The 243,793-nt window shown below is 36.5% G+C and overlaps 2 protein-coding genes across 2 annotated transcripts; one reads left to right on the forward strand and one right to left on the reverse strand.

Annotated features, from left to right (window-relative positions):
• The first annotated feature begins 13,179 nt into the window (after positions 1–13,179).
• Positions 13,180–203,404, forward strand: LOC138702780 (short transient receptor potential channel 5-like). Its single transcript, XM_069830080.1, has 14 exons — positions 13,180–13,323; positions 20,724–20,870; positions 29,592–29,938; positions 34,041–34,267; positions 37,658–37,738; positions 41,534–41,679; positions 46,560–46,869; positions 68,359–68,464; positions 88,386–88,608; positions 116,447–116,525; positions 139,223–139,474; positions 171,794–171,909; positions 195,687–195,845; positions 202,017–203,404. The coding sequence occupies exons 1-14, from the start codon at positions 13,180–13,182 to the stop codon at positions 202,104–202,106; spliced, it is 2,427 nt and encodes an 808-aa protein (XP_069686181.1). The 3' UTR covers positions 202,107–203,404.
• A 156-nt stretch (positions 203,405–203,560) lies between these two features.
• Positions 203,561–239,740, reverse strand: RpS18 (ribosomal protein S18). The gene is made up of 5 exons (XM_069831138.1): positions 239,580–239,740; positions 236,292–236,477; positions 210,887–210,988; positions 210,157–210,248; positions 203,561–203,707 (listed from the first exon to the last, which is right to left on the reverse strand). The coding sequence occupies exons 1-5, from the start codon at positions 239,580–239,582 to the stop codon at positions 203,632–203,634; spliced, it is 459 nt and encodes a 152-aa protein (XP_069687239.1). The 5' UTR covers positions 239,583–239,740; the 3' UTR covers positions 203,561–203,631.
• Positions 239,741–243,793: the final 4,053 nt, after the last annotated feature.

The raw sequence follows: 243,793 nt of genomic DNA on the forward strand, positions 1-243,793 counted from the left end.
AAACAGGAGTTCAAATCTCGGCTGTATGTCTGTATATCCGTCAGGATCGGTCTTAGCCATTTCAGTGTTCTGAATTAAATTTTTTATTGGCATTCTTGTGATTAATGTGACAATTTTAAGCGTTGTTGACCATGTATCTTACGGCAGCAAATCTGTGGTTTGCTACTAAATTATCATTTGTGAAAGTCCTACGACATTAACAATAGTTTCTGTTTGTTTAGTCAATTGTGGCGGTTAGAAGCAAAGGGGTGTAAGTGGCAATTATAAAAAATGATTCAAGTGCATCCAGGGTAAAACAAAGCATTTAAAATTTCAGTGGTAAAAGGATATATATTTTAACCACATCGCACGGAAAATAAGTGCACTTATACACTTTTGCTTCTGACAGCATCAATTGTCCGAAGGAAGACAGGTCTGAACCTCACAAATGATAACAACAAGGCACCACTTATGAGGAAACTAGGCCAGGAGATACTAGGCTGGGTTGGCTGGGTTCCCCCAATGTGCATAATTTCGTAGCCAGGAACCTGTGTAATTTTGTTATATTTCCTTACGTAAATTGAACACAATAATTATATTGTTGAAAAATGTTTTTATCAGACAGGATACTTTTGTAAGTACAGTGTGCACTTGATAAATAAAACAACAGATTATATTAAAAAACTATATATTACCAAGTGAATCTTCTCCTTGAGCAGATAAAGCTGTTAGTTGTATATCGCTTCATTAAAAAAATCATTATCCATGGCTTTTAAGAATTTGGTGTAGGAAAGTCATATCTGAAGCCAGTCGTTAAATCATGCAGGTGCTCAGTAATGTTCAGAAATGTCTCTAGTGTTGGGATATTAAGCTATTATCCTTAACTCTGATTATCAGAGGAGAAAAATTCGCTCCAGCTCCGGGGATCGAACTCGGGTCCTAGGTTCTACGTAGCAAGCGCTCTAACTACTAAGCTCCACCGAAGTTCAAGCCACTGCACCGCATCCAATCCTTTTCCTCTAGTGTTTTTTCTTCTGCGGCCGGTGCTGTGGATCGAACTTCGGCGTAGCTCAGTGGTTAGAGCGCTTTGTACGTAAAACCAAGACCTGGGTTCGATCCTCGGCGCCGGAGCAAATTTTTCTCCTCTAATAGCCATTGTTATAGTAACAGATAAATTCTGTGGACCAAAATTTAATCTTTACGTAGATCCTTAACTCTACTTGGCCATAGCCATGATAATCACAATCTCAATCTTATCTTCAACGTAAAAAATATTCACATCATTGTTTTCAAAGCTAGTACTGAGAATGTCCAGGTAGCCAAAATATATTTTATTATACAAAATGTGTTCAACTGACCACACCAACATTTTGTATTTCTATGAACCCTGCTACGTGGGTTAACTTACGTGCACCTCGGGAATTCATATACCATCAATTAGAAACCACTGTTTCTTTCCGCGCGCGCGCGCGTGTGTGTGTGTGTGTGTGTGTGCATGCGTTTTTTTTTTTGTAAATTTTTTTCTATAAACGACGCTCGCAACTGCTGCGATTATATTAGCGTCGCCTGTGTGCCGGAATTTTGTCCCGTAGAGTTCCTTTACATGCTAGTAAATCTACTCACAAAAACCTGTCGCATTTAAGTACACTTAAATGCCATCGATCTGGGGTGGGATCGAACCTGTTACCTCGGGCACAGAAGGCCAGTACTCTATCGACTTCGCTACCCAGGCCGAATGTATGTATTTTTTATTTTATTGAGTTGTTTTACGACGCTATATCAATATCTAGGTTATTTAGCGTCTGAATGAAATGAAGGTGATAATACCGGTGAAATGAGTCCGGGGTCCAGCACCGAAAGTTACCCAGCATTTGCTCGTATTGGGTTTTGGGGTAAAAATCCCGGAAAAACCTCAACCAGGTAACTTGCCCCGACCGGGATTCGAACCCACTTGGTTTCGCGACCAGACGCACTGACCGTTACTCCACAGGTGTGGACGTATGTATGTAAGTATGTTTGCCTATCTTTCTCAAAAGTACAACGTCCCTCTTAAACAGTGGTCTGTCATTGGTTTTCTGTTTGGCAGTAGAGGTTCTATTACAAAATTCACATGGAATTATCTTAAGGAACTTCACATTCCTTTTGATTATGTAATGTCTCTTCTTATAAATATTATCAAGGGTTCTCTTCAAATATTACATCATCATCTCTATTTCAATTTATCCACTTATATATTTGCCTTCAACAATGAACTTTCTTTTTTCTTTAATGTTTCAAATCACATATTTTACATGTTTATTGTATTCAGGATCCTTGTGGTCACTCAAATTCTTTGAGCTGATGTCTTTAATGAATAAATAAAAAAAACACATGATATGAATATATTACAATTGTGAGTTTTTTAAACAATTAGTTAAGGCGAGGTATAACATATTTACATTTTATAATAAGTTGAATGATAAATATATGTAACCTAACAATAAATGCATTCCTACAATTATTCAAAATCTACTGAATTGATGAAAGTGATGAATGGTTGAAGATGTAATTTTGTAAGCTGATATTTGGTACGTGGCAATTTGCTGTCTTCGAAATGCTGTTTCTTAGAATTTCCCTTTGTTTTCTTAATATTGTGCAATCATATAGCAAGTGATCTGTAGTCTGACTTCCACTATTACACGGACAAGTTGCACTCACCAGTAACTTGAATCGATGGAGATAGTCTCTATTCATCCCGTGTCCTGTCACCATTGACGTGAAGATGGCAGTAATATTTAATTCCATCTTAAGCCTCTCTTTTACATCAGGGAAGTAGGATTTTGTTATCGCTGTCTTTGTGGTGTCGTCCCATTATTTTTGCCATTTTAGTTTTCCTTCTTTTTCTATTTCAGTTTGAACTATACTTCTTGGAATTTTGTAAAAGCATACTGCTGCATCCTTGTTTTGTGCCACTGCCTTCGCTAGTCGATCCGCAAGTTCATTGCTGTATGTTCCGACGTGGGCCTTGATCTAGAAGAATTCTATCGTCCAGTTTACCTTTTCCAAAATTAAAACTTTCTTCCTGATTTCTTCTATAAGATATTTTTGTGGTTGTGATTGTTCTTTAAGGAGTCTATTGTTATTCTGCTGTCTATGAGAATTGCTGCTGTGCGTGGTCTGTTGTCCGTGATTTCAATTGTCCCTATTGCTTCCAGTGCTTTAATGATTGCTACCTGCTCGGCTTGATTGTTGGAACATCTGTAATGTAGCTTGAATTTCAATTGGCTGGTGAGTTCATTTCCAACGAAAATGACGATACCTGCTCCAACTCCATACTCACTCTTACTCCCATCTGTGAATATTTGAAGTGTGTAATTCTTATCTTCTGATCCCTCGTTGATCTTGACAGCGTCTGCTGGGTGAGGCCAGTTTCTGATTTCCACTTCTCGGTCTATGGTATAAGTTTGGTTTTCTCTTCCTTTCATTATGTTGTATAATTTAAGTGACTCCTCAATTTTTATGGTAATGGGAGTTATTCCTGACAGCATACTCAGTGCTTCGGTAGATGTTGTGCGAAAGGCTTTTCATATCCTTATCTTGATGAGTCTTTGGATTCTAATATATATCGCTTTATTAGAATCATACTTCATCGCTTCAGCCCATACTGGTGCTCCGTATAGCAAGAGAGGTAGTATGGCTCCCTTATATATCGTCTTCAGACTTTATGTTGCAGTCCCCAAGTTATTTTGGCCGATCTGGATAAAGTATGGATTAATTTAGCACATCTTCCAACTGGTAGTTTACATGTTCACTGAATTTAAACTTGTTATCGTGGATTATTCCTAAATACTTCATCTTAGTGATTTGTTCCAGCTGTTTGTTGTTTAGGTAGATGTTGATTTTTTTTCTTTTCGTTTCCTTCTCGATATTAACATTACCTTGGATTCCTCTTCATTGAAGATTATCTTTGTTCTTTCAGCCCATATAGCTATTTTTTTTATTTCTATGTATGTATGTATGTATGTATGTATGTATGTATGTATGTATGTATGTGTATGCGTGTGTGTATATATATATATGTATGTTCGTATGTATGTATGTGTATGCGTGTGTATATATGTATGTATGTATGTATGTATGTATGTATGTATGTGGGTTGCCAGATACAGGCTACGGTTTTAGCTGACTTGTTCCGAATAGGGTGCGAGTCTTCAATAGTGCTACGCTAAATGTTACGTTTTCCATTTTCAAAAATATTTTAATTGTAATCACATTTTTGCTAAGCATTTTCACAGAGAGTATATTTTCAGTAAAGAAGGGATGAAAGGAAGAGAAGTGCCGTGTTGAAAATCATAAAAAAAAAGAACTATGTGTATACTTTAACAACTGAAGACCTCCCGGAAAAAGGATGTACCATCAAATTAATGAAATATGTGACTTCGGTGGAGAAAGTAATTTTAAAGCATTAATTTATAATTTTATTATAACAATAATTTACTGCATCCACCAACTGAATAAATAAACTTGTATGCTTGATTAGTCATATGGTTCCGCTAGTGAATATGATTCAATGACTATGTTACAAACTCTTAGGGATTATAGAGGAGACAATTATTAACTACTTTCATATAAGAACCTATGTCCGGAAACGTTCTGTTTGGTAGTTACAAACTTATATGTGTTAGTCAGTGTAACCAGCTAGAATCGAACTCAAGGCCATTTTTTTTTTTTTTTTAGTTTTGTTGCAGACGACCGTTCCTGCTGACGTTGGTGATTTCTCATAATCAGCTAGATGGTATCGTAAATTATATTTTTATTGATTAAATTTTGCAACTTTTCTCGTAACTTGCTGATATGCATTTTCTTTATGGAAGAGCGAAAGGCAATGGAAGGAAAGATGCAAGGTTTAATCAGTCAAAATATAATTTACGATGCCAACTAGCTTATACCATGTTTATGAGAACTCACCAACGTTTTCAGGAACAGGACGTCTGCAATCAACCTTCAAAAGGATGGCCTTGAGTTCGATTGTAGCTGGTTGCACTGACTAACATATCTAGGCTTGTAACTACCAAATGGTATGTTTCAGGACATAGGTTTCTATATGAAAGTTGTTCATAATTATGCAAATCTTGTTTTTCAGGTAAAGCTCCCTGTAAAGGAGATTTGAATTGTTGTTCATATTGTTTCCTCTATCATCCCTAAGAGTTTGTAACACAGTCACTGAATCACCCTGTACAGACTTAACGAAATATGCTCCTGAAGTTATTTTATTTTCTTCTGAAACGTGTATAATAGATTTGTTACACCCTTATTCCGGGTAGGTCTTCAATTATGAAAAATATACCTAAGTTACTGAATTTGACAAGAATAGAATGGAATGGAATTTATGGGAGAGGGCACTATGGCCAGCACTGCGAACTGTTACGATCTATTGCGCTAAACCTCAAGCTAGGTGCATTCCCAAACCCACACCGGCTGACTACACTAAGGTTCGCTGCGTACCGAGGAGGTTTCGAGCAGCAACCCCCTCGTCCCTAGGCCAGCCCACTGCGTGCGTCGCCAGCCGGCAATCGGGGAATACTATGGGATGATGACGAAATGAAGAAATGGTGACGGAATGATGTAGATGCCTAATATGGGGAAACGAGAGAACCCCAGACGACCGAGACTCGAACCCGAGTCGCCTGCATGATAAGTTGGAGGTCTGACCACTCAGCCACCGCAGGATATGAATTTTTCAAGATAATTTTGTTAGACAAAAAGTTGTTAAATACGGCATCTTCAAGTGAGAAATATAAGGTGAGACAGAAATATCGCCCCATTTTCAACTGCACATAAATTGGAAAATATTAAAATCAAATATCAAACAGTGATATAAATTTATTCCGTATGGTATGCCATTTTATCCTTCAGTTCAGTTCCGCACACACTTTCAGATTCCACGTCAAGGACGTGTTCGTAGCCGCAAGACCATAAAATTGTAGATTGCGTCATTTCGGAATACTGCTTCAGCACTAAACAGAAATCACTAGGGCGACCAAGATCAGTGCGATCTCCACAGAAGATAGCAAGTATGCGTCAAGCATTCATAAGGAGCCCACAACGTTCGGCGACAAAAACATGCAGCAGCTTTGCAATTAAGTAATCGCAGCCTTAGGAGAATTTTGCAACTTTCATCCATACAAAATGGCAATGGTCCACGAACTTAAAGATTGTGATATAGGGTCTGAGATTTGCTGAACAGTTTCTTGAAATCCTGTCCAACAACATTGTTCTGTTAATGTCAGACAAGTACATTTTCATTTGTCCTGAAGTGCAGTGGCGTAGCGTGAAATTTTGAGCAGGGGAAGCTAACTCAAATTGTCTTTCATATATGTTGCGAAAATGTAGTCTTAAAATAAATAGTAGTCAATGTCAAGTCAGCAGTCTGAAGATTCGTTGGAACCTCATAAGTAACGCCAGTAAGGCATCACCTCAAATGATACATAGTAAAATATGATTTCATGATTTACACATATCTCTAACAAATAGACACGTACAGTATGTAAAATTTAACATCAGCTCACTCCCTGTCATATTTAGAGAAATCACAATATTAACCGTCAATAGATACAGTATTAGTATAATTACGTCAATCAGCGTTAAAATCTTTATCAGAAGATTATTTTTGACTACATGATTTTACAAAATCAGATGCCCTTACCTTAAAACTTTCTGTAGATGAGCTCCATTCTCCGCTCTTTCTTCTCTGCGAAGACGTCAATAACGTACTCCAGAAATGAGGATTCTGAAGAGAGTTCACTAAGTAGTTTTTTTTCAATGGCTAGTGCACTCATACACGACAGTCGATTATTGGACATGGAGTTTCTTAGACATGTTTTGATCCTTTTGAGTGTGCTCATACTCTGTTCGCTGCTTGCTGTCGTGGCAGGGAAAGTTAGAATTAGTCTTAATAACTTAGTCGTTTCTTGATATATGGAATCCAGTCCAGTAGTCACAAAGTATTTTAGGAGTTCCTGAGGAGGTAACTGTTTCTTCTCATCTGCATAAATGTTGTGTAGTTCATTTTCAAGTTTTTCCGAATCAAAGAATGGATACTGTTTCAACAAGTCAGCCACTTGACTAGAGGGAAATTTTGTTCTGTAGTCCATGAATTTTTTTCCTGAACTAATTCTACAAACTCAAGATGGGTAAAGTCTTCAAATCTCAATTTCATTTGAACTATTTGAGAATCTAATATTTCATAAGTTACAGCTCTCAAAGATATTTGGTGTTTTTCATTATATGACAAATTGTTGTTTAGCTTTTTACTTTTCTCGACGCAGTTTTCAGTGAAGATATCTTCTCTTTGATTTACTAAGTTGCGAATAGCAAGATGTATTTCAGCATGACACACTGTGATACTAGCAGAGGTAGATTGCAAAAGTCTGAAGAGTGGCTCAATGTATACGAAGCAAGCTTCAAATACACACAACAAGTACACAAACATTGGATCATCCATATGTCTCTTCAGTCCAACAGCACAATTCCGGGAATCACCATCCCACAGACAATCATCATCGATTATTGCAGTGAAGACACTGTACAAGTCATTGAAATGTTTTAGAATTGTTGAAACTGCTCTAGAATGGAAGTTCCATCGAGTTGTACATGCTTGTGACAATTTGAACCCCTTTTCATTTAACAAAACCGTTCGCTTGGAAGACTTACTGAAAAAGCTGTGAAATGCAGTTAGAGCAGATATAAATAAACGAACTTGTTTCACAGTTTTGCAACCATGCAAAAGCACTAAATTTAATTGGTGCGCATAACAGTGAATAAAAATAGCGTATGGACAGAATTGTCTCACCAGTTTCTGCATTCCTCCTTCCCTACCAGACATCACCGTTGCGCCATCATATGTCTGACTTACAACTTTATTCCCTGCAATCTGCCACTCTGATAAAACCTTGCGCAAAACTTCGGACAATCCCAAAGCCGTCTTGTCTCCGGATACGTCATAAAAGCCAACGAATCGCTCTTCTATGCGGTCTTCAATACAATAGCGAAATATGATGCTCATTTGGCTTTTACACGATACATCTAAGGTTTCATCTGCTTGAACAGAAACGAAAGAACTTCCTTCAATTTCATTTTTAATTTTCTCATTTAATACAGACGTTATCACTTCAATCAAATCATTCTGTATATCTGGAGATGTTCCTTTAAAAAGAGAATTTGATTGCAGATGGTCTCGAATTAATTACTCATTTTGAGCAAGTAGGTCCAATAATTCCAAATAATTCCCTCTGTTGCCACTACTTTCATTTTCTCTATGACCCCGGAATGCAAGTTCTTGTTTTGACAGAAATATTGTTGCCTGAATAAGACGTGCTAAAATACGTCTATTGGACGAAACTTCTTCGTTGTGTTTCATTGTTTGAAGGCGGGCAGATTCTGAAAGAGCATGCTCTATGCGAATTGATCCTAGGAGATGAAACGACTCACTGTGTAGTAAATGTTGTTTCGATGATTGATGTTTCTCGGCTTTCTTTATGAAATTGTTCAAATCAGAAACCCCCTCAGTACACCATTCAGAATTATGTTTCCCCATCATAATACAAACATAACAATACATTTTGTTCTTCACCACACACCCTGTAAGCCACTTGTATCTCGTGTACCATGATGGTTGAAAAGTACTGTACAGGACTGGTAACTGTGTCCGCGGTCTTGTTGGTGAGGAAAAGGTTTTCTGTGGGAAGCGAAGAGGGAGGGGGCGTTGAGCTTATTGGTAAACGTACTATTATACGTGCAAGAAACATTTCCTCTTACCTTGTCTTCTCCTAGGCTTGCAGTGTGTTGCAGACGGAGTCGCGTTTCACTCGGATTCTTCAGAAGATGAACTGCCATTTTCACTATCGCTGCCCCCGGCTTCACTATCACTATCAGTGTTCAAGTTGATTGATATTTGGTCAATTACATCTGGAACTACTCCGTCCTTTTCCCAGTATTCTGCTTCTAAATTGGCGACGTAGTGGCAGAAACCTGCCCAATCTTGTCGTGTTACCTCCTGTATTGCGTTCTTCGTAGTTTCGCGCAGCTTTGTTAAAGACAAATCTCCTGTAACATTCGTGTCCCTTACAATTCTCTTGATTTTCGACCATGCGAGTTCGATGGCATTTAGATCACACATATATGGAGGAAGACGTATCACAACATGTCCACTACCTGACAACATGTTATCTATTCTATACGTCTTCTCCTTTGGTTTCAGTGGAAGAATCAGTTTATAAAGGTCGTTCTTACGCATTGTCTCATTGCACTCGACTCCTTTCTTTCTCAGCCACTCTATCATGTCCCCTTTGAGGGCATAGGGTGATGGCGCTTTATCAACCTGAATACAATGGTATGGTGCATTGTCTAAAACGACAACAGAATTTGGCTGAAGATTTGGCATAAGTTGATTAACTACCCACTTTTGAAAATTGCCGCTATTCATTTGCCCATGGTAGTCTCCTGTTGTAGATCCAGCTTTGTATATTAGTTCTGCACCGGCAAGAAAACCACTTGCGCCCCCGGCATGTAGTATTATCAGTCTGTTCCCCGAATTCATATTGTCCTGAACTCCCATTACGTCATCACTTTGCCAACATCTTCGGTGAGTTAGATTGCTGTCGACCCACGTCTCGTCTACGTACACAATTTCACGTCCTTCTTCTCGATACTTCTTCATTTTACGCAGATAGTTTGCCCTCCAATCTATAATATCCGGTCTTTCTACCAAGATTTTTCGTTTTGACTGGCATTTCCTCCATCTAAACCCCATGCTTTTCACGACTCTGTTTAGTGATTTTCTGCCCCAAGGAAAATTGATTTTTTCTTTAATTACCGTCAAAAGTTTAGGTATTGTCGGCACTCTCTTTTCTTGAATATAAAAGTCTTGTATTGTATTTCTTATAACACACTTGTCGAAGTCGTCTACATGCAGTATATTACGAGATATTATTCGTCTCTTCTTTCCTGGCGATTTCAGAAGTCTATCCGGACTGTTTTCTTTTCTTATCTTATGTTCCTTCCTAATCTTCTTTATTGTACTATACCCTACTCCAGTGTATTCGGCCGCTCTTTCAGTTGATTTATTTAAGGGAATCCTCAAATGTTTTTGCACTCTTTCCTCATCGCACTTCTCTATGATGTTAGCTATTATTTCTCTTGCTTCACTATGAATAGTTGTGTTTGCCTTTCTATTAGCCATACTAAACGAAAGTGTTTAAGACTATCGTTCTTGCTAATATCACTGCTCTATAATCTCGCACTATTATTCCTATACTATAGCTATATACATCCTATACTATTTTATCATACACTACACTATACTAATCCTATACTAGATATACGCACTACACTGAATTACACAGATTTACTGTAATTACTGTATAAGGAAGTTCTGAATTGAACAATGTAAAGAATACTGTAAACTCAAGTTGACTGCACTCTCGCAATATATATTCAGAACTGGTAGTTGTCTGTCAATGTCATAGAAAGGCCACCCCCATCCCGAACCTTTAGTACCTACCCTCTTCCCCGCGGTTGCGGCAGACCCCTTTCACACGGACACAGTTACTAGTCCTCCACAGTACGCGTCTGTCTTTTGGTTTTGTCCTTTATTGACAGCAAAGGAGTCGGTCGTTTGTTTTTTAAATCACACTTTTGTTCGTAGGTCAGTCTTGATAATGGAATTGTCCTCAAAAATTCAAGTACATTAGTGTTAGGAACTGTTATTTCACTCATTATTTATTATATCAGCCACAATGCACACTAACACTTCAACTGAACACAACTCACGAAAGGGATAACTCGGAAACTAAACTGTTTTCAATGTGAAAGCTAGCTTCTTGTTAGTCTTGCGACCAGGTAGTTTAGTTACAAAGGAATGGCAAATCTGCGGGGTGGGTTACACAGAAGAATGCGTGAAAGAAAACAGTTTGCTTAGAGAACAGTGGAGGGTGTTGGAAGCTGGTGTGTGCAGGCTTCATGTTTACTGCTGCATCACAAATCATCCTAAGCTGCCGCTTCACAATATTTGAGCAAATATGAATTGTATTAAAATTAATACATAATTTTGTTCATAAACTGCAGGTTTATTATGAAGTTATTAACTGGGGAAGCTGAGCTTTTTAGCTTACATTGACGCTACGCCACTGCTGAAGTGTAAATAAACAGAACTTCTGGTACTGGGCAGAGGAAAATCCGAAAGAGATTAACATGCGACCTCTTCATAACGAACGTGTCACTGTCTGGTGTGGTGTCGCACAGTTCGGAATTACTGTCCCATACCTTCTTGAAAGTGAAAATGGTGGTTTCTGTTTTAGTGCTGAAGCCGTATTCTGAAATGACGTAATCCACAATTTTATGGTCTTGCGATTAGGAACACGTCCTTGACGTGGAATCTGAAAGTGTGTGTGGAATTAAACTGAAGGATTAAATGGCACACCATAAGGAATAAATGTATACCTATTACTGTTTGATATTTTACTTCAATATTTTCCATTTTATGTGCAGTTGAAAATGGGGAGATATTTCTGCCTCACCTTGTATAGCCTTTATGAAATCTAGAAATATATACAAAGAAAGACTCTCGCGTGATAGCCACTGACTTACGTCTAGTATTCGGCTTTCTGCTTCAAAATTTTCTATGTTTTTCATATGTTGTTGTTGTTTAATGCCTGGCATCTGCCAATGAAGCCATTACGCTCTTGCTCTCTAGTACTTTTGAATTAGATCTTTCTCTCCAGACAGTGTGCTGCGGTTTTCAGATGTTCTTCGTTCATATAACTTTGAGTGTTGCATTGAGTGCAGGATGGTGTGAAGTCAGAATTCCTATTTTGTAGAGGTGACACGCCAAACAATCATGGCCTGTAAGGAATCTAAAAGCTACTAGTGCTGTTTTTCTTGATCCTTGAGGAACTGCGTCTTGGTGGAGAGAAGGGTTCCATTTCTCTTCTGCAGCATGTTTTTGCAATTCTTGCGAGTATTGTTGCGAGAGTTTTGATTGTATTACCCGTTTTATTGATGAAAATAGAAAATTGACTTTTTTTTGTTTGTAATATTGTTGTTCCTTTCCTTGCAAGCATGTCGGCCAGTTCATTCCCTGCAATTCCACAATATGCTGGAATCCATTGAAAGTACAATGTTTTGTGAAATTTTTGAAGTTGAGCTATCATCTTACATGCTTCTTTTATTTGTGATTATTTCTTGAGTTATTTGAACATATTGCTTGTATTGCTGTTTTGGAATTAGAGGAAATTACTACTTTCATGAATTTGTTCGGTGGGAGTCTTAAAAGTTCTTGAAGGGGTACAGATATTGCAGTTGTCTCTCCTTCATAGTTAGTGATATCGGGACCTCCAGAGCGATATAAGGAGAAGAGAGAGCATGTTACTCCAGCTCCTGTCAGATAGTATTTAGATGATCCCTCTGTGTAAATGTGTAACCATTTTTCAGGGAGGTATTTGGTGTTCTTTCATATGGAACGGCGAAAATCGAAATAAGAGACACTTCTTCTCAGCCTCAATTTCCCTTGCAAGGACGAGCTTTCAAGTATATTTTAAATGTTTATACTTTCATTCGTTTGTTCGTTCATTCATTGATTCATTCACAGTATAATTACATTTATAGTTATGCTGTAATAAATAATAATTAGTTAATACGCAATACATTCTCTTCTTAAAAACTCAATAAAATGTTTTAGATCTGAAAAATATAATTTTGATTAAAGGTGCTCCTTATTTTCCATCTCCAAAGCTGACAACTCTAGTAGGCCTATACTTCGGCCCATAATGTCTTGACAGGTGAATTAAATATTGCCGACAGTGGAGGAGAGATGTATATTTGGTATTCAACCAATGGCAGAGGTCTCATTCCACGCTTGACTTGAAGTTGGGCAGTCTGAAGCATTCTACCCCCTTCCTATTTCAAAACAAACGTGGAATGATACCTCTGTCATTGGTTGAATAGCAATTATGCTTTTTTCCTCCTCTGCCGACAATGTTTACTTCTTCTGTCAGACAATAAGGAACGAAGTATAGGTATGTATGTCGAGAGTCTTTCGTATTTCAACCAGTTTTCCTAAGGCATTCTTTTTCATAATGAAATTAGGTATAAGACGTGATATCAGTATGATGCCTGTCGTCTCTTACAGTGATTTAAGCTTTTTTGTGCTGTTGCAGCGACATTATGAAACAGGCAAGAAGACGCTTAAGTCCAGAATCTGCTCAGTACGTTCCCTTGCGGAACGAGCCAGATGAGACGCAGCGTGGCGCACAGCTCCACACGCTGCAGGTTCCGGACAATGAACGGAAGGGAGAAAAATCCGATACGGTACGGTAATCAAATACTGATAGTGATAACTAAGTCGTATAAAAGTACTGTATGTGTAATGTTAAATAAGTAGCTACTTATAATTAATTTAAAAACTGAATGGTAACATGTCCAGAAATTATGCACAAATTATCGGGAAGAAATTTTCAAATATTCATCTGTATAATAAAGTAATAGTACAGTATGTGAATAATATGAATCTGTCTGTGAAATACTAATTAAAATTATTTCACCCCAATCTAATGCAGGGCTGGGCATGAGAGCGGCTCCATTTAGTCTGCCAGAGCTGCTCTCGCTCCTCAAGGCACTTCAATTCCAAGCCAGAGCAGAACGCTCACTCAGTGGCGGACTCGCATTACAGCTACCTTCCCTGCATTAATATAACAAGAGTCACGGTTGTTCTAGTCATTCAGTCTGTCAGTACATAATAGTTTATAAGGATATTACATCAATCCATTGTACATTACAGAATTTATAACACTCTTATTAATTTAATGAAATAAACTTCGCTCTATGCACACACACAAATCATTAGGCTTATTTACATAACCCATACGCACATACTGCAATCTCCTCACCACGGTTCTACGAGACAGGCGTAAGGCTTCCATTTCCCCTACTTGCTGTGGACAGAGTTCATCTACCAATATAATTAAACATCGCTTGAAGTTACCTTCGTTGAATGTTTTCAATTCCTTTGCAATTTCGTGGCAAATTTTGTAGCTAATTTTCATTGCCGATTCACTAAGTGCATTATTGTCATTCTGTTAACATATAATATATGATATGATATATGATATGATATGATATGATATGATATGATATGATATGATATGATATGATATGATATGATATGATATGATATGATATGATATGATATGATATGATATGATATGATATGATATGATATGATATGATATGATATGATATGATATGATATGATATGATATGATATGATATGATATGATATGATATGATATGATATGACCATAAATTAATAGAACTTAAAGAAAATGTTTCTCAGGCACATTATATTAGAGTATTTATTCGATATTTATATTGCATTATGAATTATTATAGTCCATTTAGTAATATATAATTTTAAATTATACAAATATTATGATATATCATAGTATAGTATATATCATAATACTTGTATAATTTAAAATGATATATTACTAAATGTATAATAACCTATAATGCAATATAAATATCAAATAGATACTCTAATATAATGTACCTAAGAAACATTTTCTTTAAGTTGTATTAATTTATGGCGTTCATTACCAACATATTTGTCATACTCAGTAGCATGTTGTAAAGAATAATGTCGTTGGATATTTAACCTCTTAATCTGTTGGAGTGTTTTATGCCAAATTAAACACTTTGCTAATCCACTGCTCTCTACCAAAAAAACTCCTCCTCCCATGATACATTAAAAGCATTGGGAGTAGCGGGCCGCTTTATTGTATGAGCGGAAGCTCCGTCTTCAAAATACGTCATCGTACTGCAGAGTCACCACTACACCGACACTGAATGACGTACAGTATGCATACGTCAGAGCGCTCGCGAGACCCGATCTTTAAAGCACACAACGCTCATTTCTCAGAATCACGTAATGTGCCCAGCCCTGATCTAATGTATTTGGCTGTGCCTCAAATAGTATGGTTTCCAATTACAAGTCGAGCGGGTGTGGATTTGCTTTTCAGAAGGAAATTTGACTTTCATTTGTCTTTCACTAGGGCTTGGAGTTCATTTCATCATGTTTTGTGTTAAAGTAGCGATCTTCCGCCACTAACTTACTGAGTAACCAAAAATTTTCTCTAAGGGTGAATGTCCAGTGCTGGTTAAGATTTGTATAAGCATGTTCACTAATTAAAAAGTCTCAGGGCTAAATAATAATAATAATAATAATAATAATAATAATAATAATAATAATAATAATAATAATAAGGATAATAATAATGATGATGAAATAATAATAATAATAATAATAATAATAATAATAATAATAATAATAATAATAATAATAATATCGCAATTGATCGATTGCTTATTCTGGAACATTTCTAAACGTAGTATGTCCAGACGAATATAAGATCCTCCTTTAGATATTGTCCAATTACGTAGGCCTACATATTTTAAACTGGAAAGACCATACTGTAGAATTCGACAATATTTACCACTACTAGGAGAAAATAGAAAGACTGAAATTAAGCAAGAACTGAAATACGATAATGTGTTTCTGTTTTGCGATAAAACCATAGAGAAAAACGGAAACTGTACGTTTAACGTATTGCTCAGGCAATCAGTACCATCGACAATAGTTAAAAGGGACTTCCATATACTATACTGCGTCGAATAATGTCTGACAGGAGAAGTAAACATTGCCGGCAGAGAAAGAAAGAAAGATAATTACTATTCAAGCAATGGCAGAGGTCATACACTGAAGTCTGACGGTCTGAAGCGTTGTACCTCCGCCCAACTTCAAGGTAAGCCTGGAATGTGACCTCTGCCACTGGCTGATTAGAAATCATATTTCTCCCTTCCTCTGCCGGCAATGTTTACATCGCGTGTCAGACTTTATGGAACGCAGTATAATCAGTAAAACTGTGCAAATGCCATTCTGGACACAATTATGACTTTCGACATTGATCAAGAAAAGATTGTTGATATAGTTCTGATTCAGCATGTTACATGAACAAATGTGTAACAACATTGAAAGATCTGATGGAAAAGCTTCCACATCTGCTCACAAATTGAACAACGTAGAAAGCATTTTTGAAGATGAACTGAGAGAGTTAAATATTACTGTGGTAGAGAAAAAAAAAGCATTTTTAAATAGCAGACAACGCAAAACATTTACAATGCATACAATTTACCTTCACTCATTCGCATGTGTGGGGTGCGCGGTAGCGTCGCGGTTAAGGTGTAACGCTGCAAGCTGGAATTTTGTAGACTCGAATCCCGATGGAGTCATGGATTTTTCCATTGTTCTAATCCTTCCGGCCGCACTATGGCTGGCTCTACCCAGCCTCTAACAGAAGTGAGTATCAGGGGCATTTCCTTGAGGATAAAAGCGGCGGGCACGTAGGACTGACATCTCTACTAGTGTCGTGCACTACAGGCGCTATGTTCGGTTCAAGTTTGTCGAGTATGGCGAAGTTCGATATTCGCCGATGTTCGCTCTGCAGATGACAGCCTATATTATTTGTTCGACCTTGTTATGAAAATATTCGCTGTCCTCCACTCTCACCCCTTTATGTTTTAACCGCTTCCCAAAGTATTGCTATTAGTGTTTCATATGAAATAAGATGGATTTTCTAATATCTTGGTTGCCTCCATCATGTTCGAACATTGAAGGACACTAATCCCTACAGTCATTATATCCCGATTGTTTGTAACCTCTCGCCCCTCTCTGGATCGATTTGGTTTATCATGTGGTTGACTTTATCTTTACCACTTCCATGTGTACAGCTGTTCTGTGCACTGCCGCGTTCACTGTAGACCTACGTACAGTTCCCCAAAAAAGGAATGAGACGATGGAATATTCGAAGTCTCAGATGTAAGACACTGCGCATGATCGGACACCAGAGCACTCATACACAAAATAACAACTATTTGAGTTACTTAAATTCAGGCTATTTGGTTTGTTGCTAGCATCGTTCCGAAATTAATTTCAAAAACTGCAAAAATATGGTAATATGACGTAAATAATATATATATATATATATATATATATATATAAATCGTGTAGTTAAAGCGATATTTGAACCTTCATTATTAGATCGACACTCCGCCCAGAAATGGAAGCTTTCGTGTGGTCTTCTCAATAGCTCAGACGCTACCTTTCAGACTTATGACTAGGGAGGTCCACAATGTGTGCCTGTTCAGTATTGGTCAAAAAATATAGTTCCTTTTACACAGCAGTGAATTTTAAGTCGGTATGAAAGGAGATAAAACACGACGAAAAATAAATAAATATCTCTCAGGTCATGAATTGACATATTTCCGTGCATTAATACAAGTATTCAATTCACTGTATAAACTTGCCTTGGTTTGCTTTTCAAGGGCTGGACCCGGAACGGGTCCGTTGTACTTAAGCTTTCTTTGGTTTAATGTACGCTCTATGCGATGATTGTCAGAGTCGGATAGATGGAATGGGTGACATTCGTGAATCCGATGCTGATAGATGGGCCATCTTGCTCAACCCTGCCAGAACCAAATCCAATATTCAAACGAATAACCTGATGAGTCCCAGGGCTCGGAGCCCAAGTTCTTTATATTAGCATCGGAAACCCGTACTATCCCTAAAGGCGGCTTTACACTGAAGCAACTATAGGCAATCACGCAGCATGCGACATGATCGCATGCTGCAAGTTGCTCACTTTGAGTACGGCTTGCGGCGCTAATCCTCCGGCACGATCGCATGCTGCAGGTTGCTCACTTTGTCTAGGCGGCAGCACAGTCGCATACGGCTTGCGGCGCCAATCCGCCGGTTGCTTCAGTTCGCAAGCTTATCCACAGCTGTTGGGTTCAGTAGTCCAGTCGTATGCGGCACGATAAGTTGGGGTACAATTTTTTTTTCGTTTCTCTTCTTTCTGTTTTTCTGTTATTCCGCTTTTCTTAAACTAGTACATACACAACACCCATTCCCGAGGCGGGACTCGAACCCACAATCTTTCGGACCAAGCGATAGAGAAAAATAAAAACAAGACTTCTAATTGTAGAATACCATGAAAATCACATTTTGTGGGACTTGCGAGATCCCAATTACAAAGATAATAGAAAGAAGTTGAAGTTATGGGGAAAAAAAAGCTTTAAAGTTCGATTGTGGCAGGAAAGGAAGACAAAGACAAAGTAAAAAACTTGAGAACAACATTCCACAGCTACAGGAAGAAAAAAAGCTGGTCAGCTCAGGGTGATCAGTGGGTGCATTTCGCTTCACTGTGTTTTCTTCTTGATATTGACGCGCCAAGAAAGTGACTTTAAACTGATGAGATATTGATTCCGAGGCAAGTGTTTGTATTTAGTGTACATAAAATAATTATATCAGTGATCAAATGCATTTTTACGTAAAATTAAAATAATAGGATACCTGTTATGAAATAAATGCATTGTCAGGAAAATAATAAAGAGCCGATTTAATTATTTAAATGTCTTTATTGTACACAATAATAGCAATGAACATTTTCCATAAATACTTTCACTTTTAGCACAAATCTTCAGTTTTATACCAAATTTTAACAGGGTAAACACGTCTAAATATAAGTGCCTTGCTATGAGACACTTCCTTCACTCGACACGAAGTAGGCTTTAAACTCATCCCTGATAGCCTTTGCTGCTTCTTTCGGTCTTCTAGGAAGTCTCTGAAGGTCTAAAATGCCAGTGTTTCCTCGAGTTATATTTCGCCACGCCCCGGGATAATTGTTTCATCCTATCTTTCACATTCAAAACTTCCTGACCCGTTTTGTGTTCTCTACATTCAAAAGTAATGTTTTCGGAATACACAAAATACCGAACACATTAAAAATGTGCAATGTAGTTTTTTTCAGCTGGTATAGACCTACTACCTCGATAAATAATTTGTATTGGATTTTGAAATGAGAAGGTAATTGAAGTCCTCTTTACTAATTCAGGTAAAATTTCTGAACAGGTAAGCGTCATCAGCAAGCAGATTATTTCAAAAGTCATTGCGATTTATATCACTATTTATGAAGATCTGCCTGCACCACATCTTTCTCTGAACAAGTTTCCTCCTCCTGTTCAAAAGTAGGTAGGCAACAGCAGCAGCAACTGTCTGCACCGACATCTCTGCATAAACTCGCTCAAAAATTAAAGCAACCAATCGCAATGGGCGTAAATGAGTCGGTAGCATGCTGCAATGATTGCTGCCGACAGCATGCTGCGTGGCAACACGAGTGGCAACCAACACTCGCATGCTGTAGGCAACTAGTTGCCTCGGTGTAAAGGCCCCTTTAGACTTCACCCAGATATTTTTCACTCTTCATGTCGATGGCGTTGAACAGCAACCTCGCATGTTAAAAAAATGAACGAAATGAGATTTCACTTTATCTCTATAAAAAAGTCTTTCCGAATTTTCTGTAAACACATCTTATGTCCAGGCACGGAATACAAACTTTACAAGAAGATATTTAAATACTCTCTTGTGTCAGATATTTGTTCGTTATCAAGACATTAAAATGTTTTTTTGCTCTCCTGTAAAATTGAATATTTTGACACAGTCTACGAAGATGCTATTCAACACCATCAATATGTTAGATGAAATGAGAGGAAGGTGGAGAGTATTGGTGGAATGATAGAGAGAAACGAGAGTATCCCGAGAGAACTTTGCAACGTCTGTTTGGTCCATCACAAATTCCATCACGACATGGCCGGGGATCGGACCCGGGCGCCTTGATGGACCACCAGCGCAATAGCGCATCCACAAAGTTCAGACCCTTCAATAAGTACAGAGTCAGAACTGACCTATATTACCAAAAACTAGTGAGGATCTTACATTTTTATTTAGAATAAATAGGGGCTTTATACACGCAAAGACTTATCAGAGATTTATCTGTACGGACTTATCTGAGAGGTATGTTTAGATTGGATGATCGTCCATACTTACCTTCTAAACTATAGTTCACATAGAAGTTGTTTGATGTCGTTGAAATCAATAATTCCCCGTAGAAAAATGTGATGAGTCGAGAAATACTATGCCTTCGTGGTTCTACGTTCATGGAAATACGTGAGAATAGTTTCTCAAATCTGTACTTCCATAGCTTTCCGCCATTTTGCTCAGAGATCTGCTTAGAACCAAGAGGAGTATACTACTCCTCTTGCTTAGAACGAAATAATGACAAAATCTCGACCACATGTTCGCAATATCGTTTCTTTCTATGTTTACCTCTTCTCTCGCTTAATTAGGATAGCGCTACAGTCGGAAAAATTAAAGCAGCCGTTGAAATCTGGAAACTTACCTCAGAAGGTTGTAATACTTTTCGTCCATAAGTGAGGGAATTTGCCTGTGATTTAGGTTTCAATAGACTTACTTCTAGGTAAGTATCTGTGTGTATGGAATCCTTGAGGGAACTTGAAGAACAAAACCACATGAATCAGACACAAACATATTTGCAGAAAACTTTAAATAAGTTCAAGGGGCATCAACGCATTAAATTCGTTGTAATTTGATACAAGATTTGTATGCCACTGATTTTCATGTATTGTACGATATCATAGAAAGTACCGGTATAGGCCTATACTTTCCTTAAGATGAATAGCAAAAAATACATCAATTGTTTAATTTAATGGTTCTGAAACTGAGACTTTTTGGACATAGTTGAGTATTTGAGTATCTTTTACAGTAATTTTATAAATTACGTTCTTTTCCCTTTCAGCTTATACGACTATCCAGCTTACAACTGCCGAGCCTGAAGGACATAGAAAAGAAGTTCTTTGGTCTCGTAGACACGGGTGACGTGGACGCCGTCAGGGAGTTCCTGCGAAATAACCCTGACACTGATCTGAACTCCACTGACTTCAAGGTATGCACTTATTGGCTGATGCCAGACTGCGGTCAAACAAAGAAAGAATACAGATCACACATATTAAATATACACTTATATAATACTTCTGCGGTAGTTGCGCAGTCTAGATCATCAGTCTGTTATCAAACTGTACAGGTTCGACTCCCGGCTAGGCCTGGGATTTTTCATAGTCACGCTTGCAGCGACTCTGGAGTTTTTCTCGGGGTTCTCCTGTTTCCTCAATAAAGGCATCAACATCACTTCATCAACTTCTCTCCATTTCAAAATCATAAATGAATGTAAATAACAAAGATTGTAAGTGCACACAAAATTTTACAGGGGAGACATTTTCCTCCATCCAAATCATACAGACGCCTACTACTGGTGACAACAGTGATTGCATGCATTAACTAGGGCCTACTTCCAATTCGAATTTCAACATATGACTTTTGTAGGTTATGGCATGGGGCTTCACATACAGCATCTGTTTTGACAACCATTTGAAAAGAACAAAAATAGCTCCTATAACCTTTGTTGCTTACATTCTTCAATTCTTAAGCATTTCTTCGATCACCGGTCGGAGACATGAGGAAGAGATAAGTCTAAGGGCATGTGTAATCGTCTGCATACATTCTAGATACGTAGCGAGCCTTAGCACAATCGATCGGTGGAATAAACAGTAATTGAGAGGTAATTTCTTAGTGAATAAATGTCTGCATGAATCAATCAATGTGCGATGAGTCACTGTGTATGGAGCAGTGATTAAGAATGAATGGGTTTGAAAAAAAAAATAATGTGGTAATGATTGAGTACATGAATGACTGTGTGTGTCGATGAGTGAATGAGTAAAGCAATGGTTGAGAAAATTAATTTTAGAATAAGTGACTGCGAGTGAGTGTGCAAATGAATGAGTCATTGAATATGTGTCTGTGAGAGAAGCAGTAATAATTGTAACAGTGGGTTTCTGAGTACGAGTTGAACACATTAATATACTCGTATGTTAGTGAAGTGAGGCTAACAAGTGCAAAACTCGCCTTATCCGAAATTTAAAAAAAAATGAGTTACATATGGCATATGTTGTACTTCTTGCAGCTCTCTATCTACTGATATAGTCGGTTTTTTGCAAATCTTGTCTAATTCCTCTTCTATAGAGCTCAGAAAACTGCTATCAAATGCAAAAATGTCCATATCCATAACGGTTTTTCCTGTTTTCTGACAAATCACTTTCCCAGGATAAGGCGAGTTTCGCATTTGATAGCCTCAATTAACAATACACGAGTACGAATGAATGTATGTACGAGTGAATGATTGAGTGAAACATTAATTAAAATAGTGGATTTCACCTGACATAATTATGAACATTAAATCCAGACTTTTAAGATGGGCAGGAAATTGAGCACGTATGGGCGAAACCAGACATGCATATAGAGTGTTAGTTGGGAGGCCGGAGTGAAAAAACCTTTGGGGAGGCCGAGAGGTAGATGGGAGGATAATATTAAAATAGATTTGAGAGAGGTGGAATATGATGGTAGATACTGGATTAATCTTGCTCAGGATAGGGACTGATCGCGGGCTTATGTGAGGGCGACAATGAAGCTCTGGGGTTCTTAAAAGTCATTGTAATAATAATAATTACTTACAAATACCCTGTAATGTAAAAGTAAAAATAATAATAATACTTCTTCTTATAGATTTTAAGGAACCTGGAGGATCATTGCCGCCATTACATAAGCCCGCCATCGGTCCCCATCCCTAGCAAGATGAATCCAGTTCTCTCCCATCATATCCCACCTCCCTCAAATCCATTTTAATATTATCTTCCCATCTACGTCTCGTCCTCTCCAAAGATCTTTTTCCCTCCGGCTTCTCAACTAACACGCTATATGCATTTCTGGATTCGCCCATACGTGTTACATGCCCTGCCCATCTTAAAGGTCTAGATTTAATGTTTATGATTATGTCAGGTGAAGAGTACAATGCGTGCAGTTCTGCGTAATGTAACTTTCTCCATTCTCCTGTAATTTCATCCCTCTTAGCTGTAAATATTTTCCAAAGCACCTTATTCTCAAACACCCTTAACCTCTGTTCCTCTCTCAAGGTGAGAGTCCAAGTTTCACAATCATACAGAACAACCACTAATATAACTGTTTTATAAATCCTAACTTTCAGATTTTTTGACAGCACACTGGATGACAAAAGCTTCTCAACCGAATAATAACACGCATTTTCCACGTTTATTTTGCATTTAATTTCCTCTCGAGTATCATTTATATTTGTTACTGTTGCTCCAAGATAATTGAATTTTTCCACCTCTTCGAAGGATTAATTTCGAATTTTTATATTTCCATTTCGTACAATATTCTGTCCACGAGACATAATCGTATACGTTGTCTTTCTGGGATTTACTTGCAAACATATCTCTTTATTTTGCTTTCAGTAAAATTACCGTGTTTTCCCTAATACTTTATGGATTTTCTCCTAACAATTTCACATCATCCGCATAAACAAGTAGCTGATGTAACCGGTTTAATTCCAAACTCTCTCTGGCAATTCTAGAGCATAGTTAAAAAGTAAAGGTGTTATTGCGTCTACTTGTTTTAGTCTGCAGTGAATTGGAAAAGCATCAGACAGAAACTGTCCTATACGGACTCTGCTGTACGTTTCACTGAGACACATTTTAATTAATCGAACTTGTTTCCTGGGAATACCAAATTCAATAAGAATATTATATAAAACTTCTCTCTTAACCGAGTCATATGTCTTTTGAAATCCATGAAGAAAAACTGTACCCTTATACCAGGGTTGAAACTAGAAAATAATAAATTGTCGCAAAAATGCACAAATGGAAAATTATATTTCTGCAAATTGCGAAATGCTTGTGCAATATTATAAATAATTGTAATATTGCAGAAAGATAAAATTAATAAAGTATTCAGAAACAAAAAGTTACAGTATGTAATTTGTTTCTTGAAGTTTTATTACTTTCAATCCATCTTATCACACTCTATATTAGCCTACTTATGTAAGTAAATTATTAGACGTAGGTATGTTTAGAATCAATTCAAATTAAAATACCTTATTTTATGTGCACTTTAAACATTGATATTCTTTACTAGTAGGCCCTTCAAGATTTATTGTTTGCAAAGTACTAATTCGTTTTATTGAAAGGCTGTTTTTAATGCCAGTTTTAACTAGATTCATGCAACTAAATTCTCGCTCACAATTTACAGTATGCGATGGAATTATATAAATCAATTAGAATTGTTCACTTAACTTAGACCAATATGAATTGCACCAAGTCTTTGAAATCAATTCCTGAACATCTATTGCTCAATACCTTCTTGAACATTGACCATGTCATTAGCATTTCATTTAAATTCAGATTAGTTCAAACATATCTCTGATTTAATTTTCTCCATTACCATCTTCGTTTCTGAAGTACAATGTGGTTGTATTTCTGAACATTTACATTCAAAGAATGTTGCATTTTTAGAAGCCGAGTAGCAAAATGCGACAAATGCGACTGTGGCTTAAACCCTGCCTTATACTCACATTGTTTCTGCAATAGGCTATCTGTCGAATACACAAAATCTGATCAACAGTCGAATGTTAAATGTTATGTTTTATTTAACGACGCTCGCAACTGCAGAGGTTATATTAGCGTCGCCGGATGTGCCGGAATTTTGTCCCGCAGTTCTTTTACATGCCAGTAAATCTACTGACATGAGTCTGTCACATTTAAGCACCCTTATATGCCATCGACCTGGCCCAGGATCGAACCTGCAACCTTGGGCATAGAAGGCCAACGCTATACCAACTCGCCAACCAGGTCGACTCAACAGTCGATCTGTTACGCCTAAAACCACACTGATGATCCTCAGTAATTTCAACTAGGCCTACCTGTGGAGTTAATTTTCTCGAAAGAAAATTGTTCAAAATTTTATACGACGTCAACACAAGTGATATTCCTCGAAAGTTACTACATTTAACCTTATCTCCCTTCTTAAAGATAGGTACGATTATGGACTCCTTCCATTGTTCTGGTACAATTTCCTTTTCCCAAATAGCAAGTACGAGTACAAGCTTATATATTTCGCTAGATAATGCCCTTCCATTCTCTTGTATTAATTCTGCTGGAGTAATTGATCGATACCTGGAGACCTGTACTTTTTCAGCTTTTCTATCGCAAATTCGACTTCAGAAAGTGTAGGTAATAATAATAATAATAATAATAATAATAACAATAAGTACGAATTGATGAGCAGTTGAGTATATTAGTGAAGTAATAGTTAAAAGAGCAGTTTATGAGTGAATGGGTCAATGAGCTGTTGAGTGTCAATGAATGCGGATAAAGCGGTAGTTTAAAGAGAAGGCTTATGGGTGAATGAATATGTTGGAATAGATATGTGAGGGAGGAAGTGAATAAGTGAGCGTGATTTAATGAATAAGTGAATAAATAAGAGACGGGATGAATGTGGTAGCGTGACTAATATTCCAACATTGGAGATATTTCTGGAATCCCCTGACGAAGGAGTGCTACCAAAAGCACATCACTGAGCACCTGGATGAGCTAGCGACTAGCATAAGAGATAACGCCCCTGCAGCAAACCCCGAGAAGTATGGATAATTTTTTTTAATCTACCTCCCTATCCACCACTCACCTATCTGCCTGTCTATCCGTCCGTCCGTGTACCCTTTTCTTTTATTCATTCATGTGCTTGTTTATTTAATTATGAATTTTTTCTGGCAGACTGGCATAGTTAAGGCCATGAAGCCAGCGCATACGGAATTATAAGTATGGACACTTTGCGTCGGTACTTTTGATGTAGCAGAGGCTGATTTCAATGACCTTCAAACAAGTATGAGAGTGAGATTCTGCTTTTTCACTAGAGTTGGCGCTGACATCACACCAGCTAGCAGTCGACACAGCGAAAATATGAGACTTACAAATAATAGGCTTACATCTAGGTACATTATGTACTCAAAATAAATTGGACCGATAAAATAATAAATCCGGTATTATCTGTAATGTCTAGACTCTAGAGTTCCTTTACAATGAGAATTGAGACGTTGACCCCCATCAACAATTAAAATATGTAATGATTTGATAAGACTGAAAATAGAAAACAAAACTCCAATGAGAAGTAAAACCGTACGCCTATATATTATATACAAATATTAAACGAATTTTATACATAATTTTATAACGTAGACTATTATATAAAACATAAAAAAATATTATTACAGCTAGTTTATCACTGAGAAATTAGGAAAAGCTGTTAACTTGAATTTATTGGAAGCAGAGTCGTTACTGGATTATGCGACGAGGTTGGCCTCAACTCACTCATTCATTCATAGTGTTCTGCCAAAGGGCAGGTCTTTCACTGCAAACTGCAAACCTAGCATTCTCCAGTCTTTCCTATTTTCTGTCTTCCTCTTTGTCTCCTTATATGATCCATATATCTTAATGTCGCCTATCATATGATATCTCCTTTTGTCCCGAGCTCTTCTCCCTTTCATCATTCCTTCCTCTCAACTCATATTCAATTACTATCGAGAAACTCTAGCGTGTGCTCGATTATACTAACCTCTAGCGCTTGAAAATGGAATTAAACGCCGAGAAGCACATGCGCACAGAAAAACAGAACTGAAAAATTCGCTCAGTGTTCATTCTTTTAATTCCTATTCGCTGATGAGTCCTTCTCTTCCAGACTACCAGAAGTGAAAATATGGCGATGTAAAAACTAACAGCTCTATGTTCAGAAGAACAAGATGCACACGTTAATGCAAATACATCTTGATTACACAACTTTTAATATTATAACACTTCGGAATATAAAGTATATATATATAAAACACTTGCTACCAAGCTGACAGTATCTAACATATGTTTCATTATGTTCTTTCATTAATAACTAAAAGACTAAGGATTTTCGGACGTATGTTTATATGAACTTGTTTCTTGTTTTGGTGTGAGAAACATGCCCCCAAGGTTTGTGAAAGTATTTCTGAAACACTCTATATATATATATATATATATATATATATATATATATATGCTTTCACGTGTTAATTAACTAGGTTACCTTGTTGACTAGTTTCAGCCTGTGGGCTATCTTCAGAACTGGTTTTCGCGCCTACTGATTGCAATTCCTATGTGGGTGTGTTTGTGTATGTAATGTGGAATCAAAAAGCGTGTGTGTTCTCAAATTGAGTTGCGTGCTGAGGATTTGATGCGGGTGTGTTTTTGTGTGTCTATATATTTCGTATTGTTCCAGTGTGTTTAGTTTCTGGTTTTTCGGTCGGTAGAATTTCCATGTCTGTGTTTATGTTGTTGTAGTTGTGGTTGGCATTTGTGACTGTTCTGCGTATGTGGAGCTGTTTTGTGATTTGGTTATAACTGTAATGTATTCTTTGTAACTGGTTTGAAATGATCTGCCTGTCTGTTCTATGTAGAAGTTGTTGCAGTTATTGCATTTGAGTTTGTATATACACCTGTATGGTTTTATTTGTTTCTTTGTGTGTTGAGATGCTTTTGTAGAGTGTTTTGTGTTCTGTATGCGATGTTGTACAATAATTTAATTTCTTGAATGAGGTTCCAATCTTGTGTGTGTTTTTGTTTTCGTATGTTAGTGTGATATATTTTTTGTGTTCTTGTGTTTGTATTGTATTTCTATGTTTCCTGTAATTCTGTTTTGTCTCTCTTACTATGTTGTCTATTATGTTGGGATTGTATCGGTTTTCTTGTGCTATATATTTGATTGTGTTTAGCTCTTCTTTGTAGTCTTGTTGGTTCATTGGTATGTTGAGTAGTCTGTGTATCATTGTTCGGAATGCAGCTTGTTTGTGTTGTGTTGGATGGTTGGATGTGTTGTGTATGTATGTTGTTACTGACAACAAATATTACACTCAAACCGATGGCTTACCCATGGGATCACCCATTTCCAGCATACTAGCAGAAATATTCTTACACAACATAGAACAGACATATATGCTAAACAAAGACAACAACAAATATGCAGACAACATCATATATTGTCACAGATACGTAGACGACATACTAATACTATACAAAGAAAACAAAAGACAGATTCAAAATCTACATTAACACATAAACAAAACATACTCAAAACTACACTACACTGAAAGCAACAAATCCATCATTTTCCTAGATATCACAATAACAAATGTTGACAACAACCATACATTCAAAATCTACAGAAAACCCACAACAACAACACACGTACACAATACATCCAATCACATAACACAACATAAACAAGCTGCATTCCGAGCAATGGTACACAGACTACTCAACATATTAATGAGCCAACAAGACTACAAAGAAGAGCTAAACACAATAAAATACATAGCACAAGAAAACGGATACATCCCCAACATAATCAGAAAGACAAAACAGAATTACAAAAAGCATAGGAACATAACACAAACACAGAAACACAAAAAATACATCACACTAACATACTAAAACAAAACACACACAAGATTGTAACCTCATTCAAGAAATTAAATTACAATATCGCATACAGAACACAAAACACTCTACAAAAGCATCTCAACACACAAATAACACAAACAAACAAATACAACAACACAGGTGTATACAAACTCAAATGCAATAACTGCAACAACTTCTACATAAAACAGACAGGCAAATCATTTCAAACAAGTTACAAAGAACACATCACAAAAACACACCCGCATCAAATCCCGAGCGCACAACTCAATTTCAGAACACACACACTTTTTGACTCCACCTACTTAATTAACACATGAAATCATATATATATTTTTTTTTTTCTGAAGTTAATGTAAAGTTTTTTTGTACATAATTTATTGCTTTATTTATTAAGCGCATACGCTATATTTTATTTACAATCTCTTGTCTGATAAACTATAGCATATACCAATATTAATTGTCTTAGGTCTTACCTTCCCAGCTGTAAGTAACTGAATCAATCAAATATATTATGAGGGAATGTCTCACGTCAGTGAAAACGAGTTTGAATCATAGAATGAGTGATACACCGATCAAAATACCCCTCATTTCTCGTGAAAAACAACTGAATAGACTACAGTGGACTATACTGGACTTTATGTTGTCAGCAATCAGCTGGATACATTAAGAAGATTGATTGACTGATTGATTGGTTGATTAATTGATTAATTGATTGATTGATTGATTGATTGATTGATGTTAAGGAGTGAGTGAAGAGTGAGTGGCGAAATTCATGGAATAAATTAATGACCATAGAAAAGTGACTGAGGTCACCGGCGTAGGTTAGTCGGCTAAGGCGCTTGCCTCCCGATCTGAGTTGCGCTCGGGCGCGGGTTTGATCCCCGCTTGGCCTAATTACCTGGTTGGGTTTTTGCCGAGGTTCTTCCCAACCGTAAGGCGAATCTATGTCCAATCCTCGGCCTCGTCTCGCCAAATACCATCTCACTTTCACTAATCTCATCAACGCTAAATAACCTAGTGGTTGATACAACGTCTTTAATAACCATGAAAAAAAGTGATTGAGTAATTGATGGAAAACATGACTGAATGAATGAGAGAGGATTGCATAAGTGAAAAGAATTTGAGCAAGAGGGCTCTCTTACATGTAGTGAGCTTGTGCGCTAGGGTGAATTTCAGGAAGTGGAAAGAAAATTCTTTAGATTTAGAAGTAACAATATGCTGTATTAGGTGTAATGAAAGAGAAAATGTTTATGCTACAGGGTGTCTCAGCCCTACACATTGCGATCAAGAATCATGATGCGAAGATGGTGGAGTTCTTACTGGAAACGCCGAACATCCTGATTGGAGACTGCGTGCTTTGTGCGGTCGAGGAGAACCAGATCAGCATACTGAGCATGATCTTAGATAAGTTGGCAGCCACCGATCCCAAACTGGAATTTATGGGCTGCACAGACAGCGTTTGTTTTATGATGGGCACCACGCCGCTGATCCTCGCCGCAAAGAGCGGACATTATGAGATGATCGGCATGCTACTGGAACGCGGGCACACCATTGAAAAACCGCACCACCCACAGTGCTCCTGCACAGACTGCAAGTGCGTGCACGGGTACTGCGATAACATGCATTGCTCCTCTGTTCAATCTTGAATAATGGGTGTTATAGTTTCGAATGGAAAAATGATTTGGGGGTGAAGGGGTGGAGAACGAAAATAATTAAAATCACTCAAGAACTTGCATATAAAGCAAACTGGAAAGAAATAAATTAAATAAGAACAAAATTCATGCCCAGTCCCATGAACTACTGATCATATGTTCTGACTACAGTTCATAAGGTCCTGGGATCAATTCCCGGTTAGAACACAGGAATTTTTCCTTAAAGGGGAATGCTCCTGTGTTCGTCCATGGTCTGTAAATTAGGTTAGGCTTAGGTTTAAGACCTCTCCTGGCACTTCATAATCATCCTATCATAATATCATCGGGACAGTGTGACTCCGCCTTCCAGGCGCCCCAACCTCAGAAGTGGGTTAAAAATAAGACATTGCTAGGAGAGACCAGAAATGTCAAATGACAACGTGGTGGCATTGGAGGGGAAAAAAAAACAAAACAAAATCATGCACTAAACGAAAAAAAGTAAAATAGAAAAAAATATTTATTTATTTATTTATTTAACTGTTTACCTATTTATCTGTTTATCTATTCATTCATTCATTCATTCATTCATTCATTCATTCATTCATTCATTCATTCATTCATTCATTCATTCATTCATTCATTCACTCATTCATTAATTTATTTATCTTGTCTGAACATGGCAGATTTGATGCATTCCAGTTCAAATCCGTCATTCCCATATCGAATATAAATATAAGATATAGTTTCACAAGTACTACTAGCCTATGAACTAGTACTCTTTAATTTAACAACTCTGCTAATAACAGTTTAGTACTATTTAAAATGCATATTTACTATACTGTACTACACAACACAACACGAATGCAGTAATAATAATAATAATAATGATAATAATAATAATAATAATAATAATAATAATAATAATAATAATAATAATAACAAACTCACTTTACCATTTCTTAATGTTTTACTATTATTATTCTAATTCATCGTTTCACTTGTTTACTCAACTATTTAACAAATTAGTAATTTGGTTACTCCTTAACTAATAGCTTTTGTAGAGTGAAGGATTCTTTCACATTATAATCTGTCTTCACATAGTTCCTTTATCTTCTTTTCCTATCTAATTTTAACTCTGAACAGAAATCTACCTAAATTATTAAGCTTGTTAATGTTTAACGGCCCACATAGTTTTATGAAATCTATCTTCTCGTTTACCTTCAAAAATTTATTTTCTATTCCACTGCACATTTTAAGAGTAAATGAATTGTGTCTTTCCAAACACTCACATAGGGACCAAATATCCTTACCCACATTACCTCTTCTATTTTTGAGTCTCCAAATACCTAATCTCCACCAGGCTAATCCTACTCTCACTTCTCTTGTGTTTAATCTGACATACTCTTCCTGTACCCAGAAAGTTTTCATTTCTCTATAATACTTGTCGTCATAAACTGTAGGAATCCTTCTCTCTGTATTTCCCTCTGCCCTTCACTGCACACGAAAAGGCTCCAAAGCTAACACATAGACTGTAAATTTATTGACATGAAATATATTGCATCTAACTTTAACTGAATATGCAATTTCGAAAAGGGCACATGTCGAATTTTTTGGCATATCGGTTTTTTTCACTGATATGTAGGCCTACTCTAATTATGTCTACACATAGTTTTGTGCGAAAAGGGCGCCCAACTTGCATCAGTATACGCTGCTGTCAGAAATGCTGTCCAATAATAATTGCGAAAAAGGCACACCTCTATGTCATCAACAATATATAAATCTCATTAAAAAGCTCAAGTGCCACGAGTAAATTTGACATAACACGGAAAACACAGAAGACATAATCGACTAAAAAAATGGTCTCACTTGAACTTCAAAGTAAAACCGCTTTCTTTGAGAAACTATGCAAAACAAATACCAAAGGACCAAAAAGTAGCATTTCAGTTATCCTCGTTTTATGAATTTGTATTTACCCCTAGAAAACCAGGTGAACTGATCGCAAAATATGACATAGATAATAATATTTTTTACAGAAATGCTCAGACTTTCAAAAGTAAAAGGTTGTTGAGCTTCACTCCACTACCTAACAATTTACAATGGCGAAGTTCCGACCAACCAACTAAACATAACAGATATTATAAAAGTGGAAAGGTACATATCTTCAGAATTCAAAGAGTTTTACCAGGAAATATTGCAGTGGCCATCTACAGCTGTCGATGACATGTCAGAATAGGACTTCTGATTGATTGTAGTACATTATTTTTCTTTAAATACTCATAGTGATCTAATATTTGTCAATGAATACTTTTTTTTTGTATACGCGCATTTAACTTGTATTACTGTTCTTAAATTATTGTTTATTTATAAAAACATTGTCCATGTATTTCGAAAAGGCTACATCTCCAAAATAAAAAATTAACAAATAAATCATATGATAATATCTTAAATACATTTTTTTCTTTCATATAAATTTTTCTGGTCTGGGTACAACGGTTTAAAATGAAATCAGTTTCTTTTTTAATTTCTGAACATTTTTACTTTTCAGAGATATGTCCTTTTCTAAATTACACATTCAATTGTAGTTGCATATCTGCAATTCATTTTAGTAATTTTTTCTTATATTACCATATATATTGTGTATGTAGCTCTTTCAAATAGACGTTCATCCGCAGCGAGGCTCAAAGCATCCTGTTTGCCGGCAGAGTCGTATTTATTTTATGGCTCCTTAAGTCAAGCGCTTAGATTGCTCATGTAAATTACAAAAACAATCTACTTTTTTCATGCCGTTGTATATCTTACATCTTTTAAGATAATTTGCATTAGCACACATTAGTTCTTCTGAAATTGCTGCTATTTCCCGTCTTATATTGTTTTTCAGTTCTTCCAACGTATGCAGGTTATTGCGATCACTTTATTTTTTTAAGTTCTCCCCCCCCCCCAAAATGAAATCGCATATAGTATTACAAGAATATCCACTGTAAGATCTAGAAATTAATATCTAATAAGAAATAGCCACGTACAACTTTATTTGTTCAGGAATTGCAGCCACGTGATGATGTGGGTAAATTTCACCAATTGGGTGCTTGATAATGTTAATAATGGATCTGTTCGTTCACTTTTAATTTTTTTCAGGAATGAAGCTTGGTTTTATTTACATGGTCATGTAGCGATACATAACAGATACTGGAGTGCAGAAAAACTCGATCTTGTACACGAAATGGCTTTGCATGACCGAAAAATTGGTGTATGGTGCGCAATGAATGCTTACAGGATTGTAGGGCCTAGAAGAATTACCTGACATTGAATGCACATAAGCTGCAGCGCATACAGCTGATCTCTCGTTTGCATTAATTACGGAAATTGTTGAAGATAGGTCATCAATCAGGGAATATGGCAAGGGTGACCCAAGTCTTCACCATATGTGATGACTATTTAATGAGAGAACTTTGAAAATGAAGGAATTAAAGCGTATCGGAATAACCCGCATATGTTGGAAGAAATGAAAAAAATATATAAGAAAGGAAATTGCAGCAATTTGAGAAGAAGAATTAATACGTGTTAATGAAAATTTTCTTAAAAGATATGAGAGAAGCGTGGCGGCACAAGGACATCATTTCCAACATCCTATATGACAAAGATAGCCAATTATTGTAATTGTAATTTCATAAGCAATCCAAGGCCTTGATTTAAGGGGCTATGATTTCCGACTCTGCCGGCAAACAGCGTGCTTCCATCCGCCACGCGCGGCCGCACACTCACGGATAAACGTCTATTTGAAGGCTCTGTATACTATAACTCTATAATCTCTATCATTCATAGATGATGATATGAATGAGAAGAGTTCGACCGGCATCTGGATCGTGTCCCAGCATAGCTCAGTTGGAAAGAGTGCGCAGAGTTGAGAGGTCCCGGATTCGATTCTCGGTGCCGGAACGAATTTTTCTTAATTTAATATATATATATCTACAGTATGGCTACTTATAATCACTATATATATATATATATATATATATATATATGAATATACATGTATATCTATCACTCATAGGTTTAAGTAATATCGATTCACTTGTTCAGGGAGAAGACGATTCTTCTTAAAGGTGAGAGGACGGCAAAACAGCTACTGAATGTGTACCAAGCTCTCATCAATCCGGCCTATATATGTCAGTCGTCAGTGGATCCAATTCTCTCGGCCTTCGTACTGAACAATGAACTAAAGGCGTGCGCAGCCAAGGACCACGTGTTCCGGGAGATGTACCTAGAACTCGCCAGAAAAGCCCGCACCTTCGCAGTCGAACTTATAGGTGAGATATTTTGCACAAAAGTTTAAAAAAAATGTATACAATTTTGTATGGACAATCTTAATTTTGTAACAGTTTTTTTAACGATGACTCGCAATGAGTTTTATAAACAGAGAGCCAGAATAAACGCAATGGTTTCTAAAGTTATTCTAAAGCAAGCAGTGTCAGAGTTGTAAGCTCCAAAACCGGTTCTGGAGCTAGAGAGGGCAAGTCGGAGCGTGAACTTGCTTATGCCTGTGGAAACACCGGAGCACGCAACGAGTAATAGTGGAGCTCTCCGCTCCGTTTAGTATCTGTCTGACATCGCTAAACTATACCATCAGCGTAGCTCAGATAGCAGGCGCGTTCCCCACTGATCCGGATGAGCTGTGCTCGAACGTGGGTTCGATTCCCGCTTCGACTGATTACCTGATACGATTTTTCCGAGGTTTTCCTCAAATTTTAATAAGGATGTAGAGCCTTAGGTAATTTCGTAGCAAATTCTCGACCTCATTTCGCTATCACCGATTCAACCGACACTAACTCACATAGTAATTAAGCAGCGTCCTTAAATAATCAAGTAAAAAAGAAAAAAAACACAAAAATTTACTTCTCATCCCATTTTAAGTAAGTACAAAATTTCGTACCACCATGGCCCAGATTCCAAATAGTCATGTAGTTATTTTTCGTGTTGGGAAACAGGATATAAGATTTGGTTACCGAAGGAAAAATGCATGTCTTATTATCACTATAACTGCATAATACTAACAAAAATCCGTATATACTCTTACTACATATCAAGCACTTCCACAATCTTAAACAACTGCCAATATACTAATACAATTACTTGAACTCGTGAATGAAAGTTGTCCTCTACAATCATCTTGCATCCATCTGAGATTAGGTCTCCTTCTTGCTTCACCTGAGTATCTATATTATGTCTTTTTAGGTAGGTAATTGGTTTTCTGGCATACGTTCCATATGTCCCAGCCATCGTAAATTGATTTATCTAGCTACACTAATGTTTGTGGAAGAATACATGTAACTGAAATGAAATTGACACCACAGATTAGGTACATGACAATACACAAATTATTAGAATTACAGAACTGTACCTGATCTGTGACTGTGAGATTTTAGTATGTGGTGAAGCCTCCACGTGCTGCAATCAGAGCCTCTAAGCGTCGTAGCATAGAATCAAAGCGTGCCTGGATATTTCCTGGGGAATCTCCCTCCACGCATTTAGTATGCGAGTCCGCAAAGCATCAAGAATGAGTGCTGGAGGACCATGACGAACAAGTTGCCGACCACCCATATCCCAGACATGTCTGGCGAACGTGCAGGCCAAGGAAGCAGTGATACCCGTCGTTCTTCGAACAAGGCTTGCACAATCATCGCCACATGTGGCCGGGCATTGTCCTCCTGAACTATGGCATGCGGAGTTGCCTGAAGGAGGGATAGTACCTCGGGCTTTAAAACCTCCCTAATGTAATGGTTGCTGTTCAGATTGCCCTGAATACGTAGGAGGCGAGATCGCATACTGTATCCAATGGCGCCCTAAACCATCACATTAGGCGTTTGTCCACTATGCCGCTCAACAATGCAGGCTCTCAGATTACGTCCACCACGGTAGCGTTTAACATGTATGCGACCATCATTGTAGGACAAGTTGAAGCAGGACTCATCCGAAAATACTACATTTTACATTTCACCACTCAGCATGCCATTAACGACGTTCACGTGCCCATTGCAGTCTGAGGCGTTGGTGGTTTCTGGACAATGGAAGCCGACATAACGGCATGCGAGCCACTAGTCCAGCCCTCAAAAGACTGCGACGAACCGTTGACGCAGACAGGTCCACACCCATTGCAGTACTCCAACGTCGATTCAACATTATGGATGAAGCTGTACGGTCCGTCACGGCCATGCGGACAAGATGGCGGTCATCCCGTATTATGGTCACATTACGTGGTCCTCCAGTACCCGCTCGTCTCTGCGTACGACCCTCTTCTATCCACTGGTTCCATACACGCATCACTGTCGTAGCAGCATGCCCTGTACGAACCGAAATGTCTCGGTATGACAAACCTGCTTCCCAATCATTCTGCCCCATTCGAACTCACTCACGTGCTGATATTGCGCCCTCCACGCCGACGAGGCATAATACCTGTAACTAGCTTTCACGTTTCCACTTCGTTTGGAAACTCTGCACTGACTGAGCAAGGTATAATACTGACCTTGCTGGTGACACAAGAGCCGTCACTGTTGGGTATATGTTTACGCCATCTCTCTGCAAAAGTGTTGTACGACTCCACACTGCTTGCATCGTGCATTAGCATGTTCATTACGGATTATCCAGTAATCAGTCCTGTCGAAACGAATATTATCATGAATTTGAAGTGATGAACGAGGAGAATTTCTAGGTTTCCCGTACTGGACTAGGAGTTGCGGATTGCATTGCTGTTGGAAAGTTAGTAGTGATGTCCCAAGGTGCGATAAAGCCTCCACGCATTTAGACCCCATGCAAACAGGGTCCACCACCATTTCTGTAGATTGCTACATATTGATCATTGGAATGCACATCACCCATATATCTATTATACAATGCAACTGAATGTTATTGGCTTATTTGAATCGTCCTCTTTGTCTTGGAACTCCAACGTTTACCTTTTCAAATCGAAGTCGTTTTAGCAACATTGCTGGCGACTGTAACTACACTACTGTCATTCCATCGCACTAAAATTACATCATCTGCAACAACAGTCTCCACAGTTCCTCTCTCTTTCTTTGGAATTTTTAATTTATTTGTAGGAGGAGCCTAATTCACCCTATTGCGAATTGTTCCTGTTGCTCCAATGCCCTCAGCAGCTAGGTCATGCATAAGATCAATGGACGTGAAATAGTTATCAAAAAATACATGACTGCCCTTTTGGATATGTCTTCTTTAGAAGTCCAAAAACAACATCAAACCCCTGTCCTTTCCCTGAAGTTCGTAGGTTCGTACTATTGTCACAATATGGCTCTGCATGCAATACAAAGAGACCAGAGCTTGAAACCAAAACATATTGGTTTCGCTCAAATGAACTGTTTGGGACAATTGTTTCATCTATATTCAGGTGTTCTGAACTGTCACAGACTTTGAACGACTTATTTAGTATATCGAAAATTGGTCCAACTTAGCGATCATTAGAAACTGTCATTTCAGCAAAATGCAGTCATCTCATATCGTCAAAAGTATTCCAACGCATTGAATCAGAAATCAAAATGCTGTGTAAATCTGGTAATGTACTCCAATAAAGTCGCTTGTGTGGAAGTTTATTATAGCCAGAAATCAAAAGAATGCCAAGAAAAACTAATATATTATCTTTTGTTGTAGAGTCAGTAGAATGAATAGATACATTTTTCTGAATGCAGTAGATCCTACTTTGGTCCAAGATCAAGTCTATGAGCTCGGCGGTGGCGGTAGTAGTGGTAGTGGTGGTGGTGGTGGTGGTGGTATGGCGGCGGTGCATTACTTTCGTTATTAGAATCAGAATCAAATAATCGGGCGCCACTTTGCAGCATACGCCAAGGTAAATGACAGATTCCTCATCTGCTTCGGCCTCAGGTTGCTCCCGTGGAGGAAGAATGGCAACATTCAGTCGTCTGCAATTCTCATTACCTCGTATTTGCATCATATCACATATTTCATTGACAGTGTACAGCCGTGAACTGCAAAAATATTCAAACTCAGTATAGGTATAATATAAATGACTAAGTTATATCCCAGTGGTAGGAAAACCTACCATCAAAGTTTAGGCTACAATAAAGTACGTTATAATTTATGAAATGATGTCAGTCACAATCCACAGTTAATTCCCGATTTACCACGAAAATCGTCTGTAGCTGCATTTAGATTGGCAACAGGCCATGATTGTTTGGCCAAACACCTGCATAGAATTGGAATATATCAGTCCCCTAACTGCCCATTGTGCAACTCAAACCAAGAAATGGATTCGAAACACCTCAAAATCTGTGCTTGAGTGGCTGGCCATGATAATATCTTTGAAAAATATTGGAAATATTGTCAAACGCCTGGCATTAGAAAACAACAACAAATTATTCAGGTAGTATGGTTTATTGACTATGTATTTTCATAATAAGGTGGCATTTATTACTTTAAAAATGTGTACTACTTACACACTTTCTCCCTCGTTGCAAGCCATCTTTTGAAGGGAAATTGAATCATGACTTCGAACCAATGTACTGATGCAGTCAATTAACTAATCTTGTTAAAATTAGAAAATACCATGCGGAGTATATCTTAAGGTACGATCACATGTCGCTACTTTTGCAGCGCTGCAGTACAAAAAACTGCGCAACTCTTGTACTGCGACGTGTGAACAACGGTGAAACCCGAAAATAGCGGCTGCCGAACCTGCTGCCCGCTACTTTTCCATGCTGCGCGCAACTTAAAAGTAGCGACGTGTGAACAGGGTTCTCAGGGTTGCAGCCGCAGCATTTTTGATGTCGGTTTTGTTGACACTTTTGCTGCGGTTGCAACCAGTGTTACCACCCAAATGTGCCAATGATACTTTTATTGCTTGGATATATTTTAATGTTAAATGTGATGAAAATAAATTATTTGTAACAGTTATTAAATACACAACACAGTCTGAGCATAATTGGTGGCGATATAATTAATTTTTTTAATTTTCCGTAGCGTAGTTCCAAACAGGAGGGTTGCCAACATTGATTACGTGAATATACTGTTGGTTATCATTTAAGTATATAGGCGTTTTTAAAAGCTTTATAGTAAAAATAATGTCAATTTCTGAATACTAGATACGACAGAAAAGCAAATAATAGATCAGGAAGCTTTCGCAAGAGTTTCTTAATAATGCGAACATAACCACAAAATGTATATTGAGAAGTCAATACGGAGATGGAAACCTGCAGCATGACTGAGGCTGCAAAAGTAGCGCCTTGCGTGTGAACAGACTCGCAACCTCCAGTTGCAACTTTTGCAGCACTCGGGTTGCGCAGCACGAAAAGTAGCGTGCAGCGCGCTACTTTTGGCTTACGTGTGAACACGATACGCAACTTTTGCAGCTGCAGTATAAAAGTAGCGACGTGTGACCGTACCTTTAGAATCCATTGTTGCAGTATTCATAACAAAATAATTTATTTATACATTGTTAAAAATTTAAAACTTGATTGGTAGGAAAACCTGCCATGGGCATTAATGGGTTAAAGCTAATGCCAATTATATTCATTATCTTTATGTTTCACAATGTTTTGGGTTGAAAAATGCTACTTTTATCTTCCTTTTTCCTCCAAATTTCAGAGTTTAGTGCATATTTTAATTAATTTGCATATATTTTCCATATTTAATATAAAAAACAATCCATATTATATTAAGCTTAACAATAAAATAAAATTCCATTAACTCTTAAAAATACATCTCAACAATAGAGTTTTAAACATTTTCAGTAATTTCTTTAAAATCGGAGTTATCTGAAAATTAACAGTTCTCTCAACAATGGGAAAGCAAGTTAAGAAACTGTATTATTTTAATTTTGAAGTCTGTAACAGAAAACAGATGTACAGCTCAGTGTTGCCAATCGTACGATCTGGATCGTACAAATCTATCATGTACGATCCTACGATCCAACCCGCGGATAGTACGCAAAATGTACGATCCCGTCGACAAAGAAGGTAAAACATGTAAAAAAGAGAGAATTTTAAACATTTATTACAAATTTTATATATTTATGCAGTATTAAGAGTATATTTCACTTATAATTACACTTAAAGTAGTTTCTTCAAGTAGCAAGTAGGTTTGGAAGTAAATCCCGAAAAGACAACGTATATGATTATGTCTCGTGACCAGAATATTATACGAAATGGAACTATAAAAATTGGAGACTTATCCTTCGAAGAGGTGGAAAAATTCAAATATCTTGGAGCGACAGTAACAAATATAAATGACACTCGGGAAGAAATTAAGCGCAGAGTAGATATGGGAAATGCCTATTATTATTCGGTTGAGAAGCTTTTGTCATCTAGTCTGCTGTCAAAAAGTCTGAAAGATAGGATTTATAAAACAAATATACTACCGGTTGTTCTGTATGGTTGTGAAACTTGGACTCTCACTTTGAGAGAGGAACAGAGATTGAGGATATTTGAGAATAAGGTTCTTAGGAAAATATTTGGGGCTAAAAGGGATGAAGTTACAGGAGAATACAGAAAGTTACACAACGCAGAACTGCACGCATTGTATTCTTCACCTGATATAATTAGGAACATTAAATCCATACGTTTGAGATGGGCAGGGCATGTAGCACGTATGGGCGAATCCAGATATGCATATAGAGTGTTAGTTGGGAGGCCGGAGGGAAAAAGACCTTTGGGGAGGCAGAGAAGTAGATGGAAAGATAATATTAAAATGGATTTGAGGAAGGTGGGATATGATGGTAGAGACTGGATTAATCTTGATCAGGATGGGGATCAATGGCGGGCTTATGTGAGAGCGGCAATGAACCTCTGGGTTCCTTAAAAGCAAGTAAGTAAAGACGCTGAATTTATGTTTTAGATGCGTGTCTTTCACTTTCTCTTTTAAGGTTCTTCAAATTGTTTCACGCAAATTCTTGTAATGTAATTTTTAAAGAATATCCTAACCACAGTTAGCGGTAATAGCGTTTTAAAAATTATTAAAATACTGTAGGTACATCATACTTGTTTTTGTTAAACATAGACTACGCATTTGATATGTTACAATTTTTAGAACAATATTAAAATTGAGTCCTAGTTTTATTTTCTGATAATTTTAAGCTGTATTTTTTCATTTGTAAATAATTTAACGAATGAAGGAGCTACTTTGTGTAAAAGTGGTTTCGAAAAAAGGACTAATGACAATTTTAAGTTATCCTAGCTATAGTACTCCCTATTATCTTCTCAGAAGATACTTAATTAGACTTACATAATGCAATTCTTAAGATGATTCCAGTAATCTCAATTCGTTATAACTGAACTTTGACAACCAAGCACTAGTAACTCTGTGTATAGCGTATAAATTTAAAAATGGCAATCTAAACGTTGTCTAGCTTTATTTTTCTACCTCTGAGCTAACATTAGATCCATTCTCCTCTCCAATAGGTATAACTCGAAGTCTAACAAGTGACCAAAATATTTGGAGCCCACCTGTAGTTATTCGAACAGACTCGAAATCCTTTGCAAGGACGCTATATTGAGCATATGTTTTAAGATTTTGTTCCTCCCAACTTCCTCTCTTCTCATTGCCATTCACAGATTGCTGCAACAGTCGTCAAGAAATGGAGTGCATCTTGAAATTGAAGGCAGGGTGTGACTACGCAGGCCAGGTCAGACTACCCCGCCTAATGCTGGCTATGGATTACAGTCAAAAGGAATTCGTAGCTCATTGCAACACACAAGAAGTAAGTAGGTACCTATGAAGCCTTGGTTTTTCTGAACCGACGCATGCGACGTGCAAGGACCGCCTCGCACAAATCCGGACTACACAAGAGATAGTGAGTGGTTTCTATAGCTTGGACGTGCGCAGACCTCGCATCTCGCAGCTATAGAAACCACTCACTATCTCTCGTGTTGTCCGGATTTGGGCGAGGTGGGCCTCGCATCTCGCATGCATCGGTTCAGAAAAACCAAGGCTTTAGGAGGCACTAAAACCATAACGTTCACGCGTTTACAAGATACCTGTGATTCACCAGAAACAAAATTAGTCTACCTCTTAACAGCACTGAAGCGTATATCAGGTAACTGCTAAATAAAAATATATTTAATAACTATCTTTTCGAGATACCTGTAGACAAAGTACCAGTTTATATCTTTGTCGTTGGTTTAGATAGCCATAGCGAATTCATTATATTGAGATCTCAAAAGTTATTCCCATACTAAAATGTATAGATACACAAAACATGTATTAGACATTAAATTTTTATGACTGCGTCATAATGTTCAATTTCTGTAACCAGAATTTTTTTTCTCCAATGGTGCGTACTTAACTGTGTCGTGCACTCAAGCGTCCCCGATCTAGCAGTGATGCGCCGAAGCATTTTATGCATAATGATGAATGGACAAATGGTGGAATATCGGCAGGGAAATGGGAATACTCCGCGAAAACATACCACCAACCACTGTCTTTGTTCACCATAAATTCCTCTTGGACCTACTATTAGGATTCAAACCCGAGTTAAAAGCGTGAAAAGCCCATGACCCGGGTTCGAATATTAAATTAATGTCCTGCATAGTGCAACAGAAATACATAATAAGGTCCGTTAATTATCATATAAAGAGAAAGGCCTGAAGAATAGAATAATGTATGTAGACTTCTTGACGTCAGTATTCTCTTCCTGAAAAGAGCTACTTAGAGAACTAACCGGAAGTTTGGCTACAACTTCAATTAATAAGGTTACCAGATGTTCCCATTTCCCGGGGACAGTCCCCGAACCCATAATTTTGTCTCCGGTTTTTAATGAACTTCCCAAACCGTCTCTGTTTCAAAAGCGATTTTAGTTTTAAATTAGGAAATGGAAATGAAATTGTCTGTAGCTGCAGTAGATAGGTAGACAGCCGTTGGTAGCTATTGCACACTCTAAACAAGACCAGTTTTGTATGGTGTAGTCTTTGTGTATGTAGTGTGATGTGTTGCAATTGATATGTTATTGAAAGAATGTTTTTAAAGCTATAACTAAAACTAAAACTATATCACATTCAACACATTGCGCGAAACTTCCCTCACCATTATAAACGATGGAAGAACTTATGTTACCCAACAAAAATATATAAAAGTGCTGTGATTACTAATAGTGGTCGCTTGAAATTATCTTGTCCCAGACAAGAATGACATGGCAATACAAGAAGGTTAGTGTAATGTGTAGCTAATCGGCGATGTACTGTATGCAATGGAGGCGGAAAGGAACTGGCCACCCTATGCCATTATCTTCTGGTCTAGTTGCCTCATAAGTGATGTCTTCTTAGTATCACTTGCGAGGTTCAGACCTGTCTTCGGACAGTTGACAAAACAACAACAACCAAACCATAGTTAATGTCGGTATTAGTGTTGTGCATTTCAAGCGCTATGTTCGGTTCAAGTTCGTCGAGCGTGACAAGAACCGAAGTCTGCTTTGAAGCATCAGATCTATCCAGCTCGCTCGAATCTGCCCCTTCAAGCTCGCTGGTCTCTCCAAGCCTCCCCCCTCCCATCCCAACATGCTTTTAGCTGCGTAAGGATTTTAGAACAAATCTTGTGGAGTTTATAAAGATGTAAGGACAGGTAATTTTTAGTACAAAATTATCATTAAACATCGACAGAAATATCCTTACATACAGGTAAATCGCATTTTGTTTTAAGAATATATGATAGTTTTTGATATACCAATTACCTACAGAAGGTAGCTATAATTATTCTTGACATAATATTCAAATAAATCACAGTTGCTCGGTAACAATAGACAGGCTATACGGCTATACGGATGATTTAAGTTTTAAGACATGAATACTTAATATAAAACTTCCGAATGTGAAACCCTCTGATGTTTGTACAGGGACCAAATGCCTGTGAAAAGTGAACGTTTTACTGCAAACCCAATCTATCTTCCAAACTCTGGATTACATAACAATTTGTCTGATGTGAAACTTATTGAATAATTGCACATTTAGTAGTCTAGCAAAAAAAATAATAATTACTCCAGAATGGGTTGACTTAGATCAATGAATTTTGGAATGGAGTTAGATTATCTCCAGTCATTCTTTTACATCTCAATAATCTGCGATTTCACGTCCATAGGCCTACCTCACTGAATTTTGACTTATTTTCATTTCTTCAAGAAAGAAGTCCAACCTTTCCACACTTGCAGCATACTCCATAGCTGATTACTAAAAATGGAGGGAATAAGCTGATTCTTCAATATTACCAACTCCCAATGTTGTGATGTAAATGGCTGTGGCAGATCCGGGTCCATGTACAGCGAGAACTTTAGAAAATGGAAATTTTTCCTAAAGGTAAAACAAAACAATCTTGAATACAATGCCAGCACGAACTGTCACAAATTTTTTCAAACAAAAAGCAATGATTGCACAAGAAGTCTTTCGGATATATCTAACTTTGTCTCAAAATTCACGGATCTAAATCAATCTATTCTGGAGTAATTAATTTCTTTCCTACAAAATATGTAATTTTCCAGTATGTTTCATAACAGATAAATTGTTATACAGGGACATCATTTTATTTGTACTAACATTTTTAATATTAACCTGGCTATGCCTTTAGAGAACCGGAAACAGTTTGCTATCCCCTTCCACGACTGTAGTTCGATGATACTGGCGTAAAACACAAACAAATCACTTTACTAGATATACAGGAGAAGAAAAGTAGTTCATCCATTTACGTAAACTAGGAAATTTCGCGATTTTGAGTTTGATAATTTTCATTAGGTTTTTGTTTAATCAATATACAGTACTGTGTTAACAATAAGTGTTTTTACTCGCGAACTGAGTTATCCATGCGAACGTATTCATTATGCAGTGTATATTATACTGCCTACAGCGCATTAGCGTACAAAATAGAGAAAGAAGTTAAATTGAAAAGTAATCATAATATGAATATTTAAACACATTTTTGAAAATGGCGGCCGTTCATTTCGATACAGGCTTCAGTTCGTTTGTCCATATTATCGCACTATAGACTATTGCATCTAATTCCAATTGCCAGTTTCGTCCTTCGTACTAGTAACTCATGTTGAAATAATTCTGTACCTACTCTATAAAAGAGTACCTTACGTACTGTAAATTCAATCTTCACTTCTGCCCGATCCGAAAAGATAAAATTACTCAGACATGCTATCTACTGTCCGTCCAAGTGGTTATGCCGCAGGATCGTAGAAAGGCGGAAATCATGTGACAGTTAATTACTTAATGGGGCCCTTTTATTTAAGTTATTTTAAACAGTTTTATAATATTATGTAAACGTCCAATTCCTAACAGAAATTAATGTTTTCAGAAAAGAGCTAAGACAGCCCAGCTTTAACAGAGGGGCGAGCAGAAGCAAGTGGGGGGAATCGGGATGCGACGTAGGCAAACGGACAGTACCTGTGCGAAAATATGATTCAATACTGAAAGCTTTTTCGTCACTGTAAAACGCGAACATATTTCTGGAACGTACTATACTCACTAACTCAGTGCTGTTTACTATATGCGGCCTTGATTCTGTGTGGAGGACAATTGGAACTTCATTAGTAGAAGGGGTGGGAGAGTGAAGTACATTCAAAAACTCAGGTACAATAAAAATTGAAGTAAAAATAAAATGATGTCCCTGTATAATTCACAGTTTGGAAGATAGAGAGATTGGGTTTGCAATAAAAATTTCACTTTTCACAGGCATTTGGTCCCTGTATAAACATCAAGAGGTTTCACGTATGTATAAGAACAAGAGTGAAACATCGCTTATGGAGGGGTGTCCTTAAACTTTTGGTAAGAGCTATACAATTGCATGGCTTTAGAAAGGGCAGTGTATTTATTACTTTATAACTCCTATAAGTTTTACTAGGCCGTAACTGGCACTGGATCAAAGGCAGCTGCGTTATTCGCTTCATAATACAGCCACTTACTTATCTGAATGCTAGTATCTCTATTGAGAACGCAAATGTCTCTGGAGGGCAATGTTTTTTAAGACTACAGATGTTTTTCATAAACAAAATTTATGCTACTGAGCACAGAAATTCAATGTTGGTTGATTTGCAATGGCTCACATTTGGGGATTTCTAAACTATTTTGTGCTTTGTCTTCCAATATGTTGTCCACTTAAATTTTTTGGTAGCTGAAGTTTATATTTTTTATGTTTCATGTTCTTTTGTAAGTATGGTGCAGCTCAGCAGGTGATCCCGGTCCATTTTTGTGTCTTATGGTGTACAGAAAATGCATTCTTCTGTTTCTAAGATTTTTATTTTGGACAGATGAACGACTAGGTGATCGTGATTCTAGTTTACTATAAAGATACAACAGTTCCTTTCCATGGTTTTGTACAGTTTACCATGTTCATTCGATATCTGCTAATTTTTTTCGTGTGATTCTTAAGTATCTCTGTTTCTGCTCTTGTTTTGAGTATTCTTTGGAGTGTATGATAACTAAGTATTTGCTTTTCTTTTTGGAGTTTTGTTTTTTTTCTTTTTTCAATGCATCTACAGTGCAATTTCCTAGTAAGCCAACATGTGAGGGAAGCTACAATGTTTCGGAGCCAAATTGCTGACAAACGTTGCAGATGAAATATAATAGTCGAAAACTTGTGAATCACACTTTCAAGATCAAGTATGCTGACAGGTGTGTGGGCGTGAATGTGCAGGTTCTGAACGAAGTCTGGGCCGGAAACTGGAACGAGTGGCGTGGGCGATCCGAGATTCTCAAGTTGCTCGTCATCCTGCCGCGCATTGTGATGCTACCCTACGTAGCGTTAATGTGCGTGTTTGCGCCCAAGAGTAACGCAGTGGCATTCCATAGCCTTCCTCTCAACAAAATGATAAACACCGTGGCCTCGTACCTCATCTTTCTCACCTTGGTGTTCATCGTGTCCAACCAGGACAAGAAACATCAGAAGCGAGGGCCGCCCAATTCAGGTTATATGCTTGTTTGTTCACACAATACTAAATTTAGTTAATAGATTTAATGAAACATGTTCTGTGAATAATGTGATGGGAATTATTTATAGCAATAGATGAGTAACACTTCCAGCACCTACTGTGTGGAGGGTGAGTACCAAACGCTAGTAATATAATATAGTACATGTTTTAATTCAGCGAAGCACCGTGAGTTACGGATGCAAACAGCAGCGGTAGCAAGGGATCTGCCGTTAGTCATCTGACAGAAACACTAGGAATGTTCGCTGGCACACACTATATTACGATAGTGTTGATTTCATCGTATTTTCTTTGGAGAAGGATAAAAGAGCATAGGATTGATTGGGACACCCAATAAAATACAGGATTAGTGACGGAGTCATAATTTATTAATCTAATGGGAGTTCTCGGCCAAGCAGAATCTCATACACATAGCCCATTCGCAATAGCCACTGCAGCAACAGCAAGCCGTGCATTGGGAGAGGGCATACTAGAAGGGCTACTAAATTACAACATAGATCTTATGCGTATACTATACATAAATATTATCTTTTCTATCTTTTTTCATTGTAAAATTGATATTAGACTAGACTCTGTGGCACTGGTGGCCAACTCGCGCTCTTTGTGCAAGAGTAATCTTCGCTGCACACGAGCAGTATACGAAAGCAGACAGTCGCAAATGCTTGCAATACCAACGTTGCTCTTCTTTGCTCGTGAGTGCAACTGAATGTACAGTGCTTCGTAAGAGCAGCTGAGTTGGTTACTGCTTTGTGGCATGATGAAGAGACGACTTGAGCGAGTCTACGTGCTTATTAATGCGTCAAGGGGTTGCAAAATATAACTGAATGTTGATGTCACTAAACATAATTAAGATGGAATCGAATTTTTGCAAGACACTATAGATAACCCACCTTCATTGGGCTCCAATCCAATTAAATTGTTTTGAGAATATACTACTACTGTTTAAAAAATATAATATAAAAAATCAGTATCAATTAGCGTAAAATGTTCTCTTTATACATCACTTAGACGCTATAAAAATAAACAAATTAAAGTTAGAATTTAAAGACTATCTGAAAAATTTAAACATAGACATTGACGATTTATGAAATGCAATAAGATAAGAAAACCTCTGGAGTATTGGTAAAATAAGTGTGAACTCAACATAATAATGATCAATAATTGAATATGCAATTTCGAAAAGTAGATACACATCTCTCAAAAGTAAAAATGTTCAGGTTTAAAAAAAACTCATTTTATTTTAAACCGCTGTACCCAGATTAACAAAACTTTCAGTTAGCATTTTGGAGTCAAAGCACAATATAATAAGAACGAAAAAAACATATTTAAGATATTATCATATGTTTTTTTTATTTCTTTGTTTTGGAGATTTGCCCTTTTCGAAATGCATTTAAAATGCTTTTATAAATAAACAAGAATTAAAAAAAATGATAAAACTAATAACACACAGCTGGCCACCCTACCCCTTATCTCCTGGCCTAGTTGCCTCATAAGTGCTGCTTTCTTGGTATCACTTGAGAGGTTCAGACCTGTCTTTGGATAGTTGACTGAACAGCAACAAGGTATAATATACTGTGACAGCTGCAACGGGGTTTGAACACGCGTCCGACAGGGCGCACGGCAGACGAAACGCTGGTACGGGGAGCATCTGCATGCTGAAGGGCAGAGGGGGTTTATTACGTCAACGCGACGAGGGGTGGGTGCGCGCTCAACTGCTGCGTGCGGAGTGAAGGGGGGACGGACCCTCCCGACTCTTCCAGAAGTCCGTCGAAGTGGAGATATCCAGATAATTCGAGAGAGCTATCTCTGCACACCCGTAGAAATTTCTCGCAACTATGATTTTGCTATAAAAGAAGAAACGCGAGCGAACTTGAGCAGTTTTCAGTTTATTCAGCCATTCAGTGAGTAAGCCAGAGCAAGCAAGCCAGTCTTATGTACCGGAGTTCGACTCGAGTGTGCGTCCGCAATTGTGTCAGCATCCGAAGGCCTGAGTTCGAGTGCAGTGGACCGCAGTTGGAGGGACCTGAGTTCGAGTGCAGTGGACCGCAGTTGGAGGGACCTGAGTTCGAGTACAGTGGACTGTCTCTGAAGGTCTGTGGTTCGAGATACTGTGAACTCTAGTGACTGAGCTAGAAGAACTGTGAACTGAGAACTGACAGTTCTGATTTTTAAATAGTGCTTTGTAAATATTAGTTAAGATTAACAGTTCATTGTTGTTCGTAATAGTCCAAGTAAATTGTCATTGTCGTTTGTGGAGTGCAATAACGAACGCTGTGTTGCTGTGCGGAGAGCAAATCCCATTGTTGCCGAGAGCGTTTAATGTGAATTGTAGAAAGGAATTATTATTGTTGAGTCGAAATAAATTTACAATACAAAAAAAATATATATGTATTCATTGACAAAATATGTTAGATGACAATGAGTATTTCAAGAAAAATAATATACAAAAATCAAATCAGAAGTCCTCTTGTGGCAGTCTTCGGCCGCCGTAGATGGCCATTGAAATAATTTTTGGCAAAAACTCTTTGAATTCTGCAATGTCTGCTATTTTTAGTCGGTTGATTGGTATTTTGCCATTGTATCATGGATAGTCTATATTTTTAGGTAGTGGAGCGCAACAACTTTTTTTTTAAAGGCAACATTTCTGCAGTAATATCATTATGTCATATTTTGCGATCACTTCACCTTGTTTTTCAGGGTCGTAAATACAAATTCACAGAACGAGGATAACTGAAATGTTACTTTCTGGTCTTCCGGTTTTTGTTATCCTTAGATTCTCACAGAAAACTGTTTTAAATTAAAGATGAGATGAGACCATTTTTAAGTCGATTATGTCTTCTGCATTTACCTGTGTTATATCAAATTTACTCGTGGCACTTGAGCTTTTAATGAGATTGATATATTGGTGATGACTAAACAGTCTGTCTTCCCGTTTTATCTTCCTCTTTACAATAACAAAATTCCGATCACATTCATTGTAGGAATGTCCGTGCTGATGGAAAAAGATATGTATCTTCATATTTCACTGTGATGACAAAGATAGTAACTGTGTCATTTCTGTTCTGCTCGGGACAACTATCACAGAAAAGATGCGACTCTGTTATAGATTCAGGAAAGCAACTGTCACATAACTGTTAAAAAATGATGCCACTTCGTTAGGGCCTTTCATAACGAATGAAAAGTTCCTCTGTTTGTCTTCATATTGTGAATACAAAATTCATATATCCAGAGCTGGCTATAGTAGAATATTTCCTGGATAAAAAACACTGGCAGAGGTAGGTTCTGTATGTAATCAAACGACAAACCCATAACAGCTTCATTGTTAGTACATTTCTCAGCAAATTCTTGTACGAGGCGCATCCGGAAAGCAAGTTTCCCGATTTTTTCCCTTGAAAGTAAACGTAATTAGCCGTGTCAATTGCGCATGCGTAACAGATCTATGACGTATGAATCATATGCCAACCGGACAGGACCCGCCTGGTGCCAGTAGCGTGACAGCAGTGGTCCGAAATGGAAGCTCTCATTCCTTCTCCCGCCGCCTGCGAGATTCGGACGGTGATAAAATTCTTTAATGCACAAAGTATTGCGCCAATTGAAATTCGTCGGCAGTTCTCTCTCTCTCCCCCCCCCCCCCTCTCTCTCTCTCTCTCTCTCTCTCTCTCTCTCTCTCTCTCTCAAGAAATTCCTGTCGTCCGGTGAGCTTTTTTGGCAACGATGAAGAGCTGAAGACGTCTGTCACACGCTGGTTCCATTCACAGGCGGCAGAGTTCTACGACAGGGGATACAAAAGTTGATCCCACGATACGACAAGTGTCTCAATTCTGATGGTGGCTATGTTGAAAAATACCTAAAACATTGCTGTACCTGTTGCCAATAAATGTTTTCCTGAAAGTGTGTGTTCTTTTTTAAAAAAAAATAGGAAAACTTACTTTCTGGATGCGCCTCGTACTTTATTTTTTATAAAATTTGGAAGCTCGGCGTTTGTGGACCAATAATTCGGAAATAGGAACTCTCTTCGCTGGATCTCTTAACTTTAATCCCTTTAATTTTTAATCCCTCACATATAGAACATGTGTTTCTGTAGTCTGCCAAATTATATTTCAAAATATGTGTTGAAGTACTTTTTAAAATAATGGTAATTTATAATACTGCCTTCCATTTCAGGATGTTTCATGAGAAACATTCCATGTAACATCTTAGTATTTAACGAAGATGATAAACACTGCTTTGTGACATCATTAGAATAATTAATTTCTTTCTTTAGAACAGAGACAATGAAGTTAAGTATTTTAAGGCAAAATTCGCCAGGAATTACATTGCTTTGCGAACCAGAAGATTTGGCTCTTTGATCTTCACTTCCACTTCCATTTCAAGTTCGAAAAGGGTACATGACATAGAGATGTGCCTTTTTCGCAGTTATTATTGGACAGCATTTGTGACAGCGGGATATACTGATGCAAGTTGGGCGCCCTTTTCGCACAAAACGATGAGTAGACATAATTAGAGTAGGCCTACATATCAGTGAAAAAACCGATATGCCAAAAAATTTGACATATGCCCTTTCCGAAATTGCATATTCAATTATAGTCTTTATTAAACACGAGTGTGTGCAACTTTCAGCCATTTTTTATTTGCCCTGAAGACTTGGCACGGGACCTCGCCGAGTGAGGATTATTATGGAGTACTGGTGGAATGATTATGATAATGGTGAAAGGAAACTGTAGAACCCTGAAAAAAAATCATCACGCCTGCTTTGTCCATCACAAAGAAAGAAGTTATATGGTGTCAGGTCAGGTGACCTGGAAGGCCAAGGGCGATATGCCAGATCAGTGGCGGTAGCACGTCAAAATCTAATGATGTGGTAGATGGTCAATTCGGAAACTTCTACGAAATCTTTGTTATCATTGTTATTGACTTCGTTTTCGCAAGCTCCAGAATACAAAACGGTTTATGTTGTGGAGTTACCATTTTCAACAATGTCTACCATGAGAACAGAAATAATACGTTTTCGGAAACTTAGAACTTGAAACTTTGGAAATTTGACTACGAAATGACAAGTGCCGTGTTAATTTCTCATTAATACTTAATAATAACCATATGAAAGTTTTATCATTTTAAAACACGGTGTACAATTCAGTTCTTTTATTTCAAGATTATTTCCGTAACCCAATTAGATCGCTCTTGGTTTTCCGTTTCAAAGTTGAGAAGGAAAGGGAATCGCGCTTAGTTTAGGCTAGATAATCGAGGTTCTTCATAATGACACTGCGGAAATGAACTGTTCGTGAAAGTGGACTTAATTTTGTTCTTGATATCAGTGTCGCATGACTTTAAATATGAAATCAAACTAACTATTACATAGTGTTCAGAAAGTCACGTAACCCTATGGGAGAACTATTTATTTCACAATAAGCAGTGGAACTGGCCGCCCTTCTGTACTTTCCACAAGTTGATATGGTTAATCAGGCTCTTGAACATCCTTTTCAATGTCTGCATTGGAATTGCATCTTTTGTTTAAATCCGGAGGTCGCGCTGGTCACAATCCCCATGAGATCAGTCGGCCTGGAAAACACTCTTCCAAGTAAGCCATAGCACTTCTGGCCGCATGAGCTGTGCCATTGTCCTGTTGAAACCACGTGAATTGATTCTGCTCTGCCGATTATGTATTGTAACATCATAATGTGCCGGTCAATGTTCACTGCGTATTCCAATTCTTTCATAGAAGTAAATTTATAAGTTACATAGGTACCGGTACCCTATTATACGCTTGAAGACGCTGTGTTGTTCTTTTTTAAATGATCGAGTCACAGAATGTAGGTACATTTTGATCAGTTTTTATTTACAAGTCTTCGGGTTAGAACCAAATTCGCCATAGGCATAGCGTACTTGCTATGCGAAGGTCTTCCTGCCAACGACATATCTTCAACTTTTTTAAATACAGGATCTTACTAACTTCAAAATCATGGTCATAAAGTCTTACTGAATGCTTCAGAACTATGCTGTGAACTGAAGCTGATTATGTCAATCCAGCCTTTTAAAATTTCTAGACTATCAGATCATGTAGAAGTGTGTACAGTCCAAGCATCCAATTAATACCCAAAAGGAAGGCTATGTTGGATATATCTTTTTTGCATGCATCAATACTTGTAATGTCAAACGTTGTTGTCACATTTTCGTTGCAAAGATTATTCCTCGTTGCAATATTATTTATATACCAACATCAATACATTGCTTTATACCACCACCATCCACAGTGATTCAATTTTAAGCTATAACATTATTTTTCATTAAAATTTAAATTAATATGAAAACGTCAATTACAATTTATAACACATCATTCGTAGACATTTCTTCAAAAGAAAGCGCCCTCTTTGACACTGCCTGAAAATTTTTAATTGGATTATTTTACGACGTTTTATCAACGGCTATGGTTATCTAGCATTTGAGTGAGATGAAGGTGATGTCAGCGAAATGAGTCCAGGGTCCAGTGCCGAAAGTTACCTAGCATTTGCTCTTAATGGATTGAGGAAAAACCCGGAAAAAACCTCAACCGCATAACTTATTCTAACCACGATTTGAACCCGGGCCAGTTCGTTTCACTATCAGGAATGCTAACCGTTACTCCACAGCGGTGGACGCCTGGGTATTAAATTAACGCTCGCACTATAGTAAAAGTTAAAGATGCTGCGTCTGGAAAAAGCGTCCACAGAAAGTTCTCAAAAGGACAACAAATTTGGTGTTTTCTCTTTTAATTTTGGCCTCAGTGAACAGGACAACTTCTTCGGTCAACTAATAAAGGAAAATAAAAAAGTCGACATTATGCACAAAAGACATTAAGGGAATGAACAAGTGAAATATTCAAATTATGCATTTGTGATGCTAATGGACTGAAATTTTTACCACAGAGTGCTGATATGTATTTAAAACATCCCTATAAATTTCATCAATGTATCTTAATTAGTTTTGAAGAAATTAATTATTTACCAATTAATACTAATTAATATTTAAAAAATGCTGCATGATGAACGCTTAACATTATGAATTTAAAAAAAATATAGAACAGTTCCTCTAACAATAATAAAACATCTATCACATGATTTTTAGTTAGCACTTCTTAGTTACTGAGAAAAAAATTCAAAACTGGGTGAGTGCCAATTTAAAGAAAAAAATGAATTTCATGCATCTTAATCAATTTATATCTTGGCAAATAATAAATATTTTAAAAATCCATATGACAGTCTTTTTCCTTTAGGTAATGTGGGCTTGTGGTAAAAATTTCATCACTATTGGTTAAGAAATGCATCATATGGAGCAATTTGAACATGTTAAAATGTAATAAAATTTAAAAGGGAGAAAATCAAGTTTTAAAGTACAACACTATGTTTGAGTACTTACACATTATGGAAATTGCTTAAAACCCTCCTGCCTGATATGTTGACCCCTCCTGCTGCTTTTTCCTACTTTCAGTGACACTTTTTGACAAACGTAGCTTCTTCCTGCTTGTTTTGAAGTTCTCACTGGTTGAAGTAGCAGCTTGCTGCAGTCGACGCTTGTCTCTCCTATTGCCAATTTTGTATGCTGCAGGAGATAATTTCACTGTTGACACTAAATCTCTCATGGAAATGTTTGCTGTACAACCCATGTTAAATTCAGTCACAGCAGAAGTAACAGCCACTTCAAGTTTTTTTTTTTTTATACAAAAATTTCTTTTGGGCACTTCCGCCATATCACACTATGAACACTTTCATTCACATTTTGAGTTTTTCCTGCAGTGCACTTGCTAAGAAGTTCATCACTAGCTAGTCTACAGTACACTGGCATGATTTTAGCCACAACATCAGGTCGCAACACTGTCTTCATGGTTTTCAAGTCATGCTTCGGAACAGCTTCTTGCTTCGCAATGGCCCGGTTGAAGAAGCACCATGACTTTTCACCACTAGGACATCTTGAATGCAGGGGCTTGTCATCCGTGGACATTGCATGGTCAAGTGTTGCATAGATGGCTTTCTTCATCTTGTTTACATCGGGGATATTATCAATAATGGCCTTTCTGTAGTAATTTTGCAGTCGAGGTATCATTTCTGCAGTCAGACTTCCCTTTTTTTTGCCTCCGATTGAGGAATCTGTCCCTCTCCATTCCCTAACAATATTCTGTAGACCTTTATCTACTCTCTTAGCAACGTGGTTCACACATTCTTCTTTTCTAATGTCAATGCCTTCACCATAAACTTGAAGCTGCTGAAGGTGATGGTGTGTTTTTGCATCCCCGTCAGACAATAAGGTTGTGTACCTCATATTACACAACCTAATGGACCGGGTCCAGAGAATTTCTGCAGCTTTCATCTCCATGGCATTTGAAGATCCATCAAAATTTTTCTCACAAACACCAGCATCTTTGTGACTTTGATACCACTGTCTATATTCGTCACTTGCAACATCCATTCTTTTTTCTGTCTTTTCACAAGTACTGCAATATTTTGACATTATTTCAAAATCTAACACTAGCCCTGTTAAAATATCTATGACTAAACCTAAACCATACTTTGATGTATGTCCACGCTTCATCCATGTGCCATCGTATGACACACCAATATTTATAACATCACTATCACTAATAGAACTGTCCACTTCCATGTGAGCTCGTCTAACTGCAGAGTGAGCATTTCTCAACACATGTTGTCTAACAAGTTTGTTTTCTTCCGTCAGTTTTATCAGGTGAGAGTTGAAGGATGGTGAGCTCAAACCTGCCATACCCATAGCCATACAATGTTGTTCCATAGCAGAGTGTCCTTTTCCCATGGTAACAAAGGCGTTGACCATTCTCCTATTTACATCGAAGGGAGGTCGAGTTGACTCAGTGTTACCTACCTTAGGGCTTGTATACATTTCATTCAACACTGTGTTGCAATTATAACACTTCACTATCACTTTAAATGCAAAGCCTGATGGTTCAGTAAGCTCAGCTTTTGCACTATCCATTCCACATTCACCACATTTTACTCCTTTATACAGTTCACTCCACAAACTTACATGCACTAATGTGTAGTCTTCACTACACTGGGGGGCACTTATATTTGAATTCTCCTGCAAGTTACCATATTTTATCAACTTTATCTCACTAGCACTTTGTTTATTATTTGTTTCTTTTGACACTTGATCTTCATTATCACCAACTAGGCCTAACACATTTTCTTGTTGCACACATTCCACAATAGTTTTGGCATTCTTCCACCTTATATTTGCTAAATTTTTAGCCCTATTAGCATATTTTGATCGTTTCTTGCCCTTATTATGAATGTCACTTAGTCTATTCATGTTTAGAAAACTAAAACTATGCCTAAAATGCTAAATGTTGAGTTATACACGTGGTCTTGAATGTTATTGTGACGATTCCTAACCTAATGCACTTATACTAACTTATTCACACTAATATATACAACTAATTGAATACAAAATTAGTGTAAAACTTTAATAACATCCTAAATAACACGAAATCAGCAAAACAAGTATGAATATTCACGTACAAACGCACAAACTCCAGAAGAAACGGTCCACAAACAATATTTTGCCGTTCAGTTTCAAAACGAAGTATTTGCAGGGCTGACAGGCAAGCTGATAGTATATTCAGGAGTGACAACAAACTTAATTTCACTAGATACACACCAGAAAAAAAAACTAGCCCGCTTTATTCAAATTACAAAGCTCAACATAAACTTTAGAGCTGACAGCTCGTTTAAAGGGCAACGAAGCACGTGCAAGCAGACATTTAAACGTCATGTGACACGGTTTAAAGGGCTCCCAAATAAAAAATGAGGCCATATTATGAAAGTAGAAGGTTTAAATAAAATTATGAACATAAAAACAAAAATTTGTATTTTTTTCCATTTTTCCACATTTTTCACTTGTTCGTTCCCTTAACCCATTACCATAATGATATAAGGAGTTCGGCAAAAATTATGAAGACAATGGATGTCAGTCGGAACCATGGAAAACACAATAGCAAAATGCACATGATAAGAACCGCCGGCAACCTTTGATGACTATACTAAAAGCCAGGTTATGAACCGACGAAACAGGAAGTAGTTGGATGGGCGAGAGGAAAGTGCGGGTTAGAGGGGTAGCCTGTGCAGTAATGACACGTTGAGTGTGGCGGATGGAGGGGAGAACGAGAACGGAGCTTTTCATTGGACCTCGCGTGAAAATGTCGTCTGCTAACGAAAATCTGGCAACGGAATCACGGAGACAGTGTAGCCAGTTCATTTGCAGTAGCACGTGCATTACGAGTCGCATTTCGTACCAGCGTCATTAGCTCGTGCTTTCTTAAAAACAGTAATTTTAATTACTAATATTGTGGATAGTGTTATCGAGAACTATATACAGTAGTTTTTTTAAACATATCGGTGACAAACACTGAACACGCTTTGAATCTCGCCCCACTATGTGGCAACAGAGCTCAGAAAGAGACCAACAGAACGTTGCTTCCGGTTTAGTCGGTTCATAACCTGGCTTTTAGTATAATAAACTCTGGGATATGTATCGGCGTGGCGAATAGCTAAGCAACACGTGGAAACACTGTGTGGCGTCGGCATATCGTTTCAAAGGACAGAAGAAATGAAGATTTAATATGAAGAGCTCGAATGAATCACCGCAAGTAATGCATGTTGGTAGTCTCGAAAATCGAGTAACAAAATAATACTTTATTTAATATATTACAGCACGCTTTTACGTTTATGACATAAATTACGCAGTTTACAAGTACCGTAGAAGAGGGTAAAGTCGATCGAAATTTTGCAATTTTTTTATGATATTGAGGTTATGCAATGGAGCGAAGTTCCTCAGAAAAGAGCATTTTGTTGTCATATCCTTGACTTATGAAGGAACGTTACAAGAAGTGAATTACAATCTATCAAAGTCTGATTTTTTTTATTTGACTTGTGATTGAAGTTACCTGCTAAAGAGGATAAAGTCGAGCACCATTGAATTTTTAGTTTAAGATCGATTTTAAAATATTGCAGAGTAAAGTCGATCACTGTTTATGTTTTTAAAAAACAAATTAAGTGTATTACATATATTTTATTTGTTATAAGGGTTGTAGAAAACATTATTAATCTACAATATATGCCTATAGGATTATATAGTGTATCTTTTGTTACTGTGATAATACAATTCGATACAATTAGGTCTATAGGTCTCCACTGTACAAACGTGACTATGATTGCGAACTTATAAAACATAAAAACACATTTTAATACTTCACATAGCAACAAACAAAGATTTAAGAATTCAAAATTTATATTGAAATACCACACTTCAATTATAATCTAAAGTGCTATTCAACATTGCTTAGGTTTATGTCAGATGTTAATTGAAATCTTCCCTTACTCATGTCACTTTAGAAACTACGTTGTTTCCATCGTCAGGTACAGAGGGGTATACAAAATACGTTCCTTTGGCAGTGCTTCTCTTACGCAAGAAATTCACTATCCTCTTCCTCTTTCCCCACTATCCCACCAATATACGCTATACAATGACACTTTTCTGTTTATAAGTGTTAGTTGGAGGTATTTCGGTGAATAATTTATTCTTCCTGCTGGTCCTATCTGCTTCTAGTAGGTCGATGGCATGATCGACTTAACCATACAAAGGTACAAGTTTTCTTAAAATAATAAGTTTCAGTATACTAATATTTAGGAACTGCAAAACTATTATTTCAGGATACAATCTCAACGAAAAGTACTTACGTATACTTCCTGTCTCCTTTCATTGCTGATGATAATTTAGAGTTTGTAAGACTTTGTTTTCGTTTAAGAGAAAAAGTTGAGAATAACAATTTTTACTTCAACGGTAATTACACTGTGTTCCCATTGTTGGCATGCGCAGGCTTTTTGTTGTCCCTCTCGCTTACATTTGCAATGTCAGGCAATGAAGTCAGCATAACAAAATTTTAACATGTAACTGAGAGAATATATAATTTTCAATAAAAACCGCAAATGATCGATTATACACCCACTGATTGACTTTACTCACTTCTGCGGTACTTTACGCGTTGTGTACAGATTAATTTTTACGTGTAACTTCCCAGCCCTGCTCACAGTATGCAACTCGCGCATCGATCAAGTTTTCTTCTGTTAACACCTTAGGGCAACTGCTTGTGTAGTTGCATGAGGGTTTACTGAAACTTTTCCATACTTTTCTGCGAAGACCTCCTCAGCAGATGTACTGAATGACAACGAATATACGCTAATGGAACGTCAGCTCAATGGTTACTCATACTCAATGTTCTTTACCATCTGGATAAAAAGAGAATAATTACATGCGTTTCCTCAATAGGGTTGCGAAATTATTTTAACATTCTGTAGAAGCTGTTCAATCCAGGAATTCTAACCGATAATTAATGGATGCTGCATAATTTATTAAAGAACTATACTGTAATTGTAACTATTTAAATATAAGCCAGTTATATATGCATTTGTATATTAATTATCAAACACTTACGTAAAGTTCATTAGTATTAATGCAAACATTTTTATTTCGTTTTAAAGGTTATTACATGTATACAGAGTGGAAGTGAAATAACCTTGCAGATTGAAAGGGACGATAGGATACACTTAAATGAATAGAAAACCTACATTACGTTTTGTGATTAAATGCATTGTTAATTAGAAAATTTAGTTTGAAGTTTCAGCAGTCCGGCAACATTGCCGCTAACACACTCTATTCGTGACACAGATGTAAGAGGTCAACGAACTCTGTGTGTCTCGCTAGGTGAGCTGTTCTTTGGCACGACGTTTCCACTCGCGCTTATCGTGAAGTGGCTTGAAATTAGAGGTAATTTTAATTAAATTAATAGGAAAACTGTCCACGATATTGAAATACGCCAGAGGGATAAATGAATCGATAATTTTAGAAACAACGTAACTCCACAAACATAAATTTTTCACAAATGAGAAAAAACTAATTTATGAAAATATGCAGATAGCTACTTCAGTGGAATTTTTGCACATTTAAAGGAACTGTTGAACAGATTATATAAATAATATATAATAATATAAATATGTTAAATAATTATTTAACATATAATGCAAATACAAAATATAATATATAGTGTATTAAATTTAAGTCCAAAAGTTCAGGAGTTACGTTGTTTCTAAACTTAACACAAAATATCAGACAAAATGTTTATCTTATATTGTAGTTTCATTAAATTCCAGATTATAAATAATAAATAAATCAAAGAACTGTTACAAATCAAACTTTTGTACGTTCTAACTGTCAATTACTAAACAAAATTATTTGAGATTATTGCATATTTGACATGAATGTTTTCATTTTTTACATAGAAACAAATTTGTGCATGAAAATTAATTCAGTACAGTTTAGGTTTATATTAGCGTTCAATGCAAAAAAAAAAACACATTACTTTCATGAATTATTTTCCAAAATATTAGTACAAAATGATTTCTGCTCTGCAGGAATATATGCAAGATTTTCTTAAGATCACTCACTTTAGCATCACTTAGTTTCAGTTCATCCCTGTAAGCCCTAGTTTGTGACAAAGTTACATTCCGTTTACCAGTGCCTCGAAAAATGAATGTATGCTCAAAAATGGTCTCAATAAACGGTGCTGTTGTTACAATTCCAGAGAACTCTTTTGTGTCTTAAAATAAGTAATTATTTGAAACGAAGTATGCTTGTCTCTTGAAAGTTGTTCAGTTTCTGAACTATCTTCTTATAAAGATGAGGACACCAATCTTTGAAGTTCATTATAAGGTCAGTGTCCACCATAGTAACAGAGAACTTTCAGGAGGAACTTGATTTTACTATTATTTCACAAATTCCCTTTGGGAGATAAATCCTGTCATGTTTTGCCATAAACCTTTTCACCACTCCGAAATACCGGTCATTGAGTAGAAAAGAATGTTCTCATAGTGGAAAGAAATGCTTGATCACATTGAAACTTTCTGTTTCTGTCAGTGTCATTAAGAATCGAATTACAGTATGGTTCCTATTCTAACCTCTGCAACTATCTGAAAATGAATGCAGTTCTCTGACATCTTTGGACAACACACTGTCTAGGTAATGTAAGAGGAAAGACACGACTTCATTTGAGCCCTTGCCTCCTTTAGTTTCATCATAAATGTAAAAATGAAGTAAAAGTGCTGCCACTATTAACAGTAGAAACAACAGAACTACAACAACTGCCGTTGTTTCTAAACTTACCACGATCTTTCACTGGCAGTATATGCAAGATAATAGCCGAACGCTGAGTTCTTTCTACACAGAACTCTGTAACTATGTCCAATGAATGCATTAAAACAGAAAACTAATTTTGTGAAAAAAGTGGAGTTACGTTGTTTCTAAAATTACAGATTGAAATTATTCTTTACTAGAGTTCCTATTAATATGGACAAAATTCACGATCCTATTCGCAATATTTACCGAATAAGAGGTTGTTAAACATTTGGGAAAAAAACATTTTTTCCAGAAAAAAACTATGACCTTTCACGAATGGGATATTATAGCTTTTTGTTACAAACAACATGAGTAATTCGCCCTGAAAATCTGCAAGACTATTTTACTTCTATCCTGTATATATACAAGGTGGAAGGGAACCTATTACCACATTCTAGTATACATATAGTCACGAAGCTTGAGGTGATTTTTTGCATTTCTCGCGATACAATGTTCCAAGCGGTTAGAAACTGAGAGTACTAAGAACAATAGACTGCGCAATAGTAGCGATCCTAGTGGCTAGCAACTAAAGTTCAACTGTCATTGTATGCATATTCCCTACGTATTGAGCTTCGTGACTGTATGGAATAGACTGTGCTATTACATTAATTCACAGAGGTGATAGATAAAGTCAATGGGAAAAAGTTTATCAAATAAGATTTTTGATACGTCCAATAATTTTGAGAGTAAGAAATGTAACGTGTTGCAACGCCGTATCATTCCTTGAGACGTTTTTGTTCACATCCTTCTCTCGTAAGTCCTGCGGAGTGGATGATTACTCACTCGCGCTGAGGAGCAATGACCTCAAGGAGCGTTACAGCGTTGCAACGCGATACATTTCGTACTGTCAAAACTATTGGACGTATCAAAATACTTATTTGACAAAACTTGTTCGCATTGATTTCTTCTATTACTTCTGTGAATTAATATAATAGGTTCCCTTCCACCCTGTATATAGGCCTACGCATAGTACATACGTACGTACGTACATACATACATACATATATGCACACATGCATGCATACATACATACATACATGCATACATACATACATACAGTTAGCGGTGTTTAAAAAGGGCGCGTCTGCTACTATGGCTATTTGCACCCTTATCTAAAATCTTTTACTAAACATAAACACAATACAATAACCAGAATGCTTAAAAGAACTAAAAAGCGTTGTCACGGTTAAAACGAGGCAAACAAATGCAGTTTCAACAAGGTGAAGGATAAAAACCATAAAAGTGAGAAGTTCTCAGACCCTAAGTAGTATTTAAAAAGAAACAACAAAACAATAAAACAAATGCCACCAGAGATAAATTATCTGGCGCATTTATAAAATGTCCGGATGTATAACGTCCGGATGTCAAATTTGTTAAAATCGTATACTAAAAAATGCAACCTCCGGATGTAAAGAGTCCGGAGGATAGGTAAACCGGGTCATTAAAAAACTATATCACCTTGTCAAGTCCTGTATTCGATAAAAATCTCAGAACTGCACTTGTACAATTAAAATCATTTCCAAGAGCGCCACGTAGAGTCGGCCGAATTCCATACTGCCGACGGACACGGTCGTATTTTCTACACTGTAATAAAAAATGTTCCACGGTCAGTGGAACATGGCATAAATCGCACTCCGGCTGGGGCTCGCCACGTAGGAGATGGCCTTGCGTCAAATGACAGTGGCCTATCTTCAACCCGGTGAGTAAAACTTCTTCGTGTCGTGACGCTTTTGTGGACGAATCCCAAACGCGAACAGTATTCTTTATTCTTCGTAATTTATTTCCCTCTTGTGCAGATCATTTGGCTTCCCATTGCCACCATAACGTATGCCTCAAATAATTTTTAATATCTTGCCACCTCTCACACCAGTACACCTCAGACCCATTTATAGCACCGTCCCTTGCTGCAGCATCCGCTGTCTCGTTTCCAGGAATGCCAAAATGACCCGGAGTCCGCACTACTCCAGTCTCATAATCAAAGGTTAGGAGAGTGTGGAAAAGTTCATGGGTTCTCAAAACAAGCGGATCATCAGGATTCAGACGCTGCAGGGACTCAATGGCGCTTAGAAAGTCGGAGCAGATAAGGAATCTGCCCCGGGGTTGCCTAATTAGAAACAATAAAACTCTATAAAAAGCATATAATTCTGCGGTAAAAACACTGGTGTACTGGCTCGATTTATATTTAAATATCTGTCCATTCGCAATAAAGAAACAACCAACACAATCATTTACTCGAGATCCGTCAGTAAAAACTAATGAGTAATTTGGATACTGTGATAAAAGTTCACTAAAACTAAGTCTGTAGACAAAAGCTAGTGTAAAATTTTTAAAACATCGGCTCAGACTTACGTCAAACATGGGACGTCGCATAGTCCACGATGGAGTGGTGGTGTACTCCAGTGTGCGAACTGTGAGCTCGCACAGCAGTTCTCGAAACCGCACACCTGCTGGACGAAGTCTCCGTGGTTTTTCACTGAATCGGCCATAAAGAGACAGATGGTAAAAGGAGTAAGAATTGTGCTCGGGCTGTGAGCGAAGTTTAACAGCATACGAGCACAATAAGACATTACGTCGCCGATACAGTAATGTTTCCCCGCTTCGCAATACAGGCTCTCTATCCGACTCGTTCGGAAGGTCCCTGTAGCGAGTCGTAGCCCATGATGATGAATAGTGTCTAAAAGACGTCACTTGGATTTACTTGGTGAGCCATAGATAAAACAGCCATATTCTAGCTTTGACCGGATAAGAGCACGATAAAGACGTAAAAGCACTATGCGGTCTGCACCCCAGCGAACTCCTGACAAAAGGCATAAAATATTTAACGATTTTTCGCAACGCCTTCTCAGATCACGTATATGCGCCTCCCATGTTAATTTATAATCAAAGATAAGGCCCAAAAATCTCGCAGTGCCTGTATATTGCAATTCCACTCCATTAAGACGCAGTTCAGGATGTAGATGCAATCCACGATAGTTATAGAAGTGGACACACTGCGTTTTTAGAGTGGAGAATTTAAAGCCATTGCGAACAGCCCATTCTGATATTACGTTGATGACCAGTTGTAATTGTCGACCGATGGATGGAAGGTATCGGGAGCTGTAATATAAACTGAAGTCATCAACGTACAACAGAGAAGATACTCGGTCACCCACACAGTTGGCAATTCCATTGATCGCAATGCAGAAAAGAAGGACGCTTAATACAGACCCCTGCGGAACGCCGTTTTCTTGGAGATGTTCGGTAGAAAGTGTGGTGCCTACTCGAACTCGGAAATACCGCTCTGCCATGAACTTCGCAATAAACGTTGGTAGACAACCACGAAACCCCAATCATACAGAGTTCGCAGAATGCCGTACAGCCATGTGGTATTGTAAGCCTTTTCTAGATCAAATAAGACCGCCACAAGATGTTCCTTCTTGAGGAAGGCATCTCTAATGGCGGTCTCCAGCCGAACAAGATGGTCTGCGGCGGATCTGTGCTTACGAAAACCACATTGGATATTAGATAATCGGTTTTCCGATTCGAGTAGGCGTTTACTTATCATCTTTTCCATAACCTTGCATACGCAGCTGGTGAGACATATTGGCCTATAACTGCCAGGTAGAGAAGGATTCTTTCCTGGTTTCAGGACTGGGATTACAATGGCGGAACGCCAAGCAGAGGAAAATACATCCTCAGTCCAGATCCTGTTGTAAATTGAGAGAAGAAAGGATATTCCAACTAGTGGAAGATGGCGAAGCATGCGGTTATGGATGTTATCAGAGCCAGGGGAGGTGTCAGGGGATGTGTCTAGTGCCGCCTCCACCTCCTCGGATGTGAACGGTGTATTGTAGTTTTCAGTGTTAAAAGATATAAAGTTCAGTGTTCGTTTTTCCGCAGTATCCTTGATTTTTAGAAATTCGGGTCATAATTGTTTGAGCTGCTTATCTGTGAAAATGATCTAGCGAATATTTCAGCAATTTCTGTGGGACTAGTGGTCGTTCCTCCATTGTTCAGAAGACCCGGAATTACAGAACTACGTTTCCCCATTATTCGACAGACTTTGTCCCATACTGTGTTAGCTGGGACGTTGTTTTTCAATGAATTGACGTAGTTTGTCCAGGACGTCTTCTTAGCATCGCACACGGTGCGACGAGCTTTGGCTCGAAGACGTTTAAACTGGACAAAATTTTCTTGGGTCGGATGGCGCTCAAATTGGCGTAAAGGACGTTTGCGGTCACTGATAGCATCTCTGCAGGCGTCCGTCCACCAGGGGACAGAGAAGCGCTTTGGCCTGCAGGACGACCGGGGGATAGACAATTCCGCTGACTTTATAACGACATTTGAGAAATAATCTACTACGGAGTCCGCACTTTCATCTCCGGTATCGTCGAATGATATGAACTCCGAAAATCCGACCCAGTCCGCCTTTTTAATAACCCAGTTTTGAGAGCGAGATTCCGCAGGACGTAAAGCGGACATACGCATTCGAATGGGGTAGTAGTCACTACCATGGAGGTCGGGAATCACAGACCATTCGAAATGCGTGAACAAAACTGGGCTACAAATGGAGATATCTATCATAGAGAATGTACGGTAAGCCAAGGATAGATGAGTTGCTTCCCCTGAATTCAGGGTAATCAGACTGAAACGGGTACATTCCTCTGCTATTTTATTTCCTCTGTCATCATCAGAATTGGAGTCCCAAGAATGGTGCGATGCATTGAAATCTCCCACTAACAGATATGGAGCAGTTACCTGAATCAGAATATCTTCAATTTCATTTACTGTGAAAGCTGTATGAAGGGGTATATACATACAAATTATAGAAAACTGAATGTTGTGTAATGTCATTGTGGCAGCTATGCATTGATGTACCGTGGTAATATTGATGACGGAGGAAAAGACACTTTGGCGGAGAAGGAGAGCACAACCTCCGTTGGCACGAATACCGGCAAGATGATCGTACCGGTGGACATAGTACCCTGAGATATTCAGGGAGTTTTCAGGTTGGAGGTGTGTCTCCTGAAGACATAAAATAGCAGGATTCTCTTGATAGATTAATTGCTGTAGTTCTGCGTATCGACTGCGTACACCGTTCACGTTCCATTGTATAATATCAATCATCACGAGGAGCTAAATCACGGTGGTGGCTTTACAGGTGATTTTCTCTTCTGTTCTCTCCTATGACTCTGTCCCTTCGACTGCGACAGCTTAGATTTTGACGGCGGCGAAATACTTGTAGTACGTCGCGCTCCTGATCGTGACCTTGATCGGGTACGGGCTCGAGAACGAGGTCACGATTTCTCTTCCGTACCAGGAGTGCGACGTCGTGATATTCTCTCATGCCCAGAACTTGTCTGTGACGTCTGAGCAACCGTCTTTTCGGTACATAGGGCCTGATATCAAGGCCACAGCTGTCGTCTAAGTCGTCAGTCTGGGTACCGGCGTCCACATACGTCTGGCTTGCGGTCTCTGCTCGCTTCCCAGATATACACTCAAGAGGTGGCGTTTGAGTTGACGCATCGGTATCCACCGTTCGTCGTAAGACCACCAGTCACTGTTCCTTTTTTAGGTTCTTCCATTCTCTTTTTTTTTTTTTTGGAGGGAGCACGAAGAGGCCATTTTGAAACTACGGAACCGTCGGCGTCGGGGGGGGGCATTTAGAAAAAGACACCTAAAATGTCTTCTCGTTCTGTGCCGGCCATGGGGACCCCCCACAGCCGATCCCAGCAACCCACTTCACGCAAGTTACCCTTCAAACTGGACATTACACACCTAACGACAAGTCCTACACCAGAGGCGTGTTGCAGCTTTATGCCCCTACCACGGGAATAACCGCCCGTGGCTCCCCACTCTACACTGAACACAACCGCCAGACTACTCGGCTAACTCCGACCCACCTCCCAAAGCCGGAGCAATCCGAGATCGCACGCAGCTTCAGAGGACTTGTGGCTGATTACACTCCGACACCCATACGTCAGCGATAACACGTCGGAGCGATATATCCGCTCCGGCGAGCAGAGTCGGTCACCGGGACATTTAAATCGCCCCGGGCTCGCATTGGGACTCTACGTGAGTGTACATGACTACTGGACCGGGCTCCGCACCTAGACTTGCATATAGGGGCAGTATGAAGGGTCCACTATTGCTTCGTTGCTGGGCGCCCTGTCGGGCCACACAAGTCGGAAGTCGCGCTCGAAACCGTGGGACAGGACTACGGAGATAGGAAAGATCCCCGCTGGTGAGGCGGGAGTTATAAACCTAAGAAACTTAACCTAATAACAGATATAAGTACTAGAAGGGGAAGAAGAATGAAGCCTTATCAGGCATTCTTAACAAATCCCGTCATGGTAACGCACGTGGCAAAAACTAACAGCGGGGATGGAGAGGTGAAAATGGCTGTGATGGTGTGGTGGGCATTCCGCATGCGATGGTGGCCGGCGAGGAGAAATAGAGCGATGAAAAAGACGAGAGAATGAAAAGGACTGGGTGGTGATAAGGCGATTAATGTTCGAAAAGAAAAGCACGAGAGCCACCATTGCATCCCCCGGTCACCAACTTGGCGGAACTCACCTCGACCGGTACATACATACATACATACATACATACATACATACATACATACATACATACATACATACATACATACATACATACATACATGCATACATTACATACAGTATTCTTTGTTCTTTTCCACTAAGAGTTAATTTACATATGTGATTCACAGCCTCTTTGCAAGAATTAATTATTATCATAATCATTCCACAATACTCTATAAATTAAAATTAAATATCTAGCAACCCTGATTAAGAGTCCAAGATTTAGAGTGTCTGTGTAAAGCTGAATCCAGAATGTTGCCACCATTTTATTTATAAAAAAATTATTTCTATGGTAAATACTGCTTAACGAATGGAATAGGTGTATTTTCTTATGGTAAAGACAAAATGTTTTAAAGATTAAAGACAATTTAACTAACGGGGTAGATGTTTGAAGTAGGTGACAAATTTCACTGCAAAGATAAAAACTACTGGTCCCTAGTCTATTGCTTTCAATGACAATTTTAGTCAAAATTTGTAAATGATAATTAAAATAGTGTCGCCATTATGGAAACATACATTATTATTTATAATTATTTCACAGTTCTTTATATTGCTTATTTCTTAGTCATAATTCAGACTGTACGACCATTACGGAAATACAGATTATTAGTTTTAATTACTTCACAGTTCTTTACATTGTTAATTTCTCTGTTAGGAGTGGAACCTGCAGTTATAGTATACGTTGCTGCTTACATATGGAGTTCCACAAAATTATGTTTGAAAGAAGGACCTCGGAGATTCTTCAGTGTTCTAGCGAACTGGTAAGAAAATGAATGAAAAATATCCTCTCAAATTCGAAAATTAAACATGAAATTTCACATTCTGGCAATTGAATTTACTTAAGAATTTGCCATATCAATTATGTGAAATTGTTTCATTTAATTCTTTTTTAATTTCAGCTAATAGTTAATCATAAATTTAATTTCAACACCATTTTTTTTCGAACCACAAACTCGTATTCAAGCACAGTTACTCAAGATATTATTGAGCACATTAATGATTTGATTTGTTATGTATAACAAGTTCTATTCAAAGTGGGGTTTTTAAACATAATATTTTTCAATGTAGTGGTTCACAAACAGTGCGAATCTGCGAGCAGAGGCGTAATTTCTGGTAAATATTCTTAACACGCGTTCGTTTCGTTTGTAACATCAGAAAATTCGATCATGTAACACCGTCACTAGAATTGTTGTCTTGGAGTCCACTTAAAGAAAGAAGACTCTTCAACTCTCTCTTATTACTATTTAAAATCATCCACACCTCCACATCCTCTTACCTAGCATCTCGTTTTGTTTACCTTTCACTACCTCGAACCCGGAACACGTACCTTCTCTCTATTCGTCTGCACAGAACATCCTTCTACTCATTACCGTTCAGCATATCTATTCCACGCCTTTGGAACTCTCTCCCTGACCATGTCAGAGACTGTCGGACAATATCAAAATTCAAATTTAAATTAAAAAATCACATTCTAGTTCACGGAATTTCTTTTTGAACACCTATCAGATTACGCAACTTCGGCTTAACCCATGACATAAGTAAATATTGTAACTATGCTGTTGTAAAATTGACAATTAATATGTAATGTATTTATTATTATTATTATTATTATTATTATTATTATTATTATTATTATTATTATTATCAGTTATCAGTTATCACTATCATCATTGCTATCTCTGTTTTTCTTTCTTTTTTTTTCTTGTATTAGCTCGATGAGAACTCTATAATGTTCTTTTGACCCTGTTGACCCTATATAGGGCTTTAATTCAATTTGTATTATTTTCACCAGCGTCTGTATTTTTTTTTTTGTATTTATATGTGTTATCTGGTGGAATGGAAGAGAAGGCCTTATGGCCTTAATCCTGTCAGATTATATATATATATATATATATATATATATATATATACACACATACATACATACATACACAGGGTGTTTCAAAAATACGAGGCATCATTTCAGGTATGTATTTCCCACATGTAGACAATCAAAATAGTTCATTACAACATGTGTCAGGAAATTTTTTATTTCCGAGTTATGGCCTTCACAACATTGAAATTTACCGGAACGTTTTTTTTTTCCGCAGGTCGTTGCCGTCAAAGGAGACATTAAGAGGACACTCTGATAGTTCATTCCGAGGCGAAGGTTACATTCAGTGTTGTGTAGGCGTTAGAGTGTGCGACATGTATTCAAATCAAGAGCTGGCAGAGATACACTTCATGTACGGTAAGGCGGACGGCAATGCTGCGCTGGCTCGTCGTTTGTACCCACAGCGACAATGTCCAGATCGGAAGACATTTGTACGTCTCCATTACCGTCTGTGCGAGTATGGAAAATTTAACTCTCCTGGTGTGGGAAGGGGATAACCAAGGTCTACAACTCCAAAAGTACAGGAAGAGATTCTGGAGGCTGTGAACATGACTCCTTCTATCAGCACACGAAGGGTAGCGTTGCAAGTCAATGTTCCTCATACGACTGTCTGGAGACTGTTGAAAGAGTATCAATTGTATCCTTATCATTTGCAACGTGTACAGGCCCTGTCACCAGCAGATTACCCTGCACGAGTTAGGTTCTGTCAGTGATTCTTGCAGCAGTGTAGTGTAAATCCGAACTTTCCTGCCTTAGTATTATTTACAGCTGAAGCACAGTTCACACGAGATGGCATAACAAATTTCCACAATCAGCATGTATGGGCGTATGAAAACCCACATGCAACTGTTCCATCTCATCACCAGGTGCGGTTCTCCCTCAACATGTAGGCCGGTATCATTGGTGATCGATTAGTTGGATCCTATATACTTGTAAACAGACTTACGGGGCAGGCGTACACAAACTTCCTGGAAAACACCATACCTCATGTTTTAGAAGACACGCCACTGATCAATCGGCAACACATTCACTTCTTGCATGATGGCGCTCCTGCGCACTTCAGTCGTACGGCTCGCCGGTACTTGGATCGAAGGTTTCCTGATCGATGGATAGGTAGAGGTGGCCCAATTGCTTGGCCTCCACGCTCACCTGATCTGACCCTCTCGATTTCTACTTGTGGGGCCATTTAAAATCATTGGTTTATTCGTCTCCGGTGCCTGATTTGGAATCCCTTCGGAATCGAATTGTGGCATGTTCTGAGGACATACGCAATACTGCTGGAGTTTGGGATCGTGTTCGCAGGTCAATGAGACATCGATGTGAGGTCTGTATTCAAGCAGGAGGTGGACATTTTGAACATCTTCTGTAATGACAACGACTTGCGGAAAGAAAAACGTTCCGGTGAATTTCAATGTTGTAAAGGCCATAACTCGGAAATGAAGCATTTCCGGACACATGTTGTAATGAACTATTTTGATTGTCTGCATGTGGGAAATACATACCTGAAATGATGCCCCGTATTTTTTAAACACCCTGTATATATATATATAAGTTTTCAGCATTAGTTCATGGTGACCAAGACAGGCGACTCAATGCTATACTAAAGGTGAAATAAGTTCTCATATATATATATATATATAAGTTTTCAGCATTAGTTCATGGTGACCAAGACAGGCGACTCAATGCTATACTAAAGGTGAAATAAGTTCTCATAACAACACAGAAACAAAGCCATAACACATTTTGTTAAATTGTTCTTCTAATGTTCTGATTCCTTCATTTATGTTCCTTGCGAGTCTGCCTCGACTTATTTATTCTCTAGTTCGCTTTCCACATGGTAAATCTTAAAAGGAAAGAGAGATCGGTGTGACGTCACTAATCACGTGACAGAGGAGCCATCCTATAAAACGAGGTGTCAGAACAGAGAAGTGCACTGGTAGCTACATAAAACATGGGGGCATGAGATAGTTTCTTTGCCTGCCATTATAAATTCACTTCAATTAAAGACCCCAATTTAAAAGAGAGAGAGAGAAGCTAGTTGCTTCCACTGTCTGTAAGCGCTCACATCTCCTTCCCGATGTTAGCCTCTGCTCCTAACTTCTCACCCTTGTAACAGTCCCGACTTCATTTCCCCCATATTCACCCCGACTTGCTCGACCCTAGTCCTGCCTTCGAATCCCTCTGATGTCGAAAAGTCGCTAGCCAGGCTAGTTGATCCCCGCTCCTGGTGTCGAAAAGTCGAGAAGCTAGGCTCGTTCTGATCCCTCGACACTTAGGGAGCTTGTTCTCTCTGTCGAAAAGTCGCTAAGCAGCTTAGTTGATCCCACGATTGAGAGAAGTAACCTCGAACCCAGTTCAATCTCTCTCTTGTTTTCCTCCCCCCCCCCCCGAGTACCCTCCGGGCAAACCTAACTGCCCTACTCAGGCATTCCCGTTACTCCTGTCTCCCTTACACACAAATTCTACCTCATCGTAACTCTTCACGCATCGGTATCTCAAGATGAGTTTCTAAATTATCTATTTGTATCACGACTCTTCCGTTTCCTCTATCCAGAACTATAGTTCGACAACTTCAAGTGAAACCCCGTAAAACACGCCAACTTCTGGAATCTCTCTCTTTCTTTCTTCTCTCTCCCTCGCTCCTCGTCATTCAGTCACCAATCACCACGTAAATATCTGAGAGGGTGTGTGTGGGCATCGCGACCAATAGAAGAACCACTCTCCAGTATTACCACAATAACGGATTCTTCATTTTTGCCTCGACTGTCGGCTAGGAAGGTTCAATTATGCTAGCATTTTAGGCAACTAGTCAACCTTTTAATGCTTTTATTGGCAGGTTTGACAAACTGTGAGTGGACCTGCAAGTATAATAGCACAGTGCTCTCTCCCTTCCCCCCGTGCTTTCTCATTTGCCCCTCCCCAAGACAGCCAGTGCTCACGTAGTAAATCGGTCAAGGTTTCAGTTCGATTTGTCTATTTATAAAGAGACACATTTAATACTTTTCTTGATATTTTTCAGTAAACGAACATTGTTAAAACGGTCTCCCTCTTCTCTATTATAACATCGATACATCATTCCCCTTTAAGCTTCGGCCCATCCTGTCCCGTCACTCTCGTTTCTCCTCTCTCCACCTCGACGACACGTCAGAGAGGGATGTCAACGGAGACCGGCGCACGACACTAGCATAAAATAAAAAACGATGGCGTGGAACATTTGAGTGGATGATGGTTGTGTGATTCCAAATAATCGTATATCACCGCTTGATGAGAATCATTTTAACATAATCATAGGCCTACTTGAACGTTCAACGAAAATCGTAACCACCTAACCATTGCAACAAAATAAAAGCAACATCCGCTGCTCATGCCACTATATACGAGTAATAAGTGGCATACGGTGCGTTGAGACTACGTTCAGCTATTCCCTCCGTAACGCACTGCTACCTTGTAAGGGCGTCAAGGACGATGCAAGATTTATAATGGAGGGTTTCCTATATTGTACCATTTTTCAGCAAATTCATTTTTGAGATGAAGTTAGTAGTCCCGGATTCAGTCTGGCTGCAGTTAAACAACATTTGATATCTTTGCTCTTAAAACAATCAGCTAACAGCCATATTATTATACTGTAATGTGCTAAAAAAAAACTTAATTTTGTAAAGCTCTGTCACTGGTACAATATAGGCAACCAGTTTCCTAATTTGTACCACCGGGTTCCTAATTTGTCTTTACTTAAGTAAGGATTTTCTATGCACAGTTGCAGGATAATGCATTAATATGATGAAAACTGATTTATATTATCACTGTTCACCAATCACTATTCTGTTTTAGATACCTACATACAAGCATAAAAATAATTGTAAAATATTATCAGTTGGAACACGAAAATGCATGGAAATTATTTTTAATGTTAGAAAATGTAACACATTAATGAAGTTGAATCAGTTATTTTCATTTACTTTCACTTAGGCCTATTCACAAGACATGGAACACGAATAACAAATGTAATAGTATTTCTCGTTATATCAGCACAAGAATCATGAACCCAGGAGCTGCAATTTGTGCACTGTGTCATGTTTTCTATTTTGCAAGTTTCACACAAGGAACAGAACCCATCACTGTCTTTTTTTTCCGAAATTTACACTTGTATCGACCTCAGCTGATTGTGACTGGCGTCCTGCATCTGCAGATTTCTTCATTTTCTTGGATTTGCTTGTCTTCGATGTTGAGGGCTCCGATGAAAATAGTGGCTGTTTGCATTTCGGTGTCATGTTTAATTTTTAGCTGCAAGTTCATTTTTGTAAGTCGAGGAAGTCAATTCAACTGCTTGTTGAGAATTTTTTGAGGTTTTCTTAGCAGTAATGGGAGAAATTTTTTGGGCTGTGATGAATGGAGAAACCTGATTAATTGGAGGGGATGAATTAGGTTCATTTAGTAAGGTGGGTACAGGACTGGCATCAGAGGAGACGACTGAAGAATTATCATTCAGTAGCATAGCATGAGCAAATTCATGATCAGAAAAAATGTAACGATTCACAGGCCAAATTCCAGAAGCTTTGAAACTTTTTTCAGCATTTGCAACTGTGCAAGCGCGCCCATGAACTTCATTCAACAATTCACAAATTCGATATTGTGATACAGCAGACCTAACATTAGATTGTAATCAAGTTTCAATAGCAGCATCAAAATAAGTTTTCAAAGGCGAGAAGAATCCAATATCTAACGGTTGGGGTCTATGCGTGGTATGAGCCGGAAGTGTGAGTAAATGTTCCCTACAAATATCAATAACCTCCAAGTTCTTCGAGTGTGATGCATGTCCATCTAATAATGAAGAATTCTCCTTTCTTGTGAAGCACCTACTTGGGCAATAAAATTCCTCAGATATTTTGAGAACAAGTCTGCGTTAATATAACCACTTTCCGAAACTTCAACAATGCTGCCGAGCGGAGCTCTGACTTTGAGGGCGTCATTCATTCTCATTCTTTTAAAAATAATCAATCATTGGCGGTATGTAATGCCCTGCCGCATTCACACAGCAGACCAATGTTGTGGTCACTCCTCTTTCCGCACTTTTTAAGCCACAATCTGTTTTTTACCTTTATGTCCAACAATTTTCTTCATGCCTTTTTGTACTATCGTGAAGCCCGACTCGTCCATCTTGTAGATTCTTGTCCCCTCTATTTGGTTGTCATCTACAATTCTTTCGTATAAATCGAAAAATTTGAATACATTTTCCTTACAGAAGCCTTTTGCTCGAGCTAGTGATGTAGCTTCCGGTTGTCGTGTAGATAATTTTGTGTGACGTTTCATGAAGCTATAAAACCATTTTTCCCTGCCATTTTACTGATCATATTGAAGTTATGATTCAACTGGTTCTTCTCAGCGAAATCAAACGCAAGACGCCTAACATCATTGATGGTTAGGCCAAGGAACATTTCTTCTAACTGCAATAAATAGTTTTCCAAATCATTTTCCATGTCTTTTGTAAAAACTAGACCTCTGCCCACCACTTTCACATTCTCGTTTGCATAAATATTTTTTGAAAGGAGGTATCGCTTTAATGTTGGTTTTTGTACCTCATACAGTCTATAGCAGTTGTTAAGTCCGCAATCTCCATTTCTAAAAACTGCCATAGCTTTCTGTAAGTCTTCTTTTCAGCCATCTATAATAATAAATTAAATAAATACATCAGCGACCAATTCCTATATTGGGGAAAATTTCAGTATACGGATTCCTCACGGACAATTATATCTTAAAATACCAAGGCCCAATTGTATAAAACTCCCTGACTAAAGATCAACTTTGATCGAAGATCGAAAAGTGAACCGAGTTCAGACACTTCTTCTATTGTATAAAACTTTTCTGCGATCAAATTACCTTGGTTCAAATGCAACCTAAGTTCACGTGAAAAGGATTTGGCAACATCGCATAAACAGGTGAAATACGTGATGCGCGGACCATGTTGTACAGGTTCGTTCAGTGTTGCCAATCTGGCGACTTTAACTCTTTTTCAACAATAATTTCTTTTAACTTTTATATTGCTTAAATAGGGATTTTGTGACCTTTTTAGCACTCCATAGTGACAAAATTTAATCTTTCTTTGTTGATAATGAGAAATCTAGCGACTTTACAACTACTTTTTGGCGACTTTCCGTACACTCTGTTGGAGACACTGGTTTTTTGTGCAATGTAAATAATGGCAGACAGTAAGAAGAAGGTTGACTGTTCTCCGAGCTGTTATCATGTTATGGTGATTGATACTGCTAAACATAATAAAGCTTTATAAAACGACAATTTTCCTTTAGTAATACAGTTAATTGAAAATTTATGAATGTACCTATCATATCCATTAATAATTAATGGTTGTTATAAACATAATATAATTATAGGTTATGTTGTTTGATACTGCTGAACACGATAGAGCCTTATAAAATATAAGATTGTTTGTTTATTAAGGCAAGAAATTGAAAGAAATATATATAAATGTACCTATCATATCTATTAATATTAATAATAATGGATATTTTATTTACACAATCTGTCACTCGTATATTTCAAACAGAAAAGAAATAACTGAATTTGGATCATCTAACTTGATCGGAGAAATTTCTTCAGTAAAAGTTGACTTTAGTTTGAGACAAATTAATCTCAGATTAGACTTTATACAACACAAAATTCCAAGTTCAGGTGAAACAAGGATCAATTTAACCTCTGATCTAAGATTAAATGGTTTATACAATCGGATCTAAAAAGAGCAGATTTGTCTGCGTTTGTCGAATGCACATTATCATGCTTACGAAAAGGCACTGTTCAGTACCAATAATTTACTTTGTGTGCACAAGGTTGGAATTTTGAAGTAAAAGGGAAAGGAAGGAATCTGTGTTCTGAAATTTATCCCTATATTGTACTGGTACGAGGTAGGCAACATATTGGTGGTACAACATAGGCAACTACATCATTTTCCATATAACCAAATCTTTCACATCATCTAGCGTAAACTGTATAGTGACTGACTGACTAAGCTAATAAATAATAAAACAATGAAGTAGCGGAAAACAGTGGTAACTTATTGAGAGAATTTTAAAGGCATTGGGTCAAGTGAAGATTCAAAAACAAATCAAAATCAATAAACAAAAGAAAAAATAAAATTTTAATGCAAAGGTAAATTAAACACAACAAGTCCACTTTTACATTTATTGACCTTCTACTGCACAGTTATTGACCACACACTTATTAGTGATTGACCGTCTACTGCATGGTCATTGACCACACACTTATTAGTGATTGAACAACACATTTTCACAGTTTTCACTTTTTTCTTGTCTGTTTCGTTTCTCTTGTTTTGATCTTTCTCATTAAGAACTCTTCGCCACCGGCGTAGCTGTCGGCCAAGGCGTTTGCCTGCCGATCCGGAGTTTCCTTCGGGCGCGGGTTCAATTTCCGTTTGGGGTGATTACCTGGTTGGATTTTTTCCGAGGTTTTACCCAACCGTAAGGCAAATGTCAGGTAATCTATGACGAATCCTCGGCCTCATCTCGCCAAATGTCAAATCGAACACCTACGAAACATGACAACTTAATATTTGCTTCAATATATATATATATATATATTGATGAAATTAAATAACCCATGTGTAATTTTTTCGGACTGACACAATTATTTAGTCATTTATTAAATGTTACTTTTTCCGTAAATTAGGATGCAACGTATTATGAAAATGGTTATACTGAAGATTCTCTTAAATCGTAGAAATTTCGTATTTATATAATTTTAAAGTGCAATAATTGCAGTATTATATACTAATTTTTAGTGTTCAATCAAAATATAAAATGGGCCTCTTTTAGGGGGTTATATTTTTTAAATACGTTTTCATATATCAGGGACTTACTTCTAAAAAGGGGAAAAAATATCATTATATTCTTTGAAATATTTTACGTAGAACTGCGTTGGTTTTAGAACGCTATTCGAATAAGAAGTCGCTGTGCAAATAATTTACTGATGGTGTGTTCGGGTCGGAAGGCTCGGATTGAGTGAGACCGCGCGCCGGAGCATGCAGCTGCGATAGCCGCAGCAAGAGAGAGCAATACATTATCAGTGGTGCGGTGTTACTTTGTGTAAATAAACAGATAACCTCTAGTTCTAAAAACACGTAATGTCCCTTCAACACTTAGCAGTTTCCCTTTAATTTATCTAACAATAATTCCTAAGTCTTTCGAAGTAGGTATCGTGTTGTGTTGTGTTGTGTTGTGTTGTGTTGTGTTGTGTTGTGCTGTGTTGTGTGCATGTCAAATCAAACACCTGTATACGAAACGTGATCATTTAGTATTTGCTTAAATCTTCTAAAATATGTTCTGCAGATGAAAATAAGAGGTCTGTAAATTTTTCTGTGATCATACTTTAATATTTTACTATTTATACTCTTTTAATTATATGACAAATACATGCACGACGCAGTATGAAAATGCTCATTGTTAAGATTCTATGCATCATAGACGTTGAGTGTTGGTGCCATCTGAAATGGGAAGAAATGAACTATTATATTAATTTTTTTAAGTATAAGTTGAAATACAAATGGGGTTGTATTAGAGGGTCACTTTTTAAACATAACTTAATATTTTTTTATAATAACAGCTTACTTTAAAAACGCAAAAAATATACATACAATCTATTATATTTTACATAGAACTACGTTGGTTTCAGATTGATTTCGAGTAAGAAATAACTTTAAAAATATTTTTTTGAAAATATGTTCGCGGTGCGCCAGTGGTGCTACGCATACTGTATCGAGTGACAAGAATCTGACCTTGGACCTTGGTAAGGCGAGCATGTTGAAGGGATGTGAAAGAGTATTAATAGCCTGCAAGGCGCCCTCCAGCAACCCCAACAGTTTCTGTATCAACAAACGATTCAATTGAGACTCTATAAGATCAGAATTGTGTTGTGTTGCTGCAATCATGAGTGGCGTCGTAAAACGAAGTTACAGTTACTGTTTTCCGCTCAAACTGTCTAATCACAGAAAAAGAAATGAAATATTAAGGCGTGTGATCTCTGCAATGCTTGTGAAACTGAAAATGCAAGACGTAAACTTGTCCTCTGATCTGAAAGTGTGTAAAAGTTGCAGTGTTAAAATTTCAAAACTTCCTAAGGAACAAAGTGTAAGTGAATTGTGTGCGCCTGGTACTAGTGATGTGAACGTGGTAATAGAAAGTGTGAAGAGTGATACCTCTATCTCATCTTCTGGTAGTTCAGTCAGTATCATAGACGTAGACGTAGAGAAACTAAATGAGAGCTTAGTGACGATTGGAGAATCGCCAATAAAGAAGAAAAAATTATCTAAAAAAAATATCCAAAACACAAAATGCAGAAAGTTACAGATACACTTAAACATAAAATATTTCATATCACAGAAGACTCAACTTTAGCTGAAAATTCAAATAATTCCGATATAATACAGAAACCGATAGACTCCTTCCATGAAACAGACGATAGAAATCTCAAAATACAAATATTTTACGAAAACAATATTTAAATACAGTACTGTGTTATGTAAATTACGTCAAAGAGTGATATTCTGACCGTGGAACAGTGTAAAGTGGTCACACGACTCTCACCCGGAGCTGCATCGGCACATCATCTTGTAACAGTACTTATGCAGGCCGCAAACTCAAGACGCGCAGCTTGGTGAGCCATTTAATTATTCAACAGCTCGGAGTAGCGTTCTGATTTTTTAAGGGCGGTTAAAATAATTTCAAGGTATTTAAGGATTTTTTTCTGTAATTTTAAAGTAAGTCTCTGACATTAAAACATAATTTTATACATTTAAATGTTTTTTAAAACAAAGTTAACAAACTTGTATTTCTATATTATTATGCGAAGAATAAAGTGTGTACTGTGACCTTCAAATTGAGACAAAGAGCAAATCTCTGTGATGATTATTAGTGGAGATAATCACGTTTAACAATAATGATGCTCGAACTATTTCAGAATCTTTGATAACACATATTTACTACAATAATCGATATAGACAACAATAATAAAACACGTATTTACTTTTTCAATCCATAGAATGTATAAAATTTGTTTTATCTAAATCAGAGACATGAAAGTCAATTCGAGGCTAAATTTTGCGATTTGACGTGGAATGACTCATCGCGATCATCAATCGCATCGACGCTAAATAACCTCGTAGTTGATACAGTGTCGTTAAATAACCAATTTAAAAAAATTAAAAAAAAAACTCTTCTCCCTGCCTTTTCTTTCATCTCTTATTCGCTTCCTTTCTTCTCTTGCCTCTTCTTCCATTTTTCTCTTTTGTGCCTTATCAGAAGCAAGTGTGTGTCATTTCTCTGATGTTATTACAAAAGGCTTCACCCAGCACTGTACGAGGACGAAAGGACACTTTTTCTTCAACGGGATATTTGTTTCTGGACGCTAAGGTTGCTTTTAGAACACCAAACTATTTGGCAGATTCATTTAAACCAATTCCACTGCGGACAGGTTCTATAGCGTTTCGTAAAGCTTCCTCTGTATAATGCACTTTACCTGGCTTAGGCATTATAGCCTAATATAGTATCAGTCCTGTAAAAATCCCTATCATTTAACCGATAACATATATAGAATTGGAGCAAATTGGTCGTTATTCCAACAAATAATTTATAAACGACCAATCACTGTAGTTTGTGGACATTCACTTTATAGTGATTGGCCACTGGGCATTTTTATGCCATATAAAAACTTTTACAAAATAATATTCTGTGGACGGAAACCCTATACCTTTTCTCACACTATGAGTGTAAAAACGAGCACCAGAATTTATTTATTATTTGCTGAATAAATAAATTATTGTGTGCATTATTCTTAGCATTTACTCTAGTTACACTTGTTTACGTTCAGTTGCATTTCCAATCGATTTCAGCCCTCTCAGACAACAGACACTAACTCAGTGGGATGAACAGCGACAACTAACCACAAATAAGGGTTATTACTAGAGGCATATCCAGCAAAAAGTGAAATCACGATCGTGGTTTATTCACAATATAATTGAAAAAGGAAGCGGTCAATCGCCGTATACTGGTCAATAACTACCTAGTTTACCCTATACAAACATGCGAAAAACACTAAAATCGATAAAATATATAGCTATACCTATAACATTACCTTTTAACCATAAAATCCTTATGAAAATTGCAAAAATATTACTTCGATGGGTACAGTTTTCTATGGATTCTTCTTTTTACTCCAGCGCAGTTGTAAACGTGCCGATTTTTTCTCCTACCATGCTCAACTAAAAAGCAGTAACTAAAAATGACACCAGAGAAGAAGTAGCGGTAATAGTTTCCTGCAAATTGCTAGTGGTACAATAGAAACGGTACAATATAGGAAACTCTCCCAAGTACCGTAACACCTGATTTAGAAGAACGTACCCCTAATCGATCCTTTTTTACTTGCAACATTGATAAGAACATTATACTGTGAATTTTAACGGAACACTCAAATGTTTGCTAGAAGTTCTTCTTAAACCCCTGACCTCACTCAATTAGATTTTTACTTATGAGGGCAACGCATTGCGCATGTGCAGTAAACAAGAGCGCCTAAATGCATTCTGCTTGTGGATAGTCTTGCGAAGCTTGTTGCCTACATAGATGAGGGCTCCTACCAATACTCGGCCCATTTAATTTTTTAATTCTGTATCTGTACCTATCATTAGGAAAGTTCAAGATAACAGAGAGAGTTTGGAATTGAACGGGTTTCATCAGCTGCTTGTCTATGCGGATGACGTGAATATGTTAGGAGAAAATCCACAAACGATTAGGGAAAATATTGGAATTTTACTTGAAGCAAGTAAAGAGATAGGTTTGGAAGTAAATCCCGAAAAGACAAAATATATGATTATGTCTCGTGACCAGAATATTGTACGAAATGGAAATATAAAAATTTGAAATTTATCCTTTGAAGAGGTGGAAAAATTCAAATACATGGGAGCAACAGTAACAAATATAAATGATACTCGAGAGGAAATTAAACACAGAATAAATATGGGAAATGCCTGTTATTATTCGGTTGAGAAGCTTTTATCATCCAGTCTGCTCTCAAAAAAGCTGAAAATTAGAATTTATAAAGCATTTCTATTATCGGTTTTTTTTTTGTGGTTGTGAAACTTGGACTCTCACTTTGAGAGAGGAACATAGGTTAAGGGTATTTGAGAATAAGGTGCTTAGGAAAATATTTGGGGCTAAGAGGGATGAAGTTACAGGAGAATGGAGAAAGTTACACAACACAGAACTGCACGCATTGTATTCTTCACCTGACATAATTAGGAACATTAAATCCAGACGTTTGAGATGGGCAGGGCATGTAGCACGTATGGGCGAATCCAGAAATGCATACAGATTGTTAGTTAGGAGGCGGGAGGGAAAAAGACCTTTGGGGAGGCCGAGACGTAGATGGGAAGATAATATTAAAATGGATTTGAGGGAGGTGGGATATGATGGTAGAGACTAGATTAATCTTGCTCAGGATAGGGACCGATGGCAGGCTTATGTGAGGGCGGCAATGAACCTCCGGGTTCCTTAAAAGCCAGTAAGTAAGTAAGTATCTGTACCTATGGAATGATGATTAATGTAATTTTCCGCAGGGAAATATTTACTCTACAGAATTGATGATTTTTTATGACGATCAGAATGTATCTCCCGTCAGATCCTTATCGCTGAGCGGAGCTATGCATCCTACGAATACAGGCAGCGCACGCACTTTTTAAAACATGTCTTTACAATTCAGTTTCCGCAGTTCTTCTATCTTCAAATTACGCACACACTGAGAAAAATAAATGGGGAATAAATTGATCATTTATTATTTTTTTTTAATTCTCGCGAACATGTTAAACAATCAATTTTAAAAACGTGTTAGTGTTGTATTTACAATAAATTATTCCCAAAAAACGATATTAGTGATGTGAAATAAAACTACAATTCTTAAACTTTCAATTGAGCCTAAGATGAGCTCTGTATAACACGCAGAACCAAAGTTATAAGCGTTTATGTCTGTCAATGCGCGACCATTTTTAATTTTTTTCATTTTGATTTAGCCTATATTGAAAAGAAATTTTTGGATGAAATAAAAATATACGGAGTTTCTTTTCTAAACCCCTAAACACACATAACATTTTCGAACTCTTTCGAAACATTGAAGTCACAAGCCTGTTCGAATTGACGCGGAATGTCTCATATATGTGATCAGGGATACTAGTCAACAGATAATTTATTAAGTATTCAGTTTACTTCATTGTACTCGTGATGCAGGGGTTGAATTACTGGACCGAAGTGAACGCTGTATCTGTTCATGAAAAAGTCAACAGTATCATTCCGTTTCGTGATAAAGTAAAATACAATTTGCTGCATGCCGTTTAATACAGTGAGGGAATAATGGTATTTCTCCGGAAAAGTTGCACCAAAAAAAGGCACAATTCTCTATTGCTTCACTGGCTTCTGTGAGATGTATATAGTGGTAAAAACCTGTTTTTAGTTTGCAGTCACACATACTTTCAGGATAAAAATCATTTGATACTTTGTGTATTCTAATGTGATGTTGTATACCCCACTTACAAATATAAATGTGATACTTGTGTATTCTAATGCACTGTTCTAGCTCCCCACTTGTTACAAATCGTTATTTTAAGTCCAAAACCTCGTAACTCGCTCAGATGTCGATTTCCACTTTTTGCGCGCTTTTTAAGTATATTCACAGAGAGAGAAGTTAAGTGGTTTCGTAATAGCCCAATATTAGCGCTAGTATTCTAAATTAAGCTTCACTGCTTTGTCAGTGGATGGATCTGTGGATATACCTTCAAATACGCTCAAAAAGTGAAAATCGACATCCGAGCTAGTTACGATGTTTTGGAATTAAGATAACGAAATAAACACTCGATTGGTCCAAGATGCAATACTATCGAAACTGGTCATTTCCCTAGTAATTCATCCTGGATCTCTCGCATGTTATGTTGATAATTTTGTCAAATATTTTATATAATTGGAGCCATGAAAGAAACTCCATTGCTTCTTATACTATAACCCACATAGTCATAGTTACTGAAGGCTGCGAGAAAAAAAAAACTGAAAACGTATAGTTCGCATTACACATTTCTCGCCACAGCGTGTGGAAAATGCTCTCTCGCCTCGCTCGCGCATTTCTCGGCGAACGTTTCACATTACACATCTCTCACCGGCCTAAGCTTGGCGAGGACAAACATCTGCCCAGGAACAGCGCTCAACGTGAACAGAAACTCGTAGAAAATCTAGAAATACGCGCATACGCACTAGACCGATGATAAAATTTTCGAACAGGTAATGTCTATGTGCACTCATATTTGTATTAGGCCGGTTACACACTATACCGAGAGATGTGTAATGTGAAATGTGTGCCGAGAAATACGCGAGCGAGGCGAGACAGCATTGACACACACAGCGCCCAGAAATGTGTAATCGAACCAAAGAGTACAGAATAGAAAATAGTTGCCAGTGTCGCGCGGTAACCGTCTTAATTTAACCTATCATTGTACTTTCATGGTATAGTTTTGTTATTGTGTTTTGAGTAATATTTTGATGAATTTAAATATGTCGATCCGGTGTGCTGTAGGCTATGGCAGAGGAAATAAGGAGTCCAAGAACTTACATGGAATAACCTATCATAGGTATGTATGAGAGACTAATGACATTATATACGTAAATATCCGGAGTTGTTGTCGTCTGTAGTTTATTGATATTTAAATTTAACTTGTGTTACAGCTTTCCAAAGGATCCTGAGGTTAAAGCTGTTCGGACACCTCGTGTTGTCGTTGCAGCATAATTTGTTCCCAGTCACTACAGGGAGGAGGATATGGATCGCACGACCTTATCATTTATTTGTGTATCAGAAATGGGGCTGTGCTGTATATATTTGCACCTTGAAGAACCAAAGGTTAGTTAGATGAGCATTACACTGACAACTATAATATTGGTATATCTATTCGCTATTGTGTATAAAGTAGGGTCGTTATGTTATATGAATTATTATTTTCAGGAAAGAAGAAGCGTAAGACGGAAGTTTTCTGAAATCTTTCTCTCCCTCTCTCTACTGTGACAGTTGTAGACGAAGTTGGGACCTCCATTATATCATTGGAAGCTGATACCGGTACTGAAAATGAAATTCGGGTTCTGTCGAAGAAGAATAAGGAAGCTAAGAAAAGAATAGTTTTGTGTACAAAAAGAGAATAAGACATTGCAACAGTATAAATGGCGAGTGGTGAAATTAGTGGCTGATTTGAAAGATGTGTTGGAAACTGTGAAACAGAAAATCTTGTTTGAATAGGCTACGAGTTTTGTGATATGTCACGTTCCATTTCAAAGACTTTCGTATCACTTCTCAAGAGACATATAAAAGATGAATGGTAAGAAGCAAAAGAAACAGTGTGATGGAAACGTACCGATAAAAATTAATTTTCTTTTCCCTAACACATATAACTTTGTTAACGAATTTGATACAGCTCTTCCTAATCCTCGGACTCTATACAAATGTTACAGTATCGTAAATGCAGTTCATTGTACTGAGATATTCATATTCTCATCATAATATAAATAAAATGTTAATATACAAATAATTGTGTTTTTTCTATGTTTATTATGTTGTAGCCTATAGTTTCAACCTTATACATCATCCAATTTCTTAATAAAAATATATCAGTGGATTAAACCAAGAATTTAATAATACTAAAAAGGTAAATAGTTTACATAATTTCGTGGTACAAACATGAATTAATGAAATATAACTTTTGTTTATTTTCTTTGAGAAGTTAAATTTTGATTGTTACTCCATTACCATGAAAAGAAAAAGATTTATATTGCATAAAACTGCTATAAGTGTATTTGAAAGACTGATGCGAAAATGGCTCTGGAACTATGCGTTTTCAATTTTTTTTTCAAGACCTTCAGTAACATGATAATGTGGTTATAATATAGGAGGTGATGGAGCTTCTTTCATGGCACCTAATAAAATTATTAACATAAGACGCAATAGTTCCAGCACGAATTACCAGGGAAATAATCAGTTTTCATAGTATTGCATCTTGGAACTAACGAGTGTTATATTTGTAACAAGTGAAGGGAGGGCTACAACAATGAAATAAATACAGAAGAATCAAATTTGTACAATTTTAACAAGTGTGGGCTAGAACATCGTATTAGAATACACAAGTATCAAAAGAATTTTATCATGAAAGTTCAGTATTTGTGGCTGCAAACTAAAACCATGTTATTAGAATACACAAGTATCAGAAGATTTTTATATTGAAAGTACAGTATTTGTGGCTGCAAACCAAAACAATGCTTTACCACATTACACAACTCGCAGAAGCCAGTGAAACGAAAGAAAATTGTGCCTTCTTTGTTGCAATTCTTCTGGAGAAATACCATTATTCCCTCACTACGAGTATATTAAACGGCATGCAGGAAATTGTATTTCACTTTATCGCGAAACGAAATGATACTGTTCACTTTTTCATGAACAGGAACAGCATTCTCTTCAGTCCAATAATGCAATCCCTGCAACATGAGTACAATGAAGAAAACTGAATTCTTAATAAATTATCGTGTTCACTAGCAAGTAATACATACAGTAATATCTAATATAAAATCATATCTTTTCATTGTTAAGTATTATGTGATAATAAAGTCATAATCTTATGTTGATTGGCATTGCAAATCAGAAACCTAACCTAATTAATGTCTGATTAAATCGGTTGATATCTGCTTCCAGATTTCTTCTTTTATTTGAAGACCTCCCCAGAATAAGAACATAACCAACAAAAGTGTAAATTCATGTTTCAGTAGAAAGGAAAATTATTTCAGAAGCATATTTCATTAGTGCTATATTTAGTATCACAATCATTTCACAAAACAGGGATAAAAGTTTGTTCAGCCATTGAGTTCAATTTATTGTTATAAATAAATGCTTTAAAATTTCGTTTCCTACCGACATAATATATTTTAATAATTTGATGTTACATTCTTTTACCTGGGAGGTCTTCAATTTAGTATTATTATAGTTATCGTCTCGTGTGTCATACTTATTTGTATGACACCAAAAAATTTCAATGGCCGATCTGACATATTAGAACAATTTTGCTGTTTTCTGAATTTAAAACAGCTGAAAAATGTTTTCCCGATGTCTGTGTGTAATCGTAATCGTTGACAGAGGTCGAATGTGTCTTGAAAAATTCGCTGGGCTAGCGATCAGACCGAGAAATGTGTTTACCCCGCGCGAGGTGAGCGAGAAACTCGTTGTAGTGTGTGACGTTCCATTTAAAACAATGCTTTCAATTTCACGCATTTCTCGGCGCACATTTCACATTACACATCTCTCGGTATAGTGTGTATAGGTACTCTGCCAAATCCTATAGTAACAACTTAATGTCTAATGTGTCAAGTTTGGACAAAGTCAAGATAAAATATTAGGTTGATGCATAAGTTCGTAGCATTTCTTTTTCTCGTGTTGGTACTCCGGTTACTATGGGTTTATTTATCAATTGCCATTTTTTATTTGAAGTTCAATTGTTGTGCTTGAGTTTACATATTGAAGTTTTCACTTTTACAGATAGTGAGTGGAGCCGTAGATGCTAGAAAATGGAGTGTCAAGTGGAGAAAGTGGAACATTTCTGACATATTCTTCTTTTTGAGTTCAATAGAGGGAAGAAAGTAGTCAGAAACATTTGCGCCGTGTATGGGGACAACGTTATCGGTGAGAGCACGGCAAGAAAATGGTTTTCTAGTTTTAAGGAGGGTCGTTTTGACATTAGTGACACTCCACGTTCAGGAAGATCTTCGAGGTTGATGAAGACCGTATAAAAACACATTAACCCATAATGATCCACATCAGTGTGCCCGAGAACTGGCAAATGTGATGAACTGTGACCATTCCACCATCATGCGACATTTTCATTCAATGGGCAAGGTTAAAAAATCATGTGTATGGGTACCGCATGTTCTAAGCCAAAACCACAAAAATCAGGAGGTGGTCATATGTGCATCTTTGCTTGCTCGTCATAGACTGGCTCGTGAACAACGTCGAACATTCCTATCCAATATCGTTACTGGTGACGAGAAATGGTGTCTTTATGATAACATAGGGAAAAGAAAGGAATGGTTGAGCCCGAACAAAAAAGCAACTCTCCGTACAAAGGCCAGTGCGCATTCACAAAAGATAATGTTATGCATCTGGTGGAACTCCGAGGGTGTGCTGTACTACGAATAGCTTTCCCGAGGTGTAACCATCACTGCCGACATTTATTGCCACCAACTGAGACGTCTTGCACACAATCCAAGAAAAATAACCAACAAGACTGCGTGAAATGATGCTACTCCACGATAACGACCATCCACACTCTCCTAACCTGACTATTCAGGGTTGCGTTGGGAAGTCATTCCGCACGCACATGATCTTGCGCTCTTAGATTTTCACCTTTTCCGCTCTCTATCGAACAACCTTCAAGGAACTTCCTTTCCGGATGAAAATGCGCTCCAAACTTGGCTTGACGACTTCTTTAACTCATAACCAAGCGATTTATATAGGCGTGGAATCGAAAAACTGCTCCGGCGTTGGCAGATTGTTGTAAATAGTGAAGGAGAATATATTGTTGATGATTAATTTCTCTCTTTTATGTATCTGATGTGTTTAATAAACTTATTAAAAAACGCTACGAATTCATGCATCAACCCTATACTGAGACTAATAATCTAATGAATGTAAGCGATATATGACAACATAAACGAACAATTCCATTACAGGTACGATGTTCTTATGGAAATCCTCTTCGCAAGCGCCATATTTTATTGGTTATGTGCCTACTTAGACGTACAAAGAAATGGAGGCGCGGATGTGGAACGCAAATATTGGGATTCACTGGACTACACATTAGTAGCTGAAGGACTCTTTGCTGTGGCAACAATTTTCGCGTTCGGACGCATCATGCTACTGTTGCAACTCAATGCATTTCTAGGCCCTATACAGGTATGTCGATTTATATATTTACACAACTGAAGAATGTAATTTGTGCAATAACTTCGGTTACTGTGATTCTATACCACCAAAGTGGCGCCATCACTTTTGGAGTTCTATCGTATTAGGTGGATATTGATGTTAAGAAGTGGTACTTCTTGATAAATGTGTATCTTCTCAACGAAACTGCGTTGCTCTGGCCATTAGACACCGTCTAAGCCCGTAAGTCATACATGGCTGGACCCGTAACGGTTTTTTTCAAATTCATCAACTTTTGGATACAGTATCGAAATCATGTGATCTCCTACTGTTCCTAATTATTTACTTTGTGCTGAGAGGTATTTCGTGTATGGCGCTGCACTCTCGTCATAACCAGGATGAGCAGCGTGAAAACAAATTTGACAGATAACTATGAGAAGAGGAACGAAGGTGTACGATGTCTTTTAATACTGAGGGTTATAAGTTCCTAGTTTTGATATATAGACCCTACACATTTCGGTGGGATTGTGCCTGCTTATAAAATGTTTCAGCGAATCTTCTAATGATAACTGGGATACTTTCCACTTTTAGATCTTTATGTATCTGTTCGTTTCTTGTGTACCACCCGCTGTTATGACTTACATGCAACACTTTATTTTGTACTACTTGAATGGGATTTAACGTTGTCTTAGGTCAGCGAAGGGCGTTTGAGTGCATTTGCCCTCCGTGCGCACGGGGAATTCCAAGTGCGTGCACTGCAGCGCGCTGTAGTGTGCCAGTCAGCCAGTTATAGGATGGCTGCCATGAGTGATGTTAAGCGGCACTCGACGTCGCAGTTTAATACTGAGTGCGAAAGTGATTATTTGTGTTTGGAAGTACTGTAGAAAACGGAGCACAGTGTTTAGTTTGTGGAAAAGTGATTACAACTGTCAAAAAAAATGCCATTTAGAATGTAGTGTGTCACCGTCCCGATCGCGATCAGGATCTAAATCCTGTTTTCAGAACTAGATAATCGCGCTGAGGCACGGCCCAGTGGACGAAAGTAACATTTTAGTAATCTTTGATTTCGAATCACCTTGATTTATATTATTTAGGAAGTCGTGATAGCTTCTGCTGTGGAATTTTGTTACCTCTTCCATTGTATTATATTAAATAGAAACGAAAATGAATGGCTAGAAAATGAATTTGACTACTATTAGACGTAGTGGAGGAATTTAATGCAGATGTGAGAAAAGTACAAAGAAATATATTAACAAATGACAGACGAATTATTCATATTTCATATATAGAGAGAGCAATAGAAAGCTGCTGAAAGATGTTTCATTTCAATAATTATGGATTACAAACTGGAACTGGTTTCTTTTTCAGATTTTCAATTTCAGTCTCCATTACGACGCTATCGTTGAGGTTAGGGTCGATTTTAGAAATATGTTTTATTACAAAATAATATATATTTTTGGCATAATATAAATTTTATAGGTTATAAAATCTCTTTCCAAAATAATATAAATAGTACTAATGATATAAACTGTATCAGATTCCCATATCAAGCTGCAAGAAAAAACAAAAAAAGGAAAAAAACAAGGAACAAACATCAAACGAAAGTATGAACTTTACGTATGTACAGCTGTCAAAAAAAAAAAGTGGTCGCACTCGTGAACAGCGAATATTTTCAAAGTCCACTTCGGGTCGCGGCGATGTTACACGATGCATGTGCTTGTACAAGCAGTTCCGGAACTATGAAAGTGTTCCATATCTGCGCCTCGTAGACCAGCGGTAGAGTGCTTGTTTAATGATTCAAAGGTTGTGGGTTCGCGCCTGCTTCAAGTTTTCATTTTATTTTTTAATCGTTCTTTAGCGATGTAAATGATATTCAAATTATCATTTATATCCAGTTATCGTTCTTGATGGATATCACGTTATTTATATTTTGTTATCGTTCTTTAGAGATATGAATAAAATTCAAGTCATCATTTGTATTCTGTTATCGTTTTATAACGATATGAATAATAATTATTACTATTGTAGCTACAGTATCTCCAATGGGGGTTAGCCCTATTTTACATATGTATGTTAGGGCTATAGTTTTATACACAAAAAACATAAGCATAAAGAGAAATGGAAAAGAAAATTAAATTAGCTTACGCGATGTAAACAAAACATAAAAAAATCCGTAAATTAGGCATTGCGATTGCAAAACAAATATCAGTTATCAATTTGAAACATACAAAAACATTAACAACACACATACGTAACACTTCTATATCATAAATATGCAGCTTTCCGTACCATACATCATAAATTAATACACAATAGTCACACAAACACAATCAAACTATAATTACGACATTGCGACGACATCAAGCATCCCATAACTGACTCACATACATAACAAATCAAGCATCCGTTGCAACACATACACTTCAACATAGTAACCACACTTTTAAAAGTTACAAATTTGGCTCCAAGAAGAATAAATAGGACACTGTTACTAATTACTATTCTTCTACAATTTCTTAAATACATCTGTAATAAATCTGTGAAATTCCGATATGAATAATATTCAAGTTTTTTATATTGTTATCGTTCTTTAGCGATATAAATAATATTCAAATTGTCATTTATATTGTTTTCCTTCATTAGCATTATAAAATAATATTCAAGTTATTTATATTGTTATTGTTCTTTCGCAATATAAATAATCTGTATTTTATGTAAGTAATTATTATAACACAAATAAACATCTTTCTTTGTAAAATAGGTTATTTTATTTAGATAATTAAATACGTATTATATAATATCTTATATTAATTAAACAAACCGATATTTATCATTTATATTGTGTTATCGTTCTTTAGTGATACTGTATAAATAATATTCAAGTTATTTATATTGTAATCGTTCTTTAGCGATATAAATAACATAAATTTAATATTAGGTTTGGAAAAATCCAGTTGCATAATACTGCTATTAGTTTTTTCTTTTTGTACTATTACATTATACTATCTTGAACCACAATAAAATGAAAAGGAGTAACGAGGAATTGAACCTGAGACGTTGACATCTAAATTCCGGCGTTCGTCCGCTGAGCTACGAGGGCAAAAGTGTGGAAACATTTTCGGAAAAATTGGCCCAATCACACTCCAAGATTTTCTGATGATTCGTAGAAGCTAGTCCAGGATGCGGGGGGCAAAGGCTAATTGAGATTTCCCGATCTCTGATAGGGTCAAACATCCTGACTTGCCGTGACTTTCGGTGAAGTCCGGAGGGCCCAATTAGTCAAATTCACTCTCCTCATCTCAACGCTTGGGCCCCCTGGAATTTAATAAGATGCGAAAGAGATAGTGGTGTGCGGAAAGCAAAGGGATGTTACCGCATTTAGGCCTATCCTTCCCAAGAAAAACTGCAAACATGAACAAAGGAAGCTTTTAATAGAAGAAGAAGGATCTTCTGCGGACCTCTGGAAAACGAACTAAGGAAGAGACTAGTGAAGTGCTTTGTGTGGAGTGTGGCATTGTATGGGGAAGGAACATGGACATTACGACGAAATGAAGAGAAACGAATTGAAGCATTTGAAATGTGGATGTGGAGAAGAACGGTGCGTGTGAAGTGGACAGATAGAATAAGAAATAAAATTGTGTTTGAAAAAGTGAGTGAAGAAAGAATGATGCTGAAACTGATTAGAAAGATAAAAAGTAATTGGTTGGGTCTCTGGTTGAAAAGAATAATAGACGACATTAGGATATGTGGATCATATGCGGAGACTAAGAGGAAGGCAGAAAATAGGAAAGATTGGAGATTGCTGGGTTTGCAATGAAAGACCTGCCCATGGACAGAACACTTATGTATGTATGTTCAGATTGCCTGGAATATCGTGTCTAAGAACAGTCGCTATTTGCAAAGACTAGTCAATTCCATGCCCACTCGACTGCAAGATGATCGAGATAAGAGGAAGATAGACTAAATATTGAATTGTGGCTTTTTGTTTTGTTTTTTGAACGCTTAATTGTTTGAATGTTTTAAGGCCGACGCCAGTAAATTTGTTTTGTTTATGCCACGAAAGATATTTTTATTGAGAATAAAATCTTTTTTCTTTCCATTTGCAGCCACAATATCATAATGATAAAGTCATGGCATAATATATTAATGAACCTGATGTTAATTACTAAAATAATCGTAAAAGAGAAAGGAGCCATTATGTATAGTTTGTCTCTCTCAAAAACAGAACAAAAAAGAACATAAAAAGCACGTGGTTGTAGTCGAACGCAGGACTTCATGAATAAGAGGCCTGAACGCTACCATTATGCTATCGATAACACACAGAATACTTAAATTATAACTGTAGATATCAGGCAACGTGGTCCAACAACATGTAACATCGCCTGTCTCCGAATTGTAGCGAAGATACCCGAAGGGAACTTTCTTTCAGGAGAGCGGCCACTTTTTCTTTTGACAGCTGTACATAGAGAAAATTGTTCCCTCTATGGCAATCCAGCTGTTGACCAGACGGGACACAAGCGTGACCTAGTGTGTCAACACATTTTCTGTAATCGCGATCGGAGCTAATCGCGATTAGCAACTGTAGTCTGTCACTAGTAGGCCTACTCGTATTACGCTCTTTTCAGCTAAGCGATTTTCACCTACACCAGCTGACAGTACTAAGTTTTGTGTGTGCCCAGGTTTCACGCAGGGAATTATACATATCCCTAGGCCAGCTCCTTACGCATTTCGCCAACTGGTGATCAGAGAAATGCTATGATATTAATGTTTCTTAATGAATAATCCCAGATTTTGCCTAGACTCCTAACCAGATCACATGCATGATACCCTGGTCGTAGTGACCAAGGTCCGTCGATAAGTCATGTCTTCGCACGGTGCCATCACAGTCTACTATAAACAGTCACGAAGCTTGGGGTGATTTTTTGCAAATCTTGCGATAGTTGTTAGCCGCTTGGAGCGCTGTGAGTACTAGGAACAATAGACTGTGATCTAATCGTAAGCAACGGATCTAATACAGGCCGTAAGACAGACTCGCTTAACCCGATCACGAAGGGCGGCGTTTCAACCATATAAATTAGTTGTAATGCGTAAACAGTAACATATGTTTCTCTAAAATGTAGTGTAATTCCATTAATAAAATTTAAAACAATGATTATAAGACACTTCAGACATAATTTACTTGCGAGTTAAGATGTAATATTATTTATGGTGTGAAAATTACGTTGTTCGTATGTGTAATAGCTGCCTTTATTTCGATTAAATATTGCGAAATTCTTGTACATTCATTAATGCACGATTCAATAATTTTCAATTGCACCGCACGGATATTTAGATATGTTGAAATTATAGGTTATGTTTACTGTACCAGTTGACCCTTTCTGTCTAAATTTAGTGATTTCCAATGCCTTGCCATTCATATGAAAATTATAGGTTATGTTTAATATATTTAACTTATATTCCTAAATATATTATATTCCTAAATTCGCAATCATACATTATAATTAAGCATAATGTCATGTATGATACCCTGGACATTCAATTCGTCTGTATTTTAATACTAAAATTGAGTACTGAATTATTGTATTTATCTACTACTTAAGAGATGAAGTAACACAATTGTACGTACACTAATTTCATAGGAGTGGTATGGTAAATGTTTTGTCTAAAATTAAGGAAGGTAGATGTGCTAAATTGAAATCACAATATAAACTCTTTTTTATTAAACCTCAAAATAGCTTCCATTCTAAACTTGAAATGTTAACGCGAACAGATTATGTTAACATGTAAAATTCTCTTCACATTAAAATAACACAGTTTTGTAATTATTTCTGCAACATATTATGCAACAAGAAGTAAACAGAACTTACAACACATTACACTAAATAAAGCTTAGCAATGATAAGCAATAAAGTTATAATATTTCACTGAGCTCCATACACTGAAATAGAAAACCCGAACAAACATTACGGCCTGGTCTAGATCGAAAAAGCATTGACTGTGCCGTATTTCGCATTTTTGTGAAAAGTTCGTTATCGCTTGTAATAACTGTAAATGGCTAAAATACAATAATTTGAATAATAATATGGGACAAGGAGACGTTTGTAGTACTATAAATTGTAAGAAAAATAGGTTAGAGTTATCCTTCCGAAAGATCCAGGAAGGTGAGTTTATAGAATATAATATATATTTTATGAAAATAATATATAAACCTTATGTATTTCATATTTCAATAGTGGAAGGAAGGTGTTAATTTTTTTCAAAAGAACACGATATCGAAAGTACAATACATTTTATGGTCTGCTAGGGAAAGATCTGTGATGAGGCGATAGTAGCGATCCTGGTGGTGAGCAACTATTAGAGATGGGTAAAAAATAACACAACAGTTATTTTGGAACTGTTCCGGTCTCGGAACTGTTGCAAAAATGAACAGTAGGTCGGAACCTCCTGTTCCGAAATAACAGTGTTCCGACTCCGAGCTGCGCACTTGCCCAGCTGTTGCGGGCTTGCAGTACCGCGTTGCTATGTTCCCACTCCCTCGGAACTGTTGCAAAAATGAACAGTAGGTCGGAACCTCCTGTTCCGAAATAACAGTGTTCCGACTCCGAGCTGCTCACTTGCCCAGCTGTTGCGGGCTCGCAGTACCGCGTTGCACAAGGTATGTTCCGACTCCGAGATAACAGTCGGAACGTCGGAGCGTCGGAGCGTCGGAGCTTGTTCCGATGAACCAACGACAGCTGCAGTTACACTGTTCTCGTTGTTCTTTATGTTGTACTTGGAAAAGTTGGATCAAGTTGGTACTTGAAACTCTCACGTGGTTGGAGGGGGGCGCATGGAAATTGAAATCCTTGCGGTGGCGCGAACTTTAATATCAACATTTGTAAGAATGGCCAATCATCTGTAATGTTATAGTAAGTATTTAATAATCTGTAATATTCATTCCCGCTTTATGGTTTATTTCACCATTAGTTGACTAATTCTGTTTTATAAACATTCTACAAAGTCATAAAGTACGCATACTATTATTAATTCATTGATCAGCTGATTCTATACAAAGGTTAAAGTCGTAAATGGTAATGAGTGGTTTAGTTACAATGTCTGTATGTCGTTTGTTGAGGTTAAGTCTGACAAGCACAAGTTTTTGTGCTATCTTCTCTGTTATCAAAGAACGACAAAAATGTTGTAGCATTATTTGTTGGAAACTGCCCATATAAGTGCTGATTTGGAGAGGAGGTTTAATGCGAAGTTTAAATTACACTTTGGTAAAGATGCGATTCCAACATTTTACTAACCCACTGCGGGGTTTCCAGGTTTCATTATTGCCAATATATATCTTTTTTATTTATGAAATTGTAATATTTATTATTATTATTATTATTATTATTATTATTGTTATTGTTATTATAACTGTGCATTAAGAAAAGTAAAAATAAAAATTAATGATTTTTTTTATTATTATGTAATAGAACAGAAATTACATACCATATGTTTTAAATGTTATGTTATTTTTTTTTTAGTTGGCTACCATGTCTTTATAACTTTATGTACGAAAACAAAGTGTTGTATTCTGTCCTTGTAGTCAACAGCTGTGTAATTACTAACATTAAGCTTTTGAGTTCTGTCCGCATGCACAGCAATTTTCCAAAATCGATTCGAATGTGCATTGCAGTGCCATCTATAGGTAAGAATGTGTACTATGTCATGCCTCTGAGTGCTCCAGTGTGAGCTGCATGGTGAAGAGGGAGGGTACTGTACCGTTCGTTTGAACGACTCAACGACTCCGACTCATCACCACTGGTGACTGTTATTTCGGAACTGTTATTTGGAACATAGTATTTTTTCGGAACCGGAACCGTCGGAACTGTTCCGGGAAAAGAACAACTTCGCCCATCACTAGCAACTATCTATGGATGCATATTTCAACTGTTTACGTTTGCATATTTAGTCTGTATTAAGCTTCGTGACTGTATATACTAGACTGTGGTGCCAAATTTGCGCCAACTCTTAGATTATTTACATTGCGCTATGGTTGGGTTATGGAAGGAATTTGTGTTTAAATTTATGTATATCATAAAATAAGTTTCCAAAATGTCTGGATGTACAGATCCAAATGGAGTTTGGATTAAGTTGAATATAGTTTCGACACAAACATAAAAATAGGAATAAAGGAGGCCAAAAGGGCAAGATTAAATTATATATATATATATATATATATATATATATATATATATATATATATATATACACACACACACACACCTTGTGGTTGTGATTAACTTCAGTAATTGATTGAGTTGTTTTAAAGATATTAATAGCATTGGTTAGAAATGTTATTAAGTAATATAAAGCAAATTAGATTATTTAAATTAATAGAATTCATTTAATCCAAAGAATATACTAGCTGCTGAGTTATTAGGTTTTCAGAAAACTTACGAAAGCTAACTTCAAAATACAGTAATACGAACAATACCTTTTAATCAAGATACAGGCGTATGACTATTCACAAATAAAGTAACGATACAAGCATAAAACTATATTTTAAAACAAATATTTGAAATAAGACAAAAATATTTCGTGCCTTTTGCTCTTAAAGTACCTAATATACGCTTTCCGGTAAATTAAGTACAGAAATAGATTTACCCTGGACCGAAGAAAGGAGTGCTTTCCCGTGTAGTGCAATATAAATGGTGGTACCACTGGGTTACGTGATCATTTCGTGCGTAAATGTCACAGAAAGTCTTTGGTTGGGTGTATAAGAGACGAAGATATTTGGATAGATTTAGAGTGGTATGCTAAAATTGTGAGGTTATTTTTAATGACTTTAGTACGTTCCTTCTCCGTCGAAGATTCATCATATTTTCAATTACAATCTATTAATATTATTCTGGATATGTTTGAAATATTTATTGAATCTCCTGTTCATTTTAAATGGTGTATTTTTTGAAGTAGAAGAGATTGGTACATTGAGGCACCTGCCTCTACCCGAAATTTGCCTACGTAACTGGGTCAAACCGAGGAAAACCCAGGCAGGTTGGCCGGCCCGGAATTTAAACACGGGACTTTCTGAATAAGAGTCTCAAGGTAGGCCTACACTAGAGACTGAGCTATCTCATTGGGTCACGGATTTTATAAGGTCAACTTGTTTCTTTTTTTCATATTATAGTGCTTTAGTTTGTAAAACAAGTAGGCCTATATGTTGTTAGCTTCTCCGAGTTTGGATATTAAAATGATCCTCTTATTTTTTACTTAGTTATTTAACGACGCTGTATCATCTACAAGGTTATTTAGTGTTGATGAGATCGGTGATAGCGAGATAAGGCCGAGGATTCGCCATAGATTATCTGATATTTGCCTTATGGTTCGGGAAAACCTCGGAAAAAACCCAACCAGGTAACCAGCACAAGAGGAAATCGAACCCGCACCCGAGCGCAACTTCGGATCGGTAGGCAAACGCCTTAGCTGACTGAGTTACGCCGGTGGCTGTCCTTTTATTAGCTTCGTGTTTAAATGACCATTTTTGACATTTTTATGTTAATTGTCTGTCTACTCTAAGTTAAAAAGAACCTACACCTTTGAGCTGTAATAGTAACATTATATGACACATAACATTTGAAATACCCCACGCCAAATTAGTACATTACGCAACGAGCCTATAATGATAGTAATTAAGAAGCGAGTATGGATGTTTATGAAACGAGCGCAAGCGAGTTTCATAATTTTCATACGAGCTTCTTAATTACCATTATAGGCGAGTTTCATACGACTTTTTATGCTCGACCATATTTCTAACTTGAAATTATTCAGATGTATACATTTTATTTGTACCTGACAAGATCGGAAGTGACCTTGTTCTAGGTCGTGAATTGTGAGATGTGCGCAGACGCGAAAGTATTGATTTTTTCCGAGGAACAATAATGTCATTGACCTTGATGTAATCCCGTTAAACTTGATATAACCTTGATTATTGAATTCGACATTGAAAAACTAGATGACAAATTGAATTTATTTGAATATTATTTACAATTAACGCTAATTATTATAGTAACAGAACATAACCTTCTGCGACAGTATTGGATTTCCAGCCTCCGTGACTTTTCGCTAATTCTCTTTCCATTGCATATCCGAGAATAATCGATACTTGCGGTTTTATAACGGTACAAAGCTGACTTGTCATTGGCTGAACACCTGTACTTTAATGAGTAGGTGTACTTTAATGACATGCATTAAAGGACTGCTACCAGGTGTATAATTACTACATTTCGGCATGGTCGAGCATAAACGCTTTTATACATTTCATATATATATATATATATATATATATATATATATATATATATATCACTTTATACAGGCATTTATTTAATAACAAAACATAAACTTTCGGAGAACGTTCTGCTTGACAACAGCAATCGATGGCGAAAAGATGGCGGATAATGCTTATACATTAGTGGAATGGGATGAGAGGACCTAACTAACAGCTGTTCGACAGCGACATCTAGAGACCTTGGTAGGGACTACATTCATACACACAGACATACACACACACATTCAACAAAACTGATACTTAATTTTTGGAAACACTCCGTATTAATTAACATATCAGTGTGCGTGCGCGCGGGCGCCCCGGTATGCATGTGCGGTAATGGTCGAGTGAGCATACGTTCTTTGATAAATCCCCACACAAAGAATTCACACTTTGTGCAAAGTCCTTGTCATGCAGGTAATGAAGAACTTGTAGGTAGTAAGACTTCTTCAGCATGAAAAACAACACCTATGCACCGTCGAACGCGAAATGTCCAATTTCCTAACAAACGCCACAATGATTTTGGTCCACGTTGAATGGACAACCTGATAGCTTCTATGGTGTCCTTGTACAAGCTCTGTTCCGACTGTTCCAGTATGATTAAAGAACGAAAAACCTTTTTGCATTTTAAAAGTCTTCATGAGGCGTTTAATTGTTGATAAGGGAAAAGTTACAATGGAATTTTTTCCTGTAATAGTTGTTGATATTCATAATAATTGTTATCAATGTATTTTCAACATCTTTCCTTTCCTTTCCTTTCCTTTCCTTTCCTTTCCTTTCCTTTCCTTTCCTTTCCTTTCCTTTCCTTTCCTTTCCCTTCTTTTCCATTCCCCTTTCCTTTTCTTTCCTTTCATTCCACTTTACTTTCTCTTTCCCCTTCCCTTTCTTTTTTATTTCCTTTCCTCTCCCCTTTCCTTTCCTTTCTTCTTCCCTTTCCTTTCCTCTCCCCTTACCTTTCTTGTTCCATTTCTCTTCCTTTTCCTTTTCCCTTCCCTTCCCGTTATTTCCCTTCCCGTTCCTTCCCTTTCCCTCCTCCCTTCTCCTTTCCTCTCCTTTTTTTTTTAACCAGTCACAAGTTAAGAAATGTTACTATATTTTGTTGAGTCAGATACACTTTGCAGGAAAATGAAATGTATAATATTTATCTTATTATTTTATGAAATTGTACAGTACAATAAATGGTAAAACTATGATCCTTTAATCAAGAATTCCTGCCGTATTTTATCAGATTATATAGATTTTTTGAAGTGACTAAATATCCAACAAACTTAGATTTCAAACTAATAGTGTTTAGTATAGACTGGCTTCCCTGAATGCAAATCACTCTACAATACGAACATACAGGCAGGCTTTCTAGGGTCCCGCCTGGACTGAGCTTATAAAACCCGGGTTGAATGGGCCAGTCCTAAATTTTAACCTGCTCTGCAGCTGCGCCGGAACCCAAGCCTGTTGGCAGGCAGTTACGGGAGTGAGTATTGTCTGCTTTGCCGGTGTCTGATGGGGGTTTACCTGTAGAGCGCAGAAAGGATGGCCCGCCTGTCAGTCAGTATCGAATTCATTAATGCCACCCGGGTCATCCGTCAGACTTAGACAACCACCGCATACAGAGCATACAATAAGCCTAAATGGCCTAAGTGCATCAGTCAGTCAATCTTCGTATTGTACAGTACTCTTCGCATAAGAGAATTCGTAGTTACTTCCACTAGTTTTCTCTCGGACAACATGCGTTATGGAAAAACGTCTTTGGATGACACTCCACTCTAGCACTCGTACACATAAAATAATAGATTTTCAAAATAGAATATTTTATGTTATCCCCCTTTTTTTTTTAGTCTGATATGGTTTTATTTTCAAATTTAAAGTTCAATTTACGACATTCAAACTAAGAATTATTGTCTCTTCTACCAACAGCCTACATTAACTTTCTCTATTTCAAAACTCCACCATCTTCAATTAGTTTTCGAATAAAGTTCTTAATATTTTGTATTGTAAGTACACTCGTTTTGCGTAACTTCACATCCTTTCCTATGGGCGATTTATTACTAAAGCTCGGAACTTGGGGACTTGTGTGTCATGTGCGTGAGTAAGGTAACAGGTGCAACGAACACAAAGCTCGTGCTGCAAGTGCTCAGGTACAGTCGTGTGTACTAAGAAAGTGGTCACATCAAATGACAAGAAGACGGAAGAGGAAACCCTTTCATGTCGAAGCCAATGTCGTTCAGAGAATTACAGGTAAACGGTCTGTTTTGACGGATTTGAATGGGTATTGTAGAAGTTCGAAAATACAGTCAATTTTCTAAATTTTAAGTAGGCCTAAAGAATTTCGTGGAGGAATTCGAAGGAGATACATTACTTTCTTCGAATCGAGAGTTTATATTTTGTAAATTGTGCTACACACAAACTAGAGGCTGGAAACTGTGAAAGACATTGCAGTCCCTTAAATCGGTGGAAAATATGTCCACAGCCATGAATCAAGTCGTAGAGGAACCTGCCCTAGTAGCGACACACAAATTGAAAACTATTTTCGAGAAAAATTTACGATATACTTATCTTTCTCAGATACGAGATCTGCTAGCAACTGCTGGATATCTAACAGAAAACAGTGACAGTGAAAACATTCAGTATATTAAGTTTTCTGCCGTCACTTCAGTGGAAATAAGTTTTTCTCGTTTCAAATCATGTTTAACTAACAGACGAAGAAGTTAGGCCTATGGGTTCGAAAGTGGAAATAAGTTTTTCTCGTTTCAAATCATGTTTAACTATCAGACGAAATAATGGGTTCGAAAATGTTCGAATGTACGCAGCCATACACTAAAATAAAATGTACAGAGCAGAACAGTAAATTTTATATATCTATATATATAATTTGAACTGGTAATGGAAATTACGGGAAAACGGCTGAACGGATTTTAATGAGTGACCCCTCATTTTCATGCCTGGCATCCAAAGTTTTTCGGAAAAGTAGTAGTTTTCAGTGAAATGTCAATTTTCCTAATAATTTTCCTATTTTCCAAAATTCATCTGTTGTCAGTTTTGAGAACTAATTTTATCGAATCACGGCCGACTTGATTGAATTTCAGAACAAAACACACACTACAACAAACAATAGACTATTACACGAAGGCCATGACCTGCAGGATTGCCGACATATTTAGAGCACAATTCAATTTGTTATTAAAAACTGATCCTGCAGGGTATAATTTTCTGAGTACAGCTGTGTATTGGATATTCAAAACTACGAAACTTGAGGTGGTTTGATGACATTATTACCATTAGAAATTAAATATTATTATAGTTAATATCATGATACATCTATTTTTCATTAATTGTACATAATATTGATGCTCTATTGATGGCATGAAAGTGAAACGTTTTGTGGTTATGTAAGTAAATGTAGAGAATATCTTAATTTAGATCTTCATTTCTATAATTTACCGAGTGGCTGCTATATATAACTACAAAACTTAAGTAAGATAATAATATTGTTATTAAAAATCAAATATTTTTATACTTATTAACCCAGTGGGTTTGGGTCTTTTTCATATACTTAATGGCGGTGTAGTGTAGATATTGATATGTGTCATTGTCTTCAGTATTGGCTCGAGAGAGCGCAGAAATTACAGTTCCTAAGGAAAGATAAAAAGGTATTACTTACTGATAAAATAAGAGGCCTAGAAAATTTTGTAGTCTCCAGATCATTTCAGCAAGATCATTTAGTAGGATAAAATGATTTTACGCTCTACATTTCAAGTTCTACATGCAGCAGCTATACGAAAATGCTGTTGTTCGAAAGCTTAGCAAACCTGACATTTTTTTAACTTTTGCCTACAATCCACAATGACCTGAAATAGCTACTGCTATCGTTCTGACATTGATACTTGCGTTTTCGCGTTGAAACTCAAAAACTGAAGTTGGATAGGTTCAAGAAAAAGTAGTTAGCCTAAAAAAATCCATTCAGAGGGAGTATGTTTCATTATTATGGAAGCAAATAACTATCAAAAAGACAAGTATTCTTCATTGAAAATAAATCTGAAAAATTTTTATTTGAACGTCTAATGAACTTAGTTTGCAGCAGTATTTGCTGCACAAGCCACTAGTTTATTTTTATTTTCATTATGCATATGCTATAAAATTACGTGTTTCAACCTACCGCAATACTATCAATGTGTTGTTCCAGTCAGAAACCACTTTTATAGCAAACCTGACAATACCTCTGTACTGGAAGCGGGAGTTTGTTGACATTGAAGCCCGGACGCTTAGCCGCGTGTAAAGACACAAGTCCCCAAGTTCCGAGCTTTGTTTATTACAATTATCATACTTAGTCGACGTCCTCTCAGAAGAGCGTTGTAGCCGACACTTCACTATTGTTATCGGTATCCATAGCCGAAAGAAGTTAAACATTGTCACTAACGTACTGAATTTAAATGAAACGGTAGCAGGGATCTTCTCCCAAATATGAAAAATTGACAACACAGCATTTGGGGGGGGAGGTCTCTGGCGGTATCTTTGTTCATGATTTCACCAATTGTGGGAGCGTGTCACTCAGATTTATGACTTCCTGAACCCAACCCTCCCGAAAAGGTTCTTTACTTCTGGAACCAAGAATACCTTATTCTCTCCCACATCCTTCTTCAACACACTGGCGAAGAATTTAAATGTTCTCAATTTGTCTCGAATACACAATTGCTTTTAAATGTCAACTTAATAAAAATCTAATGAAATGAGGTCCAGGGAACGAACAGGCCAGGGTATTGGTTCCCCACGACCTATCCATTTATTAAGGAATCGCTACTAAGAATCATTCTAGCACCAACAGAAGAATGAAGCGATGCCATGTCATGCATGAAATAATCTACATAGTAAATTTAAATTAAATGTAGTGGAACTTATTCCAGCAAATCATTTAAATCTTCCGTTAAAATTCACTGTATGATATTCCTGTAAATGTTACAGGTAACAAAGGATCGATTAAGGGTTCGTTGCTCTAAATCAGATGTTGCGGTGCTTATTGGTCTTTCGCAATCTGAAACTCTTTTTTCAAAAGAGCCTTTTTCTACAAGACATTCATGTATAATCTGGAAGGTCTTCTTCTTGGATAAACGTCCGTTAGGAAAATGTTCACATAAACATTCGTTTTAATGATTAATTGTTCCACAACGGTTGTAAGACTAAGACGTTAATAATTATTGAACTAAGTTAAAGAGTGGATATACGTGAAAGGTAGGGTTGCCAATCCTTCCGTATTTCCCGGGATCTCCCGTATTTGTCCCTAATTTTCAACAGTCTCCCGGCTCCCGCATTTTCCTTCTCTTCGAGTATTTTTCTCCCTTATTTTTGCAATTTAAAAATAATTATTCTAAACATTTGATTTTGCTGTGAATGATGATTGTTTATATGATGAATTTTGTTGTTCAAGAGATGCATTGAAATGTGTCATCATATGATGAAAGATGAGTGGAACGGAGAAAAATTCTCTCCGGCACCGGGATTTGAACCCGGGTTTTCAGCTTTACTGCTGATGCTCTTTGTAGCATTTCTTAAATGCTACAAAGATTCGTAACCTTCTGAGGAACAGAGAATTTGATATGTGGTGTCGTCTACAGAAAGGGAAAGGCGTAGCTTTATTTAAACAATATCCTAGTGCCAACAAATGGATTTGTAAACACGAAGGACTCTCCAACAGCGAATAGCGCGATGGCATTAAAATGGATGGAAATGTTGCTGCAGTACGTGCTGTGCCGGGAAGATCTCAGGACAACAGTTGTAGGCATTGCCACAACGAGGTTGAAACTCTTGCACACGTCCTGAGATCCTATCTGCACGGCGAAGGTCTGCGAAACGCTAGACACCACCGAGTACGATCAGTTATAGCCACTGTCCTTAAAGATGCCGATTACAACACCTTTAAAAAGTACAGGGTCTCTCCGTCACTGGCAGTACACGGCGCATAGATATAATAGCTTTCAAGGAATCTACAAGATCTGGATTCATAATTGATCCCACTGTGCGTTTCGAAACGAATGAGGAACAGCCAGCTGAAGTGGATAAGGAAAAAAAGAATATCTACAATCCTACCATTCCATATTACCTCCAAAAGAACCAGCTAGAAGAGCTTGAAGTAATCGGACTTCTGGTTGGAGCAAGAGGTACCGCTACTCTCTTCATGAAAGATGTGTTTAAGAGGCTTGGAATACCTATATATATATTATTCCGATTGTAACTTCAGCTGCATTGAAAGGATCAATTGCTCTCCTGAAGCATCACCTATATTCGAAATGAAACCAAGTTCATTAGCATTCTTTACTTTTTTGTAACACTTGCCTCTCTAAAACTAAGTATATTTCCACCAATCACAAAATGTATTTGCAGCTATGTACTTGTAAGAGTTTCATTGTCAAAACAAAATTAATGGTTCACTGAACTTGTAAACATTTATATGGTTAAGTACTCTTTGTCCCTTGTGGCAGCTCACGAATAGTGAGAAGATTTCTAAATTTCAAATTTCTAAGCCACACCAGATTCCCATCCCGTTGTCGGATCGAATCCTCTCAGTTTAAGTTCCACCTCTTGGGTTCCCTCTAGTGGCCTACCCTCATGCACTGCGTCATAGATGTATGACAGTGGGACCATGTCCACACACATGTGCAGAGATGCACTCGTTGATCCGACGGAATAAGCGCCGTCTTAAATCACTGACAGTCTTACTAATAAACCGTGTATAGTTTTTATACTAGACTTACGCGAGTTGAGACAGAAAACTTTACTAATAAACCATGCAGAAGCGATGGACGTATAAACAGCCTGTAACTATACAATGGGAATTGCTTTGCACGAAACCCCTTGTTTAAGCGTTGTATATAGAGAAAAAATGGCCGCCCCTCTAACAGCTGTTCGTATCGACCAGGGGGGTTTAACCTCAAATGATAGATGTTGGATGCTCATAGATGTTCCATAGTTTGCCGCATGTGGTCAGGACAGCGCTGGCTGTATTTCGATCACAGAGTTTGTAAAATTAGCAGTACAAAACTCTTTGGTTTCGAAAGTTCTTTGGTTATAAGTTTTGCCAATATGACAGTTTTAAACAGATATTATTAATATCCATTATTTACAGAATGTGTCAGTTTTATAATATTCGGATTATTATTACTATTACTATATAGCTAATTTGCATTTTCATTCGAGGACAAAGTAGCCATATTAGTGTACTGTGTATGACCTATTAACCTCATTTGTTCAGTTGATCAATTGTTGGATGTTGGCATTCCTATTCTGTTTAAATCTTGTATAAATTATGGAATGGACGAACATGGCTGCTTAAGGAAGAAATTTGGACAGATCGAGTTAATTGAGAAGTTACTGGTGCTTTCCTGCAACAAGAAATAATTCGCAACGTTAAAGGTAAGAAAGAAATATGTTTGAGATTACATCTACACGGTTCAACTTTTCTTTCAACTTCACACATTCAAGCAATGCCTGCAAGATTGGTATTTAATAATAACGGAAGTGCACACAATGTGCAGGATAATATATTATTTTAGCTTTCGCTGCTGCAGAACTTGGTCAGTGAAACTATAATCGGTTTTTACATTCCATCACATGGTATTTTGGTATTTTAATATTAATATGGCGTACCTTGTAGATAGAAAATCTTAATGTACCTTAATTCAACATGCGCTTTAAACTTGATTCTTTCAATATTCTTCCCAGACTGCGTGCGTACGAGCATGAAAAACTGAACCATGTAGATGCAGCTTAACTGCACCGTCATGTTTTCTAATTTAAACTGAATTCTTCCATCATATCTTAAACGTTTATTAAACTGAGAATTGTAATTGTTTTCAGGATAAACTTCAGAACGCGATTACCTCCCTTCTACCACTACCACATGATGAACTGACTTCTGTGTTGAATTACAACAGTGTATTAGGCCTAACTGCAATTACGCCAAGAGCTTTAAAGGTAAGCTAACAGAGTTAATATACACTTTGGGTATGAACGAACATCTTATTTTTGTATATAGCTAAGTTAAGTTGGTCAGACATCTTAAAATTCGTGGGACAGAATCTGATATGACTAAATATGTTGTTCCCGGTGTAATTCTTTACAGTTGCGTTACCAAAGGATGGCGGGGTACCTTAGCTTGGCAACGCAATAGTAAAGAAGTGTTGTTCCCGAAAAGATATATTTTAGAAATTTGACTTTACAGTTAACAGTAATACCTTTACTGGAATAATTTTGATAAAATAAAAAGAGTTAAATTGCCGGAGATATTTATTATTTTTATAGACTCGTGGATAGAATTCTTCCAGGAATATTTCACAAACGTTGATTATACTGCAATCCTTCAATTGTTCTATGAAATGTAGTGTTATTAATGCATTATATGATATTAGGCTACTGCTGGTTTGTTTCAGTTAATAGAAAGACAAATGGCGGAGTTTTACACTGTGAATGTGCTGCAGTGTACTGTCAGAAATCGGATAGTAATGAGAAGACCTGGTTATTCCTGTTTCCTGCGCCAAGTAATGCAGCACAGCTTAAAAGATAAGCAATGGCATTGGCATAAGCTCAATGCAAAGATATCCTTATATATCATCAGTAAATAGTCAGGGTTGGTAAACTGTAGTGATTTTTAAATTTAAGTGAGAATTATTTGTCAAATTCATATTTGTTTATCAAAATGAGTTTTTGCCTTCTTTTGTAATTCATTTAAACTTAATTTGTGCATTAGTTCCTACATAATTGTGTATTTTGTTAATGTGTTATTTTAAGTAATTAACAACATTGCTTCAAAAATAATTTACTATGTTTACACATAGGCCTCATTATTAATACATGAAGAGTTACAGCACTAATAACCTGCACTTAATGATAATAATAATTAGCTTAGATTTAGGCAAGATATTATGCTCAGTTTGTTATTCATGAGAAAAGAATTCAACTATTTAGGGAGATTAATATTTACAAATAAATTTATCAGAAGAGCTTAGCATTGTGTGTTTTCAGAATAAATACGTAGTCCATTTGGCATTGTGCAACTTTTACTTTGAATATTGTTATGAGTTACAACTATTCATTTCAATCCTCAGCATCATACTGTGCTTTAATTAGGTGGTGATTCCGAAAGTAGGCTCTACTTGACTACCTGTACCATGTGTTCTGTTGCTCCTTAATTAGGAGTTGGGAAAAGACATATGAGAAGCAAACTTTCAAAACCTGTCCATTTCTTCAGAAAATGCTAGAATTATATGTCTGTAATAAACAAAGATTTTTCTGTGGTGAAATTTTATATAAATTCATAGGAAGAAAAATATATTTCACCATAGAAAATATTTTGTTCATTGCAGAGATGCAAGTTTGCTACTCATATATATTGCTAATAGTTTTAAGAAGCAGCAGAACAGTAATATGTAAAAACGTTTATATATATTTTTTTTCAGGAAGTTAATTTCTCATCTTAATCATGTTAGGTGCATATAATTTTAATCTGTGATTTAAGTAGTAACAATTATTTGATGTAAATAAAATGAAAATTATTTTATTTACATCATGATTAAATCATTAATTTAAATTAATACCAACCCTGGTTTGTGTATATTTTTTTAAGATAATAATAGAATTTTGATTGTAACAGGTACCACATGTGGGCAGCTGTGGCAAAAAATCCTCATCCTTACAGAAGGGCCTATATATGTGCAAGCCATTTTCGCAGTAATCAGTATAACGGTGACTTCAGATATAACTTACTAAGAGGGGCCATTCCATCAAGGGATGCTTGGTATCCCACTCAAGAACTACGACCCACTTCATCACCAGCCTATTTACATTAACCTTTTTCACCACCTAACATAATTGCTTCATTCATTGCACTTCACTGTGGCATCAATTTGAACCTGTATTCTCTTTCATTGAGTGATTCATTCATTGTCTTTATCTTTTAACAAAATTGTGTTTAATTTTGTTAACAAGTGTATGGTAATGGACTTCATTCATTATTATTATTATTATTATTATTATTATTATTATTATTATTATTATTAATAATAAAGGTAAAAGGTAAAGGTATCCCCGTAACATGCCAAGAAGGCATTTGGGGGGCATGGAGGTAGAGCCCCATGCTTTCCATGACCTCGGTACTAGAATGAATTATTATTATTATTATTATTATTATTATTATTATTATTATTATTATTATTATTATTATTATCATCATTGTTATCTCATTTCGTTTAATGTGTTGATTTCTTCAGTTAATTGAAGGAAAATAAGGGGAATTCATTCATTCATCTGAAAAAAAAGTAGAGTACTTGACTTCTACATTACGAGCAATATAATTTTTGTAATATATAGGGCAATGATAAATCTAACGATCTTTAAGACCCTAAGTTAACATTACATAGTAATATAAATACAAATAATAATTACTAGTACAATGAGCATTTCAGTTGTGTCATCTATAGGGCATAGGAGGGAGTCCAGTGGCAGCGATACGAATCTGCAGCTTCTGCAACTGGTGAGATTTGGGTGCATTATTTAGAATTTTTAGAGAGTAAATATGTTGTTGTTTTCTAATGTCAGGTGTTTGACAATAAAGTCATTTGACCTCTTGCACTCCAATATTTTTCAAAGATATTATCATGACCAGAGTAAATATGTTGATGTTTTCTAATGCCAGGCAATTGACAATAAAGTCATTTGACCTCTTGCACTCCAGTATTTTTTCAAAATTATTGTCATGGTCAGCCACTGAAGCACAGATTTTGAGGTGTTCCGAATCCATTTCTTGGTTTGAGTAGCACAATGGACAGTTAGGAGACTGATATATTCCAATTCTATGCAGCAAAATAGTCCCCCAATCGGGTTTCTGGGCGGGACTACTTTAATGGTACAGAAGCAACTAAATTTTTTATAATGGAATGCTTGTATAACATCAGCTAAGAAGAGAGTAAATATGGTACAATATTTTGTCTCTTCTCACTTTATAGATCTCTTGGATATGGAACAACAAGTTTTGACGGAGAAATCATTGTAATAAGTGAAAGTCTCAGGAATCTTCTATGCCACATCAATAAATTTAGGAATGCAGTTATATTGTCAGACTCCAAAGCAGCTATTCTATCAATCGTCTCTAAACACACACCTTCATCTCAAACAGCAGAAATAACTAAAATGCTCTCTCAATTAATATCACTCAATAAAAGAATTGTATTCCATTGGATACCATCCCATTGTGGAATCCTGGGAAACGAGAATGCGGATGCCTTAGCAAAGAAGGGCAGCACTGCTACTTACAGACCTGTTACTAAATCTACGTTATTACTCTGTGAAAAGATTTATTAAATCTACATACTTAGACTTCAACAAACAAAATTTGATAACACAAATCTCAAGGGAAAAAATGGAACTCTCTGCATCATAATCCACAGTTAATTCCCAATTTACCACGAAAATCGTCTGTAGCTGCATTTAGATTGGCAACAGGCCATGACTGTCTGGCCAAACAAACACCTGCATAGAATTGGAATATATCAGTCCCCTAACTACCCACTGTGCAACTCAAACCAAGAAATGGATTCGGAACACCTCAAAATCTGTGCTTCAGTGGCTGGCCATGATAATATCTTCGAAAAATATTGGAGTGCAAGAGGTCAAATGACTTTGTCAAACCCCTGGCATTAGAATACAACAACAACATATTTTGAGCAATGGGGCCACAACCAAATCAAACACTCAGTATCAAAGCTCAAAATTAGGAAATGTTGCGAAGTATAGACTTATCTCTAATAAATTGTATTGCACTTTTTCTAAAATGTTCAGTGTTTTGAATCAACTATACATCAGAGAATGAAAAATAATTTTTTTACTTGTATTTCTTAATGGTGTTTTTATTAAAAGTCTAAGTTACTTTTATGTCTGTTGTAGACAAATAGTTTTCTTTGTATTCTTTACCAATGGTGATTATTGATTACTTAGATTTTTAATATCCATATATTAAACTAATGGCAGTTACTTTTAAAAATAGATGTTCAGCTCTGACGGTGTAAAACAAATAAAGTGGTGTTTTATAAATGTTTATGAACGTGCGTTGTACTATGTCACAGCAAAACATCTTATGACTATTTTCAAGCTAATGTTTGACATAAAAAATTAAGAGTGAATTATAATTATATAACTGACCAATAATAACTTCGAAGTCAATATTCCAAAGTCAATCTTTTTGTTTTCATCTTCCAATACATGATACATAACATTATTTAAAAATAGTGCTTAAGGTGTTTTGGAGAGAAGTATCCTATCCTATTCGCATCCTGTATCTCAATTACATATTTGATCTAGAAGATGCAAAAACTTTTATTAGTCAAATTTGATAAATTAATTTAATAAAAGGGTTAAATGACTGTGTTAAAAGAGGTAGTGTGTTAATGGTTTTCAGTTTCATGTTCAACCATTATATTTATATTCACATGTTAAAACAAAAATGTGATATAAATATTGTGGTTAAACATGTTATTTAAATTGATAAACCATTACACACTCCTTTGGCGATATGAAAAATACCAGTATGTGTTGGTATAATAGGTATCTGCAGTACCGATCGTGCTCTAATGTTGGCATAACGGATACCTGTAATACCGATCGGGCCGTGTAACAAGGGATGTAGTTCCGCATTCTGCCGCTATGTGTAACGAGATGTAGTTCCGATGTTTTGCCGCTAAGTGTCTCGACGTCGCGTCAATAGCGTGTCGAAGGTAATGAATTGAGTTGGGGGTCTTTCTATTTATTTGTCTATGGTATCGACTGTCATTTTATGATGATGGTTGCCTAGTAACCAAAGAAGAACAAACCAAAGAGCACAGAATAATTAGAATAATATTGCTGTAGCTCTTTGCTCTTTGACCAAAATATAGTACGGTAATCGATTAGAGCCAGTTGTACTATCGATACTTAACACGCCACACTAGAGCGCTCTACCGGATGCAATAAGGAACCTCAGATATTCTATTATCTTTCGTAACGAAGTTATGACGAAATTATGACGTAGCTGTGTAACAGTTGTACTGTTATACACGACATATGTAGTGATTATTAGTAAGGAATTTACACACGACGTATAAACGAGCTACTCATTGTATAAGTATAAGACAGTTAAACGTCTGTATATAGAGTTTTTATTAGTAAGACTGTAAGTGATTATTCGCATATCATATATTATTATGATGTACCGAAGTACATATGGTATTTCCGTGGAGATATTCTGCGGCATCATACGATGAAAGATGAGTGGAACGGAGAAAAATTCTCTCCGGCACACAGTGGTCTAGAATGCAAATTTAGCGGGACATATTAATAACTTTTCAGCTACCTAACAGATTTTTATGAAATTTTACACAGTAGTTACAGGTAGCATATATGTTTTGTATGCAAGCTCTCGTTACATTGGTATGAGGGGAACTACCCCTTATAGGGGGGCGCATTTAGACAAAATTAGAAACTTTTCACCTATCTGACAGATTTTATGAAATTTTACAAAGCAGTTACAAGTAGCATATATGTTTTGTATACAAGCTCTGATTACGTTCGTATAAGGGGAACTACCCCTTATAGGGGGCGTAATTAGACAAAATCAGTAACTTTTCTCCTATTTAACAGATTTTTACGAAATTTTACACAGCAGTCACAGGTAGCATATATGTTTTGCATACAAGCTCTCGTTACGTTGGTATAAGGGGAACCACCCCTTATAGTGGGGGCGCAATTAGACAAAATTAGTAACTTTTCTCCTATTTAACAGATTTTTATGAAATTTTACAAAGCAGTTACAAATAGCATAAATGTTTTGTATACAAGCTCTGATTACGTTCGTATAAGGGGAACTACCCCTTATAGGGGGCGCATTTAGACAAAATTAGTAACTTTTCTCCTATTTAACAGATTTTTATGAAATTTTACACAGCAGTTACAGATAGCATGTATGTTTTGTATACAAGCTCTCGTTACGTTGGTATAAGGGGAACTACCCCTTATAGGGGGGCGCAATTAAACAAAATTAGTAACTTTTCTCCTATTTGATAGATTTGTATGAAATTTTACAAAACAGTTACAAGGAACATATATGTTTTGTATACAAGCTCTGATTACGTTGGTATAAGGAGAACTACCCCTTTTAGGGGGCACAATTAGACAAAATTGGTAACTTTTCTCCTATTTAACAGATTTTTATTAAATTTTACAAAGTAGTTACAGGTAGCATGTATGTTTTGTATACAAGCTCTCGTTACGTTGGTGTAAGTGGAACTACCCCTTATAGGAGGTGCGCAATTAAACAAAATTAGTAACTTTTCTCATATTTGATAGATTTGTATGAAATTTTACAAAACAGTTACAAGGAACATATATGTTTTGTATACAAGCTCTGATTACGTTGGTATAAGGAGAACTACCCCTTTTAGGGGGCACAATTAGACAAAATTAGTAACTTTTCTCCTATTTAACAGATTTTTATGAAATTTTATACAGTAGTTACACTTAGTACATTTGTTTTGTGTACAGACTCTGTTTACGTTGGTATGAGCAGAAGTGCCCCTTACAGGGGGATGAATTTAGACAAAATCTTATGGGGGGGAAATGTAACATTTTAAGTATTATTCCACCTTTTGGACACTCGGGAAGCTTATTTTTGTACATAATTAACAAGCTGTCATCTTGAATTCCCTGAATTATACTGCGGAAGCAGATTCTGTTCACAGATATTGAAATAACTGCAACCGAGAAAAATTTCACTACTGCACCTCGAAAGAAAAGTGCTCATAAATTATTACTTCCGCAAATCTGCGCACCTTAAGACTAGATTTAAAATAGAGGTAAATAGTGGAAGAAGTGAAAAAAAATCATTTTTGGACGAACCAAAGGGGTTGTTTTTTCTCTGCCTTAGCAAAGTCTGCACTCAATGGTTATATTTATATTTTGTCCCGTGTCCATTCATGCTAATTTTACATACTATAATAACATTAAATGTAACAAAAACAAACAGTGTTACATACCTAAAGACATGATGGTACCAAATATGAATTTAATCGACCACTTACAACACAGTTACAGCACAAGGAAAACGGCAGACTCGCGGCGCTTGCTGAGTAAGAATGCTGGGTGGCGAAATGTGGCATGTTACCGGCTTCTTATCTCGCTATGCAGCCACCTCCGCTGATTAAGATTATCAATTCAGTGTTACTCAGTTATATAGGAAAAATAATTTAAGGGTTTAATTTCATTTTTCTACATGTCATTTTTCTGCATTTGTCCTCCTAAATACGGATTTTAGACCACTGTGCGGCACCGAGATTTGAACCCGGGTTTTCAGCTCTACTTGCTGATGCTCTATCCGGGTGAATCTCTGCAATACCCATTACTGGTCTCCGGTTAATCCACACTGGCTACGTGAAGTGGATTACCAGCACGTGTGGAGCCTCAATACATAGTGTGGCCTCCTCGGATACCGAGTCATAGGACCATACTTTTTTTGAGGAGAACATGAATGGTAGAACGCAAACTTCCTCCGAAACATCATGCACTAGTTCCTTCATGATGTTCCCCTTGTGATTCGGTTAATGATGTGACTTTAGCAGGACGGTTGTATGGCTCACTTTTCACGTAGGGCTCGACGAGTTATTAACCAGTTATTTCCTCTACGGTGGATTGGACGAGGACCAATAGCTTGGCCAACCCGATCTTCTGACTTCGCTCCAAATGACTTCTTCTTGTGGGAGAGAATTAAAGACATGTTCTATCAGGTGCGTCCAACAACTAGTGAAGACATTAAACAAAGAATTAGAGAAGCCTATGGGTCTCTCAGCTGTGATGAAGTGCAATCACGGATGTTAAGAGGTGATCAGAACATTGTTTAGCACAGGGTGTGCGGCGGTCGTCGGTCGTCGTCGTTGTTGCCCACGACGCCTTTCCTTGCCCTCGGCTGCCAGTCCCTTTGTGTATGGAGAGTAGCTCAAGGAGGCACGTTGATGTCAATAATTAAAGATGTACACTAATTAATTTGGGCGCCAGCCTCCTCGAGATTACTCTGGTAGAGTATGAGGTCCCAAGTCAGCTGCAAACGATTGGGACATGGGGTTTGGGAGACGTGCTCGTTGATTGAAATGATGTAAGCGCACACAGAAGTTGTTGGTAAGAAATCTCTATGATAACGTTTATTACTATGAAGTGTTGGTTTTGGATTAGCAGAAATGCGTGTCCAAGTGTATAATATACTGCTCTCATTTCCTACAAGTTGGTAGACTAATTTCTGGGTTCACGTAATTATATGTTTTGTACTATAAAACACCGGTAATATAACGGAGAGTTGATAACGTGATGACAATTTATTCCTAAAGTAATAATAATGACGAGAAAAGAATTCAGACTTATAAGGATGATATAACACACGACTTCTTCATATACCCACTAAAAAAAATTCTAAGTCCGTAAATTGTTATCCTTCCGAGTTAGGTTCGCCGAGAATATGTGGAGTGCGTCCTCACCGCAAGCGTTCTATATGCCCTCTGTCTATCTGCCAAATCTATCCTCTACTTGCAACCACCAAATATCCAATTTCGCCCTTCTATCTATAAATCACGTGTCTCTATTACGAATCCTGATTGGCCATGATTACTCTTACGTCACTTAAGACGCGCTCTTCAAAAATTGCTCGTTAACTAGATCCTCCCCTACTTCCGGTGTTTTCTGACAACCCTCTGACATATACCAGACCGTCTCTTTTCGAACCTGGCTTGGCGTCATCTTGCTGACCACCCGCAGGCAAAGTCCACACATTCCCTCATCGGTCAACTCCACACCTGGACACATGTTTCCTGTCCGCGTAGCGTGGCTTCGGCCTTTCTGCCCAGCTGTTACTTCCGTCTCACATTCTGGAACTTTCTTACACGCCCCACACTTACTATCCATATAAGAATATTAACAAGAAATACTAATCTGATGAAAACCTCCTTATCCTATACGAGGAACCGTCTCAGGTGACGTACATTTTGAACACTTACTATGAAGAGTGTACGTACATAAACAACATACAGTATTCTCAGAAGATACAATTTTGTTGCTTTGTGAGTAAACAATGAAAGTTAGAAAAAAAGTTTCAGTAAAAAGTTGTTTCTTTTTAAAAGTAATTTCCAATGGTACCTTCAATGACCCATGTTGTTATTTGAAATTTCGAAGTTGACCACAGGTACCCCTACTTCCGATTTGTTACGGGAAATGATACTACCACCAATCGATTCTTTACGTAGGTTTTGGTGATCAAAATTTTTTTTTATGAATAACCAGTATCATATACTTTTGAGAAAAAAGGCTGATACGGTGGTCTGAAACACCTGGTATAAGAATAATTATGAAGACCGTTTGTCACGAGATACTGAATTAGCATAAGAACACCAATGAAATACGAAAACCCAATGGAATTTTCAATTTCGTCTGAAGATAGTACGGACCAATTAGGTTTTATCGTTTTATCTTTACAACTGTTGATGATGTCTAACATACATACAGCAACTACTTGATATTTTTCAGGTGGCACTTGGAAAAATGGGAAAGGACATTGCTAAGTTCTTCGTCATGATTGGAATAATAATCTTAGCTTTCAATGCTGGTAAGTACGAAAGTTTATATTGTAATAAATTAATTCAAATACGGAACCAACAGAGGTGGACTGAGACACTTGTTCTGAAAAAAGTTTAACTTTATAGCTTCAATACATCTTTTTAAAACGGACATGTATGTGTGTATTTTGAGTGTGTGTGGAGAGCAGGAAGGGTTGCTGAGATCCCTTTGAACTCATCTTGACCAAACATGATACACAATTATGTACTCATTGAAGTGTAAATTCTATAGCTCTATATTGTGTAAATTTTGAAGAAGTGACAGTAGTAGTAGTAGTAGTAGTAGTAGTAGTAGTAGTAGTAGTAGTAGTAGTAGTAGTAGTAGTAGTAGCAGTAGCAGTAGTATCTATTGCCCTGACACTTGGAAGTTCTCCATTCGCCTTCTAGCTTCCTAGTATAATTTAGAGTTCGAATCTAATTTAGATTTCGAATACTCGAATATCTTTGGTGTCGAAGACAACAAGAGTTGGTCAAGAGAGATCAAACAGAAAAGATTGAAATAGAGAAATCTGATATAAGTGGAAGTAATATCAGATTTAGCTCGGGTCCTTGTGGTCGTCAACCCACAAACTTTCAAATGTAAGCCCCTGAGTACAAGTAGGGCTATTAATTTTTTCAGATCCCATAAAATGGAAGTTACAGAATGTTAGTTGTACGTAATATTACACAAGTGGAACATGTCTCAACATAGACAAACGACTATCCCAACAGTATGGGGTAACCCATGGTGAGCATGAACATCCTCTCAGTCGTTATGGCTGGCTCAAGAAACCGGATTACGCTACTTAATGTAGCTTCCCAAATTCCTCACGATGCTCTGTGGATACCGGTCTCACTTTGGCCGAAATGTACATGCTAATCGCTTTTATACAGCAGTGAATACGAATACAGAGATCTACAATACATAGGAAGATGAGCAACGATCTTTAGACCTATCTTTAATTTTACAGCTTAACATAGAAATGATCAGAATATTAAAATTATTTCGGCGAAATATGCCAGACAGGCATGTTATCCACGAAACTCATAGCACCACCCTCCTACTAAAGAATGTCGTGATAGCTTCCACCTGACTTGAAGGGCCAATAATTTGTTAAAGTTTTTTAATTTTTTATTTATCACTCTCTCTTATATTCTAACACTCATATCAATCTGCATGATACAAGGAAACCGAAGCTCAGATGTGTTCAATAGTTAATGAAGCAAAGACCCCAAGAGATAACAGTGAAGTATCGAACTGTCCGACGTACCTTGGCCGTTACATACCGGGATACAAGTTTCCGGACTGCCCTGAATGTAGGCAACACACAAGATATGGGAAACGGAGTAGTTATCTAGAACCAAGGAAGCTCCTGGAATCCATACTAGTTGTATCACTTGAAAGGTAGAGAAGAAGACTAACCATAAGGGCTATTCCATCTCAAATCGACCGAAATATAGAGAAAATTGACCTTGCAATTTTTAAATACAATGAAACTTTTTCTGTCCGTTGACAACTGTGATACAATGCTTTGTGCAAAGTTTGAGGCATCAGAACTTCATAGTGTTTAAATTAAAAATGTTTAAATTTATCGTATTTTCATAAAATTAGCAAATTTAAACTGTTGTGGCTCCGAAACCCTTTCACCCAATGATCAAAATCATGGTTTATTTTGATGCTGAGAACTTAAAATTTATATTGACATGTAAACAGTTTTTCTTACTTTTTATGGAAAGTGAGAAATTTAGATTTTTCTTCATTAAACGCCTTTGCCCACGAAACAATATTTTTAAAATATATGGTTAGATTCCGCATCGAAAGTACAAATAAACACATATTTTTTACTGGTGCACCGTAGATAAGAAAGTATTGAAAGTACTAAAGAAAATAAAATAGTACGCGCGTGAACTAACCAGCAGACCGTGAGGCGTCAGCTAGACTAGGCAAGCAAGGCCAGAAGACATAAACACGTGATGTTTCGTCTGGTAGCGCATAGCTGGACTAGCTTATCACAAGTTTTCATAAAGACAGGAGTAAAATGACGCCCAATGCTTGCTTATCTTCATCTCTCGGCCAGTTCGTGCGGTACTGCGCCGTTCAAGTCTAGGCGTGTGAATATAATTTATTTTTATTTATTTATTATACTCCAATTTTACAAAGAACCCTATTTTACCTGAGATAGGTATGTTAGGGTTATAAATACATAATAGTAGGCTAATAATAATAATAATAATAATAATAATAATAATATGATATAGGTTAATGAAGTCTCCTATTGAATTAGTCTTACGTGTCAATTATGAAATTAATACAATTTAACAAATCTATATACTGTATTCAGCAAATCTGTACAAAGTTTTTTACGTTATACACATGAATGAATGAAATGGAATGAGTTGAAATTAAATCCTAAAATACAATCTTATATTTCTATTAATAAGTTTCATTAAATGTATGCTATATTGTAACCTAAGCAAATATCTAATCCTAGTATTCACTAGAATGTAGTTTAAATTTCTGTGGGTTGAAATCTCTGAAGACGTTACACAGTTTTCCGTTAAACATTGTTGTCACAAGAAATTTTTAAATTATATACATCACAAACACAAGAACACAAAAATACATCACACTAACATACGGGGAGAAAAAAAAAAAAAAAAAAAAAAACGCACATAATTACTACCTACATTCAAGAAATTAAATTACAACATCCCATACAGAACAAATAACACTCTACAAAAGCATCTCAATACACAAACAACACAAACAAACAAATACAACCACACAGGCGTATACAAACTCAACTGTAACACCTGCAACAACTTCTACATTGGACAAACAGGCAAATCGTTTCAAACAGGTTACAAAGAACACATCACAGCCATAACAAAATTACAAAACACCTCCACATATGCAGAACTCATACCAAATGCTAATCACACCCACAGAGACATCACCATAGACATGGAAATATTACACATCCAAACAAAAACGCCAGAACTAACACAGTAGAACAATATGAAATATACACACAAAAAACACATCCCAACGAAATTCTCAACACACAACTCAACTTCAAAACACATACACTCTTTGACTCTACACTATACCACAGGAACACACCCTCACAGGAAACAAAACAAGTGGCGAAAAAAAAATAAAATAAAAATTTAAAAAAAATAATTCAGTGATATATACAAATTTTATCATGTGTTCAGATTACAACTTTTGTGAACATAATTTACATATCTCATAAAATCTTGATAACAGCATTTATTTCGGAACACTTGTATTGGTGGGGAGTACTTGGTGTCGCACCTGTCTAATCGACAAACTAGTTCAAGACGTTGGAGTTCAAATTTGTGACACTCAAATAACAAATGTTGGACTGTTTGCAGGGAGTCATCACATGCACAAACATTTCCACCTTCTGTTTCTATCTTGAATCTTTCGAAATAGCTACCAAACTTGCCATGTCCAGATAAGAACTGAGTAAGAACAAAGTTTGGTTGCATTAATTTAGAATTTAGTCTATCGTATATGGTAGGGAAGTATAATTCCCTAGTTAAGGCTCCCTTTGTGCTGCGAACCCAGTAATCATTCTATTGATTAATTACACGTTCTTTTAAACGCTTCTTCACATAAGACATAGGGCATTTTGTGTACATATATTCCAGATCCGAAGCGGCAGCCTGTTTCGCCAACACATCAGCACGCTCGTTTCCAGTTGTTCCAGCATGTCCACGAACCCAACTTACACAGACATGCGTTGTATTTCTGATGTTATTTCTTATTTCAATTGCGAGGGGATCCAATATATATTTATTGTCTACTGCATGGATTGCTGCCTGAGAGTCACTGTAGATGCGAGCACTATGATCATGTTCTGCGCACCATTTCACCGCTTCCTTGATAGCGTAGAGTTCCGCTTGAAAAACTGTGTTGGTGGGAGATAGTCGGATGAGTTTTGTATGGACTTCTATGCCCTCACAATAGATGACAAATGCACAGCCAACGCATTCGTTAATTCTTGACCCATTTGTGTAAATTTCATATGTATGGATATCGCTACAGTTGTGAGATTGATAGCAGTCGTGCTGTATAATTTATTTAATACCCTCGAAACTTATTGCCGAGCCACTAAGCAAACAATGCCGAATCCCTCTTAATAATGCAAGGTTTTTTCTCAATATTTTTTACATTTTTACAAATGGGAAAAAAGCCTAAAAGTAAGTAAAATCAGATTATCTGTCTCTCTTTACATATTAAAAATAAGGATTACTTCTTAACATAATCTACCAAATGTCAGCTTCAAAATGAGCTCCCGTTCAATGTTCTGCAGTAAACGGTTCCAGAGTTCTGAGCGCTGAAAGAGGCTTGTTTTTATAAAATACGCTAAATTTGTCGCTCAATAATACGAAAACCGTTTGACTTTCGATAGTATATATTTGAAAATGCACTCTCCTCAGCACCTTGTATAAACAGGGAAAAAATTAGAGTATTAAAAAAATGCGAGGTTTTTTACTGATCGATTTCATATGGAATAGCCCATAAGTAGTATATGAAGAAATTCCAAGATAAATCGCAATAGCTCCTTCACATGTTTGCACAAAATCACGTGTACAAGCTCACTTATTAAAGAAAATCTGACGCTGTTCGACAGATGACTCAACAGGCATGGTAGAAAATAATAAATATGAAGTCCAGTTCGAAAATATATCGATTGCACCTTGTATATATCGTCGGTTTACAAGCAAAATACATTAATCTAGTTGATTAAATATATTGTTTATTTTTTTTGTAAATATTTGTATTCTCACATATTTTATCTAGATTTTAACTCAACTCATTATTCTTATTTTATTGTTTTATCTATTTTATTTAGCCATAAATTGATGGTTGATGTACATGTATTGACAAATCTGAAGTTAAAATATTGCCTATTCATAAAGTTTTATCTGATGATGTCGCTGGGCGACGAAAAGTTCATAAAAACATTAAATGTAATATAAAGGAATAAATCATTAAATATTATACGATAAGTCATTGACTGATAAATAAAGAATATATTTATTCAACTAGATCTCTTTAAGACTTATCTGAAAAAAAAACTCCCAAAATGAATTGCAAAAAAAAAAAATGCATCTGAGAAAAAAGCGTATATGATATACATAATGTGTTGATAAACTTAGAATGGGAAAATGAAATGCAGTTAAAGAGAAACAACTTACTAAAAATAATATTACACTGCTCAAAAAAGTCTAAGGAACAAGTACATTATTTGCTTCAGTTTATTTTTCATAGCAGTTAAATGGGTATTACCTTATCTAAGAAATAAATTACCTTGACTAACAAACAAAGCAAGTAAATTTAAACTATTATTTTTATTTTTTATGTTGAAAACTAAACAATAACTGAAATGCTGCATATTGAGTAAAATGTTAGAAAAATTTTGACTGGAAAAAATTCAATAATTCCATACAGATTGAAATTAATCCAGTTATTAGTAACGAGTATGACCTCTAAGTATATTTGACACTGCTTGGCATCGCGTCGCCATGCTTGAAATCAGATGTTCAATGTCTTCTTGCGGAAGATATCCCAAGCCTGAATTAGAGCAGTCTGGAAGTCTCCAACGTTCTCTGTATTTTCCATACGTGGTGTTACAGCCCTATGAAGTTGATCCTATACATATTCTATGGGCTTAAAATCCCGGGACTGACCAGATCAAGGCAGTACAGAAATCTCTTCTTGCTGAAACCATTCACAAACCGCTCGAGCAGTATGAGCGCGGGCATTGTCATGCTTAAGAATGAAACTTTCTCCTAAGACATTAGCAAGTGGTCTCACAATATTGCAAAACAGAATTTAAGTACACATTATGATTCATTGTCCCTTCCAGGAAAACGAGCCGTGTTTCTTCTATCATTACTCCTGCCCACACCATGACCACTAGAACCTCCGTAACTATGGACTTCCTGAACATGACGAAGTCTTTCTGCTAATCCAGGTTGATCCCAAACCCTGATACGCCTTCCACTGGGGTGAAATCAGAATCTAGACTCATCAGAAAGCATAACATGAGTCCAGTGGTGTAGCCAGACTAATTATTTTGAGTGTGCCAGATATGCAGGGTTTAGAAAGTACCTGATCCATCTCCTGACAATGCCGCTGCCGTCATCTCTCTTGAAACTCATTCTCGGAAGTCTTATTTAATAACATGCAAAATTATGATAAACAATCATGCAAGACATACCTATACAAACGCTTCATAAAGTGAACTGGAGCTGTCGAGATTTCCTAGCAACGAATCTGTCGATCGCTGATGATGGGTCCTTCAACAAATCCCAACTTTTTTCCCTCTCAATGGACAGAATTGCTAGATTACAAAACCTTGTGCTTGACATGATTGTCGAATTTTTCTTCGTTTCAGAGCTTTGAAAAGTTTTATATCATTGCCGTAATGAAGGACGAACATTAATTAATATCCATTTTTGGAGACTGAGGTGCTTCCGATAATGAATTTGCAAGAGCAAGAATATCTAAACATACCAAATAAAATAAGGTGTCAAATTTTTGTAGCTAATGTAACAATTCAGCTTCCTTCTTTTTATCGCTGCCAGATAATTTTTTAGGCCTAATCCAACACAGTTAAATTGGCTCTTGAAGAAATGAACGAATTTTTTACTTCTTACCTTAATGCTATCGACTGTAACTATTGCTCTGCATCCATGGTTTAGTTTTAATGTCGAGTATTTTCCATAAAAAAAGCAAAAATTCGCATATTTTTTGGATGGGCCTGGGCCCGCCTGGTCCACCCGCTGGCTACGCCACTGACATGAGTTCATTCTTCATAACCCCAATTGACATGTTTTTCTGCCCATGTTAGACTCGCTGCCCGATTATTTCCCCGAAAGGATGGTAATCTGAGAGAGCATCGAGAGAAGGGTGATGTTCCATGAAGTCGGTTTCTTATAGTCTGGTCACAACAACTCCATGAGTGTACTGGAGGACAGTTACAACTTGCCAGCCAAGGCAGTAATAGTCCGCTACGCTTATTGTGCAGAGCCAGAAATCGATTCTGCCGTGCTGTTGTTTTCCTTCCTCGGCCTTGTTGACGTGCCTTAACCTCACCTGCGACTTGATAACGTAGCCACAATCGGTTAATAACATTCCGTGATGTGTTCAAAACTCTAGCAACACGAGCCTGGCTTTGACTACCTTTTCCCATTCCAACAACTCTGAGCATTTCAGAAGTTGTGAAATGACGACGTTCCATGATTAAATAAAATGACTTCGTATGATTCCAGCAAGAAAACAAGAAGATATCTTTACAATGTTGCATTTAAGAACCAAGCATAAAGACCTTAAACAGTATAATATCTATAAAAAATCTATAAAATAAACGAGTAATTATTGTTCAAAACGTTGTCATGGCAACGCTAAGGAGTAGTACGTATTTTACTGATGTCATAATAATAAATGTAGCATAAAAACTATACTAATAATAAATCTGTAGCCGAAATTTTTCAGGTAATTTTCGATTTTCCAAAATAATTGGTCCTAACATATATAATTAATCACCCTGAAACCGAAAATCGCTTTTTTGAAATTTTTGTTTGTATGTCTGTCTGTCTGTATGTTTGTTACCTTTTTACGCGATAATGGCTGAACGGATTTCGATGAAAATTGGAATATAAATTAAGTTCGTTGTAACTTAGATTTTAGGCTATATGGCATTCAAAATACATTATTTAAACGGGGGGTTATAAGGGGGCCTGAATTAAATAAATCGAAATATCTAGCTTATTATTGATTTTTGTGAAAAATGTTACATACCGGTAACAAAAGTTTCTTTAAAAATAATTTCCGATAAGTTTTATTCTTTGAAAAAGTTTGATAGGACTGATATTTAATGAGATAAATGAGTTTTAAAATTAAAATAACTGCCATCTAAGGCCGTGTAATGACAAATGACTTCGTCTATAAGGGGCCTTGGACAGCAACAATCGAAAGCTATGAAAGATAGCCTACAGAGAATGTTTCTGTATTTGTATGAAGTAATATCGGAAGCTAAATTAACCGATTTGTATAATTAATTATTAATTCACCATTGGAAAGTGTAGTTTCTCTAGATGGACATAATGCTATAATGTTATTACAGTAACTTCTGAGTGAATCGAGGACAGGTAAGATTAAAATAGCTTCTTATGCACAGAAAACTTGATAGGCTATTCTGTACATTCGTTTCCTGTATTTCCTAAAATAATTTTTATGACCAAATGAGTGGTCTCTGGATCAAAATGATCGCATTTTAATTATGCAAATACAATTTAAATTAAGTGACATAATAAACGAATGTTCCCTGGATCAAATGTCCTATTTTAATTATGTAATTGCTTTATATTTATTTCTAACGGGTGCAGCGGAGCGCTAGTACACAATAAATGTGGTACACGTTCTAATTGTAGCCTACCTTAGACTTTTTTGAGCAGTATATTTCGAGAATTCACTTTGGTTACAAGTAAAACGTCTTTTTCTCATAAGTAATATTTTTTACTTAATGTGTTTTGCTTGTAAACCGACGATATACGGGGTGATTCAGACCACCTCTAACAGTCATTTATTTCGGAAACTAGTGTACTAAAATTTTCTAGACAAAAATATTTATAACTAAAGCACATGTGAACTTTCACTTCAGCTTGATCTCATCAATCAGCCCTAACATAAAGTAGGGGCAGTGGGGTATTACTTTAAAATTTCAAATGGGAGTCGTGTTCAAATAGCGTACCATTCGATAGAGCTCCTCAAAACAAACAACTTTCGTAGGAAACGTTTTTATTAATTCCTAATCTTTCAAGGAGAAAACGTACGAAAAGACAATGCTATTAATATCGAGAAATGTTACAAATGGGTCACAAATTTGAAATCTCTTCAATACTGTTCTCACGGCTATGTACACTACAGTGCGGTCCAAATCTCCTGACGTTTAGGGCGTGTTTACTTGCACGGCAATAGCCAGTAGCAACAGCGCTGCGTTGCCGCATACGGATATTCCTTGACGCCGATTGTATAAATAATACGTACGCTCGGACAAGTTCTTCGTGATAGGATGTCTACATGTGATTAGGTTGAATGACATTTTTCCGAATATATAGGAAGACCATGGCCTGATAGCCTTAACTATACCAGAATAAATAAATAAATAAATAAATAAATAAATAATAAGAATCTAATTTCTACGCAAAATAGTTCGCATTTTATGTCTTAGTCGCGTCCATCTGATTCATGGTTTTTATGGTCTTCCAGAGTGATGTTTACATAGCTGCGTGCCGATAAGAAAATATTTCGACTATTAACTGTAAACAATATCCATTCAAGGAAAAATTGAATTCAAACCTGCTTTACAGGGAGCTACTACCTGAAAGCCAGATTTGTATAATACATTCGTTATTGGAGGTACGTTAACAGAAAGCCACAATTTAAGTCACACAAGTATTTTTGTGCACTCATAGTTGAGTTCTGGCGTCTTGTCAGCTCATTTGAGTCGTGTGGATACAAAGGAAAAATTGTGACAGTGTCGTGTATAGTTCCTGGGATAGCTCAGTCGGAAGAGCGTTCGCGTACTAAACGAAGGGTCCCGGGATCGATACCCGGCTCCGGAACAATTTTTCCTTGAAATTATTCAAACCTGCTTTACAGGGAGCTACTACCTGAAAGCCAGATTTGTATAGTATTCATTCAGCTACATAAACATCAGATAAAAAATAATTATGAAGCGAGAGCCGAAAATGCCAGCTCGATTTCTGTTTGCATTGTGTGTAGGAATTCGACGTACTTTGTGTCTGTCAGTGAAATCAATAATTCGTTTGCAATAAATATTTTCTGTGTGTTCTTATTAGTTTGTTACTTTATTTGTTCATTAGTAGTATGAAATGCAATATACCATTCAGCAAGGTCAGTACTAGTAAAGTAATAGATCCAGTGGATATAGTAGCAAAGTTCGGAAAATTATATTTAATGACAACAATTTCTTCAGAAAATATTCGTCCGAAGAAAGCCTTGAAAATCTTTACTTTTCTAAGTGTCAAGAACTGCCGAGACGTGTTCAATAAATGTATCAACTGCATCATGTGTATGCAAAGAAGTGCAAAAAAAACGGAAACAAAGATTGCTAAGAAAGTGTTCGTCTCGCTTAGAAAACATATCAATATACCTAAAAGAGAGACGAATTTAAATTACTTCGAAAAACACCATTGGCTTTTCCTATGGAATTGCGAACATCAATTTTAAGGTACGACTTCTTAATACATTATTTATTATTGTATGAATATATTATTCATTGCTGTATTGCATACATCTGATTGAGGTTCTGGCTGAAATTATCAGGCAGTACATGTCACTTGAACGATGTGTGTTAGAGGACGAACAATTTTTTGTATGCATCTAAAGTCTGATTAGTGGAATATGTAGTTAATCGGCGATGTATGCATTGGAGGGGGAAAGGAACTGGCCACCCTACCCCATTATCTCCTGGCCTAATTGCCTCATGAGTGATGCCTTATTCGTGTTACTTAAGAGGTTCAAACCTGTCTACGGACAGTTGACGAAACAACAACTGTATTGCACTGTTTTGTTATTGAGAACGGATACTGTTTTCAACACTGGACGCATATCCTTCCCACCAGACGAGTTCGATGAAGTACGTATTACCCACTCTGTAGGTTTGACAACGTCACGCTTACACGTTATTGGCTCTCGCGAAACGTTAGGAGATTTGGATTCCACTTCTACATGGTGCCTCGCCACAATAAATATTAACGTACAGAATCTCAACGAAGATGATTGGGGTTCTATCCCGGGCATATTCTCTGATATTCTAGTGAACAAAGTGCATATGGGGAGCATTTCCCCTGCCATCTCATTTCGCCGTTGTTTAAATAGCAGTGTCATATTTTTTTACTAATATTTGTACTTGAAAGCGGACATCATTTCCTTAGTATGGGATTGCAAGTAATAAGTTTGTAATTATTAGAGCCCAGAAATTCATGCCCTAAAAACTACTAAATATGTAACGTATGCAAATATGCCCTTAGAAAGTTGGAAATATGGCAATAAATATGCACTAATAAGTTTCTTTAATTACTGCTTATTTACAATCTGTTCTTTTAAGAACATTCAGTAAATGTGATGAAACGTAAGTCGCATGAATCTAGGAGTTAAAACATATCTTCTACTATTGGAAGCGAAATATTAAGTCTAAGATACGGTAACGATGAAGTCAATGTGTTGAGTTGCTGTTATCCAGTAAGTTGATACCTAAAGGGTTTTGATGATTGCTGAGCCGCTGTTGATAACGTTTAGTAGGTATAAGAGGAGATTTCTTCTTTGATATTGGGAATTTGTAAGTCTCGAGGTAATGAAAAGTTAGATACAAACATTAGTGCGTTGGCTATACTGCGAATGGATTTTGATTCAAATCTTCTAAGAATATCAATATTGGAGTTGCTGGAAGAACCCAACAACTGTATTCCATGCGTCCAGATTGGTCTGATAACTGACTTATATACTAGGATTTTATTTTCCAGAGAGTGGAGAGTGCTTGTTTAACAGATAATTAAGTCGCAGTAATTTGAGCTTGGCTTCCTTTCCTTTAGTTATAATATGTTGTTTCCAGGTCAGATGTTCATCTAAGTGTATTCCTAGGTATTTGCACTAATAAGTTAAGAAAAATTATGTTTCCTCTAACATTACGAATGCTAATAACTAATAAGTATCAACTTACATTATTCCTTGAGGTTGAAGCAGAGGTGGTTCCACTGTCTAAAATCAGCAAAGAGTTCCAGTTAATGACAAATGCATGGTTAAGGTTTTCAATTGAGTAACTGCGATTGTTGTCTCTCAAGATGCTTTCATATCGTGAAAACGTCTTTCCATGACATGAGGGTTTTCAGGCATATTTAAATGATGTTAACTGTTCCGCAGACAGAGATAAATCTTATGGTGCGTTGTAAGATTTGCCTTCAAAAATGTCTCGAATATCGCACAACTCTTGATATCAAGGTTTTTTTTAAACAATGTTAGTCACGCTTTCCTTTACTTTTTGTCCTATATTGCCAGGAACAGAAATAAGATTTTTTCTTAAAAAGTCGCTAGTGACACATCTAAGGGTGTGCCAACAGTTTCCTGTAATGTGATCTCTTCTAGTAAACCGGAAAAATTAGCAGATATCAATAAAAAATACTCTTCCAATTCATTGTTTGCCAGTATTTTTGAACTGTCTCAATAGACGCAGCATTACTCGAGACCAATACATTAACCATCTCTTTAACTGTTTGTACTGTAGTCTACATGCTGAGCATGTGTTGATAAACAAATAGTGTATGAAATAGGGTCTCATGATGCCGTAACGACGAAAATGTTCATCCTCTACAATTCCATAATTATTTTAAATGTTTGACTAAACTTATAATCGAGTTTTATGTAACATAAGTTATAGACTGAAAAATTCATTAATAATTTTTTTATATATAAGGCCTCATCAAGCCACATTCCCCATAAGGTTCATACTGGTGCATGTCGAAGTGGAATATTAAGTGCTATTGATCTAAATAACTGAACTCTTCGATGGGAATTTAACAAATATTTTTCTTTATGGAAACATGCAAGTTAGAGAGAGATCTACCACGTGATGTTTGAATGTTCGTAATTCATCACGGTGATTCACACATTCTATTGCTGTTGATCTAAATAACTGAACTCTTCCATGGGCATTTAACAAACATTTTCTTTATGGAGGCATGCAAGTCAGAGACCTACCACGTGATCTATGAATGTTTGTAGTTCATCACGGTGGTTCACATACTATCTCCTACGCACCTCCCTACTTTTTGCGTTCATGAGGGAATATAATTCCAAATCTTATGAATATGCCGTATGTATTGAAGATTGAAAATATTATGCATTTATAAAAATGACGAAAATATGCACTTACGTGCAACATAAAACCATGCTTAATAAATTCAAATCGATCATTCGTACACATACAATGTGTAAGCATTCAATTATACCCTCCCAAGAAAACGTATACAAATGCATGAACTTCCGGGCTTCAGTAATTGTTGTAACTTCATGAATATATTTAATTGGTTATTTAAGGATGCTATATCAACTGCACGGTTATCTAGCCTCAATGGGATTTGGAATAGTGAGATAATATTTGGCGAGATGAGTTCGAGAATTTTCCTTGGAATTATCCAATATTCGCCTTAAGCCTTGGTTTTAACAACCACGCAATTACGCCTGCGTGAGCGTGATGCGGCATGCGAAAGTCAAATTTGTGTTTATTTAGGAGGCTGGATTTTAATAACCACGCGCGTGACTATTGCGCAGTGACTGCAGAAGATTTACTGCGTAGGCTAATGCGGCAGAGGGATCCAGACTTTGACTTCGGCGTGACAGGCAGTAGTATGTTATGCACTGTGGTATAATGATTAGGGGTCAGAATTTAATTGTGCACTATAAAGTAGTATTCCTACTTCGTATATACAGGGTGTATCAAAAATACGTGTACAAACTTCAGGCATGGGTTCCTTACACCAAAAGAAGGAAAAAAGTTCATATGAACATATGTCCCATAATCCTTTGTTTCCCCGTTAGGAACTGTTCAACACATTGGTACACTCATAATATGCCAACACACAAAACTCATAACCAATGCTCGAAATGTCCTCCTCTTGCTTCTAGACATGCATACACTCGTCGAATCATGGACTGTCGCACCCTTTCAAATACTCCGGGATGATGTTGAATGGTTTCGCAGGCTTCCGTGACACGTCGATGAAGAGTTTCTTGATCCGGGATGTCTGCTCCATAAACCAATTGTTTAAGGTGCCCCCAAAGATAAAAATCCAAAGGATTGAGGTCGGGAGAACGTGCTGGCCATTGAACTGGTCCTCCTCTGCCTATCCATCTGTCATGGTAGACACCAGTCAGTGTATCTCGAACAAGGCGACTAAAATGTGCTGGAGCCCCATCATGCATGAACCACATGTTTTGTCTTATGTTCAGAGGCACATCTTCGTACAGTAATTCTGGAAGAGTGTTTTGGATAAAGTCCCTGTAGATAGCACCTGTAAGACGTGCTGGTAGAACGTATGGACCTACCAGACAGTCACCTACAATTCCAGCCCACACATTAATCCTAAATTGTTGCTGATGTCTAGCCTGAAAAACAGCACGAGGATTACGATCTGCCCATACGTGTTCATTGTGGAAATTGGTAATTCCATCTCTCCCAAACGTTGCCTCGTCTGTAAACAAAACTGATGAGACAAACAATGGATTGGCTATTTGTGCTAGAAACCATCGGCAAAAGTTCTCCCGTGGTGGATAATCGGCAGGCGAAAGGCCCTGCACACGTTGCATATGATACGGATACAAGAGCTGCTCGTGAAGTACCCTCCATGCTGTACTGTGTGATGTACCAGTTGCCACAGCCAATTGTCTTGTACTGATACCTGGATCGTCTTCGGCACAGTGTAAAATGTCTTCTTCGAGGTTCGGTGTACGAACAACTCTTGATCTTCCTCGATCACCAGTCTGTGGTGCAACGGTTCCTGTCTCAGCAACGCGACGATACACAGCAACAAAGGTTTGATGATTCGGTTGTCTTCGGTCTGGAAACGCCATCTGATACAGCCGTACAGCCTCGCGTCCATTACCATTCGCGCGACCATAGATAAAAATGATGTCAGCCTGCTCACGAAATGAATATCGTCTTGCCATGGTTGAACGAAACACGTTAACTCACTCCACGTTCACAATTGCAACGTTGAAGACAGACTAATGACAAATGACACATGTAAACAAGTCTCCATGGCAACACTTCGCCATCTGCAGTCCATTTCTGATACAACGAGTCACAGCCTTCTATGAATGAGTGCATAAAGAAATGAAGTTTTGAGGTTGGACCTCGAAGGCCGTTGAACGCAAACTTTTAGTAATAAATGAATAACGGGAAAACAAAGGATTATGGGACATATGTTCATATGAACTTTTTTCCTTCTTTTGGTGTAAGGAACCCATGCCTGAAGTTTGTACACGTATTTTTGATACACCCTGTATTTAATCTAGCCCCCATACATGCCTGATATGATGAAATGATGTCAACTATATTGAGTAGGCGTAGTGTATATTATAGTTGAGAACGTGTGGTTTATAACTTTACGAAGTTTAAATCCTCCATCTTTTATCTTTATTTAATAATACCTAAACGAGGCAAGTACAGGTAGTCCCCTACTGAACCGCGCGTCGAGCACATTCAAGTTACCGTTACGGAGGTTGTCAAGAGACACTGCGATTAAATTTATTAAATGTTTCTGTGATTGGACATAATATGCATTGCTTCCCAAAAACAGCTAAGTATCCAGAAATATCTGATATCAGACGCGCAAGGAGGCCTGATAATATATGCGAACTAGCAATACTACTTTATAGTGCATATACTTCCAATCAGTGGCGGCTCGTGGGTATTGAATTCAGGGGGGCTGCATTTAAAAATAAACCATGCAAATTATCTTATTTAAAGATTAGTTCCATGCGCCTTGTCTTGTAGGTTGCGGACTTTTGAATCATCATCTTATTAAAATCCGATATGTCGTTTAACATAGTCTTTACAATGGAAAACATAGCTAATGCAGTCAGTCTCTCTTCTCTCATCGTATTTCTAAGATAGGATTTCACTCTTTTCAAACACTAAAAGCAACGTTCTGGTTCGGAAGTTGTCATTGGTATGGTGATAGCTATGCGTAGTAGTTCCACAGCTTCTGAAAATGAGGCCTGCAAGTTCTCAGATAGAAGAAACTGCAAGAGCTTGACTGCGTCACTGATATTTCTGAATTCTTGTCTCTGATACAACACAGTGAGTTACGTTTTTAGTTTGTCTTTATCGAACATTAAAAAAAGCTTCACACATACATTTAGGTCATTTTCAGGAAATGAGCTTTTGTAGCATTCAAATTTTTCTTGACACAGAAGAGAAGATAATATCAGATGATCTATGAATTGGAATCGGGTGTTAGTTTATGTGATAATGAAGTCACACACTTCCTTAGTTGCTGCAACCCTTGTCTGAATACCTTCGACCTTACGACGCTTTTTAGAGTTTTCATTTTCATAGATCTCGCTGCTCAACTGTTCACTGTTCCGTATTGTCTGTATGGCATTAACAAAGCTTGATATGCAGAGTCGACCTCGGTAGCATAGTCGTTGTGGGTTCGATCCCGGCCCAGGTCGATGGCATTTAAGTGTGTTTAAATGAGAAAGGCTCATGTCAGTAGATTTACTGCCATTTCAAAGAATCCTGCGAGACAAGATTCCGGGACACCGGCGACGCTGATATAACCCCTGCAGTTGCGAGTGTCGTTAAATAAACCACAATTTAATTTTTTTATATGCAGATTTGGACCTTAGAAATATCTAACTGGCGATGTTGCAGTTGGTTGTATAATATATCTACATGATACATCAATAAATGAAAAAAAATCTGAGCCAGAAATTGAATTCAGGATCTTCAAGAGCACGCACCAGGGCGCTTGCCTCATTTATTGTGATGTTGTTAGATGTTTCGGATTCCATTATGGTTTGAAAACATTATAGCAATGGCTCCTTGTTCTCATGAACAACATTTACTGTTCTTATTTTAAAACTCCATCTTGTTGCCCCAGCTGATGGAATTGTCTTTAAAACACATTAATCTAATACAGACTAAGTGGAGATCAAGAGAAGAAAGCAGGGATACTGGATAAATCAGCAAAAAATATGCCAGTCTTTCTATTTTGTTTAGCGGCTCTTTCCGTTATGAGATTCAACTGATTGGCACTTAATTTCACATTTCTCCTGAACTGTTAAGGTACTGAACTGAATAGGCTGTAAATATTGTACAGAATTAAACATTGTTACACTTCTTATACTCACAACATTAAAGAAAATGTATTTAAAACTACGCGCTACTGACAAGTTGCTGCAAATTTTGCAGCGCCTGGTGACTGTGGATTCACGACGAGACGATAAAAGTCACCCTCGGCTCTCTTTTTGCGCATGCGCCATCGGTGTAGTATTTCCGTTTCCGGTGTGATGCTGGGCCTCGTTGTAAGCATAAAAATTGTTTTATTCACCGCATTCTAGATTCACCTTCGTCACGATCATATATTATTTACATTTCGGTGATACAAGTTACGTAATTATAATAATAGTGCATTGATAGATTTCACAATTATTACTCCAGCTCCTGTTATCCAAGTCAAACCTTATTTTCGTATAATTGTATTCCAGAATATTTCCTCGTAAGTCTTGATAGGCTATATGTATTAAGAGTTAATTTCTGGTGGTAGTATTGATATTAAACTTGGCTAACACAATATTCCATCTACAACTTCAGAGGAGCGGCAAGAACTAGCGCTGAGGTAGTTCTGGATATTTCAATTGTAAACCAACTTACGAATCTCGTGATATGCAAATAAATATCACCAAACGTAGGTGCCAACTTCAGAGGGGCTGCAAGACACTTTGTGTCCAAATTTATAAAACCAGGGGCATCACATCCAGTAAAATTAAGAGTGATCTCAACCTTGTTAACAATTCGAAGAGATATTCCTATGTAAATAAAGCGGCGAAACTAGCGCTGAAGTAGTTCTGGTGATTTCGGAAGTGAAAATTGTTGAATTTATAAGGGTTTCTTTTTATGTAGATACAGTTGATCGTATATGCATCATAGACAAATATATGCATGGCGTAACAAAACCCTAAACTAACCAAATCTAACCTGTCACAGATTCGTATATGCAACATGTATATAAGCGGGGAATTACTTCAGCACTAGTTTAGACAAAAATTGAATTAATTTGTTTGAAATATGAAGTAGGTTATAGGCCAAAGATTATTATTTGAACTCTATAGAGAGTAGTGGTTTGGTTCGACTGGAACATCTCGGAAAAAAGAAGATATATATATATATATATATATATATATATATATATATATATATATATATATATTTATTTATTTATTTATTTATTATTACTGGTATAGACCTATATTCATTATTATTTATTATTCCACAGTTGAGTAACAAAATGGACAAGGAACCAACCAAAAGAACAAATCGGGACACCCTTAGAACAATAGCATTTTAAATATCATGGTAAATTAGGAAACATACCACTAACTTTATGAGTTCCTGTAGGCCCTAAATGTTTTTATCCATCTAAATCACTGATAGAGGAGGTCAGCTGTCGAACATGTTAGTAAAGCAATTCACAATGCCGCTATCTTTCCTGAATTTGAGATCGGTGAATCTTCACACACGCAACAGAGTGACTCCACTTCTCTATCCATGATCCACATTTTTGTAGTTCAGTTCAAATCTATGAACTATTGGGATCGAACAGTAATGGTCCTAAGTCTTACCAAGCGGAAATAACACAGAGCTAACAGTTAATTAACAGTGTATGGTAATTATGTAGTAATAATCGGCCAGGCCTCCATATTCCCGCAATAGAGGTCCAGGGCACCTTCGTTATCATATGTATTTTCTTTTATTAAATTTCGTTTGTATATGATTAACTTGTCATCCAGTATCCACTTTACACCCTGGATCTCTGTTGTAGTAAGATGATGGCCTGGCCGATATGACCTGTCGATGGTTTGTTTCTACACAATTATTAAAATATATGTGTATACTTGGTAATGTATCTATCCTGGATCTCTATTACGGGAAGATGGCCTGGCTGATGATTACTACTTAATTACCCAAAATTTAAAACTAACCATTATCAACACTCGTTTTTAGGTTGATTTTTTTTTTTTGTTATGATCGTCGTCGTAGGTGTGTGCTCGTTAATTGATTAGCAACGGCTATGTAACTACTGATAATGGATAAATGCTTAATAAAGAAAATTGTCCCCACTGAAAGTGCAGTGAACGGGAATACAATGATAAATTGGGTTATATTAATGACAGTGAAATTAATGGCTCATCGTCGGGTGGCGATCAAAACCTTGTAATTCCAAAACTGACAATTTTACAAGAGAAAGATATAATATTACTGATACGATATCATGTTCACGTGCTCTATTTTATGTACATGTCTTAAATGTCTGTTTAAATTCGACTGTTTACTAAATATGGTACTGCAATGTTTGCATACCACAGGCATTATTACAGAAGTTTGAAAACTAATCCATCAATCTCGAATGAAAGTAAAAGAAATCCAGTTCACAATTACTGCGGTAAATAAAACATTTTTATGCTTACAACGGGGCTCAGCGTCACACCGGAAGCGGAATTTCTTCACCAATAGCGCATGCGCAATAAAGGGAGCCGAGGGTGACTTTTATCGTCTCGTGGATTCACGGCCAGGGGCAGCAAGGGGAGGGGTAAAACTAACGCGCAAAGCATCCGAGAAGAGACTGGCAGCTTCAAGGGAGGAAGTGGCTTCACCCATAGTCCTTGTCTCTGGCTTCGCTCTGGCAGCACCAGAGGAGGAAGTGACTTCACTAACGATTGCGTGCATGTCAATGAGAGCGAGATTTTAAAAAATTCGAGCCGCTAATTAGAGACTATATAATAAATGTATTTCACAACATAAAATGAGACAAGAGTCACAAATGTCTGGGGGTGCTGCAGCTCCGCAGCCCCTCTTCGAAAGCCGCCCCTGCTGCCAACCCTCTAGTAATGATACATCCATACCCTTAAAACAGGTTGGAGTTTTTGTACAGTATTATTCTTATACTGTACGCCTACAGTATTCGTCGTTGTATCATGACTCATGAGTTCCAAAGAGAAATTATAGCTTGTGTGCGTAGTTTTCCTGTTATTTATGATGTTAGCAAGAATTCGTACAGGACAGGATTGTCAGGGAAAATGCCTGGAAATGTATTCTACTTATATGATCATATATCATATGTATCATATTTGCAGCACCCTCAGTCTAACAATAAGCCAGTAATCTTAAATCATTATCATCCTCCTTTCCAAGCAACCACAACTGGATCCATGACGTACGAATTCCATGATACTTCTAGCGAGATGCACACAATGACTGCCTCTTAAATACCATGAGAGTGCGCGCCACGCACACGTCAATCTTTTGTTTCACATTGTGCCGCACCACACTCACTCAGGCATCATTGTGTGGTTGCTAAAAACCAAAGCTTTAAAGTTGGGGAAAATCTAGGGGAAAACTAACCAAGTGTTCAGTTCATAGACCTAAAGATTTTAGTCCACACCTGAGTGCAGCCATGGAACACAAGTTCAACTTGCTACCCGTGAGCTTACAGATGGCTCTTGACAAAGGAATAGCTGTTTGTTAAAAGGGCCGAAGTCCAGAAAGACAAATTTTACAGGAGAAACAAAAAATTATTTCCTGCTGAATCATTTAAGTTTATTAATTTTCTGAATCATTCAGATTAAGAAGTTATACTTAACTCACATGCGTGAGAAGCGTATTTGGAAATTAAATCAATTATGTCCTTACTAGGGGCACTTAAATTAGCTGGACATATGCCCTTTTAACAAATAATATATTTTAACAGAGATTTTTTTGTTTAAATATAATAAAAATTAGTTTTGTATGAAAAATAAGATTTACTGCTCAATCTGCTCATAAAATATTTAATATTATCCTCAATGTATGATTTTACTTTCTTTGCGTCATTAAGCTTTTGCTTTCTAAGTCAAAGTTTTTCTTCTGGATATGCAATAATACTAGACAGTTCAATAATTATGACGCAAAACAAATATTGTGAATGGTAAACCCAGTGATGAATGTTAAGGCAATAACAACTTCTGGATGCTCCTTGTCATAAATAAAGTGGTACAAATTACCGATAGCAAAGGAACACCTTCTTACGGCGCTCGGAATTACCTTTCTCCACAGATTTTTCTTATAATATTTCTGTCAGACTTTAAAATTATAAATTTCGACGAGTTTGTTGCACTTCCACAATGGCAAATTTGAGCGAAGAATTGCTAAAAATAATGATTTAAATCAATTACCATATGCTGTAAATTCGATCCTGCTTTTGTAGAGCTCGTTTAATAATTTGTCACAAGGCTCAAACTGTGGCCTCTGATAGATTTTGCATCAGACATGAATAGTTAGTTCTGCAGCTGCTGCTCTTTTGGAAGCATAATTTATATGTGTAGATACCTGGATTTGCAAGCTCCTTGCATTTTTATATTAGTATTAACTACAGTGTCTACTTCACTATTATAATTCATTGTAATGAAATATTAAACATAATAGCATGTACAGATGCCTCAAACTAGGAAGCTGCCTGGATAGGGGAAGTAGTAGAGCTAACGGAGGGGACCTACCTAGGCTCCGATACCCAGGTATAGTCATATTATCTGAAAAGTTGACCTCTTGACAATGTATTCAAGATGTACCCTCCCTATGCAGCCTTCTCAACTGTTATTAGAACTGAGCTGTACCGTTCTAGTCCACAGTGCACAGCAGTAGGCGGGCAGTGGTAGGGGAGAAGTGCTCTATGCGCCTGCGCGAACGAGACAGCTTGCTAGTTTGAGGCATCTGTATCCTATACATCTTATAAAGCTATGTGTTGACTGAAACATATGCACTGCAACAATGACCACAAGTCTTATTATTAGCTTTAACTGAAATAACTTAATTGATGGAGTTTAGCCAACATTTTCCAAGTGCATAATGTTGTTTGTTAAAAGGGCACGTCCTACACTTCTGCCCTTTTAACAAAAATCGCGATATTGAATGCCGTCTAGTTGCCCTTACGGTGGACATTTGTCGGTTCTTCTAACATAAATCAATGTCTCTATGTTCAAAGAACATTATAAGCTAAGAAAGTGATTTTCGGAAGAAAAAAATGTAACTTTAGCCCTTTTAACAAATAGCTATTAAGAGATTTGTCCATTATGATATAGTAGAAAATAATTATAACATTAAATAATCAAGTCCTTCACTGTAATTTATGACTCATTTGTTGAGATTATGAAATATTACATTTCAAACTAAGATTTGACACACTATTAAATACAGAATCTCTTTTGCAATTTATTCACTATAAACGTTACATACTTGTCCAAACTCATGCTGAAGAATATTTTGTGAAATGAATATCTGCTGGAGAATGTTTTGTGCCAAAAGTCCATTATGTCCATTCCAAGGGCAATGCTAACAGGGAATATTTACTGGGGTAGTTAATTCTCTCTCTCTCTCTCACTCTCTCCTTCCCGTTCCGTACGTTTCTCTCCCTTCGTCCTTCCCACCCTTCCTCGCTATCTCTCTCTGTCTCTGCCTGTCTGTCTGTCCCTCTCTTCCTTTTCTCTCTCCCTCTCTGTCGCTCTCTCTCTCTCTCTCTCCGTCGCTCTCTTCCTCTCCACAATACAAAATATTGCAAATTCAGCTAAAATTTGTTTCAGAATACTTCCAACTCAGTTTACTCATATTTATGACTATTGTATGTATTGATTTAATTCACAGTTTTTCTTAGCAATTCACAGATTCTTTTAATGCCGTGTATATTTTAATTGGTTAATATATACTCAGAATTTCAACTTCCACTTTTTTATTTTTAGTTTCATGTCTGGGAAATAGGCATATGAAATATTAAAAATGCTTGCAATCACTATATCGGTATGCTTGTGCATTTGCCACTTTTGTTTTCATAGGGCTTTGCAGGTTCCTCCAATATTATGATGGCATGATTCAGGAAAACAAAGCCATGGGATCGAAGGTGCAACAGGTCAGCTCTTTCGTTAATGTTCGCATGACATTGAAGACTCTCTTCTGGGGTATGTTTGGAATGAGCCCACTAGAGTCTGCAGACGTCGTCATTGAGGACCTTGTTGATAAAGATAATGGTACGACTTTCACAAACAGCCACGACTTCACACAGGCAGTGGGACACATCTGTTTTGCAGGTGAGTCGAACGTAATAGAGTATGGGAAATGCTTACTGTCCAGTGCAGATAAGTTTGTCGTTTTTAACCACCTTTTCGTCCAACTTTAAGAAGAATGTAACTTTAACATCTTTCACTAAAACAAATGAAAGGAAAGGAAAATAAAGCAAGCTAAAATATTATAAACTGCTTGGTACACACAGAATAAAACTATAAATCTAACTCGGTGAACCCCTTCAATAATAACAGACTGCCAACAGGTTTGTAATAAACCTTGTGTACGATAATCGCAACAATGAAAATAGAGGTATGGATAAAGTTGCCATATGTCCTGAAAAAGCGGGATTTTCCTTAATTTTAGTGCATGGAGAAGTGTCTAACCCGATTTTCAATAAATCGGCAAAGTCCTGAATTTTAAGATTGATTTTAAAATTTCACTGTAGGGTCTTCAGGAAGCGTGCACGAAGAAATTTATTTCTTTTCCTCTGTTGAAGCATAGTTACAAAGTTGATGACTCAGTAGCATTGAATCCATCACTGTGTTTAATAAAGTTTGTGAAAGAAAAACTAAATGAATCTGACTCTGACAATAATTTAATGAAAGAACTAGCTAGTGATAAATGGGTGGAATTTTTCAGTTCTTGTAAAAATAGTGAGCAATATTCAGAATTACTAAATATTCCCCAGTTCTATTTCATGAATGCACAGATGACAGGAATAGGCTAAAAATTGAATCCATTAGAGCAATTCTAATGGTTCATTAAAGACATGTCATGCCTCCAATTTCATGGTTATCTGATATAAAACAATTTCATCTTCAGAAAAATATGACTGGTTTAAGATTAAGTATGAAGTAACAAACTGAATCATAAAGTCTATTGTATAATTGTGTGGTATTAATATGTTATTTGTTGTTCTGTGTATTTTTATGGCCATACTAAAAAATAAGTCTTAATTACAATATGTTGTGTTGGACGGTTGGACACAATCTGAAACAGGCCTTGGGAACGAGTGCACGAGCCTCACTCAGGCTTGTCATCCGTCGATCCACAAGCCTTTGGTGTCCGAGCATTTATACCGACATTTCATGGGAAGGTTCGAGCCACCCGGAATCACCTCGCGCAATAACGAATCTTTACATTCTCACCGCGAGATATGACAAACTTCAGACCAGGCTCGCCAAGTCACGCGCCTTGGGAACATGGCTTTCAGGATACATCAGTAGCGGCTCGCCGTAAAAAAAAAAAATAGGTGAAGTGCTGTTCACATACACAACTCCATGAACAAATTTACGAATATATGAGTAGGCCTATTATTCGTAAACTACGTACAATTTTACTAATTCTAGGACACATGCAAACAGGAAAATTAATTCATTTTAGGACTCATCCAATTTCTTACATACCAAGTCAATCCTCCTCTCTTTTAGTGATGTAGCATTCCGAATGAAATTTGCAATATTTTCAAACAGAAAAGCATCTTTCATCGGAAGAATTTGTTAAAGTTACTTTATACAACTTCTCTATTTTCTTAGCACTTTTTAAAAACAAAGAACAAATAGAACTGTAGATCGTCCAGAATTTAAAACATATTTTTATCCTCATATTTAAGTCTACAAAATGACATTTCTAATAAATTATAAACCGTGTTATTTTTTGGACATATATCTCGCACACATTTATCAACATTTTCAATGCACTTGTACCTAAGTATTTGTATAATAGCACTATAATGATTATACATAATATAATATACACTATGATGTAGGATTAGTACACTATATATACTTATCACTAGTAGGACTATATTCTGAATGCAGTAAATAAGAAGTTAATGTATATGTACACTCTATTAAACATGTGTACATTTACGCGCGCGTTAAACTTTCAAATACAAGAGCTGAAACAAACCTGGCAAGGCCATGAGCTCATGAGAAGAAATAATACATGCCACGAAAAAACAACTTTACCTTTGCGAATGTATGTGGGATGTCTTCCTGATAAAATAACATACAGCCAGTTAATTTACCGCTGCAGGGGTGGCTGCTTGGACACAAAGAATGAGGATACTTTTCTCGAGTCAGATCAGAGGTGGCGCTACATAAGGCAAAATAGGCCCGAGCCCCTACCACGGCGTAGCGGAGAAGTGAGAAATATGTTCCCAAATTGAAGCAGCAGAAAGCCGCCATTTGTTAGGTAGAAAACGCGCAGGATTTCGAAACCACTATTTGAATACGTGTTGTATTGCGTATCCGAAAGCTAAATGTTTTTATTTAAAGGAACAATACTTCCTTTGCGATACCTTTAATACCGTGTCTCTACTGTCAGCAGAGTTGCTAGGTTTTCTGCGAGGGAAGTCGGGATATCAGAAGCTAACCTAAGACATTAGACTTATAAAAAAAATTAGCCTATCACAAGATTTATAGCAGTTTTCTGCACAGTGTTCACGTGCTTTTTAATGTAATAGGTCTATTCGCCTCCGTGAGAAACACTAAAATACGAAGGACACACAATACAGTGAACACTACAATCATTTTTTCTTTTACTAACCGCGAATAGCCTATGTTTTAACAATTTGCTAATAAATTAATTTTGGAACCGGTACTGCAACAATTTCACTATCTGACGATAAATCCATGTTTAAACATAGTTCACTAAATTATAAAACGCAGCAATTGTATATCTCTGTTATTAGTGTAAAGTACGATATCAAAACGCTGTCTTTCTTGCCAGTCACGCACTTGAAATACACAATGTTTACTAATTGCGAGAACAGCGACTAGGGACCGGAATGGAATAATCAACAATATGGTAGAACTAGAAGAAGTATTATTTTGCGAAGTTTAGTTGCCTTACGGCAATCACCTGGGCTACCTCATAGACTGACTAAATATCCGCAGGTTATCTCTGTGTTTACAATGTTACCATATCGGATAATAGGAAATACAGACTAATTTGTTTAAATATGTTCAAGGCTAATATCTGTAAAATCGGAATTTTTGTCAATCCCGACTCCCTTTAATCGGGACTCAACCAGGAAATTGAGAGAATCCCGCCTAAATTGGGATACCCGACAACCCTGGCTGCCAGGCATAGGTACTGTGTTCAGACTTGCATCATTTTCATAGGAACTCTGAATGTGAACATTCATAACCACGGTTAATAAAAGAATTAATATGTAAACTTTTTAATTCAATCTGTAGGTTAAATTGCTGTATGAAGTCAAAAAAGTAGTAGCAGCAGTAGCAGGAATAGTAGTAGTAATAATAATAGCAGTAGCAGCAGCAATAGCATAAGAAAATATTTCGTTAATCCGTAACTAAGACAGGAATTACTTTCAATCAGTTTATATATATATATATATATATATATATATATATATATATTTATTTATTTATAATTTATGCAGTTTCTATATGTTTAAGTTCGGTGAATAATTTTATTATTCATGTATGCACTGAAACAACAGCTGTTTGAAGAAAATAATGATATAGAGTGAGTGAAGGACAATAACAGTGTATAATAACGTAGTTTGAAAGGTAAATACTATCTTCGAAATGAGTTGAACATACTGAATGATTCAATGTAGGATAAAAATTCTCTCTGCGGATTGCACCTATCCGCTTTCGGTTAAGGGAATCTTTACTCAGAGGAAACTTGAAGCATAAAGAGTCACATGGCAAGTACAATAGTTAGTCTTCTGTAACATAATATGGAGAAAAAATCGTCGTAGAAATTAAGGATTAACTAACCAGTGAAATATAACGTTCCTTCCTTCTTTATCGTTACATCCGTGTGCATTGCTGCAATAAAAAGCAGCACACGAAAGAATCATACCAAACAAATGGCCGCTCGTCGACTGTTCTATTTGGGAACATAACACTAGCGCCAGTGAGCGGTCTAGCGGTTATATAGTAAGTCTATGAATAGGCCTAGGCCTAGGCCTATACTCGTAGTAGACTCTAGGGCCTCGTGCCTGAAAAGGCCGCGCGACTACGAGTATTTAAAATTTGATTTTTCATTCAAGTACTTATGTTTCCGTTTATTTACGTGTTATTTCTTTTTCCGTTTCCACATTCTTATTTATTTTAATCCTTAATGGAATATAAGAAATAATATTTGATACCAGAGTAGTCTAGCTTTCAAAGTACAGTCAACAGTGCATCGTCCACACCTGTGGAGTAACGGTCAGCGCATCTGGCCGCGAAACCAGGTGGCCCGGGTTCGATTCCCCGGTCAGGGCAAGTTATCTGGTTGAGGTTTTTTCCAGAGTTTTCCCTCAACCCAAGATGAGCAAATGCTGGGTAACTTTCGGTGCTGGACCCCGGACTCATTTCACCTTCATCTCATTCAGACGCTAAATAACCTAAGCTGTTGATAAAGCGTCGTAAAATAACCTACTAAAATAAAAATAAAAAAACAGTGCATCCATCCATTCATTCATTCCTTTCTTCTCACTTGATAGGCTTTCTTGGAACCAGCGTTGTCAACCCTACATATAAAATAGGCATATTTTTATTATTTCACCCACGGCCTACTTGATGAAAGGCCACCACACTGAATGTGACAACGCCGCTACAATGCATTTGTGGGGGCCGACATCTGTCACGTTATAGTCTGCTTGAATGTAAAATGTTTCTAAATTCTACCATGAAATAAAAGTAGATTCTCAAAGTTTGTTGGATACATATTCATGAAACATTAACCATGTTGTATCAATGAGCAAATTAAAGACGATTCCAGCAGATAGCCTACTTAATATCTCACAATTCAGGAAATAATTAAGTTTTTTATGCCATATAAGCACGATAATATTACGCTCCATTATTATTATCCAAAATAATTTAGTTGTGAACTTTACAAACAACAACAATAATAATAATAATAATAATAATAATAATAATAATAATAATAATAATAATAATAATAATACATACATACATACTTACTGGCTTTTAAGGAACCCGTAGGTTCATTGCCGCCCTCACATAAGCCCACCATTGGTCCCTATCCTGAGCAAGATTAATCCAGTCTCTACCATCATATCCTACCTAATAATAATAATAATAATAATAATAATAATAATAATAATAATAATAATAATAATAATAATAATAATAATAATACAAAATTGAGGTAACACAAGTCATTTTATTGTCTAAACCCTCTCGGGGCAGGCCTGCAGACTGAACTTGAAAACATCATATTAATTTATTTTTAAAAAAAGCATTATCCGTAATTCTTACATTTTTATTCAATAGGGTGCGGACACTCATTCAATCCTGAACAGATGGAAAAACTATTTTGGGCAACTACTAAATATTATATAGGCCAAATAGAAATTATTAGAACGAAATTCAAATACAATCTGCTGAGCCATTTATACCCGAACCCACACTTTCTGAAGTCCAAATTGCGATAGAAAATCTGAAAAAGTACAAGTCTTCGGGTACCTATGGATCAAATTGCAGCAGAATTAATAGAAGAGGTTGGAAGTGCATTATCTAGTGAGATTTATATTTGCTATCTGGGAAAAAGAAATTGTACCAGAACAATGGAAAGAGCCCATAATTGTGCCTATCTTTAAACAAGGGGAAAAATCTAACTGCAGTAACTTTCGAGGAATAGATATCACTTTTGTTGACGTCATACATTTTGTCCAATATTCTTTTGACAAGATTAACTCCTTATGTAGATAAAATTATTGAAGATCATCAGTACGGTTTTAGGCGCAATAGGTCGACTATTGATCAGATTTTTTGAATTCGACAGATATTGGAGAAAAAATGGTAGTATAAGGGTAGAGTACATCAGTTATTCATAGATTCCACAAATACGTATGACTCGGTTAAGAGAGAAGTTTCATATAATATTCTTATTAAATTTGGTAGGCCTATTTCCAAGAAACTAGTTCGATTAATTAAAATGTGTCTCAGTGAAACGTACAGCAGAGTCCTTATAGGCCAGTTTCTGTCGGATGCTTTTCCAATTCACTGCGGGCTAAAGCAAGGCGTGTAGTATCACCTTTACTTTTTAACTTTGCTCTAAAACAGCGGTGACAAAAACTCGAAGTGCAGTGATTACATGCGACAGACAGCCTATGAAGGAGATGGAGGAAAAGTACTTGGCATGAAAACTACAACAGTGGTGGTTCCTGTACTAACATCTTGATCAATCCCGCGGATAAAAATCTCAAGTTTTGCTGTATCAGTACTGTCACTGCTGTCATCAAGAGCCGGTGAATAATATACGATTACTTCTTTTTTTAACCTTCCTCTTGAATATAATCAGGAACTTTCTAAATTCTTCTCTCGATACTTGGTCGAGAAATTCGTAGTTTTTCAAAATTAAAATTTCTTATGGACAATTATTTAAGCTATTTTAATCATTATCTTTTGAGAAATTCTGTTCTATTAAAAATCTTTAGAGCACGAGATATTTCAAACCCCATTAGGTAGCCGACTTCCTTAATTTATTTATCATATCTTTACTTTCTGACTATGATTTAAGACATCTCAGTTCCCGGAGTTTAACAGTCATTGGCACATAATATTGAATCAGTTTTTCTACAATATTATTATTAAATGAATGACTAATAAAATAGTTACCCTCATCTAAAGATTACGAAGATTAAAATTGAGATAAAACCTAATAATTTTATCCATCTAGGGAGAAGATCTAAAAATATCAATATTCATGCACGTACAGAAGAATTATAGAAACACATACTTTGTGGTCAGTAATAATAATGATAATAATGATAATAATAATAATAATAATAATAATAATAATAATAATAATAATAGTAATAATAATAATAAGTAGGCTAATAATAATAAGTAAGCTAATAATAATAATAATAATAATACATTATTCAGCGTGGCAATTAATGTTTCTATATACTCCTAAATGAACCGGTGAGCAAAGTAAACATATTACATTTTGATCGACAGAACAACAAAAAAGTTCTCATTCTTTACGAAGCCACCTCTTACTGCTTGTAGGGGCAGAGTTTGTAGAGCATATGATACCGCCACTGCTTGCCTTCAGTATGTGAATGAAACACACAGCAATGTATAGGAAACTACTTGTATCCGTTTGAATGTCTGTGATTACACGATCTAATCACGACACCCGCTTTGGTCACCGCTGCTCTAAAATATGCCGTTAGGAAAGTCCAGGATAACAGAGAGGGTTTATAATTGAACGGTTTACATCAACTGCTTGCCTATGCGGATGACGTGAATATATTAGGAGAAAATTCATAAACTATTAGAGAAAACGCGGAAATTTTACTTAAAGCAAGTAAAACGATAGGTTTGGGAGTAAATCCCGAAAAGACAAAGTATATTATTATGTCTCGTGACCAGAACAAAGAACGAAATGGAAATACAAAAATTGGAGATTTATTCTTTGAAAAGATGGAAAAGTTCAAATATCTTGGAGCAACAGTAACAGATATAAATGAGAGAAAATTAAACGTAGAATAAATATGGAAAATGCCTGTTATTATTCTGTTGCGAAGCTTTTGTCATTCAGTCTGCTCTCATAAAATCTGAAAGTTAGAATTTATAAAACAGTTATATTACCGGTTGTTCTATATGGTTGTGAAACTTGGACTCTCACTTTGAGGAACAGAGGCTAAGAGTGTTTGAGAATAAGGTGCTTAGGAAATTATTTGGAGCTAAGAGGGAAAAGACCTTTGGGGAGCCGAGACGTAGATGGGAGGATAATATAAAAATGGATTTGAGGAAGGTAGGATATGATGATAGAGACTGGATTAATCTTGCTCAGGATAAGGACCGATGGCGGGCTTATGAGAGTGCGGCAATGAACCTCCGGGTTCCTTAAAAGCCATTTGTAAGTAAGAAATTAAGGGTTCTGTATTATATCATGGATTCTACACAATGTTTCTAATTTTCTCTTCTTGCCAGAGCTGGTAATACTTGCAAGATCATTTTAAATTTTACAGTAATTGTTAAAATAAATAGTATGTTACGATAGACACAATTTGTTTACAAATATCGAACACTGGTTTGCCACAAGGACAAACATAAGAAACGAATATAGGCCTATTAAGATTGTTGCCCTATGTGATCCTTTTTCCACCAATTTTGTTAGCAGTAATTTTTGACTGCCGCAAAAAAGATACAATTTCTACATTTCTGCATTGTGTGTTTTAAAATTTAAAAACATGAGTTCACTGTTAATATTAACTAGCTAACTTTTTCTATACAAGGCCCAACAATGCTTCCTTACTTTATCCTACGTATTTAAAAATCTGTCTTCACTGATTCTTCAATCATTCACCTACAATGAGACGACGATGTGATAATTATCATCATCATATCCCTCACGTATTAGACCCTACAGGATCTGTTACGGTCTCTTGCCAGCGCTTTCGTGGTCTTCCCAATTTCCTCCTTCCTCTTGGTACATAAGTAAGAATCTGTTTAGGCCATCTAGTGCGATCCATCCTTTCGACATGTTTTTTCCACTGAAGTCGATATTGTTGAACAAAATTAACTATAGGATCCATTTTGAGTTCCTGCAATATGTCCACATTTTTACGGTGTTCCAGCAAAGAGCATCCCGCTGTTCGTCTCATGAACCTCATTTCCGCTGTCGTCAGCCTTTGCTCATCAGCTTTTCTGATTGTCCATGCCTCGCTACCGTAAGTGAGGACCGGTCGAGCTAGTGTTTTATATACCTTTAGCCTTGAATGTTTCTGAACATGGGAGGATTTGAAGACGGCATTAATGACGCCAGTGATTTTTATAAATTTAGATATTTTGTTTGACATATCTTCATCAGTGATGTAAGAGAGGTTATAACCTAAATAGTTAAATGAGTTAACACGTTCAATTAAAGTATTATTTATCATGATCTTACTTGGAATTGGGTTCTCTCCCGAAAATGCCATGACTTTTGTTTTCTCTTTTGAGATTTCCATATTGAAATCAGAGGCGATTATTTGCAAATTATAAATGGCTCTTTGTAAAGCATCCTCTGTTTTAGCGATAATAACCTGATCGTCGGCAAACATTAGTGTATCGAGAACTGTGTTTCGATTAATTTGAATTCCAGCATGATGACTTTGCCTCCAAATGTATAAAATATGGTTCATATATATAATAAACAACAGAGGGGAAAGACCGCACCCTTGTCTAACACCTTGGTTGATGGAAGTCCAGCTAGTAGTTCCGCGTTCAGTTCTTATGGCAATTTCATTTTGTTGATATAAATTATAAATGGAGAGAATGATTTGGTTTGGCACATTATCATAGCGTAAAATCTCTAAAAGTTTATTTCTATCAACTCTATCAAAAGCTTTTATGAAATCAATAAAAGCTAAGTGGGTTGGAATATTAAATTCTCTGTGCTTTTCAATTAAAATCTTCATGGTGAAATAGCTGTCACAACATGATCTTCCTTTTCGGAATCCATTCTGTTCTTCAGTGATTTTGTCTTCGTAAAGATGTGATAGTTTATTTTTGATTATGGCTGTATAGATCTTATATCCCTGTAATTTTCACATAGTTTTTTGTTTCCTTTCTTATAAATGGGTACTACAATGGCTTTTTGCCAACTTTCTGGGGGGTTTAATCCTGCCCATATATTGTTTAAGAAATATAAAAATCGATAGGTAAATTCTTCTCCAGCGTATTTAAAAAGCTCGAAATTTAAATTATCTTCGCCTGGGGCTTTCCCGTTTTTTAAACGTTTATATACTTCAATGAGTTCATCATAAGTAATAATATCTGTTGTGTTGTTGTTGGAATTCTTTAATGTAAGAGAGATGTTTTTGTGAAACCATATATTTTTAAAGTAAGCAAGTAGAGATGTGATGCAAGTAGATGTGATAATTATGACAATGTTAATAATAATAATATAATAATAATAATAATAATAATAATAATAATAATAATACGACAAATTACACTGGCCAACAATGAAAATGTTTCGGGCTCAAAAATAGCTAATTCTTATGTATTTCCACCTGCTGAATTAAAAAATCACCATAAAAATGACAGATTAGCTCTTGACTTGAAGATAAAGTGACATTTCAGTTTTTAGAGTCAACATTTTCAGTTTGGGGGAAATTAGGGGGAAATTTTGTTTTGCGAGTTGGCACACCTGTCAATAACAAAACACAAATGTTCTTCAGCTGTTTGTAAGTTACAAACATAGATATTGTTGCTGTGACTGTGAATTTCATATTGTTTCTGCTGTAATTAATGCAGAATTTCTGGTTTGGAAGTGTTTTTAAAGTGTAAAATTTGTAAAAATGAAGACAGTGTGGAACAAGAAGAAGAACCCAATAAGCCTTCCACATCCCATGACCCTGATTTTGAGGAAAAAAGATGATAAACCGCACAGACTGAGTCAAGCGGAATTGAGTGATCTCATTAGAGACCTTGACCTGTCAAAGGAGAAGGCAGAAATTCTAGGGTCTAGACTACAGCAATGGAATCTTCTCGAACGTGATGTCAGGGTCTCATAGTACAGACAACGTCACAGGGATCTGCTTCCCTTTTTTCTTTTTTTTTTTTTTTTAAGAAAAACAATCTTATTTGCTGCGACATTAATGGCTTGATGAAATGTTTGAATTTGAACCATGATCCAACTGAATGGAGGCTATTCATAGACTCCTCCAAGCTTAGTTTGAAAGCTGTATTACTTCACAATGGCAACAGTCTTCCTTCTATTCCTGTTGGTCATGGAGTTCACATGAAGGAGACTTATGCAAATATGACAGCCCTCTTCGACTCAATCAAATATCATGAACGCAAGTGGAAAATCTGTGGTGATCTAAAAGTCATTGCTGTACTCTTAGGAATGCAACTGGGGTACACAAATTATTGCTGCTTTTTATGTATATGGGACATCAGGGATAGGAAATCACATTATATTCAAACAGACTGGCCTGCAAGAAATCATAACCCTAGCGAGAAAAATATTGTTGCCGAGCCTCTAGTAGACCCAAAAGATGTTCTTCTTCCACCCCTGCATATTAAGTTGGGTTTGATAAAAAAAAATTGTCACAGGTATGAACCAAGAAGGACAGGACTTTAAGTGCGTAAGAGAGAAATTTCCGAAATTAAGTGGTACCAAAGTTAAGGAAGGTATTTTTGTCGGGCCACAAATTCGAGAACTTGTAAAGGGTCCTGCATTTGACCAAGTTTTGGACGGGAAAGGAAAGGAAGTTTGGGAAGCCTTCAAGGGAGTTATTCATGGATTTTTAGGCAACAAAAGAGATGATAACTACACTCAGTTGGTAACAGTGCTCCTGCAAAAATACCATCAACTCGGATGCAACATGTCCCTTAAAATCAATTTTCTCCACTCCCACCTAGACTTTTTCCCTCCTAGTTGTGGAGTTTTCAGTGATGAACACGGAGGAAGGTTCCATCACGATATTTCTGTTATGGAACAAAGATATCAGGGCCGTTGGAATGAAACAATGCTTGCGTATTACTGCTGGTCTTTGAGTAGGGATGGTCCGGAACTCACTTACAAGAGGAAAGCAAAAAGACGACGATCTCATGAAGCCACACATGATCGATTCTCTTCAGACCCAACCATCTGCCAGGTATTCTTCCATAAATTTAGAACTCATAGAATGTAACTACCATTAAAAAAAATTTAAATGCACTTTCAATGTTGTTGGCATATGTAATTAAAATGTATCGTTTTCTCTTAATCCGTTAAACTGAAATACTTCCACCTATTGTGTATCACAGAAACTAGAGCTAAGAAAAATTGTTTATCGTCATATTCGTTTTTCTCAACCCAAAATTAGTAAGAATTGACTCATGAAGTGCATGAAACTTTTTTTTTTTTTTTTTTGCCCAGTGTTATTGGGTGGGCTCGGGCCCCACGGGCCCATATAAGTTGGCGTCACTGAATTCCAGGTAGTGTCAAAGGAGGCGCTTTCTTTTGAAGTGAAAAGAGTTTGTTTATTGATTAAACCTTCTCAGATGCTGCTCCAATCACAAGGAGCAGTAACTTAACGTAATGTCTGCCAATGATGCGTTACCAATTACTGTAATTGATATTCTCATATCTACTCTACGTGGAATAAAAACCAATGTTGTCATATCTGGAGTTGATGGCGACAAAAAAGGTTAGTAATTTAAGTTTCAGTTTTAATTAAAAGTAATCTCATAGTTTAAAATTTATTCATTGTGAATGGTGGTGGTGGAAATCAATGTAGTCTATTGATGTTGGAATAACAATACCGAAAATTGTAACAAGGAATAATCTTTGCAACAAAAATGTGACAACACCACTTGACATTACAAGTATTGATGAGTGTAAAAGAGATAGGCCTATATCCAACACAAAATCTTCCGCCTGGGTATTATTTGGACACTCGAACTATACGAAGTGACAGACATTAAAAGACATCGTAATTAAATTGTTGTTGTATTTGTTGTTGTTGTTGTCCGTCAACTGTCCGAAAACAGGTTTGAGCCTCATAAGTGATACCGATAAGGTATCACTCATAAGGCAACTGAACCAAAAGATAATGGGATGTGACCAATTTCTTTGGAAATGTAAAGCTTTTGGAATAGGCTTAGTGACTCAACAGACTTTAAACAAAATTATGCAATTTGTAACAGTACGAAAATTTTAATAAATGAAAAATAATTGATGATACACGAAAATTACATCAATCATCGATCGTAGTGATCACTGTTATTACTCTCTATTGTCATTGCAAGTTATCTTGAACCTTACATCCCCTAAGTCTGTCTTTGGTACTGCTCGGTACGGCGTGTACTTATCAACGTAACGACACGGCAAGGATGTCCCTCCCTCGGGTGACGTGACTCTTTTCAAAAAACGTTGGTTCTTTTACCTTACGGCTCTCAACTGTATAAGAACTTGGTTCAATACAGACATCATCTTCTCTCGATACTCCGGTTTTGAGAGGAGAACATAGTTTCGTAGCAAGCTTTAATTAACCTGTAATGAGTAAGTATTTAAATATAATCGTGTGTACACTCCTCTCTCATCCGGGCTGGGGACCGGCAATGGAGGAGTTACTACAGCTACTTCTATACATTATATAGGCCTGCATGACTTACACCTTCAGCTAATATGTACATATTCTTATAACAATATTTTACAGGCTTATTATTTGAATTTACATTAATTTACAATTATACACAATCCATATCCCTATCATTGCTGCCATCATCTCTTGTTCCAAAATTAATTATTTCGCCAATGGCATCATCCATTCGGAATTATCTTCTTAATCGTAGGTACTACTTTCTGAACACGATAGAATTCTTCGATTGTATCCCGAATAACATGTTGATCGAAGTCGTCCATTTCAACTTTACACAAGTCTAATTCTGGAATGAAATAATATGTTTAGTAGAACTATAAGAAAATAATAACTTGCAACAGTAATTCATTATGTCGCTCTCAATACACACACTATTGTACATAAATATTATAGCAATAATTTCTAAACATTACATACCTATTCTTTCCCGGAGTACCGGTAGTGTGAGGTTCATTCGGTTGTAATTCTTATTATTTTTAATTCTGTTCACGGAACTAATACTTTTGCCAGAGTATTTAACCGCTCTCTCATATCCTTAGCAAGAGGTTCCAGCAACTATTTGTTTAATTTTTCCTCCTCGCAACGCTTAATTTTATTATATTTGCGATAATTTCTCTTTCTCGGCTATGGATAACAGCGTTACTTTTTCTCCGCGGTGGTGTGATTTCACCATAATTACTGCCCTGTGGTTGCTGCTCCATGGCAACACTACTGGTACGCTGTGAAGGAAATAGTACTATGTTTCTTGACAAGAGATTATGCTGCGGAGCATACGCAAACAACTCAGTTGGCTCCACCCGCGTTACGCGCTTCCTTCCCTCTGCCCCTCTGTCCCCGCTCAGAGAGTTCAAGATAACTTGCAATAACAGTACTTTGCATCATTCCCGATGTAGCTTTTTATGTCAATTTCCATGAAAATTCGTAAAATGTTCAGTTGCCTTCATTCTAATATTTTTAGAAAGCAGTTCTTCAGAATGTCCTTTAATATAAATTACTGTAACTTAATATTCTTAACCTAACATTCACCTAAATGTAAGCATATTATTATTATTAATACCGGTCAACTACAAGCATTGGAATTTATTATTTAGAAATGCTACATTGAAACAATTGATCTTAAAAAATAAACCTTAAAAATGTACTACCTACGCATCTAGGAGTTCTTCCGGTGAAGTAGTTCCAATGATTTCGGAAGTAAAAGTCGTTGAATTTTTTGTAGAGATGTAGTTCATCATTTTTTACTTGGTTATTTAACGACGTTGTATCAACTACTAGGTTATTTAGCGTCGATGGCATTGGTGATAGCGAGATAGTATTTGGCGAGATGAGGCCGAGGATTCGCCATAGATTACCCGATATTCGCCTTAGAGTTGGAGAAAACCTCGGAAAAAACCCAAGCGGGAATCGCACTCACGACCGAGCGCAAATCCGGATCGGCAGGCAAGTGCCTTAGCCGACTGAGCTACGCCAATGGCTCAGTTGATCGTATATGCAAGCCATAATAAAAATCTAAATTAACCAACCTTAACCTGTCACATTCGTATATGAAGGGGTACAAGCGAAGTACATATGAAGGGAACTATCTCAGCGCTAGTTTAGCCTATTTTTTTTTTCACCCTCATCTCGTCAAATACCATCTTGCAATCGTCAGGATTGTATTTAACATTATTACCACTCCTGACCAAAATTTCTTCTGCCCCCAACATAAATACCCATCTACGAAAATTTAATCGCAGTGAAGACAGAGAAATGAATAATCAACATGCAAATGAAAGTAGTAAAGAAGAGGAAATGAGAGGTAGGTTATATTAGCAAATGAAATTAAATAAGTTTGACTTTTAATGTTAACAATGACATACAAGTAGTGTATTACAGTACCTCCAGCAATAACCATCCTGCCTTTTGCTACACCTGAAATCTTCCAAATTTTGTTTCACATCTTGACTTTTGCAATAATACCACGTTGATTCGTTTATTGACCAGAACAGTGGATCATCTCTAGTTAAGGAGCTTGCTGGAAAAAGAGCTCGGTTCACTTGTTCCGCTTTTCTACAAATTATTTAAAACGATTCTACACTGTGTGGAGCATGCTTCACTAAAATTTTGTTAACATAGCTATAAAACTGAGGAAGTTGTAGGGATTTTTGTAACACCATGTTGGCTAAGCTGATATGATATAAACACTGATTACATCATTCCTGTCCTCACTGACTGTTAGAACAGAATGAAATGTGTTAGTAGATCCATTTACAAAATTTAAAGTAAGCAATCATCTACAATCAAGTCGTCTGCGGTGCTCGTCGCGCAGGTATCCAGGTTCGAGTTCTAGTCAGGCCTGGGATTTTTAATTGAAAAATCCATAGTGACACTTGTGGTTGACAAGATCGTAGTTGGAGTCTTCTCGGGGGTTCTCCCGTTTCCCCATATTAGGCAAGTACATCATTTCGTCAATATTTCTCCGTTCCGTCATCATTCCATAACATTCCCCGAACATTAGCTGGCGACGCACGGAGGGACTGGCCCAGGGACGACGGAGTTGCCTGCTTGAAACCTGGGTACGCAACTAACATTAGTGCAGTCGGCCGGTGTGGGTTTGGGAATGCGCCTAGCTTGAGGGTCAGCGCAATAGATCGTAACAAGTCGCAGTGCCCCCTCCCGAAAATTCCGTTCCATTCCCTCTACAATCAAACTTCAGAATTAATTCAATGAAATGGAATAATAAAACAGTGGGGAAGCTCATTTCAGAAAAGTTTGAGAAGAAACCTAAGACAAAAGGAGCCAGTTTTTCTATTCGGAAATATTGCAAGAGGTTCAATACACATACTTGGGAGTCTTCTGGCAGCAGAAACTTACAATAGAGTAGGCCTATAGGCATTTGTGCCTTTTTCTTTCCTGATCAAGGGGATGAAATTTCCTAAGAACTTAGCTGATGGATTGCCATTGGTCCCAAAAACAAAAAAGAAACCCGCGAAACTGAAGGACATAAGGTCATTATATGAATTCTTGTCAAGTGAAAAAAATACAGTCGTTTTAGCTGTAGCTTCATGAAGAAGAATCTTCAGATGGTGTTTGTGACATTTCTGATAATGAACATATCTTTGATGAGCCTGAAGACACAGGTCAATGCACAGTGGTACCGACCACCTCAAAACCCAGCCAAAAATATTTAAAGCTAACTTGGCATGCACTGTTTACATTTCTTATACTACATTGACTTAAATAAGTCACAAAAAACAAAAAGACTTTATGATATTACCCATTAGACCATTGTTTCTCAACCAGTAGTTCGCGACCCTCCTTTTAAAATTAAGTTTTCATTACATATAGACAGCATTTAATTTAAAACTATGAATATTGACTTTTTCATTTTAAAATATTACATCAAGCTCACATTCTACCTACACAAGGAATTAGGACGGAGTGATCTATTAAAATCTATCCGTTTTTCAACTGCTTCTTTATTATGATTTCCTCTGACTTGCCATTGTTTAACTTACAGCCTCTAAGATATGCGAAGCAAACATTTAAAAAACGAATCCAAGCATGCAATGTCGAAAGACCAAATCAAAATGTTGATGTATCTATAGATTTCATAGCCAAAGCCTCCAGATGGTTAATAATTTTCGGGTTAGCACCAAAACCGTAACAGTTCTGTGAAGAAGTTTAGGTCATAGCGTTGCACACTTTGCCATCTACCATATTTAAGATTAATTGTTGAATCACTTGTGCCTGCTTTTCCTTGCTGTTACATGAAGTTTTTCTCAGATCTTTTATTTGTGTACCCATATTGGAAGCTTCTTCTTTAACAAAGTCTTTTGTTTCTTTTAAATTGAAATTTTATTGGTCGACAAAATAGAATAGAAGAAGGTTTAGAATTCTGCTACAACACTACTTTCTTCAGATTTTTCATCAATAAAGTAAAGCTAATATTGGTTCCAAGGACGTAAACAATATATCTCAGTCTGAAAAATACTCTCGTTCTGCTCTTTGTTTATATTGTGACTGTCCGCTGATTCCATCGAATCCCCATTTAGACAATAGTATTAAAATTGTAGGTGTTTTTCATTTCATCTGTCATGGATGATACTGGTTCTTCTACTTGCATCAATCCCACTGTTGTATAATCTACTAAATCTTGAAGTTTAACTTCTGCACCATTTTGTGATACATCATTTTCCGGATAGAATCTTTTTTAGCAGTTAAAATGTTTTGATATGATAGGTAGATGTCGACATTTGATGGGTAGATGTCGGCATTAAGCTGTTTTGCTTCGTGTCTATGTAAAAGCTAAAAATGTTTGGCATCACTAGATTCTAGAAAGAGAGCTAAAGCGTTGTCATCGATATATCTGTCAAAGAAATTGGTGCTAGTTGATGCTGATGTGCAGGCTTTTCGAATTTTTTATGGTCTTCTTGGTCTCCCCCGCCCCTCAGCTAGCGATTGTGATAGTGCCGAATCAATGTTCCCACTTTCCCTGTAAGCTTATTACATTTCCGCTGCGAAAGTTAATGATTTCACAAGTTCGTAACTTCTTAGAGTTTCTCCTTTCCTTCGTTTTGTCCTCACACTATTTTCTTCAAAATCCGTGTCTGGTCTCCCCTTCTTTGAAACTGAAGGAAATTTGACATCAATGTCAGAAATTTTTTCACTTCTAAGCCAAATTTGGTATCTTGAAGAAATCTATCTCCTTTTCTACCAGCTCTGTCTTATTGTCGAAACAACTCGCTAGAAAATCGGGAAACAGTTCGTTTTAATATTTTCGATTGTTCTTCAGAGCTTTCTATTCCCGCTTCTGCTATTATATGATACAATAAAATGTCTATTGTTCCTTTCTGGTAGCGGATTTTTGTTGCAATATCGCATATAATGTTTCTCTTCTCCATCTAAATGCCATCTTGCACCTTATCATGAAACAAAGAAATCCTAAATAAGATAGCTTTTTAAAGAATACAATACTAATTTGTAGTGATATTTCATAACTGTAGATTGAATTAATAATCATTATTTATAATATAAAATCACAGTTTGATTTTTCATTTAGTATAAACTTGTAATTGTAATTATCATATTATCAGTATTTTTACGTTCTAACATATTATTCCCTCAGTAGCAAGCATTTCTTGGTATATTATCAAAAGGCGCAAGAAGGCGCAATTTTTTTTTCTTTTAGAATCTAAAAACAGAAATGTCAGACAATATCTTACAACATAAATCAGAATCGGGGAGCTTCGGGAAACTTTTGTAAGTCTGCGTGAACATTTTTTCAATTAACGGCAGAACATATTTACTACGATAGTAACTACTTTAAAATGTAACGACTAATGATATGATATGATTAAAACATCACTGTGTGAGAATAATATAGACATAAACAAAGTCAGAAAATACATTACTCGCCATATAACAAAAGATTAAGTTGCCAGAAACGTGTCTTGAAACACGCGTCAGAAATAAGCTTAGCGGCAAGGGACCAAGCACACAAACTCTCACTTTCAGCTCTCACCACTAACTGAGGCAGTGTTGTCAGATCTTTAAAAAATATTTCCGGAGGTTGTAATGAAAAAAATCCGGAGATTTGTCCACAATTTCCGGAGGCACTTTCGAAAATCACATAAAATGTTATTATAACCTTCTATTACAATACATGAACCTGTAATAAAAAGATTTCTACTTTAATTTTTTAATCACCAATTTGATTAGTAGTTACCACCTTCTTCTCCTCATAGATGTTTCTCCAGACCAGATATGTTCATTTTTACGTGTTACATGTTTTATATTTAGGGAAATATTAATAGTCAAGTTATAAAATATTAACAAAACTTTAACTATTTAATGTTCATCTATCAGTTTTATTGTATGCCAGAGATTGGTTTTTCAAAAAAAGTAAATAATTTCCTACATTAAGAAATCCGGATATTACAACATTATTTCCTGTTTTTCCGGGAAGTTAAAAAATTCCGAAGATCTCCGGAAATTTCCGGAGACCTGGCAACACTGAACTGAGGAGGGTGGAAGTGCAGTCATCGTCTGCAGTTTTATGACCCACAGACATAATAAAATAATGATAGATGGAGTACATCCTGTTATTCGTATTTTGAAAAATCGATTTTTGGCCAGGTTTTGAGGTGATCGGTACCAATGTGCAATGATTCGAAAATAATGGACATTAATTTAATTTCTCTTAAAGAAAATGATTCTTAAAATCATTAGAATGAAAAAAATATATATGTTCTTCTCATTTTTGAAATACATATATCATTTGTAATAAACACATATAGTTCTCATTTCTCATCAATAAATGAATTGATGGAAAAACGACTTAAGCTGTATCTCTAAAATGTCTTTATTGTGACAATATCTTAATTTCTTATAGAAATTTAAATGTTAAACTATAATTGACGAATATCAAGTATTTTTAAAAATTTCTACATTCACAACTTACAAAACAAAAAATGTATCTCCATTTTTGATCAGTTATTGTCTCAAAACAAATTTTTTAACTGAGGTCGTTTTTCCAGCAAGCTCTTCAATTTTACTTCATTTCCACGGCCACTGCTGTCATTACTTTCATTATGTCGACACTGATCGATATAATGCTATTAATTTTTCATTTTCACTATTGTAATTGGTTGTAACAAGTATCACACAACCATCCATAAACCACAGAGCAAAATCCGGAGTCATCTACGTCAGATTAAAGACAGTCAGGGCCTTAGGACACCAAGGATTTACAAGATTCCATGTGAGTGCGGCGAAGTAGGCTATACATAGGGCAGACTGGCCGCACAATAGAAGACAGAATCAAAGAACATAAGAGGAACCTGAGGCTCTATTACCCGGAAAAATCTGCAGTGGCGCAACACAGCATAAAAAAGGATCATAAAATACTATTTGACCACACCAAGGTCATCAACAAATCAAGCCACTACTGGGAACGTACCATCAAGGAGGCCATAGAGATTAAGCTGGAGAAAAACAACTTTAACAGGGACGGTGGACTGCAGCTCAGTTAGGCATGGACACCGGCCTTGGACCAACTTAGGACCTCTTACAATCAAGGTCATGAAGATCACGGACCGAGGACGGCAACCGATTCCAACCGGCGGAACAGGGCTCACCGCCCGCCAAACTTCACACAGGAATCCCGGGAGGGGCGGAGCTTACGAGGAATGACAATTCCCGGCCCCGGATTGGCCGATCCGCCAACCAATCCCGTTTCACCTGAGACAGCCTAACATCTATATTACCTTTCGACTTTCTGTTCGGACATCACTTCCCTGAAGATGGCTGCAGAGATAGCAGTCGAAAGCTTGGAGCATTCCAAAATCTTAACTCGGCTGATATCCCGCGAAAACATATTAGCGAACCAACGCCGAGAAAGCCTCAAATCATACAAACACTGAAAATGTATTGTATCGGTTTCTGAAAGAATGCTCCCTGCTTCATTTTTAACAACTTGAAAGAAATAAATCATATCACACAAAGCTGAAGATATACTCACATTGGTTCCTGAAAGAATACTACCTGTTTCATGTTCAGTAATTTGGAAAAAATGTTATATTTTAGGTGTCATATTACCTAAGCGCTTTCTTTTCCTTTTCTAATTCAAGTTCCGTTTTCCATATTCACTCCCACTTAATCTTTTCATATCCTAATTTAATAATTAATAAATTAAGATTGGTATAATCTAGCAACCACAGATGCCCACCTCTACGCACATCTTAACTTGTGTATATATTTATACTACCTACTTAATTTCTACTGCCAAGATTAATCATAATACAATTATTCTTATATATGTCACCTGAATTAAATGTTGGAAACTATTGGTAGTTCAGAGAGTTAATTACCAATAGAATGGTTTTCAAATTACTGTAAATAATACATCAACAATGGAAGAAAAATATATATTTAACATAACTATAAAAATACATAAATTTAAAGTCGAATTATTACTTTCTTCTAACCAAGCAGACTCTAAATTTCGGACATTTAATCAATTAAGTTGCTAATGTTAACATACAGCAGGTGTTATTTTGCTTTGAAAGAACATGAGTTGTCATGGTAACAATTAAGAGACATATGTGCGACAATAGTCTTAACAGGTATATTAGCCTATATCAGACAACAGTAGCCCACTTTCTGTTACGCATTAGTTCATTAATTACCTATAATATTGTTTGGATATATACAAATTCATGTAAAACGCTTATGTCGTGTGCGCCAACATATTAAATTTCACAATTTTCCACAGTTCGAGTATGGTAAAAAATTCTAGTCCCAAAATTTTGTCATCCTTGGTCATGGCATATGTTGAACCATGTGTAAATACGGCCGTGGCTATCGCCAATCCCATCGACATTAAATAACCTAGTAGTTAATGCATTGTTAAATAAATGACTAAAAACCAATGATGACTTTTTTCATGAAAAATTAATGTATGACACTTTCAGGTAACTTCGGTTGAAAGTGTTGAGTTTACATATCATTCGCCTTACAGCTGGGGAAAACTTCGGTAAAAACCAAACTAGGTAAATCAGCCCAAGTGGGAATTGAATCCATGCCCGAGCAAAGTCCCAGATTAGCAACTACTGATGTTTAGTGGCTACCATAACATGGTGCTATCTTTGCAGGTTCAAAATCAGCCACTGTGGTGGATATTTAAGGGTGTTACAATCCTTAGTATGACTTCGTTCAGAAGGGAAGTATAGATGTGAAGCTTAGGTTGCCAACCCTTCCGTATTTCCCGGGATCTCCCATATATTTTCCTCTAATTTTTAACATCAAACAAGAACATCAAGTCATATCCATTTGTCCACTCATAGAATTACCACAAGTCTTAAAAGTATTTTACATAGAGGCATAAACATGTATAATAAAATTCCAAGCTCCATAATAAGTAGTAAACAAAATAAATTTAAAAGTATAGTCAACAGGTTGCTGCTGCATCATATGCCATATACTGTAGAAGAATTTATGTCTTTAGACCTTGCATGAAAATATTAATATGTAATTGTGAAGGCATATAGGTGGTTATTGCTATTAAAAACATCTCGCTCAGTTGGTAGAGCAGCTGGCTACGGACTGGAAGGTCCGGGGTTCGATCCCAGATGGTGACAGGATTTTTTCTCGTTGCCAAACTTTCAGAACGGCCCCAAGGTTCACTCAGCCTCCTATAAAATTGAGTACCGGGTCTTTCCCGGGGGTAAAAGGCGGTCAGAGCGTGGTGCCGATCACACCACCTCATTCTAGTGCCGAGGTCATGGAAAGCATGGGGCTCTACCTCCATGCCCCCCAAGTGCCTTCATGGCATGTTACGGGGATACCTTTACCTTTTTTTTACCTTTACCTATTATTATTATTATTATTATTATTATTATTATTATTATTATTATTATTATTATTAAATCCAGATGTTTGAGATGGGCAGGGCATGTAAAACGTACGAGCGAATCCAGAAATGCATATAGAGTGTTAATTGGGAGACTGGAGCAAAAAAGACTTTTGGGGAGGCCGAGACGTAGATGGGAGAATAATATTAAAATGGATTTGAGGGAGGTGGTATATGATGATAGAGACTGGATTAATCTTGCACAGGATAGAGACCGATGGCGAGCTTATGTGAGGGTGGCAATGAACCTGCAGGTTCCTTAAAAGCCATTTTAAGTAAATATTATTATTATTATTATTATTATTATTATTATTATTATTATTATTATTATTATTATTATTATTATTTTATACTATTTTAGTTGCAATTCTTCTTAAATCGTGTCAGCAGATGTCCTGCAATAACAATGTTACAAATTCATAAATATGCCTATAGTATAATCAGAAACTAGATTAAAATCTATAAATAAGATTGACGAAGGCATGATTTGTACAAATCTTTATGGCGAATAAATTATTATTACCGGTACTCCCGTATTATTCTTCTCTTCGAGCATTTTTCTCCTTCATTTTTGCATAATGTAAAAATTTTTAATTTGGGAGAAAAAACACAAAGAAGTCTGTGATTTAAGAGCGCGAAATTATCTATTAGAAATCACATATTTGAAAGTACATTTATGCAAATAAATCATTACTTCCGTATGTTAAATTTAATTAATAATGAAATGCTGACTTTTGTTAATAATTATAATGCATAGAAACCGTAATACGATGATTATTTCGTGCTTCATTAGGCCTATAATTATTACAAAAAAAGGTTGAGAGTTCGTGTGTCACGCTCAAATAGACATTTGTGTATATTTCATCAAAACTATTTCATTTTTTAATGTTTCATAAATTTAATGTAAAAGTGAGACACATCGCATAACAATCAACTTCTTATATAGACAACCTTTTGATTTATGTACAAATTCTACAAGAAAAACACGTGACACACGTAGGCCTAACACAATGGCTGTGACACACGAACAAAAGTGTTATGTTCGTGTGTCACTAAAGTTTATCCTCAAATACGGTTGCAATTTTAGTTGTTATTGGAAGTCTTTACGCCTAAACATAATTAGTAGTGGGATTTCAAATACTTATTGTTGATTTAAATAATTGTGTATGTGCACAAGCACCTGCGCGTTTTTTTTTTTTTCAATGTACATATACTGTAGGTTAAACACTCTTGAAAATATGTGTTCCATAATCGTTGTAAGGAGGAAAGGAACTGGCCTCGCTACCCCATTATCTCCTGGCCTAGTTGTCTCATAAGTTGTGCCTTCTTGATATCACTTGTGAGGTTCTCACCTGTCTTAGGACAGTTGACTAAACAACAACAATTGTTTTAAAAATATAGTGTGTAGGCCTAAAATTCGCTTAAAACATTTAATTTATGCCTGAAGTTCGTATAAAATATTTATTTATTTTTTAATTCCTTGAATTAAAAACTTACAAAAATTAGTTATGTTAATTTATTTCATATAAAAAACAAGCTTATGCAGTACATTTTTATGGTAAGTAGGTACCCACCACACTAGGCCTATGTATAAATAAATTGGTATAATTATTTGCATATTAGGTAAATGATACTAAATTTCTGACATCAATTTAAAATCGTTTTATTTAATAACATTAATTAACTTACCCTAGGTATCATTTATAAATTCTAAAAAATAGGCCTTTTTTAATCTATATTAGTTGTTCCATTGATATCATAAATATTTATACACTAGCCGTACCTGTGCGCTCCGCTGCACCTTTAGAAATAAATATAAAGTAATTACATAATTAAAATAGGACATTTGATCCAGGGAACATTCATATTTGATAGAAGGATAAACCGTTTAATATGTTACTTCTTAATTTAAATTGCATCCAAATAAATAAAATGCCATCATTTTGGTCCAGAGACACTCATTTGGTGCAAAGACAATTCCTTTAACCTATTTCTTAATTTTTATTACATGCAACCATAGTTTAATGAAGACTGACATCATTTAGATTTAATGCGTATATTTTATTTTACTTGTTATAGGTTTCCATTGAATTATGGTAATAACTTAATTTTAACCCTTGTTTTCTACGTATTCAGTAAATGGCGCTTGGCCCACTATGGTTGTGAACCCTTCAAATAACTTAAATTATATTATATTATATCATATCAGAAGTTACTGTAATAACATTATAGCATTATGTCCATCTAGAGAAACTACACTTTCCAATGGTGAAATAATAATTAATTATACAAATCGGTTAATTTTGCTTCCGATATTACTTCATACAAATACAGAAACATTCTCTGTAGGCTATCTTTCATAGCTTTCGATTGTTGCTGTCCAAGGCCCCTTATAGACGAAGTCATTTGTTTTCTAATTCATTACACGGCCTTAGATGGCAGTTATTTTAATTTTAAAACTCATTTATCTCATTAAATATCAGTCCTATCAAAATTTTTCAAGGAATAAAACTTATCGCAAATTATTTTTAAAGAAACTTTTGTCATGTAACGTTTTTCACAAAAATCAATAATAAGCGAGATATTTCGATGTATTTAATTCAGGCCCCCTTATAACCCCCCTTTTAAATAATGTATTTTGAATGCCATATAGCCTAAAATCTAAGTTACAACGAACTTAATTTATAGTCCAATTTTAATCGAAATCCGTTCAGACAGACAGACAGACAGACAGACAGACAGACAGACAGACATACAAAAATTTCAAAAAAGCGATTTGCGGTTTCAGGGTGGTTAATTATATATGTTAGGACCAATTATTTTTGGAAAATCGAAAATTACCAGAAAAATTTCGGCTACAGATTTATTATTAGTATATATTTTGAACATTTTTTATATTATTTTTAAGAATTTAAGTTGAACTGATTACTTGGTTGGGTTTTTGTCGAGGTTTTCTCAAAACGTAAGGCGAATGTAAAGTAATCTATGGCGAATCCTCGGCCTCATCTCGCCAAATACCATTTTGCTATCACCAGTCTCCTTGACAATAACCTAGTCGTTGATATGGCGTCGTTAAATGACCAAGTAAAGAAAATCAAATATACAAGGGAAGTTACAAAAGCTTGTGATGGCGAAGAGGGAAGTACTGCAAATGGCTAACATATTGGTGTATTCGTCACATGACATTAAGCAGGAAATATCACATATGGTTGTCAACAACAGTGGATATTTTAAATTTTAAAATGTATTTCTAGTGTAATGTAGTGTTGTTTTGTACTAAGAACTGTAGGCATGTGCAAAAGTCTTTCACAAGAAGTAATTTATTATAGGGCATTATAGTACATTTAAGAATTTTTGTTTTATATTTAGGAATGCTTATGCATAGGCGGAGTTATGGGGGGGGGACATGGAGGGCACTGCCCCCCAAAACTTGGCCGAACTCGTTTTTTCTATTAACGTTAGAAAATATTGAATTCAAAGGATTTTTCTTGATTTTGTTTAATGATTAAGTTTCTGAGCTTAAATTGACGAATTAATGTCTTCAGACCATGTGTCTGGACTACAATTTTAAATTTTTGAATGTATAAGAATTTCTATACCTAATTTGAGGAATGGAAGCACTGTAATGTTTATTTTGTAACAGCCTGTACTGATGTGTTAGAACTCGTGTAGGTGTTCAAGCAGCCACTTGGAGAAATATGAATAACATACTGCAAAACAATACAGAAAAAAGAAACGTGATCCCAGCATAATGTGTAAACTTAAAGACGGGATTAAATTAATTAATTAGAATTTACATTTCATATGATATCTTGCTTTTTAAAATAAGCAGATAAAGTAAATGAGTAAATGTAAAATTGGTCCACCACCTCCTCAAATCCTGGTTGGGACTAGTTACTTGGTTGGGGTTTTTCCTCAACCAATTGAAGCAGAAATGCTGAATAATTTTCGGTGTTGGACCTCGGACTCATTTTGCTATCATTAATTCACATATCATCCATACAATAAGTCCTGGTTAAGTTCATGGTGCGGCGTGCTGTACTTGTACAAGAGCGCGGCCGTTCGGCTACCCATCAGTCACAGAACAGGACTAGTAAGCACAATAAGCCTCAGGCTGCAGTGCAAGGCAAGCCTTCGGGTCCCTCCTCCATACAAGAGAGAAAAAAAAAAAAGTAAAATTGTCTGTATATTTTGTTACAATTTTACTTTATTACAATACCTTCATTAAGTGATCATATTCCGATATATTGTACCAAGGTCAACCGATAATGGGGGGACGAGATAAATGATGTCTCCCATAACCCCGTTATATGGAGATTCTATAGTTTTGCTTTGCCCCCCCCCTTCAAGGAAACGGTTCTCTCTCCGCCTATGTGCTTATGTTAAAAGACTAAAAGACAGTAATGTCTTTTTCACGAACTACTAAGTATTTAATTAAATATCCTGCGAAGATCATAGTTAGTTACTTCAAAAATGTTACGTGTGTGTGTCACTATGGAATGACTCCTAAATTAAGTTGGTGGTCATAGCAGTGAACAAATTTCGCATGAAGAAATGTTTTCTGCATCAAAGTCTGGATCCCACCTTGGTTTCCACTCATTACTGCAGTACCATATGCTTGAGCTACGAGTTTATTTTCTAAATTGAAAGGTTTAGACTTTGTTTTATAACCTCGCTCAGACCATTAGCCGTGCGATTGTTTATCTCTTTGAAAGAAAGAAACCTTTCCACAGGTTTACAATCATTTATGTATCTCAAAATAATAACAAATTGGCTTTTGCAGATTATATCTGTCGACGTCCACAGCCCCTCGCCACCAAACAATAGACAATAGAAACAAAACAAGCTTTGTTTTTCGTCACTTACAGTTAGCCAGGGCTTCTTTGTAAACCACGAATTGCAGAAAGTTCTCCTTTTATTGCCATCTGCCTGTGTAAAACTGAAGTCATTAGGTTGATGTGTGCCTAGTCGTTTAACTTCAAGTTTATCTTCTAATTTTAACGAAGAAAACGATGTTTTTAATAGGTGATCCACTTTATTCATGTTCACATACTTCACTTGCATGCACCAGCGAATAGGGATTATAAAGAATGGACACTGAGTGAATTTTGCCTGTGTTTTGTTCCTCTGTGTGCCAGCGTTTAGTTCTACTTTCAAGCGCTAGAGGTTAGTGTAATCGAGCAAAAGGCTAAGATAATAATTGAGAAAAGAGTTGAGACACAGGATTCAAACATCGCCTACCTTATTGTGTAATCCAGTAACGCTTTGCTTCAAATAAATTCAAGTTAATAGCTTTTCCTTATTTCTCAGTGACGAACTATACTTGTTTTTTTTTTTTTTTTTTTTTTTTTTGAAAGATGGGACATGACAGGAGCGTTGCGATCGGAAAAACAACTGAATGTCACATAGCGTGGTAGGCCTGTTGCTATGGTAACAACGGTTGAGTTGTCAAACTTAACAGTTCCCACGTGGTGAGAGCTTAATAGCTCTCTTGGCGACATTTATTGTGCACACAATGTTAGCATTGGTATACTTCGTCTTTGATTCTCTGTCGATTTTTGTATTGTTTTCTTACCTTCGCGTCAATTGTCAATGAATGTTTTAACGTCAGCCATCTTAACGACAATTGCTAGCTTCCATCAGCTGGCAGCGTGGTAGTCCATATTGGCAACATGACACTGTAATTCCAAGCTCGGCCGCTTAACTGTCATGTCCCATCTTTCAAAAAAACAAGTATAGTTGTAATAATAATTTTTTATATTTCAGATATAATAAATTATATTATAAAATAATATAATACATTATAAAATTAAGTATCAAATTCGTTTAATATTTGTATATAATATAATATAATATAGGTATATGGTTTTACTTCTCGTAAGAGTTTTGTTTTTCCATTTTCAGTGCTATCAGATCAATACATATTTTAATTGCTGTTGGGGTCAACATCTTAACACTCATTATAAAGGAACTCTAGAGTCTAGACATTACAGTTAATGACGGATTTATTATTTTATGGACCCAATTTATTTTATTTGAGTACATAATGTACCTATGTATATTAATTATAAGTGTTATATTTCCGCTGCTAGCTGGTGTGATGTCAGCGCCAACTCTAGGGAGAAAGCAGAATCTCACGCTCTAGCTGACTTGAAGGTCATTGAAATCAGTCCGGCTACATCAAAGGTACCGACGCGAAGTGTCCATTCTTTATAATCCCTATACGCTGCATGCACTATTCAAAGTTCACACGGACACTTCTAGAATTAACCCACTGCTCAGTGGCACTAAGACTCACAGAACAACGAATAGATACGATTGTTGCTTCCGTCCTGCAAGTGGGCCAGGCTCGTCGGACCCCAATGCGAAGCATTACTGTACTCGCAACAGTAACTTCGTAACATTTCGTGAATTTCCGCCAGTAGCGAGCATTGCATACTGTCAGAAGACGAGAGCGGACTGAAGAGGAAGGGATGTGAACAGATAACGTACGACAACACGTCAATATTTGTACTGTAATAAGCGGAAACATTAGGTCTCCTTCTGTTCAACTTAGCTTTAATTTCCATAAGCATTGTTACTCATGTTTCCTGCACGAGTAATAACCTGGCTACTGGGATGCTTATCTGAGCGATGTTTATAATAATCAACAGCGATAGTCAAGGTGACATTCTTGCCTCTCGCACCATGGCAGTTGAGCGCAAAAGTGATTCAAGTTGTGGGGCCCTTTGACGCGGGCCCAAGTTCACAATTTTTTAGTGTCATACAATCTTTGACGTTTTACTGACACACATCGCGTCATGTGACGAAATTTACTGAAACAATTATGAATCCAGTATACTGTCCTGAACAAAATTTAAGCATTTTAAATGAGAAAATAAAATTTCTGGGGAACGAAATATGTGCCCCTAAGGACCGGCCATCCCGGCACATAAGCTTACATATCTCTAACAAATAGACACGTATACGTATAATTTAACATTAGTTCACTCCCTGTCATATTTAAAGAAATTACAATATTAACGGTCAATAGATACAATATTAGTATAAACCTAATTACGCCAATCAACGTTAAAATCTTTATCAGAAGATTATTTTTGACTACATCATTTTAAAAAATTAAATGCCCTTTCTATAGATGAGCTCCGCAGAATAAAATTATGTTCCCCATCATAATACACACATAACAGTACAGTTTGTTCTTCACTGCACACCTTGTAAGCCACTTGCATCTGTGTACCATAATGGCTGAAAAGTACGCGTCTGTCTTTTGGTTGTGTCCTTTATTGACAGCAACGAAGTCGGTCGTTTGTTTTTTTTTTTTAATCACAATTTTGTTCGTAAGTCATTCTTGATAATGGAATTGTTCTAAAAAAATTCAAGTAAATCAGTGTCAGGAACTGTTATTTCACTCATGATTTATTATATCAGCCACAACGCGCACTAACACATCAACTGAACACAGCTAACGAAAGAGATAACTCGGAAACTAAAATCTTTTCAATGTCAAAGCTAGCTTCTTGCGAGCATTGCGACCAGGATAGTTTAGTTAGAAAGGGATGAAAAATCTGCAGGGTGGGTTACACAGAAGAAAGTGTGAATGAAATTAGTCTGCTTGTAATGCAGTGGAGGGGATTGGAAACTTGTGTGTGCAGGCTTCATGTTTACTGCTGCATCACAAATCATCCTGAGCTGTCGCATCACAACATTTAACGCGTAAATATAAATTATATTAATATTAATAAATAATTTTGTTCATAAACTGCAGGTTTATTATGATTGGGTTGGGATTGGATTGGATTATGAAATCTGAAAATGCTTTGGAAGTGAAATAATGTAAATATAATGTAGAATAACACGTTAACTTTGAACACTGACATTGTTAGTACCTTCTGTACAATGTTTTAAACATTATTGTAATATATTAAGCCCTTATCTTTTCCACATAACTCGTAATGAAACTGCATTAGAACACTGCCTTCTTAATTCAGTGCTGCACCGTGATGTAATGGTTTTTAGAAAAATAGTCTATAAAGAAGGCCATGTTTCAAGCATACATTTCCGAAGCTCCCTAGTGTGTAGTCGTCGCTCTAATTTCCGGCAGCCAATCGCGTTGCAGGTCGGCTACATTTAAACGTGTGCATCTTGTGATTCGCTGATTCATTTCTTAAGGCTCGATAAATACTTAATATAATCGCCCGCCATTTTAGCTCTTTCGTCGGCGTTCGCAGAAAGCACACGAAGACGCTATTTGCCGCTCAATTATTTGCTGAATTACATTGTGTTTGATTTATTATCATAGGAGCTACGACATGATAACGTTTAACGGTGTGGCAAATAGATTCCTCGTATGGTAGCTCAGCAACGTAAGAACAAAAATGGCGAACGATACTACCTACCTAGACTTTATAGAACCTTCACTTTCTAAGACGTAAGCAAAGAGGCGGAGTCACGCCGGAAATAACAGCATCGGGACTATAGTTGCTAGTCACTAGTGTGTAGTATGGACTTGAGCTTTGAGATACGGCCTTATTAACAGGGGAAGCTGAGCTTTTTAGCTTACATTGATGCTACGCCACTGCAAACCGATAATTTAATTTTGCACAAGACAATACAACCTATTGTCTAAAAATATATTGTTCCATTAATGTAAAGGTTCTAACAATTATTAATACAGTAGAACCTCACTTATAATAAGTCATTCTCTTCTACATTTTTCATATTTATATGCTAAATTTTTAGAGTATCGACCCTTCACTCCTCCATTAATATCTGTCTCAGTTATACATTTTTCACATTTGTACATTACATTTTTCAGACCCCACATGCGAAATTCACTCCTTTATCCATTACCGGTATCTTTTTTTGTTTGTTTTTAAAAGGAAAGGATGAAGTATGACATTCATGTAGATTTTTCCTTTTGTTTGAAGAGACGTGCACTAGTCTAGAAGTTTCTGTCCATTTCTTTTGAAATGACACTGCTGATTCAGTTGCTTATCGAAGTACTGCACTGCAATGCAGAAGGTAAGAAGACATCAATCATTCCAACTGGCAAAGTTCGAAACATAGCTCGGCTCTACACAGGTAATGAACACACCTGTGCCACACAAAGCCAAACTGAGATTGTTTCAGAAACTTTTCCAGTTGTCTCTGATGAATCTGATGACTATGATGAAGAGGAAAATAATGATTTTGTTCGTGAGGCAATGCAAGGCCTTGAAATCACACAAAGATTCTGTCATTCCAAGACCTTAATATGGGCAGTTTTTCAGTGCTTATAGTATGATGTATGACTGTGCAGCAAAATCTAAAAAGCAAACTAAACTTCATGATTTTTTCGAAGAAGTGTAAAACAGTTTCAATTTGGATTGTAAGGCATTAGGTGAAAAAAGTGCATTTTTAGTCGTGCTATTATTGTTTACTAAAATGGTAGACCTTAATAATGACAGTTTTTCAGTGGCAAGTGCTTATAAGTCAACTGATGAAGAACTGTGCAACAAAATCGATAAAGAAAACTGAAATTGACGATTTTTTCGAAGTAATCTCAAATAGTTTCAACTTGGATCAAAACTCGGACATAAGGTGGCACAAATCTATTTTTCTAGATGGGTTGCACTCTAGACTCCAGAGTGGTATAATAATTAAAGACATTTCAGTTCCAATTAAACATTTTAAATTTTCATTTGTACATTTTCTTATTTAAACAATATTCTAGCCATTCCCTTTAAAAAATGTATAAACGCTTTTACACTACCATTATTCATCGTTAACAAGTGGCCACTGAAATTTGGTATTAATATCTTCATGTAAAATGAACTAACATAGGCTATTATTATAATTATGAAGTAAGAGTTTGTTTTTGTATTTCAGTGTTCTCAATTTTGATTGTTTTCGTTGTCGTCAACATGATGATTGCGGGATTATGCAACACAATGCAGAAAGTCATTGACAATGTTCATGTGGAATGGACCTTCGGTCGAACTGCGGTAAGTGTAAAAGGCCAGAAAATAGGAGAATGTTGAGTGATGAGGTCTGAGTTTTAACACTAAAAGCAAGCAATTCCTACATAAAAAATTAAGAAAATTACAGTATTTAGAAAACAACATAATGAAAACTGTAGTTGTCGATTTTTCTGTTGAATACAAAATCTCAATTTGTTATTATAATTTCTTGTCATTTTCAATTTACTGGTACTTTTTATTGTTCTTTCATAATTTCTATATTGAATAGTAATGCTGACATTCCTTCACCAAGTATTCATAAAAACAATCGTTTCAAAATTAATAGTGGAATATAAAATAATATGTGCGTCCTAATTATTAATCTCTGGATTTTTACATTTGAAACTATTCTATTCCTACAGGAAATCTTTCATGTAGTCTTGACCAAGAAGCAAATTTTGATGGGCTTTATGAAGGAGTCACAGATATTAGGAAAAACCTAGAGCCAGTCACTGCTCCTTTGTCCTATCTCAGCCTGGTTTTTGCTTTCCTCCCTTTGCAAAGTTTAGTTTAGTTCCACTCAGCATCAAGGTCATAGCAACGGTGATTTAATGTGTGGAATAACATACGTACTTTATCTACAATATGTACATTATGGGAAAGCCTGCAAGAAAAGTGCACAGTGTTTAGAGCAAATCTTCAGGGAATGGATATGCTGGATAGGGATAATGATGATACATATGTCACCATTTCATCATTATAGGATCAATATAAGGCCAAAAAAAGAAATTTCAACACGGCCTCACAGAAAAAATAATAGGATGATACTGTGGTTGCAATGAGATATTCACCGAAAAAGTTCCTGAGATGTCTATCTCAGAATATAAACCTGCTTATACAGCGAAAAAAAAAAATGAATTTTTAAACCACATAAAACGACTACTATGCATTTCTTACAAGTTTGTGACCATTATGAGAGTGCAGTATTGTGAATGTTTCTTGATGGCAAGCTACTGTAGATCCTTAATTAGTGAGTGATGTTTTCAGTTCAGGTATGCTCTGTGCTGCATGAATATGTTATTTCATCTATATCAGACACTAGTCCATAGATTGGTACCGGTATATGATTCACTTCAAATACAAATCTTATACCCTGATCAAATTCTTTTAATCATACAATTACAACTGAATGCTATAATGAAAAACGATTAATTATTTTTCCAAATGATAAGTGAAGAAGAAAGTAAGTATTTTTCCAACAGGATTCGGAAACTGCACACACAAAAGATGCCAGAAGATTTTTTATGGGATAATTAGAAAAGTGATGTGATCACTAATGTCACAGAATTTAACTGTGTGTTGATGATGATGATGATGATATGTAGTGGAATCACTTATGTTACTTCTTGCTTATCTCTTGAATAACTGAGTTCATCTCAACTTTTCAAAGTAGGCCCAATTCACGTAGATCTATTCACGCCCTAAAAATTTTTGTTTGAAGAAGTTTTCAACTATAGAAATTCTGTAAGTGACAATAATGAGTCTAATAATGAATGTCTTCAACACGTATGCAGTGGTATCATTCAGCCAGTTCACCTGAAACACTTGTTAAATTTGTCATAGCTCACAGAACAGGTTTTTACATTTTTAAGTTAAAAATTTAGCTTTTTTACAGAAAGGAAGAACATTAATTCAACACGAATTTTCCAGCCTTTTAATATTTTAGTAAATGTAATGCATAAATAAACGATAATATAGCATATTTATTATAGCGAGGGTCAGTGGACATGAACAGAATGTGTCCTCCAAATCACGTCGTTCCCTAAACAGCTGGTTACCATGACAACGTGACGTCAATTCTCTCAGAAAACTGTGATTTTACTACCCATGTGAAGGGATGTTTTCAACAACCAAGCATCCCCGCATCAGTGCTGTGGACTTCCGAACCGCTCAAACCAGTTGCAAAGATCACCCTCTCAATATTGTTCGCTCCTCGCCTTGACGCCTCCACCCACACCCAGAGCATGGCTCTGCTTTTTTTCCTTGTGCAGGTGTTAGTTTTTAAGTGACTGTTAAGTGTGTGTCTGTGATAATGAATCCAGTTAATGATAAGAAGGATTTTCAGATTTTAAGAACATAACGCGGGCTCTAAACAAACACAAAGATTCTGCCCAACATCTAAAATGCTAATTGTAACTCAACACTTTCCTGAAGAATAGGAATACAATTTCTGACGCCATTCGTGAAAATGCAAGGTTACATCTTGTCCATTTCAATGAAAATGTTCGCTTAAATAGGATTTTTTTCTAACTTGTAATTGATTCAGTGCTATATTTAAGCAAACAAGAACTTGGATTTAGGGGTCAATAAATCGAGGCAATTTCAAGGAACTACTTGCATTATTAATATCTAGGAGTCCACTGGAAATTCAAAACCACTATTCTAAAATTAACAGTGTATTCATCGGTGATTCTAAGACCATACAAAATGAAGTGCTAGACTGTATATCTGACTACATCAATGACCATGTGAAAAATGAGATTCATAACACAACTTTTTTTGCTATTGAAGTTGATGATAGCACAGACATTACTCAGACATCACAGTGTTCCATGATAATAAGATATGTAAATTCTGAAGGAATTATTGTTGAACGTTTCCTGGGGTTTCATAATGTTAGTGCTGATAGATCCTCTGAAGCATTGTTCAACCTTTTGGATGGGGTTTTATCAGAATTTGGTTATGAGAACAAATTGGTAGCACAGTGCTATGACGGAGCAAGCGTAATGGCGGGTCACTTGAACAGTCTCCAGAAGAAAGTTAAGGACAAAGCAGCTCAATCTGTTTTCGTACATTGTTTAGCCCATCGGTTAAACTTGGTGTTGCAACAGAGTTTAGAATGCAATTCTAAATGTCGCATATTTTTTGCGAGTATCAGTGGGATTCCGTCATTTTTCCACCATTCATCAAAAAGAACACACGTAATAGATTCACTGTCAGCTAGACGTATACCAACCTTAGCAGAAAATCGCTGGTATTCTAATTCAAAATTACTCAATGTAATTGTAGAGGATTGGGAAAACTTGAAACAAGCTTTTGAGCTAATTATGAATGACAAGCTATTTGACAAGAAATCTATTCAACTTAGTAAGGGGTTTCTGAATGATATGAATAGTTTTGAATTTACCTTTCTGGCTGTAGTATTCAATGATATTTTTTCATTGACCGATGTTCTATTTGATGTTCTACAGAAAAAATCGCTGGACATTACATACTGCATATCTAAGATAAAAAGTACTTGTGCTGTAATAAACAATAAAAGAAATGACCAGTATTTCTTGGAATTATTTGAGAAAGTTAAAGGAATGACCAGCCTAACTCGGAGAAGAGAATACAGTACCTTGACAGAGGATGAGATTTTTCGAAATTTCAGAATTTTGTTTTTCAAGATTTTGGATTCTATTTCAATGGAAATGAAAGTGAGGTTTCAAGACTGTGATAATTTGCAATTTCTCGGCCTTGTGGATACTTCAAAATTTGATAAATATGCTAAAGATTTCCCTTCTACAGCACTTGAAAATTTACAACACTGCTATCCATTGATATTCAACAAAATTGACCGTTTGAAGAACGAACTGCGGCTACTGTATGCAGATGAGGTGAATAGGTCGATATTTACCGTGGAGTGTTTCAAATTGTGCCAAGAAAATAAGGATGTATTTGAGGAATCATATAAACTATTTGCCTTAGTTTTAACAATTCCATCTACAAGTGCATCTGTGGAAAGAAGCTTTTCGTGTTTAAATAGAATTAAGTCTTTTAGGAGGAATACAATTTCACAAGAAAGACTCACAGCATTGGCAAATATTTCTATTCAGAAAGAACTTTTGTGTGAACTGATGAAAGAGCATCCATTTTATGAAGACATCACGGATAGGTTTGCTGCTCTCAAGAACCGAAGGATTGACTTAATAGGTCAAGAAATAGGTGAGTCTTGCATGTCCAATTTTTATGGGAGTGTATTTTTAAACTCTATTATCGTGCTATACTAACCCCATTTATCCCTTCACCTGCTTGTTTGGGTAGGAGCCGCCACTGATGCAGTTATGCAAAAAAGAACTAACCCACAAAACTAGCGTTTTTTTAGTTAATATCGTTTTTGGATGTGTAAGACATCAATTTATGTTCTGCAAAAAAGTTCTAAGCCAATTGACCAATAGTAATAATATTACCACATGAAACGATGAACTAAGATTTGTTTTTGGCTGTTTTATAATATATATAAAAGATCTAAGGAACTTAGTTCCTTTTTACAAATTAATTAAATGACAGAAACCTGGACCCAAGAGGCTTGGTTCCTTTTTTAAAAATTATTTATAGAATATTATAACTGTGTATATTACGTGTGGCAGTAATGTAGTAATCGTTGTGAAACACTGCTTAAAAATAGAAAAGGTGACAACAATGACATTAAATATATATTATGACATCAAGAAAGCATGTGTAGAGGTGAAGAATCTAAATTTTGTTCGGATAAAGACAATGTAACAGCTAAAGAACCCACTAATGATAAAAGTACAAATTTAGAATCTGAAGTTTTAACTGGAAATCCAACAGAGGAGATCTATGTAACGATATTATTAATTTTTGTTCCTACAGAGAATTCTCTGTTGTGGTTATTTTATTAATAACGGAGAAAGATTTGCTCTGGCGATCGAACCCAGGATCCCCCAGTGCTATGCACTGGGTGCTCTACCACTGAGCTATGCTGAGGCTCAATCCACGGCACTGGATCAAACTCTTCTCTTTTGGTTTCTTTTCCTTTTTGGCCTACTCCATGTTCGACATATATTATGTCATCATACAGAAGCACCCCCTTCAGGGGACATCACCTTATCGTAACACTGTCTGTGCGGGTGAAGGTGTTTGTGTGCTTCAATGAAGCTGGGGGCTATGCCGGTGGTAGCTTAGCTACTAGTAGGGCCTCCCTTGTCGGACAGGCCCCAACCGAGAAGTCAGACGAAGCAGTAGCGGCTCCTGCATATTTCTTAAGAGGAGGAAAGAAGTTAACAGCACGAAATGACACCTTCTTGAATGAAACATGCTACAAATTAGCCTACATGCATACATGTAAGACCAGGTAGTGTTGGGGTTGGCCTTCCCTTCTGTATAGCAATAATCTGTTCTTGTAAACTGAGTTTCTTAAATTGTCCAAAATGTATTATGTTTTCACTTCCAGTCATTGTTGAATAATTGCGCAAATTAACAATTACAAGGAAATTCACAACCTCGTAGCATTTTTCGAGCACACTACAGCATCACACGTGTTGGAAGAGACCAGCTACTAACTCGTAACTGGAACCGTTTTACAGAAATGGGAATGGGAAATGATCTCAGGAAAGCGAGAACATCGCACCCACCCACGTGGTCTGTGTTGCCACATGTACATTTTACAAGTTCAGTATCACATGCTTTTGAAGAATGTCAGTTCTTGTAAAGTCATACTATCATTATTGTTCAAAGCTCCCGGTGGCCGATTAATTTTTTTATGTTAAAAATGATGTAGTTTGGAGTACCTACTTTCAGTTTCAAATATATTTGTACAAAACTGACAACTTGGCTGTTGCCCTGTCTAGTAAACAATGAATAGAAGTGAATTTCAGGGGCCAACTACGTAGAACTATTTCCTCTTTGTTTTACATAAACCCGACTTTAACGTTCAAATATCCACGAAAGTTTCAAACCATGAATAGTAGCCTATATAAAGTGCAATGAATAATATTTTTGATTTATAATTTTAAAAAAGTTTACATGGTGTCTTTCATAGCGTTGCTTTAAAACTGTTTTTGTTGTGTCTCCTCCTAGATGTGTTATAGTCTGGTTGAATGCAGCATCGTTAGATGGCAGCGGTAGCGAGCTTGCTGCACGACCAGTCGGTTTCTATTTCCCGCCCATGCGCTGATTCAGAGGAGGATCTCCTCCCTCACGGTTCATTTACTTGCTTTAAAACTCTGCTTCTGTTTCTCGCCGTTAGTGCGCTGTTGTCTATGTGTGTTAATTGCAGTAGAGGAGGAATGGAGTGCCTTTCCTCCAAACAGACAATCTCGCATCATTCTCACAGTTTTCTACAGCACATGAGCACGCGTTGTTTAAAACTCGATCAACCGAATTTTTCTTATAGCTGTGAACTTAAAAATTATCGAATCTTCCTCGAATTTCAAGGCACATATTTTATTTGGTATTTACATTCAAAAGAAGAAAATGTCAGGAGGACGTTCCTCCCTTCCCTCCCCCAAGGAACCGCCACTGAGACGAAGTATGTTCTATAATGACCCATCATATTTTATTCCTGTCCCTATCCTTTTTCCTTCCATTTCCCTTAGGATTGGAGTGAATAGTCTCAACTCACTCTGTAAAAGAATGTAGAGAGGAGCAAAACACCTAGAAGTTCCCTGTGAGCAGAGGCACAGAGAAGAGGCAATCCCTCTACTATGCTAGGATGCTGTGGGACAATCACTCGCACACCTGAAATATCATAGATTAAAGGAACAGCAGTAATGGAAAGCCGAACAGACCCTCTGTTGACAACTTTTGGAATGAAGAGGAAAACGAGAATTGGTTTCTGGAATGTACGGACATTGAAAGAGACTAGTAGATTAAAACAAGTTGTAAAGGAAATGAAAAATTATAAACTTGACATTCTGGGCTTGAGTGAGGTTAGATGGCCTGATTTTGGAGAACTAAAAACGGATGAAGGAACAGTCTTGTTATACTCTGGGCAAACTGGAGAAAATGCAGAACATAGAAATGGTGTTGGAATATTGGTAAGCAGCTCGGCAAGAAGAAGCCCAATGGAATGGCACCCAATTTCTGATAGACTTTTAATAGCTAGGTTCAAAACGAAGATAAGACATATTACTATTTTTCAATGCTTTTAAGAAAGTTAAGAAGAGGGATATATGCATTGTGATGGGGGATCTAAATGCAAAAATTGGTAACCAGAATGATGGATTGGAGCAAGTGATGGGGACACATGGAATTGCAATTATAAACGAGAATGGCGAGATGTTTATAGATTTTTGTGCAAGCCATGATTTGATAATTGGCAGTACAATATGTCCACATAAAAAAATGCCACAAAATAATGTATCACCGGACCACAGCACTGCAAATCAAATTGACCATATAGCAATAACAAGGACCTTCAGACGATCGTTATTAGATGTAAGGAATAAAAGAGGAGCCGATGTTGGAAGTGACCACCACCTGATGCTAGCAGAGTTCAAGATGATGATAGTTTCTGCTGGTAGGAAGTTCAACAGGAGAAGTAGGACATATGATATCAATAAATTGAAGGAGATAGACTAAAGAGAGGAATTCAAAATAGAACTTTCAAATCGTTTTAAAGAATTAGAAAATATTTCTGAAGAAAGTATTGAAAATACCTGGGAAAAAATATAAAATGTGTACCACAATACTAGCGAGAAAGTCCTTGGTTTTAGAAACAGACATAAGGAATGGATGCAAGAAAGTACTTGGAATCTAATAAACGAAAGGAAAACTATTAAAGCTAAACTAAATATGAGCAAGACAAGAAACCAAAAAATTCAAACACAGTAGAATATGCAGCAGTGGAGAGGCAGATGTGCCAGAAACGATAAGAGTAAATGGATAGATGACTATGCACTGAAGGCAGAGGAAGCAGCAAGAAAAGAAGATTCCAAGGAACTATACAAAATTACAAAAATGTTGGCTAAGAAGAACTTTATTAAAAATAAGCCAATAAGAGACAATAAAGGGAAGCTTTTAACCATTCTACAGGACCAGTTACAAAGATGGAAGGAACACTTCCTTGAAATTCTCAGTTGGACTGAAGAAGAAATAGAGGAAGAAGAGACCGACTTTGAAATCCACCCTGACATTAGAACACATGCTCCAACATGCAACGAAATAATAGATGCTCTCAAAGATATTAATAGTGGTAAAGCACCAGGGATAGACAACATTCCACTTGAAATTTTAAAAGTTGATGTTAAAATGTCAGCGGAATTACTACAACCATTAATGAAGAAGATTTGGAATAAGGAAAAAGTTCCAGAAGAATGGAAAAAAGGACTTATTGTAAAATTACCGAACAAAAGTGATTTGACAAGGTGTAAAAACTGTAGAGGTATTACTTTACTATCAGTCTCTAGCAAGATTTTATCAAGAATTATATTCAATAGGATCAAAAATGTCATAGAAACAAAACTTATAAAAGAACAAGCTGGCTTTAGACAACATCGTAGCTGTACAGATCTAATAAACACACTTCGTATATGCAAATCTAGTCTTTCAGGTAAGGCTCCCTGTAAAGCAGATTTGAAAAATTTCAAGGGAAAAATTGTTCCGGGGCCAGGTATTGATCCCGGGACCTCTGGTTGAACGTACCAGCACTCTGCCAACTGAGCTACCCGGGAACTCCACCCGACACTGTCTCAACTTTTCCCTTTATATCCACACAACTGGCATGGACTGACAAAGCACCAGAGACCCACATCGACTGCACACAAACTCTGTGTGACTTGGAATTGTGGTTTTCTGTTAACGTACACAGTGACGTATATATTATGCAAATCTAGTCTTTCAGGTAAGGCTCCCTGTAAAACAGATTTGAATAATTTCAAGGGAAAAATTGTTCTGGGGCCGGGTAACAATCCCGGGACCTCTGGTTGAACGTACCAGCGCTCTGCCAACTGAGCTACCCAGGAACTCCACCCGACACTGTCTCAACTTTTTCCTTTATAGCCACACAACTCGCGTGGGCTGACGAAGCGCCAGAGACCCACATCGAGTGCACACGAACTCTGTGTGACTTGGAATTCTGGTTTTCTGTTAACGTACACAGTGACGTATATATTATGCAAATCTAGTCTTTCAGGTAAGGCTCCCTGTAAAGCAGATTTGAATAATTTCAAGGGAAAAATTGTTCCCGGGCCGGGTATCGATCCCGGGACCACTGGTTGAACGTACCAGTGCTCTGCCAACTGAGCTACCCGGGAACTCCACCCGACACCATCTCAACTTTTCCCTTTATATCCACACAACTCGCGTGAGCTGACAAAGCGACAGAGACCCACATCGAGTGCACAGAAACTCTGTGTGACTTGGAATTGTGGTTTTCTGTTAACGTACACAGTGACGTATATATTATGCAAATCTAGTCTTTCAGGTAAGGCTCCCTGTAAAGCAGATTTGAATAATTTCAAGGGAAAAATTGTTGCGGGTCCGGGTATCGATCCTGGGACCTCTGGTTGAACGTACCAGCGCTCTGCCAACTGAGCTACCCAGGAACTCCACCCGACACCGTCTCAACTTTTCCCTTTATATCCACACAACTCGCGTGGGCTGACGAAGCACCAGAGACCCACATCGAGTGCACACAAACTCTGTGTGACTTGGAATTATGGTTTTCTGTTAACATACACAGTGACGTATATATTATGCAAATCTAGTCTTTCAGGTAAGGCTCCCTGTAAAGCAGATTTGAATAATTTCAAGGGAAAAATTGTTCCGGGTCCGGGTATCGATCCCGGGACCACTGGTTGAACGTACCAGTGCTCTGCCAACTGAGCTACCCGGGAACTCCACCCGACACCATCTCAACTTTTCCCTTTATATCCACACAACTCGCGTGAGCTGACAAAGCGACAGAGACCCACATAGAGTGCACAGAAACTCTGTGTGACTTGGAATTGTGGTTTTCTGTTAACGTACACAGTGACGTATATATTATGCAAATCTAGTCTTTCAGGTAAGGCTCCCTGTAAAGCAGATTTGAATAATTTCAAGGGAAAAATTGTTGCGGGTCCGGGTATCGATCCTGGGACCTCTGGTTGAACGTACCAGCGCTCTGCCAACTGAGCTACCCAGGAACTCCACCCGACACCATCTCAACTTTTCCCTTTATATCCACACAACTCGCGTGAGCTGACAAAGCGACAGAGACCCACATCGAGTGCACAGAAACTCTGTGTGACTTGGAATTGTGGTTTTCTGTTAACGTACACAGTGACGTATATATTATGCAAATCTAGTCTTTCAGGTAAGGCTCCCTGTAAAGCAGATTTGAATAATTTCAAGGGAAAAATTGTTCCGGGTCCGGGTATCGATCCCGGGACCTCTGGTTGAACGTACCAGCGCTCTGCCAACTGAGCTACCCGGGAACTCCACCCGACACCGTCTCAACTTTTCCCTTTATATCCACACAAGGCTGGCAGAGCGCTGGTACGTTCAACCAGAGGTCCCGGGATCGATACTCGGACCCGGAACAATTTTTCCCTTGAAATTATTCAAATCTGCTTTACAGGGAGCCTTACCTGAAAGACTAGATTTGCATAATATATGTCACTGTGTACGTTAACAGAAAACCACAATTCCAAGTCACACAGAGTTTGTGTGCACTCGATGTGGGTCTCTGGCGCTTCATCAGCCCACGCGAGTTGTGTGGATATAAAGGGAAAAGTTGAGACGGTTCGGGTGGAGTTCCCGGGTAGCTCAGTTGGCAGAGCGCTGGTACGTTCAACCAGTGGTCCCGGGATCGTTACCCGGCCCCAGAACAATTTTTCCCTTGAAATTATTCAAATCTGTTTTACAGGGAGCCTTACCTGAAAGACTAGATTTGCATAATATATACGTCACTGTGTACGTTAACAGAAAACCACAATTCCAAGTCACACAGAGTTTGTGTGCACTCGATGTGGGTCTCTGGTGCTTTGTCAGTCCACGCCAGTTGTGTGGATATAAAGGGAAAAGTTGAGACAGTGTCGGGTGGAGTTCCCGGGTAGCTCAGTTGGCAGAGTGCTGGTACGTTCAACCAGAGCTCCCGGGATCGATACCTGGCCCCGGAACAATTTTTCCCTTGAAATTATTCACACTTCGTATAATTTTGGAACAATCTGCAGAATGGCAAAATACACTCTACTTAACATTTATTGACTTCGAAAGAGCATTTGACTCTGTCAATAGACATGTTTTTTGGCAAACCTTAAAGGAGTATGGCCAGTGGCGTATACTGGTTAAAGGGTTTGGGCTACCACTGACCCTATTATTACACAAAATATATTTTAAAATCCCTATAATAAAATTCCTTACATATTTATGTGAATTCCAGACGTCTTGATTGGGACGAAAATACGTTGATGACTTCGTCCTTGAAATTACAGTTGGGCCAATTGCAAAGTTTCTGTAGAAATGACTTTTCAATGGATATTAATGCCAAGCCGGATAAACGTTCTTGTGTATGAGTTGATCTACAGTAGGATTTTATTCTCTTCAACGCAGAAAATGTTCTTTCTACCGATGCTGACGTAGCTGGTATTGTCACAATAATTAATGTTGCCAATTTAAGGACTTCAGGAATAACTTGGTTCAGCTGGTTTTCATATATGGCAGATAATATTTCATGGCTAGGTTTGTTCGAAAAATCAAAAGACTTCTGCTGAATATATTACACTTAATTCATTTTTCAAACGTACTTGATCAAAGTGACTGTTATAGGACTGAAATAATTTGTTTAGTGCCTCATTCGGGAAGTTTTCTCTATAAGCAGAAAATTTTTGAGAATCTAGAAGATGTGTGAACTGAAGCTTTCCATAATCAGAAAATCTGTCAGTAATTTCCATGTGCATACGATCTAGTATGCTGTAGTACAGCTGCCTGTATTTCAATTCATCATCTCCTTTTCTTCGCTTTAATGGTGGTTCCATTGTATTGGCTGAAGAATTTTCATTTTCCATATTACTCCATATGGACGGAAACCCACTACGTCTGAACTCGGATATAGTATTTTTTTTTTTAACTTTGATACCTCTTGCAAGTAGTATGCTATGTCTAGACTTTTTGTCTGAAGAATATTGTAGACCACATATCTGTATGTGCGAACACTCTAGCATAGACTTCAAGAAGAAATATATTCTGAAACTGTGTGAAAAAATTCAATTATCCTTGAGCCTGCACATTTACAGCATCATCCCAGTTTTCTTCAGAGTCATTACAAATGATATTTTTAAAGAAAGCAGTCAGTTTTTCTCTGTATTCCTTTACTGTATTTACAAGCCGAGATGTAAAATTCAATCTAGTTGGTGCTACTTTTGGGAGTTTCTTGTTCATAAATTCCTTGAGTTTTCTGATCTTTTAGGAGATGATGAGAAAAATGCATCTAAACCCGACAGTGTTTTGAAAAAAATGCGGCATTCTGGAATGGATGAAGTAGTTTGTTGCAAAACTAAATTGAGAACATGGCTGTAACAATGGACAAATAGTGCTTGAGGATACTTTTCTTGAACTTTTGTTTTTAAGCCATTAATATTTCCCGCCATAACTGAAGCACCATCGTATGTCTGTGCAATTAACTTATTGCCGACATTGTATTCTGCTATAACACCTTCCACATGCTGAAACAAAGCAGCAGCAGTTTTGTCCGAACTGACATTTGTGAATCCTATAAACCGTTCTTGAACATTGGCAGTACTGTTGACGTATCTTAAAACAGTGGACAATTGACTCTGATTAGAGCAGTAACTTGTTTCATCAACAACAATGGCCACAAAAGGTTTTATGTTCTTTATCATAACCCCACTTATAGCAAATATTAAGTCATTCTGAATTGCGAGAGAAATACCACGAAATACTGTTGAACTCTCAAGATGATTGGCCAGTAAATGGTCAAATTCACTTAAGGAAATTAAATATTCAATATAATTTCCTATATTGTCTGATTCCACACTCTCGTTATGACCCCGAAAAGCCAATTCTTGTTTTCCTAGAAAGCAGACTGCGTTAATAAGATGCAGTAAAATCTCCCGATTTTTTTTTGGTTGATGTGTAGAGCTTTTCGCTTATCTATCTGTAAATCAATTCTTGTCTTCCCAAAGTTTGCAAAGTTCATGCTACTACAAATATGAGCTTTTGATTTGTCGTATTCTAGAACTGCCGTTCGAAGGGAGTTCATATTAGAAAACCCCTCTTTTGACCACACATTAGTTTCGCGGCTAAATAACAAACATGGCCAGCAAAATAGTTTAGACAGTTTAGAAGTACCACACAACCAATTCCACTTACCATATGATGTTGAAGTGAAATGGCGTGTGTACTCTCGCTGTTTTTCTTTTACGTCCATGGACAAATTTAACTCAGGAGTTGGTCTTTCCATTTTCACAATTTCAACTTTCTCGTTGTTATGTACGACTGTTAAAAGGCACTTTTAATAAACCTTCTATTACACAGTCATTTTCAACACAAACCTCTCCAGAAACTTGTTCTGCCATATTTTTCACAATAACACTTAATTGGGAAATTAAAAACTTAATAATTCACAATTAATATAACTCTTAGACACTCGAACAAATCACAGATTTAAAATAATGCACTGCAAGAACACAATCACATTCAATTGCTAGCATACTAAGCGTATTGCTGCTTCACGCCTGCGAAGAAACCGATCATGAGAGCGGCAACTCGCCCGCCTACAGTGCACGATGGAAACAGGAGGGAGCGGAGGGGACGGGCAGTTGTGCGAAGGACAGCGTGAGCGAAACGATCACAGGCTACCTCACGTAGCAAGCGGTTTCTCCAGCGATGCCGCCTTGACAACTTGTTTCTTTTCGAGAGGAGAGAACGCATATAAATCTAACAATTACTTTAATTTTAATTACTATGGTAAAACTAGTAATACAAAATTATTACATTATGTTATATTATAAACTTTTTCTTTTGTAATTTCCTTGGGCTACCGCTGGTAGCCTCGGTAGTCCGCAAAATACGCCCCTGAGTATGGCATTCCACCAAAAATTATTAATATTATTAAAGACATGTACCAAGGTTCCAAAGCACATAATACATGAAGGTAATCTCTCAGAACCTATAGAAACGAAATCTGGAGTAAGACAAGGGTGTATTCTCTCCCCAACATTGTTTCTGATGGTGTTAAATAGAACTATGAGAAGGGTTATAGGAAAAAGGAGAAGAGGAATTCAGTGGGATATTAACAATCGTCTGGAAGACCTTGACTTTGCAGATGATATGCTAGCACAGAGATTTAGGGATATCAAAGCTAAAGTTGAGAAATTACAAGAGGAATTAGGAAATGTTGGATTAAAGATAAACTCCTCTAAGACAAAACAGATGAGGGTAAATTGTAATAATAAAAATAAATTGACAGTAAATGATATAGAAATAGGAGAATTGGATACTTTTCTATACCTGGGAAGTGTGGTTACAAAAACAGGTGGAGCAGAAGAAGATGCGAAAAGACGTATTCAGCTAGCAAATGAAGCATTTGTACAGCTATATCCCATATGGCGGAATAACAACATCTCATTGAAGACAAAGCTCAGACTGTTTAACACACATGTAAAATCAGTCCTCCTCTATGTTTGTGAAACTTGGAAAATTACGGGTGTAATAAATAAAAAGATACAGACGTTCGTCAACAGAGGTCTGAGACGTATTCTAAATATAAGATGGCCGGAAATAATAGCAAATGAAGAACTGTGGAGAAGAACTAACCAATCACAAATATGTTACCAAATAAAACAAAGAAAATGGAATTGGATAGGCCACACGCTGAGAAAGCCAAATGGAGCTATTGAGAAGACTGCAATTGATTGGAATCCACAAGGAGTAAGGAAGAGAGGACAGCCTAGAAAACATGGAAACGATCAATAGAGGAGGAAGTAGAGAGATGTGGGAAAACTGGAAAGAGGTGAAATGGATGGCTGGCGACAGAATACACAAGAGGAACTTTACTGCTGCCCTATGTTCCACCTAGGAACAACAGGATATAAGTCAAGTCAAGTCAATACAGGAGCACATTCATACGAGTGACTTGGGCTTCTCTTCCTACAAAAGAATATCCTAAAACAAATTTAACTTCAAATTTAAAACTCTTAGGAAAGATACATGCAATAAATATTAAACTTTTTTGACAAAAGAGAACCGTTTCTATTGAGGAAGAAAAACGTGATATACAGTCTGAGCACAATGAACTGCCGATGAATTGTGAAAATGCTGAAAGAAAATGGAATAGGATTTAAAAGCAGCAGCTTCTTCAGACAAAATCGAGTGTTTGACATTTGACATGGATAGAACACTCCCACTGCCAAGACTACTTACAAATATTTTTTACAATCGGCAGTTATGGATATACAACTGTGGTGTACGTTCGTCTAAGACATAAATAATACTGGATACTGTTATCTTTGGGTGAAGGTGAAATAGGAAGAGGTGCACAAGAGGTTGCCTATTGATACATATCAAGGAACATTTGCCAAAAGGAGTTAGAGAGTTATTAATTGTGGAGTGATTCATGTGATGGTCAAAATCGCAACATAAAGATTGTGCTAATGCTAAAAATATTGCTCGAATTCCATCCAACCCAAAGTCGATTACTCTGCGCTATTTGTTTTCTGGCCATAGCTATTTGAATAATCAGTTAATGACAATGATTCTGGTAAAATAGAGACAGCTTTGAAAAGGCAGCAAAGGTTATATATCTTAGATAATTATGTTGCAATCATAAAAGAATATAGAAGGAAATGTCCTTTAAAAATGTATATAAAGACAAATGAAAACTTTCTAGGATCAGGAAATCTGGATTAATTTTATTTCAAAATAAGCAGAAAATTAAAAAAAAAAAATGTGACTTAGTTCTTTTTTTGCAAATTAAGCATTTGAACATTTTTAGTAAGTTCCCTTCAATTAAAATGAATGAAAATTGTAATATTTATTGGACAAATTACGAACAGGGAAAAAAAAGGTGAATGGTGAAATTATTGGCTGGATAAAAACTCGTCAGATTACTGTGAAGGAAAAAAAGGTCTACTTGCTTTTTATGATACAAAATTTTGATGATTTGTCGATTTTGTTAGATACGCAGAATATATATGGTTTGGAGGTAGGTGCAATTTTTTGAGTCTGAACAGTCATGTGCGGACATCGTGAAACACATTTCAGGCTCAATGGAGGTCAATTTATTTAAATATAATATAACAACTCGCAATTTAAAGAGAGTAAATGGATGACAAATGTAGCAGTATAAGAAAGAAAATGGCTCTTGCTATTTACACTAGAACTGTGTTTCCTGATTCCTCTGAACCCAGTACATTCTTTTGTGATTTAGTGTAACTTTGTGTATTTACTTATGTGTAAAGAATAATATATTAGATGCAATATTGGACTGCTTACATAAATATGGTTTCACAAGAGAGTATATTTTGCAACATTTAGTTTCCTTTGCTTTGGTCAGTGCTTCAAATATGTTGGGAAGAAAGAATGACATTGCAGCAATGTTGCTTAAGATTTTTCCGCTATCCTCATCTGGCACTGTAGGAACCATCGTTTGGAGCTGGCAACCAGTGACGTGATTCATGAAATTAACGAAGTTGATCACATGAAACATTTTTTCAATAAACTTTACAGTTTCTATTCCACCTCCACAAAAGACCAATATGAACTGCGGGAATGTGCTTGTTCATTAAGTGTAAGATTAAAAGCTATCATGCAGTGCTTGGCATTGGAATTTCCTGAGTTTTGCCAGTTCGAAAATGATACCACAGTCGAGGAGAGGATGAATTTATTTCGAGCATTCTACTATTGTCATTCCTACCCCTAAATGGAAGTTCTTGCTGGGCCAAGTAACACACTGCACTTATTACACGAGACATTACATATCTATTTCTTTTCACAACTTCATTTTATTTTTCTGTTGAATTTTTAAATGCCTCGCTTAATGAGAATCCTATTCTCATTTTGCCAAAATGAGCTAGAGAAACAGTGGATGTAACATGATATTTAGAACTTTTATGATGTGTGCGTAGCATAAGGAAACTATCCATATTCTTGATACCATATTGTCAATTTATTTCAAAAACAACAATGTAATTTTATTGTTACAATAATAATAATTCCTTTCTGCAATTCACATTAAACGCTCTCGGTAACAATGGGATTTGCTCTCCACACAGTAACACAGTATTCGTTAGTGCACTCCACTGACGACAATGACAATTTACTTGGACAATTACGAACAACAATGAACTGTTAATCTTAACTAATATTTACAAAGCACTATTTACAAATCAGAACTGTCAGTTCTCAGTTCACACTTCTTCTAGCTCACTCACTCGAGTTCACAGTATCTTGAACCACAGACCTTCAGAGACAGTACACTGTACTCGAACTCAGGTCCCTCCAACTGCGGTCCACTGCACTCGAACTCAGGCCTTCGGATGCTGACACAGTTGCGGACGCACACTCAAGTCGAACTCCGGTACACCAGACTGGCTGGCTTGCTCTGTTCACTGGCTTACTGACTGAACTAATCATGAATCACACTGTCGTTCCTTCGCATCCGTAATTTATAACCACAGCGACGTAATCGAGAAAGTTCGAATTCGCGATTTTTCCACTTCGACGGACTTCTGGAAGAGTCGGGAGGGTCCGTTCCCCCTTCACTCCGCACGCAGCAGTTGCGCGCGCACCCTCCCCTCGTCGCATTGACGTAATACACCCCCTCTGCCCTTCAGCATGCAGATGCTCCCCGTACCAGAGTTTCGTCTGCCACGCGCCCTGTCGGACGCGTGTTCAAACCCCATTGCAGCTGTCACAATATATTGTCCAGACTTTTTTTTTTTCAATTGAAAAAAGTAAACATGACTGGCAAAAGAGTTGTGATAATTTTGCACCACCGCACAGCCATGGTGATTCTGTTTTCAATTTTTTATAACTCTTCAAAATCGGCATCAAGCACTTCTTTCTATCCCTCATCACAGAACATCTTTATACTCATCCTCCTACACTGTAGATATACCTTGTCTCTGAAATTCGTTACCTAATGACGTCAGGGACTGCCAGACTTTATCACAATTCAAAATTAAATTGGAAAATTTTATCTTATTTAATGATTTTTAGGTATTTCTAGAAGTGTTGATTTGTGTTTTTTATTCTAGATTAAAATTTGCAAGTTTCTTGTTTATGTTCGTTAATTATTAGAACATAATTATGATACATAATCACGCTTCTAAAGTTTGTGTGACTGCAACCTGTGTATATTTTTGTGTGGCTTTACTTTGTTTTTAGTGTGGTTTTTCTTTTTTATTTCTATTATTGTATTTGTATTTCTGGTGGTGTGGAAGAGAAGGCCTGACGGCCTTAACTACACCAGAATAAATAAATAAGTTAATTAAAATGTCTTTCGAAGTCTTCATGTGATTTAATCAAGGCTTTTAATTCAGAAGTTGGTCTGCTATTTAAAATATTACATTTTCTTACTAAATGTACGTGATCCTAAAGAACAGTTTAAAAGACTCTCTATAACACAGTCATAATCATAGGAGAATACTTCACCAGTAAATTTAGAAGCCATACTTGGGGAGTGGAAGGGAAGGAAGAATAACACAAGTTTGTCTTTATATCTAACCAGCAAATAATCGCGTCACAGTCTCACCATGGCACTGAAGATCACTGACACCCAGCCTTGGTGAGATTGCCATGGTGTATGTATCAGTTCAATTCCTCAGCGCTATATGGCAAACATATTTTTTCTGACATCCATTACAGAAAACTGGTGAATTTAGACTGCTAATAGAAAATATAAATTAAGAAATTATATAATATGGCAATGTAGACGCCATGCCTCTGCTATCATGCAAATACTAGAAGTTTGATGGATTGTTTCAAGCACCAGATATGTTCTAGCAATATGGCATCATTACGAAGTTCTTGTTAACCACTCTGAGGCAGCTAATAATGACCCAAATAGACAATAAAGATAAAACTACTTGCAAAGAACTTTAAAATGACATTGACTGTTAATTCTTTCGTAATGATCATAAGTCTAATATTGGAGACAGAGCTTGAGGATCTATCATTAGAATTACAGAAGCTCTCTATATCAATGCTGTACGCTCATAAACTATTAGAAACCAAAGTTCGTATGTTGAATCTATCTCTTCAAATTTCAGTGAGATGTCTCATGATGCTGTGAAAGCTCTTTCCAAAAATCTTTCATAATATTCAAAAGAAGGAAAGTAAAGGAAATTAAACGCGGACAGTTCTTCTGAAGTCTGAGTAATAATCTGGCAGCATGGATGCAAACAAAAATAGCTGCACTTCACTCTAAAAGTGGTCCTTTAGAAAGAGAAACAGAAACAAAACCAAATTCAGAGAGTTGATGAAAAATCTAGAAGGTCTCGATAATATCAAATGACTGACTGATCCAGATATTTATGGAGACTTTTCCATTAGAAGCCTACGAAGAATTTTCAACATGATGCCAAAAGATATACAACAATGTATTCGTGGTGCTCTTTTTACAGAACCACAATCTGCAGCACTCCAAAATCAAAGTGAACTACTGCTGTTTGATATAGTGAATATATTGATCATATCAATGGCAGAATGTGGACATGTCAGTATTTAATAGAATGAGTGACATGTGTAGACAAAAATAAATTCTCTACTGCTGAGACTGTAGCAAATTTAACATTTTCTCCTAAATAATGGACCACTCTCCATCTCTTTCCCCAGGACGCATAAAAATCTGGAAAGGGAAAGAAAGATGCCAAGCTGTTACAACTATCAGGTAATGGCTCACAGAAAATAGGAAGTCAGCCGATATCCCAGGAATGGAAGCTATATGGAGGCATTGTTCCTAAACATGCAAATATGACTGTACACATTCTTTCAATATAGTATATTGATGATGTTCGGGTAAAGAGAATGAAGTCATTTTTTGTGCAAATGGAGTTTTGTTCCTCAAGTGAATACGTAAGTTAAATTCTGCAAGTGTGTGTACAAAAAATAAAATAATACTTGCATTTGATGTGTTTTATTTGTGTAGAAAATTATTTGCAAAAGGGTTCGAAGTTTAATTTTCATTTATCTCAAAACTCATTTTTATGACTTACTACCATATCTCCCTTTACCCTAACACCATTGATATATAATATATTGATGGTGTTGAATATATTGAATAAGCAGTCGTGGACAGCCGATAAGGGGTGGTCCTCCAGCTTGGGGGTTGGGCGAAGGGCTAACAACCCATCACCGTAAAAAACAGCTTGTTACAAATCCCTACAATAAGCCTCAGAATAGGACTGATTCTCTGGCACGACCACAGCAAAGGAATAAGGTTTTTGAGATTTGGCACTTGGAACGTAACTTAGTCTTTATAGAACAGGAGGGGTAACATTAGTAGCAAAAGAACTAGCTAGATATAGAATAGACTTCGTGGGAGTACAAGAGGTTAGGTTAGATGGGAATGGCATATCACAAATAGGAGATTACTTGTTGTATTATGGGGAAGGAAACAATAATCATCAATTAGGAACAGGATTCTTTGTTCATAAAAGAATAAAATCAGTAGTAAAAAAGGTCGAATTTATCAGTGACAGGTTATCATATTTAGTACTTAAGGGTAGATGGTGCGACATCATAGTTATAAATGTTCACGCCCCTACAGAAGAGAAAGACGACCATATAAAGGATAGCTTCTATGAGGAATTGGAACATACTTTTGATCAGTTACCTAGATATCACATGAAAATTTTATTGGGGGATTTCAACGCTAAAGTAGGACAGGAGGATATTTTTAGACCAACTATTGGAAAAGAGAGCCTACACGCAACTAGTAGTGACAATGCAATTAGATTAGTCAACTTTGCCACATTGAAAAATTTAATTGTCAAAAGTACAACATTCCCCCATAAGGATATACATAAATATACTTGGACTCCTCCAGATGGATTGACACACAACCAAATAGATCACATCTTGATAGATAAACAGAGACATACTAGTATAGTAGATATTCGAACTTTCAGGGGTGCAGACTGTAATTCTGACCATTATTTGGTGATTGGAGAATTAAGAGAAAGATTATCAGTAGCCAAGCAAGTAGAGCAACAAATTAATATTACTAAATTCAATATTTTGAAATTAAAGGACGAGGAAGCTAAGCAAAATTATCAGGTCGAAATTTCGAATAGGTTTGCCACTTTAGAAAGTTCCGACGAAGTTGAGAAAGAATTAGATGTTAATAGCGTGTGGGAAAACATCAGAGATAGTATCAAAATTGCAGCTGAGCAGAGCATAGGTTATTATGAAACTAAGAAAAAGAAACCGTGGTTTGATGAAGATTGTTGCATGGTAGTAGAAAGAAGGAAACAGGCAAAATTGAAATTCTTACAGGATCCAGTTGAGGAGAAGAGAGACAATTATTTCAATGAAAGACGGGAAGCAAGTCGTACACTTAGGAATAAAAAGAGAGGTTACTTGAAGGAAAAACTGAATGAGGTAGAAACAAATAATAAGAATAAAAACATTCGAGATTTATATAAGGGTATAAAGGAATTTAAGAACGGATATCAGCCAAGGGTAAACGTGATCAAGGATGAGAATGGTGACTTGCTTGCAGACTCTCCATCAATCCTAAACAGATGGAAAAACTATTTTGCGCAACTACTAAATGTACATAGGCCAAACAGAAATGATCGGGACGAAATTGAAATACAAACTGCTGAGCCATTTATACCCGAAACCACGCTTTCAGAAGTCGAAATTGCGATAGAAAATTTGGAAAAGTACAAGTCTCCAGGTATCGATCAAATTCCAGCAGAATTAATACAAGAGGGTGGAAGTGTATTATATAGCGAAATTTATAAACTTGTACTTGCTATTTGGGAAAAGGAAATTGTACCAGAACAATGGAAGGAGTCCATAATTGTACCTATTTTTAAAAAGGGAGACAAAACCAACTGTGGTAACTTTCGAGGGACAGATAATGGAGAAAAAATGGGAGTATAAGGGTACAGTACATCAGTTATTCATAGACTTCAAAAAGGCATATGACTCAGTTAAGAGGGAAGTATTATATGATATTCTTATTGAATTTGGTATTCCCAAGAAACTAGTTCGATTAATTAAAATGTGTCTCAGTGAAACATACAGCAGAGTCCGTATAGGTCAGTTTCTATCTGATGCTTTTCCAATTCACTGCGGGCTAAAGCAGGGAGATGCACTATCATCTTTACTTTTTAACTTCGCTTTAGAATATGCCATTAGGAAAGTTCAGGATAACAGGCAGGGTTTGGAATTGAACGGGTTACATCAGCTTCTTGTCTATGTGGATGACGTGAATATGTTAGGAGAAAATACACAAACGATTAGGAAAACACTGAAATTTTACTTGAAGCAAGTAAAGCGATCAGTTTGGAAGTAAATCCCGAAAAGACAAAGTACATGATTATGTCTCGTGACCAGAATATTGTACGAAATGGAAATATAAAAATTGGAGATTTATCCTTCGAAGAGGTGGAAAAATTCAAATATCTTGGAGCAACAGTAACAAATATAAATGACACTCGGGAGGAAATTAAACGCAGAATAAATATGGGAAATGCATATTATTATTTGGTTGAGAAGCTCTTATCATCCAGTCTGCTGTCCAAAAATCTGAAAGTTAGAATTTATAAAACAGTTATATTACTGGTTCTTCTGTATGGTTGTGAAACTTGGACTCTCACTCTGAGAGAGGAACACAGGTTAACGGTGTTTGAGAATAAGGTGCTTAGGAAAATATTTGGGGCTAAGCGGGATGAAGTTACAGGAGAATGGAGAAAGTTGCACAACGCAGAACTGCACGCATTGTATTCTTCACCTGACATAATTAGGAACATTAAATCCAGACGTTTGAGATGGGCAGGGCATGTGGCACGTATGGGCGAGTCCAGAAATGCATATAGAGTGTTAGTTGGGAGACCGGAGGGAAAAATACCTTTAGGGAGGCCGAGACGTAGATGGAAGGATAATATTAAAATGGATTTGAGGGAGGTGGGATATGATGATAGAGACTGGATTAATCGGATAGGGACCGATGGCGGGCTTATGTGAGGGCGGCAATGAACCTTCGGGTTCCTTAAAAGCCATTTGTAAGTAAGTTAATATTATTATGTTTATCATATTTGTTACATAGGTCTGAACTTCCATTTCGAGCACTGTGAAGAATATTGGCAGTACTGAATGCATTATTGGTCACTAGGCTGGTAGTATTTGGTATCATTTAAACTCCGCATGTTTAATCTAATATCTAATATTCACAGAAAGTAAGTGTAGAAATGTAGTGTAATGATGCGTTCGATTAAGTTTTCAAATACTGGAGGTAGAGGCACGTTTAAGAAAAGTAAAATAAATGATATAGTGATTCATGTTTTGAAAAGTTAAATTTGACGTAACGGAAGAGAGAGGAGGGGAGGGGGAGGGAGAGAGGGTTTTGTGTGTGTGTGTGTGCTGGCGTGGTGTTGTGAATATTCTGTACTCCCCTTCTGTTTGATGTGAGACAATAATTGAGCTTTTAAATTACTCTACACATAATATTCTTCAATAGCAAGTTGCATTATTTGTAGCTGCTTATTATTATTACCTTTTTTAACATACAGTAGCTATTAAAATTATTAAATTTGTGGTCATTAACGGAGAGAACAGGTTGTTAAAAAATTACAATGACACTCCTACATGTATGGTATGTAAAAAAAATAAATAAAGTTCAAGAGAAAAGTGTTACAAGCCATTTTCGAATAAATACTGATGCTGTGTTGCTTTCAAAATATTTCATTGCCTATAGTAAGAATTGAAAATAAATGTTTTCCGTGGAAGTACAGACATCAATTTTTTCAGTATCACAACAATACATCTTATGCTTCTTATACTAAGAAGTACACAGCACTATATCTTATGCTTCTTATACTAAGAAATATGGTAATATAGATTATCTGTCTAAACCGCAGGTGTGCATAAATTACATAAATCAGACGACTCTACCACCACCTTTCAACTTGATTCCTACGGCTGAGGGGTGGTCATCAATAGGCACATGGTGTTCAGCTCTCTTGAAGCCAACAACTGGTGTGAAAGCCAAGTGTTCCTTTACACAATGCTGTTATACGGTAAGTACTTCAGCAGAAATGAGTTAAGAGAAAAGAATTTTTTGCATTTTGAGATGGCAAAATTTTGATTTTATAAGATAGACATTACACATGACAAAGAAATATGACATTTAACATATTTACCTCAAATATGAGCAACAATTGAAGTTTTTCTTCCATAATGAGAATAAGAATATTTTAATAAAGTATTGAATTGACGTTTATTATAGGAAAGTGTGCCATTTAATGAATAATAGTTATGTATTAAGGGAGGTAAGTAGGTTTTGCTAGTTGAGGACGAGTTCACACCCGAGCAACAGAGCAAAGTGTCAATTAATTAGTTCTGGAACTAGTAAATTTTACTTAACTCACGAATTGCATACGTTTTTTCCATTCCCACATTTTACATACTAAAAATATACTTTTTCACTTTACAAGGTCAGAATTTAACGACATTGTACTGGGAAGCAAAATGGCAAATGACAATATGTCTGAAGATTAAAATAATATCAGATCTGTTGGGAGCGTCGTTGAGTTTTGAGTCTTCTTTCATAAGTTTCTATGTTACTGTTGAATGAAACATATTTTCACTTACTTTCCTAGAGGAGTTCTCGTTCATAGCAACCAACACTATCCTAGTAAAATACATTTACCAGTACTTCCCTAAAAACAAGGTAGTAACAGCATACTTACAACAGTCGAAGTGAAAAATAATACAGTAGAACATTGATTATCCATCACCCTATTAATCGACCGGCTGATTATCCAACTGTCTAATTCTTGCTTTTTTTTTCCCCTTCAGAAATAAATAACTTATATGAAGTACAGTTTTGTACAGCATATTAGTAGGTTCTACATATGTTTTTGCTAGAGAGTGTTATTACAAGTCTTTATCATTACGTAGCATTGTCTACTGTTCGAATTGCTGTTCTATAATATAACTTTTATATAAAATGTCTTCCACAGATGTTAACAGAAAACGTGTTGTACTAAGTATCGAAAAAAAATGGATATAATTGAATGATTTGAGAAAGAGAAACTGTGGCTCATCTAGCATTAGAATACGATATTGGAGTTACAACTGCGCGATTTAATAAAAAAACAAGGATAAAGTGTAAAAAAGTATGTAAATCTACAACATGCCACCTCCTTTATTCCTATCTTTCCTGAGACAGTCATTACAAAGGACTTCCTTGCCCTTTAAAAACCCGTCGTTGACAATCAGACTTAAATTAGTGAACTTCTGATCCACTACCTAGGGAGTTAAATACAAGACCATGGAGGGAATTACAAAATCTTTCATGGTACGGATTATCCGATTTTTTCGATCATCCGTTTAACCCGTCCCCTTTATCACCACGGATAATAGAGGTTCTCCTGTACTTTAATTTTACAGTAACATGAACTTACACATGGGACACTTAAAGAACTTTATTAAGCTTTGTCCCATGCCAGGGCATGACTTGGACTAGTGTTACAGAATGAGCACTGGTTTGGGTCTTCATTGGGGAAGAAATTTTCTCATGATATTTCGATCAATGTACGAGGGTATGCTGAAAAGTATGCTTCCTATGTTTTTTGTCACTTTGAATATAATTAAAAATATTAGTGATAGTACATTGTGTTCAGTGAACTTTCTGCTTTCAGTGATGCATGGTCCACACCTGTGGAGTAACGGTCAGAGCGTCCGGCCATGAAACCAGGTGGCCTGGGTTCGAATCCTGGTCGGGGCAAGTTACCTGGTTGAGGTTTTTTCTGGGGTTTTCCCTCAACCCAATACGAGCAAATGCTGGGTAACTTTCGGTGCTGGACCCCGGACTCATTTCACCGGCATTATCACCTTCATTTCATTCAGAAGCTAAATAACCTATATGTTGATACAGCGTCATAAAATAATCAAATAAAATAAAAATAAAAAAACTGACGCATGTTTCGTATTTCTGCCAGTATAGAGCTCTGAATTATAGCCTAGCACTATGTCGGTGCGTCTGAAGCAGCATGCTGTGATAAGAGTTTTTAATAGCAGAAAATGTGTTCCCAATAGACATTCATTGGAGATTGAAGGCTGTTTATCGTGATCAATGTGTCGACATCAGTACTATGCAACGTTAGTCTGCTCGTGCTCATAATGAGCCACAACCTCACTTGTCTGGACTGCATCATCAGAATCAAAGAGATGTCCCCTCAGGTGTTCTTTACGTTTTGGAAACAGATGGAAATCTGATGGCACCAGGTCGGGACTATTTGGAGGATGATCAACAACAGCAAAACCAAGATGCTGAAAGTATTCTGTTGTCATTGCACTGGTGTGCGGACGTGCGTTGCCATGCTGCTGGAGGGGCTGCTCCATATCTGGACGAACCCTTCGAATTCGTGCTTTCAGTATTTTTAGGATTTCACAATATCTTACAGAATTAATGGTAGTGCCTTTAGGTAAGAATTCCATATGCATTATACCTTGAATAACTCAAAAGACTGTCTAAGCATGACTCTGCCTGCTGATGGCACAGCCCTGCAACTTTTTGGGTGCAGGTGATCCTTTGTGGTGGAGCTGCATTGATGACCTCTTGTTTTCGGGATCAAAGTGGTGTACCCAGCTTTCGTCATCTGTAACAATGTTCCTTAAGAATTCATTGCCTTCCCGTTTGTAGCACAGAAGCAATTGTTGGCAAATGTCCAAATTCTTCTGTTTCATGTGAGAAAGAAGCATTGGAGGCATCCATTGTGCAATTTTCCGGAATCCCAGTTCTGTAATTATTAATTATCGCCTGCACACGCTCACTTCATATGTCACACTGGATTGACAGGTGTTCCTGCATTATGCGATGATTCACTGCAATGAGTTCATTGACATGATTCTGATGAGCAACATCAGTTGCAGTATGTGGTCTTCCACTCCATCCTTTGTCACACAAGCTGAGAATTGCACCAGGTTCATTACAAGCACAAGCATACCAACGCCGCACAGTACTAATGTCGACACATTGATCACAACAGCCTTCAATGTTCAATGAATGTCTATTGGGGGGACATTTTCTGCTGTTAAAAACTCGATCACAGCATGCTGCTTCTGACACTCCAACATAGTGCTGGTACACGCCTCCATGTTTCAGGATATCACTCAGAGTTCTCTACTGGCAGATACAAAACTTGTGTCACTGAAAGCAGAAAGTTCACTGAATACAATGTACTATCACTAATATTTTTAACCATATTCACAGCAACAAAAGAAAATAGAAGGCATTACTTTTCTGCATGCCCTCGTATGACAAGGGTGCGAATTAACGGGGGAGATGGCGATTTCCCCCCTGTTGGAACATTATTCCCCTCTCATAAATTCATATTAACATCCCTGCCAAGAATAACATCTATCTCCCCTCACAAAATATAATTATTTTAATACAAATATACTTTATAAAGTAAGCAAAGACAATAATATTGATGTATTATAATCACCGACAAGCTGATAACAATAAATAACTTTGGAATTACCAGCTTATCTTAAGCCTGCTCATGGATATAATAATTATTATAATCAAGATGCAAGACAAGCAACTCAGTGCAATCAAGCGTTGAGCCGTATCGAATGAGGATAATAATAATTTTATGTATGGTATTCTCTATCTAGGATTCTATTCCCTTCTCCCCATCAGAAATCTTAATTCGCACCTTGTGTATGACACCTGTGTCCATCCAGCAGTAACAGCAGTGAGGGAAGTGGGGAAAAAACCAGAGGCAGTATCCTACCCCAAGATATTCCTCTGGCATACCTCGATTTAAAAAAAGGCATACCTCTCCCTTACAATATAAACATAAATGATGTATACAATAAATTGTTTCGTGCAGTCAGTAATGCAAATGTTTGAAGCTTACGCAATAAATTAAATTTCTTAATAAAATAATTTCAGCCTACTTCAGTTATTTGCTAGATCATTTTACAATGTCCTTTGAGACTTATTTAAAATAATGTTAAAGCTTCAAAATGCCTTATTTACTTATTAATAAAAGCGCAACAAAAAAATGAGTCACGAAATTGGCAACAATGGCCACCACAAGCTATAGATCACAGCCTTCTATACTTGAAATACTACTGTTGTAAGCATTCCAGGAGTTTGAGTTTATCAAATAAGCGTGTCTAAATACACACTGAATACAGTTCCAGAAGGCTGTGGTTTAGATTTAGGCCAGGTGCACACACAATCAGATGTGGCATGGCGCAACGCAACATTGTCTCATGGTACTTGTTTCCCATTGATTTCTTATTATGCGGTGCACACAGAATCAGACGCGGCGTGACGGTCGCGAGTGGACACAAGGAGATACAAAGAGACATCGAATGACTGAAGTTTGTCGCGAGACTGTCTGATAGCTGCTGTGTACTGCGAATGCGTTAGTAGTGGTTATGATTGCATGCTTTCACTATCTACGAATACTATATTGTTGTGTAGTGCACATTATTCATAATGGAGCTTGATGCGGATAAATTAGTTGTTTTAGTAGGCCTACAGGAAATATACGTTCTGTACAATCTTTGAAACAATATCACAATAATGTGGTTTCTAAAAATATGTGACAAATTGCAAATGAGATGAAAGCACCAGGTGAATAATAATTTACTAATAATAATAATTTGTAGTAGGCCTACTTCTCTGCTCTATACTATCACTCATTATGGATTTAATATATTTTCTTATTGTGAGTCGTGAAGTAGTCATAAACATACAAAATGACATTTGTGCAGTACATTAGTAGTATTTAATTTTAAGATGCTTCCAATTGTATAGATTTTTAGGCATATTAGGCGTTCTTAGGAAATAATAACCAAATACAATAGAATTTCTCATAGACAGTTCTCTTTCATTGACGCCATTTTCTAGCCTAGGCCAATTTTCAAAACCCACACAGCCAGCATATCAGTTGTTGCCAGTAGACTGTGTTAAGCTATCGTGAGGCCAGCGAATAGGGATTATAAAGAATGGACACTGAGCGAATTTTCCTGTGTTTTGTTTCTCTGTGCGCCAGCGGCTAGTTCCACTTCAAGCGCTAGAGGTAGTGTAATCGAGCATACGCTAAGATAATAGAGTTGAGACAGGATCCAAACATCGCCTACCTCATTGCATAATCCAGTAACGCTTTGCTTCAAATAAATTCAAGTTAATAGATTTTCCTTATTTTTCAGTGACAAACTAGTGTAATAATAATATTTTTTATATTTCAGATATCATAAATTATATTATAAAATAATACAATGCATTATAAAATTAAGTATCGAATTCGTTTAATATTTGTATATAATATAATATAGGTATATGATTTTACTTCTCGTAAGAGTTTTGTTTTTCCATTTTCAGCACTATCAAATCATTACATACGGTATTTTAATTGTTGTAGGGGTCAACGTCTGAACTCTCATTATAAAGGAACTCTAGAGTCTAGACATTACAGTTAATGAAGGATTTATTATTTTATGGATCCATTTTATTTTATTTGAGTACATAATGTACCTATATGTATTATATTTCCGCTGTGTCGACTGCTAGCTGGTGTGATGTCAGCGCCAACTCTAGGGAGAAAGCAGAATCTGACGCTCTAGCTGGCTTGAAGGTCATTGAAATCGGTCCGGCTACATCAAAGGTACCGACGCGAGTGTCCATTCTTTATAATCCCTATTTGCTGGTGAGGCATTGTAAAGCAAAACGTAGTGTATAGATTTTTAGGCATATTAGGCGTTCTTAGGAAATAACCAAATACAATAGAATTTCTCATAGACAGTTCTCTTTCATTGACGCCATTTTCTAGCCTAGGCCAATTTTCAAAACCCACACAGCCAGCATATCAGTTGTTGCCAGCAGACCGTGTTAAGCTATCGTGAGGTGTTGTAAAGCAAAACGTAGTGTCACATCCCATTCTGTATGCACCCAGCCTTAGGAAGCAAACATAATACTCTTTGCTGTGATGAAATATATAAACAAATTTTTACGATCACATTTTTTCAGTAACGGTATGTCATTTTTCACTAACGGTATGTTTTCTGGCCATAGAAACCAGTGGTGGTATTCCATACCGTCTCACTCCCTCACCAAGTAACAGACTAAATACAAATGTATTATAAAAATACAAGTTTCTGAATTTTTAACCTTAGTTCGGAACTATTAATGTAATATTTCTGAGAACAATGAATACTGGTTTCAGGAGTACGATGTAGAAGAAGACGATAAGACTGCGCCAGCTCTGATGGCTACTCTTTTCCAGAGATATATGCAGGGAAACAAAACTCAATGATTTTTTCCCAAATGATGTTACAAATTTCACAGAATGCTAGAATTCTGCCTTGCATGGAACAGTGTTTGTTTAATTGATTTAGTAAGACAACTGTTTGGGTAAGGAGTCTTGCAACATTTTGGGGTTGCCTAAATGTTTATATTTTCCTGTAGCTGAAGTTGCGTGTTCATTAAAGTTTTGTGTGTTATTGCGCATCTTTTTTTGACAAGTTAGTAGTGCACAATTTCATTCCCACTGATGCTGATGCTACCGTGTGCTGCAATCCATTTGCATGCGATATTTCTCTTCAACCTGTAAAGGTTGTAGCACTACTCAGTAATATTTTAGTTTTCATTCTTGTAAAGGAATTAGTGAAGAATGCATGAATTCTAATTCACTGTCCAAATTTGTTGTAGTTTCCAGCTAGTTTATAAAAGAATAAGGTAAAAATAAACCAGGACAATTTTCTTGCAAAGTTACATAAGTAACTAAAGATTTGTGTAGGTTGTGTTTACTGAAAACGATTTGCTACTTAAGGTCTTTTCAGAATGTCTGATAGCTCCACAGTGAAATTAATATTTATATATACCCCAATGGGTTTCTTACCTTCATGTAAAGTAATAAAAATGTTTAGAGATTTCTTTTATATCATTAACGATCATCACAGACATGTCCGAATTTTAGGTCCTTGAGATTAGATACATCAATATTGCAAAGAGTAGAACAGCACTTCGTGATAAACCCTAAGATGTTGGCTTATATTTTTAAGTAGCGGTGTTATATTTAATCACATAGATTAATTTGGAATGAATTCTGAAATGCAATTTAGCTTAATTACCGAAATATTTAGGATTTGTACTTTTTCGAGTTTACATCTCCACAAAACATAGATCTTTTGTACACTGCTTCTTTAATACTAACACTCAAATTGAATGCTTCATTCATAGATGGTTGCTAACTAAAGAAAGACTACAAAGGAATCAAAAAAATTTCAGGACATGTAACTATGTGCATTGCTTTAATTACAATTCAGTCATTTTCGTCCAGTGTCTCAACTTAGCATAGTAAGGCCAACACTCGATTCTCTGAGGTTTATTAATGATCCATCATTAAATATCCATAGCTACTCACTAGACCTTTGTATACCTAATCAATAGCAATTTATTTTGCTGGATTAATCTGTTAATGTGTATTACCTGTAATATTTCTACATCTGATGCTATAAATAAATCTTTTCATAAAATTTTCATTGCTTGTGATATTATACATTTGTTTTTATTGCTCCAAGAAACACAGATTATAAAAATTAGAATGAATAAAGATAGTACTAATCAGATATTCTCACTCCAGTTTTCCTCCCCATCCTCCAATTTTCCATCACCAATACCACTACCACCACCACAACAATATTACAGATTATATTACAATCAGACGAGCAACACTAGAGACACACAGAAGTTTGAAATGAATTCAACTTTTCTTTTATTACATACTTTTATTGAATATGAAACAGCATCATATAACTGATATATACAAAGGCAAGTTTTTATTTCTTCTTGGATACACCAACAGTTCTTCCACGTCTTCCAGTTGTCTTTGTATGCTGACCACGGACTCTCAAGCTGTAAGAAATGAAGTAGTTCATATAAATGAAACTATAAATATATAATACATTAATTCTTAAGCTAATAAAGAAAACTAATTGGAAAATTGTGGATTCTAAATGAATCCCAATATCTTGATAGAAAAGTTTCACTATAGTTGAACCATGGCCTTGCCATCTCATGCAGGTTACATGGGCAGCAGCATATGCAAGTCTTACAGAGTAGATCCATTTTAGTCCACAGCACATCTAAGGTCATGCTTCAACCACCGTAGAACAGCTTCTACCAATGCCAATACCATCACCAATGTCTGTATTAGATATTACACTGTAGTAATGAATTAACACATTTTCAGTATATTTTAATACAAAAGTCATTCCGAAAGAAATGTCTATTTATTTTCATGGAAACTACAAATGATACACAGAGCATAACACTAAACAAAGCAAGGTTTCAACTACATACAGTTATCTTTTTCACATAGTCACCACTATCTGTTATGCACTTTGCAGTGATGAACAAGAGCCTGCACACCACGCTCATAAAAATCTGATCAGCAGAGGCAAGCCACTTCGTTACAGCTGCAATAATAGCATCCATGTCTGGAAAATGTTGCTACCCACACAATCCACCTTTCATATGCTCAAAGGTGCTAAGTCCGGACTATACATGGATGTGATAGGATAGTCCAGCAAATTTTGCAACGTGCTCAGTGGTCGCGAAACTGGTGTGGGGCCTGGCCTTATCGCATTGCAAGCAAAAGGTTTTCTTCTCTGGCCTACTCTGGAAATTCAGGCTTTCAAACTTAACCAGAATTGACAGTTTCTCCAGGCTCCAGGGCATCCAAAAGAATCACACCCCGCCTATCCCAGAAGACTGTCACTTTCGCCATTGTTAAAACGCACTACTCATGGCTTTACTGTCCTCACATCCACTGCATGCCTTTGGATCGACAACCCTTGTAGTAATCAGTACAAGCAAAAAATTGTGTTGACCAATGTAAATGAAGATATAAAGTATACTACTAATAAATTAAGCATGAAAGAAAATGTCCATTTTCTCTAATATTTAACCATGATTAAAAGACACTCTGAATTATGAAGAGTTTCATCAAACATACAATACCTACATTTTCTTTGTTTTTTAAGAACAGACTTTTTCAGGACAAATTTGTATGGTCTGGAGCACTGTGCTCTTCATGCCCAGGGGCATGTATAAACTTGCACAAGTTGATTGCAAATAACCACAGTTACTTTAAATTTTCAGACAAGTTCGAGGCAGAAAATTTAGACAATTTTCGGTAGTTAAAAAATTCAAGAAAATACTTAGATCTAAGAAGTGAAACCCCGATCCTTCGTTTTTTGGGGAACAGGAAGTAAAAACGATAAATACGGGAAAACGAAAATACCGAGAACCATAAAAATTACTGTATTTAGGCGTATAATAGATGCAGAGTTATGAAAGTATCCCACTGTTCCCTAGATGATTTAAGAGGGAATACCCACATAATCAATGCATTTAATTTTTAATAATAATCATAAATGATATGAAATCATAATGGACGTGACTCACAATATTTTATTCTTGTTTGTGAACTTGCGATAAAAATCTATTGTTTGCTTAAATAGAGTATAAGCAGTGAAAAATATAGTGGGACTGCGTTAGTGTTAATGCAGTTTCTGTGGGTACCTCTTTGTTACTTGTTAGCTTAAAGAACAAGTTTAAGCCCCCTCACCACGTCAAGGTGAGTACCTACTGATCAAAATACTCATTTCTCATGAAAAACAAGAACTGAAAAGACTACAGTGGACTTTATGTTGTCAGCAAACAACTGGATACATTAAAGAAGATTGAGTAAATAGGGTATATAACCGAATGGTTAGTGATTACACTGCACCTTTATTAGACCATTATGTACATTATTTCTTGCAGAAAAAAATTTGCAATTAGCTTTCGTTTCGTGCACACTTTATGCCTCAATTCTATAGTGAATTTCTGATATGAACGATACTGAAGTAAACAGAAAGGTGGAGTTTTATCACCTCCCACACCATCATACCAAGTCATGAGAGTGATGGAAATTAGTGTTCCTTACGAGATGTTGGTTGTTACTGATAATTTAGACAAATGAAGTATGTGAAAATCATTAATCTAGATTCGTGATATGTTCAGAATACAGATATGTGTTACCACAAACCCATTCCCATAAAATTAATACTACTGTTTAAAGTACACAGGCTTCCATTACCCCATACTGTTGCATTACATGCAACTAGAAGCTGTGTCACAAATTAGGTCTATATCACATGAAAATAATGCCGAACCTTTTCTAGTTTTTAGTAACCCTACAAAGATACTTTTCCTGTATGTATCTAAGCATATGAACATGTACTGAGCATAAACAATGTACAGAAACTGTGGAGATCAGCAACTGTGTTGTAGCACAGCTGACTCTAAACAAGTCATAGCATTAAGACGATATAACTCGTTAGGTAAGACGACTGCGTAACAGTAGCGGCTCCTGTGTATTTCTTAAGAGGAGGAAAGAAGTTAACAGCACAAAATGACACCTTCTTGAATGAAACATGCTACAAATTAGCCTATATGCATACATATAAGACCAGGTAGTGTTGGGGTTGGCCTTCCCTTCTATATAGCAATAATCTGTTCTTGTAAACTGAGTTTCCTAAATTTTCCAAAATATATTATGTTTTCACTTCCACTCATTGTTGAATAATTGCACAAATTAACAATTACAAGGAAATTCACAGCCTCGCAGCATTATTTGAGCACACTACAGCATCACACGTGTTGGAAGAGACTATAGCTACTAACACGTAACCGGAATTGTTTTATGGAAATGGGAAATAATCTGAGGAACTAAGAACACTGCACCCACCCACGTGGTCTGTGTTGCCACATGCACATTTTACAAGTTCAGTATCACATGCTTTTGAATAATGTCAGTTCTTGTAGTCATACTACCATTATTGTTCAAAGCTGCCGGTGGCCGATTAATTTTTTATGTTAAAAATAATGTAGTTTGGAGTACCTACTTTCAATTTCAAATATATTTGTACAAAACTGACAACTTGGCTGTTGCCCTGTCTAGTACACAATGAATGGAAGTGAATTTCAGGGGCCAAAAAGATCTGTGATACTAACATAGAACTACTTCCTCTCTGTTTTATATAAACCCAATTAACTTTCAAATACCATTGAAAGTTTCAAACAATGAATAGTAGCCTATATAAAGTGCAATGAATATGTTTTATTTATAATTTTAAAAAAGTTTATATGGTGTCTTTCATAGTGTTGCATTAAAATTGTTTTTTGTGCCTCCTCCTAGATGTGTTATAGTCTGGTTGAATACACCATCGTTATATAATCACTCTTACTCTCTTAGTGATTACACTGCGGTAGTGAGGTTACTGCACGACCAGTCGGTTTCTATTTCCCACCTATGACTGATTCAGAGGAGGAACTCCTCCCTAACCGTTCATTTACTTGCTTTAAAACTCTGCTTCTTTCTCTGGCCGCTAGTGTGCTGTTGTCTGTGTGTGTTAACTGCAGTAAAGGAGGAATGGATTGACTTTCCTCCACACAAACAATCTCGCATCTTTCTCACAGTTTTCCAGCAGCAAATGAGTGCGCGTCGTTTAAAACTCGCTCAACCGAGGTTTTCTTATAGCTGTGAACTTAAAAATTATCAAATCTTTCTCGAATTTCAAGACATATTTTATTTGGCATATACTTTCAAAAGAAGAAAAATTTGAGGACGTTCCTTCCTTCCCTCCCCTGAGGAACCGCCACTGCTGCGTAATATATTCCATAATAATACTGTATCAAGTGTTTATACACCTTCACATAGTTCTTGTGTGAAAAAATATGATTAATCATTAAGTTAATATAAAATTGCATTTCTTTTCAGAATCTAATACCTGTCTTCATAGCACAGATTACACACGTAGGGCCGTATTCATAGACATTTTTAGCGCGGGTTTCCGGTGGATGATCAGCGTTTTTCGTATTCATAAACCAGTGTTAGCGATAGGATATGATTTGAATTCTGTACAAGTAACCAGTGGATAGCCGAGGTTAGTTTAGTATGCTCGTAGCGCGTGCTGCAAAATGTCAATGAATAGCACCCATAGTAACTAATTTCCACATTAACAGACTATATGAAATGCACTTGAGGAGTTCGCACACTGCACTCTGATAACGAATCACGTCACGTATCATGGTGGCATAATACATTTTACGTTTCTCCACCAAGTTTTATACAGCTTCCGGGTCACAATCTTCTGCATCCTCTTGCTTCAAAGATAATAATGAAGGCAAAAAGTTCCCTTTTCAAAATAAAATAAAATTATCCATGCAGAAAAACATGAAGTCGGGACTGTGATTTCTGAACGATCGATGTGATAAAACGATAATTCAGGAAACAATAGAATAGGGGAAAAAATAACGTTATTTACATGAGACTATTTCCGGGACGAAAGAAAAGCAGAAGAACGTCGCCTTTCCACACTGGTAACCCGGATTCGAATTCCAGTGGGTTCAACTGGAATTTGTGGTGGGCAAAAACAGTGTTTGGTGCTAGGTTTTCGTGGGATACTCCCATTTCCCCTACCAGTATTCCACAATTGCTTCATAATTATTCGTCATCATACAGTGTTATGTAGTTCACTTCCTATGGTGCACCAAGGACAATGCCTTCATGGTCGCTGAAAGAACTACAAGTTTTGGCACGTCACCCACTAAATGAATGACGCAAGTCAAGTGCCCGCTATTAGTAGATAATCTTTTTTGTATTAAAAGTTGAAATTTTGATAGTGAAAACTCGAAAGAGGGAAAGTTATTGTAGTTTTCAATCTAATGTGCTTGCAATTTTAGCAAAGAATGCACTGTTGAGGCTATATACTGGTATGAGCCTCAATGAGAACGGAAAATGTGCTGTTGCTACATGTACAGTAGTGGCAAAAAAAACCGGATCAACCCTTGTAGCCGATTTCAGAGCCTTGTTCACTCCAGAGCACGATAGACTGGTAACTAAGACTTTCGTGGTTCGAATCCTGCCTGGGAAGGAAACTTTTTTTTGTTCCTTATTCAAATTTATTCCCAATACTTTTTGATTGCTGGTAAAGTTCATGTTCTGGGAATAATAAGTTAATTAAGTAGTAAAATATCACTGCAATCAAAAAGTATTGGGAATAAATTTGAATAAGGAACAAAAAAAAAAAGTTTCCTTCCCAGGCAGGATTCGAACCACGAAAGTCTTAGCTACCAGTCTATCGTGCTCTGGAGTGAACAAGGCTCTGGAATCACCTACAAGGGTCGGTCCAGCTTTTTTTGCCACTACTGTACAATGAAAAACAAACATGTATCACTTCAACCGCTTTTTGCCATGTAATATTGAATCATGTGCTTAACAAACAAACATGAGCATCGCCACTTCCAGGGTCTAATAATTTAGTTCTGCCAATTTAATGGTTCTAGCAGATTTTAGATACCTTTTATTGAACGAAGAAAAATTATAAATTTTCTATTATTTTTGTGCCGGGTTTAGCAGTTGCTTTAACTTCTCACAGTGACAAAGGAACATTTCTTTACATTAACAGCAAAAACTCAGAGAAATTTTATTCTGGCCTGGTGGTTTTCCGTAAAATTGTACCGGCAACAATGCTAATTATCAATTTGTAATTTACATGGTACAGCAGGTGTCTGCAATAACGTGAATGCTCCACTTAAGGCAAAATGCAGTTTTCCATTCTTACTGAGACTCTACCAGTGTACAGCGTAAACAGTGCATTCTACATCAAACATTCAGACACATTAGATTAAAAAAAAAAATCTCTCTCTCTGTATTTGCAGCAACTCCCCCCCCCCTTTTTCATTTTTCACTACCTGCATTAATAATGGAGTTTATCTATGGTGCTGGACTTTTAAATCAATCTATGTAATACAATCAATATTCAGTATTAACAATTAACAAAGTAGAATTCCAAAAAATTCATGATATTGTTTGTTGCAGATTTAACGCGAAATAATAAATCCTTATAGCACAAAATAAACTGAACAGTTTGCAATCAGCTTCACAGAAAAAGGAAATGGCCAATGAACTTTTTTCTAAATCCAATGGTGGATGCTGACTTTGCACCATTCATCCAAGTGTACTCTTCTAGGAGAGACATGCTGTAACTACACAAATTTTTTTGTTGACATAGCATTACCCTCAGTGCATCATTTTGGAGGCACCACATAAGTAACGAAGCAATGGTGCAAAGTTTGTAGGAAAAGTGAGAGTAACCCAAGAAAACCTATCACCAAGGACTAACCTTGTGCACTACAAATTCCACTTGGATCCACTTGATATTCTAATTTGAGTTATGAACATGGAAAATCAACAATCTAGCCATCTGGCTAATAGTGCACCTGGATAATCCTTATCTATTCTCAGAACTCACCCCCAGTAATGTCGCATACCACGGTGAGCACGGATCTTCTTCAGCCTTTCAAGATCTTCACGTAGTTTACTGTCAAGGTAGCTGGATGTAAGCTGTAAAATAACATTTAACATATTACATACATACAATGGAATTTTTAATTTTATGTTTCAAAATATAAAATATATAGGCTGTGAAACATAACGTAATGCTTTCCCAAATTATGATTTTTTAATATTACACTCATAACACAAAAACAGTAACAAGTAAATTTTGATATGCAATAGTATTTGTCTCCCAATTTACATAAAATACACTCAAATCCAAGTCCTACTAATGTTGTGTTTATGATTCTTTCCTCTTTAATTTGGTTAGTAAATAGGTACGTGATTTCACAGCCCAGATATATTTTGTTTGTAATTCTTTCTCTCTAATTTTGTGAGTAAATAGGTACCAGTATGCAATTTCACAGCCTAAAATTCTTTACAGGATAAAATCCTATGTCTGTCCCTCCCCCAAACTTCTGATAGTATTATTTGGCATGTTATTAGGATAACAATGATTCTATTGTTACTTCAACAGTCAATGTGTTAAATTTGAATGTTAAAATTAGGATTATCGGATCTATTTGATAGTACAACATGTTCGTCTATTTATGCACAAATGTTACTTTACATATGCCAAAACTGATTTTCAATTCTTTGCAGAAAATCCCTTCCCCAGCATTATCTTAATAAGATAATGCACTTACCTGAGAGAATTTGCCATCTACAATGTCCTTTTGTCTATTCAGAAACCAATCTGGAATTTTGTATTGCCTAGGATTGGACATGATTGTTACGATTTTTTCCACCTGTAAATAAATGAAAAAGTACCAAACATTAAATTACGATTATATATTATAAACAATATTGGTACTTCTCGAAATATTGTTACTTCTGAAGTGTCGCATAAGAATTATCATCACTTATCCATGAAAGGAAAGTTCTGATAACTATATGCCCTTACTATAGCACAGGCTACCAGCTACACATACAATGAAACTATATGAGAGCCGTTTACTGTGCAATATGAAAATGTTACATGCAGTCGTCATTAATGCCCATGTGCATCAACGTCGGTTAGTGTAACTACTGGTTAAAATTGCCACCTACTCCCTGGTTAAGCATTTTTACAGTGCATCTATCTTGGTTAAAACTTAGATAGGAGATCAACCACAGTAATCTCTAGCTGGCCATATTCGAGCGGTTACAGAAGATAACCAGTGATTAGTAAGCCAAGTAAAACAAGATGGCGGCAAGATCCACAGGTGATTATTTCGAAGACATTATTGCACAGTACTTGAATTACTTGGATAGAGATGATGGCAAGCATTTAGAGTTTCTTTAGTGGAAAGAGAGAATTCTTACGAGAAATTAGATGACAGAAAATTTCAGAAGGGATTTCGTTTATCAAAATCTACAATGTCATTTCTGCGTCAACAAATGGGTCACTTAAAATAACACAGAAACAGTCATATTTCTCCTATGGATCAGCTGCTTATATTACATTTCTATGCAACTGATATTTTCTGTATTTTAAAGGGAAACACTCTATCTCTTTCTCTACGTTACTGGCTGAACAAAGAGATGTTATGTATGGATCTTAGAATATTCCACACAGTTCCCCATTATGAATGGGGTCCTGGATCATACACACATTCATACTAATCTTCTATATTCTTTTCTATCTTTTTCATATATATTATAATTAAATATAGCAATTAAGTTTATCAATACTTCAAACTCATTTGAGATATAATTTTTGCATTTAATTTTCAATTGTGTACGATTTTAACCTAACTGCACTGAAAAACAAAGAAATGCAACTCGCAAACATAACAGTGCCCAAAGGCAACAAATGCAACGCGAAAATATAAGACATGTTCGTTTCCATGTAGAATGGAGTAAGCACAGCCATTTTTTAAGATGTTTACTATTTTCTTTGCAGAGGAATAGATGCTTTCCTTTAGTCATTTTGTAGAAACAGTGTATCATCATAGACTTTACGCTGGTTAAATGAGGTGTCAGCTAACCATGTTTAAGTAATCAGTGATTATGAATGGTGCACAGAAATTACATTTTAACTATGCAGCCATTCCATGCAGATGGGTGTGACATTTGCATAAAATTTTTAACTAGTTTACTGACCCCCGACTTTTTGCAGTACATGCTACAAAGCTCATACCTGGATCACAGTGTAACACATTAAATCTTGCACCTGCTGTGTAATTATTGTCGCAGAATTCTAATTATACTTAAGATAGCAACATCGTAAATGTCCGAAGAAAGGTGTGACAAAAATATGCATTTGCAGAGAACACTTCTAATGAAAACAAGAAAACTCTGTGAACTTACATCTTGAGAATTTTTTGTACTAAAAGTTATTTAATGTTATAAATGTTTCCTGTAATAATTGCACACTTATACGTGGATCACAACATTTTAAAAATAATCAGGCATAGGATGGGCGTGACACTTTTCAGGTGGACGGGTGTGACGCTGTGAAGTTATATTTGGCCTATGTGTTGTATATCAAAATAATTAAAATTTAAAACTAAAAATGATCCATGATACTAAATTAAATAGTAGTAATTGTAATAAAATATTTTAACAACAAACATAAACATAGGAATCAACTGAAGTAGTACTTAGTTCTAAGATTGTTCATGAACATCAATACTTCTAGAAAAATACATAACAGAGTCTTGTTTCCTGTAATCTTTATAGTTGGTTCTGAAAGAAAACCTATCAACTATTCATATAAAACATAAAACACATCATTTTAGAGTCGACGGCAATTCGGAAAGCAGTAGTCTGCTAGCGTTTACGTCGAGAGAGAAAGATAGAGAGAGCAAGGCAACTTACAACATTGCCACATTATACTTCAAGCGCACGTGCAATACAAATAGCGCAGGAGAGAATTTAAATTATCAAAAGACAATAATGATCTTAGTCATTGATTACTGTAAGCATGACACCAAACAAATCCTCTTTCCTTTAGTAACAATATTCTTTGCAAGTTTCTCAATCCCACACCACATGCTTCTGCAGTTGTTTCTTGCACGTTGGCAATGTTGCAGTCAGCATCAAGATGGCCAGCAGCAATCTGCTCGTCAACGTTTTTAAAATAATTATACACCTTACACACTATTTTCCGTGCCTGTCTGAGCAATACTTGTCTTTTTACAGTCTCTTCTTCCATTTATTTATCTTACACATACAAAGTAAATGTTAGTTTTACTTATTCAATGTATTGAAACACTCACACGTGAACAAACGAACTCTGGAAGTACTTGTTATAGACTGAATTCTGATTGGTTCTACTATACAAGTTTGTGACGTCACATACCAGAAATGCTATGGCGCATGTAGCAGCTGACTGCCTTCCGAAATGCCGTCTAGTCTAATCGATTGTGAAAATGTGTTTTCTCCGTCACACAATCTCAAGCACATAATTTTAACTTCATCTTCTTCAGCTGCCAGAACCTCATTCCAAGATTTCTTCCTTTTCTTGAACACTGTACTTGGAACATCTGGATTTTCTTCCAAAAATTTTTCAATAACAGCCTGTTTTTTACTTGGGCTTCACTCTTTTAACTGCCTTACAAAGTAACTGCACACACTCGTAAGAACCAAGCTCAGGAGTTCCATTTCCAGCCTTTGCCTACTGCTTTCGTCTACCTTTCAGCATCCTTACGTTCTTTGGCCTTCAGTTTGTTCCTGTCTGCAGATAAACATTTCTTTGCATTTGCTCGCCTCTTCCTATCTCTCTCCCTTTCCTTCAACAAGTAAACTTTTTTGGCTTCATTTTCATTCAGTTTCTTTCTCCAATTTTGTTTTGACGTTTTCCACTTTTCTGTAGACTTATTCATATACGAATAATAATAAGAATAAAAGCATTTGAAATGTCATGTTTTGGAGCAAGAACAAAATTCATTCATATTTTTTTAAAAATATCCTTATTTGTGAGAATGAGCTTATATGACATGAACACATACAACCACCCAAGTCTACTACAAAATTCAACTGAATATAATTTAATTCACTTTTCCATAGGTAATAGTAAATAAAGTTTAAGTAACCTCAGTCATACTCTGTAGGACGGGTGTGACAGACATTAACCAGAGCTTTATTATGTCTTAATTCTAGATAAAGCAAAAGTAATATTCAGATTGTATTGACCAGTGACTGAAACTTACTTCTGTAAACTTTTATTTCTTTTATAGTTTCTTATTAACAAATAAAATAAACTTCAGAGTAATTTTTGAGACAGGTGTGACACAACTGTTATCATTAATATAAATAAAACTCGTTGTCTACCTCACCTGCTTTTAGAATAAATTTCTAAAAGGAGAAAGAAAACTACTGCTGTAGATAAGATGACACCATATCAGCTGATTGATGAAAAGAAGGAACAATTCAAGGACTCTACACATAGATCATTTTTCACACTGAAGTTCAGCATGTGCACACTTCACATTTGTTCACAAATACAGTGAACTAAGTTGTTGAACTTATTTCTGCTGTAAAATATAAATAATAAGGGTTTATTATTATTAGTCTTCAGAAAGAAGAACTTTAACCACTTCCCTGATTAACCTGAGTTAACTCGGGTTGCTACCTGCCGTCAATATTTATTAACCCGAGTTAACTCGTGAGAGACCCATTTTTGCTGCTAAGGATTATTATCCCGAATTTATACGTTTTCATCATTTCATTAACCTTTTCCTCACTAGATGCCTACAGAAGTTAGTGATATTGCTACATCTGGTGGTGTGTTTTGTACTTCTTCCTTGAGAGTGGAATTCTATGCTCATATAGCATTCACATACAGTTATCATTAGATGCTAGTTAGTTTTGGCGGTTTCTGTTTGTGTTTAGTGTTTTGTTGTGCTGTTTTGTGTAAAGATGAATCAAGTTAGTGATTCCGAAAGTTTTGATCTGGAATATATTCCTGTAAAAGAGTAGGCAGTGAAACATCGGTATCAGAAGACGAAATTACAGACCAACATACGGATTCATATCAGTTGATGTCGCGTCTGTTCGACAGTGGTTTGAAGAGAAGACATCTGGCACCATTTCTTCTGCACCTCTGAAGTTCCCATTCACAGCTGCGTCTTCCCTGAATTTTAACACTGTTTCTGATAACGATAATTTTCAATGTTTTAAATTATTCTTTGATAATGACCTCATCAACATTATATTCGACGAGATGATTCAGTGTGCTAATAAGTGTTCACAGAATGCTGAAAATAATTCGTGGCGGCCCACTACAGACTCTGAAATAAGTATACTTTTGGGCACAGATATTGCAGAACATTATTCACAAACCTGAAGAACAGATGTACTTGTACAAATATTCAATGACTGCTACATCAAATATGCTCTCATATAGGAGATTTGTCGAATTCAAAAATTCCTGCACTTCACCAATAATGAGGACTACGATCTGGAAACCCGCCCAAATCTAAAATTGAATAGTCTGGCCTATTTTTCGGAATCTTGAAGACAAATACACTCCCGACAGAGATGTCATCATCGAAGAGAGCCTGTTGTTTTATATGGGGTGACTAGGGTGTGTATATATCACTAAAGCGAGCCAGGTTTGGGATAAAGACATATATACTCTGTGAATCTAAGAGTGGGTATGTTTAGTTCAATATAATTTACATTGGAAAAGAAACCGTTCTTGATAACGACTACAAGGATATTCCAATGTCTATCCAACTAGTCATGACACTCATAAAGCCTTTACTTGGCCGGGACTATTTTCTTACAACTGACAATTTTACACGTCACCCCAGTTATCCAACATTCATTTCACACAATACAGACACTTACAGGGCTGTGAGAATGAGTAGGAAAGAGATGTCACCAGGAATGAAGACAACAAAGCTGAAGAAGGGCGAAACTGCACCCTTCCTTCCAGAGGGGCAAGAACATTACCCTCAGGTTAAAGGATAAAAAAGTTGTGGTGCTTCTTAGCACAAAACACAGTGAGAAGATGGTCGTCATCAAGGATGATTTGAAGGCGAAAATGCTGGTCAACTATAACAACTCAATGGGAGGAGCCGACAAGGTAGACAGCACTTGGCAGCTTATCCAGTCCCGCGAAAGAGTGGAAAGCAATATTATATGACGATCTTCTTTCATCTTCTCAAGTTGGCCCATTTTGTATAAGATATCTGAAGGCAGGAACATCCTTGGGCTATCGAATGGTCGTAATTGGTAAGATTTTCGAAAAATACACCCCGAAGGCTCAAGGCAGGATGGCCAGGAAAATCACCTAACCCAGGCTTAGGAGTAGACATTTTCCATAAGTTATTCCACGAAGTCTGAAGAACAACAATCCAACCCGACTGTTTCATGTATAGTATTGTGAGAGACGCGAAATAAAAACAAATTCGACACGAGAGCAGATACTATTGTCCGAAATGCAATGTGCCAAAAAAAAACATAAGTTGGTAAATAGTTCAGGGAAAAAATCAAAGTGGGACAATTACCAGAGCTGGAATCAAGGTACTAGGGATAATAATTCAGGTATGAATGTATGTTTATTTTATAGTGATTTTATAGGTATGTAAGAAAATTAATGATGTACAGTGATTCTGTAATATTAAAAACCTCTATACAAAAATAAAAATATGATTCTTTTTTTTTCTTCACAAAATTGGTAAAATATATAGTAAGGGAAGAGGTTAAAAAATAAATGTTCAGGCTCAGGTTAGCATGGAATGGCAGTATGGTTACTGTTTAACTGTCATTTCACATGATTACTGCATTTTTAACTGATATTGATGCCCTTCGCCATAAAGGTTATAAAAAACACTGGATCAAATTAGAATAGTCAGCTTTGTTGAGATTAATTTCAGTATATGATAAAACAGAACTTAAATACTGGAATTCCTAAAGTAATACATAAACAGTGGTACTGTGACTATTACTGTATTTTCTCGAATATCGCGCATAATTTTTTTTCCCGAAAATGCAAGTAAAAAATACGGGTGTAGTGCACGCCATTATCTTCCCACATGGGTATTTCAATTGTTGACATTGTTAAATGGCGTTTGGATTATCAGTACATGTGTCAGAATTAAGTTAAAGTGTGATAAACTGATAAGTGTATTATAGTTTGTGCATCTTATATTTTCAATTCTGAAAATGAGTACCATTGAAGGCATGAGAATGCGATTCTTTGCTTGCAGCAAGAAACTTAAAATCATCGAAGAGGATAAACACGGATATTGTGAAAAGTGCTATTAATCTTGTCGGGTATCATTTAAATGGCCTATTAAGCACGACAACTGACAACTGGATGCACATAGAATGAGTTTGAAATGCATTTTGTTTCAAGATATAATGTATTTTATCCATGACCATAACGAAAAACATGCCTTTACTAAATACTTTTGCGTTTGTAAAGTAGGCTTTTATTCAACATTACTTTATTTCACTAGTGAGATAAAGACTTTACCTCACAGTTTGTACTTTATCTCACAGTTCATTATTATTTTCCTAGAACCCGGTTACACACATATACTTTTCCATTGAACTATTACTCAAGAAGTTAATATAGCAGTTACTAGATGTCACTACCTCTACTTCTTTATTATCATTTCTTAAATATACATACTGATATTGCAAGTTATCTTGAACCTTCTGAGCAGGGACAGGGGGGCAGAGGGAAGGAAGCGCTTAACGTGGGTGGAGCCAACTGAGTTGTTTGCGCATGCTCCGCAGCATAATCTCTTGTCAAGAAACATAGAGCTATTTCTTTCACTGCGTACCAGTAGTGTTACCATGGAGCAGCAACCACAGGGTAGTAATTATGGTGAAATCACACCACCGTGGAGAAAAAGTAACGCTGTTATCCATAGCCGAGAAAGAGAAATTATCGCAAATATAACAAAATTAAGCATTGGGAGGAGGAAAAATTAAACAAATATTTGCTGGAACCTCTTGCTAAGGAATATGAGAGAGCGGCTAAATACTCTGGCAAAAGTATTAGTTCCGTCAGAGCGGGTAGAAGAGAAAGTGATGATACTTCCACTAGTCCAGAGGTTCATCGCAGAGCGGCACTCGCTCTGCTTTCTGTTCTCAGTTTCAGGAGCACTATTCGAGTCAATGCAGATGTTTTTAAAATACCCACTAGATAAAAGTATATTATAGTTTATCACAATAGTTTACTTATTTAAAAAATGTAATACTACTACATTAACTACTCTTGAGTTATATCATTCACTCCTGAATCGTTAATACGAGTATAATAATCAACAGTAAACTGGAACATTCTGTCAGCTTCAGAGAGAAGAACGCAAAAAAAAAGTACAGATTCGCAAAACTGAACATTTTTGTGTTGTTGTAAGTACATTTGGCACAAAATTATAGTTTTCGATGTACAAGAAAGTATAATATAATATATCAAATGGGACATTATATTTTCACCAATACTTTTTTACTACTGCCAGAGCGGGTAGAAGACGTTACTTCCTCTAGTTCAGTGGATCGTACCCGAGTGGCGCTAGCCCTATTTTCAGTGCCCAGTTTCAAGATCGCTATTCAAGTGAATGAAAAAGGTTTTTAAAAATAACCCATTAGATAAGAATGTATTGTAAAGTACAGGGACATCATTTTATTTTTACTTCAATTTTTATTGTACCTGAGTTTTTGAATGTACTTCACTCTCCCACCCCTTCTACTAATGAAGTTCCAATTGTCCTCCACACAGAATCAAGGCCGCATATAGTAAACAGCACTGAGTTAGTGAGTATAGTACGTTCCAGAAATATGTTAGCGTTTTCCAGTGACGAAAAAGCTTTCAATATTGAATCATATTTTCGTACAGGTACTGTCGTCCGTTTGCCTACGTCGCATCCCGGTTTCCCCCACCTGCTTCTATTCGCCCATCTGTTAAGTCTAGTAGCTGGGCTATCTTAGCTCTTTTCTGAAAACATTAATTTCTGTTAGGAATTGGACGTCTACGTAATATTACACAAGTGTTTAAAATAACTTAAATAAAAGGGCCTCGTTAAGTAATTAACTGTCACGTGACCCCCTCCCCCTTTCTACGACCCTGCGACAAAACCACTTGAACGGACAGTAGATAGCATTTCTGAGTAATTTCATCTTTTCGGATCGGGCAGAAGTGAAGATTGAATTTACAGTATGTAAGGTATTCTTTTATAGAGTAGATACGGAATTATTTCAACATGAGTTACTTGTACGAAGGACGAAACTGCTAATTGGAATTAGGTACAGTAGTCTATAGTGCGATAATATGCACAAAAGAACTGAAGCCTGTATCGAAATGAACGGCCACCATTTTCAAAAATGTGTTTAAATATCCATATTATGATTATTTTTCAATTTAACTTCATTCTCTATATTGTACGCTAATGTGCTGTAACAGTACAATATACACTGCATAATTAATAAGTCCAAATGAATAGCTCAATTCGTGAGTAAAAACACTAAGTGTTAATACAGTACTGTATTTTAATTAAACAAAAACCTAATGAAAATTATCAAACTCAAAATTGCGGTATTTCCTAGTTTACATAAATGGATGAATTACTTTTCTTCCCTCCTATACCTAGTAAAGTGATTTGTATTTTACGCCGGTATCATCGAACTCCAGTCGTGGAAGGGGTAGCAAACGGTGTTTCCTGTTTCAATCGTTAATAGAAAGGTATAGCCAGGTTAATATTAAAAATGTTAGTAAAAATAAAATGATGTCCCTGTACTTAGTTACAATATTTTACTTCTTTAAAAATGTAATATTACTATATTAACAAATTGTGAGTTATATAACACAACCCTGAATAGTAAATATAATAATTAACCGAAAAATGGACCATTGTGCTGGCTTCAGCCAGAAATACGCAAAAAAAAAAAGTACAGCATCGCAAAACTGAAAATTTTTATGGCATTATAAAGTACGCATTGACATGAAATTATAGTTTTTATACACAAGAAAGATTGTAATATAATAAAGGAGACACTTTATCTTCACCAATAGTTTTTATCTACTATTTAGTCATTAGTTGCAGTTGTATCTGGTTTATACGTAATTCAGGGGAACAAAAAATATTACGTGCAACTAAGACTCATAAATTAAGCTTCGATATTATATCTATGCTAATGTAAGTTTTGATCTTTTGAAATACCTAGGTTATTTTGTGTTTTGTAAAATTAAAACAATTTGGTAGCACTGTATTAAGTACTTGTATGCTACTTATTGGAGAATATTAAATTAACGACTTTTCCATGAGGTCTATTACTTTCTCATATGCTCGATTAGAAATCTCTTATGATGTGGAAACGTAATAAACAACTGTAATAAAATTGTAAACCAGATTAAGTTCTAGCCTAAATGCAAAGTAGAATTCTACTGTACTTTTGTTACCGAAATAACTTTTACGTTAATTACGACTAAAGTGCTATTATTCAAAATAAAATAATAATTAAACATGTATATTTAATGAAGTAGAAGTTAGGTGCTTGGATTCAATTAAGAGTTCACAATTAGCACTTTAATACAGCACATTTTTAACCAGCACACAGATTGAAAAATCTTCACTGTAGAAAGTCTATGGTAATCATCACAAGATAATCATTTTCTAATTCCAAGATATCGCTCTAGAGTATCCTAGTTAGTTTTTTCTGTCTGAATATATTTAAATCTGCTATCCCACAAGAATTAATATATTTCGCTAGTGCTCTGAATTGTCACTCTAAATAATTCAAGAGTTCTTTCTTAGGCAAACGTGTTCTTTATATTGTCAATTACGTGTCATATATTTTCTAAAATCGTGTAATGCTAGAATCCTTTGTACAGGGCAGACGAGGGAGTCTTTGAGTTCAACGTATCTGCATGGTCGTTCATTCACCTTTGAATTCTTTTGTATTTTCATTTTCCTCGAACCCATCACAGTTTATGACTCTAAAAAAATGTATCGATTTTGAAAAACTCACACTAAACAGCTGAAATGCTGGTCTGGAGTTCATTCATTGGAAGGAATTACGGTCAAGGTAACTAGACATAATTTTGGGCATTCAGGTGTGGACTAATGGTACATAAATGCATACAAGCGCATGATCAACTAAGGTGTTCTTCTGATTTTCGGGTGTCACATCCAATTATTTTTTACTCGGATATTTAACGATGCTGTATCAACTGCTGGATTATTTAACGTCAATGGAATTGGTCATAGCCAGATGGTACTTGGTAAGGATAAATTGTTATGAGAAAGGATTGATGTCCTCTTCGTTCGATATTTTCTCTTCTTTTCTTTTTTTAAAATATCGAGGCAAGTTTGGGAAAATATGTGTTATAGCATACGGTTTTGGTCGCCAGTTCTTGCGTGGAAGTCCTACCTCTTTACTGGCAATAATAAATTTATCGGCTATTACAATCAAAAATCGTCCTCGGTAGCACAGTTGATATAGCGCTGGCTTTCAATGCTCGAGGTTGCGGGTTCGATCCCGGCCGAGATCGATGACATTTAAGTGTGTTTAAATGCGACAGGCTCATGTCAGTACATTTAATGGCATGTAAAAAAACTCCTGTGGGACAAAATTCCGACACACCGGCGAAGTTGATATAACCTCTGCAGTTGCGAGCGTCGTTAAATAAATCGTTATTTTAAAAAATCACAATCAAAACCGCAGAAAAATGGATATCACAGATATAAGAACGAGCATACAGTTTTCTGTGTTCGTGGAATTGCTCTACACCACTTCTGAAAAATAGTCTAGTCCTTACAGATTATAGAGTATCTATAATTGCTTTTACATCAAGAACAAAACAATTAGGCTTATTACTACTCGCTCACATAAACGGCACAATAAAAATCACCCCAACACCACAAGAAATATCTTCTTAATTCCATAGCAGAACGAGTTCTACATGCTCTGTCCACAGTATTAAGAGGAAAACTGCAATCTTAGAACGATCACCACGCCAATGTTTCGCTCAGTTGCCGCGGTGACACTAGGGGGTTTAGAAGTCCCATTAGACCCTTGCCGAGTTACCACACTTTCCATTCTAAACGCTCTGGTTCCGTGAAGAGAATTAAAAATAATATTGAATTACAACCGAATGAACCTCACACTACTCCGGGAAGGAATAAGTATGTAATGTTTAGAAATTATTGCTATAATAGTTATGTACAATAGTGTGTGTATTGAGAGCGACATAATGAATTACTGTTGCAAGTTATTATTTTCTTATAGTTCTACTAAACATATTATTTCATTCCAGAATTAGACTTGTGTAAAGTTGAAGTGGACGACTTCGATCAACATGTTATTCGGGATACAATCGAAGAATTCTATCGTGTTCAGAAAGTAGTACCTACGATTAAGAAGATAATTCCGAATGGATGATGCCATTGGCGAAATAATTAATTTTGGAACAAGCGATGATGGCAGCAATGATAGGGATATGGATTGTGTATAATTGTAAATTAATGTAAATTCAAATAATAAGCCTGTAAAATATTGTTATAAGAATATGTACATATTAGCTGAAGGTGTAAGTCATGCAGGCCTATATAATGTATAGAAGTAGCAGTAGTAACTCCTCCATTTCCGGTCCTCAGCCCGGATGAGAGAGGAGTGTACACACGATTATATTTAAATACTTACTTATTACAGGTTAATTAAAGCTTGCTACGAAACTATGTTCTCCTCTCAAAACCGGAGTATCGAGAGAGTATCGATGTCTGTATTGAACCAAGTTCTTTCACAGTAGAGAGCCGTAAGGTAAAAGAACCAACGTTTTCTGAAAAGAGTCACGTTACCCGAGGGAGGGGCATCCTTGCCGTGCCATTACGTTGATGAGTACACGTCGTACCGAGCAGTTCCAAAGACAGACTTAGGGGATGTAAGGTTCAAGATAACTTGCAATGACAGTACACTCAATCTCCTTCTCTTTTCTCTATCTGCTACGTCGTAATTTGTACATTACATCCATATCTAATATGCATCTTTTTAAAATTTTGTAATAATTTACCTTTTGGGATGCAATGAGACTTGAACCTACGAAGTTGGGTTTATAGGATTTTTAAAACAACACGCGTTAGCCAACTGAGCTAAACAGATACGATGATTAATTAAGTTTTAATATTCCTCTTAAGTTTACAGAAGTAAAATGTGAAATTATTTTAATCACATTAGTTCCGTGAACACTTCTAAATAATCCCTGAAACTTCAAAAAGACGAAAATACACGTTTAAAGTGAAAAAATATATATTAAAATTATATAATTAATTATAATTTGTTATTTATCCAACGCCTTAGATACCATTCTTTACTAATCATGGCCTCCTACATCATGACCTACCTAGTAACGTATTGATTCTAAAATCCATGCCATGGTATGTGATTACATGAGGACTTATTCTCAACATATTTTCTTTTATAAAACATAATTTTTCGTTATGGTCATGGATAAAATTACGTATGGTACTTGTGAGCGTGATCTTTATTGCACTCGTGTAATTTAAGCACTCGGCTGATGCCTCGTGCTTAAATCTTTCCACTCGTGCAATAAAGATGCACTTACCTCACAAGTACCATAAATAACTATTATTGATAGCTGCAATGTATTTGTGTTTACTTGCGTTTTGTTTCAAGATATAATGTATTTTATTGTTAGCTGCAATGTATTTATGTTTACTTGTTTATAATTTGTCGTGAATACATTTGTTGCAAGTTTTATTTTTGTAATTTGTATTAGTTTTATTTTATTTCTATTTATTTATTTATTTATTCCCTCCCTCTTTCAAAAGTGGGGTGCACATTTTATTCTAGGGAGCAGGGTATTTCAAATAATACAGTACATAAATTTTTCCCATACTTGACAGCATAAGTCCAGTCCTCCTATGAAATAACCTTTTGCTCCTTGTTAAAATGCACAGAAATTAATACAGTAGTCTCAATTATCCTTGTCATCCGACCGTCCATGTTATCTGTCACTGTTCGTGGTAGATATTGCAACAAAAAAAGTCAATAAGTAGACAAGCAATCATTAATGACATACTTTTTCTTAAACTACTGTAAACCAGAAGAAATATCCATGTGTGTGTGTATACTGCAAAAAAACTCTTTAACAGTGAAGAAATAAACTGTTAAAAGTAAGAAACCCGATTGGTTACAGTGTGTTTCACAGAGAAATATTCGTCCTTCTGCTGACTGGCTTTGTGTGGTTTACAAATTTGGAAAATGTAGCACAATCATTTGCTAACATACTAAACGAAAAGGTCTCTAGTAGACCTATAGATCCATTTGTTATTGAATGATATTCCAGAACTCGAGCATCATGAAAGCTCTCAACAAATGCCGACAAGGGCAGAAAAGTAAATCGTCTACAACTAGCCATAAAACAACAAAGGAAATTAAGAAAATCATCAACTATGTAATGTGAACACAACATAATATTCTTCTTAGAGAGTCATTGTGTATTATTTTCATATCCTCGTAGTAAAGAAATAGGCCTAAGTGTTTTAACAATGTCTAAAGAACCCACAATAATTTAAAAATTGTTTGGGATCACAATGGTCTTTTTATGAATGCCATAAATATTTTCGGTGCATTGCTTTCCATAGTACAAGGCATCTTAAAGGCCCAGCCTTGACGACAGATGACATCACGGGCTATGCGAGAGGGTCTGTTGGCCACTACCTTCCATTCTATTTTCCTTGCATCCATGTATGAATTTCGGAAACTAATCATACCCTAGATCATATATACTAACAGATAGCTCTCTTATATAGGCTTTAGAGTTTGCAGTCGAGGCCGGCTTGCTGTAGTTCAATAATCGTCAACAGATGGCACAATGACCAACACCATCACGAGACACGAACTCTGAACCGGTCTGGTCAGTCTAAATCGATTATTTCTTGCTGACGAGATAATCTCGTAAGCAACGGTATGTACTGTCGACAACTGATGACCATGGATAAATATTATTGGCCAATATGACCTTGGCAAGTTCAGAACGAGGCAGCTAATTATAGTTGTCACGTGGGCGAAGCGAAGAGATAAGATAAAGTACGCCTTTGTATTGAATAGAATACAATACAGAGTCTCGCGCAAAGCCAATATACCTAGAATATGTAGACCATGTTATAAAGTTATCGGTCGGCTAAATTATGATTCGTTATCTCTTCTGTTTTTACATATTTGTCGTGAATATCATTTATATTATCAACTGAGTGTATAACATACCGTAATTTATCCGTTAATTGATATTTCACTAATGATAAATCCAAAGAACAATGGGAAATAAGGGACTAAACACTGAAAAATAAATAAAATAAGAGAATTTGACGTTCATAATTATAATGTTGTCGGAGTTTTGTTATACTTTACTTTGAATTATTTTAACTTGCACCACAAAAACGTATGAAAATTAATGTTAACATTACCTATTTAGTTATGATAGTAGTATATTGGAAAATTTGTGCATATAGCCTGATTACAATATATAAGTAATCCTATCCTAACCTAACCAATGGTAGTCTTGTTTATTTCATACATGTTCGTATAATTATACAAAAACAAGAATAATCTAGTTTGCAGCCTGTGATATTGTCTCGTTTACAGTATTATATAATATACATATTTCGATATTTACTAGGTACTTTAACAATATATAGTTAATAATATTATAAAATATACAGGCCTAATCCATTACCAAGAAATAGCCCTTCCCTCACATGTTCAATACTGTTTACCTCAAAAGGCCTTCAAACCTTAAAAACTATTAGGAACTGGATTAAAATAGTCATGTTGATGTAGGCCTACAACATTACATTTTTTTGTCACTACTCCTGATCCCATTCTAACAGTTTCAGGTTTTGTAATTTGTAACAATACTAACAATACTGATGGGTCATTCCATAGTCACACACGTAACATTTTCGAAGTAACTATGATCTTCACAGGATATTTAATCAAATACTTAGGAGTTCATGAAAGACACATCACTGTTTTTTAACGTAAGCATTCCAAAATATAAACAGAAAATCATAATGAAAAGGAATAATTAATAATGTAAAAAATATTAAATATTATATGGTGTGACACATGAACATTTTCTTGCCACTTAATTACCAAAATGGAAAATGTTCATATTATTGTGCCAAATGTCATAAATGCATTTAGTTGTTTTCGAAACAATTAAGACATTTGTGTAGTACATGTAACTGCTAAATCGCATACTTTAATAAAAATAACAGTGCCATTAACAAATAAAATATTACAAATTATATTGTGACACACGAACATTTTTGTCAATTTGATTACTAATCTTTTCAAATGCATATAGAGATTTACCGTATACACTGTGCCTACAGTTCTTATTATACAAAGCAACACTTGATTACACTAAAGTACACTTTCAGATTTAAAATATCCACGGTTGTTTACAACTATATGTGGTGATATCTCCTGTGTAATGTCACGTAACAAATACATCAATATAGGCTATCCACTTTTTCTGCCATTTGTAGTACTTCCCTTTTTTTTAACAACAAAGACGCTTTAAATTCTTCGCCACCACAAGCATTTGTAACTTCCTCTGCTTATCTGACGTCTTTTTTTAAATTGATTATTTAACGATGTTGTATCAACTACTAGGTTATTTATCCTCGATGGGATTGGTGATAGTGAAATGATATTTGGCGAGATGAGGTTGAGGATTCGCCATAGATTACATGACATTCGCCTTACAATTGGGGAAAACCTCGGAAAAAACCTCAACCAGGTAACTTGCCCCAATCAGGATTTGAACCTGGGCCCACTCATTTCACGGTCAGATGTGCCTACCATTACTCCACAGCAGTGGACCGAACATGGGTTATGTACATTAATTCTTTTGACTTTCGGTTAGCTTTCTTAAGAATACGCATAAAGAAATGTAGTGTTTTCAGGCTATCCTTGTAATATTAGTGACTTATTTCAACCAGTTTGTTACTAAAATATATACAGTACCTAAGTGTTTACTTGTGGCACTGGTGATCCATTTAATTGGTATATGAGACGAATTTAATTTTGTGTTTTACAGAAGCATACATATTGATTTACTTTTGCTCACATTGATTTTAATTTTATTTGTTGTAGTCCAGTTTTCAATAACGTCAAGCTAGTTTTGCAAGGCGGTGATATAAGATTTATCACTAATTTTTTCTATATATTATACAGTCATCCACGAATAACCTTGCCTGAGAAGTGGCATTTCTATTCAAATCCTACAATAATTTTCAGTAAATATTTAGCACCGAGAAGCTATTATACATTTAATTTTACTTCTGAGACCAGTGAAATATATGCCAATTTTATTAGAAAGGTGCATGTATAATTATCCAATAGCATGATGTTATCTGCAACAAAAACTAAAGGGCATGAAAGAAAAGAAGAAAACATTAATGCTGTGGTTCTTAGAGTTCCATTAGAGTTACACGTTCATTGTCCACTGAAAGTTGTATTTTTCTATTGAAGTGTAAAAGAGAAACTCTCATAAATTATGTCAGAAACAAAGAAAGGCACCACCCAAATATGTGGGATAATTAATTTAATAATGTTATTACCGGGACTTGAAAAAAGCAATCATATGTAATGGGTGGGGAAAAAAATACTTTTTAATCGCGCTTCTATAGTTCGACAATGCTGACTATTCAGAGTTTTGCCTGACAGGTGAGCTACCATAAATTCCTTGAAGTCCTAGTTATTACTGAAGCCAAATGTGTGTCTATTGTCAAGAGTCCATTTTATTTATACTTGTTAAGACATCATTCATAGACTAGTTACCGCTTTCAGTTTTGATACTACATACATTGAAATTAATCTATTATTATTCGTCCTAATTATACATTTATATTGAATGATTCGGTCTACCTTCATAACACATCTCATCAACAATACTCGATAAAGTTGAATTAGCTTCCATGCTGCGTTGCATTTATTTTGTCATGTTCCTATAGCAGGAATATTAAATAGGAATTCCTTAAAACAGATTTATATTCACTCCTATGCCTTTATATAGAATACCAGTACATGTACTGTATTTCTTAAGATTTGGTTACTTTATAAACAGTATGTTAGTGCAAGAACTCTTTTTTTCATATTTAATAATTCTGGCATGTGTCAATAAATATGCTTGAGACCTCTGTCTCTCTGAATTACTCTTTACTAACTGGAAACATATTCCAAATTTATATTTTAAAAAAGTATTAAAATATCCTCACAATATAGAGCATAACAATTCCCGAAATAATCATCCTACATTAAATTATTAAGATAAAAATGATTCAATCTATCCCTTATGGTCCTAATATATTAAGAAATAATTTACATCCAACAGATTTATTTTAAAATGGCCTGCAGTTATTATTTTGAATTTTATTGTACCTTAATAAATTGAGTTAAGGTACAATAAAATTTCATCAAGTTTCAAACAAAGTAATTCCATCTTTCCAACAGGGGGACAATAAATACTTAAAGTAATGCTAAACTCGAAAAACTTATTGATGCAACTTTATTTCATATTCTATACCACTAGCACCAAAAAAAAGTATCCTATTGTTCATACTGATTCAAGATGAATAGTTTCTTAGTGTTTGTCCATTCCACTTTTTTTATTGTCCTTCCCATTTCTATTTCTCTCATTTTTAGTAGGTACTTCACATGTAGTATATGTTTTATTTTAATACATACAATGACCATGAAGATATTTGGATATGTCTTACAAAATTCTTACTGAAGACCATTGTGGTAATATTCTGCCGCTTTTGTAGTTTGTACATTTCGAAATTTTCGTGCTTCAGCCCAGAATTCAGGCGGGGGGAGGGGAGGTTGATGTGCCAATGTAGTTTTCCAGAATATAATAATATTCAAAACATTCTCTAATAGGAGGGGCCTCTGATATTAGCTCTGCAAAAAATCTGATACCGGTACTTCTGTTGCTGGTAAATAAGAAAGAACAAAATATAAAAATTTTTAACCACTTTCGAATTTCAGGCGCTTTGTGTCTCAGCTGCTGGTTTGATATACTGTTTGTTTCCTTTAATTTTCCAGAGCAAAAACTGTCCTAAGCGAAATTTACACTCTGTAATTTTAACACTGGGAACATTTATTTTGGCAGCATTGTGTGATGCTATTTCATAATATAACAAGAGCTTTGAAATGATTAACTGCTAACTACTACCTGGGTGAAGCGGTTCCTGTGATTTCTGAAGTGAAAACCGTTAAATTTATAAGGATTTTTTTTTTGTGGAGATGCAGTTGATTGTATATGCAAGGTGTAAAAGTGCCTAAACTAACTGACCCCAGTGCTGTCATGGAGGCCACACGAGGCCATATATCGTATGGAACCTACAATTTTTTTTAATTAATCGTATGGGGAAATGAAAATTTTGTCTGTAAGGAGGCATATGGGTGCCTAAGTTTTGTACGTGGAGATCTATACAGATCTTAGATCATCTCTTCCTGTTCCTACTGTACCTACCGGTACCTATTTTGATGTTCATAAACAAAAATTATCCACCTCTTCAGCACTGGAATCCAGAATTATATAAAATAATGGTTGAAAAACAAGAAGTGCTGCAAATGTACACTCCAAGATTCATCGAGACAAGTGTGCATCTATGGTGGTGCTACATGGTGTATTCTTTAAATCAAACTTGTACAATTAAATTGTAAAGCAAAACAATTTATTTACTTCTTCTTTAATATTAAAAAAAAAATAATTAAATGGCAATTGGAGAGATAGAGAGAGGACAGTAAAATATATTTCAAGGGAGAAAACAAGGGGTGGGGTGTATGGCCAAGAAAAAAATTACCATGACAGCACTGACCAAACCTAACCTGTTACAGACTCATGTATGCAAGGTGAATAAGCTGAGTACGAAGGAAACTACCTCAGCGCTAGTTTAACTCTTATAGATGAACTATATAAAGAACTTCAAGTGTCAATATTGTCTCAAAGGTTTCTGTGTAACAAACTTCATTTAGAAATGTCCATCTGTGATTATGTTAACTGCAGAAGAAGGAAGAAATATTGTCGTCATATGAAGTTACTCAAATTTCCAATTAAGGACAAGGAAAGGCTACAAATATTATTTTTGATTTCACCCTTATAAATTGAACGATTTTCACTTCAGAAATCACCGTAACTACCTCAGCACTAGTTTCAGTAATTTAAGGACCAGTATAAAGTAAATTTGATTAAAGTGAGAAAGAAATTCGTAAGGGAGGCGGTCAGGAGGGATTGAGGTTGTCTATTAATTCGTTACAAACAACTATTATAGGCTATTTCATTTGACTAACGATGATTTGTAGAGAGCAAAATACCTACAGTAGGGTAAAGAATCTAAATCTGTACGTTTTTTTTCATCATGTGCTACACGTCGGATCATCATCGGGGCTTGCAGCCCCAATACCCCACTTTTTTTCATCGGCGCGATGTTTACAGTGATCGTCAGTGGCCGCCATGATGTTTCGAGGTGGCGCGTGTCTCGGACGGAGCGAGATGAAGCGTGAGAACGCGAAAGAGAGAGGAGTCTGCAAGGAAAGTAGCTAGTTGCTAGGTAGGTGCTGTGGTGGTAGAAGGAAGGGTGCAATCCATGTTCTGGAGTTTATCGGCAAATAAAAACACAAACGCATATTCTAGCAATAGTTCAGATGAAAAGAAAATGATTAGTACGACCCCTTATTCGTAAAAAGAACACTGCCAGCTGTGTAGCCAACATGAAGCAATATATCAGGTCTACGTTATGAACACATTGAATTTAATGTGGACGAGAAATGTACAGTTATTATTTATCTGCTTCCATATCGCATCATATAATACACCTGTAAAATGAAAACATGTAGGGGGAGGGAGTTGTAATTCTTCCCCTTTCGGGTAAAAACGTAATATGGCGAACGCTAAGCTCCGCCCACGACCCCTTTCCACTTTTCCCCTACAAGCTCACCACACACTCTACGTGATAGGCCAGTATTGTGTCGAATGCACATTTCATGTGGGTGGGAATAACTTCCCCTACTGGCGTTCGCCGTATTACGTTTTCGGATAAATTTCAGAAGAGGGATACCTGCTTTTCCTTCATATTCAAAAATTGTAATCTTGTTCACACAAAATAAATTAGTGCCTTTTCGTGAGCATCACGATGTGCATTCAACAAACGCAGACAAATCTGCTCTTTTTAGTATTTTGTGATAATTGTTGCTAGGGAGGTATTGTATACTGAAAATTAAAAACAATTAGATATCGTACATCAAATGATGACAGATTATATATTGAACGCAAACAACATTATATCAGCCATGTACCAAAATGTCATCTATGTGTGTTGATGAATTTGGGTAAAACAAGTTTCTGTATGCTACAATTCGCGGGTGCTCATGTAAAGGGGGTTAAGTTGTTTTGGCTACACTGGAATAAGTACAGATTTGAACTATCCACAATTACTTTTCTCTTATGTTAAAGAGGTTAAGTCATTCTTCCATCTGTGATGCAGTTACAGTGCTCCATATTTTGTGACAAAGGGGTTTTGTTCAGTACCAAAGGAGAGAAGTTTACAAACCTTGCAATTTGATTTAACCCCTTTTACACGAGCACCCGCGAATTTAGCGACACATCAAAGTCTTATTGTAACATAACCTCACATTACAATGAGAAAGAAATTTGGAGATGGCGTGATGTAAAAAAGTCATCCCACAGTCGTATTACTCTATGTACTTTTCAGGTATTCTGCCATCTAGTGTTTGTTATCGCAAGCTCATTTCTCGACACTAGCGACTCATAGCATCCGTTATTTTCCAGTTGCGTCCAAATTTAATATAAGCTTGGCTGATCTGTTTTATATATGATCTAGGATCATACACAGCTCTTGCTGATAGTGCTTACCTCCAGAAGCATTTGAAGATGTTCAATGCATTCTTTTGACGTCAATAACGATTTAAACATAGCCTGAGTGAAAGTCTTGTCGACTTGAATACATTAATCCAATTGATTGTTGACTTCAAAACATATCTAGTAACTGAACTAGGAAATATATATATATATTTTTTTTTTGGATTTGTAAACAGCATTCGTTTTCAAAACTAAGTTGCATTTATTATCGAGCAAAAGCCAAACTAGTTAATTCTCATACATTTAAATATAAAGCGCATTTGCACTAAAAAAGTAGTATTGCTACTTCGTATATATTTAACCATCTCCATACATGTATAGTATCAGATAGTTCTGGATACTTAGGCCTATTGTGGAAAGCAATGTATATTATGTCCAATCACAGAAGCTTGTGATTCGTGCAGCATACAATAGTAACCCAATCAATTACTGATCATCACGCAATTGCCATCAATCATACAGAAACTCGTGTATCTTCTAAAAACAGTGTGCTGCAGACTTCCAATTTGTTCGCATGTGTGGATTAATTGATGGAATGCTCGCTTATATGCGCATTAGCCATTAGGTTGCCGCTAGTGTTGCCAGATGTGACGTAGTCTGCGCTCATCTTCTAGTTTAGTCATTATGTCAATTGGGTAAGTACTTGATTAAAAGGTGTTGATTCCCACGCAGCTTCTTGTATAGTGGTTGTGAGGTGTTCTATAGGTTCATCTATTTCCATGCTGTCTTTGAAGGATATAGTGGCCAATAATTTTTTATTTACAATTTCACGAAAGTTCTTCCAATCTGTATGATTATTAGTTAATTTCAGTGGAGTACTTTGATGAAACAAGGAACATTTTAATATCAAAAGGGGAGAATGGTCAAAGATAGATCATAATTGTTTACTATATTCATTTTCTCTGAAGGTATTCCTTTTAATATGATAAAGTCTAAAAGATCTGGAATTTTGTTTAAGTCTGTGGGCAGTAGGTCGGAAATTGTTTCAAGATTTAGTTCTTGAACTGATTTATAAAGTTCAGATCCTCACTATGTGTTAAGACGAGATCCCCAAGGCATTATAATCTCTGCCTAAAATAAATCTCGTCCCAATGGATTTGAAAAATGTCATACATAATTGTTTATGTTTAGGTGAGCAGTATACAGCTGTAACTACTAATTGTCCATAAGCATCCGCTAGCATGATGGAGGTTGCATGAATGTGCTGTTTTGTATTCTGGCAAGACATGTTTGACGTTATTTCCAGTAATGATTGCTGTTTCTCCATGGGCAGTCCCCTCAGATTGGTGGGTGTTATAAATAATATATCCAGGTATGTTGAGGTAACTCCTTTCAGTATGAGTTTCTGATGTTAACATAATATCTAAACTGTGAACCTGAAGAAGTAAAATTAATTCTTGACGATGTTGGATCAATTCACTGGCATTCTGGAAAGCCATATTACATATACTTCCCATGTTCATTATTAATTTTAGATACGTAACAGTGAGCAGACTAAGCAATGAACTGATTTGTTCTAATTGTTGTTTCAGATTGTTTTCAAATTTAAGGAATAAATAATAATGTTGCATAAGTAGGAGATGGTGGGTTGAAAGATTTGGGAGGGGAACGCAATTGCAGAAAATCTTCAGCATTTGGAGTAGATTGATTTGAGGGTCTAAATGTCTTAGATTTAGGAGAAAAAGAATAGTGTAGACTTACAATTTCACAGTACGGTGCACTATATGTTTGCAGATTGCATTTTCTTGTTTATCAGTGCTATTAGATTCAAACCTTACAAAACGGAAAATAAAAAGCGAAAATAATTATATTTCAATATGAGTCTGAAGTATTGACAGACTTAATTACTAGATTTAAATAGGTTATATTAAAAAAAAGATAAATATTCTAAATATCCATACAGGAAAAGTGACAGGAGATCGAGGGCTCTGACAAGGTGAGTTATTACCAATGTTGCCAACACATAAATTGTATCCCCATCAGTATAACACCTGGAAACCTGTCAGAATCTGTCAAAATTATACGGACCAGGCAGGGCTGTTCAAATAAAAAATAAAATCTTCCAAAAATTAAACAATTAAAAATATCAAAAGAAGATTTAAATCAATTTCCACCTGAAAACCCATCACCCATCGAAACCATTCTTTTCCCATCCGCTACGTTGAAATTCCGTCAGTTTTGACGGAATTTCCATGCAGTTGGCAACACTGCTTATTACTTTCCGCTTGCACATATTCCGAAGTCAAATCAAGGAGTTCTAAATAAATTCTGTCTAGAAAACTCTCCATCACCTTCGCACATATTCCCAAAGTCAAATCAAGAAGTTCTAAATAAATTGTCTAGAAAACTCTCCGTCACCCAAAGTAAATAATTACTGCACTTTTTTTTCTTACCTCCTTCTATCACTTCTCCCATATTCTGAAAACAGTTCTTCACTAAAATCTCCAAGATGTTGAACAGGATACGTAATACAGGGCATCCTTGTTATATTTCTCTCCCTATTCCATTTCCTTCTGACATTTCTTCTCCTATCTTGACTGACTCATTTCATATAACGATTACCGAACAGCCTTCACTCTTTCCAATCCACACAAATTTTCTTCAGGTTCCCATAAGTTTATTCCAATCCACTCTGTCAAAAGTCTTTTCCAGGTCCATTCATACACTTCTTCGTTTTTCTCGTTATCTTTCACAGACTGTTTGCAGCAGTCCAATTGCAGGCTTACGGTCTTACTAATAAAAACTCTATATACAGACGTTTAACTGTCTTATACTTATACAATGAGTAGCTCGTTTATAAGTCGTGTGTAAATTCCTTACTAATAATCACTACATACGTCGTGTATAACAGTATAACTGTTACACAGCTACGTCATAGTTTCGTCATTACTTCGTTACGAAAGGTAATAGAATATCTGAGGTTCTCTACTGCATCCGGTAGAGCGCTCTAGTGTGGCGTGTTAAATATCGATAGTACAACTGGCTCTAATCGATTACCACACTACAATTTGGTCAAAGAGTACAAGCTACAGCAATATTATTCTAATAATTCTATGATCTTTGGTTTGTTCTTCTGTGGTTACAAGGTAAACATCATCATAAAATGACAGTCGATACGAACAGCTGTTAGAGGGGCTGCCATTTTTTCCCTATATACAACGCTTAAACAATGGGTTTCGTGTATATAACTACTGCAAAGCAATTCCCATTGTATAGTTACAGCCTGTTTATAGCTATTCACGGTTTATTAGTAACGTTTTCTGTCTCAACTCTGCATAAGTCTCGTATAAAACCTATACACGGTTTATTAGTAAGACTGTTAATATATTGTTGGAAAATTATACACCATTTGATGAAGCTTAACAAAAGGACAGTTTTTCAATGGGTACAGGCACACTGTGTGAGCCTCGTAATGCACTTGGGAAGCTACAATACGTAGCAAAAATCCGGTTTCAAAAACCAGCTATAACGGCTAGGGGGATCATTGCGTTAACGACACGATACTTCCATTCTGGTTGGATGATCGTTCATTTCTGCTTCGGCATGTGGATGTGGGACCTTCATGGGCTGTAGTGCCACAGATTTTACAGGCACACTGTGAATTATCAGGTATTGAAGCTGCTGTATTACCAAGAAGGGAAGTAGGCCTAATATCTTACAAAATCCCATGTTAACATCATTCCCAACAGTTAAAAGATTAATCAACTCAAAATATCAAAATATATCACACCAATTCCACAGAATTTCAAGTAATAAGAGATGGGAGTGTCTCAATGTAGGCCTACAACAAAATATAATTCCTGAGTATCCAAAGAAAAGTGCAGTTGCATCCTTTCGATTACCTACTTACAGGGCATAACTGTTTGTCAAAATTGGAATTATTTCACCACTTTGTCCACTGTCCAGTCTTCAGGAAAAAATGGATCAGAATCTTCAGTGATGTCTAGCCCATTTCTCTAAACACACTGTGTGTCAGAAATATTAGATAGCAAGAATTAATGATTTTATTACCAAGAACTCAATATTAGTTAACAACATATATTGGTAACAAGTCGGGGGAGAGGGGCCCTATAACAGTGCATTAGAATATACAAGTATCAAACAATTTTTATGTTGAGAAGAAAAAAGCCTCCGTCAGTGGAGCTTTTATGCAGAATTATCACTTCTTCTTTGAACACAATGAAATAATTACCTACCTCCTCATCAGTACATTCTCCAGCCCTCTTGTCTAGATCAATATCTGCTTTCTTAAGAACGATATTAGCATACCGACGACCAACGCCCTTTATAGCTGTCATAGCAAACATCACTTTTCTCTTGCCATCGATGTTTGTGCCCATGACACGAAGAATGTGTTGAAATTTGTCTGGTATCACTAGCGACTGAAACAAGAAAGCAAAAATTGAAAGAATAACAAAAATTATTGGAAAGGGATAATGTTCCTATAGGACTACATAATAGCAGCAAATTTGGTATTCATTATAAGCTTTATCGCGTGTGCCAACTTATATGCAAATCTAGCTTTCAGATAGAGTTCCCTGTGAAGCAGACTTGACAATTTCAAGGGAAAAATATTTGTTCCGGGGCCAGCTCAGCCAAAGGTCCCAGGATCGTTATCCGGCCCCAGAAGAATTTTTTCCTTGAAATGATTCGTGCCAACTTATAGCAGCTATTACATACATACACTTTTAACCTACATACATACACTGAGTACACTTTTTACTAGTGCTGTTGATCGAGCAAAATATAACTATTTGAATTTAACCGATTAATCGAGATTTGATAGAGTTGAAAAAATATTTTAATATATTGTAATACACAATTATTGTTAAATTTAATTTGTGTTCGGTGATAAGCATAACCATTAAATGTTGTATATCTGTATTTATTGTATCGTTATATTACAAAACAACTACTTTAATTAGTAACATATTTATTATGAGGCATATAATTTATTGTGTCAATTTCTCTGGGAATTTTTGGGACAAACATAAATACACCGGGGACAGAACAACTAGAGGCTTCAGTGACGTCACTACAGAAGCGTCCACACACAGCAGAATTGTTCGTTGAACTACAAACTGAAAACGTTGACCACTTACTTTCACTGATCCAGCTGCGCTCTCACAATACAATACCTCCCATTCAGAAAATGTTTTGCAGATGAATGGTACCATACCTGCTAGTGCGGGAGCAGGGGGTGGTCGGACCGCTTAAAAGTAACGGCCTCCAAGCTTCTAGATGTTCTGTCCCCGGTATAACAAAAAGTATGAAGATTCACCTAGTTAATATTGCTTTCAACAATGATTTTAAACATGTGAGTGCATTCACATGCTCCGAATTAAGTGCCTATCTAGCCTACGTTTAGTAACAATGTTTCCTGCATCACTAAACACGAAAAAACTTTTTTTCTGTCAAGTACTTCTCCACGATCGTTCAATTTAAATCCAAACGTTTCATCGAGTTTACCTCTCAAAGTCTGGACATAATGGAGTTTACACTTTTCACAAACCGCAGAAAACTGATTTCTTTTTTTCTTTATCAAACTAAACACACAACTTTCATATACAAACTCAGTACAGACTCTGCAGTCTGCAAAAGTACAGCGGTCAAAACAGAAGACTGGCCCCTATTGTAATCGAATTACCAAATTTTAGAAAGAGAAGAAGGTAGTTACGCTCTCACTTGCAGACAGTGTAGACATGGCTATTTTATAAGGGATAAGGGAGACGAATCCCAGAAAAGTATGTATTTCATGTGCTAGGAAGATGAGCTGACAACAAGGTGGAAGTTTTCTTGGAAAACCATAAAACTTAAGGGTTTCGCATTGTGTTTCAACTTTCAATAATTAGAGGTAGACTAGGTCAATGTCCTCGTATCTCCATCTCTTTAAGTGTTTGTGCAAAGATTTTCCCTAAACTACCTGGTTTGCAGTTAGAAAATAACTGTACTATTGTGCTTTTAAGCAAGCAATTTCCGAGAGAGAAATAGTCGGAATTTTAGTATGAGTTTATATTAACAAATTAATAATTAATATCAACTACAACCGATTAATTCTAATAGACTCGATTATTCGATTAATTATTTTTATCGATTAATCATACAACAGAAATTGATCGATTAATCGATTAAATCCCACAACACTACTTTTAACACACACACACATACATACATACATTACACTTTTAACCTTAGGGTACCTAATAGTTATTTAAAATTTAAACAAATTTTACCCTTGAAAAATATAAGTTGTAACTATGCCAAAACTTTGGAAAAACATTCCTCGTAGATGATGAAAGTAAGTTATATGAACATAGGCCCGATTATAAAAAAAATAGGGTATATGAACTCAGGCCCAGAACTATTTCCTTGACCCTTTTTTGAATTTCGACTAACGAGCATACGAAGCATTCTCCAAAAATGAATTAAATAGGCCTACCTATTATGTTTGAAAATATGCCATTACCGATACCGACACGACAAAACACGTATTTCATGCACTATAAAGCTCCCACTTATTTAGTGTCTGAATTCATCAGTTTTTCAATCGAAAGTTTCGTAACTGCTGGATAGGCAAAGGTGAGGGATAACTTTCAGAACACGAATTCATTCCTTTCCCTTTTACTTAAGAATTCCAACCTTGTGCACACCCCACAAAATAAATTATTGGCACTGAAAACTGTCTTTTCGCAAGCATGATGACGCGCATTCGACAAACGCAGACAAATCTGCTCTTTTTAGTATTACAAGATATAATTGTGGCGAATCCGTATACTGAAATTTTTCAATTGATTTGATTCCTGCTTGGGCGCATTATCTTAATTGGTTTTACTGAGATTTTTCTCCAACCGTAAGGCGAATGTCAGGTAATATATGGTGAATCCTCAGCCTCATATCGCCAAATACCATCTCGCTATCACAAATTCCATCGACGCTAAAAAAAACACACTCGTTGAGACAGCGACGTTAAATACTCAGGTAACAATAAAACAAGTAGGCTCAATAACGTATTTTCCAGACTTACTGTAGTTTATGTAACATATCTCGACTCCTCTAGACATGAGAAATATTTTCTCTAAGTTCTGAGCCGTACCACTTCGTTACAAATAGGCCTACAATGGACAAACTGTAGAAATAGGTAGCAGTCTATTTATGCAATGTGGGAATAACTGACAAATAATGAAGTATCTGAAATAAATAAACGAGTGGTATTTCTATCCATTCTTGGGCTAATAAAATTCTTGATAAAATAAATTAAAAAAGCATTGCTATTATAGCTATCAGGAAGCGAAAAATCTCCATGTATCAAAGAGACCTATAAAACAAAAATCGGTACAAAACTAACCTCAAAGTTATAAATTCAATAAAATATGTGTGATACTTCGAACAAAAGTTTAATTTGTCGTAGCTGGAAATAACAAGTTAATGTAAGTAGCACGGATGACACGGATACCAATTAAAATACCAAGATAAATACAACTTACCATCTTCCTCTCTTCTACAATACGTCCTCCTTTCACTTTATACACGTTCCCAAAGAGAATATCAATATGGCGCACGATCACAGAACAAATCACAAATCCAGGGTCGCAAACATCAAAAGGGACTTGATTTTGATGTTAAAGTTGGTAATACTGAGTAAGGTGCAGGGGCCCGTACCAAAGAGTTTGTAATACCATGGATAAATATATAAATATACAGTATATATTATGTATTTATCCATGGCAATACTTACTATAACCCTAGATCATAGATAAGGCAACCCTTCTATATCGAAGATTTGAGACACCAACTACTGCTCCCGTCCACTCCCCAGTACGAGAATCTCCTACAGGAACTCCGAACGAAGAGGTCACAAATATGGAGCGACTTCTATACAACAGAGGCCATGCTGTCCGACGAGTGGAAGAGACCGTACTACGAACTCAGACACACCATCACACGCTTCGCAGTGCACGGTTTTCATTTCAAGATCTGCAAAACGACAGGCTACCATGAGCCCAGTGCAGAGTGCGTGTGTAAATTGTGCGAAGGTGCCTGTGAAAGATACCACGCCCTCTCATGCAGACTAAGAATCGAATCACTAACGAGTTTCTGTAGTGAATAAGCATCCATGGAACGAACACACAAAATATGCATATTTTGCGCTTTTCTACCTATTATTATATATAAAACAGATCAGCCAAACTTATATTAAATTTGGACGCAAATGGAAAATAACGGACGCTATGTGTCGCTAGTGTCGAGAAATGAGCTTGAAATAACCAACACTAGATGGCAGAGTACCTGAAAAGTACATAGAGTAATACGACTGTGGGATGACTTTTTTAAGTCATGCCACCTCCAAATTTCTTTCTCATTGTAATGTGAGGTTATGTTACTTTGATGTGTCGCTAAATTGTAGCATACAGAAGCTTGTTTTACCCAAATTCATCAACACACTAGTGATGGGCGAAGTTGTTCTTTTTCCGGAACAGTTCCGACGGTTCCGGTTCCGAAAAAATACTATGTTCCAAATAACAGTTCCGAATAACAGTCACCAGTGGTGATGAGTCGGAGTCGTTGAGTCGTTCAAACGAACGGTACAGTACCCTCCCTCTTCACCATGCAGCTCTCACTGGAGCACTCAGAGGCATGACATAGTACACATTCTTATCTATAGATGGCACTGCAATGCACATTCGAATCGATTTTGGAAAATTGCTGTGCATGCGGACAGAACTCAAAAGCTTAATGTTAGTAATTACACAGCTGTTGACTACAAGGACAGAATACAACACTTTGTTTTCGTACATAAAGTTATAAAGACATGGTAGCCAACTAAAAAAAAAATAACATAACATTTAAAACATATGGTATGTAATTTCTGTTCTATTACATAATAATAAAACAAATCATTAATTTTTATTTTTACTTTTCTTAATGCACAGTTATAATAACAATAATAATAATAATAATAATAATAATAATAATAAATATTACAATTTCATAAATAAAAAAGATATATATTGGCAGTAATGAAACCTGGAAACCCCGCAGTGGGTTAGTAAAATGTTGGAATCGCATCTTTACCAAAGTGTAATTTAAACTTCGCATTAAACCTCCTCTCGAAATCAGTACTTATATGGGCAGTTTCCAACAAATAATGCTACAACATTTTTGTCGTTCTTTGATAACAGAGAAGATAGCACAAAAACTTGTGCTTGTCAGACTTAACCTCAACAAACGACATACAGACATTGTAACTAAACCACTCATTACCATTTACGACTTTAACCTTTGTATAGAATCAGCTGATCAATGAATTAATAATAGTATGCGTACTTTATGACTTTGTAGAATGTTTATAAAACAGAATTAGTCAACTAATGGTGAAATAAACCATAAAGCGGGAATGAATATTACAGATTATTAAATACTTACTATAACATTACAGATGATTGGCCAGTCTTACAAATGTTGATATTAAAGTTCGCGCCACCGCAAGGATTTCAATTTCCATGCGCCCCCCTCCAACCACGTGAGAGTTTCAAGTACCAACTTTATCCAACTTTTCCAAGTACAACATAAAGAACAACGAGAACAGTGTAACTGCAGCTGTCGTTGGTTCATCGGAACAAGCTCCGACGCTCCGACGTTCCGACTGTTATCTCGGAGTCGGAACATACCTTGTGCAACGCGGTACTGCGAGCCCGCAACAGCTGGGCAAGTGAGCAGCTCGGAGTCGGAACACTGTTATTTCGGAACAGGAGGTTCCGACCTACTGTTCATTTTTGCAACAGTTCCGAGGGAGTGGGAACATAGCAACGCGGTACTGCAAGCCCGCAACAGCTGGGCAAGTGAGCAGATCGGAGTCGGAACACTGTTATTTCGGAACAGGAGGTTCCGACCTACTGTTCATTTTTGCAACAGTTCCGAGACCGGAACAGTTCCAAAATAACTGTTTTGTTATTTTTTACCCATCTCTACGACAAACATAGATGACATTTTGGTACATGGCTGATATAATGTTGTTTGCGTTCAATATTTAATCTGTCATCATTTGATGTACGATATCTAATTGTTTTTAATTTTCAGTATACAATACCTCACTAGCAACAATTAACACAAAATACTAAAAAGAGCAGATTTGTCTGCGTTTGTTGAATGCACATCATGATGCTCACGAAAAGCCACTAATTTATTTTGTGTGCATAAGATTACAATTTTTTAATATGAAGGAAAAGCAGGTATTCCTCTTCTGAAATTTATCCGATAGGGGAAGAATTACAACTCTCCCCCCCCCCCAAACATGTTTCCTCTTTGCTAGGCCTACATGTTTTCATTTCACAGGTGTATTATATGATGCGATATGGAAGCAGATAAATAATAACTGTACGTTTCTCGTCCACATTAAATTCAACGTGTTCATAACGTAGGCCTGATATATTGCTACATGTAGGCTACACAGCTGGCAGTGTTCTTTTTACGAATAAGCGGTCGTACTAATCATTTTCTTTTCATCTCAACTATTGCTAGAATATGCGTTTGTGTTTTTATTTGCTCTGTATGTTGTTAAATAACTACTGAAAATCGTCTTTGGTTAACAAATTGTTCTAGTACTCGTTTCATATCAGTCTTACGGTATTGAATTATGTCCATAACGTGGGCGAGTTATTATCAGGCTGGAAAATTCGCTCTGAATGCATTTTTTTTTTACACAATTTTCTAATTTTCAGCAGATCTACGATACCCTGTGCGGTTTCTCTGCCAATGCAGAGTTAATTGCAATATACGGTAATTCTGTTATTTTCCTGACACTTTTATATCCGTTCTCATAAACGTACTGATTTAAATTCATTACCCTACTGTAGGTATTTTGCTCTCCACAAATCATCGTTAGTCAAATGAAATAGTCTATAACAGTTGTTTGTAACGAATTAGTAGACAACCTCGTCCACACCTGTGGAGTAACGGTCAGCGCGTCTGGCCGCGAAACAAGGTGGCCCGGGTTCGATTCCCGGTCGGGGCAAGTTACCTGGTTGAGGTTTTTTCCGGGGTTTTCCCTCAACCCAAGATGAGCAAATGCTTGGTAACTTTCGGTGCTGGACCCCGGACTCATTTCACCGGCATTTTCACCTTCACATTCAGACGCTGAATAACCTAAGCTGTTGATAAAAGCGTCGTAAAATAACCTACTAAAATAAAAAAAAAGTAGACAACCTTTCACTTTAATCAAATTTCATTTATACTGGTCCTTAAATTACATAAACTAGTGCTCAGGTAGTTACGGTGATTTCTGAAGTGAAAATCGTTCAATTTATAAGGGTGAAATCAAAAATAATTTTTGTAGCCTTTCCTTGCCCTTAACTGAAAATTTGAGTAACTTCATATTATGACAATATTTCTTCCTTCTTCTGCAGTTAACATAATCGCAGATGGACATTTCTAAATGAAGTTTGTTGCACAGAAACCTTTGAGACAACATTGACACTTGAAGTTCTTTATATATATATATATATATATATATATATATATATATATATATATATATATATATATATATATATATAGTTCAACTATAAGAGTTAAACTAGCGATGCACCATGCCATGCACCCCACCCCTTGTTCTCTCCCTTGAAATATATCGGTGCCGGGTAGAGTTCCCGGGTAGCTCAGTTGGTAGAGCGTAGGTACGTTAAACCAAATGTCCCAGGTT

Source organism: Periplaneta americana, chromosome 7 (genome assembly GCF_040183065.1).
Source record: "Periplaneta americana isolate PAMFEO1 chromosome 7, P.americana_PAMFEO1_priV1, whole genome shotgun sequence".
NCBI classification, from domain to species: domain Eukaryota; kingdom Metazoa; phylum Arthropoda; class Insecta; order Blattodea; family Blattidae; genus Periplaneta; species Periplaneta americana.

Coding starts and splice junctions, on each gene's coding strand:
- LOC138702780 (XM_069830080.1), top strand. CDS start 13,180: ATGAAACAGGCAAGAAGACGCTTAAGTCCAGAATCTGCTCAGTACGTT. Junction 34,268..37,657: donor CTTCGCAGTCGAACTTATAG/GTGAGATATTTT, acceptor TTCTGAATGCAG/TAGATCCTACTTTGGTCCAA. Junction 46,870..68,358: donor GCGAGGGCCGCCCAATTCAG/GTTATATGCTTG, acceptor TTTCTCTGTTAG/GAGTGGAACCTGCAGTTATA.
- RpS18 (XM_069831138.1), bottom strand. Junction 210,989..236,291: donor GAGAATGTACTGATGAGGAG/GTAGGTAATTAT, acceptor ATTTATTTACAG/GTGGAAAAAATCGTAACAAT. Junction 203,708..210,156: donor GGTATGCGACATTACTGGGG/GTGAGTTCTGAG, acceptor CATTTCTTACAG/CTTGAGAGTCCGTGGTCAGC.